Source organism: Solea senegalensis, linkage group LG8 (genome assembly GCF_019176455.1).
Source record: "Solea senegalensis isolate Sse05_10M linkage group LG8, IFAPA_SoseM_1, whole genome shotgun sequence".
Taxonomy (NCBI): domain Eukaryota; kingdom Metazoa; phylum Chordata; class Actinopteri; order Pleuronectiformes; family Soleidae; genus Solea; species Solea senegalensis.
Genome location: NC_058028.1, coordinates 2,047,234 through 2,303,933, shown reverse-complemented (window position 1 = coordinate 2,303,933; position 256,700 = coordinate 2,047,234). Strand labels below are relative to the sequence as shown.

Here is a 256,700-nt window from a genome sequence, read left to right as displayed (position 1 = left end):
ATACTTTATGGGGCGTCCTGAAAGGAATTTATAAATTCATTTAATTTAATTCATTTAATTATTATTACAATTATCATCATTATTATTATTACAACAACAACAACAACTCAGGCAGCTGAAGTGGTACTCTAATATATTACCGGACTCCATTTAAAAAGATATTCATTAACAAAGCACAAATGCAATAAAGTTAAAATGAAATAAGTCTGAAGCAGCTTTATTTGTTTATTTATTTATCCGATACAACAACAACAACACACTCTAATAAACGACCCATCAAGTATTTTGACATTGATTCGATCAGTGTTTGTTTTTCATGATTTTTCAGCTTCATAAATGTTGAATACTGGTTCCTTTCCTCTACATAAACAAAGAAATCACTAAAACTGAATCATTTTTGCTTTGTGGACAAAAACAAGACACTTGAGAACATCATTTCCAGGTTTGATCAACAATTACTGGATCAAAACAAGTTAAAAAGTCTGATTCATAGTCATTTTGAAGATCAAAGGACAACATAAAAGGACAAGCATCGACAACCTATTGAGCTGCAGTTCTCCTTTTAACCACCAGGTGTCCCCGGAGTCATGTTTCCATAGCAACTCACAACATTGACACAGTGGTGCTCTCTTACACACACACTGCTCCACATTCATCCAGAATTCCTCTGCTTGTTTTCTTTCAGTTTAAAGTCAAAACTTAAGTGTTTATTTTGGGACTTTTACCTTTTTTAAAAATGACGTCGTCCTCTAGTGGCAGAGACGGAGTCCTGCAGCAAGTTGACCGTTTCTGGTCCATGTTGGACGACCTGTGTGAAAACGACCCTGCAGCTTACAGCGAGTTCATCCACAGGAACATGGAGGAAGCAGCAGGAGGCAAAGCCCCAGAGCTCGTCTGCTGTCTGAGCACACGCATACTGGTAAGTTAACTACTGTTGACTAGCAGCAGGTTAATGAGACACTGCAGGTCTCTGTGAAGTTAAAGCTGACCAGCACAGTTGTGTCTTGTTATGAGGAAGTGTCAGTGTTTCACAGGTGTTGCATCAAAAGTGGGACTCAGCAGGATGTTTGACGTCAAACCTGAAAACAGAAAGAAATAAAACTAGATTTTAGAAAAGAAATAACTATATGACTTAAATCCAGAGTGTAACAGAATTTTTTACCAAAAATATTAAAATAAAAATACATGTACACATGCAACATCTCAATGTGATAACTTGTATAATTAAAAGGTTATACTTGTATAATTAAAAGGTTAAATAATATATATATAATATAATATATATATAAAAAAAATCAATTACTGAATTAAACTAACTGTTTATTATCAATTCATCATTTTTGGTGCTTTTTTAATAATTAAAACAAATTTGCTGATTTTTCAGCTTCTTAAATGTGAATATTAAGCATTGTCTTTGCTCCACATAAAGAAATCATTACATCCTCATAACTTTTAGGTTTTGGAAACTCTGATCAACATTTTCTGGACCAGATAGATAGAAAGTAAGCAGTATGACCGTAAAGCGTTTCATTCAGTATATTCAAACTTTAACCCCATGTATGTATATACATATATATATATATACACATATACATATATATATATATATATATATATATATATATATATATATATATATATATATATATATATATATATATACACACACACACACACATATATACACATATATATATACACACACAGGGTTAAAGTTTGAATATACTGAATTAAACGCTTCACGGTCATACTGCTTACTTTTACTGTCCGACTGTGTTTAGAAGGGAAACCTAGCATATATGCATAACAATGAATGGAATGTTAAAAACATTTATTCAGACATATTAAAGGTAAAACATTAACACTAAGAGTTTCACTAAAAAGACAGGAAATATCAATAACACAATAAAGAAATAGCGTCACAACAAAAAACACATCTGAATTCAAACAACATGAATTAAGTGATTATTCAATTAAAAAAAAAACGAAAAGAAATCCCAAAATATTAACTGTGACTTAATGAAAATACAAACCACACTTTTAACGAAGCGTCACAAATCTGTGTCAGAGTGAACCATCTCACCAAACAAAAACGCACTATTCACGATCTCCGTTTATGCGTTTCCCTTCGTTTGTGTAAAAGTAGAACAATAAAAACAACATAAAATTAAAATAATCAAAGTTTCCTAGTAAAGGATCGCTAGTAATATTGTACGTTAGTGAGTGAACCGATCTGATCAAATTGCAAATACGATCTCCGGTAAGGAGAAAGCCTTGTCAAAATGGCGTCTGCTGCGTCACGTTCACCTGAAGACTCGGATTGTTGACAGATGTGGAGTTAAAACACTCACGTGAGCTGCAGCGGACTCACCTGTTACTATAGTGATGGTGGTCGTGGTGACGATGATGATATTATGGGGTGTTTGGGGATCCCCGCCGCCGTAGTATAAGTAAAAGCTCCGGTGTCTCTGTCATCAGGTTTAATTGATGACACCTGTTTAAACTTCAAAATGGCGGGTTTCCGGAATGCTAGAATTTCATTGGCTGAATAAAGTACATGTGACTGTGGGGGCGGGACTCTGGGTGTGACCTTGACGTCCAGTTGTTTGTAAAACTGCTAGCTTGGTAGTTAGCTAGCAACATACATAGATTTTTATCAAACTTTATTTATACAACACTTTTCATCCACAAAGTGTACTATTTAAAAACATAGACAACAAAACGCAGGCAGAACTATATATAATATATAAATTTTTCCTATTTATAATATAATTTTCTGTGTTTTTACCTTGATTTTGGCGTGTTTCTTGTTGTTCTGGCTAATGTACTTTCATAGGGCTAGATAGAAATCATCATTTAAAAACAAAGGCAGAATTATATGAAAAATATCTAATTAAACACAAAAATAGATCAATGTTAACATTTAATACTCATAAACAGCAGTAATAACTAATAAATACTTTAGCTAATAATATACTTAAGTCATTTTTACTATTTATGTCACCATGTTTGTCTTTTACCTCATTGTTTGTGTTTCTTTCTGTTTTAAAACAATTCATTTATTGGGGGGACAATTTAAGCTAATTAATCTTTAAATACACTTGACTAAGAACAGTAAACGAAATTAAAATAACAGCAAATAATAAATATATTACATAAAAGTAAATAAAAATTATTTAAAGCAGTTAACATAATATACATATTAAAAACTGATTGATGGAAACAGAATAAACATTTTTTAAGTTAATAAAGGGACAAGTTGAGGCTCCAAAGCCCACAGCCACATTTTTAAATGTAGTATATACGCAAAGAATCTGAATATATTCACATATCATTACATGAGGAAATGATAATTAAATGTTTTTTTTACAGTTTTTACAGACAGTAAATATATGTGTGTCTTCAACAGGAACCAAACAGAGGATTGTTGTACATCAACATCTGCAACTGGAAACGTGTTCCTGCCCCTCAGGATCACAGTCAGCCTTTACCTTTGTACGCCGGGAAACTAGAAACTCACACAAACCACAGTCAAGGTAAGGAAAAGCAAAGAAACTGAGTAATTTTATTAGGCTTTTTATTAAATATCTATAAAATCATGTCGTGGTTAATTTATTAAACACATTTCTCTGTACAAAAAAAATAGTACACAAGTTAAAATTTAAAAAATAAATTAATTAAAAGAATTAAGATTAAAATTTAATAAAAAAAAATAGCACAAAGCCCTTTGCCTTTGTCATTGTTCAGATTGAGAAATCGGTCGCAATAGTTTTTCAATGAATTTAGGTCATTTATTTATGTGTTATTTGGAAGGAAAATAAAGCTAATGTTCACGGACTAAAGTCTCTGGACTGAGTTAGTTTACATATACACGTGAAAATAGTTGTAGACGATATTAGACATTTTATCAATATCTATATGCTGATATATCGGAGGAGTTTGGGCCAATAACAGATACTGATACAGATATATGTTAATAAATCAGGTCATTTAGTCTCTTCTAAAGTGAAATAAACCTTTAGCGTCTGCTAAATGACATGTCATGTAATAATACATTTTAAAGCCAAATATCGGCCGATAATCTCATAAAAGCCTCTTGTAATCTTGTGGGTGTTGTTCCCTCCACAGGCTCGTACGCCATCTTGGACGTAGCCTTCAACCCTGCAGTGTTAGAGGAAAACAAGGAAGACAGAACAGGATTATACACACTGGCTGTGAAGTTTGTCCAGCAGCAGCAGCAGGACCAGGAAGACGGGCTGAGATTATCTGACCACTTCACTGTCGTCAGCTCTAGTCCCAACGGCAGCCGAGACGATTTACAGCGACGCCTTCTCAGCGGGTTTCAGCAGAGGTCGAACACCTCCAAACAACTCAACACAGGTAGAGAAATAAGACTAATCACAGACGCTGCTATGAGTCATGAAATACAGTGAACTTTAGCATTTAAAACAGTAATAAGCTTTGGTTACCATAGTTACTGAAACATGGAAGCTACACTTTCATTAAGCACATAAGGGCTTTTGTGTATGTTTCAAAGTTAAGGGCATTAAGTGAAAAACATTGACGTAAAGGAAAAACATGGATGTTAAGGGAAACAAAGTGAAGGGAAAAACAAGGTTAAGGGGAAAACATGGAAAGAAAAACATCTCCTGAGTCCAGAGAAACAACCTGTGTGCAGCTTTATATCAGAAATAAAATATCACAATATACTTGATGTTGATATCAAATGGTGAAGAGCAGATTTTCTCTCTGTTCGTCCAAATAAACAAAATAATAACGTGATGTTGATGTGGACACACACGTGTTCTCACAGACAGTGAAAGCCCGGCTGACCTCCTGCGGCAGATCTCCTCTCTGCGCTCAGAGAAACAGGGAAACGAGGAGGAGCTGGCAGCGCAAATGATCAGCAAACCCGCCGAGCAGCAGAAGAAGGATTTCATCCAGGTCATCTCCAGCACGTTCGTGCCGCCTCAGAAGCCGCAGCACCAGCTCCAGCTGAACACCGACACAGCGGGCGCTCCGCACAGCGTGGAGCTGACGGTGGAGCTGCCAAAGGTTTGCTCCATGTCAGAGTGCCAGCTGAGAATCTCCAAGGTCAGCACTTACACACACACACACACACACACAGTCCAACAAAGTTATAATGAACCACTTTAGGAAGCAGTGTGTGAGTCAACGCGGTGTTGGATGTCATAAAAAATACATGAGTGGCCAAAAGTCCTGCTGTTGTGAAGTGCTGAAGTGGATTTTTTCTTCTTCCGCAGGACGACGTCGTGCTGGAAGTGGAGGACGTTTACTATTTGCTTCTGGAGTTTCCGAAAACTGTGAACGAGGACACGGCCTCGGCCGTCTTCAACAAGAGGAAGCGACGGCTCGTACTGAAAGTGGACGTGTTGTGACCCGGCTGATCCCGAAGGAGCTGAGAAAACTGGGAAGTTCGGTGTAACACTTTCTTTAAAACGTTTTATGTTCAAACAGACGGATGAAAAAGAAAAATGCCACAGTTACATATTTAAATCTCTACTATGTAATTAAATAATAAAAGAAATGCTTGCTACATTCAAACCAAATTACTTCATATATCAAAATTATGACAATGAAAATGTGACCATGTGGTTTGTTTAAATCCGTAGAACGTAACGTTTAAACATGAAGAACGCGCTCTACGCTCTTGGTTATGTATTTGATACCGTAGTACGTACCTTTTAAATCTAAAAAAACAGGAAGATTTACGTACAGTAAAGGCCGACGGAGGCAAATCTGAGAAAACTGAAGTTTGGTGGAAATTCAGTCAACGAAAATATCTCGGTTACGTATTTAAAAACATAGTACGTAACTTTGAAATATGAAAAACACCCTGTGCATTCAAACCAAATGAGTTTGAACAACACTGATTAAATCTAGCAGCTTCGGTTTCTCAGTTTCGTGTCGCCCGGTGACACAGGAAGTGACTTGCTTTCCATTAAAACAGACGAAGGCAAAACTGTAAAAAAAATTATGTAAACAAAAATAAACCCTAGATTCATTTTGACAAAAGTTACACACGTCTAAAACCGTAGTACGAAAACGTCGCAGCAAACAATAATGTTCCGGATCATTCCGGATAACGAAAAATCAAGCAGTCGACAGTTTCTGCAAGTTTAATTTCTTTTTCTACAAACTGAAAACAAATCATCAGAAACACATTAAGTGGAAAAAAAGTGAAGCTAACAAACTAAATAAACAAAATAAAGTGGGTTTTTTTCACCGCGTGGGCTGACAAGCAGCAGGATAATGGAATTCTTTTACGGAGAGCGCGTTAATTAACGACGTGTGTGTGGGTGTGTGAGTGATGGTCAGGGAATAAATAATTAACAACAGAATGATCTGTGCTGTGATTCATGTTTATTAAAACACCAGAATGGACGCGGAACAACAACAACAACAACATCATCGTCATCATTGTCGTTGTCGCTATTTGGCAATCTGGAACGTGTGAAAAAAATGTCAGCCGACGCTTTCATTAAAAGGTTTGAATACTCTGCATTACAGCTTCTTATTTCTTTTAAGTTTATTACATATTATTATTTATTGTAAATCACATTTCAAGTAACATTCCTGGCCATGAACTGGTCGTCCTCCATATATTAATTAATTAATTAATGTCTGTTATGTGAATAAAAGAGATCTTCATATGAAACCTTCACGTTTAAAACATGGTTTTTAACCTTAAACTGCATCAAATACTCGGGCTGCAACGATGAATCCGCTAATAATGGATTACTCATCTACTAATTTGTCAGTTTGAGTGTTATTTTTTAGTGCTTTTTGAATTTTGAATCATTACGAGGTTTGGGAAACACAAATAAAGATTTTTGTGACATTTTCTGGACCAAACAGAAAAGAAAAAGAATCGATTATGAGAAGAATCATGAGTTGTAGCCCGCTCAGATACATTGGTCCCAGTTAATATTTATCAGTTTGGCATCGTTGGTGTTTCTGTGAAACTGTGGTCCAGTGAAGAACGACTGAGGTTTGTCGTGGTGATCTTTTGTTTTGTTATTTTTCTGGGCGTGGCTCTACCTCCTTTCTCCGTGGTCTTCCTCCACCCACGCCACGATCTTCCCCTCCCAGCCGGGCACGACGGCGCCGTCATGGAACACCTGATTAACCAACGTTTACATTACAACTTCATCTGTGAAGCTTCTTTCACCACTACAGTCAGCACCAAAACACTGGTTTTTATTTTAAAATCCTGGGTATAATCGCTTAAAAAAGGAGATTTTAGTCTTTGATCAACAAATAGAAAACAACAAAAACAGAATATCGATTGCTGTCCCAAGATGTTAAAAACGTAGGGTTTACGACAAATATTCATGGCTACGTTAACGGCCATGAGACGAAAGAGCAGCCTCAAAAATCTAAATAATAGAAATATTAGGTGACAAATAAGCAACATGTATGTGATTAAATCACTAAAATGTAAAACTACGACTCAGCAGTCCGTTTTTATCTGCTCGGTACGCATTAATAGAAACACACAAACAGGCGATTAAAGCATTTTAAATCAGTTGATGTTGATAATTACGACAATAAAGTATCAGAAAGTTAAAGATTAAGCTGAAAATCCAACAGAAACATTTGAAAAAGGGTTATTAGGTTAAAAGGTTGTAGTGCAGGTAAAATATAAGCAAAGATCTTCACGATTAAAGTGCTAAAATGTAGAAAATTTAACATCATGTCGAATCCTTCCTCTTCCTGTTTGGAGTTGGTACACAGAGGACTCGCTTTTTACACAAAGATCCTCCATGTAACATAAAAACCTGTATTTTATTTTATATATTTGATAAGAAAAACGACTTTAAGCTACTTTTTTTTTTGTTGCTGAGCTTTGTTCCAAAAGGTTTACAATCGCTGGCTCTTGTTTTGAAAGCCATGTTGGAAGGAAGTGGTCCCATGTGAAGAAAATAAAACTCTGGTCGGACGAGGATCCTCCGCATAACATAAAAAACACGTATTTTATTTTTTAAGATTAACTACACAAATAAAAGAACATGAAAACGTGTGTTTATTTCTTAAGAATAAATATTAAAAACTTAATATAGCATTATTTTTATTTAAAATCCCTGAACCTGCCACAAATTCAGTAAACTTCACAAAATTCTCCAGGTCTTTGCGTGGCGGCGTTACAGCACCACCTACAGGCCTGGCATATGTACAACAGCGTTTTGGAGGGAGGTGATTTGTGTGAATGGAGACATTTTTTGACGTTTAAGAGCGAAAAAGACAAAGATGGCTGTGTTTTCCGTGTGTATGAGGTCTTAATGTAAAAAGAGTGTGTTAGTGTGAAGTGCAGCGTAGGCGCGGCTTGTCGTCAGCATTTCCTCCTCTGACCTCAGCGGAGTCAAGTGTCCTCACACCTACCTCCTCTTTCACGGTGCCAAACTCCGGGTCGAGCGCCTTGAAGTGGTACCTGAAGCTGCCCTGTCTGTCTACTGCTGCCTTGAAGTCTCGCAGCGTCACTTCACCCAGCCTGTGAACACACACACTGTCACTCATGATCTGCAGCTCAGTTTGTTTGTTTTTCTGTCTGAAGTGTGGCTTTGACGAGGCGCTGACACAAAAATTCAACACAAGCTTCAGCGGTCTTGTTCCCGGTGAGTTGCCGTCACCGGGAACAAGCATCCGTGTCCCAGGCATCACGAAAAAAACGTGGCTGTCTAAGTCTACGATATCTAAGGAGTACGTTAACTGCTGTTTTTCAGTGTCTGACAGCCTTATCTGACTGGAAATGCAAGGTTTTTAAACCTCTCACTCTCCCACACCAAAGTCCATAGAGAAAATCATTGATTTTAACATCAAAGCGCACAGGAGTTGTTGATCCACTGCTGCCTCTGTTAATAAGTTCAAATGTGTTATTTTGTGACTTCTGTGTTTGAAAATCTTTGTTCAGATTAACCTCATTGACACAAAGTGACCACACGAGGCAGCAGTAGACCAGAAGCTCCTCTGTTGACGTGAACTAAAATCACTGATTTTCTCTATGGGGTTTGGTGTGGGAGAGTAAGCGGTTTATAAACTTCAGTTTCCTGTTGGAAAAGTCTGTAAAAAGCAGTGAACATGTTCTTTTGACATAAAAAAATTGACAAAACCTATATTCAACAGCTAAAATCTGCCACAGCGCTGCATTGAGAGACATTTCAATAAGAATAAAACACGTTATTTGCACCTTTTTGGGATGTTAATGAGGAACGGCGTGAGCGAGCGGTCCGTGAAGTAGAGCACTTTGGTGGACACGGTACTGTCCAGCCCCGGCGTGCTGTGTGAATGTGCCATTTCTGGAAATAATCACAAACATTTAGTTATTCACAGAGAATAATGCCCCGCTCTGTCCACGGCTCTGGAAAGCAGCACAGGACAGCCGGGGCTGAGATGTCGCAGAGGAACAACGACAAATCCCAAACACAACAGGGATTTTGTTTGTCTCACTTGAGCTCGGCGGCCACGAGTCCCGGTCTGTCGAGTTGGCTCGGCGTCCTGGCGATTTGAATTCCTCCTGGAACGAGGGACAGATAATCACGTTAACGTGTCACACGTCCATGTTGTCAGGAGACGTGTGTGTGTGTGTGTGTGTGTGTCTTTACCCCTCTGTCCTGTCTGCGCTGCGTGTCCAGAGAGTGTAATCTGTCCACCAGGCTGGACACTCCCTGCTCCAGAGTGTCCAGAGTGTGATGCTGGGGGTCGTGGCCTGAAAAACTGTCCCTCAGACTGCGCAGGGCCTCGCGCACCAACTGCAGCTCTTCACCCTGACACAAAATCCATCCCATCATCACTAACAGTTTGCTATACAGGATTTAAATTGACTGTTTTTCCAATATCATTTCATATAAACTGTCAACACTCACTGTTGCTCTTTGATAAAACGTGGAATACAAACACAGTGAGATCAGCTTTAAGGCTTTTTTTTAAAACATTTGTTTTTAATATCATTTCATACAAACTGCTTCTTCCTGGACGTATATAATCAGATTTTTACCATTTTATTATTTGACTATTTTTACAGTTTTAATTAAATTCTGTGATTTTGTTTTTTATGTGTTGAACCTTTAACTTTGTAACTCAGTGCCGCAGGTGCACCCTTGGTAAATGACCGTAGGAATAATACACGACTCCTTATATGGACATCCTGGGTGTGAGTGTGTTTATAGGTCACATCTTCATGTGTTTTGCGATTTAAAAATGCGATAAAACAGTTTTTCTTTTATTTTTGTTCATAAAAACTACGTATTTTGCAAAATATCATCCGATTTTAAATATTTCGATTACTTTTTTTGCTCAGGTGTGTTTATTTAGTTTATTTAAATGAAAAAGAAAAAAGCTTGCCTTAAAAAAAAGGATATAAGACACCTATACACTCTGTATATAGGTTTTAACATAGTGTTAAAAAACCTGACTTTGACTTTTCACTTTGTAGCATAGGGATAAAGAGCAGCTCGTACCGGTGCACTGTGTTTGAACGACGTCGAGTTATGAGTGTATCCACCACTTTCACTCCTGAAGGACTGAGGAAAAAAGACAATAGTACATGTGAACATGTAAAACCTAAGTCCAGTTTTAGTCAAACTAAGTCCCGTATTTTGTTACTTCAGAAAATCAGGGAAGATAAAGTTTTCCATGAAAAAATTGGTTATTAATCCAGTGAAACAGCATTTCTTTTTTTTTCTTTAACGAAAATGTATCTTGTTTATTCAGAAAAACAGAGCAGATGTTTATGTTTTTGGAAAATCTATCTCATAAATTAATTTGGGGGAAAAGTTATCTTGTTATTCAGAAAAAAAGGAGCAAAAATAAATACATAAATAAAAATGTTAGGGCAGAATATTTTGTTATTTCAGAAAAAAAGGCGATTTTGAAAGAAAATGTATCTCATAAATTGGGAAAAACAGAGCAGAAAGAAGAAGTTTGTTTTAAAAAAACAAACATGAACTGTGAACATGAAACACGCTTCGTACCCGTGTGAGACTGAGCTCGTGTGCTTTGTGCTGAGCCTCCTCGTGTTTGTGCTGCTGCTGCTGCAGAATCCGCTCCTTCCTCTCGAGCTGCTGCTGAGACACAGACGGACGGCGTGAGTCTGTCTCACGGAAACGCACCGGAGTGTGAAAATCACAAAAGACCATACCTCGTATTCACTGAGTAATTTGTTCTGTTCACTCAGCTTGTGCTTGAGTTCGGCCTGCGGACAAAAAGAAAAAAAAAATCACATGAACACAGGTTCTCACGTACGACGGCGGGTCAAACACAAATCATCGCCTGTCTCACATTTTCTCCCTCCAGCTGATCTTTGGCCATGTTAGATCTGAGCAGCTCCTGCTTCAGCTGCAGCACAGCGTCCTCCTGCACCGACAGACGCTGCTGCAGAGCGTCCTGATGATGAGAGGGAGACAGACGCACATCAAAGAGACGTCCACACAAACAAGACCTGAATACAGATCATTGAGGAGTGGTTTTGTTGCTGCAGACGGAACAGTGAAGAGGGAGCTGCAGTCAGTGATCAGTTCAGTTTAAAAACACACAGAGGCAACATCATGGACAAGCATGGACGATCAAGTCCTCATATGTGAGGACACGTGTCTTCAAGACGACACATAAGCTGTGTTTCCATCATGGTGCAGGTCCGTTTGGTACAGTTTGGATCCTGGATCAGGCTTGTGTTTCGACTGAGAACAGTAGCTTTACTTGATAGGCTGGGTGTCTAAAAAGTCCAGTTTTAATTTAAACTAAGCCCAGTTTTAGTCAAACTAAGTCTAGTTTCAGTCAAACTAAGTCTAGTTTTAGTTTAATAAGTCCAGTTTCAGTCAAACTAATCCAGTTTTAGTCGAACTAGAATAGAGCAGTCAAACTAGTCTAGAATTAGTTGAACTAGACTAGTCCAGTTTTAGTCGAACTGAGCCTAGTTTTAGTTGAACTAAGTCCAGTTTTAGTCAAACTAAGTACAGTTTTAGTCAAACTAAGTCTAGTTGTAGTCAAACTAAGTCTAGTTGTAGTCAAACTAAGTCTAGTTTTAGTCAAACTAGACTAGTGCAGTTAAACTAGTCCAGGTTTATTCAAACTAATTCCCGTTTTAGTCAAACTAACATGTTAACATGTGTTTGTAAAGTCCAGTTTTAGTCAAACTAAGTTTGGTGACTTTGCCTGGCCTAAAACACTGCACACACCGTCTCTAAACTTTATCATCTCTTGTGAGGAAATGAAAAATGGATTCTGCTGCGTGTGTTAAAACAAAAAAAACTGCAGGATCATCGCATTTGTTAGAGCATATGAGCAGAAAAGACAGAATTGCATCCTTTTAATCTATTTTTAAAGCCTCACACTGAGGATAAAAGGGAGAGTAACAGCTTCACCTTGATGGCCTGGATGTGACGAGCCTCCTGTTTGTGTCTCAGGAGCTCCCTCTGAAAGACGCAACAAATGAACAGAGACATGAGACAGGGACTATTTGCACCTCCGCCGTAATAAACCTAATTATGGTTGCTCACTGTACCTTGAGATCAAGGGCCTCCTCTGTGCTTTGGTCCAGTCGACTGCGGATTAGAACCTTTGGAGGAAGAGAGAGAGGCTTTTAGCGTGAGCTGCGTAAATAAAGAAAGGAAAACTGTCAGAGGTGGAGGGTCTCATGCTGGTGTGTTAGTCGATTAAAGAGATTCATCTTTGCTCTGCAGTTCAGAGAAGCGACGCCTGTGAACGTCATGACAACAGAAGGAACTGACATTTGTTTACACGCACAGTTAGCTTGTTAAACCGTTGCTTTGTGGACAAAACCAGACATTTGACATATTAGCACGTTTTAAAAGTCTAGTTTTAGTCCAACTAAGTCCAGTTTTAGTCGATCTTACAAGTTACCAAATGTTTTAAAAGTCCAGTTTCAGTTATACGAACACAGTAATGTGATTTTTTTGGTGTTCTGGTGACACTGACATGTCACACAGTGGTTAGCGAGCACAGAGAAGCAGAGAAGGAGGACACCGTACCAGCTGTTGTTCTGTGTTAGCTCGAGTATCTCCAAAGCTCACAGATCCATCCTGGTCTTCCTCAGGCAGAGAACCATGAAGCAGCAGCGTCTGAGGAGAAACACACACAAATACAGTTTATGTTGTGCATAAAAACAGAGTACAGGCTTATTAACAGTCATGTAAACAACACAGAAGCCTGAAAAATTGCTCTATTTGTACATTTGCATGTTCATACAGTTTTTTTTCCATCAGAATAATAATCTGTAGTCTGAAAATCCAGGTTTATCAAAGCGATCTCTCTAAGTCTGTTAATTAACAGTGGTCATTTGTCTGTTTATTTGCCCGGTTATCTGTCAGCATTATCTGATCACAAGATTATTTTCTGTGACCAGGGTTTAATTCACCAGATAACAAGCTTCACTGTGTGTTAATACGTCCTGCTGCTCCTTTTTTATCTACTAATTTAATAACTGAAATCATATTAGCAAGTTTTTCCCCTACAAAAATTGTTATACTAACAAAAACACTGAGGCAAAAAAAGTTAGAACTTCATGATCCCATGTATATCTCTCAGATAAGATTTAATATACAACATTTATGTATTAAAAATAGCTAGAAATTACAACATTAATGCAATAATAACGATAGAATAATAACTTAAATGTGAGCGGGTTTCCTCCCAAAGTCCAAAAACATGCAGATTTGTGGATTAAACAAACTAAACAAGGCATGTCCAAATATACAGCTCCAGTTTTATAATATATTAAAACGCATTCACCTCCGATTATTTCATTACGTTATCTGACTCCAGATGTGAAAGAAAGGCGGATTCATTTTAATTGGTTCAATCCTGCGTGCCTTAGATTTGGTTACAAAATCACAATGATCAAAAAATAAAGTTATTATAAAACAGTGCATTTTTATGACACTTTCACTATTAAATAAAGGTCTGAGGGGAACATTGTGTCTCTGTGATGTGTTCTCCGCCTTTCACACTGTGTCAGCTGCTCCTCATGTGGAGGATAAAGCAGTAGAGGATGAGTGAGTGAGTGAGTGAATTTTAAGCTCATATCGACCACCCCCTACTGAGCAATTGCTTTATTGCCCCCCAAAAAATTGACTCTAGTTCAATTGCCTGGCCCCCTCCTGACCAGACGAGTTGCTCAGTGGCCCCCAGTTTATTAGTTTATTTAGGTTTGAGACCCCTGGGTTAGACTCTGCACATGATCACAAGTTGGGAAACACTGCAGGCTGCAGATTGAGTGTTTGCTGCTGCCTCTGAAGTCTCTGTGTGTCGTGTTCTCTGTGGTGGTGTGTACCTGTAGGCGGAACACCATCTTCCTGGCCTCCTGCATCTCTTTCTCCAGCTGCTCCTGGTGGGCGTCCAGCTGCTCCTCCCAGGACTTCTCCTCCTCCTCCTGCCCACCAAGCCCCAGGGAGGGACACAAACCACAGAGAGGCATCTCATCTGAGAGGAAGATGGAAAAAAGAAGAAGAGAAGTTGTTTGTTGTTTGTTTGGATTCACCGCGTCTCACTGATGTGCAGTCAACCGACCGACCTGCAACAGATTTTTTTTCCGTCAGCTCCGATTTGTCATCTCGAGATTCCCCGCGGGTCTCGGCCTGATCGCGGAGCGTTTGCGTCTCCTCTTCAGGGGCGTCGGTGGACTGGGTGATGACATACTCGTCTTTGGGGGAGTGAGCGGGGCTGGCCGAGCTGAGACTGAAACAGATGGCGGGCACAGGCACGAGTGAGAGCGTTTGCCAAAACCCGTCGACAATAAATAAGACACGGCGCCACAAATGGAGAGACACACACACACACACAGTTTTAACAAAGTCCCTAAAGAGCACAGGGAATGTGAGTGAATCATCTGTGTTAAATATGTTTTTAAACCAAATCTGGAAGGTTTTGAAACACATCATTCCCAGAGGAATACAACACATCACAGACTAATTAACAGAAAAAAAATTACTTTCATCATCAGAGTGGCTTCAGTTACTGTCAGAATATTCTTCAGCACAAAAACAGCAGACTATTGACCATTTCCTGTCAGCTTTACGATGAAATATTGTCTTTTTTGCTTTAGGTCGCGTTGAATCGCTCGGGATTAACATACTAAAACAGCTACAATGTCAACATTTTCGGGAGCTTCAATCGTGGTCAAAGTTCACAGCTGTGTTTCATTTATGTCTGTGTGTGACATCGATAACAGCGCTTGACATTTTACGCAAATATCAGCTTGGTCATACATCGTCGCCCCTCCTCACACAATACGATTATCGATACACTACGGCAAATATCCATTATTTTATTTATTTTATTATTTTACTTCATTGCCTTTATTTGCAAAACATCAGGCAATTAAACCTTGTATAACAAAAGAAAACAGTCTTAAGATGGGGCTACAGTGGCCTGATCCTTAAAAAAAAACAGAGAGAGCGCACATACAACTACCAAAAGAAGAAAATTAATTAAATAAATAAATACATAAATAAATAAATAAGAAGCAAGGTGTATAAAAAGAATAAACAACATCATGATTCATACAATTCGTAGATGGATAAGGTGCAAGAATCTTGGCCAAGATATTGAATTACTGGAGACCATCAGGATGTCAGGATTGGGTTTCATCCAATTAATAGTAGTGCTGTCAAACGATTAAAATATTTAAAGTGGACATATTATACCCTATTTCCCCCATTAAAATAGTTCCCTGGTGTCCTAATGAACATGTCAGTGACATGCTTTGGTCAAAATACCATAAGGATGAAGAATCATAGTAGTTCAATAACCCTGCTAAACCCGCCCCTTTCAAAACGCTCGGTTTTCGTGCATGGTCCCTTTATATGCAAATGAGACACAGGCAAACACACACCCACTTCTTCCAGGGGGTTTCTGATTTGTCCTCTTTACAGCGCTTTACAGCTCTATTCGTCTCCCCCTCCCTCCACTAGCTCTCTGACAATATCAACATGTCAGCGAGAGTGCCGTCACAGGAAGAGACGTCCTACATAAGGATCGAGCCGAACACTGTCCAACTGTAAATCAGTTAAAAACACTTAGGAACAGAAGATCAGCGGTGACACAGAGAGTGCAGCACCGCTGATCGCCAGCGCTAATCGCCAGCGGCGCGCTGAATAAAATGTATGTTGCTGTATCAGACCGGAGACTGTGCTCCGGAGACCTCACCACCGCTGACCAGCTCCGGTGCTCCGAGAGTGTAGCACCGCTGCACAGAGAGTCAGCGGCGAGCTGCATAAAAAGGTGCTTTATGTGATTGTATCAGACTGAGTCTGTGCTCCGGTCATGGAGGACGTACTGAACAAATATGTTTAATTAGGACGTGTCAGAATGGTCAGTTATGAGCTCTATGTGATCTTTTCTTAACAATTTGTGTGTTTGTACGTCGGTGAAATATGTCCCCTGACTAAATACAGCGACCGCTGGCCGCAGTCTGATGTGAAGTGGTGCGAACACACGATCTGATACAGCAACATACAGTTTATTCCGCTTACACGGTGATCGCCACCGCTGATCGCCAGCTCGCCGGAGCACCGGAGCTGGTCAGCGGTGGTGAGGTCTCCGGAGCACAGTCTCCGGTCTGATACAGCAACATACATTTTATTCAGCGCGCCGCTGGCGATCAGCTGATCGCCAGCGGCAGTTTAGGCTATCGGTGACACAGAGAGTCTGGCACCGCTGCACAGAGAGTCAGCGGCGAGCTGCATAAACAGCTGCTTTATGTGATTGTATCAGACTGAGTCTGTGCTCCGGTCATGGAGGACGTACTGAACAAATATGTTTAATTAGGACGTGTCAGAATGGTCAGTTATGAGCTCTATGTGATCTTTTCTTAACAATTTGTGTGTTTGTACGTCGGTGAAATACGTCCCCTGACTAAATACGGCGACCGCTGGTCGCAGTCTGATGTGAAGTGGTGCGAACACACGAACACACGATTGCTGACTTTATCCGGCACATTAGCTTCATATATAAAATCCTCTGTAAAACACTGTGCTCCACTGTGCAGCCACCACAGCACACTTGTCCCGCCGCGTTGACATAATACCGCTCTTTCTCCCTCGCCTGCACTCTCGCAGGGACAAGGTGGAGCTAAGGTGGAGCTTGCGAAGTAAACGTACTGGTGGGGCGGTAACATTCGCGGTGAAATGCGCATGCTGACGTCATAAGCGCAGGGAATTCAACATCGAGCGTTTTATCGCCTATACTTACACTAAGCGGAACCACGAAAACATGACTGAGTATTGTTTTTCTTTTCCCTTTTTCCCTGAGAGAAAAGTGAATATATACGTATTTGTAATATGTAATTATTTTTGAGGATTTTTTTCCGCTTTTGTTTTGTTTTCTTCTCCTTGACAGACGTTCATGCATAAACCCATTCAAAAAAAATTCTATTTTGTGTTTTTGTAATACTGATTTTGGCCTTTAGGGGGTGCCATGCTAACAGTATACCCAGTGTTTTTAAAAGCAGTTGGGTTTATAAAAATGACGTCTGGGAGCCGATCTTTTTCAACATATTTTGTGAAACAGGAAAATCATTCTTAATTTGTTGCATTTGCCTTTCAGGGCTTTGGCACGTTTCGTTTTTTTTTCTATAGACATCTGATTTTGCTTTATTTATCCTTTTCTTTGCTACGTCACATAAACATTAAACTGGTGAATAAAACCATCATCATCAACATATATTACGTGGTCATAAACATGTTCAGAAAACACACAGCGAGAGCAGGAATCCATGCTGTCTGTCATTTTTCCAACAGGAAATTCTTCACATAGTTCCCTCGAGCCTTCAGCTATAATTTCAGAACACGGTTTCCTCTGAGCGGCTGCTTCTCCTCTTAGTTTTAAAAAACATATTTAGTGTTTCTGAGAGAGCGTCAGGAGTAGCTCTGAGGTTCAGTTCGGGCCGACTGTCGTCTTCACTCGGCTCTGTTTGTGGAAATTTCATAGCACAGCTACTGTGACCTATGACCTGCGGCTCACTGTGAGCTCCTTTAACAGAGGATTCTGTCTCCTTTTCTGTGTGTGTGTGTGTGTGTGTGTGTGTGTGTGCGTGGGAAAAAGAATTCTGTGGAAACTGATCTAAACTCATGATGCTCAAGAAAAGCACAGGATTTATCAAGATCATCTGCCTCCTGAGGCTCAAACATGAAATGAAAAAAAAGAAGATTTGAAACGATATAATAAATACAATTTCTGCGTTAAAACGTGTTAAAACAACGAGCGTAATGTTGTATAATGAACTGAATCGTGAACTTACAGGAGCCAAAATGTTCCTAGCACTATTTAAATCCATAGAAATTTATATTTTTTAAGTGACACGTCGTCACAAATTTGTGTTCTGCCAACAAAGTTCTCCCCAGGAGGAGAAAAAACAAGACAACAACAACTTTAGATCCCATGCTGTTTCCTTAAGTCATCAAAGTAGATCTAAAAATGTAATTAGCTGTCCAACAGTTTGCTTGATAGGCTTCAAACTTGGCAGATAATTTAATGAGGCATCCAACGTGTGATGTGCAGAGTTTGACGTTGTAAGGATCAGGAACGCAAGAGATGTCGGTAGAACTGTCACAGATATATATCAATAAACAAGGCACTGGTTGATTTCAATCTGTCATTATTTGCCATTGTAATTTTTATTTTTATTATTATGTAATTATTTAACAATCTATTTACGTTAGATGTGCAATATTGACCATTAAAAACACATGACCCAGTCTTACTCTCAGAAATACTGATTTGATTTACATCCTGACATATCGATATCAAATGACGTAAAAAAATAAAGGATTTTACAGCAGCACGTGGCTTCGTTTGACACAGATATTTTATTTGATTCAATATTAGTTTTGTGCAAATAACATTTGTTACAAACATGTAGAGTGTTTGTGTTTTTGGTCACATTATTATTCCACTTGTTTTCTACTCCCTGGATGATTCTTTTAGTTCTAGTGACTTGTGTATTGTGTATTATTAGTGTTCAAGGATGGCCTTGAATAAAAGATGATGCAGTTTTTTTTTAGTAGTACAAGTACAGCTGATACAGATGGGAATGTTTTGCCAGTCACTAAAACAAACCACAGCCACAGGAGAAATTACATATTTGACATAAAGGGGCCTCAGTGTACGTGGTACATGTATTGTTGTACGGAACTTTTATGAAAATCTGTCCAAAAGTTGCAGATAAATTACTACTTAAGTAATGAGGATGGATTTTCTGGGCCTCCTTGAACAAAATCACCAAAGGTTATAAAAGATATTTTAGTCTGGACCCAAGAAATGAAGTGTTACGCAGCTTCTAAAAGAGAGTACATGTATATAATTTAGAAGTCTATAATTTAAACTGTTTAAAGGAGGGTTTTAAATCACATGACTGTGAGACAAACTTCTTGTGGTTTAGTGCAGGAGGTCACATAAAAAAAGTGTCTAATGAGTGTTTTTCACGAGCAGATCAAAGACGAGGCCTCAGATTAATCTAATCTGATTACAGATGCTGACACTGAAACGCCCGCTGTGTGAAGGTTTAATGCAGTTTAATAGAAATTTAACACTATTTATATTTGATGCTCACATTCATACACGTGGATTTAGAACATGTGGGACTCAACCAAGGATTAAGCGCCGGGATTAACGAGAGATGAGCTTCAGTGCAACAGATTAACATCATTTGATCAGCTGTGATGGAAAGTTACTAAATTCATTTATCAGTACTGTGTGAAAATGTATGCAGTATATATTGTACTTTTTTCATTTGTTTTGGCAGATTTCACATAAATATTATACAGTATGATAACCTTATAAAATACGAGTTAAATCAGTGTTTGACAACCTTTTTTTAGCTTGTGGCTTCTTATAAAACACAGTCTAGTTCACTTGTGACCTTTCAGATATCTGGGAGCTGTTTTTAAGAAGTTGTCTTGAATACTTTCGTTGAAGAAACTGCAGTGACCCAAAGAGGTAAAATGACCAATATTTCATTTTTTAAACGGATCCATTTAGGTCAAATTTGACTTTTTTCTTTTTTTTTTCCACTTCATTAATCATCTCTTGACCTTTCAGGTTTATGTTAGCATGGATTTTTAAAGGGAACCTGCCAGACTCCTTGTTAGAGAAGCAGTGCAAATAAAGACTTAAATGTATACTGATGTTATTCGCCTGTCTGTACTGTGTGTACCTGAAGTCAATATTTGGTTAAGTTCAGTTAGTTAGTTAATGTTAGTTAATTAGTACTTGACAGCAGCTATTCTTTCTGGTGTGCTCGTATTACACGATGATTTAAAGCTAACCTAAACTATGGAGTTTTGAATGGGATCAAATCTAATTAGTTATTTAGTTAGTTAGTTAGTTAGTTAGGTGGTATCCATCATTAGCTACTGCATTAGAGCAGCTACTTTTCCTGGGCTCCACAAGAAAAACAACCAATGTCCTTGTATTACAGCTAAAATTAAATGGATAAAATGGGGCCAAATCGAGCTAGTTAGTTAGCTGGTACGCATCATTAGCTACTGAATTACACCAGCTATTCTTCATAGTGACCTGAAGATCTAAACAACTAAGCTAAGCTCAACTGTGGAGAATTAATTCAAATGAAATGGATAAAGTAGAGTGAAATCTAGTTAGTTAGTTAGTCAGTTTGTGGTCCTCAGGGAGATACTCCCCCTGAGGACCACAAAAAAAACTAATAACCTGGTAAGAAGTTATAATAATATAAGCTAAGCTAAGACAAATTTAACTAATCTATGGAGACTTGCCTTAAATGGAGTTAAATCCAGTTTCACATGAACCATCTAAAATTGTAAACTTTCACTTCTACGTCGAGCTGTTGGTAATAAACTAATCGAGCATTAATGTACTAGGGTTAGGCTAACCGTACAGTGAGCTAAAGTGCTTAAAATTGTAATTGTTTATGTACATTTTTAATAATTGTGTACTTTAACTTCAGTGGGGGGTTCTTTTTGTAGGTTTTTTTTGCAGTCATTAGCATGAAAATGTACAACATTAGCATACATTAGCATGAAGCCCTTCAGTGTTTTTGAAGTTGCATTGTGCAATAACACAGAATACTTTCAAAAGCCTAAACCTCAACCTCATATAACACCTTGTGTGTGCGTGTTCTTTTTCAAATATAATTTAAAATGTATAATAATCTGGAGTCAGCAGACGGTGGTTGCTAGGCGATGGCTGCTCAGCTCTCACACAGAGGGACACACCCACACCTACCGCCGCACTGTAAACACACTCAACAATGACCGGACACACAGACTGTGCATCAGCACCTGCTGTTGCATTTATAACACTTCATCAGAGATAATGATGATGATAATGATGTTAAATGTTTTGTATTTTAGGCCTCGTGTCTCCTCCACTGATGTATCCAAGCATCACAGACAAAAACAACAGCCAGTCTGAACATACAGCACTGTAAAAATAATAATAATAATAATGATGAAAATAAAATCTGCTCTTACCATTTCATCTGTTTGGCTCCCATGCTGCTGTTTACAGCCTCTTAACCTGCAAAGAGCCGGAGCGCAGCATCTGGGTGATGCCCTGCTTCTCTATTAGGACCATAACCAAACACAGAGGAGCAGGAGGGAGGGAGGGAGGGAGGGAGAGGAGACGAGAGAAGGAGGGGAGGGGGGAGAGCGGCAGCCGGAGGAGTCTCCACGTCGCACACTGTGTTCAATCAGAAATAACAGCACAGTCAAATCCTCTCCGGCAGCATATTCTTATAACATCAGCGAGCTCCAAATCCCGATCATAAGCCCTGAAGCCTACACGTGGATCTCACCAGAGACAGAGTGAGACACAGAGAGACACAGAGAGAGAGAGAGGGGGAGGACTGAGGCTCACCAGCTCTGAGTCACCAACACAATGTGTTTTGTTCCTTGTGTGTGTGAGAGCTGATGCAGCTCTTGTGCATCACTTCTTGTTCGCCGGCTCTTTCACAGCCTCCGCTGTCCTCCCTCCATCCCTCTGTCGTATCACTCCTTCTTTCTGTAAGAGAGGATGTCAGACATGGTTCTGTCTGAGTGTATATGTCTGTGTGTGAGTGTGTTTTCTTCTTCCCTCCCCCCTCCTCTCTTCTTCATTCCTCCTCCTTCCTTGTCCCCCCTTCTGCTCTCTCCTTTCACAAAGAGGAGGAGGGTCTGTTTTTTCCTCCCCTTCCCTACCTTCTCCTTCTTCTCTTCTGTTCCTCACTGCGGCTAAAATGAGAACAAGCACAACCTTCTATATATAGAATGTATACATTAACTGTGCACTGTTATTTATCATAGCACACTGTGTTTTTACTGGCTTTAACCAGTTCAGTGTAATCTGACCCATTTTACAACTTTACAATCAATTCACTTCAGTTCAGTTAAATTCAATTTAGTGGCTGCAACTATTTAAGATTATTTTCGTTATCGATTAATCTGTTGATTGCTTTTTTTGATTAATAAATAATAATTTGTTGTTTGGTTCAGAAAATGATGAAAAATGCTGATCAGTGTTTCCCCAAACCTGGAAATGATGAAATTATTCAATATTCACATTTAAGTATCTGAAAAAATCTGAGACACACTCAAACTGAATAATCGATTATCAAAATAGAGCAGATGAAATAATTGTTTCAGCCCAAGTTCAATTCAATTCAGTTAAATTCAATTCATCCATCCATCTTGTACCACTTTACCCTTCACATGAATTCAGTTCAATTCAATTTAGTTCAGTTCAGTTTCCTCATTAATGGTAGTGATCGGAAATGGAATCATTTTTTTAAGTTTTTCATTATAATCTCTGAGATTTTTACATTCATCACATTTTTGACACCTCTGATAATAACAACGGCATAATATCGAAACAAACAATCATGACTCTGCTAAAATTCTGTTGCTGATTTTATTTACATATTTACAGTCTGTCCACAGTGGTTTGTGACATGTGTGACATTTGGATTGTATCTGATTTTTGTTTGTTAGCCATAAATCTGATGCTGCCAATAAGATTTCACAGCTCTGTATTAAAATTCTCTTACACTAGAATGTAAGACGCCGTCTCTCAGTTCTGGGCCAGGACTACATGCAGAGACCTATTTCACATTCTTGCTGATTCCACCAGCAGCCACATTTCAACACGGCTTCATGACAGCGTGTTCAGACACACATCATAGAAAACCTGCTGATCTAAACTATTATTTGTTTAATTATTTGTGTTTAATCTGGCTCTGATTCTACATTTTGTTAAAAGCTAATGTCTTTAACCTTCCTTATTTCAGTGCTCGTGGTCTAATGTGAATGTTTTTTTGTTTTTTTTCTGCTATTATATTAAAGAATTTATACTATTTTTAATCAAACCTGGAAATTATGGAATTTTCAAATTTGTCAGTTTTGATGATTTCTTTGTGATACGGAGAAAAATATTCACATTTCAGAAGTTGAAAAATCTTGACGAAAAAAAACTCATCAATTATCAAAATAGTTGGCAATTATTTTAGTAATAACATGTTGATTTTCTTCAATAAAGCTGACACTGAAGTTTCAAAATATAGTTCTATTTTAAATAGTACAAGACAACTTTATTTTGCAACTAAAGACTCATCGTTTCTTTATTGAAATTAATCAATGAGTTGTTTGGTCCATAAATGTCAACATATTGAGAAATATTGGTCAGTGTTTGTCAAACATCCAAAACGATTGAGTTTTAATGATTTCTTTGTTTTACGGAGCAAAGAAACCAGAAAACATTCACATTTAAGAAGCTCAAAAATCAGAAAAGATTCATTCTGATACATCGACCAACACTAGTTGCAGCGCTCGCTGTTTGTGATGGATATTTTGGGTCATGGATATTAAAGGAGCTGCTGGTGGAGTACTGACATCTTTTTTTTTTCTCTCAAAGTCAGCAACTTCTTGGGAAAAAAAACTTTTTGCGTAGAAACTTAAAGTTTTAACTTCACATACTGCAGTTTCTTTTACTTTGAACGTCTTCACTTCCCAAAGACAAGAAGGAACTCTTCAAAGACGAGCAGACGACGACGACGACATTCTCGCAGACCGACATGTGACCGAGGGGAATTGAGGGGAGAAACAAGATGTTTCTTTTTCCGAAACTGTGAATATTTTAATTCCTGTACGGATTATACTGTATATTCACTCGCAGTGACTTTGCTGTTCAAAGAGTTGCCGGGGAAAGTCGATTCCACCGCTGGGGAACGTGGAGAAGAAAAGCCAGTGTTTGCCACAGGGACAGAAAGCTGTCGGCCAATTTGTGAATCAAATGAGCTGCGGAAATAGGACAGATTGTTTGCACGGTCACCACGGACTCCACTTGTAAAAAGTATTATAGTTCCTGCTGTGAAACAAGAAAAAGCTACCTATTGTTTTTATTGTTTTTATTTTTCCCCTGACCTTCAAACAGACATGAATATAAAGCTCGGCAGACTTTGTCCTGGGAATTCCGCGACATTGTTGTTGTCAGAAGCAACTTGTTTTACATTTATTTCTAAATGAAATTTACATTTATTTCTAAATGATAACAGTAGAGAATGAAGGATAATATAGCACAGTGAGGATTCATCAATTTAAACATTCATATTCTAACTACATAAAATGTACTTTTTGATTGAGTTTTTAATCATTATAATTAGGGATGTACAGCAGAATTGTCAGCTCAAAACAATGTACTGCTTTTTTTTCCAGAATAAAGACGTTCATTTCAAAATGGCAGTTATTTGCTGATCAAAAGATCCACAATGCTTCAGTTTTAGTGATTTCTTTGGCATAAGGTTCAAAGAAAACATTACATTTTCACATTTAAGAAGCTGAAAACACAGAGAACTTGATTTAATTATACATGTATATATATATATATATATATATACATACACGCATATAGATACACATACATACATATATATAAACACTTAAACAGATCTCAAATCAAACAGATATATGATTAAAAATAGTTTATTCGAATAATCCATTAATAATGCAATTGTTGCAACCCTAATTAAAACAAGTTTCTGGGATTTTTCATGTGAGAAAGAAATCATCAAAACTGAATCATTTTTGGTTTGTTTTGAAGTTTGGGAAAGGCAGATCAACGTTTTTCAACGTTTTTCAACATTTTATGTAGCAAACATTATTCAATTAATTGAGAAAATAGTCGAGAGATTGATTATCGATTATGAAAATAACCGTTCGCCCTAAAATAATGTTAACATTAGTTTGAACGCTGTTATTTTTTTATATTTCTGTGTTATATCATAAGTTTGCAGCCAAAATAATGGAGCAATTTATTTTCTTATAAAACAATTCAACCGCAAAAATATGAAAGCATTTATTTATTTTCGTACCTGCCAAACGTTTTTCTTCACCAGTATCTCCTATGGCAGGGGTAGGGAACCTATGGCTCGCGAGCCAGGTGTGGCTCTTTTGATGATTGCATCTGGCTCGCAGATTTCGGCTTTTCAGATAAAACATAAAATATTATCACTTGTTTTAATCCATCCATCGATTTTGGAAGTGGAGGAAACGCAAGTGAATGACATAAATGCAGCACCGTTCTATTCCCTGGCTTTGGATGAGTCAACAGACGTAAGTCATTTGTGGCAGTTCAGTGTGATTGCAAGATATGCTGCTGGTGACACACTGCGCGAAGAAAGTCTTGCTGTTCTGCCAATAAAAGAGTCCACAAGAACCAGAAGTCGCATTAATGGTGAATATTATAACAACATTATTTAAAAGAATAAATTCAGAGGCTTATTATACTCACATTTAGTTAAATTCAGTCTTAAAATATATTATATGGCTCTCACTGAAATAAATTTGCAAATATTTTGCTTTCATGGCTCTCTGAGTCAAAAAGGTTCCCGACCCCTGTCCTATGGTTTGCTGCACCCACGTTAAAGCAGGATATTTCGCTGCTAATGTGAAACAAAGTCTATTTTTGCTGTATTAAAAGTTCATTTAACAAACACCGATAACTTTAATGATTATTATCACTCAAAAAAACGTGTACATGTAGCTTATGTTAATTTTTTTTCTCCGAAAAACCAAGCTAAAACTGTACACGTTCCATCTAGCATGATAGACGCAACGAGGAGCCAATCAGAATGAGCCAACCTTCACGTAATGTCCGTCTTGACGTCACCGTTACGTATCCGACAAAACAGGAAGTAGCACCGGTAATAATAGTTTAACGCTGGCTATATACCCTTTGCTGCTCAAAGCTATTCTTTGTCGACATTGTAACGGTTGCGCACATTTACGGCAAAAGTTGCGCTTCTCTGTTGTATGTACGCTGCAGAATGAGATATTAACAGGCTAATTCTTGGACGCTATTCCTGCATCCGTATAGCTATCAGTGCTAACTAGCAGGCTAGGCTAACAGGTGAGTGTTCATTCAACAGCTATAATCGTGTATTTACAATATGAGCTCGCTTTTCTGTCAATTTTTCTATTTATTCAAATTTGATTTATTTAGTATTTCTGCCATTGACTTACCCGAGTCTCTGTCCAGTTTTCGCCATGTCTAAGCAGACGCTGGGGAAGGTGCTGTTGAAGAATGTAATCCGCCACACAGACGCTCACAACAAGGTGAGTTTGTGTTCACCATGTGTTCATAACAACAGTAACACGAGGTAATAATAAGTGAGTGAGCCTTTCTACTCAGCAGGCATGGGATGATATACAACCACGTTTCTCTGGTGGTATGTGTACCACCAGTGTTGTAATTAGAAAATAATCGACAGATTAATCGATTATAAAAATTAGATTATTTTCTTAATCGATTATTTTCATAATTCTTGATTACTCGCTTGGTCCATAAAATGTCAAAAAACCTTAAAGAATGTTTGTCAAACCTGGAAATTATTTAATTAATTATAAGCTTAAACAATCGGAAATCTTGTTTCAATCATGAAAAAAAGCTTCAAACCAATAAATCGATTATCAAAGTAGCTGTCGATTAATTTAGTAATCGATTAATTGTTTCAGCTCTAGTTGTTATGTAACTATAAAAGTGTGTGCAGTATATGTGAGGAAGAGGATGATGATGAGAGAATAAATCTGCCTCCTGAGACTCGGCTGCTCGGTCTATTTACACCACTGTATTTTAACGTTGGTGATAATCGTGTCACTGAGAGAAAGATCAATGTTTTCGACAGAGTAATCAATTGGGCTAACTGATAAATGATAAACTTGATAAATGTTTTGTTGTCACAACAACCTAAACTTTCATCCAAACGCCATTTTATTTAAATTATATCAGAGCACTGCAGTACAGACACAAGGTGTAGATTGGTGAGACTGAAGTGTGGATCAATAAATGTTAAGTTTTATTATTAAACTGTTATATTATATCAGATGACCTTCACTGAATTCTAAAGATGGGCATCAGCCTTGGAACAAGTCATATCTGTCCGCTGCTAGTAAATGATTACACTTCTAACCGAGAGAATCTAGGTATAAAAAGTTTGAGAACTACTGACATACGGCATTTTAATTATTTAATAATAACTATGATTCATGATATAATTGAGAGAATTGTTTAACAAAAGAAAAGCATGCATGGTGCATGAATGGTGGGGTGTCAAATTCATTCTAACAAATTAAGGTTCATTATAAATTTGTTCCAATTCGGGTGACAGCCCTTGTTTGTCTTTTGAGGTGATTGTTACACGGGAGTCAAAACAAATCTCATTTAATCATGAATGCAAGCAAATTAACTAGCAGCTGAGTTCAGAAGTCAACACTGTCAAGTTTTCATGCCACAAAACTCACTCTCTCCTGTGGAGTTTTGTCTTCAGATTGACAATACTTTAAGAAGGTAAAGCTGAGGTTTGACAACCTTGAAAACAAACTGATTCAAAGCACTTTCTGTCTTCATCTGGCTGCAGATTCAGGAGGAGATGGAGATGTGGAAAATGCGAGGCTGGGAGACACGACATGTATCAGACACGGGGGGTGTGAGGTAAGAACATCGGCGTGTCCCACTTTAATTTGAGCCACAGGACACGAGTGACACCAAAGCTCATTTAGAAGTGTCCTTCGTATTATAGTTCTTTCTTTGGGGGGCCATTACAGTATGTTGGGGCTTGCAGATTTATAAATAGTGGTTATATTCCAGGGGGCATATGCACTGTGATCGGATCCCAGATCAAACTAGTCGAAGCAGGGGGCGAGTGTCGGAGCACGACGACAGAGAGGCCAGAATCTGGACTCGCAAGCTCTACGAATTTGAGGCCAACGATCCCGACAGGTACAGCACACGGCTTAATCGTCTTCTGTGACCTGAAAGTGAAAGTAGATCATGGAAACGAGGAGATTTACATTTTCTTTTTTGTGATGACAACACAGATGGGGACACAGTGGCTTCAAGGAGCTTTATCCTGATGAGTTTGAAAGTGACGGGTAAGCAAAAACAAAATCCACCACTGCACCAATGAAACGAGACATTCTGACTGAGCTAACTGTATGCTTTCATAAAACACGAGGATTATTAAAAATAAAAAATCATGAAAACTGCAACCACAGTGGATGGAAATGTTTGAATTTAACCAGTGCATCAATATGAAGTTATGAATCAATACAATATTAGAACATAATTGCACAAACCAATCAACATGTGTACAGTTTGTGCAAAGTACTTCAGGTGCACAGGTGCAGATTGGGATTTGAATTAGTTACATAACAGAAAGTCCGGGGTTTTCTCTGTCTGACAGAGTAGATGCATTGGACAGTTTTATTGCCTGTGGTAGGAAGGATTTAGAATGTTGGACCTGTACAACAGAAATGACTGTAAGCCCTTTTTTTATTATTCCATTTTTGTTTTTCAGTGAAAAACAAGGTGCTACAAAGAATCTCGGCCACCACAAAAGGAAAAAGTCCAAGTCTGACACAAAAGCAAGCATATCAAAACACTCCAAGAAATCCTCGCGGAAGAAGAAGAAGAAAAAGAAGAAAAAAGATGAAGGAGTGAAGCACAAGAAAGCAAAGTGTTTGAGCAGCGATGACAGCAGCGAAGACAGCAGTGATGACAGCAGCGAAGACGGAGGCGCCGCCAAAGACAAGCACGGAAGGAAAAGGACTAAAAGTCAACATAGAGACAAGAAAAGTGCAAAAACCAGAGGGAGAGACCGTGACAGCAGCTCGGGGGACAGCGATGGTGGAGACAGGAAGAGACGAGCGCGCAAGAAGCAGAAACGGGAGTCCCTCAACAAAGACTCAGAGTCTGGGCGTAACTTAAAAAAGAAGAGGAGGAAAAACTGGAGAGCAGCAGGCGAGGAGAGCTCAGATGATAGTTGTGCAGAGTGAAACGCTCACACTTGGACTGAGCTCAGGTAATGAGCAAGAAAACTACTGCCGCTTCCTTAGTTCTCCTTAACTGCACAGTGGGTTTTCCGCTGCAGGGCTCGTCTGTATTCTACTTTGTTCGACATAAACAAACTTGAACTGTCAGCTCTCTCCGCGTGTGTTCGCTGTAGCGATATCTCATCACCTCTGCAGCTGCTCCGAGCGCATTACAGCCGCACAGGCAACATGAAGAGAGATGGTGGGGTATCCGGCACCTGCTTCGTGAAAGAATTCTGTTAGCTGCAGGCTCATTGATCGAGCATTGAGTCTCGTGCTTCAGACTGTCGGTCTCACACAGAGACCGCGTGTCCTGAAATGACCACCATTTTTATTCTATTAAAAAGAAAAGGGAAAAACTTTCCTCAACCGTTTGTAATAGAATGTTTATATCTTTTTAGTTTTGTAAATTTTAATATTTGTATGTGATAATGGGTTATAAATAAAACTGTTATTACCAAGTATTTTTTTTACTATTAAAACAATGTCTGAATATTTTCTGGTTTCTTTGCTCCTTATAACAAAGAAATCCTCAAAACTGATGCATTGTGGTTTGTGGACAAAATATGACATTTGAAAACATTGTTTGGAGGGTTGGGAAACACCACATCAATATTTTCAGCATTTTCTGACATTTTGTGGATGAAACAACTACTCGATTAATGGAGAAAATAAATAACGGGGGAATCGATTATGAAAATAATTATTACTTGCCTACAGCATTAATGGACTTGCTGGTATTTGAGCATAGATAGATGGGTAGTTAGCTAGCAAAGACAGGTGTGGAATAAGAAAGAGAAAGTGGGCCAACTACATATGTTATTCCGATTAGATATATTGTCAGCTAGCATATATGCTAAGTTGAGTATTAAAACTCTTATCCTTAATCTAAATATATTCTAGTTAGCTAGCAAAGATAGCTAGTTATCGCACACAAATAGATAGATGCTATTTAGTTAGCAAAGATGGATGGATGAGAATGGGCTAGTTCGATAGACAGATTATTTAATATCATTATTTCCTCCTGTATCAGTACTGTTTGCTAAATCATAAAGAAAAATACAGTGGAATTAAAGAAGCTAATGTTTAAAAACAAATATGTCCGTATTGTACTGAACTTGCTTCTCTGACACTGTAAAACTACCTTATTAATTCACATTCACACTGTAGTTTGTAAAGCAATGAAACAGGTTGCTGTTGTTGTTTTCCTCTTCATTAAGTGGTCGCTGTAGTCCTATCAACATACATTACAGACTATACATAGACAGCACTTTTAATAACAAGCTGCTACATCTGCACCAAAGGGAGCAAACATAGAAAACTGCTAAACTGGTCAAAGGGGACTGGGATGTTCAGTTGTATACAACCGTTGCTGCTTTAGTGCTTTGATTATTTACACCCCATACTTTTCCTACTGCGACCTACCATTAAAAAGGTCTATAAATTCACCCAAATTAATGATGGCCGACTTCCATTAAACTGCCTCAGTTCCAGGAGTGCACGCTTGCTTTTCCTGCTAAAACATGACCAAATGTCAGCCGAGTAAAATAGCTCAGAATTCGTATTTGTAAGAGAAGTCACCGCCGCGGTAACGTATCACGAGCTTCCCATTGTTTGCGATACCAGTTGAACAATGTTCGACATGATATTTTGGTCAGTTTCTTGCAATCGCAAGAGTCTTCGGATTACACCAGACAAACCTGGTAATGGTGTGTGCACTGCTATTCTTTACTGGAGGAGAATGAGGCACTCTTTGCACTCTCTGCACAGCTTGGGTCAATACACATCAATGTGAGCAGCAGAGAATGAACTGTGTTGAACTTTAAAGAAACTTTAGAAGTGAAAATAAGGACAAATGTCTGCTGGTCAAATCAGGGCCAAATGTTGTTGGTTTTTTAAAAGAACTGTCAAGACCAATACGCTTTTCGCAAAAGACAAAATACACAATTTAAAGTTTTATAGAACTTCTTCATAAAATAATTATTTCGGGGGAAGAAAATCAATAAATTGCATTTTTGGCTGTGGGGATGACAAAGTTGGTTTGTCCAGCACTGTGTTACTTACAGACTGAAATATCTTCTGTACAAACATACAGTAAAAAAGTAAAAATGTGTGTTTGTGTCACTAAGTTTCAAACAATAACATATCCCCACGAGGCTGGCAAACTTAATAAATATATTTAAATTATAAATAATGCATAAATAGCCATAAAACACTCCGGTGCTCCTGGAATTGTAATAAATCTAGTCCTCTAACTTGGTGTTTAATGCTAGTTAGCAAATGTTAACAAGCATTAAACACAAACACATGCTAACAAGCTAAACATTTACTAAATATTATCAGGTAAATGTTAGCATGGTCAACGTACTATAATGATGGCTGGCTTTAGCTACCATTAGCATTTAGTTCACATACAATGAGGTTGTTTAACGCTAATTAGCAAATGTTAACTGCCATTAAACATAAAGCCATGGTAAGCTAAAACCTAGTAAACATTACATGGAAAATGTTAACCTGGTCAAGATAGCATTCTGAACATGTTAGGAGGCTGGTTTTAGCATGATACTATTAGCATTTAGCTCAAACTAAATAGCCCAACAAATAAATCCATATGAAATATTCTAATAACACTAACTGACTTGTGTTTAATGCTAATGAGCATATGAAAATAAGTGGAAATATAAAAGGATTTGTACTTTGCTGCAATGAAGTTAAAATCCAAACTTGAGTTTCTGATAATGCTGCTAATTTTCTTCATTTATACACAGACTTCCTGGAAAGGAAAATTATAATACAACATATGTTAAAACCGGTGTAGCTAAAATGTCATGTTTTATTTGTTAAATTTTGATAAAATCAACAATATTATCATAGGAAAAAATACTACAATATCAGAGTTTAAGTTTCTGCACAGCTAAAATATAGTTTGGTGCGCTAACTAGTGATAGCAAACAGCCTTATATTGCTGCATGCATTGAATGCTGGGATCCTCAGTGGACAAAACAAGTCAAGACAAATTTTGTTTGCAGTCACTAAGAATTGCTGATTGGACACAACACACTTTGCTCTATCCTCAGTCGGCGTTCACTAGTTTGGCTGTCTGGGCCAATTTTGTAGCTGGGGTGACGCCTCAGCCTCGTCCTACCTAAGCAGATTTTCTGTTGAATAATGGTTAGAGAGCGGAGCGGGCAGAAATACTTCTCCTGCTGCGGGGAAATGGTCAGCAGCACATTTACAGACTAGAAAGCATCAGCATTTAATGAAGATACAGATGAAGTACAGCTGAACATTTGCACCCCGAGGTTTCGCCGAAAAACAATATTTCAGCTAAGAGCGAGGTGTACATAAAATGAGAATAGATTTGTTTTGTTTTTTATTACTGGAAAGTGTGATGAACCAAACAGGGGAATGGGATGACCCACTTCTGCGCCTCAATCCTCTCTGTGATTGAGGCTGAGGCGAAAACCTGCAGTGTGACTGATCTCCGTGCACCGTGTTTTATCTCTGCAGCTCTGTTTGATGTCAGTCTGTGGCTGTGATCAGGAGAGAGAGGGCGATTTCTGCAGCAGCAGCACAACAAAAACACCTCACATGTCTGTTTCTCACCAGCACGTTAGACAAGTCCATGAAACCCACTGAAAACACACCATCAAATCCATCAAAGTTCTGAATAAATGCCTGCCTACTTTTATTAAACATCTTTTAAGTTAAAGGAATGAAAGTGTGCTTTAACTCTGGTTCCCAAAGACTGGGTTGAGGCCCAAAGGTGGGTTGCAGGATATTTTTTGGGGTCCCCAAACAAATTTTCTGGGGATGCCCCGATACCAATACGGATAATATTCCAATACAGTCATTTTAGACCATTTATGAACGTTGAAGCTGTTAACACATTTGTGTCGAGTCATTTTAAAGATATAACTCTCCAACGGTGTAACAAATATTGTTCTTCCCCAAAGAAGAAAATAAACAGCCCAAACATGACTCAGCTAAAACGCTTTTGCTGATATTTACATTTCCACAGTCTGTGCATAGTGAAGCATGTGTAATAAAGTATTTTTGGACGGTATCGGATTCTACATTTTTATCTGTCTGATATCCAATCCAGTGATTTTGACCAGTATCGGACCGATGCCGATTTCCGTCCCTAAGATTTTAAAAAACCTTTTAGTTAAAATTTATGTGTTACGTACAGTGCTTATAACATAAGTATTTTATAAATCTTTCAAAAACATGTTTAAAATTAAAGATGTTATTTGGCAAATAAACTGAATTCACTTTTTTGTACCTAAATGTTAATCAGAAATGACATAACATTCAACCACTAAAACTAATTTTGGAATGAAAGTTAATGACATCTTAATCAAGAAATATTTAATAATAAATAACTAATGTGCTCTGTGTTTTTGGTCTGGTAAAATATTGAATTTGAAAATTCATGGATCACAATAATAATAATATTTAAGCAATAAAAAAAATAAAATCATTTTGGTTAAAGAGCTTGTAAATACTGGTGTGTTAACCATTATAGAAACATAATCTTGGTCTAATAAATCTGTTCAGCACTGTATTTATGTTTTAAATAACATTCATAAAATGAAGTTTTAATTCATTTACAAACATCTCCATGTCTTTCTTCTTCAACATCTTTTGGTGCCAAAATCTGTGCTGCTCTAACAACAATGTCCCAGTTCCAATCTATTTATTGGAAATACTTAATTTTCCATTTCAAAAATGACTTTAGATTTACTATATGGCTGTAAATGAGTCGCTGCATGATGCACAAATGTGTTCATGTCATGATTTAAATTGTGATTTGGGTCACGATGGTTCGCCATACTTAAAAAGTACATATGTGTATATATATGTATATATATATATATATAGTTTGTGAAACACTGCCAGTACGTGATTTCCTGTTTTTCTTTGTCTGTCGCAGCACTTTTTTAATTTAAACGTGTTACATTAAATTAGTATTATTATTGTTATTATCATTATGATATAGAACAGTAATTCACAAAGTGGAGGTACAACAGGAGGGCCGTTAGAATAAACAGAATAGTTTTTAATGTTCAGCCACTGAGCTTCAAATAGCTGTAGAAATGAATGATGAGATTTGAATGATGTATTATTTTTCGTCCATGTGACCTGTTACAGTCCAAGGACCTGGAATTACAGGTAACATTGGATTTGTTGTCCTTTTTACTCTCGTGCACTGATGAAGGTGACGGTGAGGACTGGGCTGCGATAAAGATCTTGAAACTGTGATGTTTGGACAAGAAGAATAATTATTTCAGGATTTAAATTAGGCCACAGTGTTCCTACTTTTGGGATTAGCTGATATAGATCATTTCAGTGTTTGGCAGTCAAACTATAAAGTGGAATAACTGATGATTTCACGTGGAAATGAATCAATAAAACGAGGTCAAGTGCAACTTTCTCTTTGGTGTGACTGTGATTGGAGTGATTAATGGTATTCATGTCTTTGTTGCTTTGCATGTGAGGACGTTTGTCTTAACAATAAAAACATTTCTTATGTCATCCAAAATCAAAGAATCAAAGATTTAACAGGAATAAAGTTCTCCATCTACCGCTCAATCTTGGTGGTCATGACCGAAAGAACGAGATCACAGGAACAAGTAACTCTAATGGGTTTTCTACGGATAGAAGCGAAGTCATCTGGGAGAGACTCGGAGTAGAGCTGCTGTTCTTTTGCGTGAAAAGGAACCAGTTGAGGTCGTTCACCTGGTCAGGATGCCACTGGAGCGCCTCCCTGAGGAGGTGTTCCTGGCACGTCCAATTATGAGGACGAACTGGAGAGGATATAAATTCTCACTGACCTGGGAGAACCTGGGAATCCCCCAGTTAGAGCTGGACGATGTGGCCAAGGAGAGGGAAGTTTGGACCCCCGAATGGAGCCGCCCCTGCAACCTGATCTCGGAAAGGCGGTTGACAATGGGTGGATGGATTTGTCTGTTTTGTTTTTGCTCAATCTTTCATATTTTATTCTGGGATATGACATAAAACACATCAATCAATTCACCATATTCCTTTTTTTGGGGGGGCTTAGTGATTGTTGTAATATATTGTGTAAAATGTGTTTGTATCTAAGCCAAGGTTATTATAGTAAACGAAAACTAACGCAATAACCAAAACTAACATTTTCTTTAACTGAAATAAAAATAAAAAACCTGATAACTAGCTGAAAGTGAATTGTGTGCTTTTAACATTAAAACTAACAATTAGTTGAAAATGTGCTTAGTTTTCATCTTTTAAATGTATTTCATCCATAAATAAACCTTTTGGGTTCATATGAAGTTGTGCAATTTTGAAAAATTCAAATTTGAGACAAAATACTTATGATCACCTTTTTTGCATCTTGCGCCTGGCAAATACTCCATTATACCAAAACAACTAACTCTGAAACTAATAAAAATTCATCTAAAACTAAGCATTTCCAAAAAAAAGTAATAAAAACTAGCTAACCCACTCTTAAAAACTATAGCAACTATTATAGCCCTGGTGTGAACATGAATGACAGTTGTTTAAAACCCTTTAACCAAACAATATAAATTCATATAATATTATACACAGAAAACAGGATATTGTAACCATCATCCAGTGCCAGCCCAAGCCTTTAAGGGGCCCTAAACTGAATTTGACCTCAGAGTAGCCGGTGCTGAACTATGCTCAATCTTTTGACACTGATTTGCACTTTCGTATTCAAAGTGGATAACCAATTTCCACTTTTCTGGCAAAATTTGAAGTATCGCCATGGTAACACCGTTACGCAAAAAGTCACGATATTTACAACTTTGAATCAATATAATGTTTTAAATACTTTGCCGAAATTTGAGGTGTACACGATAATCCCTGTGGCAACAGCACATGAAAATGTTAAATATTTACAATATTACAATATACAATACAATATTTATTACAATAATATACAACTGGCCATTCTATCTGGATAAAAAGATGATACGACACAATAGTGTGGTTTTACTGAACTTGAATTAAACCACTTTAATGTTTTTAAAACGTCTAAAATAAAACCAAATAACTCAAGCTTTACTTAGATATCTAAATATATATATATATATATAACTTTTTCATCCATATTGGGGGGGCCCCCCTGGTGATCTGTTCATGCCGTGGGCCGGCTCTGCTGTCATCACTGTAATCCCTCCTCACTGCAGTCTGCATGTCATTAGGCTCTGTGTCCCCCTAGTGGTCGGAGACCAGCGTTACACCCCTGTGGAAAAACATCTGGCTGCATTTGAATGCAGAGACACGTCCTGGCGTCGCTCTCGTGCCCCTGGTGCAGCCGTTTCCACAGAAGCTTTTCAAAATAGTACTCACCCAATCAAATATTTATCATCTCCACTCAGGCAGGTGTCCTTCCCTGACCTGTCCTGTCCTGACCTGCTGGACATTTAGACTCCTGCTGCTGCTGCTGCTGCTGCTGCTGAAGGCACAAGAAGAGGAACACCAGCACATCCACAGTTCTCACACACACACACACAGAAACTAGTGTTGACAGACTGACGTAGGTGCGATGACACAGGTTTTTAATGTAAAAACTCGCAGCCGACACCCGAATGCTTTGTAAAAAGTCATGTGACGTATGACTTGCTTACTTTACATAGTTAGTACACATACACCAATGTTTTAATATACTTATATATGTCTCTTTTTTTGTTTTCGTTCGTTCGTTTGTTTGTTTGTCGTCTTTGTTTTTTGTTTTTTTTTATCTAGACCAGCCAGATACAGAACTGAATAATAATATACAGTCACATCTGGAACAATATCTATTTAACATGGTAAAAGTCCGACTGTTGGAGAGGAATCTGCGTCTCTGGTCCGTCCTCTCTGTGTCCGTCCGTCCCTCTCTACTCTATCATTACAAACTGGCATGTGTAAAACTTTTTTTTAATTATTATTTTACTCATTATTATTGTATAGACTGGTGGTGATACTTGTCCTTGTATCTCGTGTCTTCTGTGCAAAAGTTTTTTTTTGAATTCATTTACTCTTTTTGAAAGAAAAACAAAACATGATCGACATAACAGGATACCTACAGTTTTTTTTCTTTCATTTATCTTCTTCTTCTTTTTTTTTCTTTTTTTTTAGAAAATAACAGTTACGTACATCCACAGGCCACGCCTCCCTTGGCATGTCACGGGGCGGGACAAAAAAAAAAGAAGGAAAAAGTTAAAAATCAATCCAAAAGTGACGCTTCCCCCGTTTTTTTTTAGCGTGGGATTCAATGAGAGAGAGAAAAAGAAAAGTTTTGTGACGACAGTGAGCAGCGTCCTCCATTCGTACGTGTGTTTTTCAGAATAAGGCACTGCTGCGTAAAGACAGGACATGGCCGGCGAAGCCTCTCTGGGATTATGACGAGGAGGCAGGAGAATGGCAGGAAAGTTTGCCCCGTGTACGTGAATGTGCTTGTGTTTATTGGACAAATGTGCGTCATATGGCATGTAGACATGTTTGTTTTTGTTTTTACACGTTCATCCCCGCCCCCCGCCCTCAGACCGTGCTCTCCAGCATCCACTCGGTGCTGCTGAACGTGACTCTCCGGTTGGCGAGTGGCGACGACTCCACGTCGAGCTGGTTGGTGGACTTGTGCCACCTCGTCCTCGCTCTGCGCGGGTAACTGTGACTCTGAAATATGGAGTAATCCCCGCCGTCAAAGGAGAATCTGTGCCTAGTTCGTGCCAGCTCGTTCGGGAGCAGGCCCATGTTAGCGAGAGCGCTTTTCTTGTCCTTCAGCCTTGGAGCCTCCTTGGTGCCGGCGCTGGAGCCGATGAGACACAGCGACATGGTGGAGCCCGTCAGGCTACTGTCCGTCTGCGTGTCCTCAGACGGCGGACCGGAGCAATGAGCGTCCAGGCTGGTTCTTCTCTTCATCCTGTCCGCCATCAGCGGGGGCAGCTCCACCTCCAGGATGGCGGTGGTCGCGGTTGGGTCCTCCCGCTTCTCGTCGTCCACGCGCAGCACCATCGCCATGCACTCTTTGGGCGCCTGGGCCTCGTTCTGGCCCTCGTCTGAGGGCTGCTTGGAGGCGGAGCGCTGCAGCCGCTGCTGGCTGCCGTTGGTCTGGGAGTGCGTGCTGGAGCTGACCTTGGTCTTGGCGTCCTCTGGGCCACTGTAGGCCTTGTAACGGATCATCAAAATGATGATGAACACCAGCACTGAAGCGACAATTATACCCCCGATAATGATGATCATGGTGCCTCCCAGGAACTGGCTGTGCGGGAAGCGACACTGGCTGACCTCGCTGGCCGTGTGGAACTGCACGCAGCCGACCACACGTGTGGCCGTTAACGATGTGATGCCGTCGTCGTAAACTGCCAGCACACAAAGGTCATACTCGCGGCCAGCGGCCAGATCGTTGATTAAGAAGTTCTTGCTGGTGGACGGTATCATTCTGCAGAGAGAGAGAGAAATAGAAGATAGACAGGATTAATATCTGGAAAAGCACGTATACTGGTGTGAATAAAGTGTTTTAAATCACAATGGAAATGTCAGGAGAACACAAAAACATCAAAATAACAGGATTATTGTAGTGCTGGGATAAAGGTCTTATCCACATGGAAACAGAACCTTCCAACACAAGCTGTTTTCTGTTTTTCATTCTTAAAACCGTAACCATCCCCCAAAACAACTCTAAATGCTGTAGTACACAGGAATATACACCAAACATGGAATATACGCTAATATATTACATAGAATATACATTACAATGCTAACAATCACAGAAACATAGTTAGAGAATGAACCGAGTCAGGGCGACTAAGGAAAGAAATTAAAAGTTAACGTAACGAGAAAAGACCAAAAAAAAATCTCCAAAAACAAGACAACAAGAAAAATAGTAAGAGAAAGGCGGGGCTATGTTATCATCATTTTCTCAAAGTAGCATTTTTTAGTATGTACAAAAACACAAGGGTTGCATTTTGAGATTTTTCCACACTGGGACCCTTTTTCCAAAAATAGTGTTTTAGCTACTTTACAAAGTGCTCATATAAGAATTTTTTTAGTAGCTCATCCTGATAGACGTGTGCCACATTTCAGCGGCGTGGGCTGTTGATTTTACATTTTCTAGGGGGCGCTGTGATGCTATTTTGCCATGAACAATCCTGCGACCCACATCAGACTTAAAGTTGTTGTGCTGTTGACGCGTGTGTCAAGTTTTATGAGTATCTGTCCATCCATTGGCCGTCATGACCAATTTTCCTATTAAAATTTGCAGTGTCGCCACGGTAACACCGCTACACAAAAACTCACAATATTTATAACTCTGAATCAACATTACTTTCTAAATGTTTTGCCAAAATTTGAGGTGGATACAATAATCCCTGTGGTAACAGCGCATGAAAACGTAAAATATTTTCAATATTTCTACTGCCATTTCATATGGATAACCAATTTCCTCTTTTCTGGCAAAATTTGCAGCATCGCCATGGTAACACCGTATCACAGAATGTCACAATATTTATAACTCTGAATCAACATTACGTTCTAAATGTTTTGCCAAAATTTGAGGTGGATATAATAATCCCTGTGGGAATAGCGCATGAAAACATAAAATATTTTCAATATTTCTACTGCCATTTCATGTGGATAGCCAATTTCCTCTTTTCTGGCAAAATTTGCAGCATCGCCATGGTAACATCGTAACGCAGAATGTCACAATATTTACAACTCTGAATCAACATTGCGTTTTAAATATTTTGCCAAAATTTGAGCTGGATAAAATAATCCCTGTGGGAACAGCGCATGAAAATGTAAAATATTTTCAATATTTTCCACTGTGGATAAAAAGATGACACGACAAAACTCTTTCCCGTGTGTGTGGGCCCTGAAATATAAACTCCCACTCTGGCAGAGAATCATAAAAAAAGCACCACACTCCATTAAAGCCGACTCATGAGAGAATCTGTCACATTATAAAACAGCAATAAGAACGCACTCTGTTGGGATTGTGCATGAAATGACAGAGAAAGGTGACTGACTGTGAGAGACGACGCCACAACAGCTGCCGGCTCAACAAAACATGGCGCGTGAAGCGGCGGCAGTTATGATGCGCGATGCACCCGAGGTCGCGTTTTTGGCGGCGGCCGCATGATTGCACGGCGCCAAACATGAAGGAGGGGAGACACTGTCTTCAGGTCAACACTGGCGTTAATATAATTACAAGCTTGTTCCGTTTTCTTCCCTGCGGGGAGAATGTGATCATTTGTAGGTAATAATGTAACCACCTAAAGACAAAACAACACTCACGCTCAAACCAAATGAGAAAATTATACGCGAGAGCGACTCATTATATCTGACAAAAGCCCACAAAAGTCCAGGTTTTAATCCTTTAACACGGCTCAGTCTGTAAACTGGATTCAGATTTAATGTGCATCATTTACTGCAGAACACATCAAACATTATCATCGTACTTAAAGGTACAGTGTGTAAAATTTAGCGACATTCATAGGTGAAGTTTCATGTTGCAGCTCTTACAAGACTGTTGTTGAAACTTTGTAGCCGAGAGTTAGCATCAAACATCAAAAGATTATCCATTAGTTGAAAACATGGTGGCTCAAAATGGCCACCGAAGTGTGACTACTTCCTGTACTCCGACAGTTGTGGAATGACTACTACTTAAAAATAACAACACAATAAGCTATTTTTTTTTTTATTACCAAGCTTTATAACATACAGTTTTATATAGGAAGTAGTAAAAAGCCAAAGTCAGTGGCTCTTATTTTGAAAGCCATGTTGAAAGGAAGTGGTGCCTGATAAAATAAAGTCCAAAAATAAAGCTTGTTTTCACTCATGACTCAGCATTTTGGTGATTAATTTAGATACTTACATATGTTCATTAAGTGTTTTAATGATCAAATTTGGACTATAAGTAGATTTTGAAAATGTGAGTAGAATTTGGATTTAAAAGTAGATTTTGGAACTATATTAACAACTGTTTTCAGGATTTTTAAGTTTTTTAACTGATCTACATTTGGACATTTTTACTTCATCCATGAAGTAACATCAGCCACTATTCTACTTCTGTAAATAATATAATTCCTGGAGGTTTCACATCACAATGAGATTTTTAAACAGTTTTTCTTACATTCACACATTATTATCATAGAACTTAAAAGGTCATTTATCTCTTAGTAAGCACATATTTATTGTCATGTTTACATCTCATGTTAAGTCTAAATGTGTTTCCCTTTTCTCCTCCTCCTCAGTGTTGTTGTTATTTGAAAGTATTCTCATTCTGATTCTGGCAACTTTGTATTGAACTGTGTGAATTCTTGTCTTAATTAAATCTGTCACACTTCACACAACATTAAAAACGCGTGTCATGTGACAGTGACAGCTTATTGTTTGTTCTAAGTGAAACTTGTGTTTAAATGAGGAAACTAAATTGTGCGAAGGATGAAATAAAGAGCAGGAAATGATTTGATTAGGTTCTGCTTCACGCCGGGGGGTCGACGTGCGGCAGGACTCAATTTAACAGGATGTAACGTGAAATCACTGTGTCGCCGTGATCTAATTTATAGTTTCTTGGTACAAAGTGATATTATTGTATGTTCTATTGTGAAAAACAACCTTGTGTGATTCTGTACGAAAAGTTAAAAAAAATAAAATAAATAATGCCACCTTGACCTTTCCCCCCCACATTAAAATGTCACTGGTGAAGTGTTAAAATCTAATTCTGTCACTATTAGCCATCCTTTTTTGAACAATGAGTGCTTATACTGTTTTATAATTTAAAAGTCTGGATGTATAGTGTGCTGCCGCTGCCGTTTCCTCGCTCTCGTTGTAAATAATTGATCTGAAACTCCTTCCACCGCCGTGGACGAGCCGATCATTAGGTGACCACATCTAATCACACTCCTGTCTTGTAACCAATTAACGCAGACACTCGCTAATGATACAAAATAAAGCTACGTGCGGTGGAAGAGTCGCCCTTGTGTTGTTGTTTGTTGTCATATAATGTTTTTAATGACGGCGGAAAAGGTTCCTCAGTCCTTTAAAAAGCTGGACGCTAATGATTTACTCAGCTAATGGCTACAAATAACAGCCAGCACTGTTGTCGTCGTAGCCTGTTTGCAAAAATCTGCTTTGGAAAGTGAAGCCCAGGAAGTGGAATGGAGCCACCAGGGGGCGACCTCAGTAGAGTCAACGGTCTGGATCACTACCACTATTACGACTACTCAAAAACCAACGCCACGTACAGTCAAATCATGAATCTCGCAGCTAATTTGGCATTTTTATATACAGAACAATCTTCTACGGTTGTAACTTAATACAATATTTAGGCTACGTACACACATAGCCAAGTATCTGAAAAGAAAAGGCGTTCTCTCCTTTCATCCACGCGAAAAAACGTAGTTTTATGTCACAGAAAACAAATATTTAAAACTAAAGTGGAAATTTGAGGAAAAATCCAAACTTCCCTGTTTGTGAGTTCATAGGAACATTTCTATCATTTGTTTTTCTTTTTTAGGATTCTGATTAGCTATGCTTCCAGTTACACTGCCACCTACAGGCTTGGCATGGTCATGACAGTGCTCGACAGAATATTTATGTCTCTAAAGACAATCCTGGTGGGATGGAGCCACCAGGGGGCGACCTCAGTCGAGTTAATGGTCTGAAACACTCTGGTTTCAGCTCTTTTTTAACACAGCATGATGTCAATTTTGCAAATTATGTTCACGTAGACGATAAAGTACGACACATTTCAAAAACACGACGTGGCTACAGTCAAATCATGAATCTCGGAGATAATTTTGCGTCTTTGGTTCTAGCTCGAATACGACATTTAGGCCACGTACACGCGTCGCCATGTATCTGAAAAGAAAATGCTTTCTTTCCTTTCATCTACACGACAATGTTTTTTTGGGCTTTATACACTGCCACCTACTGGTTTGGCATGGTCATGACATCGTTCAATGGCGTATTCATGCAGGTTTTTGAAGATGAAAACGTCTCTAAAGACAATCTCGTGTGTATGACATTACTATTTGAAAGAGAGGGGGGAGAAAATCTACTGTCTTTGTCCCAGTACACAAACACTAGCACAGAATCTAAAGTGTGTCCTCCTCCACTACACTAGGAGGCGATATAGACTTCAGCTGTACCAGTACATTTTAAACGGTACTGGTTCAAAACATTAAATTATTTAAGATGACAGATTAAATTCAGTCTCCTCCAGTCTAGATTTATCCATGTTTTTCTTTCTGTTGTTGTCTAAACGAGGTTATCATGGCAGACTAACATGTTTACATTTACTTTTGCATCAACACTTAAAAGATGTGAAGTTTGTCCAGTGTGGGCTACTGTAAACACATGGTGGTCCAAAATGGTCGCCTCTGTAGACCTGACCTGAATATAAGAAGGGTACAAATAAAATTCACACCATCCATCAGTGGATTGTACACGTATTCAAAATTTAGTATAATTATTTTATCTTCATTTTCTACACTGGAGTGTTTAAACATCTCGGTCAAACTAACACAATAATCTGATTTATTTTCCTCCTGTCCAGTAAACATACTGATTGTTTACCATATCTGTGAATACATTAATTATTCATTGTACATTCAGAGCACATTACAGTGCCTTCTAATGTTAATGATATTTTAATTTATGGAAAAGAATTCTTCCTCCGTGTGTCACCCACACTTCCACCACGGGAGCTCTGCAGCTTATTTTTGGACACGCTTCATCATTTTTTTTTTTGCATCTTCGGTATCTGTCAATCTGCCGTAATAGACCGTTGTGTCATTCAGCAGATGGTCACTGCAGATGTCTCACCTTCCCTCCCCCCGTCCCCACATTTATCCACCTGCTCCCGCCGTGGCTCACCTGTACACCAGCGTATCATCCGCCGAGCTGTTGTACTGAATCTGGTACATCCTGATGCCCGGGATGTGGCGCTCGGAGGGCCAGCGGATCACGGCGGATGAGGAGGTCATCTCGCTGACCATCACCCTCCTGTCCTGCTTGTCGTAGCCCTTGGTGTCGTTGCCAGATTTGGAGGAGGTGGTGATGTCGGAGAGGCCGGGGTCCTCGCGCATGTGGCCCGTGTTGTTCACAAACAAGGGCAGAGGGATCATGTTGATCTCCACGGCGGCCGTGGCAATGCCCGCCGCGTTGGACGCCACGCAGTTAAACGCGCCGCTGTCCTTCAGCGTGGTGATGAGGATGTCGAGGGTGCCGTTCTCATACAGGACGGTACGGGAGCTGTTGTGCACCAGTTTGCCGTCTGGGGACCGCCAGTGGATTTCTGGGTCCGGATCGCCCACGGCTTTGCATTTGAGGGTCACGCCCTGTCCCTCCATCACGTAGGGCTTCGTGGCGAGGTGTTTGGTGATGAGCGGCGGCTCGCAGATGAACTCCTCCTCTTGTATGGACCAGAAGTACTTGTCCATGAGGAGCTCCGGCGAGGCGCAGGTCTCCAGGTCGTCCTCTCGCGTGAGCCGGCGCAGCCACAGCAGCTCACAGTTGCAGTGGAGAGGGTTTCCACCGAAGCTCACGACCAGTGTGGACGAGCTGGAGCCTTTGGCGTCGGACAGGACCTGCGCGTGCTGGAACAGGCTGTCCGGCGGCAGCTTCTGCAGCCGGTTGGATGTCATGTCCAAGCGCACCAGCTTGGTGAGCAGTGTGAACGTCCCCGCCTCGATATGGTCAATCAGGTTGTGGTCCAGCGTGAGCGTGTTGATGTTGGCCATTCTGGCGATGGCCTCCCACGGAAGGCTGCGCAGGTTGTTGTTGGAGAGATCCAAGTCTTCGATGGTGGCGACAAACTCGTCGAAGGAGGTGGTGGCAACCTGGTGGATCTGGTTGTTGCCCAGGATGAGGTGCCTCAGGTTGATGAGGCCTTTAAAGTGGTCGCTCTTTATCACGCTAAGGCGGTTCCCGTCCATGTGGAGCGCCCGCAGCGAGCGCAGGCCCACGAAGGCGTGCGGCGTGATCTGGCTGATGGTGTTGCGGGACAGGGTGAGGTGGACCAGGCTGGTCATGTTCAAAAAGTCCTTCTTGCGGATGATGGTGATGAAGTTGTCGGTGAGCCGCAGCTCCACCGTCTTGCGGTCGATGGTCGGAGGCACGAACAGCAGACCCGTCTTGGCGCAGAGCAGCGTCAGGGTCGGCGAGAGGTGCTGGCAGATGCAGCGGCCGGGGCAGCTGTAACCGTCCACCAGAGCTGCACACAGCAGAACACACAGAACCAGCCGCTCCATTCTTGATCCGATTCCAGGTTCCTGCGTGAGAGGGAGACAGGGGAGACCGTCATGAGGGTGAACGAGTAAAAAACAGAGAGAAAAGCTCATCTTTGCGCACACACCAATTAGTGGGTTAACCTCAGCATTTAACCCATGATTACAGTGAACTCACACACAGACCACGTGCCGGAGCATCGAGCAGCACTTTTCTACTCCCGGAGAACAATGAATTGCCCTCCACTTGACCACGGGCTGCACAAAACCATTTCCTCCCAGTTATGACCCCTGGACCTTTTCACGATAATCAACAATAACAAAACTGACAAACAAAGAAAAACGTTGATACATTAATTCATGAAAAAAAAAATTTAAACCCCCCCCTCCCAGAGATATTTGTTCACTCATTCATTAATTAATTAATTCACCGGAGAAAACACACTAACAAACACAAGTAGGAATATGCCAACTCAAAATGCAGAAAGGCCCTCGGTCTTCTTGCTGCAAGGCAACAGTACAAGCCACTATACCGCCGTGTGGGCCACCAGAGATATTTAAAACTTAAAAATATATAAAAACATACAGTCGCAACATTGAAAACAGAAACTGAGCAGATTAATATCTATCTAATATATATTTCTACTGAGTCCAAAGAGAAGAGGCGATCTTAGTTTGTGTCGCATTTTCAGTGCTAAAGATGTCTGAAGTTCCATCAGGTCACAAGGAGCATAAATGTTAATAATGCTTAATTAATGCTTAATTATAGTTAAGTTATGCTTAATTTGGTTACATCCTCAAACGGTTAATGTTAATGGAGTTATAATGGAGTTAACGGTTATTTCTGTGTGAACAGATGTAGCTTTACTTTGAATTAGGTATAAATTATTACCTTAATTTACCTTATTAATTTTTAGTTATGGTTTTTACTAATGTTAAATAATATAAACTTACTATAAAGAGGGAAACCTGTTCCACAAAAGAGTTTAGTAAATGTGTGGTTGTTTAAGGCTAAAAAACCAAACATTAATAAAGGTTAATAATGGTTAATCCACTCAGTTAGTAGCTTTACCTGGAATAAAGTATAAAAAAATTACCTTAATTATTATTATTATTGTTATTATTAATAACAATAATAACAATGATAACAATGATAATAATAATAATAATAATAATAATAATAATAATAACATGAAAAATATTTTCTATAATAATATTTTATTATAAACATTTACTAATATTAATTAAAATTTTAGTATCTACTTAAGGGTCATATGGAGCATTACTAAGGGTTAATTAATACTTAATTATAGTTAAGTTTGTTAGCTGACGTTACCAGTAGCTTCACCTTGATTAAAGTCTAAATTATTAACATAATTAACCAGAATAACATGATTAAATATTTATTTGTAATATGTGTTAGCAGTTAGTACAGCTTTAATTCACGTAACCTTATTGTAAAGTTGGTTTTTGAATGTTTCCTTCTTGGGTCACGTAAACACACTTTGAACAAATAAATCATAGCGTTTATTTCAACCTTTATTGTGCGAAAAACCCAGAGTCAGACTAAGATTGTTTCTGCTGCTGCTGCTGCTCCTGCCAGCGAGGCATCAATCACAAAATGAAATGAAGCTTTTCTGAAATAATGGTACCTGGAGATGATGAAAGGCGGCAACAGCAGCAGCAGCAGCAACAGCAGCAGCAGCAGCACACGTTCGTGTCTCTCGACCCTTTTAATGGAAATAACTGCGTCTTTTTCCACGGCTGCATCGCCGTATAATTCCACGATCACAGGACCGTTTCCCACATCAGGTGCCGCGTGTACATTTCCATCACACAAGGGTTTTTTTTTGTTTTTTTTTGCATTTCTTCCCTGACTTTAATATCGAGGTGGAGATTTAATGGTAGGAAAGGTTCACTTGTCTGCAGCGCTCTGGGATTTTTATGACCTTTTCATGCTCTCTGCTCCCCCCAGTGCTTCTGCGGAAGCAGACAGAAACCTGTCATGTAAATCACAGGAACAGAAAAACCTAAAAAGGTGAAAACAGCAGCAGAGATGCAGCTGGCTTGGTTTTTTTCTCTCCCTCTCTGTCACTGCATCCACTCCGGGGATCGTCGGATGATTCTGGGTAGTTTTTCCTGAGGATGTAGCGGTGATTCTGATTTGCCTTTAGATGTATTGATTTCACTCTTGAAGGGAACACGCCTGTGGTGACAGGTGTAAAAAGTCATCCTTCAATAATAACCATAATAGAGCCCAGTGGAGCAGCAGCAGCGGCGGCGGCAGCAGCAGCGATATGCTGATGTCCTCTCCTTTTCTTGGCATCCGTCTTCATCGCTAACGGCGTGAGCTTCACCGATGATAAGAATTCCTGTTAACTGAGATAAATTAAAGTGACACCTCTGACTTTTGTGGCTTTGGGAGAAAATGGCAGCGACGGAACGCTCACCTCGTGCGACCTCTGACTCAGGAGCCAATCAGCAGGCAGCCTCCTAACGCTGATTTGTCGCACGACGAGTTGACATAAAAAGTCAACGCACAGACGGGACTTCCGTGTCGGCTGGGCCAAGTAGCGCAGTAGAAACGTGACAAAATTGTGTCTGACGTTGAGATTCTCCAAATGATGTCACGTACTTGCTAGCGTCCAGACTCCACTGTACGACACTTGTTTTTAACACTAGTTTTACCGTGAAATGAGCTCCCGAGGTTAACTGTGAAACTCACCAACGTCTGTATGGTTGTTCTTCTCTCAACAATGCTTTAGTTAATGTAAAATTAAATACGGCGACTTGCAGCTAGCGCTCCCATCGCGCCACAAAGTCCTGCGGCGCATTAGACGCGACAAATCGCGCTCTCTGTGGTGAGATCTTCAGAATCGCGGACAAAACCCAACAAGTTTGGAGCAAAAGAGCCAGAGAAATTCCGATCATTGCAAACAAAAAGTTTACTTTCGAACAATTAAAATACAATAGTCGTGGAGGGAATCGGCCTTCGCAACGAGGTCCAGACCTTCTGCCAGCTCCTCCAGGGGATGATCCCAAAGGCCAGCAAGAGACACATGTATACTCCAGTGTGTCCTGGGTCGGCCCCGAGGTCTCGTCCCAGAAGGACATGGCTGAAACGTCCAGGAAACGTCTCATTCCATACGGTGAAGGGTTTCAATTCACGACAACGCTTTTTCTAACATTAAAATAAATCAATAAATAAAACTCCCAGTTTCCAGAAAAGTTGTGCTGCTTTCCTGCCATTAAAAACTAAAATCTTTGACTTGTTGAATCACTTAAATATTTATTTACCAGATAAACGTATAGAGAAAGAGAAGGATGTGTGGAGTTGGCCCTGCTATTACTATGTTATTACTATTATATTATATTATGACAATATTAGCTGGAAATGACAGTAGAAATAAGATGTTACTACTATTATACAAACACCATAATAAAACGTTTGTGTTTTAATTTTCATTATTGTTCTCATGACCAAGGACGGACACCAGCTTCTCTGCTACTACCCCGATTTTTACGCGACTACGTAATCTTCCCAAAATTTTAATAACACAGTTATGTGAATATGTGGACTAGGGCCCCTCACTAACAGTATATCATGTTTAACTGTATCTAGAAATGAACAGAAGTGGACACAAAATCGTGTTTACAATAAATATACTGTAAGAAAAACTGAATAATATACACATTTCTCTGTTTCCAGCTCCTTCTGTGGCTAATTTGAGTCTTTACATCTACAGTTTTCTTCCTCCTCACTGAGCTGGTGTTCACAGGGTTTTTTTTATTTCATTTTATTATTATTTTTTTCCTCTTTCCTCCACATTGTGCCCACAGCAAAAACATCTAATACAAAAACAGCATGAATATATATCCCTGAACTCGACTTGTTTTGAAGGAGCCTGCGGCGAAATTGATGGAATATTTTAAATACCACATGTCAAATTTATAAAAGAAAAAGTAAAGTGGAAGTCTGTCTCTCGTCTTATCTCTCTGTGAACGAGCGAGAGCGCACAAACACGCTCACACACAAGACGACTTAGCTAGATTACGCTAACAGGAGTTAGCTAGTCAGCGAAGAGATTAAGTTAACTGTTCATGATTTCTGTCACAAATTCAAACTGTGACTCAGAAAAAGAATAAATATGTGATTAATTCATGTATTCATTGAGTTTAACACTTAATGTTTGCTAGGAGAAAAAAATGATGCTAGTTATTTGATTAGCCTCATTAGCCTTGAAATCTTTTATGTGATAAACATAAAAAAACAACATATTTTTAATGAATAAACACTTTCAACCTGTCCTTAAAACTTATACAAGCTGGCTGCTTTTAGATTAAACTAAAAACTTGGGGTATATTTTATTTGGTGAATGTGTGTCGAAAATTGGATGTGGGAGGGGCAAATAACTGGATAGAAAATTCACTTTTGGCGATTTTGAGTTGTATACGTTTTATGTTGCTGTGCCTTTAAATCTCTAAAGCAAACCTTGATTGTTTTTAATTGTGCTCTATAAATAAAGTTGACTTGACTTGTTTGAGAATTGATGTTTAAAATATATATAAAAAACATTTAAATCAAGCTTTCCATTCAGTTTTTCTTTATGTGCAGATGTAAAATTTACATAAATCACGCTGCTATAAAGTTAGCACTCATCAAATTCTCATATGGTTTATTTGCACTCTTCATTTCCAGTGATAACAGAACATTTAAAGCAGCGGGAGATTCTGTCGAGATCAAATTTAATCAGCACTGACAGAACAACACTGAGTTTCACTGGACTGTGTTTGTAAAACAAAACAAAACAAAAAAGCCCAGAGAAAAACAAACCCTGAGCGTTTTATTCAGCAAAACAACATTAAAGCGAGATGAAGATACGACACGAACACAGTTGTTGTCTGTGTTTTAGTCATTTACCGCGGCTGAAGCTCTTCCTCTTACAAAGACACGCGCCGGGTGGTTTCACTGTGTGAGAGAATTCACACACAAACCCCCAGAGAGAATTTATTTATTTAACAACACTCCTTCCTTTATTGTTGGCAGCGCAGCACGTCTGCCTCGTCCAAACAAAAAAAAACAAACCTCCAAAAATATTTCTTTTACTAAAGAATGTGAGGGAGTGAAGACTGTAACAGGGTTTCACTCACAAGCTTTTTTAACGACTCAATACGTGACAGCCTACGTGGATTTACACCATAAAATACTGTGATTTCAGACGCAGAGATTAAGTAAATAATCTGTTAAAAGTAGGAGGTTAAAAGAGCTGAGAAAAATTTAGCTAGAGCTGCACAATTAATCACAACATTAGTACAATATTCAAGCAAATACCTGATAAAAAATGAAATTTGGAACAAAAACAGCTTTATGATGAAATTCTACAGGAATTTAACTAGAAAAATTGTGTCTTTCATTGTTGACAGACTCACAAAAATTAATTTTTGCCCCTAAAGACGGCAGTAAACACATACAATTGATTAATTTTGATTGTTGTTTTCAGTTTTTCAACCCAAAATATATCCATTATGTACTTAATATCTGCTGGTTTAATCGGAATGTGAATATATACATGAGAAAATGTGTTTTTTATTGTTTTTTTTTTCCATTATAAAATGAACAATTTTGAATGTTGTTCAACCCAAAAAAATCAGTTTTAGCCAAAAGTTCAGAATTAATCACAAAATTATCAAAATTCGAATACGACCAAGTGCAATATTCAAGCAATTCTGCAAGAATTGAATGAGAAAGTACATTATATATATTTGGATTATTAAACTAAATATGATAAAATATCTTTACGTCAGGGACTTACTCATGAAGAAAACATGAAGATTAATGTGACAGAAATAAAGGAGTCCTTGTTATCATAAGGTTATTTTTTTGGAGTAAAGTCAAGTTTTTCCGTAAAGATTTGCAGACGTTGGCTTTAGTTTTGGCTTAAACGTCAGGATTATGAGAAGATTTCAGATTAGATTGAACGTTTCTGAACATGAGTGACCTCACATGTTTACTCTGACGGAAACTGGGTCACAAAGCTGCAAAGAGTTTCTCAGAGGAGCTTCTGTACCAAAGCCTCGTCCTTCTGCCGCACCATCAAGGAGACGCTATTGATCTCAGGGAGCGGGGGGAACTTTGTTGCCACGGCAACTCTGGCGTAAAAAAAACTCTGGTGGCATCGCATTAAGACGAGGTTGAGCTGAGCCGCCTCGTCAAACCCTGATGGTGGACGAGAGGGGACGAGGGGGGACGTGAACACATGACGCGTCTCTGAATGAGCGAGTGAGTGAGTTAAAAACATCAGCTCCGCCTCACTTCTCCATTTCTGTTTCACTGCGTCACAAATCGTTACGTAGACAACAGGAGAGAGAGCGCGAGGCGAAAGCGGATTTAAGGCTAATGTTTGTGTGTCCAGTCTGTTTATGGATTATTGACACGCTATAATAATAATAACAACAATATTATTATTAGTATTAATATTAATATTAATATTAGTATTAATATTATTAATAATAATAATATACATTTATATATTCAGTAGATATATTAAAAAAAAATCAAAAAAACAAAATAGTCCATGTTGCACAGAAGTCACATGACACACAGTGAAGATGAGTCAAGTGATTTATAGATGATAACATGAATTGTGACAAAAATGAAGCGACAATTCAACTTATTTTAGAGATTAAGTTAGATATGAATTAACTGTTCATGAATTCTGTCTAAAAATGCTTCAATCATTCAAACAGTGACTCAGAAAATAGATAAATATGTGATGAATTCATGTATTCATTGAGTTTAATACTTCCTTAATGTTTGCTGTGAGAAAAATGATGCCAGTTATTTATTTTTTCAACCTGAACCTCGTTAGCCTTGGATTATTTTATGTGAACAACATAAAAGAACAACATATTTTTAATGAGCAAACTTCACTTCAAGGGTAAAAAATAAAAATGTGTGAGAATTGTAGGGGCTGTTTACCTTCAACCTGTACTTAAAACTTATATGAGCACAAATAATCTTTATGTTTATCATAAATGTAAATATTATAATGTAATGTAATATTTTTAAAAGCACAATAACGCAGTGCGTCCAACAGAGTCCAGAGACACGTGGACTAAAGAGACACAAGGATGTGAAGACGAGACCATTTTATTCTTGTGTTCATCAACACAGAGTTCATATTTACACGCAGTATAAGAGTATATTTATGCATAAAGTACTTGTATATTTACCAAATATTAACACACACTCGCCCACACACACACACAGACACACACCTGTTATCCATACAAACAAACACACACAGAACAAAAGACGAGAAAACAGTGTTGCACCAAAAGAGGAGAAATGTGTTAAGAGCTTCTTATACGAACACTGACAGAGAAGAAGATAAAAAATATAAATATAAAATATAAAATATAAAAAATAACTAATATTTGTATAAAGAAAGAAACAAAGTCAACGTGTTTTACTTCTTCCTGGTAAAAAATTCACATTATATTAGGTTTCGTTCACAGAGACACGAGAGTCAGCGTCGACGCACAGCTGAAAACTGACAGATGCTCGTCTTTGTTTGTGCCTCTGCTCCTGTTTTACATTTTAAAGACGAACAGAGACGAGCAGCTGCTACGTCGATAACGCGGCGCAGGAAGTCAATTTGTACTAAAAAACAAACAAACAAACAAACAAACAAACAGTTTGCTTTTTCAGTTTGAGCTCAGATACCTAACAAAAAAATAAAAGATGTCTCCGGCAGATTAACAAACTCAGATTCTCCTCATAAATAAAGTCATAATAAATCCCAGAAAGTAGTGGAGCTCAGATAATCTCAGGTTGATTTATTTCATCTGAAGATTTTATCTAATCTAACAGTTTTCCTTGATTTTGCCCAAGTTTTACAAACACGAGTTTTTGTTGCCGGAATATTCATTTTTGGGAATATTGGGGATAAGGAAGTGAGGACATTTTGTCAAAGTGAAGACATTTTAGCTAAGTTAAGACAAAATCAGGACAATTTTTTAAGTGTGGATATTTAATCTAAACAAGGACATTTGGTCAAAGTGAGGACATTTAGTCACCCTGACCTGAGAATGTAACTGTTGGCGCTGGTTATTTTGGTTTTTTTTCTTAATGGAAACACAAAAACATACGTTTGAACCAAAGCAAACAGTTCCAGTGTAAACTCCAGTGGATAAAATAAATCCTGTTTCCACTCAGTTTACTTCACTGTTATTATTGTGAATGTGACATTGAAACTAAATCAACAAACAAAGTCACAGAGTTTGTCTATTTCTTTCTCCAGGAGAAACATCTGCCCAGAGCAGGTGCTCTCTCACCACATCTCCTCGACATGACAACGTCAGCTCAAGCTGTAAAAAGCCAATTAAACCATGCAGGCGAGGAACTGTGGAGCTGCCCTCGTGTGACTCTGTCAGGAAACTGGAATAATTATTGACAGGCCGAGTTCAGCGGAGTCAATGTCGTCTCCTGCAGTGGACGACCAAACCAACGCTCACCGGCCCCCGGGGGGGTTTCTGTGTGTGTGTGTGTGTGTGTGTGTGTGGGTGGGTGGGGGGTCCAGTCGTAAACAGCCGGATCATTTGCATACTATAATTATGTCTGCACGCAAAGATGCTCTTCTCAATTACATCCCATTTAAAACTTTCAACGAAGAAGAAATGAGAAGCGCCAACTATTGCAGCTCCATAAACTTTAATTGTACGAGATTTTTCTCTCAACAAGATTACATTATAATACACACACACACACACGTCACCGTGGTGATTGTTTACCTGATCGCCTTTGTAAATGAACACTCCACACAATAGCTGCTGTGATATTTACAAGAAAATCAGTTCATTATGAAAAGATTGGTAAAGTTTATGTTTACTGTCAAATATGAATGCATTAAATCTAAATTTGTACTACTGTTTAAGTGAAAAATGACTTTTATTCTGACAATGATTGACTCTTGTTCCTCGTTTAAGGCACATTATAGTCTGAAAGTGACCAGATTCAAACAAGCTCAGTGAGAAACTTTTGACTTGTCTAGCAAACATGTAAATCTAGAGCCACTTTCAATCTATAATGTTCCTTAAAATCAGGTAAAAACAGACCAAAAACTTGGTTAAAAAATGGTTAAAATTATAAAAAAGTTGTACTTATCACAAGCGAAGAGAGTACACCATGCAAGAATTTTTTACATAAAATTTAAAATCAATTTTTTTTTCAGCAATCTAGTTTTAAAAGTTCAATTAAGCCAGGTTAAAGTTGTTAATCCTATTTACAGATTTTTTTCTTAAAACAAGAACATTTCAAAATAAGAACATTGGTTAATCCATTCAAACTGTGTTTTACAGTGTAAGAAAAAAAATCTGGAAGTTGGGTGAGTAAATTTTGCGTAGCTAGAATATTTAAAACTAGCTTGTGTACTTTCAGATGATAAGTGCCTTAAAACGAAGAAAAACAGACCAAAAACTGGCCAAAATTTAACAAAGTTGTACTTATTTTCTTGATTGAGCTGTTTAAGAATTCAAACTTTTGAATTTCTTTTATTTGTACACAAATCCTAAGTATACACTGTAAAAACAGAATGATTATATAAGCAAATATTCTTAAATTGACATACATTTTCTTTTTTTAAGTCCAGCAAATTTTAAGTAAAATAAGCTTTGTTTTTTGTAAATTGTTCCTTTTTTTGCCTTGAAATCATCAAAGTAATCTTACTTATTAAACTAAGGTTTGCATGAACTTCTGCTCCTGAGTTGTGTGAATTAAATGCGTCAAATACAGAAGAAACATGAACAATCACAGATTGATGTGTGTGCAAATATAAGAAATTCTAAGTTATAAATACTTAAATACCTACATGGCATTCTTTCTTTACTTGTGATAAGTACAACCTTTTATCATTTTCACCATTTCTGTCCAGATATTGGTCAGTTTTCCTCGTTATAAGGCTCATTACAGTCTGAAAGTGGCTCTAGATTTACAGTTTAGCTTCAAGATTCTAGACAAGTAAAAGTTGCTTACCTTAATGGCATATTATTTTAGTTAAAACAAGAACATTTAACTCAATGTAAGAATATTTGGCTTCAATCTGGTGGGGCTGTTTTTGCAGTGTAAATCAAATCACTATGAGACTGAAATGTGTCTTAAAACGATGAAAAACTGGTCAAAAACTGGTCAAATATACAGAAAAGTTGTTCTTTCCACACAAACTTACATCTGCACTGCAAAAACTGGTCATTAGAATTAAGCCACATTTTCATATATTGACATTCATTTCTCGTTTTAAGAAAAACAATCTGCCAACGGGTTCATCAAGTTTAGAATAGTTTGAGTAGAATATTTACTGGAAAGACTGTAAAGTTCCTTAAAAAGAGGAAAAGAGAAGAATTTACACCTCAGAATTTCACACACTAATTTGTGATTTTGCTTCTGCAGTTAACACATAATTGATCCACACCAGGTGTGAAAACACAAACCAGGAGCAGCGGGGATTTGTTACTGGTAATTAAAGCTTCAAGTAAGCTGTAATATCTTAATAAGACACATTGAGAGATTTGTGGTTTTTCTATGTTTTTCTACAGTGAAGACTTTGCTTGCCATCATTATTTTTATTTTAAGATCAATTTTCCAGAAATGAGGCTTGTTTTACTTTCTTGAAAATCAATTTTTACCGGGTACAACACACCTATTATATGTATATTATATATTATGTGCTTTAGTCACTATAGGAAACAGTTAAAGCAAGGCTCATTTTTATAGATTTCTTCATTTTTGGAGCCATTTCAGGAGCAAACATGAACAAATCCTTTAGCACAGACACACACACTTCTCCTGGTAGCAGTTCCTTCGCTGTCACATTCCAACACGTTTCCTGAAGTTCAGTCAACGTGTTTTTGTCAGAAAAGCAGCAAAAACAAATAAACAAACAAACACACAGAGCTGCGAGCAAACACCAGCAGGTCCAGGACAGTGATTCTGAACGACAACACACTCCTTTTCGGCGGATTTTTCTATTTCTGGTTTAAATCACGTGAGAGTCGCTGACAAGAATTGTTCATTACAAACTGTAGCAGCACCATTGTCTCCGTCTCTGTGCGTGGATTCTCACACAGGTGCTGACAGTTCTGCTGTGGCCTGACACTGGTGCACGCTCATTTGTCCTCTATCGCTTTACCCGTGGTTTCATGTTATTCTCGTCTCCTTGTTGCTGAGCATCTGAGCCGAATAGACCCTGTGAAATGGAGCCTCGTGGAGCCACTTTGTGTTACAGTTAAGCGAAGGAATCCTCTCCTGCGTTGATCCTGCTTGTGTGTCAGGTTATTATGTATTCCTGTTCTGTTGCCTGTGCCACTGCAGACTCCAGTGAACGTGGATCAAATGGCTGAATTTAAAACCCTCTGACCAGTTCATTTAAAGGAACCATGTCTACGTTACATTTGGAGGGATGTTCTTGAACCTTGAAGGTACAAAGTGCAAACAATTATCAACATTCATTAGTTTAGTTGCATGTTCCAGAACAGGGGTGTCAAACTCATTTTTGTTCAGGGGCAATTTGATCTCAAGGGGGCCGGACCAGTAAAAATAGTAAAATAATAGCATAATAACCTATGAACAACAAGAACCCTTTTGTTTTTTCTCCTTTGTTTTACATTTACTGAAGGATCATTTTACAAAACATGAAATTTCTTGAGAAATATAAGTGCAATTTCAACAATATCAAGCCTAAATTTACTATTTACACAGCACACTGGATCTATAAAAGGCACAAACATTTAGTCACGGGTATCTGGAGCATTTGACATTACGTTTAGATTAGTGTGAAATTTTAACCATTTCATCCTGTGGGCCGATTGGACCCTCTGGCGGGCCGGTTCTGGCCCCCGGGCCGTATGTTTGACACCCCTGTTCTAGAACCTATGTAGCCTTCAATTAGCATAAAAATCAAAAAACGCTAACTGGGACTAACGCTGTGTTCATGCCGAACGCAATTCGTCGAGTTGCGTCCATTGTGTCTATTGCGCCGTGGGATCAAGGCCTTGGTATACTCGCATGTCAGGGTCCTGAAGTGTCCCACTTCACCATCGGGTGGCGGTACAAGTCTAGACACAGGGAATAGGACACATTCCTATCAAAGAAGAACAGAACGATGCTAGAGCTCCCTCGGACCTGTCTGAAATTTTACGTTACTTCTGTTTAAAGGTGACATTGAATGCTTGTATCACACATATATGTTAGTTATGGAGGTCTACTTACATATATTAACTTGTTTTCATGGTTATTAACCTCCTAATCGCTGCAAACGAGCCGATCAAAATATCTCCTCACTGACGCTCTCATCTGCCGCGCTGTTTCAGACCAAAACCACACCCCCAGAACGTGGACTGTGTTGTAATTGGCCAGCCAACGAGAGCTTTCCCACTGTCCTGTGATTGGCCAGGTACCTGGAAGTGATGTAATAGATAGGCCAGCTCTCAGATACACAGCTCCCCCTCTGGCACGGTGGATGCTCTGCATCTCAGCAGCTACAACGAGAGTAGTTCTTCTTCTTCTTCTGCGGTTGAATGTACGCAACCGGATGTGCCCGGACTAGTGCCCACACCAGGAGGCGCTACGGTGGTGAGAGGAGTGGTGAGGATTTCTGATGACGACATCAAATTAAGGAAGTGCCGATCCGCTTCGCAGAGCCCAGGAAAACAATACAACACTATTTTCTCAGTAGTGGCTGAACTGTTTGTTCTGAAACTTTAGGGTTTCATAAACGAGGTAATGACGCAGATACACACACAAACGCAGCGTTAATTGGAGCTTCCGGTCTATGTGGCCTTTAAGTAAAATACTGCAACTTGCAGCCAGTGCTCCCATCGCATCACAACATGTACAAAATGATCCTGCGGTGCAATAGACTCAATGGGCGCAAAGCGGCAAATAGCGTTCAGTGTGAACACAGCATTATAAATATCTCAGTTTTGAATGGAACGCTTTGAAAGTGTCTACAACAATTCAAGATTTTCCATTTGAATGACTCTATAAAGTCATTCTGTGTCTGTCTTTATGTTTTTTAGTGAATTGTACGTCTATGTTGTTTTACCACGGGATTAACATCCCTAGTGTTTCCCTGCGATTATATCTCGTGCCACCAGCAGGTCACAATTCTCCCTCATCCTCTCACATTATTATGTATCTAGGATGAATTTATTGCCAGTGGCGATGCTGCTGCGCCCATGGGAGTACAATAGCATTTAGCTCAAAGCTACAGTGAGCAGCAGTAATGTCTGCTCCACTGTGCACTCACAATCACAGGTGATGAAATCAAAAGGTGTTTTTCCCTCCTTTTATGAACAGCTACACTTGTGAAGAGGACGTGAATACCCCGCCGGGGAGGCGTGCAGCGTTTTTTAAGACAGTCGCTAATCGAAGACATTCATCATGTTGTACCTGCGTGTTCAACCAGAAAAGTGAAGGCACAGCATGTGCTTAATATGTAGCTGCCTGTACACAGCTGCCTGAGGGACTCAAACTCATTATAATCACACGACAGACGGTGTAAATCGAACTGTATATACTCTGTGTGACTCGGCCTGACTTGTAAAACCAATACTTCTTTGAATCCCGACTGAAACCTGAGAGATTTCTTTCGTTGAACTGATGTCTACAGGATTTAAAGATGATCTTTTGTGACAAAAACCTTGCATCTTTAAACGTAAGGATGTACAACGTACCGGTACTAAATAGGTATCATGGTATGAAAACACGGAGACTGGGAGATGGCGCAGAGACAGAGAGACACTGGAAGCTACAGCGACACCAGAGAAGCCACAACTTCAAAGCAAATTCAAATTCAAAGAGGTGAACCTGAAAAACAGTGGAGCGCCGCTCTGCACGCAGTGCTGCACTGTCAAACTGGGCGAAACATTTCAAGGACAAGCACCTGTTCAAAGAGTTTAAAGAGTTTAAAAACCAACAGGTGATTAAATAAAATAATAAATAACTCTCTTTTCATTATTGGATTCTGAAATAAAACAATATCCCCATATTCCCATTATGCTAAATGTGTGCGTGTTACTAAGTAAAGTTATCTTTAAACGTTAATTTGTTCTATTTTCTATGTTTTTGTGTTAAAATAAAGAACAATATTGACTTTTTTGTGTATCGTCTGTATTTTGAAAAGTGGCAAAATTCATGTTGGTACCAGTATCGAAACAAAAAAGTTGGTATGGGGACAGATGAGGACAGGTGAACAATGAGGACAGGTGAGTGATGATGAGGACAAGTGAGTGATGAGGACAAGTGAGTGGCAGTGAGTGATGAGGACAGGTATGAGGTGAGAGTGAGGTGGTGTGAGTTGGCAGGTGATGTGGTGTGAGGACAGGTGATGAGGATGATGAGACAGGAGTGACAGCAGGTGGTGATGAGGGACAGGTGAGTGATGAGGACAGGTGAGTGACAGGTGAGTGAGGACAGGTGATGATGAGGACAGGTGTGAGTGATGAGGACGGGTGAGGATGATGAGGACAGGTGATGAGACAGGTGAGAGTAATGAGGACAGGTGAGTGATGATGAGGACAGGTGCTGAGTAATGAGGACAGGAGTGAGGAGGTGAGGATGGTGATGATGAGGACAGGTGAGTGATGATGACAGGTGAGTAATGAGGATGAGGTGAGTGATGATGAGGACAGGATGAGTGAATGAGGACAGGTGAGTGATGATGAGGACAGAGTGAGGTGAGTGATGAGAGGACAGGTGAGTGATGATGGGACAGGTGAGTGATGAGGACAGGTGAGTGATGAGGACAGGTGATTGACTGGTTTCTCCTCAGTATTCAAAACCAGAACTCCAGAGATGACGTATGTGCTGTGCTTCATCATCTATTTCCTCAAAATTAAAACATAATTTACAAACTTGAAAGTGTAATGAACTCATTATAAAAGTGATATTAACTATGTTAAGTAAAATGTTATTCTGCAATGCTTTGGCAACAAATAAAGCTACTTTAAATATTTAAATAACTGAAGCCGCTCTGACAGAATTCCTTTAAGTGTCGAGTTTTCCACACAGACCAAACCAAACACAGACGACCCCATTCATCATTTTCCAAGTCAAATACAAACATGCAGTGGATATCGTCTTCTTTGTGATTAAAGTATCGCTTAATTAGGAAAAATCTATTGAGATTTATTACCTACGGGATCCCACGTAAATAAATCTGCTGTTAGAAATAATGAAAACTTCATATAGCTCTAATTGATACAGAGGGCACCGGTCCAAATCCACTCACGGCTGTGACGCTTCCGAGTGTGTGAGGCAACTGCAAATACATGTGATTCATGGGAATAATGGACCAAAAAACTCTAATCTGTCACACTTCACAGGAGGCAGCGCCGAAAAAGAGAGGCAAGTTCAGGCAGAACTTTTGTTTATTCAAAGAAGTATATTAATAAATGCACCACAGTGCATCTGAGACTCACTAATCTGCTCTCCAGGTCAAATAAAGCACCAGGCAGAGGCCATGCAGTCACAGTTCACATGGCAGTGAAGCAGTAAACACACACGGGATGTGGATTTAACAAGAGCGCCATTTGTACCACACCATGTGCCAACGTGTCCTGACGGCTAAGATAAATAATCATGTGCTGCAGCTGCTTTTGTACAACTGCTAAAAGCTTGGCTTTAATTTGCACATGTGCATTTTTTTCCATCTTAACACTTTGTGCCGTTGGAGAATATAAAACACTATGAAGGAGGAAACGTTACATTTAACTATAATTATAGTGGAAATCCAGAATAAAACACTGAAATGACCCAAAGACCCTTTTAGTGTGTTCAAACTCACATATTACATTTATGTGTTGGCTATTTCTCATCAGGAAATCGCCGTAAATGCATTTCCTTGTATTCTTTGAGCCCTGAGTTGTACATGTACAACATGAACAACAACAACAACAAAAAAGGAATTTAGTCTCATTAAATAGCTCGCCATCATCGCCCTTGTACGGCCTGCGTATGCACAAATTAAAGTAGAAATGAAAAAAAGCAATTTACAAGACAATGATAGATAAATAAATATATACAGTAAAGAAAGAAATAATATTCCAAGGAGGTATAGAAAATAAAATAGTCAATCCTAAAAATGGTGATGTCTCAGTTTAACACAGGGATGTCCAAACATCTTTAAACAATTAATAATGCTTAATAATCATTTTTTTAACCAAATCTAAGTCACGCAGGAGTGAAAAAAATTTAAGAATTCTTTCATATTTGGAGTCAGATACATCAGAACATAACAGGAAGTGAACGCCTGAATCTGTCACGGCTCGGTTACAAACCCGAGATTCTGGTTTCAAAGCACAACGTCTTACCAGTTGAGATAACAGAGAGGACACATGACCAGGGACGATTTTCTGTCTCAGTCCCTTCCTGGACATAAATAATGCATTATAAAACCAAGCTGCAGACCCTACAAAATCTGTACAAAACAAGACAACGCCACCTCCTGGATTGAAATTGTTGGTGGTGAAGGGAGCATGTGCAGTGAGTGTCTACGCAGAATCAAACTGGATTCAACCAGATTTGTCTGTGCACTTGGATGAAGACGTCCAATCCAGAATCCAAGTAGTTTAATCCAGTGGTTTGGAGGTCATGCCGACCATCACCAACCAACCAACACCAACTAACCAACCATCAACAACCAACCAACCAACAAAAACTAACCAACCAACTCCAACTAACCAACTAACCAACCAACAACTAACCAACCAACTCCCACAACCATCCCAAAACTCCAACTCCAACCAGCAACAAAAACCAACAAACAACAACTAACCAACCAAACAACTAACCAACCAACACAAACTAACCAACCATCAACAACCAACCAACTCCAACTAACCAACTAACCAACACCAACTAACCAATCAACAACTAACTAACCAACCAACCAGCCACCCACCCAACCTACTAACCATCAACAACTAACCAACCAACCAACACTAACTAACCAATGACCAACCAAAAAACACCAACCAAACAGCTAACCAACACCAAGACACCTACTAACCAACCAACCAGCAAACAAACACCAACCAACACCAATCACTACAAATAACCAACCAACACATCTTTGATCTTTGTACAGCAGGAAGTTGTTCACAGAAAAGAATAAAAACAAAAACTGGGTTGAAGATTAAGAAGAAAACACTGGTAAAAAAAAACACACCAGGGAAACAAAGACAAACTGGCAGGGACTGGTTGACTGGGTGAAAACAACAAGGACAGGAAGTGGGTGTGGTCATATAGATGGCGGGAAAATTAAACAGGAACAGGTATCCGTACAGAGTTCACATGGACAGAACGAAGCTGAAATTGAAGGGTAGTGAAATGTATGTAACAGTTATGACCTGACCTGAACTGATTCATGTTCATGTTCAAAAAAAGACTCATTTGCATAATGTTCTCTATGAATGAGACCCTCATTTTTCCATTTATATCAGCACTTTTGTTATTTGGGGAAATGAGGTCAATGCCTTTACACCATGACACGTCTGTACGGTTAGTAATTACACGAGCGGCTGCAGACGAGCTCAGGTTGCACTTTGTGAGTCTCTAATGACAAACCTGTCAGGCCTGTTATTTGAGACTAAAGGACAGATTAAGCTCTCTCTATCAGTCACATAATTATTCTTATCTATAATTTTCAGAGCTGTGCAAATAACACGGAATTAAGTCGAGTGACTAAAACAGTCAATGCTACTTTACCAAGGAAAATCAGCGCTGTGAAAAAAGCCCCTTTACCTCGAAAACTCTTATTCTTAGATACCTTAGATTCAACTTTAAGTGAGGTAAATGAGACACAAATGCAATATATTAACAAAAAAGATGAAATACTAAAATAAATCTCTGTAAAAAGAGAAGTCACCTGTTTCTAGACACACACAAAACTAATCATGGTGGCGTTTGACAGGCAGAAGTACATGCAGTAATGAGAGGAACTTCATTATCACTGCGCTTGTTTAGTTTCTGCCTCTAGTTAATGACTAAATTTGATAAATTAGCCGCACTGAGCTAAATTGCTGCCTAAAAGCAATCAAGATAGAAAAAGAAAATCAAGCCTGAAGAAATTAAAGACATGGAAGAGGGCTGCGTGTGATTGAGCTCAGAGTGCTTCCTCGTCTGTTTTGCTCCCTTTTAAAAAATGTGAATTTAACTCGAAATCCCACATCAAGCACTTTGTGCAGCGTCTCAGAAAAATTGCTTTATAAATAAAACCGGCGCTGCTTTGGACGTGAACACTTTGTGTAAAGTTTCAGGATCAGTTCCTGGGTTCGCGGTTTGATCTGAAACTCCGAGGGCAGCGAGCTTGTGATTTTGTTTTCCAGTTTCAGCCTCAGCTCTGGACCTTCATCCTGCAAAGACTTTGTTTATTTTCCAAGTGTTTGCGTGCGTGGGTATTCTCCGGGCGAGCAATCTTTCATCTTAATGATTCACAAAGAAATGAATACTTTACTTACTAATTAGTGGAATACATAACAAAGAGCATCATTTACATAAACCCCATTAAAAAATACCTTTAAACAGATGGAATGTGTATTCTATTCTTCCAGCTGGCTCTCTGGGGACAAACTGGAAGTAAGAATATAGTGATTAACCACCAGGGGGCGACTCGGCTGGTTGCAAAATACAATAAAATCAAAGAGAAAATAAAGCTTCTAACTCTCACTTGATTTATAATGTCAGTAAACATTTTTCTGAGGAGTTAATGGTCCCAATCACTAGTTTCAGCTCCTCTATAAAACATATTGTCAGTTTTGTAAATTATGTTCACATTTCGAGGAAAAACTGTGATAAAGTACGGCAAAGCAGGAAAAGGAGCGGTCGACTAAACCAACCCAAAACAATCAATCTTTAATCTCTCTACAGCACTTTTCACACAGTTACAATTGAACACAACGTGTTTTACATCAAACAGACAGGTCTATACAACCTCTGCCTCTCACTTGATTTATAACATCAATAAACATTTTCCTGAGGAGTTAATGGTCTCAATCACTAGTTCCAGCATTTCTCCAACCAAACATGATTCTGTTTTGTCAATTTTGTTCAACTTTAGATGAAATAAAGGATAAAATATAGCTCATAGCAGGTAAATTAGCTTTTACTAGTGTATTAAGCACTAATGAAATGTTGAATTTTACATTTTGTTGTTTTGTTATTTTTCGTTTTCTTAGTGTAATCAAACAGTCATGTGCCAATAAGAGCCAAAGACTCTTGACTTTTAATGACTTCCTGTGTAAAGCTTTACACTTGGCAACAAAATAGCGTATAGTTGTTATTCTTATTAAAAAAAATATGTATTTACAATATCTTTCATTCTATTAGTTAACTCTGTTAAATAAAATACATGTGTTTAATTTTAGTTGAGTGGACACCAGTGTTTAGTTGAGTGTTGCACCTTTAATGGTCTACAAACCAACTAACCAGCCAACCAACACCAACTAACCAGCCAATCAACACTAACTAACTAACCAACCAACACAAACTAACCAAACAATAAACCAGAACCTACCAACAAACAAACATCAACTAACCAACATCAAAAAACCGACCAGCCAACAAACTAACCAACCAACCAAACACTAACCAATGTCAAACAAACTATCCAATACCAAACTCAACCACTAACCCACCAACACATCTTTAATCACTGTTCAGTTAAAATGCAACACCAGGAGCTTTACATAAACATAGACAGTATTTTACAACAAAGGAATGAAGGCTAAAGTCAATCGTACACATGAAATCAAGCTTAAAGGAGCTAATTAAAGACATGAGGGTGATTTTATTGGGTGGTGTTGAAACTGCTTTATAATCATAAAAGCATGTGAGTTTTTTTTCCCCTCAGTCAAAAATGTAACCATCAAAATCCTTGCATCCCTGCGTCTAACAGGTGCAACACTCAACATACTGAATCTCACCAGGAGAACGCTCCATAATTTACTCAGAACATAATCCTGGACAGCTGGAGAACCTGCTCCACGTCATTATTGCACTTTAATGTCGGTCTGTCCGTGCCATTTAAGCCATAACGCATGAGGAAGAAGCTCATCGAGTTGCCAGCTCCACTTACAGCATCGCTGCCTCACACGCGGCGGCTGCGGCGGCAGTGGCGGCTCCTCCCACTCCTCACTCTCTCTCTCTGACGCCGAGCCAGTGCAAATTACAGTAACAGCTTGGACGTGAGTATAATCTCAAGTGGTGCGAGCTGGACGCCGCGGTGAGGCGAGCGGGCAGATGGAAGCGCCGGCTCTGCCAGGCCTCTTTAGTGGCTCCCACTCTTCTCCAGCACGCGAGACAATGGAGGAGTGGTGGCTCATAACCAGCGCCTCGTCTGCCACTATCATGCGGCCTCGCTCCACGGCGCTGTATTTGGTAAATGACACGAAAGACGGAAGGCTGGTGTCACGGCCTCGTTTAGACCACGATATGAAATGAGCCACTTAGAAATCAGATCATAGAGTTGAGGGGAGAACAGTCTATGTGTTGTTTCTCTGCGCGGCTGGTGGTAAAGGCCTTACCCTTGAGCTGCGGTGGAGATTTATAAATAGCACTTTAAATAAACCCCCTTTATTTGCATAAATAAATCATAATAATCACACGGCGATGGGAGTTACTCTCACCACATTGGGAGAAAAGCTTTGATTCCCGTTGAAAAAGCACCATATATTATTCATTAATGTGACTCCAGTGAGTACGACGTGACTTTCACTACGGCACTCGTGTGTCTGAGCATATGACAGCCATACAATATTCATACAATATACACAACAGAGCATAATTTACTGGAAACTAGTCAGTGGGTTTTGTTTGCCTCGGGGGGAAAACTATGTAATCATAGTTATAATTTAGTTTATTTTTGCCTGAATGAGTCTAAAGCTGAGTCCACTCAATGAAACATTATTTGTTTGCTGTGTCATTCATCTGAAAACAGTCTCTAAACCAGGGCTCTGAAACGCAAATAACCCACTGAGCATCTAGTCTGGCCAGTCGGGGGCCAGTCGAGCAAACTTGTGGGGGAAAAAACAACTGTTAAAAGCTTAGAATTATATCATATTCCATCATGATATCGGAATAAACATGCTGGTGATGATAGATAGTTCACAGAACTTCAAAATAAAAGCGTCTGCATTGATATGGAACCACATAGAGTTCACAATAAATATGTTTGTTTGTATGATATAACTTATGACTTGAGCTAACTACAGAGCTAGACCTATCTATCTATCTATCTATCCATCCGAGCTTGTTGCTGCTGCCAGTCTCAACAACAAACAACTCACTTCCTGTGTGCAATGCGGGAATGTCACACAATTTTGTTTTTTATATGTGTTTTTATATGAATTTTTGCCCATTTTCCCCGAGCTGTGCAACAAAAACAACCATTACATCGTCTGTCTATTAAATATGTCACAAACATAACACATCCTGTCCCTATTTCAAAGTAAAAGCCTTCTCGCATTTCATTTTTCTGACTCCATCCATTTTTTCTCCCCAACAAATCCAATACACTGAAGAGTCCTTGTATTTAGACAAGTAAAGAGGAGTGTTTAAAATATTTAAAAGTATATTTTAAAATAACTTTCAAGGTAAAAGCCTGTGTTGAATAACACAGCAGAGAAACCAGCCAACGAAACCTAGAGAAATGTAAGCAGAGAAGCTTTTTGGTGGTTATGGATGTTTATTCAGATTAAAAGCTTGACCCTTGAGCTTCGAACACCACAGTAAAAGCTGCATGACTACGTTACAGTAATGGACATTTTTAACAATATTTAAAAAGTTATGTACTATGTTGTTGTTTTTTAGAATAGAATTTGAGATTTCCCCCCCCTCCCAAAATGATCCTTCGCCACCTTTACATTGTCCGTCTGTCAAACATGTCACAAACATAACACTTCCTGTTCCGGTTTCAAAGTAAAAGCACTAAAAGCATTCCCCGAAACAAACCTTTATTGTGAATTATTTGCAGGATTAATGTGGCTCCATACTGAGTCCTTGCATTAAATTAAAGAGGAGTATTTAAATGTATATTTTAAAATAAATGTCAAGGTAAAAAACCTGTGTTAAATATCGCAGCGGAGACAGTGGCCTCCGACTCCGAGAGAAAGTGTTTTTCAGATTAAAATCTCGACCCTTTAGCTTCAAACACTGCGGTAAAACTTGCATTACAGTGTTTCTGTAGCTCTTATTTTGAAAGTTGTAACGTATATTTTCTTTTTTAAATTTAAAAGTTATGCACTATAGTTTGAAGTGATTAAAGCAGCCATATTTATCTATGTCTCTTTTTGGGAGTAGAATATTTGCCTGTGTTAAATACAGCAGCTGGAGAAACCAGGCCTACGAAACCTGAGCAGAAATGTGAGCAGAAATGCATTATGGATGATTTTTTTTAGGTTAAACACTTGTCCCCTTGGCTTCTAATTTGCATTAAAACGTAATTGCACCTCTTATTTTGAATGTTTGACCTGCAGGGCTTTATAACTGCACAACAACACGGATGAGAGCGTTTCCTGATTTGCAAAGAAATACTTTTTTTTTGTTCACAAACACTGACCATGTTATTCTCGGTCATTAGTGTGAACTGAGCCTTAAATTCCTCCCAACTAACGAGGATGTTAATGAAATGAGGTTGCACCTCCACATGACGCTGCACAAACGTGTGTACGTGTGTGTGTGTGCGCCAGAGAAGTTCAGACAAACCTTTCCTTGCTTCCTCTCCTTGCTCCCTAGCGCTCGCATCACAACAACAAACGGCACAAAGGAATCAAGACTCACAGAGGCTCCGCTCTGAGTCAGCTGTGTGTCGAGATGAGCCTGTTGAAGCGAGTCAGTCTTCAACGCCGAGTGCATCTGCACTCACAAAAACACATCTCAGCGTGAGGAAGAAAGAGCCGAGACGCCGCCGCCGCCACGCTCACAAACTCCCCCTGAGCAAAGCAACCGTTGCGTTTGAATCGTCCTCGCACGCAGGCAGGCGCGTTTCATTTTTGCCTGATTGTTGACACTGACAATGTTAGCGGCTGGAGACGTGGATGATCTCGAGTGTGCGAGACTTAATTTCTGGAGCTGCAGTGATGACGATGTTAGCATGGCAACATATGATGTGGAGCCCAGGCTGCCACTCGACACCGCCTGTGCTTGATATTCCAGGAAACGTTGAGTGCAAGACGTGGATTACTTTGACAAGAGGAAGTCGAGCACAGACCACAGGACGAGGGAGGAGAGGGAGAAGATACTCTGCTGGAATTCTGAATGCGTGTGTGTGTGGGGGGGTTATAACCTGACCTCCTCCTCACGCGGAACACATTACACGCCAGTGCTGGTGAATTAATATTCTGGAGAGGAGGAAATTTCCTCAAGCACAGGTCCGGAACATCATAATGTCTAACAAGTCTTACGGTTAAGTGCAGCACACTGTGTATTTTCAATATTTATACCAGTGCCTGTGTGTGTGTGGTCAACAGCTGACCTCCGCGTTACAGAAACAGTAATGAAATATGATATTTATTGCCAATTTTCACACTGAAATGAAGGCAATTAGTCAGAGGGGGGAAATAAAAAGATTAAAAAAAACCCCAATGCAGATGGAAAGTAAAGTGCTTAATCTGTAAATAAACAGGTAATGTATTCAGTGAATTAAACTAATTAAATTAAATTGAATAATCTCTTTGCTTTTTCTCTTCTCAGAGTTTCTTATTTTTCTCTGATTATCAGTTCACTCTCACGGATTGGCTGAGTGGAGTCATGTGATGATTCATGTTCTGCATTTCCTGGTCCTCTGGTGCAGTCAAGGCCAGAAAAACGGAGTAAATTAAAAACAAAACCTGGAAAGAATCTAGTGGAAGAGGGTCCAGGTCCAGATCCGTACCACAGCCCAACAATGAGTACAGCTGGGTAACGAGAACCTATTAAACTCATACTCGCTCGTCACTGGAAAAACAATAAATCTGCGATTTATTTTTTCGTCGATTTGCCACTTTTAATCTCATAAATCGGCAACTTTATTTTTTCTTGTAGATTTGCCACTTTTAATCTCATAAATCTGCGATTTTATTTTTTCTCGTAGATTTGCCACATTTAATCTCATAAATCTGCGACTTTATTTTTTCTCGCAATTGGGTTAATTTTTAATCTCATAAATCTGCCACTTTATTTTTCTCAGAGATTTGCTACTTAATCTCATGCTGCTACTTTATTTTTTCTCAGAGATTTGCTCAGATTGCCACTTTAATCTCATAAATCTGGTATTTATTTTTTCTCAGAGATTTGCCACTTTTAATCATAAATCTAAGTACTTTATTTTTTTCGTGAGATTTGCCAAATTTTTAATTTTACAAATTAATTTTATTTTTTCTCAGAGATTTGCCACTTTTAATCTCATAAATTCAAGTACTTTATTTTTTCTCAATTTGCCACTTTTAATCTTCATAAATTCAAGTAATTTTATTTTTCTCTGTAGATTTGCTACTCTTTAATCTCATAAATTTATTTTTTCTCAGCCACTTTTAATCTCATATGCGACTTTTTATTTTCTCGTCGATTTACCACTTTTAATCTCATAAATCTGCGACTTTATTTTTTCTTGTACATTTGCCACTTTTAATCTCATAAATCTGCGACTTTATTTTCTCGTCGATTTACCACTTTTAATCTCAGAAATCTGCGACTTTTTTCTCGAAATATTACCCCCTCTCACGGATCCGTGTTTTGTTTTGTTTTTTCATACTTAATGATACTAATACACATCGTAAATAAGAGTATTGTGAAGTATTGGTAATATCCATCCTTGCCTATGAGAGACCTGTGGAAGACACTACTTACTGTTTAAGCACCATGTTTTTCTTTTTTTTTACTTGTAGCACCATCGTTTAATGAAATGAAGTGTTTTGTCGCGTCTCTTCTTGTACTTGAACTCCACGACTGAGACTGAACAACACTCCAAACAACAGCTGGGCAAAAAAAAGATGCTGAGAGAGAATTGCACACGGGTCAAAATTGCTGTGCTTTCCCAGCACAAATTGCTTTGTATTTTGATGAGATGAGTGAATTCAAGTCTCTAAGAAAGGATTAGATTTAACTATGGGAATTATTTGTCTTCTTTTTTGGGGAAGGGTAAAAAAAACCCAGTGTGACTCACGGCGTGGAGAAATATGCAAAGTTATGCAGGGTGCACGACTGGAGTCGACGCTGCTTGTTAGGCGCACAATGAGAGGGAGGGGGAAACACTGAGGAGAACAGCAGTTGTGTTGAACGCCGTAGCAGAAGCTGGCTAATTAGCATTGCCCTGCCGTTCCCTTTGAAAACACAGAGGACAAGTGGGAGCCGTCATATTTCTCTGTTCTCAGAAATGTGTGATTCCCCCCGCTGAACGGGGAAACCGCGAGGGCCTGACCACTGAGGGGTCAGAGGTCAGCAAAATAATCCCATCTCCCCACACGGAACTCTTCACTAGAATCACTAAAACTCTCTCTGTACGCTTACAGCGCGGTGGCTCAGATGCAGCACTTAGATGTAGAGTGGTGACATTTTGCGGAAAGCGAACGTACTCCGACTCCACGAGACAGATGTTAAGGGGAAAACAGGTGCCTATTGCACACAATTATTCTCGGCTGACTGCTCTCTGAAGACGAACCACACATCATTAACTCCGTCCTCTCGTGTACCTGCGGTTTTTAATTAATAGTTTTATACTATATAATGTACAAGTGAAACATGAACCCCGTGTTTATGAAGTGCCGTGGTGTTTTGGGGAGAGTTTTACGGCCCCTTCCAGGGTTAGTTGAAGATGCAGTCGGCAACGCAACGACTCCAGGTAGAACGCTTTTGTATCACACGCGGGTCACATCATTCCAAATACTTGGCAAAGTTAGTCAATTGTGTCAAGTGCGAGGGCAATAATTCATGTAGTTATCTCACACATTTAATAGGACAAGCCCAGGCCCAACCTGTGCAACCTCCAGGGGGCGACGTTACACAATCCCATCATGCAACACAACACTACAACACAAGCAAGATGTTTGACAGTTGTTAAGAATATTTTGCTTATTCTACATGTTTTATCTAAGCGTTAGAGTAAGAAGTAAGAAGTTTATCAAAAAGGTGAAGGTCTCGGATAATGTCGGCTGATTCCATACTTGTGTAAAACACCAGGGGCCAGTATAGGGGGTCAGATATATTCACTCTGTTCTGTGACATATTGCTTGATCTGCGACTTTATTTTTTCTCATAGATTTGCCATTTTTAATCTCATAAATCTGCGACTTTATTTTTTCTCGTCGATTTTCCACTTTTAATCTCATAAATCTGCGACTTTATTTTTTCTCGTACATTTTCCACTTTTAATCTCATACATCTGCGACTTTATTTTTTCTCGTACATTTTCCACCTTTAATCTCATAAATCTCGACTTTATTTTTCTAGTACGTTGCCACTTTTAATCTCAGAAATCTCTGCGACTTTATTTTTTTGTTACGTTTTGCCACTTTTAATCTCTCAGAAATCTCACGACTTTATTTTTCTGCATTTTGTTGCCAAAAAATCTCAGAAATCTCGACTTTATTTTTCTATAGTACATTTACTTACTTTTTTAATCTCAGAAATCTCATTTTATTTTTTTTTCTCGTACATTTGCCACTTTTAATCTCAGAAATCTGCGACTTTATTTTTTCTCGTACATTTGCCACTTTTAATCTCAGAAATCTGCGACTTTTTTCTCGAAATATTACCCCCCTCTCACGGATCCGTGTTTTGTTTTGTTTTTTCATACTTGGCCCTAATACACATCGTAAATAAGAGTATTGTGAAGTATTGGTAATATCCATCCTTTCCTATGGGAGACCTGTGAAAGACACTACTTACTGTTTAAGCACTGTAGCCGCTCATTTTCAGAGGTTTTTCTTGCCAACATGGAGTCACGTGACATCTGGAGCTTATAGATTTTGCACATTAAAGGTTGTTTGTGTAAACTAAGTGCAATACAGATCTTTAACTTTTAACTACACAAGATGTTTGACAATTGTTAGGAATATTTTGTTCATTCTAAACGTTTTTGTGGTGTCTAAGCCTTCTCCAGAGTAAGAAGGGAAAGTTTATCAAAAAGGTGAAGGTCTTGGATAATGTTGGCAGTGACGTCTGGAGATTATACATTTCCACATTAAAGGTTATTTATGTGAAATACGTGTGACGGGGGCCTTTCACAATTACTTGATGTAAAAGGTAGTTGCTGCTCAGAATACTCAAATAAGTAATAGTCACAACAAATCTGGATTTCTCTGACTCTTAAGTAGTTCTTTTTTTTTGCAGCATGTATAACTGTGTAATGTTACACCTGCACAGTTGTGATGTAGCCTTGCATGTCTTTCATTCTAACACATTTGTTGCCTGCAAACCAATTTCCTCTTCTCACCCACACTGAATTCCCTCTCTGCCGGCACATAAACCAATGAAGCTAATTATGATTTAACAAACTCCACCCACATGACTGTTTAAACCGTGTAGAACAGCAGCAGCTGGAAAACAAAGGAAAAACAACGGGAAAAAAGGCAGCATTTGTGAATTTGACCCACTTGTGTTCTGCACCTGTAGCTTCTCTGTCTCTGCTCTAATGAATTCCCTCAGGTGAGCTGCACAGTCACTGCCAACGCAACGTTTCTCGTCTTCGAGTACAAAGTACAAACCGACTCACCAGATATCAAGTCCTGGTCGCCATCGCTGGTTTCACATCAGCATTCTGATCTGATCTGGTTCTGAGGAAAAAACGCCACCTACAGGACACAAAGAAGCGTTCATTAGCATGTGGCGCAAACAAGTGCGACACATTTCCTGATTTCAGTATTCCAGCGAAAGGAGGACACATTCCTCAACACACTGGAGAGGCAGTCGCACGCTCGTACGTAATCTCATTTCCACTTGGCAGCTTTTGGGTGAGATATGAACACTGATCTGATTACGAAACAACAGGAAAGAGGCACAGGCAGGAGGAAGCAGCGGCGCCGGAGACGCCAGCGAGTATGAATGTGTGTCCCGACATTAATATTTCACTCCGTCATTGTAGCTAAAGAAGAAGAACAAAGTGTAAAAGGGGAGCGTAATGAAAAATTAATCATGTTTTGACACAGCTTTGGAATTTACCCCTGCCAAAAAACAAAGATTCTTCAGCTCGTGTCCACGTTATCAGCATAAATATGAAACGCAAATGTGGAAAAGACGTTTGATTCTCACTCTGGAGAGAGGTGACGTTCAAGGTCATTCACCTTCAGCTTCTGCCTTGTCCCTAAAATAAAAAAAGAACCAAGCTCATTGACATTGACAGCTGCACGCAATCCAGCAGGGACATTACCATACCACTCACATTTGTCTGCAGAGAGCCTTCATGCGTTAAAAAACAGAATTCCTCACTCAGGTTCTTCCTCTCTGATAAACTGTACGTCCATTTGTATTCAGAGAGGGACTTCAGGCTCGTCACCTTCAGCTTTTCATGCAGCCAATGAAGTATTTATGAGGCCAGCCTTTATTTTTTTATTTTATTTGATACGTCATTTCAGTCATCTCAGGCCTGGAGTCGCAGCCGTCAAGTCAGAGTTTAAGAAATGAAGGAGTGAAACAAAGTGAGAGAGAGTGTAGGTGTCAGAGAATTTCACGCCTGATCATTTCAAGCCTTTTACTTGTGTATATGGTGTCGCCGAAGCCCGGTCTGACAGTCACAGTGACAGCGAGCTGGCGCCACAGCAATGAGCAGACATGACGAGGTACAGAGCAAGTACGTTGGTTTTTCAAACAAAAACATGTTTTACATATCGATAAATATCTATCACGTAGGTGTGAAAGACAGAGAAAACTAAGGTTGGCAAGACACAAACACCTCAATGAATGTTCTGAACAACTGATGTCGGTTTAAACTTCCTCTCACAGTGAGTAACTAGCAGGTAGCTTCTTAGCAACTAGCAGCTAGTTTTTAAGCCACTATATTCTTAGCAACTAGAATCTAGCTTCCTATCAACTAGCAGCTTGTTTCTAAGTAATTTATATCTAGGTTCTTGGCTTCTTATCAATTAGCAGTTTGTTAACAACACTGCTGGAAAAACCAGCATAGAGTAGCATGGAAATGATGACATGTCAGGACTAGCAGCTAGTTTCTTACCAACTAGCATCTAGCTTTGTATCAACTAACAGCTAGTTTCTTACCAAATAGCATCTAGCTTCGTATCAACTAACAGCTAGTTTCTTAACAAGTAACAGCTAGTTTCTTAACAAATAGCATCTAGCTTCGTATCAACTAACAGCTAGTTTCTTAACAAGTAGTGGCTGGTTTCTTATCAACTAGTATCTAGCTTCGTATCAACTAACATTTCTTAGGCATCTAGTCAACTAACAGCTAGTTTCTTAACAAGTAGCGCTTTGTTTCTTATAAAACTAGTGCAAATAGCATCTAGCGTATCAACTAACAGCTAGTTTCTTAACAAGTAACAGCTAGTTTCTTAACAAGTAGCGGCTGGTTTCTTATCAACTAGTATCTAGCTTTGTATCAACTAACAGCTAGTTTCTTAACAAGTAGCGGCTGGTTTCTTATCAACTAGCATCTAGCTTCGCATCAACTAACAGCTAGTTTCTTAACAAGTAGCGGCTGGTTTCTTATCAACTAGCATTTAGCTTCTTATCAACTAGCATCTAGCTTCGTATCAACTAACAGCTAGTTTTATGATGATGCTAGTTTTTCCAGCAAAAGGACTAGCATCTGGTTTCTAAAGAACTAGCATTTCTGTTTTCCATTTGTACCTTTACTCAAATTAACTGTAATATTCTTCAAGCGCTACAAGGCTTTGTAAACTCAATAAATTGCCATATTTCTATTTTTTTATGCACATTCATAGTGAGATGCTTGAATGTGAGTGTGTCATTTTATATTTATAATGTCAAAATGCATGTTTACATAATAGTCCTTGAGGTTTTATGTGTTTACTTGAGCCTGATTAAATGACTAATTTGTCATTAAAAAAAAAACCCAAAACACTCTGGTATTGAATATCGACATTAAACAAAGGATTGTTTCGCATCTAATTGAATAGTAACAAAATGGCATTGTTCCATAATAAACGCACATATCTCAGTCCATGATGCACATGTGCAAACAACTGATCTTTCTTCTGTTCTTATCTTCATCTCCAAGCCTCAAATCATCACCTGCTGGCCCAGTGTGATAACTTGTGTGTCAGACCAGGACAAGCTGCTCTCACTTAATCTTCAACATGGCTCATGTTCACTGTATCAAACATTCTACCTCCCAAACTCAATTTTCCTCCCGCAGCCACAAGACTTTGTCTCTCCATTTCTCTTCCATTTTTCTCCCCCGGTCTAATTTGAAGTGAAACAAAATCGTCAGTGCCAGGCAACCTTGGCCAAAGGACACACTCCGTCAAGTCATTATCCATCACTGTGATTCCTTCCTATCTGAGCAAGACAAAAGACAGTTGTTAGGGAGACAGTCGGCCTTCTGTGCTGCAGCCGGCTTTGTTTTTTTGGAAAGCTCTGGTTTGACAAAGGTGGTGACTGTGACTCCGCTTTCTTTTTTTTTTTCAAACCTCAGCTGGGTTATTTTCTGCCCGTCAATCCACACAGAGACATCTGCAGATACACGTGGCATTGAGGAAAAAAAAAAAAGCACAAGGTCAGGTGGGTCAGGAATAATGAGAAACTCCAGCTCTTTCAATAAGAAAACAACCTTAACCTTGGAATGCAACCTCACAATCAACAACTCAATAGAGAAGCAACACAGCATCAATACATATTTTATAGAGCGGCTAATATGCCGGCACAAGAAAAAAAAATATCTGTCCATGAAGCCGAGGAAGAAACAACACAATTTGAAAAACAACACAGTTAGAAATCAATACAGAGGTAGAAAAACACAGTCAATGTCAACTTGTTAAAGGAAATTAAAAGTTTGGATTGAAAATTGTTAGTGAGTAAAAAGAAGTAAAAAGATTGAACGCAAAAACCGAAATAGAAGTAAATTAATTAGGTTGAATTGAAAAATAGGGTTGGGTTTAATAAAATAGTTGATTAAATAGAGTGTTGTGGTACAATACAGGTAAAATGACGTTAGGAAATGTTCAAATGTTTAGTCTTTAAAAACTGCAATAGAGGAATTGTTTCTAAGAGCAGAAAAAGAACAATAAACCAAACCTGCAGAAAGAATAAATATCATATTTGATCCCAGTGACAGATGAGTACGATCAGACCGAGAGGGTTCCTTGAAAATCTCTCTCTGCGAGTTCTTAGAATAAAGGGCTCAGAGGAATGCTGATTCATTTTGACGATTGTAAGATAACAGTTGTCATTGTGTTTGTGGCGCAGATCGATGTAAAGAGCTCCTGACCGCCATGTTGGCAGGCAAACATTCAACCTGCCAGCGTTCACCGTCACTTTAAATCCACGGTCGCCTAGCGTCTTCATAGCGGCATTGGAGGTGACACGCGTCCACTTTAATCAGTGTGTCCGTGTTCTATTTTTGCTGGATGATGGAAAAAACAACACTTTTAATTCAGCAGAATTCAGCACCAGCGGGGGACATGGAAGTCAAACATGAAGCATCTGTTGACACCATATCGTTTTCACTGAACTACATCAACGACACTCTCGCAAATCCAGTCGGTGAAACATCTGTTTCTTGTGTTTACATATCACATATTCACTTATTCCACGGTTTTGCAGGATCTCCTTCAAACTTCTGCTAATCAGCAAACGTACTACGGTAAGAAAACTGTGTGGCTCGGTCATTTACGGAGCCTCAACTACGCAAGAAACCAACGCACTAGCAAAAGTCATAAGACTAATCAACTGAAAAGCTACTTTTATCTCAACATGAATGAAATGAATAGAACTGACTTTTACACATCTATCATTAACTTATTGTGCAATAAATCGATTATTGTTCAACGTAAACACAACGTTAAACACTTCTCGTCTCTGCCTGCTCTGCTGCTGTATACCCACAAACACTCCCTCAGTTAGGTCCGATAGTGACGAACAGAAAAAGGCAGAGCAATAACGTCAACAACAACAACGTCCACCTACGTGTGTCGTCACCAAAAAGTGAGACGTTTTCCGCGCCGCGTAAACATTTAAAGTATCAAAAAAAAAAAAAGACCTGTCATTTTGTACAATTACAAACCATAAAATGATTAAAACATCAGAGTTATGTCTCTGCAGATGCCACTGAGTGATGGAGGAACGAGTTCAGTCAGAGGCAGTAAAAAAAGAAAAGAAGACCTTCAGGCATCTCATTACACGAGATCCTGCTGACCGTCCACGGAGACAAAAGCAAGCCTTGCAGCTTCAATCAATTATGGATTTGAGGGAACGCCGCATTCATACTGAAGAGAGTCACCTTTTCTCTCTGCTCCGGCCCTGCGATATCGACAGAAGTGACAGGGATTCCTGGGATTACTGTCAGGTGAGGGAGGACCCTGGGCTCACAGCAGCCGCGTGACACATTCATTCTCCCAGAGCCGCATTCTTGTGTTTTCTTTAAATATACACTTTCATTATTTTCAAATTACCTGACTGGATTAATGGTCTGCTCTGGAATCTCTTTTTTTATTTATTTATATAAAAGCCGCAGTGATCACGCCGCCCGAGACGAAGACGAGCAATAAAAAGCCACCGCAGCTGTACCGCGGGCACTTATTAAAGGACGGCGTCGGCGCCATCATGACTCGGCAGCACTGACAGAGCCGTGATCATGTTCAGAAGAGTAAGGAAGCCTGAGAGTGGTCATAACTGTGAGGTTAAGCAGATCCGTGAAACTCGACACCAGGCCAGTTTCCCTTCTCTCTGCCTTTACAGTAATTTACTCCTCACGTCAGCGCTCTGATTAATGACTTTATTTACGCGCAGGATTACGTACGCCGTACAGCAACATATCAATCACAGCACTTTGTGCATTCATCGGTTTTCAGCCACTGTGTTGCCACAGTCGAAGACTAATTACACCTTAACAATGGTCGAGCATGAACAGCAAAGAAAAGACTTGATGTTTACACCAAAGGCCCATTTACGCTCAATTTTCACCTGTTTTTCATCCGTCTGTCTTAAACGCTACCTCCGTCACTACCCTCCACACCTCTGTGTGTCTTTAGTGCTGGTTTTTGTTCTAGTCTTAAGACTAAAATAGTTGCTTTTAGTCTAGTTTAAGTTGTAGGTGTAACATCCCACACCAAAGTCCATAGAGAAAATCAGCGACTTTAGCTTGTGGGGACACAGGAGCTGCTGGTCCTCTGCTGCCTCGTGTGGTCAAGTTTGTGTCACTGAGGTAAATCTGAAGAAAGGATTACAAACATAGAAGTCACAGAATTACACATTCGACGCTTTTCTCTATGGACTTTGGTGCGGGAGAGAAAACAACACAAAACTCAGCGTCCTGTTGGAAAACTGTGTCCAACTGTGCTACAACACTGTGAATATTGTCCTTGGATATGGAATTTGGTATTATGGTCTGTATTTACTGTATATGGACATTTTCTAGTCTTGATGAGCTGCTTTGCACTACAGTTTTCACCCATTCACACCCCACAACGTGGGCTTAAGTGTCTTTGCAAATTAGACAAATTGCCCTACCACTGAGCCACCATGGCTCAATCCTAACCCTAGTCAGTACCTCATACAACAACACTTTAAAAAGCCTGGACTTTAAAGCCCACATAGACCGGAAGCTCCAATTAACGCTGCGTTTGTGTGTGTATCTGCGTCATGACCTCGTTTATGAAACCCTAAAGTTTCAGAACAAACAGTTCAGCCACTGCTGAGAAAATAGTGTCGTATTGTTTTCCTGGGCTCTGCGAAGCGGATCGGCACTTCCTCAATTTGATGTCGTCATCAGAAATCCTCACCACTCCTGTCACCACCGTAGCGCCTCCTGGTGCGGGCTCTAGTCCGGGCACATCCGGTTGCGTACATTCAACCGCAGAAGAAGAAGAAGAAGAGCTGTGTATCTGAGAGCTGGCCTATCTATTATGTCACTTCCAGGTACGTGGCCAATCACAGGACAGTGGGAAAGCTCTCGTTGGCTGGCCAATCACAACACAGTCCACATTCTAGGGGTGTGGTTTTGGTCTGAAACAGCGCGGCTGACGAGAGCGTCAGTGAGGAGATATTTTGATCGGCTCGTTTGCAGCGATTAGGAGGTTTTTAACCATGAAAACAAGTTAATATATGTAAGTAGACCTCCATAACTAACATATATGTGTGATACAAGCATTCTATGTCGCCTTTAAAACCCTCTCAGAGTCAACTGGGGACAAACCTGATTTTTAAGGACAAGCATCTGTTTTCAGTCTGAGCCATTTGTGCTAATCTAAACCACCATCAGACACTAATGAACACCGCCATCCCAGCGGTCCCCGACTCCAACCGAGGCAACAGTTTCAGGGAAAATTGGTTGCAGAAGCAGTTTGATTAAATAATTAGCCTTTTTATTAACTTTTACAAACCTTTGACATGAGGTCAAGAATGAATGAATGGTGTGTGTTTGTGTGTGTGTGTGTCAGCTCAATGCTGAAGAATATGCTGCTGCTCGAGGACAAGGTTACCAAGGTGAGGAACTAAAGGACCGGGTCAGAACGAAAGAAAAACCTGCTCTAAGTGATAATTATAGCTGAATCATGGCTACAACGGAGCAGCGCCGGTTCAAGGTATAAGTGGCTGATCCACAGGGGAAAATCGCAATATATTTAGATATCTAAAGAGTGTGGAGCTTGGGCTGTTTGGTTTTATGTTGGGAGGTGAAGATTGCTCATTTAGAGCACATCTGTCCTGTCGGTGCTAGACAAAATATCACAGATACACAGCATTTAAAACTATTTCATAAACACAGAGCAGAGCATCAAAAAATACAAAAGGAATAAAAAGTGCCACCACACGACTGGGTATTAAAAGCCATTCTGAATAAACAGGTTTGAGTGTAGATTTGAGGAGACCCAGGTCAGTGATAACTCTTATTCTTATTCTTATTCCACAGCAACTGAAAAAGGCTCGGTCACCACAGTGTTTACATCCAGCAGAAGCTGACGGTGGACCGTAACACACAGACTGGAGGTTGGGGCGAGGCCGTTAAAAATCAAACGCACCGGGAGCCGGTGGAGAGAAGAAAGGACCGGAGTGATGAGCTCTCGTCGAGTGTGCGTTTGTTAAAAGAGGAGCAGCCGTGGTCTGCTCTGCATGGAAGGCGCCTCAGAGAAGACTGAGCGACGCCAGCGTAAAGTGCGGTGGAATAGTCGAGGCGCGTGTGGCTACCTCCAGGTTGTACTTACTTCTACCTCCATTGCACTCGTCTCTGGGACCTAATTTCTGTTGACCTCCTCCTGAGGATCTGGCTTCCGACTGGGGTTTGGTCCTGCTCTTTCCAACAGCTCAAAGGTTGCTGATCTTGCCTGACCACTTGATTTGGAAGATTCTTCTCACCCAGGTGTTGATGAAGGTTTGTATCCTGTGCGTTGTTGTGTTGCTTATGTTGTTCTCCGTGCCTCAGATCCGTAGAGCCGGACTGATTTGACGCTAGAGTTGAAGATTCAGAGTTTGGTGGCCGTGCGTGTCATCACACTGGAGGCTCAGACGTTCTTTAGCATGATGAAGGCTCCAGGTTAAGAATGACTTCACTTTGGCCAGCAGATAAACAGATAAAAACCTCATATTCTAATTACTGTCAAAGTAAATGCCGTGGGATGGCACTGGATCAAGACCACATTTAAGGGTTCCTCTGGTAAACATTAGGCCTCCAACGATTATTCAATTAACCAATGACTTAATTCATCGTCAACTAGGATTAGTTTCTGGGTTTTTTCAGCTTCTTAAATCATTCAAACCGAATCGTTTTGGTTTTTGGACAAAAACAAGACATTTGAGAACATCATCATTTCCAAGTTTGATCAACACTGTTCAGCATTTTCTGACAATTTAGGGACCAAACAAGTACTCGATTCATCGAGAAAATAATCATTGTGGCCCCGGTAAACATTATTCCCATGATACTTCAGTGACAACAGCATCGGTTAAAGCTGTAGTACGTGACTTTTAAATGTAAACAAATGCCATATTACATTCAAAGCAACGGGTCAAATGGGTTCACGCAGTGACGATGAAGTCTTTCAGCTCCACACGACTCTCTCTCTGTTTCTCAGAAAAGCAGTGTTTGGATCTCGTGTCGCGCATCGCTGTCCAACGCTTCACCTGACAGGCTTCAAACCTGGCGAGTGACTTCATCAGGGAACCAGTGTTTGCCGCACCAATGTTGACGAAGAAATGCAGGAGCTATCGGTCGAAATGCAACGCCCCACGAGCCTAATTATTGGACATATTTTGTATTTATTTCAACTTCAAACCGTTATCTACTTTATTCTTTTTAATCTCATTTATTTCATCCTTTTGCACAGAAACTCGTGTTATAGATTGTCCTGTTTTTTTTTCTCTGCACAGCAGCTTGAATCAAGTGCTTTGATAAATACAGCAGCGCTGCTTCGCCTCCATCCATCACCTGTTTGGAGAAGCATCCAAACACTTCACGAGCGGTTTATAAAACACAACATCATAATATTGTGACGTACTTTTGTCCATGATGTCCATTAATCCCTTGTCAGCCTTTATAAACGTGCAACAAATTACATTATATAAAAGCTGCAGCAACAGACAACAAATGGCAGATAAAAGAGTAAAACGCGGCCGATGTCGTGATAAATAATTTATGATGACACATAAAAACAAATTCTTTGGATTTCAATGATCTTTGAATGTGTTTTAACTCATAAACAAATGCTGAAGTAGAAAGTTTTTTATTTCTCGACCTTGGGGGAAAAATATGACAAAATTCTTTACTCAAGGTCGTGGATCCAGTTTTTTAGTCACATGGTTTGGCCTTCGCGAGGAAACAGTTTACCCCGTTGTCATGGTGAGTGAAGAAGAGAGAGTTTAGTGTCAATTGTTAGCTGTGGCCTTGCAGCAACAATGTGATAGAATCAAATTTACTATATTACAAGAGCCTTAAAAACAGGAATAATCTTAATTTAAGAAATATGGTTCATGCCATGAACCACACACAGGTTTGTACAGTTTATTTGGACAGACTAAACAAAGCCTTAGCACTAACCATCCATTAAAATAAGCATTATAGTCATGACCTGACAGTCGTCACATGTATCTTAAATCAGTTATATTTATTGGACGTATAAAGCAAAAAAAAAGAGAGGGTGCAAAATACAAATGAGGGGCTGGTTTATTTATTTCCGGGGGGCCGTAATTTGACATTTGTTGTACTAATAAGTGTGTCAATGGAGCAGCAGGAAAGACATATTCACATATCTCACGGGCCAAATACAGTTGTATGATGGGCCAGATGTGGCCCACGGTCCTCGAGTTTGACACACATGAGTTAAAAACGAACTCTAACCTGAACTGAACCACTTTTTAAATCTTAGCCCTGGACGACACCAGTGGTCAGTCCACTAGTGTCCACTCGTATGCGTCATACGCTAAACGTGTTTCATTTAAGCAAATTCTTGAACTAAAATTCAGTCATCTATCGCCCCCTTGTGGTCCTCTGGGGAATTATACTAACTTCTCTGCTGCATCACACTGGAGGATGTTCAAATCTGAGTTGATTTTAAAAACGTGGGAGACCACAGAGACAATGAGCTTCGCAAGTGATTTCCGTTTCCTGGAACGAGACCGTTGTGACGTATGTAGCGAGAGCAAGAACGTCTCCACAGACATGACAACAAAACGAAAACACGCTAGACTATCTATGATACGGAAAAACACTGGAGAAACGCTGTTACGACGTGAAATAGTGCAACTTCACCAGAAACTTCATCGTCCCCATGGTGACTTTATAAATTCAAGCTACGCATATAATGATAGTTAAATAAGTAGAGGTGGGGAAAAAATGAAGAAAAAGAAAGAACATAAACATAAATAGTACAATTAGCCAGCTGCCAGCGTCGAACATCACCATATATTACACTTATCTGGCCATCGTATTGAACTCCAGATGGCACGGCGCGGAAATTAGCAGCATATTGCACAGACGGATCTTTATGTCTATTTAAAGACGGTCATATTTTATATATTAAGAATTGTGTCGTGGTGTTTTGGCATCTTGGAAAAGTGGAAGCTGCATTATAAACTCGTCTTAAAACAAGGTCACGTCGATAAAACTCTGATAAATCAGCATCTCTGTTCTGTTCTACATCAAAAATCTAACTACATTCTCTCCCATATGAAGAAATTACTCATCAGGATTTCAGTTTTCGTTCCCCTAATTCCTCCAGGACTGTTTTGCAATGTGGTTCCACCAATTACACTCATAATCCCCCCACAGACAGTTGTGAACGTCTTAATGCAGCGTGCACAGGTTTCTGGCTCCGTCGCCGCCAGACAACACGATGGGGGTTTAATGGAAATGTTCCAGGTTTAGACTCATATTAACAGGGGGATGAATTACATGAGCTGAGGAGGATGAAGAGCAGAGTTGCAGAGTCTTCGCGAGGCTGCGAGCAGACGCGAGGACATGACATCCATACGAACGACACAAACGATTCCCACTGCTCCACCGGCTCCCATTAAACCCCAAAAAAACCATAAATAATCTCCAAGTTTTCTTTGATTATTTCCACTCGGGGCTGTGTTGTGGACGCGCGCACGAGCGACGATCCAACTTCATTAACTCGGCAAAATGTTGTAAACAAAAATAGAAAACAGCATATGATGACGGATGGAGGTGAAAATTGCATCAGGCCGCGATGGTTTTAAAAACAGTACGAGGCGGCGTCTCGTGCCATTAGCACGCGGCATCCTTTTGCGTCGGGAGTAATGACACTCGGATCATTTTGTGCGACTATAATGAGAGACGACAGGTCTGATAGAGCAAATGAAGGTTTTACAACCGCCTCCCTCTGCGCCATTGAGCTTTAACCTGAGAATGCAAATTGACTTCACGGAGACCAAGTGATTTCACGGTTCAGTGAACGCCACATAAGCTGGCGGACGGAAGTCTCTGTGAAAAACACGTTATTACAGGGAGGTGGGGAGGGGGTTTACATATGTGAGTCAGGTGTTCATCCTTAATAATTCATGTGGTATGTTCACACGGAACAATAATTTGTTTTCAAATTTGGAATTTCAATTTGGAAAAAGAAACACCGCTCTGAACTGTCAATTATCCACTATTTTAATTATGGATTCACCGGATTAAGTGGAATTTTCCCAAAATTAAAATACAGTTTTGTAATTTTCAGCTTTTCTTTGAGGACATTTTCTCAGTTTTTCTTCATGTTACAAAATAACAAATCAATGAATCAGTAAAATAATCAACATATTTATCATGTTATGAGTAGCAGTTCATATTTTTGTGACGTCATGTGGTAATGCTCCATATTCTATTAAATCTATAACAATATATCACCAAACGAAACCACAAATTAGGCATTTCACCCTCTTTGTACGTCTCTTTTGAATCCTAACGAGCTAGGTCTCCACTGAAATGCTAATTTGAACCGAGTTTTAAAAGATTCCTCAGAGAAAAGGCTTATTTTATGGGCAGTCAGTTCACCGAGATGGGCAGCAGGTGGCGCAAACGTCTGCATCACCACAGGGGGATAACAATGGTGTGTTCCAGTTGTAGTCAGAAGTTGGAATTTCCGAGTTGGAAAGACAAAGCAACCTCGCAAACCGTGATATAGGATTCCAAGACGGCTGCCACTCACATCAATCGTAAAAACACTGCTACTTTCACAGTTAATAGCAGGAAATACGTTAGCACTGTTCAATTTTTAATCTGTGAGCAAGTTTCTACGCTGTTTTTGTGCGCAAAAATAAAGTGGAGAGTGTTGTTTTTGACTCGCATAGCTAACAACGGCTAGCCCCAGAAAGGTTTGTGCCCCAATTCTTTCAAATTCAAAGAGAAGAAGAAAGAGAATTACTTCTTGTCAAAAGTATATATGGCAGTTTTGGGTATAAATTAAATCATTTTTAGGGTTAGAGTTGTTGTTTTTGTTTTGTTTTATGGCAGGAGGTAACCAGAACTGTTGTTTTTGTTTCTGTTACGTATTACGTAGTGACTGAGATGATGGAGAGATATTAAAAGGCACAAGCAGAAGAAGAAGCAACATTTCAGCTGTTTATTGTAAAAAAAACCACCTGAAACAAACAATCAGTTCAAATGCAACTGAGAATCGACTGAATTTCCCCAAGAAAAATGGCATTTAAGAACGTTTTTCATTAAAGATTTTCTGTCCTTCACTGCGACAACTTCGAATTAAAGACTTCCGACGTAAACAGATCGCAGTATAAGACTCAACTTGATGATGTTAAATAAAGAACGTCAATAGCTGTTGACATATTGTCACATTTTGCAGCTACTGCACTTCATAATTGTCACAAGTTTTTTTTTTAGCTAAATTCATGGCCATTTCAGTCACGTGACTTCTTACCATCCTCTTTTATTTACTGAATCCATTTCCATTCACCTCCTCCTCATCCACACACCAACTTTTCCACCTCCCTCGAGCATAAAAACTTTAATGGGATATTTTAAGACTTTTTTTTCCCCCCCAAAATGTCAAAACGTTCCATTCATGACATTTTTTTTAATCCGTAAATCAAAAAACGTGAGCGGGAAAAAAAAGAAAAGGCCTAGCAAAGTTTCCTTTGGGATAATTAAAAAAAAAAAAACTACTTTTTTCCGCCAGTACATCATTTTTAACAGCAAGTGGGGAAAAAACACCCCATGGTTTTCTGTTCACAAATTCAAGCATGAAGATTACAACGGCTTAGCACGACAAGTCTTAGCATATCCTGTTACGTCTAAGCCTCTAAAGCAGGATAACGAGAGAAATGCAGCCGCCTTTGAGCTGCTGGAAATTTTTACAGAATTAATTGAATACTAAAAATAGTACGCAATAAAGTATTGGCACCTTGTTTGCCGCATATAATCCCGTCACTTCATAGCGATCAATGATTGTGAGGGAATTCATCAAATGTTATTTTTACAATCTTTCCTCAAGGGCTTAAAAAAAAAAAGGTTCCACAAAGCTCCAAACATGAGCCTAATTTGCTAAATAAATGTGACAACTTGTCCGAAAACAAGAGCCAAGACTAACTATGAATCATTTTTTTGCTACCCAGGTATATTTTATATTACTCCTTATTTACCTTCAGCAAATAATGTCAGTGTTATAATGCCCGGGCGCCGCCAGCGCTGTCACATTGACAGGCTGTGGAGGTGGAGGCGGAGGCGGAGGCGATGCAGCAGTCATCAACAAAACAGGTTAAAAAAAAACAAAACAACCTTTCCTTTCCCCTCACCCGCCATGAAAACATCAGGATTCTCTCCAGGCTGGTAAATACTCAGGCTTTTCTCTAATTTGTGTTTCAATTTCAAATGTGTCTGTCAGTGTGTGTCAGGATGAAGAGAGCGAACAGGAAACCAGAGGCTTCATTATCCGTCTGTTTGCAAAAAGACGTCGTGGGAAGATTACGCGGCGCGTGTCAATTTCTTTGGTTTAAATTTATCCGCTGCCGTTTCACCCAAAAACTTATTATTATTATTATTTTTTTTTTTTACCGTGAATCAAATTCAATTAAGTATGAAAACACAATAGACGTACATACACACACTTAAAGTTAAAGTAAATGTGGAGTTGCTGAGAAATAACACCAGTATCAGCGTTTCAGTCCAGTTCCTTTTGTGCTTCTCTTTTACTACGCAATTCCGCGCCGGTACGAAACCTCATGGGAAATTAAAGGCTCATAGGAAGCTTGTCTGTCACTGTGCAGCAGCTTCTCCTTATAGGTCGGGTTAATGGCGGCTGGTGGAACAAACGCAGTTACAGTGAAAAGAACCGGGTTGTCGGAGGTGAATGGAGAGAAAACCATCATTCAGGTTTGGTTTTTATTTCACCCTCAACTAAAAAAGCAGCAGAACCTACTCCCTCATAGTGAGAGAAGTCTTTGTGGAATTGACATCCGGAGATTGAGTTTCTTTTGTTTTCATATACAGCGAGTTCATGTTTTTTCCGGTTTGTTTGTTTGATTGATTGATTGATTGATTTTCCGTGTCCTGACAAAGGCATTAAAACAGTAGCAGGAGCGAAAGGGAAGCCCTGATTTCTTTTGAAATCATCAAGTCATTGTTAAAAGTCTCATTAGTAAGAGAATAATTCAAACTGTTAAGGTTTGTTTTCCACTACAGAAATAGTACGTACTCAACGTGGGCGGAGTCTTCACTGCACGGCTGCAAGAAACTGCGGTGACTTCGACTTTACGTCACACATGAGCGACTAGTGACTTGCAAAGCAGTTGTTTTCAGTGTAACTGAATCATTAGAATCAGTTCATTAACAATATTTGTTCAATACTTCCTACATGAACCGGAGCACTGAGATTTTAGACATTTCTCTGGTAATTGTTGGAGATTAACCCGCGTGTTTCCAGGCGTGCCAGTGGAAACACGGCGTTAATGTCATGTAAGCACGTTAGTCTGACTAAAATGGAGCTAGTCTTTGTCGGACTTTCTTATCCTCGTACTAAAACTCTGCAAGTTGTCCGATAGCTTGTCGTAGTCCGATTAGCTTAGCTTGATTAAACTGCTCGTGTAAACGTACTGACTTTGAGCATGTTAGCATGACATTAGCCTGTTGCCCAAAATTTGAGAGCTAAGTGATACTTGGTTAAGCTAGGTATGTTTATGTTAGCCCATTTTAATTGAAAAAAAAATAAAAAATAATACAGCACAACAATATACGACACAGCATATACTAACCCAAACCTAACCACAATTCATACTATAATTCACACATACTAGCACAGCTTATCTCAGTGAAATACTTAGCAATATTTGCGTCACAGCAATGGATGGTATCATATTCATCCCGTTTATTCCCTTTAAAATGTTATTTATTTCATGCTAATGTGCAACAAAAGCCTCGTATATGAGGAATTAAGACGTTAAAATGCAGAATGTGGTGAGATTAACGACTTCTCACACCGTACATATGCTAACATCCTGTTGACACATGCAGCGTGTCATGTACATAAATATAAACACACATTTGCAGGTGAAAAAGCGTTAACCCATTGTTATATTTAGGTCATTAATAACTGTGAATATTAATTAGTCTAATTTTCCTCACTTGGGCGTCAGAACATAAGAGGATGTGGATGAGCGTCATGACTTCCGTCCAATCAAATGTGGTAAAAACATTTGACGTCTGTTTGTCTGAAATGCAACAGCACGGATGAAATGAAACTGACCTTAAGATGAAAAATTGAACATTATAAACGTTTTCTACAAAGTCTACACCGAGAGCCTTGGAAGCGGAAAAAGCCTTTAAACAGTTCGTGTGGAAGCCGCAGCCTCCAAACGCAAACCATTAATCCCACATGAAGCTAAAGGCGGTTAAAAGTGGAAAAACTTCACTGACCTGTGCGGTTTAGAAGAACAGAGCTTTTCTGTTTATGGCAGAGGACGAGCTAAAGAGGCAACACACACACACACACGCATGCACACACTCCTAGTGAAGAAGAGAAAAAAGACAAAGAAGAGCCACAGAAAAGAGCGGGAAAAGAAGAAGCATCAGAGATAAGAGGGAAAGAAAAGAGTGGGAAAAGAGAAAGAGGCAAAAAGAAGAAAGAGACTATTTCCTGTCAAAAGAATTTATTGCAGTTTCAGGTATTCTGAATGGAATAATGTTGAATTTAAAGTATTTATTCTTCTAACATAAATACACATCAGGGTTTAAGGTGAGGGTCGTGTTTTTGTTTAGTTTTATGGCAGCGAGAGAACAGAACTGTCGTAAAACTGCAGCCACCACAGGATGAAGCTGCACTTTTGAACGCGTGTCGTAAAAACATTAGGTTTATGTTACGCAGTGACAGAGATGATGGAGAGAAGAAGAAGAAGAAGAAGCAGCAGCAACATTATGGCTGATAAAAGTCATAAAAACACCTGAGATAAACAATTAATTCCAAGGAAACTGAGAATCGACTTTTGCTCTTTACGTTTCGGTCCATATGAAGTTTTTTTTAGGAGTGCAGTTTATGACAGAAATGATCAAACTTTTCCTGATTAAACTAAACAAAAACATTGCTAATCTTCCAAGATCCTGGGTGTGGATCTCCAACTACGTTATCGCCGCGAGAGCAGTGTTTTCCAAAAATGTGTAAATATTGAATTTGCCCTGTGTATAATTTAGTAATAAACCGAAGACGCGTTCATTTCGGCTCCTTTACGGCACCGCGTGACATCCGTGAACGGCTCGATTCCACACTCCTGCGAGCATTCACATGTATTATTGATTCAGCCTTCAGAGGATCTTTGGGATCCATCCACTTCAGATGGATAGATGTTTTTCCAGGATTCAGTGAGTCCTCGCGGTGCATTCAACAGCTGTAAACATATGTACACAGCTGTCCTGGCTGAGCCGCACATCTATTATGGATATGAAGTTGTGCGCGTGTGTGTGTGTGAGATAGTACGACTTCATAAAATGTTAAAACGTTCTCATATACTCTGCATGTCCTTCAGAGGTTTTAGGGTTCATTGAGAAAATGCGAGGCAGATGTTGCCGACGTCGTTGGAGACTCCAAATTAAGTCTTTATTTCAGACCCAATGTCGGGTTTCAACCCTCAAACAGCGTCTCAGAGATTATTTTGATGGAGCTTCAACTTAAACTTATTTTTTGGCGTTTCCATTAGGATTAGTACCAAAATAACCGGCCCCAAACGTTCCTGTTTCGGCAAACCAGAGTAATGATACGGTACAGTATGGGTGGAGCCAGACCCAACTTGTAGTTTTGGGTCAGTGCCACAAAAAGAACTAAAACATTCTACTTTATCTCATACGTCACAGAAAAAAACAAAGAGGGTTAAAGTTTCTTCTACTTGTTGCGCTTAATGACGAGCGGCAACCGCGACTGTCAGGGGTAACAGGAAGTAGCCGCACTTTCACGCATCATGCACATCACAAATCTGGTTTCTGTTACAAATCGGATGGAGAGAAGTGTTTCTAAAAGTAGGAGTAATGCTGTCACGGGCTTGTTTACATTGGAAGTGGTACAGTAACAACACTTGAATTAGAAGTGAGTTTTTAGTTGCTATCTCTTCATTACTAATATTAATCAAAACAAAAAAAATAATGCAGTTAGGGCTGCAAACGTTCATGGCAATTACTAAATTAATTGTCAACTATTTTGGTAACCGTTTAATCAGTTGAGTGTTTTTTCAATAATTGAAACAAGCTTTTTGACTTTTCGGCTCCTTGAATGTGAATAATTTATCTTTTATTTGCTCCATAAAACAAAGAAATCATTAAAAGTGAATCATTTTTGGTTTGTGGGCAAAAACGAGACATCTGAGAACATCATTGTTTCCACATTTTCAACATTTTTCAACATTTTCCGACATTTAATGAAGATAATCGAAAGATTAATTAATTAATTCTTTGTGTCCATAATATCCAATAGTTATTTATCTCATTTTATTTGACAGGAAAAATTCCATTACTTATTTAAAAAGTGGTACAAATAACATAATAATTATGAGTCGCGTAAATGTGTAACTTTAAATAAAACACCTAGGAGTTGTAGAGTAGGAAAGTGTAGTATATTGATGTGATTGATATTCTACCTTTGAATCATTGATTTCTTTCTACATGAGATTTCCCAGCATCCTCTGTTTCTTTGTCGAGTTAATGTCCGACATTGATTAGAGACAAAAACTGAACAAAATGCTGTTTTTCCAGAAGAAGTTCAGAGTGTTTTTGTTCCAAGGCCAAACACAGATGTACGACCTCACAGTTCACTCCATTCTGCTTTAAAAGCCTCAGAAAAGGCTCCATGTCATGGTTAGTATGGTCCGAACCGTTTACTCGTCAATAGATAATTTCCTGCGATCGGCGTTTAGTGCGCCGCATCGACTGTGTTCAGGGATGGATTTCAGCTTCGCTCTTGATTAAAACGCTCATTACAAACTCGCTCTTTTCATCAATCGGGCAAAACAGGTCGGCCGTAGCGTTCAATTAGCGTCGTGTAATTCAATTATTCAGAGGGAATCTTCCGTCGATACAAAGAAAACAGATCAAACCATTCCACTGGATTCTCCTTCAGCCCCTCAACATGTCGTCTACTTCTTTGGAGGCCGCGTTAATGTTCATTTCCAGCGTATTAAATTCCCACTCTCAGGTACACTTAACTCTGCATGCGTGACGCATCATTTGCAAAAACAGGTTATCAATTTCCCCGGCGAGAAGCCCAAAGCCGGAGCGTTTAAGACGTGGAGATGAAAATGTTTGGGGAAAAACATCTGCAATTAAAACGCGGTTCATATCGAGTCTGTAATGAAATGATTAGAAGTGAATCCACTGTCAAATTATAGAGAGAGCGAGAGAAAACATCTACTTAATGAGTTGCTTCCAGATACAGAGCGATATCCCCAAACTGCCAGTTACTGATAATGAATCTAGTGTTTCTGCGTTTCACCCACTCACTTCTGTTAATCTGATTACTAATCTGCAGCCTTTGTGCAGATAATCACATCAGAATATGTGGAACACCCACCTGTGTGTTAACAGTGTGTTAACACTGTTCTACACATCCTGATAAGTAGTTTTTCCAAACTATTTTCCAAAGTAAAAGTATATTTACAGTGATAACGTGTACATATACACACACACACACACACACACACGCACACATTTTATATTCTTGTTGTATCCTCTTTTACACATGCTGTAGATTATTATCTTGAGTATGTTTTTCTTATTCTTTTAATACTTTGTACAAAGTCAAAACACCTAATCTAATTCAGTTTAACTAATCATATCTAAATACAATATTATCTAATCTCCGATAATGTGATCTAACCAATTTTACTCCAATCTAATTTAAGACAAACCAATCTAACCAACTCCAGATTTATCTAATCCAATATAATCTAATCTAAACTGAGCAACCCATATCTGATAAATAATCCTGTGTAATTGTATGTAATAAAATATAATATAATAATATATCCAATATAATATATTATTTAAACTAAACCAAGCAATTCTAATCTGATTTCTAATCTTTTTTTTGTTGATGCCATGCTTCTATTTAATCCAATGTTCATCACTATCAGTCAACATAATCCTATTTTTGAAGCAATGTATCTAATCTAATCTACTCCAATATAATATAACCTAACCAAATGTGGTCAAATCAAATCTAACCAGACCTGACCTCACCTAGTCCAACCTAATACAAACTAATCTAATTGAATCTAATCCAAACAACCATAATCTGATTAATAAAATGTTTTTTTTCTGTGCTTTTATTATTATTTATCCAATGGTCATCACTATCATTTAACATAATCAAATTTTAAGGCAGTGTATCTAATCTAATCCAATATAATCCAACTTTACCTAATGTGGTCAAATCAAACCTAACCTATTAACCTAATCTAACCCAATCTAAACTCAGAAGGCAAAAACTGTTGTGTGTTGCTTCCTCCTCCTGAGAAAACTAAAATAATACATGATTTTTTTTCTCTTAAATGTTCTTTTATTTGATGTAATTTTCATCTCTGTGACTCTTGACATCAGATTAGCATCAGATTAATCTGCAGTCTGGCACAGAAAGAGCACATTTGGCTCTAAATGACTGATGTTATACAGTAAATAAACATCAGATCAACATCAGAGATGTTGAGATTATGAAAATTCATAAAACATCACTGGAATAAAAAACTTTAGTTCGGCAGTCGTCCTGTTTGTAATTAGCTTCCACTTCCTCGTGACCTTTTTTGTTAGACATTTTAATTCCTGCCTAATTACTTGTATTGATCGTGTCTGGCTCCTCACTGACCTGCACTCACCGTTTGTTTTGTTTTATCATTCAATTCTTCAGGGAATAAAAACCAAAAAATAAAATACATTTTTTCATAATCAAAATTTGTTCATTACACAAAATGTCAGGCGATAAAATCACTGCAATCACGTCATCACTTTGCTTTGAATCTTAAAATATGTACGTTTCCATCATATAAAAACTAGACAACTATCAAATGTATACATTTTTTAATCTTACTGTAAATCAACACTGACAGGTACTATGTCATGTGAGAAACAAGACAACGTTTTTGTCAATAACAATCATATAAATGCAGATTTCTGCTTCACTCACAGACTATATATACATGATTTTATGTGTTAAGTATGTGTTAAACACAGAATTCACTATTTCCAACATGACATCATTTTATTTACACAACTACAAGTAAAGAAATATAACTTCCTTATTCCATTTTGGACAGTTTTCTGTCCAAAATGTTTAAAGACACGTTACAGCCTGAAAGTGGCTAAAATTATGAGGTAGTTTCAGCTTTTTAGTAGCGGCGGGAGAAATCATCTATTTCCTGATGCTATGTGCTTATGAATCTGTGATGAAAAAAGCCATGCTAAGAAAAATAAATTAAGAAAAACTTTACAAAATGTTTTTTCCGTCTACTTATGTGTCGCTGAGTCAAAGTTATGATTCATTTTGAATCACATATTATTTAATAAGAAGCCATAATTGTGAAGAATTCACAAAATAGACTGTTTTTCTTTTATTTTCGTTCATAAAAACGAACTTTTAACTGTGACGTATTTCCAAATTTCACAAATCCAATCCGGTTGAAACAATTTTGAGTACTTGTTTGCTCAGGTGTGTTTTTATAATTGATGAAAAAGAAATAATCATTTCATTAGCATTCTTCTGGCCTCTGTATGTACGTTTTAACATAGTGACAGCCTTAACGCTCTGTTTTCAAAGGGTTAAAATGCAAAAACGTGCATAAAAAGTGATGTTTGTGAGTGACTGCGAGGCGTCGCCGACACGTGACCCGCTGTAATGACATTCACTTGATTAATTGGAGTTAACATGTCTGCTTCTGCAGGCTTACACATTAAAGTTTGCTGTGCATATCTGATTAAAGGTCAGCTCACTCCAATTTATTCGCCAAAAAGGGAGAGTACACAGGGGAGCGGGCGCCGGCTGCGAGTTTAATCAAGAGTGCCACCCAGATGCTGAGAGCTGGTTCTGCTCTGTAAACATGCTGCTTCACAATGACACGCACGTCCTAAAAACCCGGGGAAACGGTGTGTGACTAACGATCAGTGACTGAGACAAACTCCACTCGTAACACGGTGACAAGTTTGTAGACAAATACCTGAAAGATGAGAGGAGGTGATTTCCTGTTTCCTTTGGCAGTAAAAACCTGTGAATGTCAAACATGTACAACAGCGACCTTTGGCGTTTTTAACTGTTCCTGTACAAGGTGACTGTAAGAGTTTCTGAGGCACTGACACCACAGTGGATCAGTGGTGGACAGAGTCGCCTTTCAAGTGAGAGGTTGAGGGTTCAATACTCTTAACCCCACCTTTAATGACACTTTTCCATTATACAGTTCTACCACAACTCGACTACTGCAGGGTTAGGTTTATCTATTTAATCCCAAAATCTACTTATAGTTCCAAAATCTACTTATAGTTCCAAAATCTACTTATAGTTTCAAAAACTACTTATAGTTCCAAATTCTACTTACAGTTTAAAAATCTACTTATAGTTCCACATACTACTTATAGTTTCAAAAACTACTTATAGTTCCAAATTCTACTTATAGTTTCAAAATCTATAGTTCTTGTTCCTACTTATAGTTTCACTACTTACTACTTATAGTTTCAAAATCTACTTATAGTTCTACTTATAGTTCTACTTATAGTTTCAAAATCTACTTATAGTTTCCTACTATAGTTTACTACTATAGTTTCAAAACTACTTAAAATTCTACTTATAGTTCCACATTCTACTTATATTTTCAAAAACTACTTATAGTTCCAAATTCTACTTATAGTTTCAAAAACTACTTATAGTTCCAAATTCTACATAGTTTCAAAATCTACTTATAGTTTCAAAATCTACTTATAGTTCCAAATTCTACTTACAGTTTAAAAATCTACTTATAGTTCCAAAATCTACTTAATTCCAAATTCTACTTATAATTTCAAAATCTACTTATAGTTCTAAATTCTACTTATAGTTTCAAAATCTACTTATAGTTCCACATTCTACTTATAGTTTCAAAAACTACTTATAGTTCCAAATTCTACTTATAGTTCCATATTCTACTTATAGTTTCAAAAACTACTTATAGTTCCAAATTCTACTTATAGTTCCATATTCTACTTATAGTTTCAAAAACTACTTATAGTTCCAAATTCTACTTATAGTACCACATTCTACTTATAGTTTCAAAATCTACTTATAGTTCCACATTCTACTTATAGTTTCAAAAACTACTTATAGTTCCAAATTCTACTTATAGTTTCAAAATCTACTTATAGTACCAAATTCTACTTATAGTTTCAAAATCTACTTAAAGTTCCACATTCTAGTTCCAAAAGCTACTAATTCCAAAATGTACTAATACTTACTTAATTACAGTAATGTGAGTAAATGTCATTCATTACTTTCCACCTCTGATGGTTTAACAGCAGCTCGACTTGACCTCTGTGTGAGTTCTGACGACACAAACGCTCAGAAAAACAATAAAAAAATCCACATGAATCCACGTTAACAATGTTCCCGTGTGTGTTTGAGTGCCGCACATTATTTAATAGGCTCCTACTTGCGAGCGTAGAAAATATAAATGACTTATATTGTGACATATTACTGTGTGTTCGTAGTCGTGGGCAGTAATTGTTTTCCTGCATCCGTCTCTTATATTGTGTGATATTACAACGCTGATAAAAAACAAAACAAAACAAGGGAATTTAAATGAGGAGAGTTTTTGCATTTAAAAACAGCTCCATCACAGAATCCCCGCCGCAGCTAAATGAGATTTACTGTATTCCATGTATCTCACACTGGGCGGCGTTTTTAAAGTTTGAAGCTTAACCAGAGATGTTTTTAATGAACCGTCTCCGTGAGTTCTTTCTCTGAGATTCTCAGTGAAACAAAGGTGACCATGTAGGAAACACTCAGGCTGTTATCAGTGAAATCAAATGCCGCGCGGCTTTCTTCTCTTCTCTCAGACTCTGCAGTCTGACAAATTAAATGACAAACTCCACGTCATTTGTCAGTGTCCTCGAGAGTCAAAACCCAGAAGTGTTTTCTGATCCGACGTCTCTATCTCGAGGACGCCGGCGATAACGTTTATCTTTTGCCTTTTGAAAAATGGATCAGCTTTAAAACGAGACAACAAGGATTCTGGTTTAGCCTCAGTTTGGCTCAGAATGGGGAGACAAACTGATCTAATTCACGGCGGCGCGACACTCTCCAGGAAAGATCAGACTCGGTGCTTTTGAGCCAAGACAAGGTTATCATTTTCCTCGAGGCCAGTCGAGAATCTGTAGAAGCTGAACTTCCTTCTTTTATATACCTCCCTCTGGAGTTAAACCACTTATATTGGTCCCGTGGTAACCCAACATTCAGAATGGTTTTTGGGTAATCCCAAAAAAGGTGTGCGTGGTCTTCAATCTGTTTTACGATTCCTCCAGTAAACGCGGTACTTTTCGTGGTAATGACCGACCAATATTGAATCAAACGTTGCCAAATCTCACTCACCAAGGTGTCCTCTAAGAGCGTCATTTATTTTTAAAGGGTTAGTTAGCTAACTACGAAACTTCCAGCGCTTCCAGGCTTTATAAAAGGGGGAGGAGTCTGGGTGACACAAGGCCAGTGGCAAAATATGAATTTGTTTGACCAGAAAGAGGCATTAAATACACCGAATATTTATCATGTATAATTTCAATTCTACAATAAACTGTGAAGATTTTGCACCTGAATCAACAAATAACTTCAACTACATATACATATAAACTGGTTTAAAAAACACTTTAAATCCACACAGACCTTAAGGAAAATGTCAAAAGTGGTCACAAATACATTTAACAAAAATATAGACAGAGTTTAATTGTTTTAAATCTGGACAAAGAAACACCTGCAACCACAGGAAACACTCATTTCAACAACAAATATCTGAAGGCTGAAAAATGCTGACTGGTGTGGCTGCAGCTAACGTTAGCAGCTCAGGTGAACGCTCCGTGGACAACGACTCATCATCAACTTCTTACGAATCTTCGGATAATTTAGTCACTGGTAGTAGTAAATAATACAGTATATTGTTCTTCTTGTTTCTTCACAGTCTTTGTTGACTTACGCTAAGAACTGGGCAGCACTAGCAAGCATTTAGCCACCGAAATTAGCATTCTCGGAAATGATATGGTGAATTTTCAGGTTCCTCGTCGAGAAGTTTCAACTGGAACAGCTCAAGTTATTTACATATAAATATAATATAAATAATATTTACAAATGCATATAAATTATGTATACAGTCATTTATATCTTTACAAAAAACTTCATACATACAGCATTCATCAGTGTTGATTAGTTTACCCAGTAATCTCCATACTTGCTCTACATATTCATTGTTGTTGATTTTTGCAATCTAATATCTTATATATCTCTTATTTCTTTCTTCCAACACTGTGGTGTACATCCTTGTATATTAATGTGATATTTTCATAGCCGTTTGTATAACTTCTCTAATATATTATCTTTATTTTAGGAGTTATAAAGTGCCTGAAACTGTGCGGCTGCTGCTGCTGCGACACAAAATCATTTCTCAGCTTTGGGATCAATAAACTAAGTCGACACAACTTTGTAAAGCCAAGTGCAAACTGCTTTTACTCACACTTTCACTGACGGCCCTAAGTGTTCCACTGTCACAGCGACAGCAGCAGCAGCAGAAAAATCTTCATCCTGACACTGAAGACAATCACCACCTCACCAAAGAGTCAACGAGTGTCACAGGGCAGTGACAGCTCGATTATGTACGGGTGATAAAATATGACAGGCTGGATAGAAGCATATTCATATTTTGTGAAGCCTACAGTGTTTTAAAATGTTAAAATTAAGAAGTGTGGAATTAGTTTTCACAACTTCCCAGATATTTGTTTTTACAGAGACAGTAAGTTTGGTACTCGAGGCCCTTAAGGCCCAAACAAACAAGAACAAGTTCATTCCACAAACGTTTTGTGTCTAATCCGTTCTTTTATCCACAAGCCCTGAAACACTGTTTTTGCAAAACTGCTCCCAGAGTGGCAAAAACAAACCAATAGACCTTATTTAAAGCAGAAATACTGTAAGTAAGTAGATGTTCGCTATTGATTTTGTATGAGCATTTGGCATTTTCCTGTCGGCAGCTTGCTTGATTTACGCAGCAGCAGGAGGAGAAGAACTTTAAACGATAATGTGATTTCTAGGGAAAACAGGTATCAGATGTGCAGCCGGGTGTTGATTGATAGCCTTAAATCTGAGGAGGCTACAGCAGATCACCCACTACCACACAAGTGTTAACGCTTTTCCACGACACAGTTCCAGCACGACCCAACTCGTTTATTTGGCTTTTCCATCAGTGATAGAACCTTTAGTTCCCGCTCTGACGAGGTTCCAAGCGAGCTGAGCCGATACTAAAATGTGACGTCAAGAGACTGCCGGCCGCTGATTAGTCACTGAAGAGTCATGAGCGCGACGTCCGACAAAAGAATCGAAGGCAACAAACTGTAGATCAAAGTTAAAAAAACTTAAAAAGACTTAAAAATCCCAAAAAACGTTCGTTAATCTCCAACATTTAGCAAAGCAAATGTGTTGAACAGAGGAGTCTGGTGTATTGAGAGCCACGTTCACTGGTATTTCAGTTCAGTGACTGAAGGACTGAACCGTTCCGTCAAGTCATCTGAACTAATGATTCACTTTCACCCAAAAGAACTGCTTTGCAAGTCACTCGTTTGTGTGTTTGTGTCGCCTAGAAAAACCACGTCACGACAGTTTCACGCAGCTGTTGCTGTGATGACTCCGCCCACATGGGGGAGGAGCTATGAAGTCATGGAAAACAAACCAAACTGAGTAGAGCCGAGTCGTGCTGGTACTGCATAGTGGAAAAGCGCCAGCAAAACTTTGACGGTGACGTCAGCAGCCGCAGGTAAAAGTGCTTGTATCGCAGTTGGTGTCAGATCGTAACAGATACAGTCAAACCGGGTTATATTGTCGACTTTTAGTAATAAATGATCTATATAATAAGTTATATTATCTTTCAACTGTCCACACTGAGCGACAAAAATATCACTTTTCCATTTGTTATTGATGGTTTTGAGTGATCGGACGACATTGTTAGTAAGAAAACAAACTTGGGAAACCACAAGTATAGTAGTAACAATTCATTATTTTAATATAATATATAATTCATTTGTATTAGTAAGTATAAGTATAGCAGTTTACAATAGTTATGTTAACAAAAAAGTCGGAGCCTCAATTTTTCTGTATTTGAAAATGGAAATGTCTACACTCAACTTTGGGAAAACGATGATTTCATCACCCTGCCTTTTCCTTTAAACAAGAATAAGTAAGAATATTTAGCTTATTTCTAATATCAGCCGACAGTAATGGTATGGCTGATATTTTTTCATGTAAAGAAAAGGTGCATGTTCTGTCGCTTAGCTTGGTTTGTCCCGGAGTTAATCGCGTCTTGTTTCTCTTTCGTTGGCCAACCAGTGACTCCAGGAGCAGCTTGCTTTAAGATAACATTAGATACATTTATTGCAAATCAACATTTTCATCCGTTTTTCTTCTCTCAAAAACATCCCACTTATATTGAGATTGTTACCCCCCCCTCATCATCTGATGTAACGGGAACATAAACAGAGCTGAAGATGCTTTTTCGACACAAACTCTGTAAGACTGTGGTGTTTCGTGACAGAAAAGAAGCCGCTTTAGCCGTCCACAGAAATAGCCGGGTTTTTTTTTTGGGGAGAAAGGCCCTTTGTAATAAATGCTGACAGCAGACAGTTTGTCTTTAACTTCTGCTTGAACAGCAAATGTGTGGAGCTCTTGCTTTCAGGGGGATTTTTTAATTTGATGTAGGACCCAAACTCCTTTCAAACGCCTCTGGTGACACGAAACATACATTGGCAACAACTTTTTGCTGGAGTGCACGGATGTGGAGACGAGAGTCAACGCTTCAGGGACGCCACATCAGCGCGAATGAAGACGACTGACGTGTGGACACACAGAGGGAGACGGTTTTATTTACCTGTCTTTCCTTGTTGTCCGTATTTCACCCCCCGTTATTTACATACATCAGGAATAATCCTGCCCGTTTCCTCCCCACGTCACATTTAGTTTGATATTCTCCAGTATTTACGACTTGAGTCGCAGCCCCAATAAGGCAGAGAGCGGGATAATGAATAAATTAGGCAGTGGAAGTGGAAGGCAGAGTCCCACTCAGAGGTCACACGCATTAAGCTGCCATTTTAAAAGCGGGGGCAGATCGCGGAGGAGCAGCGGCAGAAGAACGCGTCCAGTCGGAGAGCCGGTGCAGCCGTCAGGGAGCGGCTGAATTATTTATGACTCCTCTTGTTGTTGCTGCACAATCAGGGGAGATTTATTTTGAACAAAGGGAACATGATGTCTGATATGATTTTCTCTTGTGCTCGCCGTGCTCCTCATTTTCATCCGTTTTAGATTCGGCTGCGTCTGAAACACCGATGCCGTTTGTTACACAGAAGACACAAACGTCTGGAGCCACCACTGCTGCTGCTGCTGTTTAACAAAGATTTCACACGGTTCCTACACATTTCATTTTACTTAAAATTTAAGAGCAATTCCACAAAAAAAAAGTCAATACACGTGAGTTTTTGTTTTATCTATAAGTTCGTCCTTCTGTTAGCACGTCTGTTAGTAACGTCACAAAAAATAATCACATTTTCGAGAAATGACTCTCTTTTATAATCTAAAATGTAGATTACGGATTAGGTGTCAATTTAAATGCAACATATCTCAGCGACATGTTCACAGAGCAGCATTAATTCTGTCATGTTTATGTAACATGGTCATAGCTATCAGCAGGTAAAGTTCTATACAGATCCAGAAAGTTCTTCTGGATCTTGTGGATCAGAATGTAAAAATGACAGGTGCTGGTTTTGTCTTTAAGAAGTCTTTAAGTCTTGTTGGAGGTCTGATCTCAATATGAGAATGTATTATTCCCTGGAGGGAAAATAGGAAAGGAAAGGATCTTCATTGTCGTTATTCAACTGGAATTGATCAACAAAATCTTGAGGTCAGATGGAGGATTGATCGGAGCCGACCTGACTGAATGTGTCTATAACATTCATACATGTTTCGATGCTGTGTCTTGCATGAATCTTAGTCTGTTGCTGGAGTTTATGATCCTGCAAACACACCAAAGTCTGTTCAAATGTGATTTATTTTGACAAGGATAGGATTTGTTTTTTTTGGAACAATTACTCGATGAAACGATTACTAAATTAATCGCCGGTTTGAAGCTTTTTTCAGATTTCTGATTGTTTCCGCTTCTAAAATGTGAATATTTTCTTCATTTCTTTGCTCCGTAAAACAAAGAAACCATGTTTGTGGACAAACATCATCATTTCCAGGTTTGACAAACACTGATCAACATTTTCTGACATCTTATGGACCTAACGATTACTCGATTCGTCGTGAAAATAATCGACAGATTAATCGATTGCAGCTCTACTTGGGGTGATCACCTACCCGTGGCAAAAAATTCTGATTGATCTGGGAAAACCTGTAGACAGAAAGTTGCTTACTTTAGATCAGATAATTCCACCACTCCATGGTTGAGGTAATAACAGCATTTCTAAAAACCCCAGCGCTGTAGACGCTTGAATCAGAAAGCAGCGTGCATGCGAGCATGACGTTGATCCGTTACCTCGTGTTCCTGCAGACCAGGACGTCCCACTGCTTCTGTCTCCAGAGATGCCAGGTCTCACTGAGGCAACTCTCCAGAGAAGCTCACAGCGTGAGCCGTTCAACGTGGCACTCTCCAACGACTTCACACTGAGAGAGGCTTTTTACCAAACATCCACCAGCACGGCTGAATATGTTCATTATCACGGCTGCGGCCACTTCAACGCACAAGTCGATGAAAGGAGAGTAGAAGATAGAAACATGTGACCAGGTCTGCGGCTGATTACTGACCTGATTACTGCGGCGTCACACAAACGACACCTGACCGTTTCACCAACAGGGACTAATAACGTATTCAAGTACTTTCCTCGTGATATTTGAAGCGTTTCTGTGGTAAATTTAAAGTCCATTCATTGTGAGGACAGACACTGATGTTGGACGAGAAGGTTCTGGCTCACAATCTCTGTTCCAGTTCATCCCAAAAGTGTTTGATCATGGGGTTGAGGTCAGGTCAGGTCAGTCAAGTTCTCAAGGTCAAACCATGTCTTTACAGTCTTTGTCCACTGGGACACAGTCGTGTTGGAATAGAAAACAAAACTGTTGGAAACATAGCATTGATACATCGTGGCATTCCCCTTACGTTCATGTTTCTGTCATATTTCCTGTTTTATTGTGAAACTCTCCTCGTTTCAGATCACTTCACTTCCTGCCCCCAGTCTTGATTGTCTGCCCCGCCCTCATTAGATTCACCCGTGTTTCGTTGTCTTAGCTGTGTTTCCTTGAAACACCTGAATTTAATACTGATATTCAATTCGAGTTCCTAATGAACTGATTAGATAAGATAATCCTTTATTCATCCCACATGGGGACATTTGCAGCGTTACAGCGGCCAAACAGGTACTAAGTAGGAATAAGGAAAAGAAATAAAGACAATTTAATATTCTTATATATGTGCAAGAAACAAAAACTATATGAAAACGACGATATCTTTGCTAAGTGAACAGTGCATTAAGGAGAGACAGTGTTATAATTTGAGAAGAGTTGGTGCAGGTGTGGTCTACAGTGTGACCGCAGCAGGGATTAAAGACCTGCGATACGTGTCCTGATGACGTGATTCCATCAAAGAACGAGAAACATCTTCATGGTGTTTCACGCAATCATGCAAAGAATTTCAAACAACTTCCTCTCTTGCCTCGTCATTAGGGACGAGAACCAAAACCCGGTACTAAACGAGGCCCTGGAGCTACATTTTTAAATAGTGTAGTATCATTAAGCGCTGATGGCGCTGGTAACTGGTACGGAAAAACTTTCTGGACGTTTTAAAGGTAAACTCTCACTCTTTTTTAAAAACTTTTATCATTAGAACGAGAAAACTCTCTTTCCCTCCCCTGTGGCAGTTCTACACGTCCGTACTCAAGATACTTTTACTCAATTTTCTTGTTATTTTTTCTGCGTTAAAAAGAAAAAGAAGAAAAAATGGCTGCGTGTTTGGACGCAGCGGCGCAAACAGATGCTCTTTCTACTGTTTGTACATTTACTGCATCTAGACGTTGGTGCCTCAGCTGCACGGCAGCCACGACAGGAAGGAAGGAAAAGAACTCCAGCGCACAAAGTATCGCTGGGACTCATCTCCCAGTTCTGGAGGAAATCTATGCCTCAGGAGACGTCACAGGCCCCGTGTTCCTGCACTACAAGACTGAGAAACAGCATCTTCCCCAGAGCTGTGGCAGCTCTAAACCTGACCAGAAAACATCCAGCTTAATGCTCACAACAACCACTGACTCTGGACATATCAATATATACATAATGCCACTGCCACAGGCTGCTGGGTAAGTAGCATTTATTTATTCTAAGGACATTTTACCACAAAACACTGCACTCAGAAACACTGCACAGGCAGTCATGCCCCATTTTGCACAACTATGCAAATGATTGGACAGTATTTGCACAGAATATGCAACAAGGATGCCACTGCGCATTTGTAATTTATGATTTCTTTCTCTGTTTTTGAGTGGGTGGAGACGAGTGCCGTGGGTGATGCGAGACAGAAGGAGAGCAGCAAAAGGGAAAGGGAAGGAAGATTTTGGCTGGGAGTGACCAGGATGGACAGGATTAGGAATGAGCATATTCCAGGGACAGCTTAGGCTGAACAGTTTGGAGATGAAGTAAGAGAGTGAAGGTACAGAAGGTTTGGTCATGTGCAGTGAGAGGGAGAGTGATTATACTGGACAAAGTATGTTGAAGATGGAGCTGCCAGGAAGGCGGAAAAGAGGAAGACCACAGAGACGGCTCCTGAGGTCAATCGATTTAACAGAAGAGGACACAAGGGGGAGGACAAGATGGAGGCAAATGACCTGCAATGGGGAACCCTAAATGAAATGGTATGCCAAATAATGAGCAATTCTAGACATCCACCACAAGACTGGCTGCAACATAATGAGCTGTTCCAAACATAACCATACAGACTGACAGTGATCAGGTCTATAGATCTACCAAGAAACTGTCTGCAAAATAATGAGCTTTTATCTATATCCACCAACAGACTGACTGTGAAATAATGAGCTATTCTAAATTTCATTCAACAGAGTGGCTGCCAAATAGTGAGCAGTTCTATAGATCCACCAACAGACTGCCTGCCAAATAGTTAACTACTATATACATCCACCATTAAAACTGGCTGCAACATAATGAGCTGTTCCAAACATAACCAAACAGACTGGCTGTCAAATAGTGATCAGCTCTATAGATCTACCAAGAAACTGTCTGCAAAATAATGAGCCTTTACCTATAACCACCAACAGACTAGATATTAACCAACAGTGGCTACCAAAAAATGAGCTATTCGCTACATCCACCAACAGATTGAGCTGAGAAGAAGAATTTTCTATTTTATCCTTTTTTTTTATTTGAATCAATTAATGTATGATTAATTGTTGCAAGAGCATCTTAACAGAGCTGCAAATCGTGTTGTAGGAAAATATTCACTATCTCTAAAGAAAACACTTTCTTCCTAAAACTCTCTGTACATTCAGGCCAGGCTGATCACACTGTCCTGGTCCAGTTCCAGGACATTTCCTGCTCCAGCTGAGTGGATTTTACTCGTACATGTATGTGACAAATGTACCAGCACTGAGTGAAAAAGGGAAATGGGAAAGCAGGAAATAATGAAGCCTCTGATAAGCGATAATGCTCATTAGTTGCGTCGATGTGACCACATTCATCGTCGCGTACGAACACGCGACTGAAGCACAATCAGGATTTCCCGTCGTCTGGAGAACGTTAGTCAGAGAAACTGAGAGATTTAAGCGGCCGTGATGATGGAACTGTCCAACTATGGTTTTCAGTATTAGTGTGACGTCGTTTGAGGCTGAAAGAATTAGGAAAATCATTGATATGGATGTAAGTATAATCTGATTGAGGACAAATTACTGTCCATTCAGGACATACAGTATATAACTCTCTACATTCAATCAAACACCTCAAGTGATTCCCGTCAGTACATCAGCTGTGTTTTTTGGGTTTGGTGAAGTTCAGTTGACTCATTATTATCGTAGGAACATCACAGCAACAGTAAACTCATATGATTTAAATAGCAGAGGATAATTAAGCTTCTGATGAAGGTCTGGCCCACTTACATATAGATTGAGAAGAATGCACATATATTTGTATAATAAACAGATACAGACAGGCTTTTATGTAAGGCCTGAAGTTGGTGGTGGAAGTAACTCCAGGTTTTAACCATTTGTTATCATTTAAAAGAAAATGTTGTCAGATGGAGGGGAAAAAAATTCAATATATAGGCCTAAAATCAGCAACTATCTGCTGCCCCGATTTCTAAAAACTGGCATAGGCCGTGGAGAAACAGAAGTTACACTGCATCTTCCAATGGTAGAACTGCAACTAAGACTTATTCTGAGTATCCACCACCATCTGAAAGTTTCTTTTAAAAAAATGCCAGGAAAGATTGAAAACAAAAATAAGCTTGAAAATGACTCCGACAATTGTTTATCGTCTGCTGTAAACACTGGAGACAAAAGTGGACGTAGTCTTCTTCTAATAATCATAACAATGTTTTTTTTCAGCAGGCTGTACACAGAGCGGTGTAACGCTGCCCGAAGTTGTCTGGTTGAAAAACAAACTCCTGATACGAATCCTCCAGATTTGCAGTTTTTAACTACACCACGTCAGTTTGGACAATCCCACTGTCCATACACATGCAGATAGGGTGACTGGACACTCGAAATTGACCATAGGTGAGAGTGTAATTGGTTGTGTTGTCTCTGTGTGCTTGTCCTGTGATAGATTGTCTTTCACCCTGTGTCAGCTGGGATTGGCTCCAGCTCCCAACACGACCCTCATGTGGAGGACAAAATGGTAAAAATGGATGGACATACAACATCATGTTCTATTGAAATAGTGCTGACACTTTTTGGCTGATATTGGACCGATATCTGATATCAATATCAGGACATCCCTAAAGAAAAGTTAAAACTAGTGATTGAGACCATTAGCTGCCCTAAAAAAATGTTAATTGTTGCTGTAAATCAAGTTGCCCCCTGGTAACCTCACTACTACTTCCATATCCACTGCCAAATAATGAACTATTCTATATTATTATTATTACATCCCCCAACAAACAAACTGCCAAATAATGAGCTATTCTATACATCCCCCAACAAACAAACTGCCAAATAATGAGTTATTCCATATATCCCAACAAACAAACTGCCAAATAATGAGCTATTCCATACATCCCCCAACAAACAAACTGCCAAATAATGAGCTATTCCATACATCCCCCAACAAACAAACTGCCAAATAATGAGCTATTCTATACATCCCCCAACAAACAAACTGCCAAATAATGAGCTATTCCATACATCCCCCAACAATACCAAATAATGAGCTGTTCTATAGATCCACCAACAGATTTAATGAAACTTTATTTAACGTCTGAGGCCTCAGAGGTTAACTACCTATTTTTTTTCGCCAGATACTCAGAACTGAAGCAGGTCCAGTCGCCTAAAGCCAACTAGTAAAGAAAAGCTGAAACTAGTGATTGAGACCATTAACTGCCCAAGAACAATGTTAATTGATGCTGTAAACCAAGTTGCCCCCTGGTGGCTCACGACTACTGCTTCCATCCTACTTCCACTCTTCTGTGTGAATAGTAAATGGTCTGTATTTACAGAGCAGTGCTTCTTGTCTTGATGACCTCTCCAAGCTGCTTCACACCACACTAAAGTTTTCATCCATTCACGTCAGGACCAAGTTGGGGTTAAGTGTTGTACCCAGGGACACGTTGGCATGTATGCTCGACTGGAGGAACTGGGAATTGAACCCCTTAACCTCCCGGTTGAAAGATGACGCACTGTACCACTGAGCCGCCATTTATTTGTGCTCCATTTTTTATGTACAGTCTGTGCTTTGGAGACCGGGGAGACTCAGGTAATGCCACGGAAAACACCGAGCGGAGCTGAAGCAAACCCATCCGGGGTTAAGCTCTTAAGTCGGAGATCGCAGTGGAAATTTTTATGTCCGAGTTTTTCACGTGTCCCATAACTGCAATAGCAGTCGAGCTGAGAGAGGCTGCAGAGGCTGTGAGACACACACACACGACTGTGGGAGAAAACCTTTCTCTGGAACATCAATGCACGTGGAGAAGCCCATGCAGCACCATAAATAACACATTTTATATAAATTAACGACATGCTAATTCATTCACTTTCATTATATGAATTGAATGATTTCTGGACTTTATATTAATGCACTGTTGTTTCTGTTTAAACAAAGATCTAAGAGGATTATGTCACACTTGCAGCTCGTCTTTGATTTCAGGCAGTAATTTGCCGCCGGGTGAGGCGGCGGAGTCTCGCTGCACTGCACACGCGCGAGTGGAGAATGACGAGTGTGTTTGCTCGCCTCTCCATCATAATCTCTGGTTCATCAAAGAGATCTATTCTCTGCCCTCTTTGTACCTTTTTCACTGGACTGCAAACTCTGTCAAAGTGCCCGAGTCTGTAATGATGATACATGAGAGTAATCCTGGGGATGTTGTCAGATTAGAGAAGCTGCTGCTGCGGGTGTAAACCTGGGCAGAGTGTAAATAAAAAAATAATTGATTTTTTATTTTCACCTTAATTTAAAATCCTATGATGGAGTGTGTTCCTAATATGTCAGGAAACGATACAAACAAGGTCAAAGTCATTTAGTCCTGTTGAATTTATCAGAACATCCAGACGCTGATAAATACACAGACTCATTCTCAACTTTTGGACGGAATCGTACATCACAAGAACATGAAGTCAACAGCACGTGAAAACACAAGCTTGGTGTACCACAAGGTTCCGTTTTGGGACCACTGTCATTTAGTCTTTACGTAAACAATCTATCATGTTGCTGCTGTCCACCAAACGTATTCTCTCTGAAGACACTGGTCCAGAATAGGACACACTAAGCATCAGTTGCATTTGGGAGATTCAGACACTCTTACAGAACCACACCCACACAAAAAAATGAATCATGGGTAACCTACTTCCACATATGCTGCCTCCAGCGCATCCTGAGGATCACTTGGCATAATCGTGTGCCCCCACATGGAGATACTCAGGAAACCACACATCACCTACTACGATGGCTGGGACATCAGCTGCCTCGCAGAGTGCTAGTGTGGCCAGCTACGCCACGGTAAACGCTCTGCTGGAGGGCAGAAGAAGTGCTATAAAGACGGGATAAAAACTGTGCTAAAGAGATGTCATTTCATGCCTGAGGTCCTTCAGAACACGGCCGCTGACAGGAACTCCTGGCAGCAACAACGTCGAGAGGGCACCTGCACATGTAGAGGAGAGGCAGGAGACCGCAGAGACGGCACAGCAGGATTACCAGTAATTCTGACACACAACACAACTACCACACATACGTACATGTCTAACCTGGAATAGAACCTATGTCCAGGTGGACGTCACCGTCGGACTCGATGGACAACTACAAGCAAGTAAGCAAATTGCCAAATGTACGACGATGATGCAGTTCTGTATAAAACCAAAAGACTGTTTGTCTTTATTTTTCAACCTTCAGGTGCAGGGAAAAAAGTTAGTTCATGAATTTTTCCCTTTTAATACTATTTTTTTTTACAAGACCACCATCAACATCCATCCATCATCTACCAGAGAGGCTCAGTTCCTCCATATCTGCACACTCTTCTTCTTCAAAAGAAGTAAAAGCCACAAATTTCTTTTTTCTTGTGAAGTTCTCCATCTACGTTTCTGTCCCGTGTGTTCGTTCACTGCCTTGTGCATGGAACTCTCTCCAGACTGAACTGAAACAGCGTTTTCGTTCCATCTTATTAGACAGACGACGAGGAACCTGTAAACAGTGTCTGTGTTTTTAATTTATTACTGTGACCTAAACACCTGCACTTTAAATGTCAAGCAAACTTAATACGCACTGTTACATTATGGTTTTTGTCTAAAACTATTCTTGGTAACCTGTCTCCTAAATCTCCAATATTGACTATAACGTGTGCAGAAGAGATTTTGATCTCCGTAAATTCTACGTAATAAAGATTAAATAAAGGTTAAATTAACCAATCTACCCACAACAAGACGTTTAACCCTTCTGTTACCATCCATGTCGCTTCCGACAGGATTTGTCATGCATACTTTTCATTACCGTAACTCCGAGACAGTCTGTGATATCTAGAAAATTCCAAAAACTAAAAACCTAGAAATAACAAAAACTACTAAGTGACTTTCTGTCAAACACAGCGACGGCGACTTCAAAATGTGATTCCCTCAGTTGAGGTGTTGAAGTGAAAAATACTCAAAAAAACAGAACGTGGTGCAGAGCTGTCGAGCAAATTTGCCTCAAACTGATTTTTGGAGCATTTTCAGGCGGCCTAGGCGGCCGCCGTGAACGGGACTTAATTCAAGAGTCCTCCTAAAAATGGGTTTGTGCCGTGTGTGAAATGTAGCTGTTGTTCCACAGAGCTTCTCTGTTCCACAGCTCACACACACACGGCAGCCATTCTTCAAACTGACACCGAATAAAGAAGGGTTGCGGCCTCCTCCTGTTTAATTAGAGCGTCGCGAGCGAAGCAGCAGACGCCGAACAAAAGACACCAAAACAGCCATTTGGTTGAAGTGAGAGTAATTTCATAAATCTGTATTTTGGTGTTGTGGCATTTTGTGAATGCGATGAGTAAAGAGGTCGATCTCGTCTCACTTTCACATGCTTTTTTTTTTACTTTGTGGTATAAACATAATAAATAAAACTTTCAAAGAGATGCAAAGTCAGCAGAAAAAACACTGCAGGACTGAAATCAATTTAGAGTTTAATATAAAGTAATAAATGTTAAAGTGATTTTAACGGTTTACCCCCCACATATAAACACAAACACATCCTCTCCACTGCTGGTTATCATCAATTATTCATAAAATACCTTCCTTTGGGCCTTCTTAATTATTACTAAGCATTATGGTAATGATTTTTTTCTACACACAAAAAAACCCACTTATTTACACCTATTTTCATAACCCGAGGTGATGCTAATGAGGCCTTTGTAAAAACTTAAGGGAAGGAGAACTTTAACTAAGCATTTCAACAGAAAACGTAATTACATATTCATTTATTTACTTTGAACAAACGGTGTGAAGTTTCAGTGGCAGTGGAACAGTCACTATCGTCTCCGAGTCGCATGAAGTTAGTGCCAGAAAAACCTTCAAATCTAATTCCCTGACTTTTTAATTCAATGAATTATTAGCTCACTAAATACTAAATGTTAACTATATCAGATAAACTGTATATCATGGTGCTTGTGTGTGTCATTGGATGCAATCTTAATACACAGTATCGCTAATAAACGCTCAATAAAGCCTGAACAGTAAGTAGGTGGGTAGGTGAGTAGGCAGAGGTGCTGTTTGCCAACAGGCAACGCAGGCAAATGCTTGGGGCCCCAGGCCAAAAGGGGGCCCTTGAGTGCTGACCAACTTTGAACCACTACAGCATTGACAAAGTGGAGAGTTTGCAATGATAGTGGTAGGCCCTAATAATGTCCGGATAAATGAAAGGAGAAAAAAGAGAAAGCAAGACAATTTATGTTTTTATTGCTCTTCAGAATTCTGCAATTTTTAAATTACATCTTGTAAATGTTTATATTCTTATTTTGACAAGATACTTATTTGCACTTTTCAAATCAAAAAAATGTTTACATTACCTTTTTGTGAGTTTCAGATTATTTATCATACAAGGGTGAACACTGGTTGGAGGGGCCCCTGTGATATTTGCCTAGGGCCCCAAGAAACCGCAGAATCGCCTCTGTGAGTAGGTACAGTATGTACACACCATCATGGACGAAGACAAGCTCTTACAAGTCGCCCTCCCAACTTAAGCTGTGTCAGCACATTCATTTCTCGAATTTGAAGGAATTGGTCCAGAATGTTCCTTAAAGTCCTTGAATTTGATGTCAACCAAGGTGTGAGAACCCTATGGGTAGACTGGACGGTGAGTAGGTATGTAGATAGGTCCGCGAGTCACTGGATTTCCTATTCTATCTGTGAGCGGTCTGTTGTTTGTGTTGACCGAACATTAACTGAGTTGGGTACATTTTCAATGTCTCTAGCTCTTTATAAAGCACATTACAGGCTTTTAAACTTTTTTTCAAATCACCCTGAGAGTCTGATCCTGGATTATTTATAGCACAGCATTGTTGTGGTTGGATAAAAACCTTCCTCTTCTTCTTGTTGTTTACTGAGCTCTGAGCAGCATTTGAGACTGTAGTCGACCGGGGTCACGCACAGTTAAACTGGATATGTTTTGACATCTGAATTGACAAGTCTGACATCTCTGATTCTGTAAAAAAAACCCAACAACAATAACCGCATTCATTTCCTGTCACCACATGAAAGTGCATCACAATGTGCAACTCACACTTTATTTTAAAGTTTTTCTCCAACTAAAATCAATTAACGTTCTAAATCCACGGTTCTTACAGCGAAGGGCTCCTTTTGAAACGTTCATAAACAGTATTTAAAGTGCGGTGCATCTTTGTGGTATGTTTTTCCCCATTAAAAACAGCTCCATAGCTCCATTTATATTGAAGACAAGGGTATACAGAACAGAGTAAACAACAAATGCATCCCCGATGATGAATCGCTGCTGCACTCAGTCTCTCTATACAAAGCTGCTTTCAGAGTGCAGACTAATGGATGTATTGTTGAACGTGTAATAAAATGTCAAAGCTGTCAAACTCATTACCTGCACTCAATTCTTCACTGAAAAAGACCAGAATTCCCTCCTCGCAGAACACAGGGACGACGATGATTATTAATCTCATCATCGTGTATTGAATTTAACATCAGAATATTCTTTCAGACAAAGATCTTATCTTAATCATGTGCAACATAAACCTCAGTAATTATGTTCTGGTCGTTTACTGAAACTAAAACTCTTATGTCGGTAGGTATGTACTTACCAAGGTGTGTAGGTGCAGTAGCTACGTATGTAACGACGTATATAGTACTCGTACCTAGTTTTATCTTCACAGTCTAAGTCTTATCTCCCTTTTTTTGGTACCTTATTATAAAGTGTAAAAGATTTATGTACAAAGGTAAGAGAAAAGTTATAAGTACATTCAGAGTTGTTTTTAATGTGTTCAGACTAGAGCTGCAACTAACGATTATTTCCATAATAGATTAATCTGTCCATTATTTTTTCGTTGAATCGTTTTGTCCATAAAATATCAGAAAACCTTAAAAAATGCTGATCGGTGTTCGTCAAACCTGGAAATGTCTTGTCCTCAAATGTCTCGTTTTGTCCTCAAACCAAAATGATTCACTTTTAATAATTTCTTTGCTATCCAGAGAAAAGAAATGAAGAAAATATTCACATTTAAGAAGCTTAAACTATCGGAAATCTTGTTTTAATCATAAAAAAAAGCTTCAAACCGATTATCGATTATCAAAATAGTTGTCGATTAACCACCGCTTTCAATATCTGCAACGTTTAGGTGTCGTTTCTGTGAGTGGTGTCAGTGCAGTGTTTTTCTTTTCTTTCTTTCTACAACTGTTAACACACAGTTTATAATTTACACAAGTCTCTGTGATTTTTCAGCTTCTTAAATGTGAATATTTTCTGGTTTCTCTGCTCCGTATAACAACGAAATCATTAAAACCGAATCATTTTGGTTTGTGGACAAAAACAAGTCCAGGTTTGACAAACACTGATTGACATTTTCTATGTGTAATACTATACATCAGAGACCGTCGACAAACACTTTATTTTCAGTGTTAAAGCTCGTTAGATGTTCACATAAACAAGTGTGGTACATAACTTCTGCATCTCACTGAGCTCTAGATCTCAGTACAATATCTTAACTTTTTGGTCAGCCAAGTGGAAAGGGAACTTGGCTTGTAACCCAAAGGGTTGCCGGTTCAGGTCCCACCAGGTCCAGGGCTTGGGTTCCCCCTGAATCATTGTTAATTAGGCTCTCTAATGGCACTTTTCCACAACACAGTCCTGGCTCGACTCGACTCTACTTGTTTTTTCCTTTGTTTTTCCATCAGTGATAGAACCTGGTGTTTTTTTAAGTTCCTGCTCTGACAATGTTCAGCTGAGCCGATACTAAAATGTGACTTCAACAGACGTCTGACACAAGAATCAAAGGCAACAATGTCCAACTGTAGATCAAAGTTAAAAAGACTTAAAAATTCTAGTTTTAATTCCAAAATCTACTTATTATAATGAGCTTGACGTCCGACACACGAATCAAAGACAACAATGTCCAACTGAAGATCAAAGTTAAAAAGACTTAAAAACTCTACTTATAATTCTAAAATCTGCTTGTTATGAGCACGACGTCCGACACAAAAATCAAAGGCAAATCAAAGTTAAAAAGACTTAAACATTCTACTTATAATTCCAAAATCTACTTATAATGAGCACAACGTCCGACACAAGAATCAAAGGCAACAATGTCCAACTGTGTAGATCAGTTAAAAAGACTTAAAAATCCTACTTATAATTTCAAATTCTACTTATTATAATGAGCTTGACGTCCGACACAAGAATCAAAGGCAAATCAAAGTTAAAAAGACTAAAAAATTCTACTTATAATTCCAAAATCTACTTATGAGCACAACGTCCGACACAAGAACCAAAGGCAACAATGTCCAACTGTGTAGATCAGTTAAAAAGACTTAAAAATCCTACTTATAATTCCAAAATCTGCTTGTTATGAGCACGACGTCCTACACAAAAATCAAAGTTAAAAAGACTTAAAAATTCTACTTATAATTCCAAAATCTACTTATAATGAGCACAACGTCCGACACAAGAATCAAAGGCAACAATGTCCAACTGTGTAGATCAGTTAAAAAGACTTAAAAATCCTACTTATAATTCCAAATTCTACTTATAATTCCAAATTCTACTTATAATGAGCTTGACGTCCGACACAAGAATCAAAGGCAACAATGTCCAACTGTAGATCAGTTAAAAAGACTTAAAAATCCTGAACATATGCGTTCATCTCCAACATTTAGCGTAGCAGATGTGTTGAACAGAGGAGTCTGGTGTATTTAGAGACAGCGCTGCTGAAAGCATGACGCGGAATCACGACCTTTCTGTGATCAAATCTTTTTAATCCACTGATTCTAATGATTCACTTCCACCCAAAACAACTGCGTTTAGCAAATGGAAAGGAATGGAATATCTCAACGTTTTGAAATGATTTGAAATTGCAGTCTTTGTTTTGAATATTCTTTTGATTTTAATAAATTCAGAGATCACTAGCGTCGTCTCAGCAGCTCCCAGGTTCCCAGGTAGTAACGACGTAAGCTCCTCATGTTCTGTGTTTTCTGGATCTTTGTTGTTTTTTGCTTGTTACAAATCTTTTTTTTTTTTATATTTAAAAAACCCCAGCTTCATTACATTTTATAACTGCACTGAGTCTGTGTCCTGCACTTGGGTCAAATGTTGCAACCATGGACTGAATATAAACATGGACGTAGTGTATAGAACATCTAGACCGAGTCTGTACACAATAACTTGTATAAATTCCTTTATTTAGATTTAATTTTTTCACAGTGCAGTATTGGTTTTTGTACCTGTAACATCTTCCTGCACCACTGGTTCAACCATCGTCAAACATTAATGACTGCAATAAATAATTCCCGATGCGTCAGGAGGACCACAGACGTGTGTGTGTGTGTGTGTGTGTGTGTGTGTGAGAGAGAGAACAATGCTAACAGTGAGCACAGGCCGACACGGTGATTACTGTAAAACACAGGGAAACTAATTCAGCCGGGGTTATATCGGGTTACATAACTTCTTTGTGCTCACATAATAACTCTTGTTTTAGGGCCTGGGAAAGCTGACACACAATTACCTCTGTAGTGGCTTTGTGTGACATTGATGAAGCGGCTGGTGAAAGGCTGGAAAAGCCACAACAAGTCAAATCTTTGTGCTCCATTAAGGATCGCGACTTCCAGACAAATGGAGTCGAAAAGAAAATGTTTCTAAAAACAATAAAGAGGAATAAATACCCATGGTAATGTACCAAGTATGTTCTTTTTTTAACACAGTGTGACACACCTTTGTTAACATGAAATTCAAGGACTTTCCAGGACCAGTTCCCTCAAATCCAAGGACTGAATGTGCTGAGACAGCTTAAGATGGGAGGACAACTTGTAAGAGTATCTTCGTCCATGATGGCGTCCATTTTTGTGGACTTGCTCTGCATCTGGACAAGTGTTTATCCTGTTTAGAAAGTCAGTCTTTTGTATTTTTGTCTTTGGTGAGACAGAGATCCTGGGATTTTCATTTCCCAGACATCACGTCGTCATTTTCTCTCTCTCGTCTTAACTTTACTCGCAAACCTTGGAATCTCACGTCACGTGGCGTCAGAGAGTGAAACAGTAGGTGGCGCCGTCAAAACCAAAGGAGACATTTACCTAAATATCAACTGAACTTCTTTCTTGCACAAAATTCAAGGACTTTCAATGACCCATGTCCATTTAGGGTGATTTTCAAACACTTTCAAGGGCCTCAAGCACCTGCGGGAAGCCTCTTACCTAACTAACCTACTTACCTTCCTACCTAAGCACCTACCTATGTGTATTTTCCTACCTTTGTGCCTATGTACCTGCTTACCTACTCCCTAACCCACTTTGAAGGATTTCAAGCACCTGTGGGTGATTTCATTTGTTAGAGGTTTCTGATTTTAGTCCGATCTATTGTCAGTCACAGATGAGGTTTGTAAACATTTAAATTAAATCAAACCTCACAGAGAAATCACAAATATAATCTACGCACTCATGCGTGGAATGATCATATTTTGTTACTTAAGAACCAAGTCAACACAAAAAAATCTTGAATTCAAAAGTAAAAATAATGTACCCAAGCAGCGCAAAACTAATTAAATTCCAAATTTAAATTCTCTCTACACAACTCCAGTCCAACTCAAAATTCCATTTCATGGTTTCAATTTTTTCTTTCAGTTCATAAATATTTGTGGAAAAAAAAAAATTCTCAACTGCTGATTTTACACAAGCCGTGTTTTCTTTCAGGTTGGTTAGTCAGTCCGTTCCAGTCAGTTCTAAATCCAGTCCGGGTTACTGCTAGGCTGTGGAGTGTATTTTGAGATGATTCTGAAAAGACGGGGTTAAACAGAGTTAACGTGGTGGTGGATTGTTGGCGTTTGGAGGGATTATTATGAACTCTGCCGTCAGTGACTGAACGCAGGAAACAGGAAGTTCGTCGAACGTCTCGTTGCCTTTTATTCGTCCACAGAGTGAAACGTGAAGCTAACGGCGGCGGATGATGGCAGATATTGTGTGAAGGTTGGCTAACACGTAAATAACAGTTTAAACAGCGCTCTTTTGTTAAATCAGCGTTTGCAGTAAAAAAAGGCCGTGAATATCTGTGACCAGCCACAGACTCCTGCGATGTTATGAAAAGCACCGCAGTGCTCATTCACATTCATGAGTTTATCAAACACATCTTTTCTGTGTGTGTGCGCGCAAGTTTTTTTCTTTTCCCTGGGTGTTTTCTGCCGTTCATCACTGGGGCTGTTTTCCCTACTGAGATAAGGAATTAAATCTGCGGGAGCAGAGGACGCTGGGTTTGCTGCAGGGCGGCGAAGCAGCAGCTCTGATAATAGAGCCGACTCCCATCGCGCAGGCTATGAGGCAAAGAGCCGTGGCACCAGCCCAGACTCTGCATCTGTGAGACGAGAGCTAAAAGTGTCACTCGCTGTCTCCGTCTCTCTGTCCCTGCACGTGTGTGTGTGTGTGTGTGTGTGGTGATATCTGCATGTGACCCAGAGAGGAAGCAATGAACGAGAACTTTGCTGTGACTTCATGTACATTTTTAGACTCTGACTCATTTAAACTGTCCACATTTAGGCCTTATTGTCAACTTTAAATCATTCATTTCACAACATAAATGTGGCAGTAACCACCTATAAAAGAAGAGAAATCATAGAGAGTCATGTAGGGATCACTAAATCTGACCTCTGACCTCCAGTAACATGATCACACATGGAAGGAAACGGCTTTGTAGTGAGTTGTGACCCGTTTGGCGTTCTGCAGCGTGGTTCCAGTACGTTAATGAAATCCAGGGTTTTTCCACCACTGAATAAGGTCACATGACTGAAGAATAAGGTCACATGACTGATGCTACAAACACAAGTATAGCTGTAGTTGGCGCTTTAGAGACAGTTTAAGCCTTGAGGACGTTTTTTGCTCCAAATGGGGACAGAACAAGTGAGGACATTTTCAGAAAGTGAGCAATCAATATTGGATTTACAATCGAGATCGTGACACCCCCTAATATATACGCATCAAAATAACTGCAGGGTGTCTCAAAGACTGGGGCGAGACCAACCAATGGGTCGTGGGAGATTTTCTTTTGGTCCCAAAAATATTTTTTTTATTTTTTAGGTAAGATTTATGCTTATATGTTTTAAATAACATGTATAAAATGAAGTTTTGATGCATTTACTATATATATCTTTGGATTTGTTGACTTAACTGTCATATACCCCCTCCCCCAAATATACATTATACAAATTCACAATTCCATAAAGATAGTTTTCTATACGCGATACGCTTACTAAACTGCTCTTTGACTCGGTTAATATTCAGAATAAAGGCTCTGAATTCTGTATGACTTTGCTTTTTTGTGACGAAAATCCAACAATTTAAAAAACTGAATATTTCTTTGACAACTAAATAATAAAAAAAATGTAACATCTACCATCTGACCTGGTTGTTGAAATCTTACGTTGCCTGGTTCGGGGTTGAGAAGAAATGGGCTGGAATATAATATTTATGTGGCTCCCTGGACGCTCTGAAGTCGACCGAAATGAAACGCCTGATTAGTTTTTAAGAAGCATCGGGCAGGGAGGTCATAGATCTACAGGTTTGTGTCGGAAAGGTCCACAAAGACTGTGACTGTGGTGAGGCAGCGGGAGATGGAAGAGCCGGGTCAACGTTATCACTTCTGTGAGAAATAAGTGGCTTTCAATCCAAGTTAAACAGAAAGGATGAGGTTGTCCGTCCTCGGCTGAGATTGGGATGTTGTGGATTAGCCGGCGATCTGATCTGAATTATAGGCTACCAGCCAAACGGTCTGTTCCCTATTCCCTGTGTGGACACAGCGAGACAATTAAACACGCTTTATCTTCATGTCGTCAATTCAAAAGAGCACGGAAACATTTGTTTATTGGACTGACTGACCTGAGGCTTTCATGTTTTTCCCCTAAAAATCAATGATTTGAAAACACTCTGTGCCAGTGTGGTCACCCAGGAAACTACACCACAAAACTCGAGTGTTTGCTGTTGTGTTTAGAGGCGAGAAGAAGAGGAAATGTTTTGCCTTCAGCTCAAACGACATGATATCGCCATAAAAAAAACAAGCGATATAGATAAGAGGCATTTGTAAAAGACGTGAAAAAGAGAAGAAAAATAATCATAATTGACACGGAGTAAAATTATGGTCTGTATAACTTGATTATCACTCAACGCTGCTTTAAATCTACAGTCATTCACACATTCACACACAGCTGTCAGGGTCAAGTGTCTTGCCAAGGGACACATCGGCTTGAAGACTCAGGGATTGAACCCACAACCTACTGGGTTGAAAGATGACCCACTCAACAATCCAGTTCTCACTCCTCAAAAAACCCCATTAACCCCTGGGTTTTAACCTTTTTGTTGACCAGTGGGAATGAGTTTAATCCTCAGTCACTCTTCATTCCAATGACTCAGCAATTTTACCAGCTAAGACTTAAATTGGCATTGTAGTCCAGCAGGAGGGAGGGCCCTCAGATTTTAGGTACCCCTACTCGAGTTAGAACAAAACACAACCAAGGTTTTTGGGCTATTCTTAAGACATACCCTAATATCTGAAAAAGGGCCACATTAGGCTGTTCCGTATAGAAGCTGCGGTGCTGTGGTTTGACCGAAGTATTTGTCCAACAATACCAAATAGTTTATGTAATTTTTAAAGTTTTTAAAGTTAAAGTTTATGAAATACTAGAATATAGTCCTGCAAACATGACTTTAGTGCAGAAATTGTTAGTCTAGTAGGGGCCCTCAGATTTTGAGGTACTGTACCACTACACAAGTTAAAACAAAACACAACAATGTTCTTCAGGGTCTCCCATTCAAGAAATGCATTGTTGTGGCACTTCAACTGAAGAAGTGATGCACCCCATTCTTGGCAGCGATGGAAATTCCTTTTAACTTTTAAACATCAACAAAAACTGTCGGTTTCACTCAAATCAAATGATTTCACAGAAAGTAACTATTTTTACATATAGAGGTGAAGGTAAAGTAATGATCACAAGAGCTTCTCAGTAATTTCAGTCCATGTTCCACGTCAGGAATCATTGACGAACAACGTCGGTAAAGATTACGGCAGCTTTTATCTGGGCGAGAAAGGTCAGAATAAAATCACCCCAGTTAATTATAATCCAGTGCAAATAGACCAGCAGTAAATATGTGTGTAAATACTCCATCATCTCATGTTTACAAGTAGTTTTACGCGGATCTTCAAGCATGAACATAGCTCTTGAAGAAGCAGTTGGTTTTGGTCGGACACGTCTGTAAGAAACCTTGGGTTGTTTACGGCATAAGACGAACACCTTTTGAAAGCACAATATTTATGGAAGCACCTGATTATGTAGTCGGCCGAGTCTATGTTGCTAATAAAATGCCAATAAAATCAACCCGTAAGCTCGTCCCTGGTCCAGTTTAGCATTTTAGCTTTTGCCGTCAGCAAAAACAGAGACACAATAACAACTACCTTCCTGTTTCTATCATTCAGATCAGTTCAAAAATTGATTGAAAGTGGGATCAAAATAAATTATATTAAAAAGGTAACCATTACTGTGCCTGAACTCCATGGTGTTATTGTGGTTTTCTTCTTCTTCTTCCTCTGACTCATTTTGTTTTGTCACCGACGTCAGGACGTGACAAAAACACCACAGGAACAACCAACTGCTAACAATCACAATGTTGTTTCTCACTTTTATTTCAGGGTTCTCCTAGATTGGCAAATCCAACGTGCACCCGTTACTTTTAGTGTGAAAGACACTTCATTGACCTTGTGAAGTAAATTTCCGGATGATCAGTCACGTCAAAGGAGGAAATCATCACTCTCTTCCCTCCAGCATTGTTGTTACTAACACCTTTTTTCCCTTCTATCCTCGTCTCGCTCGTCTGTATGAGAACTGCGTGGCTGCATATAATGAAAATATGAAGGAGTTTAATTTCAGCTTTGGGAACTCACCAGAATCCCGCGTTGTTTTGGATGCTCCCCACAAGGTTCACTTCAAAGGAGTCTGCGGAGAGAAACAAACGATCGCACCTTAATACAGCGGCACAAATAACATCGGGGGCCGCGCGGCAACAGCTCTAATACTGTCAGATTCATAAAAAGGTTCAATTTATAGATCAATCTTTGAATCCATCACAGACTCAATACAAATGATTTGATATTTCTGCGGCGGTGGAAATATCACTGTGTGCACTGAGCCTCTCTGACAAGGGGAATTAAAAAAAAGAAAAGCAAAAGTATTTTTCCTCCTGCCTCGTCTTTCAAAACTTATTCACTTTATGCATGTATGAAATACAAATATGTTTAATATACCAATGAATATGATGCAATACAAGTAAAATTTGACATTCCAATCAAATACAAATGTAGATATGGTGGTAGGAAGAAATGTAGGTAAGGAAGTAGGCAGGTGGAAAGGCGGGTAAAGAGGTAAGTAAAGATATACTGTAGGTAGGACCAAGTAGGTGGGTCAGTATGTAGGTAGATGTGGAAGTAGGTAGGTAGGAAGCTCAGGAAGTAGTAATGTAGGTAGGTAGCGAGGCAGGAAAAGAAGGAGGTAGATTAATAGGAAGGTAAGTAGGTAGGTAAGAAAGTATGAATGTAGGTAGGTGGGTAAAGAAGTATGTAAGGCATGTGGGTAGGTAGGTAGGTAGGTAAGCAGGAATGTAGGTAGGTAAGGTAGTAGCAAGTTACGTAGGCACTGTAGGAAGTTAGGTAAACAAGTAGGGAAGGAAGTAAGGAGGTAGGTAAGAAAGAAGGTAGGCTGGCAAGTAAGTAAAGAGCTAGGAAGGTAGGTAGAAATATGGATAAAGGAGTAGACAGGTATGTCGGTAGGTTGGTAAAGAGGGAAGTAAGGAAGTAGGTAAGGAAGTAGCTTGAAGAAGGTGGGTCAGTAGGTAGGTAGCTGTGGAAGTAGGTCATAGGAAGCTCAGGAAGTAGTAATGTAGGTGATAAAGAGGTAGGAAGGAAGGTTTTTCAGGAGGTAGAATAATAGGATAAACTAATCGGTGGGTAAAAAAGGAAGTAAAGAGGTCGGAAGGTGGGCAGGTAAATAAGGAGGTAGGATGTTTGGTAAAGTAGGTTAGGAAGTAACAAGGTAGGTAGGTACATAAAGAGAAGGTAGGTAGGTGGGTACTGTTGGTAAGTAAGGAGGTATAAAGGTAGCTAAAGTAAAAAAGCAGGTAGGTTAGGTAAGCAGGTTAGAAAGGAGGAATGTAGGTCATAGGTAGATATATAAAGAGGTAGGTAAGGAAGTAGTAAGTTCAGCAGGTATGTAGAAAGATGGTAGGCAGGTGTGTAGGTAGGTAGAGAGGTTAGGTAAAGAAGATTAGGAAGTAACAAGGTAGTTAGGTAGGTACTGTACTTAAGTAAGGAGGTAGGAAGGTAGGTAAGAAAGTAAAAAAGCAGGTAGATAAGCAGGTTAGTAAGGAGGAATGTAAGTAGGTGGATATATAAAGAGGTAGGTAGGTAGATAGATATGTAAGGAGCTAGGAAAGAAGGTAGAGGTAGGAAAGTAGGTACGGCAGAGACAGAGCAGTTAAAACAGAAACGTCGATTTTGGCCAGAAACACAAACTTGTGATAATAAATTTATAAGCAGCTTGTTGTTAGTGTTGACCCAACATTAGCAAATGTGTTTTCCTGCTGAGAACAAATCTACCACAGGACACACACAGAAACAAGGTCACCAGCCTATCACAAAGCCAACATTCGCTCAGATTCACACCTACAGAACCAAACACAATCCATTAATTAACCTAAACTCTAATCTGCATGTTAGAGCTGCAGGAAACTGCCTGTGTATGCCTGTGTGTGTGTGTGTGTGTCCAGGGCCGGCTCTTGGCATAGGCGATATAGGCGGTCGCCTAGAGCGCCATCTGCTGGAGGGGCGCCGCGAGGCGACTAGTGACTAGTATACAGTCACTTTTGAGCGCGACACACACGCTCGTGGACACACACACACACAATCTCGCCTAGGGCACAAAATTAGGTAGAGCCGGCCTTGTGTGTGTCAATTTGAAAATAACCAGAAAACCATTTCCACAAGAGTGTTTTGAAACCCTAACACTATTCGGTGTAACGTGTGTCTCATCCCGCAGAGAAAAAAGCAACTGCAAACTTCTTCAAATCTAATACAGCGCACGACTGAGCTGCTAAAGTTCTAATAAAAATCATAAAATGTGCAGGTCCAGCGTCTGTGTGCTTTCCGGTGAGTTTTTATTGATGTTGTCAGGGCGGGGAGACAAACTGCTTCCTCTAGAGCTCAGTCCAATTTCACCAGTCGCTCCAAAAAAAAAACCTATCCCTGCCCGTCCATTTAGTGAATTCATAGAAAGCCACGTAGAATGACCCTTGTTGAGGTATAGAGGTAGGGTCAAGGGTCAGAGTTAACCTCGAATGGAGATTTTCCACAAGGATGTGAAGGATTTTTGTGAAGAACAGTCCTGCAGTTTATATGTCGTCTCCTTCTACTTCAGGGTCAAAGACCGTGGAGGACATTTCAGTCCGACTAAGTGTAAACATGCAGGTGTAATCGGACTATGATCCAGGTATGTTAGTCTGACTAAAACTAGCTCCATTTTAGTCAGACTAACTTGTTTAAATGACATTAAGAAAATCAAATTATTGTCTTAAACTGTGTCCACATCGGATGGTGGCGCGGTGGAAGGAAGTCGGCATATTTTGGCGTAGAGACAGAAGTAACGGACATTTCTTTTCACCATCAACCAGCATTAGTCAGATTAATAATTGGACTTTTGATATACATGCAAACGCACAGAATGACTCATGGGTAACACACCATTTTCACTGGTAAATACATGTTAAATCCCAGATTTAAACCATTATTTGTTGTTGTTTTTAAGCAGTGGGAATGTGTCATCATTTACTCCCAAATGACTCAGCAGTTTTTACCAACTAAGGCTTGGATCGGCATTGGAAGTATTGAGACACCAAATGGAGAACCCCCAGAAAAAGAAACGTATTATTTTACCGTCATAAAACTAACACTGGTTAGCATGTTGTGTTGCTATGCTAACCCAAACAAAACCTGTTTACAGTCTATTGTAGTCCAGTATTAAGACTAAAAAACATTCAGATTTAAATGTGTGGAGGATTTAAAAAACACAAAAACAGTTAAACGAGTCTGTCGCACACAGAACATCCGTCTCCTGAAGGCGCAAACAACTCTCCCGATGGTTTAATGTTTAAATCTGTTCGTCGAGGGTATTTAACGTTTTTAGCCGTCATCACTGCAGCGAAGTGCATGAAATCTCACAGTAAACGTGTTCAGTGATCGATCACAATAATCATTTGTCATTAAGTCACACACCAGTGTGTGAGAAGAAGCTGTGAATCAGTGGAGACGCTCGATATGAGTTCCAGCTGTAAGAGAAATTAATCTGACGAATCGAGCAGAGACAAGTCCCTGTTGTTGTGGTTTTCTTTATATTATTATATTAAATATGTCTCTATTTCTTCCCTAGTTTGCTTTTTGTATTTGTTGCGTCGGTGCAGCACTTTGGATAAGAGAACATGAAACTTCACACTTCTAAGTATAAATCTATAATGTACAAACACTACACAGCCGCAGCTACAGCTTCTGTGCTTCCTTGTCCTGGTGGTTGATGAAGGTATGACGGTCAATTACAGGCTACATGAGTGCACTTCAAACGCACATGGAGATAATCCATATTTTCCAGTATTAACCCGGTCCTTCAACTCAAGAGTCAAACCCGGGTCGATCACACTAAAATAAAATGCTTTTATCTCTAAGAGAACCGTTGGTGAAAACCTCTTCATGACGATACACCCAAGGTACCAGATGGCTTTTCTTTACACGAACACTCGGTGGCACCTATTTTACAAACGTGCCAATAGGTCGTTAATCCTGCATACAACCCATAGTTACGTTTTGTTGGACAGTCTCTCCAGTACACATTATATGTAAATATATAAAGGCCACGCAGCCTGTCGCCAAGTGGAAAGGGAACTTGGTACCCAACATGGTACCCGAGCACCCACTGCTTCTAATTCTAGGAAGGTTTCTAGTAGAGAAGGAGTTTGCCCTGCGGGATTGATAAAGGACCAATTTATTTATATATAAAAGGAACAACCCACATCAAAGATCGTACATTGATGTGACTGTAATCACTTCCTGAGGTGATTTTACTCTTTGGTTGTCTTTGGTTCTGTGAAGGCATGAAAAGTGCAAAACTCTTGTTTTGACCTTTTTTTTTTTAAAAACTTTCCCGACTTTATCTTCAAAAGAGACCGACTTCAGAGGATGATTTAGTTCCAGAACTTTTCTTTCTCTTCCCCGCGGTGAGTTCACCTGCTGAGACCATGTACTGGACAATATGAGCATTAGTGCAAGTGTAATAAAAACACTAAATACTGAACTCAGCCGGTGTTGTGGAGACGTGAAACAAAGTGGGAGTAAAATATCTTTCACAGGAGCAAACTTCCTGGAAATAAACCTACGCTGTCGTGGGTTCCTGTCTGCATTTAATTTTGGTGCCATCTTCTTCTACCAGGGGTCACCACAGCAGATATTTTGCTTCCATCTTGTCCTCTTCTGTTGTCCTCATGTCCTCCTTCACAACATCCATGAATCTTCACCGTTGACCCGAGCCTCGACCAATCCAGTACGACAGTATTGTTTTCAGTGATCCGCGTATTTGATTTTCACGCCGATTGTTCTTCCTGACGCAACCCAATTTATCCGAGCTTGCGATCAGGACTAGGACTACACCCTGGATGTGGCCCCCTAGTGGCCACATCCAACCCTCTCCAACGGCACAGCGAATTAAAACTCATCGTCAGAAGACACGAAATTGGACTGTTTTCAGGAAAACTGTCAAGACGAAGAGTGTCCACATGAAGACTAGTCCACTAAATCCGCTAAAGGTTTTTATCATATCCACACAAAACTGGCGTTTGTTTTGAAAACTGGCCCCAGAGCGGGAAGATTTTAAAACACCAAACACATGTTTGTGTGGACAATCAAGACACTACATGAAGGTCATAATCCCACCTCTCTTCTCTTCTATCTTCTGGTCTTTTTCTCTTAGGAATATCTTACTTTCTTTCCTGTAGTAGTGCTACGGCGCCACGTTCAGGCCTGGCATATGTACTACAGTGTTTAGTGTTGTTTCAAGTAGATGACGTTTCCTGGAAACTGTTAGCGTAAAAACATTTTTACGTTTTATTCCGTTTAGATTGTAAATCCGATACCTTTAACCCTTAGTGCTCACGCAGCACAGCACCCTTGGTAAATTACCATGGGAATAATACACAACTCCTTATATGGACATCCTTATCCTGGGGTGAGTGTTTAGGTTTTTTTTTTTAGTCTACTTATGATTCACTTTATTTAAAAGCAACCAAACAGGAGAATTTTTCAAATTCTTCAATTTCTGTTCATGAAAATGAACAAAGCCAATTTTAAACTGATGCATCTCACAAATTCAATCCGATTTTAATTTTTTTTTAGTACTTTTTGCGTTTATATAGTTGGTGAAAATGAAAAAAACCCTCTTTTTGGCGATAGGTTGTGCTGTTTTAACATAGTAATGGATAAAAAAAAAGCATAAATGCTCTGTGTTCTAAGGGTTAAATACTAAACTGTAATCTTGATTAGAATCCAAACAGCCTGAGCCACAAGAACACAAGGATGTTTACGAAGCAAGAAATATTTACCCAACCTAACCTTTGAACCCAACACTCAAGCTACAATAATGGATTCTTTAGCTTCTTAAATGTGAACATTTTCTGGTTTCTTTGGTGCATATAATAAAGAAATCATTAAAACTGAATAATTTCCAGGTTTGATCGACTTTTTCTGACATTTTATCGCGCTTGATTGATCGATTAAATTAATCGATTATGAGTATAATCGTTAGCTGCAGCTCTACTAAACACGGCTGACGTCCACAAAAACGCCCTGACATTTACAGAGCAACCTTCAGTGGTTGCCTGAGCCGCTGTCCTTTACGTCCTCCTCTTCAGTGTCATCCCTGCAGGTCATAAACGCGTGGGTGATATTGCAAACATTTATCTAGCGTCTTGCAGGCGCTACTTATCAGTGACATATCATCCTGAGCGAGCGTTTGGGCTCCTTTTTGTTTAGTGTTCAATAAATTATTGTCAGAGCCAGTGACTTTCTGACCGACCTCAGAGAGTGATGTGAGAAGAGCAATTTCACGCGTGCTTCACTCCACTGACGCGTCCGTGCAGTGTCCACGCTCCCCGAGGGATCACAGTACTGAGAAACTGATTAATGCGCACACACACGCGCTCAGCCATGTTTTTCACGCCACTTTAGCGCGGGTCGTACATGTTGGTGTGAGTGCACGCTGACGCTGACCCTCCATTTACTCTTCAAACTCCCACACACACACACTCACGCACTAAATGTACGGCCTGTTCGGCTGTGAGTGACAGCGCAGTGAAGGAGAGGCTTCTCTGCTCCACACGGCTGCTACTTACTGCACGGTTGTTATTGTTGTTGTTTTTTGTTGAGTTTAAAAAGCACACTGGTGCATTGTGGGACGTGCAGAGCAGAAGGTGAAGACGCTGAAGACGCTGAACACTCGACGACAGAAGCTTCAAAACTGAAACTCCTAAAATGAAGATATTCCTGCATGCAACCAAAATATTCACTCAGTGTGGTAAACACGACTAAAATCGAGTTAGTCTTAGTCAGACTAACATACCTGGATAATGTGATTCATAGTCCGATTAGTCCTGCATGTATACACCTCTGTGCACGTACCAAAATGTTATATCTTGAAACCATATTTTTTTTTTTTCAGAATAAAAGCCCCTGACTCGAGTGACTACAGCAACACAATGTTGATGAGATGAGGAAACTCCCTTGTTATAGCAGAAGAAGGGGTCAAAGGTCAACAAGCATTAAATAACAAAAGTACTAGAAAAAGACTAAAATAAGACGAATATAAGGTAAGCACAAAAGCAATTATAGAAATTTAAAATAAATTAGTATTAAAAAATAGAGCATGAATATAAAAGTATGATGTGTGTGTATGTATATTTATACACAGGGTTTTTGTGAACGTCAGAGGCCAACATCCACAAAATCTGAATGTTTTTTTTTATTCTGCAGCTGAAACCAAACAAATGTCTCATCCTTCATTCACCTCTACAACCTCACTGAAATGTTCAACACGAGTGCATATAATGAATTTTTAACATTAAAATCTACCAGAAATTACTTATTTTTTACTTTTACATACATGAAACATGACAGGAGTTAAACACTACAATTTGTGAAGCAGAACAAACATCAGTGACATAAATATAATAACTACTGTTTGGGATTAATGTGTGAAAATGAGTAACAGTGAATTTTACAGCAACTGGACGATTACTATGAGTTCAGTGCGAGACGCCCGCACAGATCAAACCTGATCATCATCATAATTATACATAATTAAGTAAATAATGTTGTGTATTAATGATGTTACTGTGTGAGTTATAGGGGCTTTTATTTGTCTGTGTGTGGTCTTTATTCTGTGGGAATTTTATTTTTTATTTTAAGATAATTTTATATTTAAATTTTTTTTTACCTATTTTTTACAATGACAGTTTCTTACTTTTTAAATTATTCCTTCATTTTTTTCTATATTTCTATATTTTTCTGTCTAATTTATTCTCTGTCATTTTATTTATTTTAATTTGTTTTTGTTTGTTTTTTTAATTTTTACGTTTTTTTAATATTATTGCATATATTGTAATTTTCCATGGTTAGATGAATTTTAGCCAATTTAATTTTAATGTAAATATTTAGTTTTGTATGTATTGGAAAAAAATATATTATGGTGAGTTTGAACAGTATTGGATTAATACTGATCAGATATTAGTCATATTAGTTTCTCCCTGCTTTGTGCATCTATGTTATGACTCTTCAGGAAATCACTGACTCAAATGGAGCCCAAATATATATAATATATATTATATATATATATTATATATATATAATCATACATAATATTTTGTAATAACTTATTAATATAATAACTTAACCTTCATATACAAACATTATATTGTGTAAATATAGATGCAGTTTCAGAAAAAAGATCAAAATGATTAATATAAACTGTCATTATAATTAATTGATAAATCGATTCACAAACAATTTCATAAAATATGTACAAGTCTGGTGATTTGAAGATGATTGATGATCCAGTCGTGTGTAAAACTGCAGCTTTTTTCCCTGCTCTTCTAAACATTTGTGGCCTTCGTCCTTGGTCCTCGTCAAGGACAAACAGCGATTTGTTGAGTCTCAGAGCTTCTGTACACACGCGGGCGTTTGCTAAGGTGTAAACGCGGATCAAACCAAACATGCGGAGACAAAATGGAGGCTTTTCAACAGCTGTATTTTCTCTCTCTGTTTTTTCAGGAGCTGCTGTCTCTCACTGGAGGCCACAGAAACATTATCGCCTCTCAGTCCAAACACCCTCCAGAATTCTTAATGAAGAGTGAAAAGGCTCTCTCTTATAGCTGCGTCTGAACCATGTGTGAAAATGCAGTATGGTCAACACACAAATCCACTCCTCCATTACACTGACAGATTTAGATCCCCCTCCCCCCCCACCCACACACACACTAAACCTACCCAATAAAAAATTCAAATCGGATTGACTGAAAGAGGAACCATTCACCACAAATGGCTGGACGATGAATGCGTGTCATAGCGTTGCACCGAAAACGAGGCGAGAATTTGCATTTTCTGCCAAACGATAAGCACAAAAAGAATGGATTTTGAAAATATTGAGAATATTCTATTCCATTTGCCATTTTGTAATACTTGGCATCAGTAATTATAACTTATGTAAGATTAACCAATGTTTTTCCTCAAAAACAGGATGTATATGCTGATGATACAATTCTGTATATAAAAGGACCCAGAAGATTCTGTAAAACACTGCAATTGATCCATGGTAAAAAAAAACAAAACAGTTTAAGTCTGGGTATGAATGTTTCTTTGAGTGATCCCGGGATATTTGTTTCCACTGAACCTCGTCAAAAAACAAAGACAAGACGTGCGTAAGGCAAAAGGACGTAAACGGTGAGGATTTTACTGTGATTTCCATCAGAGACCAAACAGCCACGTTACTCCGCTGCCTCCGCCGAGCGCGATTTAACAGACGACATACGGTTGTGTTAGCGCGCCCACGCTGCTGACACACTGTCCATTACGAGAGGCTGCGGGGCGAGCGGTGTGACCTCCAGAGAAGAGAGCGCTCCAGACAAAGGCAACAACCTGAGGCTGCAGCACACATGAGCACACAGATAACAACCACGGAGGTGTAAATGATGATGGGGGACGGACACAGTGTTGATATTTTACTGATATTCACTGTTGTGACTCATTTGTACGGAGGAAAATCTCGCCCGGCTGCAGTGACACGGAGCAAAAAACCACAAGTTGCCTCGGAGACTAACATCAAATAATGTACGCTCCAGTAAGCAGCCTGGGTATGAAGCTATTTTTAATAACACACACACAAAAAAAAGGGGTTTCTGTTGCATATATTTGCTTTCCTGAAAAACACATAAATCAGTGCACCACTAAAGTAATAAAACAATAGTCTTGTCATCTCATGTGAATAATAATACAGTAAGTGCAGCAGAGAGCAGCGGAGCAGCGGCCACAGAGGTCAGCGAGGTGCTCGGCATGTCAACACTCAGTTTGGCTCAGGTTATTTTTATTTATTTTGATGAGTCAGTGAAGCTCGTCTCTGCTGCTGCTGCTGGTGATCTGATGCTCTGGTTGTAAAACTCTTTCCCCTCCACTGTCCCCTGTGTGAGCCGGAGCCTCTGATGAGGTCCTCGCTGCTATTTATACTCTAATCCTCGCTCAGCACATTTACCAGAGCCACATAAATAATCAGTAGGTGTAAGAAGAGGAAGGAGGAAAGAGTTGGTTTTAACGCAGTACTTTAATGTAGTGTTCTATATTTGCTTTAAATTATTAATCATGTGACTTTTTTTTCTCAGAAGCTTGATAAAAATGCTGGTGATATAATATTTTAATAATTAGTATCAGTAATTAATACTTATGTAACTTTAACCCATGTTTTTCCACTGAAACTTTATATATATGCTGATGATATAATTATGTATGTTATAGACCCCCAAAAATTCAGTAATACAACTATATATAACACAATTGAGCAATTTGGAAACTATTCAGGATATAATTTTAATAAATACAATGCTCGTCTCTTGCATTTGATGCCAACAGAAAAACAGTCAAGGTTTTAAATATCTGGGCACAAATATTACTCCTCAAACGGATGATTTGTACAAAGAAAATTACACTTCACTCACAGAAAAATATTAAAATAGAACTCTACTCGAAGAATGAATGCGATACATAATTCTTCTCCCAAGGTTTAATTTTCCTTTTCAAATGTTACCTTGTTATTTATCTGCATATTTTTACATTTTTTTTTTTTAAATCTCTGAACAAAACGACTTCAACATTTATCTGGTGCAATAACAAAAAAAACATTTAACAACATCTAACATTATTACCCGTTGGTTCAATTTCAAAATGTTGTGTCCTGGTCTTTTGGGGAAACAGGAATCACGATGGATACAAATGGAAACTAGAATCTTTTATTCTTCACATCTTAGATTCTTTGTATTTGTAAGACAATTAAATGTTTTACTTAGTTTGATGGTACAAGAAACTCAGACTATCTCATCTATCAAAATCCAGATATTGATAAACATTTAAATTAACAATCCAATTAATATGAATAATTAGGCTACTCTTGGTGTAAAACAAACAAGAGAAGTTTTATTTACTACCGACAAACAATTAAATTAACCTTAGAATAGAATATAAACTTCCCAACAATGATTTTTTTCTTAATTACAAGTCTGTAGTGTTGTCCCCTCACTTATAAGAGAAGACACTCTGGTTACTAGTATTCTTAGACTCAATTAGGGAGAAATAAGTGAGTTTTAAATCAAATATTACGTCTAAAGGTGATTATTCATCTTTAGCAACTTTAATACAAATCTGGGAAAAGGATTTAGAGTTGGAATTGGACACAAACTGCTGTTCAACTTTGTTTTTAATCCGTATTTCAAATTTAACATTTTGGCTCAGCACACTAGAACAAACACTTGTGTGATTGTACTAGAATGTGAAAGTGGGTTTGATTTTTCTGTGTGTGGAAAAAAAAACACCTAAAAACATCTGCGTCAATTTGGCCTCCCAATTAAAATTTCAAATTCTTCTGAACAATCTGTTTTCCCCCGTGGATCTCGTTCAGCATCTGGTTGCCAAAAGTGCATAATCCCTCTGTTGGTTTCGCATTCATTCACTTGTGTGGAGTCAGTTTTTGAAAAAAAAGAAAGAAAAATGCCAGGAGAAATAAAGCGATAATTAGCTGGCTGGGTCGGGGAAAAGCTTCTCAGATAATGTCAGATTGTTCCCTGAAGGACTGAAGGAAATTTTGTTTGTATAAACGGAGCTGGAGGAGCCAAAGCTCAGAGCACGAAATACACAGCTCATCGCAAACGTGTTAATAACGCAGAGAGAGAATTATCTGTCAAGGCCACAACATCATCTCCGTTTAAATTAAACTCCTGTTCCATATGTATTATTAGAGTTAGTGTTACTTTATAGGTTTGTTTATGTGCGACGTTTAAAACCACACGTAAACCTGGAGTCTGTTTGACATCCACTGATTTTAATAACTGTGTCATTTCAGAAAACTTTTAAATTAACAATTAACAACAGCGAGACACGCGTCGTCCCCACTGCTACACGTTTCTAATCAGCTGAAAAAACGTCCTGTTGTGTGTCTGACATTAAAGCAGCAGCCATAATCAAAACAATAATTTTAATTACCCATAATAACAATTTTTAGGTGTTTTTTGTGTCTGAAGAAATGTCAAACACAATATTTATAACATTAAAAGTGATTTTTTTTTAACAATAATGCTGAAAAATAATAGCAAAATGATTGAATTGTGATTTGATTTGTGTGATTATTTGTGAAAAGTTAAGTTTGAGTGAAATACTGTGTTATAGATGTAAAATGAGTCATATCACAGGAGACAACATGGAAATATGAACCATTTCACGCTCAGATCTGCACGTTTGTGTCTGAGTTTAGTCACAGACTCACAGTTCTCTCGTACGTACGATAGAATCTCAGCGTGGATAAAGATCCGGCGCCGAAACACGGCGAATAAATCTGTCAGTGTACGTTAGTTTGTGTGTTTGAATCTAATTGTTGTTGATCACCTGAAACACAGGAGATGTTTGTTTGTGAAAGGAGAAATGAAATGAGAGAAATTAGATCAGAGGAGATGTGACTAAGGTAGAAGGAAATGAGGCAAAGGTAAGATTAGGAAAAGAGGAGACGAGATGAGATGCGAAAGAAGAGGAGACGAGGTGAGATTAGTCGACGTAAGATTAGGTAAGAGGAGATGATGTAAATTAAGAGGTGGTGAGGTGAGATTACTAGGGAAGAGGAGTTGTGAGGAGATAAGTGATAAGGAGATGAGGTAATGCGAGATAAGAGGACATTAGTTGAGGTAAACATGAGGTAGGACAGGATGAAGAAACAAGGCGAGTTGAGACAAAATGAGCAGAGATGAGGTAAGGGAAAATTAGTTGATTTAAGAAGAGGTAAGGGAAAATACAATTAGATAAGATAAGAGGTAAGATCAGGTAAAAGGAGGTGAGATAAAAGTTGAGAAGATGAGATGAAGAGAGATATGAGGAAATGAGGTGAGATGTAAGGAAATCAGTTGATGTTGGAGGAGATAAGACAAAGAATCAGAGATGGGGAGATGTGGTTTAAAAGTGAAGTGAGAACATGAGGTGAGATGAGACAAGATGAGAACATGAGGTGAGATAATAGACAAATAGATGAGGTGAGATGAGATGTGAGGAAATGAGTTGACGTAAGAGAAGATGAGGAATGACTGTTGGGAAGATGAGATAAGGAGAGATGATGTGAAGATATGAGGAAATGAGATGATGCAGGAGTCATCTCCTGCATCATCTCATTTCCTCATATCAAAGAGAAAGCAAAGAAAAAGAAATGCAGGTTAAAATTGAGGGCAAATTAGTTGAGGTGAGGAACTAAGTCAAGGAGACATAACAGGAGACAAGGACAGATGAGTTAAGAGGAAATGAGATGAGGTAAGAGATGAGGAAACTACTATTGCAGCAGCAGCAGCAGCAGCAAACATTTCTATCCCATGATAAAAACAGAGTGAAATCTGTGGAACAACAGCCGACAGTCAGTTCCAATATGTCAACTGTAGGATTTTAAACGTTTGGCAGTGAAACAGAGCAGCAGACAAAATGTTATTTTCACCATTTAGCAAAACATCTGAGCGTGTAAAAAAAAAAAAAGCCATTGTTTTCCCGGCCGCCTCCGTCAGTCACGGTTAGCTCGGCTTGGACAGCCTCGCTCATTCACGCTGACAGAGCAGAAGAAAACGGCTCCACAGCCACACTTTGATTTGAACTCCGGCACAGAGAGCGCCATTGTGCGCCGCCGCCGCCACCTCCCCCGAGACGAGCCTCAGTTATTCACGTCAGTATCTGCCGGCTCCATAAATGCCACCGTGTTGGGGCGCGGAGAATAAAAAAAACGCAACCCTGCGAAGCTCCGGATGACATTTTATGAGACAGACGGCTTTTTAAAAACACTTTTTGTGTGTGTCATCACAGCATCAGCAAATCTCACTGCAGTGGCTAATAATAGCAACCTGCCAGCAGCTACCAATAATAAAAAAAAACCCTCTGCTGTATCCTCTCCATTCATGTCAGTATTGACGCCCGCGCTGATATTGAAAGGGATTATGTGACTTAAGTCTGCATGTTCAGCACGCCTGGAGAAGTGTTCTACTTGGACAGGGGCTGATCTCGCTGTGCCAGTCGGCTCCGTCTGAATACCGACTTCCTCCTTCGCAGATAATCCAGAGAAAAAGACAAATCTTTAATGCCTAACATCCTTAACGCGGCTCGCTCTCTATTCCCTGAATCAGAATTAACCGGCGTAGACGCCAAAGAATCCAAGAATCGCTGTTTATGTTCCTCCCCCCGCACCGAGACTTTTTCCCACATGTCAGAAGAGACGTGTCAAAGAGAGTGAATCAGATTGAGAGTGACAGGAATAGAAAAGGCGTCGCTGATGTGATCTGTGATTGAAAGTGATGAGCGCAGCGCCGCGTTCACGTCGTCAGGCTGAAGTGACTCATATCTGCTTTGATGTGACTCTAATTTTAGTTCCTCCAGAGCTGGTGTGGACACAAAAATACAATATGTTAACTCAGATTTACAGACTCAGACTCAGACTGGTGTCGCCAGCTCAAAAGTCCAGTTTATCCATTGTGTGAGGAAGGTCACGTCGGAATTAACGTGGGTTTTTGTCAATTTGTCCCAAATAAAAATCAAGTTCTAGTCAATGATTCTTACACCAATAACCAAGTAAACTTCAAGTTCTGTTGTCTGGTATAAATTACCTTAAAGGGAAAGTATATGACCAGAAAATTTAGTCACTTTTTTTATATTGAGGGTTCAATTCCTGCTCCGCTTGCCTATATGTGTTCTTGACCAAAGACACTTAAGCCCAGTGTGATGCTAACAGCTAAGCTAAGCTAGGTGGGTCAGCAGATTTGAAAAAACAGACGGTCTGTTGTGCTAATTGTCAGGAACACAATTTTGCTACGACATAATATCACCGTCTAAGCACCTAGCGCCCCCCTGCTGGACCCAGCTATGAGGACTTCAGATGGTCTTGTGCACTTCTAGGATGTATATTTTGGACTCCGAGTGATTTTTAAGATTAAAATTCAAGTGTATATCCAAATTTTGTATTTTTGGGGCAGAGAATAGCATGAAATTCCATAAAAATCTAAATTTGAAGTAACATTGATGACAATATTTCCACAAAAGTGTTTCTTATTTATGGATTAATACACAGTTCACAAAAACACTACATCTAAAATGCTAAATAAATCTAAAAATACAACTAAAATAGACAAAATAGAGTAAAAATTTAAACAATACTTAACATGTGTGGACAACATCATTAAAATATGAACCAAATAAGTTGCAGTTTAACGTAACACATCTAATAATGTAATAAATAAGGTCTTTTTATACTAAAATTATTGATCAAACATACAATGTATCTAAAAACAATGTTCATTTTCTTTCTATACACATTTGAGACCATCCAATACTACAAATTTGAGCATCTACTGACGACAAAATCAAACGAGTCTGTATTTCAAAGATTTTTACTTATTTTAATCTCCTAATTTGTGCTCATGTATTTATTTATTTAGCACCAGGACATAACTGTATAAATATTATTCTCCTCCAATTAAGAAAATTCGCTTTTTTATTATATTTACATACTGTGCTTTACAAAGTACGGTACATTGAAGATTTCATGTAAAATGTGCGATACAGTGATTTTGACCAGAATTGGCTCCTCCCTCAGTATTGGCTCCTCCCACAGTATTGGCCAGTGCACATGTGTTGTTCTTTAAGCTCATATAAAAGTCAGAAGAGTAAGGAATCGCTGTTATGACTGAACTGTCAAGTCTAATCTGTGCTGAATTGAACGCGGCCCGTAAAGTGAACGCAGCCACGTCGGCTTTTTTTCTTGCTGCCTTCGGTCTTTTCTCTCTCGCTGAATGAATGCGTGACATAATCTCATTTATTTGCTGCTGATGTGGTGCTGGTTCCAATAAAACCTCTGTCGGTCTTCAGCGCAAAAAAACAAAATAAAACCATATAGATGAAAAGTGTTTGTACAAAAAACTGCAGGGTTTTTACCCTGCAACATTTTTATGTTGATTTTTCTTTGTGAAGATTTTGGAGCGGTCGATGCTGAAACCTATCAAGTTATTCTCTGTTGCACTGTGATGTTGTCCTCCATAAAATGTGAAGCTGCATCCAATTCGGGGACATCTGCGCATGATAAAGATGAAAGACGGCCGATGAAGAAAAACACAGGCATGTGTCCGTATGAGTAAATTATATTTAGGGGTCCAAAATCTCTCAGAATAAATCCTCCTGCAGAGACACAGACAAACTGACTGTTAGCTGAGGAAAAAACTACCAAATGTGTCCAGAATATTCTGCCTTCAGGTCTGATTCACCTGACAGCTGGGATTAAAACAAACACTGTTTCTTGTGTATAAAATCATAATCTCATTTAAATAAAATTGTAATCTTGTGAGAAATAAGTCGTAATCTCATGAAAATAAAATCCTAATCTTTCAAGGATACAGTTATAATCTCAAGAGAATAAAGTCGTAACCTCATGGAGAATGAAGTCACAATATGAGAATAAAGTCAAAATCTTGTGAGAATAAAGTCGTAATCTTTCAAGAAGAAAGTCATTATTTTATGTGAATAAAGTCATAATCTCATTTGAATAAAATCGTTATCTTTCGAGAATAAAATTTTAATATTATGAGAATAAAGTTGTCATATTATGAGAATAAAGTTGTAATCTTTCAAAGTTAAAGTTGTAATCTCAAGAGAATAAAGTCGTAATCTCATGGAGAATGAAGTCGTAATCTCATGAGAATAAAATCGTAATCTTGCGAGGATAAAGTCGTAATATTATGAGAACAAAGTTGTAATCTTTCAAAGGTAAAGTTGTAATCTCAAGAGAATAATGTCATAATATCATGAGAATAAAGTCGTAATTTGAGAATAAAATCTAATCTTTCTTTCTTTGTGCAGCTTCAGTTCTCTTACACCTTGTTCATCTTAATGCAGCTCTCAGTAACTCATGTGAATGATATTATTTGACTAAATTTAACACATATTGATGGTTTTATCTGATACTTCTGTATTGACCAGTAAGGGGCCGTCATTAAATAAACACATCGTGAGAGACTACTGTGGTTATCAATCCTTTTTCTTTTTGTTGATGTTTTATAGATCAGTTATGAGCCAAGTTATTGTTTATGTGCAAATAAAAGTCAATAAATAAGTGAAAATGAGTGCACAGAGACACACTTGGTTTTTACTTGTCATTTAACGGTCGATATGTACCGTGTGTATTTTTTTTTTACAGAACATTAACAGTCAGTCTCTTGTGCTCAGTTGGGGCCCGCGGAGAGCGAGCGATCGCTCAGCGCCGACAACGCTGCGAGCGCTGCAGAGCTTTGACTCGAGCTAACTTGTGTTCACTTTGTTACCGACAACTTTTGTGTTTTGGTCTCAGTTCTCATTAGCCCGACGGAGCGTTTCCACACACACACACACACACACACACAGAAACTGTTCTAACAACCCTGTGTTCAAACACCTGCATGGCATCACACACACACACACACTAAAGACAGCCATTTCCTTTGAACACAGATCTGCAGTCGACGACTTAATGGCTTCATTAATAAAAGCAGCTGGATGAGTAAATATGTAAATATTTACAAACAAATTTGCTGCATTAACTTTAATGGAAATGTGAGTCTGATATTTACTGCGTGGAGTTCTCTGCCTGCAAGTGTTTTCAATATATTTTTATTTAACCTTTATTTAACCAGGGTGTTCCGGGCCGAGACAGTTACGTCTCTTTTCCACGACTCTGAGTGATCGAACTTGCTGTTTTTTTAGTTCCTGCTCTGACGAGATTCAGCTGAGCGGATACTGAAATGTGACGTCAACAGACTGAAGGTCACTGATTGGTCAGAGAGTGTCGTCACTGAAGAAACATGAGCGCGACGTCCAACACAAGAATCAAAGCCAACAATGTCCAACGGTAGATCAAAGTTAAAAAGACATAGTTTAAAAATCTACTTATAGTTCCAAATTCTACCTATAGTCCCAAATTCTACTTTAAATTGAAATTGAATTTTGATTAAAATTAAAAAATTGACACAAGAATCAAAGGCAACAATGTCCAACTGTAGATCAAAGTTAAAAAGACTAAAAATCCTCAAAACAAGAGGAGTCTGGTGTATTTAGAGACAGCAGTGCTGAAAGGCGGCCATCTTGACCACGTTCACTGGTATTTCAGTTCAGTGACTGAAGGACTGAACCATTCTGTCCACAAATCTGAACTAACGATTCACTTTCACCCAAAACAACTGCTTTACAAGTCACTAGTTTGTGTGTTTGTGTCGTGTAGAAAAACCATCACTTCACTGCCGTTTATGTGATGACTCCGCCCATATTGAGGAGGAGCTATGAAGTCATGGAAAACCAAACCGAGTAGAGCCGAGTCATGCTGGAACTGTATCGTGGAAAAAGCTCCATTACAAGCAGACAAAGAACAACAAGGTTCCAGACAAACAGCAGTCTCATGTTGCTAAAAATAAAAATCAGGTCTGTAGGAATAAAAAGGACGGAAAATTCAGTTCAATCATTTTAAATGTCAACGCAGGACTTCAAAAAGACGAAAGTGCGTCCATACGTTCAAACAAGAGACGCTTTTCTATTAATAATCAGTCAGAAGTAAATGTTCGTCTATAAAAAGCTCAAACTGGAAACTCTTACTACTCACTTTGTAAAGATTTGATCCAATTCCCTTCATTTTCTTTCGCCTCTACAGAATAAGATAAAGACTGATGTAACCTTGCAATGAATTGCTTCAGTTTAGCTGCAACGCCAACATAAACACAAGCACCTGGAACTCTGGACTTAAGTACAGTAACAAAGTATTTGTACTTCCTTACATCACAACACTGGTTACAAACTACTTAAACAACAATGAAAGATCTCTTTAAAACCTTCAGGGATGTTCACATAAACGAGGTCAAACGTGTTTCTGTCAGCAACTCTGTGATTGTTCCGTCTTATTTCAGTCGCTTTAATCCAAACTGCACGGACGCCCTTGTGTTTACTGCGCTGCCTTCAACCGCAGATGAGAAACTAAAGTGTTGATTGTTAGTGGCTGCAGCGAAAGACAAAGAAGAAATGAAATGGTTTTCTAATGTTTTCTTCTTACAGCAGGAGAACAAGGCAAACGGGAGCGAAAGGTTTTTTTTTTTCCCCCTCTCTGTTCCGCCAAGGTCAATTGTTCCACAATGATTTTATTATGAAGTGGGAAAGAGGAGGATAATACGCTCTCTTAATAGCTGTGTTTCAAAAAGTTATCACCGGGTAAAAAACATTACCGCCGAGTGAAGCCGTTCTGCTTTTATTGCCAAAATAATGTAGCGGGCGAAAGCATTGTTTGCATCCAGCGAGAAGCAAAGTCGTCGAGGTAATTTGAGCTGCACTTGACGCCATCTATTATTCATAACAGCGCCCTCTATGACATTAATTACCATGTTGTGTGAGTTATGTGCCGTGTTACAGGAGGCGTCGTGGCCGGCGGGGGTCTGCGGGAAACAAAGACGCACGCACGCTCGCGCACGCTCGCTCCCGGCGACTTATCGCTAATTTGTCAGCGTTCACACCGAGGCAGCCAATCTGATTATGTAACCCAAAACATGGTTAATCCCTCCTGGGAATATGCAGTGAAAGAAGAGTCACCCCCGCAGGGTTGCAGAGAGCCAGATTTCAGATTTTCAGATTTTGGTGTCTCTGCAGTTAATCCCATTACAGGGTCAAATAGTAAAAGAATGAAAACGTGCGCGGGGGAAAATGGGATCAGCGCTGACCGCAGTGGCGTCGCGGTGATATCACGCTTTAATGGATTAAAGGCAGTCAAGCTGTGGTGATTAACCCCCCCACCACCACCACTACATTTATAACAGCCTGAGAAATATGTGTCTGTCCTCTGTCCCAAAAACAACGGGAGGTTGGACTCGACGTTGTCCTGCGACCACGGCAACCAGGCGAGTTGGGCGGCATGGGAACACACACACACACACACACACACACACAACACTGTGACTCACAGATGGATGGGGTTTTGTCACCATAATGGGAACAGAGTGTGTGTGTGTGTGTGTGTGTGTGTGCGGGCTGGTAGAAGAAGTGTGGTGAGACCGTGGTGTTGACTTTCAGCGGGGATGCGGGTGTGGGTGGAGGAAAAGTGTGTGATACATGATTCTGTGACGCCAGCAGCCGTCACTGAGCGCTGAGCTGTCGCTGACTGAGGCTGCGTCCACAACATACAACATATACACATTTGTATCTAGCTCCATTTTGTTTGAAAACATGCAAGATCCGATGTTTCCAAAAGCTGATTCAGAGGTGGTTTCACATCAGATTTTTACAGATCTTGTTTCAATCCGATAGGGTTTCAAAGTGTTCTCCCGGGGATTCCACTGAATGTGTATCCATCACGGCATCAGAAGTAAAACGCATCCACTTCATCAATACTTGTAATACTGTGCACAGGGGCGGGCGTCTCCGATCGATGGCAAAGCGACCCTCAGACAGGCGTAGCCCCGCAAGGTGTGCGATCCGCCGCTAAGAGTTGTACAAGTTTTCTGTTTCACTTGCTGTGAAGGTGCCAACCAGCCAACATGTTTGGGGTTAGGGTTGTACAGACAACTGTGGACCGGCCGGGTGGAGAGTTGGGTACCCGGTCGGTGAGTGGAGGGTGGCCAGTGCCACGGTCAACACAGCACACTGGGGTAGAGGTTCCGAGTGTGGCAGCGAGCGAGTCCGCACTGGTCAGTGCTACCCCGACCCCTTTCTTTCTCCACCCTCGCACTGTGCCCCACTGCCGAGTCCGTCAGCCCTGTGAGCGGGTACTACATTTATTCGTTCTGATTTGGAATCCATAATCCCATCGTTGACATGGACACAGAACGAAATGATCGGATTGTGGCGTGAGGGCCACGCGATTGGTGCAGTGGTCAGCACCCGGGTTCACGACCCGGTCAGAACAAGGGTCTTTCTGCATGGGTCTACCCCATGTGTGCGTGGGCTTTCTCCGGGTTCTCCGGTACTCCCGCAGTCCAAAAACAGATTTGGGGGATTAGGTAAATCGGACACTCCAGGGTGCGACCCAGCCTATCGCTCTGTCAGCTGAGATTGGCACCAGCCCCTCCATTTTGATAAAATATGCAGTAGAATCTTGGGGTTCTGTAGTCTAAACAAGACCCAAATTTGCTCTGGACAAACCTGCCCCCACACTAACCGGCATTTTCCAGGTATGAAGACGTAGATATTCGGTAACACATGGTGCTTCAGTGGCTGGCATTGTCGCCTCACAGCAGAAGGTTCACCTAAACGTAGGCCTTCCAGTGTGGAGTTTTTTCAGTGTGCATGGACGGGTTCTACAGTTCCCGTGGTAACGACCACAGTCACAGTTTTCTCACAAACGTGTGCAGAGGTGAACGCCAGACAGTCCAGTCCGTTTCCACAGTTTACATCACTCTTCTCCACCTGAGCGACTCTTCCATATTTAAAGGGCCAGTATGAAGAATTTAAGCGAGGTTATCATCGTTTGGCAGAAATTGACGATAAAATACTGAAACCGGCGCGGGGGTCAGCTCTGTGGAGGCGGCCATTTTGGCCCACCGTGTTTTTACAGTAGCCCACATTGGACAAACTCAACATGTTTTTTTTAGAGTTCTGATGCTAAATGACGGCTTCATGGCTTCAATAACACACTTAGAAGAGAAGAGAGAGGTGAGTGTTCAGCTGCAACTTCACCAATAACTGTTGCACACTCTACCTCTGAAGGAGAACCAGTTGCCATGGCGATCTAGCAAGGTTGAGAGCCCTGCACTGATATCCTGAAATCACTATATTTTATTATTATTGTTCAAAAACCATGAGGAAGAAATACAAATGTTACTCCATGTGATATAATCTGCAAACTCAGGTTCTGATGTCCCTCGAATATGCTAATCCTGTCCATCCTGGTCCCTCCGAACCAAAGTCTCAGCATCTTCTGCTCTTAATAACTATTTTTACAATTCTCTACAGGTCAGTCTTCATCCTCCATGAAGAAGAAAGAGCAACAAGATGATTTTTTGACTTGATTCTGCAGAGACACAAAGAAAATAACGCTTCAACACTCTTTTAGTCGACTCAGAGAGCGCCTGGTCTGCTCACAGCTTGCTGAAACTCTGTCAGATTACATTTATTCTTCTCTCCGGGCAATCTCCCAGACTGGGGAGGGCGGGGGGTCGAGATTTTAACGGCCAACCCTGATGCTCTACCTGACGCAACCTTTACCGGGCTCTTCCGGGGCCGGCACCGGGAGTTCACAGTGAATAGAACATGACCAGATCAGTGACTTCTACAAAGAAGAAGGTGGAAGGCTGGACGGGTGGACATCGCACTCTGTAAACAAACCTCTGCTGCACAGACACAGAGGAAATCTCAACTTCCTGGTGCTAAACAGTTGAGTCAGCGTTTGTTTGTTTGTTAAAGAGAAATCTAAGAAGATTTTGGAATTATAAGTGCATTTTGTACACAATGTTTTACAGCTGTGCTTAGCCATTTGAGGCTAATTTAAGAAACTGAGATGGCAGTTCTAAAGTTTACCAAAAATTTATTTTAGCTATATTCATTCAACCCACCCAAAATGGCTTAACAATCAAAAAAGGAATGGCAGGAAATGGTCCCAGGAACTCCTAAGGGTTAAATGAATGAAAATATTCACATTTAAGAAAAATCACAGAAACTTAAACACAGACTGTATGAATGATATAAAGTGACAAAAAATACCAGAATTTAGAGAAACAGGTTCACTGTGACGTTCAAGTTCTGATGAAATGGTGAAGAAAAACCAGAATATGCGAGTGATGCAAAACCCTGAAAGTACACTGCTGTTATTGCTGCTGAAGCTGCTGTTACTGCTGCTGTTTCCGCTACTGCTGCTGCTGCTGCTGTTACTGTTGCCACTGCCGTTTCTGCTGCTGCTCTTTCCACGTCTGATGACCATGAAGTTTTCATAGACTCTAAAACTTTATAAATCTTTCACCATTTCCCTGAAATCTGAACACTTTCATTCACTGTTCACACGACCACGTCTGAGTGTGTGTGTGTGTTTTAATGCCCCGAGCACACACGCGCGCGCAGCTCATTCTTCATGTCCACATGTGTATGTGTGTGAAATGTAGCAGCAAACGTTAGAAATCCATATCCTCAGTGAAGTCAATTAGAAAAACAACCTCGGACATATTTTTCCCTCCAACTTTTAAGAGAAGCCTCATTAACTTTTAAAAGCTCCAACATTTCACACTTTGATTTGAAGTTTTTAACATCTTTTTTATGTATGTAGAGATTCAACTTTGTTTTAAAAAATTATTATAAAATAAAGTGCAAAACTTACAATATTTATAGTAAGTATTGGACAATTTTATTCTATCTTTTATGATGTTTTATCCTTATTTTATTGTTATTTTTATTGTAAAATGTACACAGATTTTACCTGAGCGTCCATGTTTTGACTTTTACTTTATTGTCATTATTGTATTTGGACAATTCAAATCAGTTTGACTATTATTTTAAACATTTTATCGTCGATGATTGCACATTATTTTGTGTGATTATCCACTGACGATGTTTGTCCTCATTTTCATTGTCCTTCATTTTCTACATTTTAGTTCGTCCTTCCGGGGAAAATCAATACAAAAGCTTGTCTTTTTTGGTTATTTAGTATTTTGTGCTCTCTTTAACCAAGAAAACACTTTGAGATGGACGGTGAGATGGACGGTGAGATGGACAGTGTCAGTCCGTCATGATGCTGCCTCTGGTTCTCTATGACCAAGTTTATTCTATTCTCTGTTCTACAAAACCTTCTCATCCACAAACGAGACCATCTGCAGTATCTTCATGTGGAGTCGGTGACCAGCCTGCTTCACCCTGACTCTCTGACCAGCTCGGTGCCAGCGAGCGTTACTTGGCATCTGAAGGGGGTGGGGCATGTGTGGATTTACATATTTGAGGATGTGGGGAATGATGGGACAGCTGGGATGAAGGGGGAGGAAAAAAAAAAAGAAAAAACAGAGAATATGGTGAGAGGATTCCCAGGAGCGAACATTCCGTCTGTGCCAGACTGAGCCGAGGGTTTTTTTAGTTTTTGGATGAAATCTTCTGGGAGCACAGATGAGAGGCTGAGGTCAGTCTGAGAATGATGAGGAATTAGAGTTTGTTTTTACCACAACAAGATTATTATAACTCCAGGATTTCACTCAATCTGCTCATAAATCCAATGTTTCAATAGATCCAATAATCTAATTTCGATCGTCACCTCCTTCATAATAATAATAATAATAATAATATTCCATTTATAAAGCATTTTATATTTGGAAACAAGTCTCAAAGTCATGCACTTCTTTGCACAGGTACTACAGCATTCACCATTTTCATGAAATGATGCCATTTGAAGAACAAAAAAGAAAAACATCGTACAGTGGAAGGTCAGTTTCACAGTAGCCACATAACCACATATCTCAAAAGGGTTTTTAAAAAACAAAACAAAAAAAACCACTTAATTTTACGCAAAACATCTCTGGTGCGAAATTTTAACCCAATTATCAAAGTTTCAGGAAGCGTAAATGTGCATTTGTGCTGCTAGTAAAGGTCCAGTGTGTAAGAAACAGTGACACCTAATGGCAAGACTTATTCTAAGTAAAGTTTAAGTAAATTTAATCTTAATAAATAAAGACAAATAACACCAATAAATATCTTCGTGTGCAGTTGGGGGCGAGGAAAGAGACGCACAGCCGAGGCGTTTCTGCATTTCCTCTATTTATAGACCTGACTTCCAGACAAAACAACAGATATTCCTGGAGATAATGTCTCCTGTATGATTTACAATGAGTGAATTTGCAGAGGACTAATCCACTTTTGAGCAGCTCGGGGGCTGAGTGGAGAGCCGCGTGACCACGGAATAAAAACCACCTCCAGACCCCAGAGCCGTCATTAATCAGAGCCTTGGCCCGACAATCCAATACCTGCCGCTGCTCCCGTCTCTCCAGAGCCTGTTGTGGGATATTTATGCTGATTGTCTGTCTCACCTCCTCCTCCCTTCCTCCCCCTCCTTCCTGATCCACTTCCTGTCATTAATTAAAAAGCATGCACTGAATTCACTGCTCGGTTTCATACGAGCAGGATCTTTTTTTTCCTGTGGGGGTTTGTTTTGGGTTGTGTCTCAGAAAGTGTCCGTCTCCATCAGGGACGAGGGCCAACATGCCTCAATCGCCTGTCTTCACAGTTTGACGCTGGACAGCATGACGACTCCTTCTGGGTAAAAATAACAACCTATTTAGTGATGGTTAGCGGGCTAATTATGGGCTGTTCTTTATGTGAGCAGCATTCAGCACACATCGCCATCACCGCTCTGCTTCAGGCTCAGAGTGACTGCTTCTCCTGGGACGACGAGCATCTCACTGTCAAGTCGTTCTCCATCAAGATTTAAAAAGGAAAAGATTAAAGAAACGCTCAATCGTTTAAAGAGCTTTTGCAAGGAATGTAAAAATCCATGACGACGACACAAATATAGTCTTCTTATTGTTTCTGCTTCTCCCTTTAGGGGCCACCACAGTGGTTCACCTGCCTCCGCCTTGTCCTCTTCTGTTACATCAATGTCCTCATGACATGAATGTGGTCTTCCTCTTTTCCTCCTGCCCGGCAGCTCCATCTTCAACATCCTTTATCAAATATAATCACTGTCTCACATCTGCACGAGACCAAACCATCCCAACCTCCACTGTCTTACTTAATGTTTAGAACAGCTCATTATTTGGCAGTCAGTACATTGGTGGATATATAGAATAGCTCATTATTTGGCAGTCAGTCCATTGGTGGATATATAGAATAGCTCATTATTTGGCAGCCAGTTTCTTCTTTCTTTCTCCGTTTAGGGGTTGTTACAGCAGATCTGCCTCCATCTCGTCACTAAAGCTGCTGAAGTTTTTTCATTGAAGAGTTAACGCGCAAGTGAACCAAACAAGATAACAAGTCCCATGATGCCACGCTGCTTCCTGACGTAAGCTAACTAGAGCCTTATCCACATGGACAAATACAGTTTTCAGATTTTTGATAATCATATTTCAGAGCTCCCAAAACAATGTTTCTATGTGGATACAATGTGATAAAAAAACCCCATTGTGGATTCACCTAGACTAGAGCAGAAATTACATACTGTGACTTTAACTGTTTTGACAATGTTGGCATCACAAATATGATTCTCCAAAAACTATATTTACAAAACATTAAAAAAGGCATAAACATTAAACCAAGGCCAAAAAAAGGACAAGTCAGAGATTCACAGTGATGGAGTAAAAACGATGAAGAAGAAAAATGGCCTCACAGAAACTATGTAGAATGTAGAGAAGTGAATAAATAAATATTCATCAATCACTTAAAACATAAAAGGTAAAGAATGAGAAGGCGTCGTCTGTCAAACGTGTCTCCAAAACAACAGATTGTCTCCGCTGCCGAGACAGAATCTTGGACAGTAGGACTTTTTTTTTTTTAAATCCTGGAACAGAATATTAATCTGAAATGACGTCTGAAACTGTTTAAAAGAACGCGCTCTGCAGTTTGACACGGATCTCACAGTCATTTGTTTGTGATGTGAAAGCAGCGTTGACACTCAAAGAAAAGAGAAAACGCATTAAGTTTTAATAAACGTGTTTCGCTTCACTTGATTTTTTAAAAAACGTATTTATTTGTTGCCCCTCCTCAACATTCGTCATCACTTTTTCATCAAATCTGTGGACTGAATAATCTGTCCTTATTCTCAAAATACGATGTGGTTCACTCACACTATGAGTTTTTTGTGCCAATATTTTAAAACCAGTGCAGTAAAGCAATAAAATATGACACAGTTCTTGTGTGATATTTTTTATGGTTTTCTGATCAAATGAAGCAGTTTTATATTAACAAATGATAGGAAAAACGATTATTGTAAACATTTTAACTTTATCAAATGTTTGGATGAAAACTTTTCCACTTTTAGTGGATTTAACGGCATTTATCACGTTTCAGAAAAGAAACTATCATAAATAATGAATTACAATTCAATCAAAAATGGCAACTGGAGGTAGAAGAAGTAGAGAAACTACAAACAAATTGATGAAACACTTACGTGAAGCCAATGCGACAAAAGTCTTCCTCATGTGTGTCTCTCATTAATCCTGTATTTCAGTTTCCAGAGTCATTTGTGAACAAACTTTTTCAGTTCCTTAAAATTCCAGTTCACTGTAAACTTCCTTTTTTTTACGACAGCTAAAAAAAGCATATTCCACAGTTTCCAGTTCAGTAAAAACTGTCACAGTCGGATGTTTCCTGAGGGAAGTGAGACGCAGCTGAACACTGAGCCGAATCACAGGTGAAACTAATCAGGGAGGAGCCAGTGATCTCAAAGGCGGGAAAACACAGGAAGTGTGTGAGTCACCAAAATAAAACAGGAAGTGAGGAAAAATGGGGGTTTTGTCCTCCAAAAAAAAATTTTATTGTATTTGCATGTTAATAATATATATGTATTTTAACCTAGTCTTTTTTATATGGTCATATCACTATAAAGTATCTGTGATGACTTGTCCTGCTGCATTAATAATCATATATTAAATATTATATATAGTGATTAGAAAAATACATGGAATCCATGATATTATATTTGAAAAAATCTCTTAATAACAAAGTCTTTAATTATTTGTGTTATAGCAGAATTTTAACATATTTATAGTTAATGTAATTGTTTGTAACACACGTGTAAATATCCTTCATTTAAAGAAATAAAGCAGGTTTTATCTGAAATTAAAGGGTAATAAGTGTATATTTTAAGATGATGTAATACAGATGGATATTAGGAGATTAGATTTTATTTTAGAGTGTATTTACAGTGAATTGTCCAGAGAAACAACCTGTGTGCAGCTTTATATCCACATACAATTTGTATTGTGATATATATCAATAACAAATGATGTAAAAAAGTATATTGTGATAAAAGATTTTTCCCATAAGGCCCAGCCCTACAGGCAATGAGGTTTTTTGTTCCAAATAACAAATAAATCATCATCAGCCATTTGAGAACATCATCATTTCCACGTTTGACAAACACTGATCAACATTTTCTGACATTTTATGGACCAAATATTCAGAAGCTACATCTCTAACCTTCATAAATCTACTCCTCTAGTCTTGATGACCACTCAAATCTGCTTTAGCCCACAGTTCACCCATTCATTCATTCATTTATGCATTCACACAGCACATGCATACGCTGCACTATCTCTGTCACACATCTATCACACCCATTCACACGCTGCTGGCACAGCCGCCAGGAGCAATTACGGGTTAAATGTCTCGTCCAAGGACACATCAGCTCGTTGACTAATGAACCTCATCCTTACGGCTGGAAGACGACCTGCTGCACCGCTGAACCACAGCCAGAGAAAGCAGAAATTATCCATTTATTTCCATTTAACCCAAATATTAGCAGTGTTTTCTCAGATTTCACACGTTTTCCCAGGTTTTTGCTGCTTCCACTAAACTGGGAGCAGATCTGAAGCGGAGCTTGTGTTTGTTTGCAGCTCTGCACTTCTCACCTCCCTGCCTGTGCTTCTAACACCAGCCACGGCACCCACTGTCTTCTAACACATTTACTCATGAGAGAAGTCACATGTAGAGGAAGTGTAGCTGCTCTCAGCGGCAGCTTCATCTCACTGCAGCAAATGAAGAAAAAAAAAACAGGAAACGACGTGAGTGAAAAATGGCACTTGTGTGACAGAGTGACCTCCCGCAGAAGAATAATGACTGCAGTCACATTTACACGCAGATGAATGAGTGAAAGTTCAGGTGTGGTGCTTTGATGTGAGTCCATGAATGAAGCAGTGAAACGACACCAGCAGCTTTTTCATCACCATATAATCATGGTGTGATGAGGTTTCCTGACAAAAACATTGGTCACGACTGAAGGAACAAAAAGAGCCAACGTTTTCTTGTGCAGTTGAAGCCTGAGTCAAACCAGACTGCATCTCAATCTCAAACAGAGTTCTTTTCCTCGGATAGTCCGCTTCGTTTGGGCAGGTGTGAAAGACCCATTCAACGTGGGACTGCAAATGGAACTACCCAGCAAACCAAAGAGGTGGTTTGGTCCGCTTACAAAAGTAAACCAGACTACACTTTGAGGCATTCTCTGCCCAGTTGAACCTTGTCCCCCGGACTATCTTGGTGTGAATGCGCCCTAAGTACGAGTCTGGAAAGAGTAAAGTCACAAAACACAACTCAGAGCAAGTAGGAGATGCATTCAGGGAATCTTGTAACTCTGATCACTAGATCATATACAGAAATGGACGTAATCTTCCAGTTGCAATACAAATGCTCATTTTGAAGTCTTGACATTTGCATTATCACCACGTTGTTGTTGTTTTTAAAACCACATGTTGTCATCATCTGCAACCAGGCTCCTATTGGACGATACCGGCTGTCGATCACAAAGGTGTCCACGCATTTGTGTTGTGCTTTGTTGTCTATAGGGATGAGACAATGTTTACTAATGTCAAGGAAGTAGAGATTTTTCAAAAGACTTCCTTTTAAACTAAATTCTTCTTGCAGTGGAGTTGCAAGAACTGCTAATTCCATCCTACTTTCTGTAGACTTCACTTTTCTACTTACTACCTTTATATTAAGTCTATGTCATCACAGACTCACATCTATGGGGGTTTGATCCGTGATAACACATGCAAATACATTTGTCATGTTCTGCTGAGCAGAAGCACCTGAAGACCCCGCAGACTGTTTGATGGCAGGAAGTGAATATTCGTGCGCGATTGTCAAAGCTTCAGTCTCGTCTGTGTTTAACTGGAGGCAGTTGTCAATCATTCATATTTTAAAGACATCTAAGCATTCATGTAAGACAGCGATAGCTTATGTTAGAATATTTGAAACACAACATTGTAACGGCTAATGATCTGCGTGAGAGGCAGAATGACATGGGACCCAGAGCAGATCCCTGAGGGACACCACATGGAAACCAGAGTGAAAACCAATCCAGAGTCGGGAAGGAGGTTGTTCTTTGTTCCACTTGAAAACATTTAAACAAACCAAAAGCCTACTAGTCGTACTGCTGCTGCCACCTTGTGGTGATCAATGCACAAGTATGGAAATACACTGAATTGTTTTTTTGCACTAATACATGTTCCTACCTGGAATCTTAATGCAAGATTTTTCAGTTTTTACTTGTAATCATTCACATGTATCATCAATATCCTTATTCAAGTTTTTCTGGAATAGTTCCTGGAATATCATTATTGATATTGGATATCATACTATAATATTGTTACCCCTGATTACCCTCTGAAGTTACCATCATTGGCTGAAGACAATTCCCTCTTAACCTTCATTAGCACACACTGCATGTACATACAGAGTTGGTTTTTTTCGCTCATTCCCCTCATCATTTAACCATTTTGCATTATTCATACATCATTTCACATTTTGTTATCACGTTTGTTTTTTACACTCATGGAACACAAGCCTTAATTAATACACGTAATTTGCTCGCAGTGCAAATTATGGGCAGCATCAGTGCCGGCGTGAGAGCTGCAGTGCTTTGCTGCTGCTGCTGTCATTTGTAATAAAATGATAAGAATATGTGAAGGAAATTGGTAAATAATTCAAACAAAAGGTTGGGAGGTGTGTTCAGGGATACTGGCATGTGACAAATTCAACTCCCTGACTTCACCATGCGTGTGTGGAGCTAGAGAGAAAGGCAACCATTTCCTGTCGGTCAGAGTATAGCAAAATGACACCACACCAAAGCTTCATGTGAAGACAATGTTTGTTACTGAAGGGCGTACTTCCTGTTGCCAAAAGGTGGCACAGTGACTGATAGATTATCATTATGGACCAACTGGCCCCTATGAAAACATATTTTTGGCTAATACCATGGTTGCCGTGGTAACCCACGTACATATCAAAGGAAGGTGATGGTGGCCTGCTACGTGGCTAATGGGAACACAAATGTGTGTCATTTTTTAACTCTAATTCCAGCAAAATTTATCGGATCGGCTTCAAACTTGGTCAGATTGCAATTTTCCCATGTTCTGATGTGGTCACCAAGTTTAGTCAGTTTTAGTCAATGGCAAGGCCCTCAAAACTGTGGTCACTGTGAAGTGTGATTAAGATTGAACTGTGGAGGGAAGCACAAGTTCAAGAAAGGTGACAATAGTGTGAGTTTGGACGGAGATTAGGAGCAGCAGGAACAGTATTGCATTCACTTTACCACAACGTTGACGTGGCGAAAAGTTAGCTGAGCCAAAAGACAAAGCTCTCAATTGACAGGTCGATATTCGCTCCTACCCTCACCAATGGTCATGATTGAAAGACCAAGATCGTGGGTACAAAGATTTTGTATCTCAGTGGCTGGGAAAACTGAGTAATCCGGGGGGAACTCGGGAGTAGAGAGATGCTGCTCTTTTGTGTCTATAGGAGGCAGTTGAGGTGGTTCAGGCACCTGGTCAAGATGCCACCAGGGAGTGCCTCCCTAGCAAGATGTTCCTGACACGTCCAACTGGGAGAAAACCTAGGGGCAGAGAACCAAGGACTAGGTGGAGAGATTAAATCCCCTCACTGACCTGGAAGTACCTGGGGATCCCCAATAAGAGTTGGACGATGTGGCCAGGGAAAGGGAAGTCTGGGGCTCCCGCAAGAGATGCTACCCCAATGATCCGATCTTGAATAAACAGTTGATGAAAGATGAATGGATGGACAGTTTGCCGGAGATTATTAGAAGAAGAGTAAGTGAAAGGCTCTAAATATTGTGACTGATGTCAAAAATGTGTGAAAACCCTGATGTGTAATTGTTACGTGTTGAAACAGTTACAGCCGTGTGTTTGTGCGAGTGTCAGGCCTGCAGTGACGCTCCTGAACCTGAAATGAGTCGCTCGAAGCAAAGTGTAGGCAGTGACATGCCGTCAAACTTCAAACAGCTGAAGACAATCCCTCGTCGGAGCTTCACTCCAGCCTCATTTGAATACTACACCCGGGATTGCTCCCACTTTGAACTTCTCCTGCGCGTTTTTCTCATATCTCGCCGTCGCCGGGCAGAGAAAATGCGCCTCTTGTTGTTTTCACACAAATGAATTTTGTTTCAAGTCTGTGTTTTCTCCCCGCACTCCACGAGCACCAGGTGTATACAATCATAAATGTAACATATGTTTGCCAGTGTGAAAACACACGAGATCCTCTGTCCAGATGTTCCTTACATCATTCATTCATTCATTCATGTAGCACCGGGTTCATTTAGAGAAGAAACAACGTGACTGCTTGAATACATTAGTTTGGATTTCTGTGAGGAAAAATACACGATAATCGCACACACAGGTCTTAAAGGTACGGTATGATAAAATAAAAATAATTAAACTCAACTAAACGCAGTCCGTTTCTCCAGCTTACATCATTCTTCTCTGAGGCAACGCTCGTACAAATGGAGAGGTTTTCCATATTTAAAGGTTTAGTGTGGAAAATTGGAGGAAATTATTTTCATTTGAATTGAAAAAAAAACCCATAATCATACTTCAAATTCTTCATGTGCTCAATCACCGACTGTATGATTGTATGATGAGTGTAACGCAGACGACACATTTGCGTTACGCGACAGTTTGTGCAATCAGAAAAATTCCGACAGTTTCTGAAAGCTGAGAAGTTGCCCGTCAGAGCCTACGTGTGGTTGTCATGATAATTTCACTTGCGATGTTGCAGGAAGCCAGAGAATCTGCATCTTTGCGACCTTTGGCCTGTTTTTGACCATTGAGAGACAAAGACTCAAAAAATATGTTGTTTTATTCTGCTCAAATTTCAATTTTTTTATTTTAACATGCAGTAAATTGTAAATTACTGCCGGATAATGAAAGTTATTCTGGAAAAATGGGCAAAAGCACTTGGTTACAGGAAATGTTCTGGTCCTTTCGGATAAGATAACGGACATTTTGAGGCTAATGTTTTAAAAGGTTAACTCAGAATTAACCTTTTTTTATGATTATTATTATAATTTTTTTAAATCAGGAACAGGGTCAGCTCTAAAATGGCAGCCGTTTTTTTGGATTACCCTGTTTGTACGGTAGTCCACAACGGACAAATTTAACATTGTGACTTTTCGGCCAATGTTTATGTTCATGCTAACGTGCCCAAAATCACTGTTTTATACTTACGATTCGAAATTGCATATGTTAATCCCTCACACTACAGGATAATTTGGAACAGATTATCTGTTAAAATCAGATTCAAATCTGAAGACACAGGAACAGATCGGGAACGTAATCTGTCCAATTACCCTTGAGTGTGGGCGGAGTTTAAGAAAGACAGAGACTTGTGGAGCCGATTGACTTAATCACCGCTGTGTGAACTCATTTTACAATGTTTGAATGTGACGGACTTTTGTTTATATATGTTTAAGATTTATATTACAGGATAACAATTATGTATTTATTTATTTATTTATTTATAGTCTAATCAATGCCATTTAAATTAGATTTAATTGAAACATACAAACTCAGGAGTCAACAACTCGGGAACAAGTTGGGGGTAAAAAAAATAAAACAACAACAACATAAATGTCATTATGTAGCAGAACCTCAGAAAAACAACGGTAACATTTTGTTCTTTCACGGTCATTAACTCTGGTTTTACAAACAAAAATAGCTCCGACCACGGTAATTATTTCTCTGTTTCTGTGGAACATTTGCAGATCACATGAACATCATGATCGTTTCTCTACCTCAGACCTTCAGTCAGTTTATTTCTGAATTACTGATCAGACAAATGGTATTAAATCATTCATGACACGACAAAAACAGCTCATGATGAAATTTAGAAAAAAGTTAGACGATCAAACACATTTGTGTATTTGATGAAACGATGAGTCGTGGTAATAATCCAGCAACAGCACACGACTGTGGATTATTCAAACGCTCATTAATAAACCGCTCTTGATTTACTGTGTTCAGACTCCAGACAACAAACTTGTCTGTTTTATGATGTTTTATTGTGAAAGTATTTAACTTTGATTTAATGTTTGATTGAACTACAGCAGCTGCAGTTTAGATATCAATGACTAATGGGTTAGTAAATTAACCATTTTTGGAATATGTTGTGTTTTTTTTGCTCCACTGTGAAAGTAAACTGAATTTATATTTGGTTTGTGAACAAAACTTAGGGACATTTTTCACAATTTTCTTTGGACTAAGCGACTAATCAACCAACAGAGAAGCGAGAAATTTGACAAATGAATCAATTATTTTAAATAATTACTTTCTCTGCAGCCATAGATGTACAACTGGGTGACAAATATGATAAAACAAACTTGATTAAATATAACCAAAGATACACTGGAGTTGCTTCACATTATTATTAAAATGGATTTATGGCGTGAACACGTCACCCATGTTTTATATGAACTCTATTGGCCGTTGGTTCATTTTAGAAAGTTTATTTAATTCAAGATTTTATTGCCTTTTAAGCCATTAATGGCCGTTCTTTACCTCATTTAGTGGTGATATTAGCGTAGCATGAAAACATCGGTCACTGGACGTACTCAGGTCAAGATGCAAACACTGGGGGTGACCATTTCTTTGCAGGTTTCCCCCCACAATCCGTTTTCAAGTAAACATAAAACATATTTATCCAGAAATATTTAATTATAATACGCAGTAGCACAGTGACACTTTCTGTCTGTTCTTAATTGTACATTTTCTAGTTTTACTGATTCTTATGTTATTGTTTTATTGTATTTTTTTAAATATATATATATTTTTTTTAATTCCCATTATTTTATTGTGTACTTTTTATTTTTTATTTTATTTTACGTGAAGCACTTTGAAGACCTTACAGTTATTTCTAAAGTGCTATATAAATAAACTATATAAATTGATTGATTAAAAATGGTTGTGAATTGCAAAAATAATAGGATTGATTAATCACAAATTAAATGTTGCACTTGTTTTTTTATTTGTTTGACAGCTGTGATTATATCGCAGGACGGCACGATACCACTTATATGTGTCCGATACACACACGGATATCATCTGATACTGATACTGATATCAGTCTGTGAACAACACATTTGTGCTGAGTCATTTCAAGCTATTTCAGAGACGTAATTCTCCACCTGTGTCAAAAGTAATCTTCTAAATAAACAGTACACAACATGATTCAGCTAAAATGTACATACATTTTGCGATATATCATTTCCTATAACTTTGAGCAGTACTGGCCCGATACCATACTGAGTATCATCGATGTCGCTCATCCATAATTATCTCATGATACAGTAGATTTTCATTTACAGCTCTTCATTCACAGTCACTGAGCAGGCAGAGCGACTGTGAACTCGACTGATCAGACGTGCACGTCAACAGGAGAGTGATGACTCTCACAGCTGAGACTGAGTGCAGCGTCGTCTCCGTGCATCGCAGCGTCTCTCTGAAACAAAGCAGGGAATTCATGACAGGAGCCGTTCTCCAGCGGAGAGATTTTGTTTGACGGTGATTGGAGACGGTGCCCCACTTTCTGCGCTTCGCCCTCATGGGAAACGCTCCTCACTCTTCCCACCTCCTCCTCCTCCTCCTCCTCGCCTGCTTGAAAACAGAGAGCCAGTGAAACAACTGCACTAAATACAGACCTGCAGTTACCATAGGAACCAGCACTGGTGCATCCCTGACTAGTCCTACTGTATTCTCATTTTGCACTTGACCCAGAAAAAAAACCCCCAGAAGTGTCGTCCCACCCGTCAAAAAATGTCCAGGTGATATAACAATGAACGACGCGATGACCGAGCGAGAAAAACCAGTGCGACAAAAAGGAGGAGGAAGATTCAGGAGTGTGAGAAGGATGGAGAGGTGGAAGTGATGATGACGATGATGCTGCCGAAGGCTCTTCAGGGAGACTGGATTTACAGTGACACCGAACATAAAGCAGAGCTGCGAGGCTGGCCATAGTTAAAGTGGACGGGACAGCACGCGGATCGCGTTCCACATACATCAGGTTCTACCGCTGCTGACAACAGTCCTGAAATAAAGGACGATGTGACAGCTCTTCTTTTTTTAGGGACAGTGTGGCAGGGCGGTTATTAAAGTTATATAATGCCAGGTGCTGCACTGCATCACACTGCTGTGCTTCTAAAATGACACCGGCAATATTCTCACTCCCAAAAACATTAGAACTTTACACTGAATTCTCTTCTGTTCAAACACATTTGCGACTGTGAGTCATGAGGAAGCCTGGTTCTTAATATAACGATAGATAAATAGATAGAGTAATTTAATAGAGTAAATCGTTAGTTAGCTAGCATAGCATAGCAGCAGAGTAAATAGTAGCTTCCTAGCATAGATGGATAGAGTAAATAGTTAGCTAACTAGCAAACATAGAAAGAGTCTAAAATAGTTATCTAGCTAGCATAGATAGAGAGGTAGAGTAAATAATAGCGAGCTAGCATAGATATATACTGTAAAGTAGTAGTAGTAAATAGCTAGTTAGTTAGTAATAGCTCGATTCCACTCGTTTCGGGATAAGTCACGTCAATTTCTTCATCACTTCACTTGCTTTGACAGGTTTGATTCTTGTGATCGGACGTCGCGCTCATGACTCTTACAGTGACGACACTCTCTGACCAATCAGTGGCCGGCAGTGTGTTGACGTCATGTTTTAGTATCGGCTCAGCTGAACCTCATCAGAGCAGGAACTAAAAAAGACCACCAGGTTCTATCACTGATGGAAAAGCAAAAAAAAGAGCAGAGTCGAGTCGTGCGACAACTGTATAATGGAAAAAATGTCGTTACACTAATTCCAGATCAATCATGAGGCTCTGGATAAGATGAAAAGATACTGGCTCCCCCTTGTGGTACATCAAATTAAATCTCTAGGCCTGTAGAGTAAGTCAGATTTATCCGGATAAATGGATACTGTGAATACTTTTTTAAAGAATCCTATTGTGCAGCCAGCTAGAGCACAGCACATTATTGTGTAGACATTTCACCGGGTTAAATCATTTCATACTGAGCCTTCAGTTCCACCGGGGCATCATTACAGCGTCCAAACAAGAGCACACGATGATTCCACTGCCAGACTTTAGTCTCATGGACATGACAGAGCATCTGCATTCTCACCAGTCCTCGTAACAACTCTCACATGTTTCCCCAAAGAGAAGTTATCATGAAAAAAACATACATCATTTCACACTTATCTGCAGTGAGTAACATTATAATGACACCGAGCGCTTAATGTGGTGAAGATTAGATGCTACGCGAGACACAGTGCATACGAAACAATTCGCATATATATGATAAAAGTCCTGTATATCACACAGCATGAGGCCTGCGAGCGCCGCAAACATGTTCCAGGCTCCGACATCCATCAAACCAACGAGTCACAACTGATCTCTAAAGTCCTCGCGCTTCAAAGGAATTACAGCCGCTGCAAATCCAATTTCGTGGCTCGTGGCTGGACTTTGTGCGGAGCGCGCAGAGAAAAGTGATGTCAAGTAAGTGCAGAAAAGAACTTTTGCAGTCAGCACAAACAATAAAAACAAAGATTTCAATAAAGGCAGTAAGGAGACAAATGGGTGACGCCGAATACATTTTTCATGGCAAATCTTCGGAAGTGGGGGGAAAAAAAGCGTTGGGCGTTTCTGAGAAATAATGGCTGCACTTTGTATTTTACAGAGCGTTAGGAAGGTCTCGGATTTATACACAGACTGCAGAGACTGTGTGCTAATGTAGAGAATGTAATATCTGCACAGCACGATGGTAAACACACGCACAACTAATATGCAAATGTTCTGCTCAAACAGGGAAATAAAGGTGCTTTTTCTAAACAACACGACTGATACGACAAGCAGGACAATTTACAGCAACACGGAAAATATCTATAATATCTATAATAACTGCAATTTCAGCCTGTGATTCACTTATCCATTCTGTTATAGATTTAAAAAGTGATGAATCTACGGAAGCTGGTTTCTGCCACATGGAAAAAATAATGTATATCAAAGTCATAACAATTACATACTAAGTGATAATTATGAAATGTTAAGTCATAATTATGAAATGTTAAATCATAATTATCAGATGATAGGTCACAATTATGAGATAATATCCCTTAATTATGAGATGATAAGTTATAAATATGAGATTCTCAAGTCATAATTACAAGATACTATGTCATAATTATGAGACACTAAGTCATAATAATGAGATAAGTCATCATTTTGAGATATTAAGTCATAATAATGAGATACTAAGTCATAATAATGAGATACTAAGTCACAATTATGAGATATTAAGTCATAATAATGAGATACTAAGTCATAATAATGAGATACTAAGTCACAGTTATGAGATATTAAGTCATAATAATGAGATACTAAGTCATAATTATGAGATGCTAAGGCATCATTTTGAGATACTAAGTCATAATAATGAGATACAAAGTCATAATTATGTGAAGCTAAGTCATACTTTTGAGATACTAAGTCAATAATTAGATGCTATGTCATAATTATGATATGCTAAGTCATACCTATGAGATGCTAAGACATAATTTTGAGAAACTAAGTCATAATAAGGAGATACTAAGTGATAATTATGAGATGCTAAGTCAAAATTATAAGATGCTAAGACATAATTATGAGATACTAAGTCCTAATAATGAGATGCTAAGTCATAATTATGAGATGCCAAGTCATCATTTTGAGATACTAAGTCATCATAATGAGATACTAAGTCATAATTATGAGCTACTAAGTCCTAATAATGAGATGCTAAGTCATAATTATGAGATATTAAGTCATAATAATGAGATACTAAGTCATCATTTTGAAATACTAAGTCATAATTATGAGATATTAAGTCATAATTATGAGATGCTAAGTCCTAGTTCTGAGAATTGCAAGATGCAATATTTTTCAATTATATTAAATTTTCACAGTAGCCCACAGCTGACAAAAATAAACATCTTTTGAATTTTGATGCAAACTGAGGAGGCGACGTCAGTTCAACCACACTTGGAAGAGAAGAGTGAAGTTATTCATATTCAGCCAGATCATGCAGGTTCACCATGTTGTAGTGTTTTCGCACGCTGTACCTTCAAAGTATTTAATTCTCCTCTCTGTTTGCAGGAGAGCAGACTAAAGGGCAGCGACACAAAAGCCTCCTTACAGTATATGTGATACACATTGTGAGTCAGTGGTCTTTTTGCGCTTTTACCCTCCTGCTGTTTCTCTCCTTCACTGTGACCTTTAGTGGCTGGAAAAAAAGAAAAAGAACTTGCATTCACACAGTTCTGGGGAATTTGAACTATTTTTCCACCATCTTCTCAACCCTAAGGCAAAAAAGGGGGAGGAGAAAATGGCTCTTCTTCTTCTATACAGTATATACAGAGCAGGATTGTTCATAGGCCATTTCAGTTTCACTTGTCAAGCCTTTTAAATGGTTGACTCCTATATTATTACAGTACAATCAGGCATTCAGCTCGATTCCACTCAGTTCGGTCTCGTCACGTCAATTTCTTCATCACTTCACTTGCTTTTACAGGTTTGATTCATGTGTCGGAATTCTTGTACAATCAGGCATTCAGCACCATATACGCTAATGATTGGACACATGTAGACATTTATGAGACACCAAGTCATAATAATGACATAGTCATATTCATGAGATACTAAGTCCTAATAATGAGATACTAAGTCATAATAATGACATAGTCATATTCATGAGATACTAAGTCGTAATAATGAGATACTAAGTCATAATAATGACATAGTCATATTCATGAGATACTAAGTCCTAATAATGAGATACTAAATCACAATTATGAGATAGTCATATTCATGAGATACTAAGTCGTAATAATGAAATACTAAGTCATAATAATGACATAGTCATATTCATGAGATACTAAGTCGTAATAATGATACTAAGTCATAATGAGATACTCATAATAATGAGATACTAAGTCACAATAATGAGATACTAAGACATAATAATGAGATAAACTAATGAGATACATAATAATGACATACATAGTCATATTTATGAGCTACTAAGTCATAATAATGAGATACTAAGTCACAATGAGTTACATAATAATGACATACTTAGTCATATTCATTAGATACCAAGTCATAATAATGACATAGTCATATTCATGAGCTACCAAGTCATACTAATGAGATACTAAGTCATAATTATGACAGTCATATTCATGACATACTAAGTCATAATAATGAGATACTACGTCCTAATTATGAGATACTACATCATAATTATGAGATACTAAGTCATAATAATGAGCTACCAAGTGATAATAATGAGATACTAAGTAATAATAATTAGATACTAAGTAATAATAATGAGATACCAAGTCATAATAATGACATACTAAGTCATAATAATGAAATATTAAGTCATAATAATGAGATACTAAGTCATAATTATGAGACACTAAGTCATAAGTCATAATAATGAGATACCAAGTCATACTTAGTCATAATAATGACATACTTGGTCATATTCATGATATACTAAGTCATAATAATGAAATACTATGTCATAATAATGAGATACTAAGTCAAAATAATGAAATACTAAGTCATAATAATGAGATACTAAGTCATAATTATGAGACACTAAGTCATAAGTCATAATTATGAGATACCAAGTCATACTAAGTCATAATAATGACATACTTGGTCATATTCATGATATACTAAGTCATAATAATGAGATACCAAGTCATAATAATGAGATACTAAGTCATAATAATGAGATACTTAGTCATAATAATGAGATACTCATAATAATGAGATACTAAGTCATAATAATGAGATATTTAGTCATTATTATGAGACACTAAGTCATAATTATGAGATACTAAGTCCTAATTAGTCATAATAATGAGATACCAAGTCATAATAATGAGACACTAATTCATAAGTCATAATTATGAGATACTAAGTCATAATAATGACATAGTCATATTCATGAGATACTAAGTCGTAATAATGAGATACTAAGTCATAATAATGACATAGTCACATTCATATATACCGGGTTTAATGAGGATACCAAGTCGACACAAGTCATATTTAGGATACTCATAATAATGAGATACTAAGTCATAATGAGATACTAAGTCACAATAATGAGATACTTAGTCACAATAATGAGATACTAAGTCATAATAATGAAAAACTAAGACATAATAATGACATACATAGTCATATTTATGAGCTACTAAGTCATAATAATGAGATACTAAGTCACAATGAGTTACTCATAATAATGACATACTTAGTCATATTCATTAGATACCAAGTCATAATAATGACATAGTCATATTCATGAGCTACCAAGTCATACTAATGAGATACTAAGTCTTAATTATGACAGTCATATTCATGAGATACTAAGTCATAATAATGAGATACTACGTCCTAATTATGAGATACTAAGTAATAATAATGAGATACCAAGTCATGTATTGTTCACTATTCTGTAGCTCTATATCTGCTATAAGCCTGGGTAAATATGATAACAAGTCATAATTATGAGAATACTAAGCTCATAAGTCAAGTAATAATGAGATGCTCGTCATCATACTTAGTCAATAATGAAATACTGTCAGAGATACTGTCAAGAAATACTAAGTCATAATAGAGATACTAAGTCATAATATGACACTAAGTCATAGAGATACTAAGTCATAGTCATAATAATGACATACTTGGTCATATTCATGATATACTAAGTCATACAATGAGATACCAAGTCATAATAATGAAATACTAAGTCATAATAATGAGACACTAAGTCATAATTATGAGACACTAAGTCATAATTATGAGATACCAAGTCATACTAAGTCATAATAATGACATACTTGGTCATATTCATGATATACTAAGTCATAATAATGAGATACCAAGTCATAATAATGAAATACTAAGTCATAATAATGAGATACCAAGTCATAATAATGAGACACTAAGTCATACTGACATAATGACACACAGTTTTAGGGGAAATGTAAGTATTTTTTTCTTCTCAGCTAAAAAAAGGGGGAGGAGAAACTGGCTCTTCTTTTTCTACATATACAGAGCAGGATTGCTCATAGGCCGTTTCACTAATAGTCAATTTCACTTGTGAGGCCTTTTAAATGGCCACCTCCTCTTTTATTGCAGTACAGCCAATCAGGCATTCAGCACCAAACAAGCTAATGATTGAACAAATGTAGTGGCAAATTGGACAGATTTTCTGGCTGTATTTTTTTAATTTTTTTTCCGAGCAGCAGTATTCCATAATGACATTGTTTAAGCACACAACTGTTTTTGTCTTTAATGGTGATTTGAATGGCAGCGGCGTACGATGCCGCTCTGCTGCGCCGCGCTGACACAGTCGTCTGCAGTTAAGGCCCCGGCAGCATCATATTACAGAGTTAGAAATGTGCTGCGGTCGGTCTAAGTGGTCTGTGAGAGCTCTGCTGAAAGGAAACACACTCCACTTATAGAGACGTTAAGGCTAAAAGGCACACGGAATGGAAGGAGGGGGGCGGTGTAAAACCATATGTGACAACGAATGAAACGCGGTGGGCGATATGTCACCGACCATTGTGGCTCTGTTCAGAAAATAAAATGTGATTATCTACATTTTACATTTCAGAAAACTCGGCACAGCAAAAAATAATCCAAACCACATTTAAAAATCGCCTGAAGCCTCAGGATCGACTGGTGCCGTGAAACAGGAATTTAAATGTCACCTACACATAATATGCCGCTTTTCCAATATACAGTTCTAGCTCTACTTGGTTGAGTCTAATCTAATCTAATCTGACCAATATTCACATTTTAACTAAAGCAGTATTTTACAAGAGCATTTTTTTTTTAAACACCCAAAAAAATGACCCATATTTTGGACCAAACCCAGTGTTTGGGAACCATTGATAAAACTTTAAAACTAAATATCTTTATATATAGTATATTATTTTACAGTTTCAAAGGGTACCAGCAAATCAAAGTGATTGTTTTTTGTGTGTTAATAAAGTTTTTTTTTAAAAAAATTCACAAGATAAGTGATGGACTAAGGAAACACTTAAGGGAAAGATTAAACAATACTTGAGTAATATAATTTGCATTATCCACATCCATAAACCCCAGTATAGAAAATATAAATGAGAAACAATTAAAACAAATGTTGCAAAAATACATTCATAGGCACATTATAAACAATTTAATCCTAATTTTGTATCTTATGTTTCCTTTCTAAGTTTCTATTCAAACTCTCCCTGGGACTGAGAGAGCAGAGAAACAGAGGATTCAATTAGGTTTAATAACCACTGGTAATGAAACAGGTATTTTTTCTATAATTCTGGGTAATTTTATACACGGCAAACAACGTGGATTCGACACTTTATTGCCGAACATCATGAAATGACTTTGCAGAGAAGTTAGAACGAAGGAAAATGTTCATTATTTGGAAATCAATAACAATCTGTAACACTTTTTCTGTTTCAAGTTATCTATGTAAAAAAAAGTTGAAGAAAGTTTGGACTAAACTAATGTAACATCTTATCTTTTAATTAAGAAAAATAATAATAATATATACACGGCGATGGTTATTGTTCACCTGATGTGATTTAAACGGACACTTTTAATATTAAAAAATGAGCTGAGCGAAATCTCCTGAGCGATCTCTTCTCCGCGCTGACGACACTTTTTTAATCTTTTACGATGTCGGTAGACGGCAAAGGATTTTAATCATCACGTTTAATGGCTTTCATGAGGGGAAGCGTTTCCATCTTTGACCTCTAACAGCGCCTGCATTGCCAGGTTTTGACATTTTAGGTCCCGCAATTTTGTTTTTGTTTTTGCAACACACCAATATCTCACCAATTCTCATATTTTGGGTCATAAAATGGCAGAAAATGGTGTAAAAAAGTCAGTTATTTTCTAGTCCACGAATGCCTACCAATGATACTTAGTTTCTCACAATAAACTGTACTTACAGCAGACCCCTGCATGTGTGAGAGCTGCTGCTCCCTGGCCTGTGATTCTGCAGCATATGGACTCACAGCGGTCGTCGTTAACACAGTTCAGGTTAAACGTCCTGCACTTTAAAAAAGCCTTAATGACTCAAACGGCCTCCGGGGATCAAGTTTCCTCAACGACCAAAACACTGTTGTCCACAAATCAGTTCGATAACAGGGTGAAGGGACACGTCAGACTTAATGGTCTGGTCAGGAGTTCACTCTTCATTCAAATACAAAGTGATGTAACAAGACTGTTGAGGACGATTGTTTTGGAATTTGTCATTTATTGTCTTGTTAGTCATCATTTAGGAACAAATGTACTCTTGTGGATGATAAAATGACCTAATATAATTCAGACAGAGGTTCTCAACCTTAACTACCAGACATTAGATTAAGATGGCGTGAGAGACAACGTGGCTAATTCCTATTTTTCCAATTATTTTCATTATTTTTTGTTATTTGCTTCATTTTCTACACAATATACAGTAGAAACAGTATTTCTGATTTTACTCCAAGTACCACCAGAGGAAGCTCGCGTACCACTGTTGGTACACATACCACAGTTTGGGAACCATGGACTTTACAACATTACTGTCTAAAAGTGGCCAATTTTACAAGCTAGTTTGAAGTATTCTAGCCAAGCATAAATGGACCATTGATGGTTTATTTTTCTTAACACAAGAACATTTTAAACCCTTTTAACACAAATTATTTGGCTTATTTTCCTTGGGAACTTTATCTACCTCATAATTTCATGAAAACTTACTTGACTTTATTTTGTCTTTGGGCTCAGAAGTGTGGATTTCAGTAGTTCAGGCTTGTAGAAATCACCTGTGATGTCATGTGGGGGGGGTGGTCTCAATAGCCCTGCAGTAAGTAACATGTACAATGTGTCTATATTTGAGGAATAACATTGATATTTAACTGTATTTGCATCACATTTGATTTCAGTTTAGTTTAATTTCCATTAATTGTTTTTGTTGAAAATACTGTACATAAGACATGTCTTTATCTCACTGTTAGACAGACTTTTCCAACAGGAAACTGAAGTTTGTAAACCACTCACTCTCCCACACCAAACCTCATAGAGAAAATCAGTCATTTTAACATCACACACACAAAGGAATTGTTGATCCACTGTTGATTCCATCAGTAAATTCAAATGACTTATTTTAGTGAATTCGGCATTTGACATCCTTCAAGATTCAGATTTACTTCAGTGACACAAAGTGACCACACAAGGCAGCAGTAGACCAGCAGCTACTGTGTCCACACGAGGTAAAAACACTGATTTTCTCTAAGGGGTTTGGTGTGGGAGAGTGAGTGGTTTACAAACAGTAGAGCTCTAGAAATTCAACTGTATTTGCATTAAAATGCCAAAGTGTATGATAAAATGCATCATTTACGGACTATATTTAAGATCGCAATCTTCATTGTTGAATATTTCCAGTTTATTCCCATTAATTGCAGTTCAAAAGTCCTGAAATTGTGTTTCTTGTGTTCCACAACTGACCGTGAGAGGCAGCATCACACACACAGAGATTAAGATGGAGGTGAGGTGTGTCACAACAGCTGTGGTAATCCCTCCTGGATTGAAACATGCCCTGCCCTTCCCTCCCTCTCTCTCTCTCTCACTCTCTCTCACACATTTAGATTTAATGAGCTCATGCTGGGGTAAAAAGTCTAGAGTATTTGAGGTGGTGGTTTTACGGTGGCAGCTTCCACCCATTACAGCGACTTAAAAAAGAAGAAGAATCAATTGTGAAGGTGGTGTTCAAAGAAGGCTCAGTCAGTGGTTTGACAGCGAGCCCGAACGAGCTGACACCAGGGATTTCTCCGTCTCTGCGTCGCATATTTCTTCTTTATGAGAATCTGAGACACATTACACACACCCCAGGAAGTTTCCTGTCGCTACCATGCAGCGTTTTTAGATTCTCTTCAGACTAATGTGCTCAGCTATGATTTCCTTTTCTCTGTAAGCAGCATGGATGTGTCAGAGCACACACACACAAAAAAGGGAATGTGCACCGCGAGATACTAAATACTGAAGAGCGCTGGACTCAGCAGAGTACGCCGCATTAACAGGTGAGAGGTCAAAGTGCCTCCAGAGTGTCCTCTCGTTCTCTGAACGCACAGTGAAGGCTTGAAGGCAGAGAAAATGGATGCTTTCGCTGTGAGACGCTCGCTCCTGTGCTTGTGTGCAATTCCTTCAGGATCCTTCGCTGCCTTGAAGTGTCACAGCAGGTTTTCAGGAAGGTGAAGAAAGAAGGAAGGAGAAGATTTAAGCGTGAGATCCACCGATTCATCAGCTCAGACGGGACATTTTGTAACCTTTGTTCTCGCTCCACTCAGTTTGGTATCAGTCACGCCGTTTTCCATGACTTCATAGCTCCTCCTCAACGTGGGCGGAGTCGACAAAGAAACTGACACGACACAAACACACAAGCCAGTGACTTGCAAAGCAGTTGTTTTGGGTGAAAGTGAATCATCAGTTCAGATTTGTTGACAGAATGGTTCAGTCCTTCAGTCACTGAACTGAAATACCAGTGAACGTGGTCATGATGGCAGTGCTGTCTCTAAATATTATCTAAAATTTGCTTTGCTAAATGTTGGAGATGAATGCATGTTTTCAGGATTTTTAAGTCTTTTTTAACTTTGACTTGCAATTATAAGTAGAATTTGAAACTTTAAGTAGATTTCAGAACTATAAGTAGATTTCAGAAATATAAGTAGATTTTGGAATTATAAGTAGATTTCAGAAATATAAGTAGATTTTGCAATTATGAGTAGAATTTGAAACCATAAGTAGATTTCAGAACTATAAGTAGATTTTGGAATTATAAGTAGAATTTGAAACTATAAGTAGATTTCAGAACTATAAGTAGATTTTGGAATTATAAGTAGATTTCAGAACTATAAGTAGATTTTGGAATTATAAGTAGAATTTGAAACTATAAGTAGATTTCAGAACTATAAGTAGATTTTGGAACTATAAGTATATTTTGAAATTATAAGTATATTTTGGAACTATAAGTAGATGTTGGAACTATAAGTAGATGTTGGAATTATAAGTAGATTTCAGAACTATAAGTATATTTTGGAATTATAAGTAGATTTCAGAAATATAAGTATATTTTGGAATTATAAGTAGATTTCGCAATTATAAGTAGATTTCAGAAATATAAGTAGATTTTGGAACTATAAGTATTTTTTGAAATTATAAGTAGATTTCAGAACTATGAGTATATTTTGGAAGTATAAGTAGAATTCTATCTAAGTCTTTTTAACTTTGATCTACAGCTGGACATTGATGATCGTGTCGGACGTCCCGCTCATGACTCTTCAGTGACGACACACTCCGACCAATCAGTGGCCTTCAGTCTGTTGATGTCACATGACACACAGTTGTGTGTAACCTCGTCAGAGCAGGAACTAAAAAAACACCAAGTTCTATCACTGATGGAAAAACAAGTAGAGTCGAGTTGGATCGGGGTTGAACTCTAAAATAGGAGAAGCTCCATAATAAGCAGCAGCAGTGGACTCTGGCTCTGGTGGTGCCTGATGTCTCCACCTGTCCTGTGGAGACACAGATCACCACTCAGCAGGGAGGATCCACAGTCTTGGCTTCTGTGAGCTAGAAGCACAAATTGGGGAACAATGGCTACATTTCCTTCTTCAAAGGCTGCTTTTGTTTGAAACAGTGTGTGTTTTTGAAGTGATTTTCTCCTGATGATTAAGAATAACAGAAACTCAAAATCACATAACTGTAATGGTAGCTCTCAGATTCTTCAAACTAACTTCCCCACAGTCTTCAAATTAAGTTCTATACTTTTCAATATCATTTTGTCAGAAAAGAATTCTATACTCTAAGAAAACAAACAAAAAAACAACTCACTGTTGAACATGAGAGTAAGAGTGAGAAGAGTATACAGTGTGTTGAGCGTTGATGAGCACATACAAGATGCATTCAAGGAACCTTGTGAATGTAAAACACACACTGCAAACACACAGGCAGTCCACAAACTCATATCCCTGCTGCTGATGCATTCAAGGACCCTCAGACATTTTAATACCACTGCACACATATGCAGTCCAATTTACCAACCCACCAGTGCTGATTCAAGGACCCTCAAATATGTCAATACTTCTGTGATATACACATACAAGTCTCGTAAACAAACATATGCTGTCGATGCATTCAGGGACCCTGAGAAATTGTAATATATTTGCAAACACACAGGCAGTCCATGAATAATATCCCTGCTGCGGATGCATTCAAGAAGCCTCAGAAAGTTTAATACCACTGCAAACACACATGCAATTCAATAAATTAACATCTGCTGCTGATGCGTTCAGGGACCCTGAACAATTCTCTAATACTGCTGCAAACACACATGGAGTCCACTTAAAAAAACACTCACTGCTGATGCCTTCAAAGACCCTCAGACATTTCACAACTTCTGCAAACACACATACCGTTTATGAATACTATCCCTGCTGCTGATGCGTTCAAGGACCCTGATAAATTTTAATACCTCTGCAAACACACATGGGAGTCCACTGAACAAATGTCTGTCTATGATGCATTAAAGGTACCTTGTAAATGTCTTGACTCACTTCATACTCTGCCACCTTGTGGTAATAAATGCATTGCTAATTAGGAAGTCAGTCGGTCATTGGAATACACTAGTTGTTTTTAAACACTTTGTCTTTTTAATAACTGGTCACCTGACTCCTGGTTGTCAGACAGAGGCGTGGTCATGTCACGCTGCTGTTGTCAGAGAAGCTGCAGAGTTCTGGGCTTGGTGTGGAGGCTCTCACAGTGAAGTGGCTCAGGAGCAAAGACATGAATCCCTCGGTGTCCTCCAAATCCAGCCTGTGCTGAGGAACAGCCAGGGGGGGGCGAATATATTACAGCGGCACGATTCATTAGCTGAATGTCAGGCACTAAGTGTGCGCTGACAGGGCTTTGTCTTTCAACCACAATTCCCGACATGAAAGAAGACCTTTAGTAAGACTTGAGTCAGCCACATGTTAATTTAATAACCAACCGTAATGGCTTTCTGTATTTTCATGGGGGATTGTCGCTGAAATTTCATCCGCAAACCTTTGCTCTCCATAAAACCCTATCTTCTTTTCCATCATCTTAGAGAAGTCGGAGCTCTTTTCTTTCTCGGGTGAATGACTGAAACTTAATGAACAATAAATGTCTGCGTGAGGGGGAATTTATAATCCATGGTTAGTCTTTGGTATTATTCATATTATGACTCAGTTTTGGTTTGCACCAGACTCTGCAAGAAAGCACACAATAGCTGTTTATAATAACCTTTATAACGTTTATAATAACCGTTTAGGAATTACAGTTCAGAGAAGCTGACATCAGCTTTTGATGCGTTCAAGGACACGCTCTGGACACAAGTCCAGAGCATCGCAACAAATGTCCTGAGTGTTGCAACAGACGCCCAGAGCGTCGCAAAAAGGCCCAGAACGTCACAACAAACTTCTAGAGTGTAGCAACAAATGTCCAGAGCGTCACGGCAAACGTCCAGAGCGTAGCATAAAAGGTCCAGAACGTCACGAAAACTAGAGTGTAGCAACAAACGCCCAAACGCCACAACAACGCCCAAGCGCCACGACAAAGCGCCCAGAGCGTCACAAAAAAGGTCCAGAATGTCGGCACAAACTTCTAGTGTGTAGCAACAAACGTTCAGAACGTCACAACAAACATACGTCCGCCACAAGCGTCCAGCGTCACAACAAACCAAGCAACAAACAGACGACAAACGCCCAGAAGCGTCACAAAGGTCCAGAACGCACAAAAGTAGCAACAAGCGCAACAAACACCGTCGAGTCTGCCATCGCGTCGACAAAAGGAAGGTCCAGCAACAAACTTCGGCGTAGCAACAAAAAGCGTAGCATGTCTCGACAAACTTCGGAGTGTAGCAACAAACGTCCAGAGCATCACAAAAAAGGTCCAGAATGTTGGCACAAACTTCTAGTATGTAGCAACAAACGTTCCAAACGTCTACAACAAATGTCCAGGCGCCACGACAAACGCCCAGAGCGCACAAAAGTCCAGAACGCACAACAAACTTTTAGAGTGTAGCAACAAACGCCCAGAGCATCACAACAAATGTCCAGAGCCGCCAAACGCGCCCAGAGCGGCAACAAACGCCCAGAGCGTGCAACACACGTCAAACGCCACGACAAACTTCTAGAGTGTAGCAACAACAAACGCCACAACAAAGCGTCCACAGCGCGCGACAAACGTCCAGAGCATCACAAAAAAGGTCCAGAATGTCGGCACAAACTTCTAGTGTGTAGCAACAAACGTCCAGAACATCACAACAAACGCCCAGAGCATCGCAACAAATGTCCAGACCGTCACGACAAATGTCCAGAGCATCGCAACAAACGCCCAGAGCATCGCAACAAATGTCCAGACCGTCACGACAAATGTCCAGAGCGTCACAAAAAAGGTCCAAAACGTCACGACAAACGTCACAGACGCGATACTACTTTGATCAACTGTGTTGTTTTTAAATGTGCTCTGTCAATAAAGTGGATCGGATACATCCTTTCACGTCCCTCACTCGCTCTGTGTACGGCACAGGAATGTCTCCACAGACACAAAAACCAAACTGCTAAACACAGAGAGACTTAAGTGAAGTCATAACAGTTTGAGTTTAACAGACACTTGTTTGTACATTAAATCATTCTGTCTAAATGTGGGTGATTTTATTTGAGATTTTTTAATGTAATGAAATGTAATTAAAAACTGCTCCTTATTAAATTAAACGGCCCCTTTTTTCAGTCGGACGAAAACCTCTTGAAAATGACTTAACGAGCGTGTAAATGTGTTTTGTCAGTCGGGCAGCAGTTAGTGCTGCTTCACATCCATATTAATTAAGTGCTGCATAAAAACTCCACTTAGCAAACACCTGCTTAAAAAAAGAGAAAACACAAACAAGTTTACAAATAACAATAACTGATCCAAGCTCAGCAGCAGATGGAGATTTTTGTGACGTTAAAACAGTGACTTGTGCAGCGTCACTATTGATTTTCCTTTTCCCTGTGAATGGGAACTGAAACGAAGACCCAGTCAGGAAGACTCTGACTCTGTCTCACGCTTCACTGAACTCCGGTCCAGTCTCTGTCGTCCGTCCTCTCGAACATGTCCGTCTCCGCCCGTCGTTTCCCGGCTGTGTTAACGCGACACAACATCGCTGCGTCACGTCTGCCAATCGTCTCGTTCCCGTCTCTCTCTCTCTCTTTGCTCGTGAAGCTTCGCCGTCGCTCGTCAGTGAAGGACAGAAATAGAAAAAGAGTCTCTCGACAGTTTCCTTAACGTCTCGCGTCAGAATGCTCCTCGTGTCGCGGACGAAGTCCTGTTCTGTCAAGTACTGTGATTGTGAATGGTGGTCACTGTCTCCCACTTTTAACACGTGTGTCAAAATCATGGCTCGGGGGCCACAGCCAGTCCCCCATACAACTGTATTCGGCCCTGGAGATAAGACACTATATGGACAAAATAAACTGATTTATATAAGGTTTAAAACCCAACAAATACTCAGTGGAAGATAAACCTCTCTTATTTCCCTCCCATTCAAACACTAAATATCCAAAAATCACAGTAGATCATCACAAGCAAGATTAACTCACCAAACAAGCAAAATATTCCCCCAAAATCAACATTAACAAACAACAGATCATTAAACAGAAACGCCAGAATCAGTGACACATTGACGTCATATTTAAGTGTAAACTATGTTTATTAAGATTATGGGAACAGGATGTTCATGTAGGAGGAGCGACAATGATGATGAAACTGGCGAGTGACAAAACGGGGAAACAGTGAAAGCAGGTGTGAGCGATGAGTCGCTCTGTTACTGTAGAGCGTCGATGAGGTCAGACACTGATGCTGGACGAGAACGGACACACACACACACACACCAATCAATGACAGTAAAACTGTCCACTGCATTTAACCCAATGCATTGAACCAACAACCTTCAGGTTATGGGGTTGAAGTCAAACCATGTCTTTATAGTCCTTACTTTGTCCACTGGGACACAGTCCTTCCTTAAAAACTGTTGACACAAAGTTGTCCTTCACTGAAACACCTGAATTCATCTCTGTGTGACCGAAACTTCGAGGTCAGGTGGACGGTGGACCAGAGTCGCTGATCAACGCCGCCACATGGGACCAACCGTCTAACTTCTAACGTTTGGTGGTGGGAGGAAACCGGAGAGCCTGAGGAGAACATCAGGAATCTAACCGGGCACCTTCTTGCCGTGAGGCAACGGTGCTAACCACTCCATACTAAATATTATGTCTTAATTTCATGCTCTTCTGATTGAGTTTGACGCTCCTGTCTCCGAGGGAACCACCCCGTGGACAGGCCGCTGTACCTTCAAGGTAAAAAATACTGTAAATATTTTCTCAGAGTGCAGGAAAAAGGCCCAGAGTTTGGTTTTTAAAAAACATAAATTTAAAGTCTGTGGCGCTGACTGAAGCTCTCTGCATAATAAAAGAGCCGTCGCGATTAAAAATGGATGCCGCTGTGTGACTTTGTGCCGAGAGCAGAGAGACTGTGAGCTGTGGAGCGGTGAACTGCAACACTGCCTCTGAAAATGTGCCAGCGTCCATCTCCATATCTACAGAAAGTGCTGCACGGTTTATTTAAATGAACTCAGACAAGTACGAGTTAAATTCTGCTCCCTCTCTCTGTCTCTGGTGCTTCTGCAGCAGCTGGAGACAGGAAGTCAGTGAAATATGATCGTGCAGCAGCAGCAGCAGCAGCCGCTCTGCAAACACAACAAGAATCTGCTCATGCAAAGAGATTTTCTTTAAAGATGGAACATTCTGACTATTCTAATAAAACAGAGGGAATAAAATGTCTGAACTGACGAGTCTGCACATCACAAACCTGACTCCGCTCCACATTCAGGTCCACGTGGACGTAGACGGCGTGCCGAAGACACGACTGTGATCTGAGAGTCGAGTCCAGTCTCCGCAGATCAATCTTAGTTAATATGTATCGTATATTTTATACGGCGCAGTTTGACCGAGCGCACATTTCGCTCGGGGCCATTTCGACGTCTCTGAACTAAAAATATGAGCAAAAGACTCAGAAATCCATAACTCGAGGTGAAGCGTGTGAGAAAGTTGTATTAAATTAAAGTAGCGCAATGCTCTCGGGGTCACGTAGCGATGCTAAGCTGTATTGTTTGTTACAGCTGTTGTTGAATATATGTTACTGCATGCGGGCAAAAGTTGATGCTTTGTTTTCCAGGAGACAATCGTGTAGCGATATCTGTTTAACTGAGGAAAACAAAAAGTGTGAAAAGTGCAGGATTTCAGACTTTTAGAGTTTACTTTTAGATAATTTGGTAATTAAAATGAGTTAGTTTGTCACCCCCCACACACACACACGTGAACTGTACCACGTGTGAGACAGTGAGAGGCAGGTTGAGGTCGACCCTCTCTGTCACTAACCGTGCGAGCGGCGGCGGCGCTGTCAGCGGGATAAGGAATGTATAATGGCCTTGTAGTCCCTGTTGCCTTTTAAAGACGCCCAGATTTTCCGAGCCATTACCTTTGAGAGATGAGCCTCGGTAAGGAGTGAAATATTCTGTTTGAGCAGTGTTTCACTCCGGCGTTGACTTACACTCAGGAGGACCTTGTTTTTGTCAGTAAATCAGCGCGGCCTGTGTGTGTGTTTTTGTGTGCAATCAGTGTCACGTCCCATCCTTCAGGTTTTGCCTTTTGTCCTCTGTGCCGGAGACAAAAGCAGACATCTGCCGTCATGACACGGAACTTTTAGTGTGATTGCGACATTAATTTGACAACAGCTACTAACTCACTAAACAGGATGGGAATAGTAGAAAAAAAAAAAAATCTATTTCCAGGACGGGAGAGAATTAAGACTTTGCTGTCATTAGAGCAAATGGCGCGTGTCACTGCAGTGTACGACATACAGGAAGCGGCTAAGTGCCAATAAATGTATCCTTCCATCCACCGTTTCCCCTGGAGATCTGTTTTTAGAGTTAAAATAAAGATCCATCTGTTCACTTTCTACTAAATGTCGAAGACACAAACCAAACACTGATGTCATTGACAATCCTGGTCCTGAAGAAACCACAGTTTCTCTGCTACAACACACCGGATTTAAAGAAGTTGTTTTTCAGGCTTTTGCAGAACTTGACGATGAGCTGAAACATTTGATTCAGGGAAACATCGCAAACTTAAGCCCCGCCCCACACTGAAGGAAAACTGGCCCGATCTGGTTCTTCTGACAATCGTGGCTGTCTTCAGATTTGAATGAGGGATGTGACGATACCACTTTTTGGTGTCCGATACCGATGTCACAAACTCGTTAGCGATATTATTCCGATATCACTCATGTTATACTATTTGTATTTGTGAACGTATGAAGCTGGTAACACCACATTTCAAAGACATAATTCTCCAACTGTGTCACAAATATTGTTCTCCCCAAAAAGAAGAAAATAAACCGCCCAAACATGACTCAGCTAAAAGGCCTTTTTGATAGAAATTGCACATCATGAAACATGCGATATGGAGGATACATTTTTATCTGTCCGATATCCGATCCAGTGATTTTGACCAGATACCGATACTGATTCCCAATCCCTAATTTGAACAGAATAGGCCAAATTATCCTGCAGTGTGAGGGATTAACAGACGTGTCATCAGAGTTCTTCCTGATTTCAAATCATAAACATTAAACATGATTTTTACAACTGAACAGTGATTGTGGGCGTGACCAGTACCCAGAAATAACCAATGAGAGCGAGTCGACCGGGAAACAGATGTTTACGTACTTTTGTTTAAAAGCGTAATTCACGTACGGGACAAAGTTGATTCTCAGTCGTGACTTCATCAAATATCAGCACAAAACAACAGCTATAAGTCACGTTAAATCACGCTGTGAGTTTCTGTGAGATCACAAATCCCTGAACTGGTAAAAATGTGTGGTCCTGGACTGGACTGGACCGGACTGGATCATCCAGCCGAGCAAACTTTGGTATTAAAAGAGCCATTTTTGTTCCTTTTTACACCCGCAACAAACCTATTTGATCCATGAAGACGACATCATGTATAAAGTTTTATATGTAGATAAACTAAGTTTGTTGTAGAAAAAAAACCTTTTCAGATTTCATTACTGTTTTTACCTCTTTGAAATAAATATTGAAAAATGATGCTTGAGAAAACCTGCTGACATAATTATGTAGATGACTCTTACTGTGTCTTAGTCTTCATTACAAACACAAGTTTGTCAATTTCTGGGACGTTTTCAACGTCACATTTGGCGTAGACATAAAGCATGTGACACATGACGAAATAAATAAATAAAACAAAGATAAACAAAGCTACAGGGAGCCACTGCAGAGGCATAGAAGAGCCACATGTGGCTCTAGAGCCACAGGTTGCAAACCCCTGGTCTCATCTGTGCTTTCTCAGGTTAAAACATTGAAAATCGGGTGACAAATTTTGTTGTCTCTATGGTCTCCCCACAAAATCAAGTCATATTTTAAAATCCTCTAGTGTGGAGCAAACTTCAGGCAGGCTGATTCAGAAAAACTTTGACGAGGAAATAATAAAGGGCGACGCCGGTAAACAGAGGACGAAGACAACAGAGAGACAGATGGTAGAAAGATATGAGACGGAGGACGGGAGATAAGAAAAAGGACCGGAGATGAGAGAGAAGAAAGAAGATGATGGATTCATGAAGCTGTTGTTAAAAATGACACAGGAGAATTTTAATAATACATCAATTCCCCACCAGCAAAGTCACAAAAGGTTTATTAATGATCACTATGATGTTCAGGCCTTGCATAAACACATTTAAAGGTGTAACACGTGTAATCATTTTTATTGTTTTTTTGTTTGTTTCATTTCTCATCCAAACAGCTGCCGGAAGTGGCTCGTTTAGTGATATATCTGTTTCATTTTATATATTTCTACTATATACTGTTATTATTCTGATGATTCTGTGCGGCTGTGGACTAACTTGACGTCTTCATGATTCCAGGTTCAGATTAAAGAAACCCGCGCGCTGTAATCCGATCAGGTGATGGAGCTCCGGCTGAGTATAAATCCGTGCAGCACACGAACACGCGGTCAATAGTCGGTGTAGGAGACTCATCCCGCTAAGCCGGCTTATGCTTCAGCTCATAGCACTTCTAAGCTTCTTAACGAGTAAGCTCCAAACGAGCTAATTATTCATGGACAACCTCTCAGGGAAGAACGACCTGGAATTACCGTCAATGCTGCACTGGAACGTCTGGAAAAATGCTTAATTGACTGTTTCAAAAAACATGCGACAGCCATTTATTCCTTAATACATTATTTTGGAATTGGATCAATAATATTTCACTTTACTCCCCCTCCTCCTCCTCCTCCTCCTCCTCCTCTCCTGACTCTGAAAAACCACAAACTGCATGTGTGGATAAATTTTGTGTATTTGTGTTTTTAAAAAAAGGCAAAAAAAATTGTGGCAAAATTACATTTTATGTATGTGTATGTAGGACGGTACACTCTACCATCAGACTAATTTTCATCTGGATCAGATCCAGATTATGGATTTGGCAGGACTTTAAATGTAACATGGTTCAGTCCCATTGAACAAGTTCAAATGGCTCGGTGGTGATCAAGTACCAAAGAATGTTCCTATTCAATTTTGGTAAGAATTTATAGACTGATGACGACACAAAACATGATCAAACGTTCAAGAAATCCTGAAATCTTGTATGTTTATGTAGCCACATTTGTGTGTTTTCATAAAAGCCTTATTTGTATGCACTTTTGTCCAAATGTTATGTTTTTTACATTTTAATCAAACCTTTAAATGAACAACTGAACACAGAGGCTGCACCAAATCTAACCAACCAACCAACCAACTCCAACCAACCAACCAACAACAACCAACCAACCAACAAACCCAACCAACAAACCAACTTAACTAACAACCAACTAGCCAACCAACCAACCAACCAACCAACAAACCAACCAATGAACAACCAACCGACCAACCTAACCCTGCACTGAGATTTACAGTCTTAATGATATTGGAGACTACAATATCTAGTCTGCCCCCCGTCCTTCATTACATTATGGTATGATCCTCGTCTGTCCTTGCATGTCATTGGCCGCAGACAGATCACATGTGTCTAAACCTTGGTGAAGGCGTGTTCTCTCTGAGTGACGTTGTTAATACTGCGATTATTTTGGTCAAAATTTGGTTAAAAGCACTTTTTTTTTCTGCAGATTAACAGAATTTTAAGTTTTCTTTTCCCACGTCAGGCGTTCATGAGTCCACAGCAGGAAACATAATAACTGTGGCTCTGGCATTCAGAGTTTTATGGTTCCCTGACATTAAATCCTAACAACTTTGACCTCTTTGACTTACAATGACATTAATGTAGACACTGACTGAGATTTTTTTTTTAAATGTTTCACGTACATGAACAAAAGTTGGTATACGTGTTAATCAAGTCAGGATGGTCCAAAAAGTCAATGAGGACTTTTCTGCAGGTCCTACCGGAATGCCGCCATTTTGGGTTGAACAGCCATTTTTTGGCGATTTTGCACCAATTTGTACAAACTCGATTTTCGTCCCTATAATGAAGACTCGTCCCCATAATGTGACCGTGCAAAGAGAATTAGGTCCCCACAACGTATGGCATACCAGGTACACACACAGGCACCAGATTTTTAACTTTTAAAGCAACTGAGAGAAGAAAAGACAAAAAGTCATCATATATAGGTGTTCCATTTACCTCAGACGACACATTCTGCTAAACACAACAGTTATTCATTTTTTTTTTTACCCCCTTTCACTTAAAACTCCAGACGTTAGCTTTAAATGTCACATTACAAGGTTGAAACAACCTTTTAACTTGCATTAAATATTAAATTGCCCCATCTAAATGTTAATTTCTCCTGGAACAGAACGGTAATTACACTTTTTTTTCTTCTTCAATATGAAGGCAATAAAAAGAAAGAAAGAAAGAAAGAATGGATACGATGTACTGAGAAGTGGCGCCGAACAAATACTTGTTTCAAAACAAAATGTACAAATCAATTTTATTTCTACAGATTCAAACTCATACTTTTCCCTCGGAGGGTTTTTAGAATCTGTTATTTAAACACATGGTTCCCAAATGGAGAAAATTAACTTCAAACTCAAGAGGAATTCTTGTGCCAGGACAAACAGATGTGCAGCAGATGTGATGTGAACAAAGCAGTTTAACAAAAAACAGCCCACCTTATTTTTACTACAATATGAAAATAATAATGATATTTATGATGTATTCATGTAAACACAGAGTTATAGTAAGATTACGGTTGTAGTAACTTAACTTCTGCTTAGTTTTCATTAAGGGGAAACTTATCCTGGTATCTGGGATTTAGCATGGCCTGAAAATGAAATGAAAATTCTATATTCTGTAATTCGTTGGTAAACGCTGACTGTAGAACATCTCTGTTCATCATCATCATCATTAGCTTAAAGGAAATATCTGAACTGGGTTATTGAAAATGTCCTTTACATTCAAAAAGAGGTGTCGCGATCTTGATTGTAAATTGACTATCGATCCAATTGACGCTGCCGTCTCGAACTTTGAAAGCAAAGGTCCAATTCCGGATTTAACCACACCCCCCAGTGTGATGTCCTGCAGACGTGCCAGAGGAGAATTCTTTTTTTTGTCCTCACTTTCTAAAAAAAGTCCTAACTTTTTGAAAATGTCCTCACTTTCTAAAAAAAGTCCTCGCTTTGTTAAAATGTGCTCTCTTTTAAAAAATGTCCTCCTTTAGAGCAAAACTTCCTCCATTTCATTAACGTACTGGTACCACGTACGGAACGCCAAAACAGGTCACAACTCACTACAAAGTTGATTCCTTCCATGTGTGCTCATGTTATTGGAGGTCAGAGGTCAGATTTAGTGATTGCTACATGACCTCTCTTCTCTTTACACTTTAGTGTGGTTCATTAAATGAGTCATCACGACATAAAAACAATGATCCTGGATTAAAGTCTCAAAATGGCTCATCTGTGATAAAAGAGAGGAAAAAAGAGTGTGAATCGAATGGATTTGTAAGCTTTAAATTGAAAATTGGACCGTGACACCACTATTGATGATGTCGACTCATCATAGCAGTCAGTCAGGTTCACACCTTGTCTTCCACACACTGACCCACACAGTCACACACAGTTGCCCCCAGCTACACTCAGGGTTAAGTGTGTTACACCGAGGCTAGAAGAGTTTAAACCCGTTTTACCACTCATCCACAGCCGCCTCGTGACAGTGACTGCACTATTTATGTTTGTATGAGGTGAACTTTATTGTCGCGCGCACACACACACACACACACACACACACAGTTTACATCACCTGGAGCCGAATTATTTTGGAGTCTATTAAATGTGCTTGGACCGGAGTGACGGAGCTGCAGGCTCATCAGCCATATGTTACACCACCGATTAGACGGCAGCCATGCTGAGAAAAGCACCAGCCCCTCAGGTCAAACACGGAGGTGCATCTGTTTCAGACGAAGCTCGTTTTACACCATTCGCTCTCTTTATTGCATCCGTATGAAGAAAAAGGACAGTTGATTTAAAGTTACCCCGCTTTTTAAAAGAGACGACCCGTTGACTCTTTAACCTTCGTTCAATGTGTTTTTAACAACTTCCCTAAAGAATAAAGATTGTGTTTTTCACGTTATTTTGGCCTGAAAACACCTGGAATCACACAATAAGCGTCTGATCGAGTTAAGTTGCTGATCACCACTTTAATCTGAGTTTTGAAGATTATTCAAAGCCCAAATTTAACATTTGTAAACAAATCCGAAATCTGATCTTCCTGAAACAACTGTACACATTAGCACATGTGATCAGATCCGATCTCTGTGAGTCCCTATTGACATTGTCTAGTCTCATTTTACACATGGACTTCTATAGTTACAGGCCACGCCCCCAGACAAACAATTGACAACAGAAATCTGTCCCAAATGATCATATGGAGATTCTTTTGATGAATTTGTAGAATATTACACTAATCTAGATTTAATCCAGCCAAGCACTAGGCTCACAATAATAATTTAACCAAATCATCTACAAACTCTTCCACCGTGCCGATCGTTAACGCGCTTTTATTCTGAAAAAACCCGGAAGCTTAATTGCGTATTGATGTTTAACATCCTGTCCCTGCTCGTGCTGAATGCTGTTGGACTAAAGCGTTGTGTTCCGTCATCTGGCAAAAATAGAACACTCGGGGACAGAGTCGGTGGAAACTGAGACAAAAGTGGACTAAAGTGGACATGTATCAGTTCCACTGCTGTTACAGAGACACAATTCAGTGGAATTCCTGGACGAAGATATTTTGAAATCCTATCTGAGATGTTCAGATTGAACTGGATCTGTAAAGATCAGATCAGAATCACACTCCAAACCACCTCCGTATGTGGGTTGAATCAGGTTTGGAAAAATCCGATCTCTGGATCAACAAAGCCTCAGTAGACAGACGGTTTCTTTTGTTTATTTTTTTTGCAGACGATGGCCGATAATGGATGTTTTGGCCCATATATTCGACCGATTTACTTAACGATAACATCAGCCTTGTGTTCCACACATGAATTCTCTATCTCAGTGATTTCCCACCAGGAGTTTGCCCTTATTTTGCAGGTACCTACAGCAAGTTTCCGTGGTTACCGAAGGTCATGATCCTCTTGCTTATTTCATATTTTCTCACTCACTCACTCATTCATTCATTCATTCATTCATCCATACATGGATTCAAATGCGTATATATCACAGTTACACGGCGCACGCACTTCATCCAGCTGAGCCTCCAGGACACCTCACACAGCTCTGAGGGGTGTTTGCTGCCATGGCAACACCTCAAATAACACTGATGTGTCTGTCTTATCTACCGGCTGGAAGAGAAAAGACAACAACAACAGCAGCTCACGACACAATAGCACACGAGAGAAAAGACACCAATGTCTTTGTCGACAGACTGACAGAGGACGGGAAAGGACGGGAGACACTGTGGACGACACGGCTTTTCAATTACAACCCAGGACATCAGCAGCTGACGACACCTTTTGAATCAGCATTCATGTGCGTAATGAAAAAGAATGAATATTTTAACAATTTTCTCCTTCAAATTTAAAATAACTGGAGTTTTAAAACCTGGTTCTTAATGAAATCCTTTGGGAATCATATTACAATGTTTGTTTTAATGTGTTTAAGTGATTATTTGTATTCATATTCTGTCATTTTTAGAGCCTGAGCGCTCACACCTGTTGTTTTAGGAATTCTTTGTTTTTCTCCATTTTCAAGCTCAAATTTGAATCTGAAAAGTGTAAAAATGGACGAAAATTGGCATGGAAATCAGAACTGGTGAAATATTTGGTAAAATAAAAGAAATGCGAAAAAACAATGCAAAATGGCTCAGTAGCGCCCCCTCAGGTCAAGCCCCTATAGAGAATGACAAAACTTAGTTGCGGCAAATTTCACAAAATTTGGTGTGATTGTGGTTTGGCCCAAGGCGGATAAAATATTTAATTGGGACCATCACCTCAACTCAACAGAATGTCTGCCACTTAGAATTTGGCGTCTATCTTGGCTTTTTGTACGTTTCGTAAAAGAACAAACTCGTCTGAGGACATTAATCGTACCATACCAACATAAAAAAGTGTCAATTTGTACTGGACTCATCAAAGATCAAAATGTATTGAAATGTTTGGTAAATTCTAAAAGGCGTGGCCACGGCAGCCATTGGAAGTTTGCCGAATTTTGAACATTTGCCACAAAACAGAAATCATAACCACATGACCTAATGTGTTATTACTGAGTGAAAAAGGCTTTCTTTTTTTCCTCTTCTTCCCTCTTAAGTAAGTTCAGCTCACATACTGTAACGGGTGAATTTGTTCTCACAAAGCTTCAGCAGACACATGTTTAACTTTAATCCCCCATAATTCCATTCAAATGTACGATCTGAAATGACCATGGATCGGTAAAGACGCCATAAATGCACAGCGTACTTCACCGTCTGATGCAATGAAAGGCTGCAGTAGCCTAAAGCGACTGAAGTGACAGGCAGCTGCCGAGCGTCGCTCTCTCTCTCCCTCTCTCCCTCTCTCCCTCGCTGCCGTCTCATCTGAAAATTACCCTTGTGTCAAAATTTCCCTTTCACATGTGAAACGACATCCGCGAGGATTCCTTTAATTCCATGGCTGACGTTGACACGTTAAGTTCCTCCAGCACAGGATTCAATCTTCAAAGCCCTTTCTTCTTCTTCTTTTTTTGTTACCCCATCATTTATTTCTCAAACCTTGCAGATGAAAACCCACGACTAAGAGATAGAAAACAATTGTCACCTAAATCACAAAAAAAGAGCGAATTTGTGCTGATTTCATATCATTCTGCAACTTAATTTAAGACATATACTCATAGTTCTTAAGAATGTTTCTTAATTCTTAAGAAATATGTTCAGCAAATTTGTCTCCTGTGGCCCATATGTGGGTCCCGACCCAGTCTTTGGGAACCACTGACGTGGAACAATTAAAATTGAGCAGCCTTTGCCAGTTTAAAATAAAAAGAAATCTCATTCCCCCTGTGAATAATGGTGTCGTGAAGATGTCCCGCAGTCAAGTGAAGACACTAAACTCCTGAGCGTCTTATCAAAGCCACTCCATCGACTTGTCCTCGTCCCCAGCCGCGGATCAAAGATGGATCCGTGTGCCATTACTGAGCGAGTGACACTCACTCGCTCTTAGAGGATTTCTCCCATGTCATCTCCTTTTTTTTATCCCGAGCCAGAGCTTTTATTCCCTCTGAGACGCTCGCTCGCACACAATCATCGGGCAAGACAAGAGACGACGAGGGGACGGGCGCAGGAGGGCGGGGAGTTTTAACCTTCACTTCATTCCACACTTTGACCACTCAGGAAAGTTCGGTCTAATCCGACTTAACTGAACGTTTGTCACTTTGTCCTAAACTCAGGTTTGAGTGAATGGTTACGCGCCGCGTAACATTCGGATATTTCCCTCGCCCACACACAGATGTACGACTTGTCACATGAAGTTGGACGTTCATTTGTCTTTGAGGTCTTCTCCACTTTGCCGTCTACAGTTAGGGAAGCTGATGTTCTTCCACATGCAGAGCCGTAGCTAATGGAGGGAGGCAAACAGGCGCGGGCCCCCAATGGAGGGCGCGGGCCCCCTTTTTCTGAGTACTCGTTAACACTCACAGTTTAATCAAGCTAAGGTCATAGTCTGACTAAGACAGGCTAATAGGACGACTTGCAGAGTCCGAGTTTACATGCGGAGGAGAAAGTAGATTTATTGGTGTTTACATGCTGGACATAATGAGTCACATTATCCAGGTATGTTAGTCTGACTAAGACTACTTCCATTTTAGTTGGACTAATGTGTTTACATGACATTAAGAAAACAGAATTATTACCTTAGTACTGAGTGTCCTCTTTTTTTCTGATGAGCAAAGACGACACTGAAAGGCCAGGCTGTGCTCACAGCGCCCTCTGCTGCACTATGTGGTAATTACTCCAGATGTTCTGATGCACTTCTAGGCTGTATATATGAGTTTGAGCTTTTCTCCCCCAGGATCGCACAGATATCCCAGTTTCACACTACTTTTATAATGTGTACACAGTACTAGAGCTGCAACTAAGAATTACTTTCATTATCCATTAATCTGTGGATTGTTTTCTTGATTAATCGAGTGCTCGTTTGCTCCACAAAATGTAAAAAAAGAAATGTGGAAAAATGTGGATCTATGTTTCCCGAACCTCTAAAGTGACAACATTTTCAAATGTCTGACGTTCAATCAATCAATAAATGTTGATTTTGCAATTCCGATGTTTCCCTCTGTGCTGAACTTGAGCGTGGGAATCCTGACAAATTTGAATTGGCTTTGGTTCGAGGGCACAAATTAATAATACTGAATACAAAATTAAAGTCACATCATCTCTGCAGCAAGTGTCTTGTTTCAGTAACTTTGAGAAATATAACAGAATATGAAAATAGCACAAACACTTGTGACTGTGATTTTTCCAGAGAGCGAGAGCCAACACAACAGCTGCTGCTGAGAGATTAGTTGACCAACATGAAATAAACTCCTCTGATCACTGATTAATCCTGCAGGTCTTTTTCTTTCTGTCCAAAAACCCTCTTTTGTTGCAGCTCCTCGTTTTGGGAGGACTTGCTGTTTTCTGTCCTCGTGTGACGCTAAAGTGAAGTACATCAGCGGCGGCGGCAACGGTTACTTGATTAATCTCTAAATTGATTAAAAGGAAAACAAGCTGCAACTAATGTGACGAGCAATTAATCACTTTTCAGTCGCCTTTTCAGGCAGAAATAATGAAAAAATAAAACGGCGACGGGAAGTATTCTCTGGATCCGTCTTTCATGTTTTCATGCATCGCTGTAAAGAGGATGATTAATGGTCACTTCTTTTTTTTTTTGTTTGCATGATTTTATTCTGCTGCAAATGTAACCGTTGTTACATTGTTGATATCACACAGCATTTTTAGTCAGGAATCCAGTTTCCTCTCGATCAATGTTTCTCAAATTCGTTGTGTTTGTTGTACAATTGTGATCCAAAAATCACGATAGAATAGGTTTTTACAGTTTGAAGTAAATAAACCGGTCATTTCAAGTGATGAGAGGGAATGAATCACAATTTCATTGTGTGCAAGTGTGTAATATAATATATTTCGTAAAATTCTAAACATTTATTTTGGGCCCCCCCCCAAAAAATCTCCCATAATCTCTGGGATTAACTGCTCTAGATTTACTGTCAAGGTCACGGAGTAAATATTCTAGATAAGTCAGAGTTTTTGGAATAATGAGCTTTTTAACACAATGTTTTTAAACAAACTACTGGGAGAAAACGTAAATTTTTTGAAAGCTAAACAACTTCCCAACTTCTAGGCGTATTTTTTAAAAGGTAGAGACACTAAAATTAAATGAATCCCAGAGTTAAGATTATGAAAATGTGCAAAAAAATGTCTTAATCACAGTAAACCACAGTAGTTCAGTTTAAATGTTTAAAACTTGGCTTTTACGTCTATTCTTTCTCCCACAGTCTAAAAGCACATGCAGAGGTTTAGGGGTCGGAATCACACGGTCCCTTGCGATACAATACGAAATGAAACGATGTGGTACGATACGATACGATACGGAACAATACAAAATGAAACGGAGCGAGGCGGTGCGATACGATACGATACGATACGATACGATACAATACAATACAATGCGGTACGATACGATACGAAAGGAAACGAAGCGAGGCGATACGATACCAATAATATCACGATACAACGATTCTCTGATAATCAATATATAGCAGGATAATCATACTGAAATACATCGCGATATCTGTCTAACTGAAGAAAACAAAAATGTTACCGTGAAAAGTTTACACTGTTTATTCACAACACAGAGAACAAAGGTCAAAGGTCATGAACGTGGAGCATCTGGTGTATCGATTATCGTATTGACGCGAGGAAGGACAACGATACATATCGATATTTGGACCAACCCCTGGTGTGAAACAAAAGTTTGTTTTTGTAGGTCAGTAGATCAATATTTAATCTAAAATGCTACGTTGACACATATTTTGGCTTACTATTACTTTCAAATATTAAAAAAATTGATTATATTATATTATATATAACTATATTTAACGATGCTGAGGTGCAGTCCTGAGTGGCCTACGTTTGTCACCCCTCCTCCTCCTTTAGCCGTCTTTTTTGTCACACACGGGGTAGAGAAAGTTGTCTGTCGACCGGAGGGTTGTGTGTTCGAGTCCTGGCTCCGCTTGTCTACATGCCGTTGTGTCCTTGAGCAAAATAACCCTAACCCTAAGGGAAAGTGTCGGGGTCTTTAAACTTTAGAGCGGCTTCATTTATAAAATTAAAATATCCATATTTTCCCTGGTGCATCGATTATCATGTTGTACGAGAAAGGACGACAACATGTCACCAAATCCATATTTGGAGGTTAATTGGACTCAGTAAACTCCTGGCCACGGTTTGACCCCGCAAAAATGAATGAGTGAATGAATGTGAACGTAGAGAGAACACGCGAAACAAAGCGGTGAAAGTGCACCGCCGCTTATTAGATTGTCCCGTTTTGGCGGCGGTTGCCGACAGTAATGAGACGAATGTGTTTGCGGGGAAAAGGTCCGATATTTCCTGAGGGAGCGTAACGAGGTCCGCGCTGATGCAGGATGCTAAATCTGAGGTTAAGTGCCAATTTCTCCACAGAGCAGGTAATCTTTAAATGTGTTTTATTTTACCTCTGCGCTGGGTTTGCTCATGCGTGTGTTCATCCATCCGTCCAAGGCTCCAGGAGGAGGAGGAGGAGGACGACGACGAATGTCCCCACATCACAAATCCTGGCCACCGCAAGTCGGGAGTCGATAGACGCGCAGCCCACAACGACTGCACCCAGTCATCATCTATCAAGCCTCTCGATAGAGAAACTCTTCTGTCAGGCTGATGTACATAATGAACTGAAGCCGTGTCATCAATAACCCGGAGCACGGACGCTTCCCAAAAAACCCTGAAGAGCGCGGCGCACGGAGCCCGTCGCCTCAACGATAATCACTCTTGGAGGGGATTATTACCGTACACGGCCGGGGCTTGGTTTGTTTGCTTGTTTGCCACGGAGAATATTGATGATGATATGAAGTCATAAAGCTTTCATTTTGTTTCACATCTCCGCTCCGCGGCCTGCGAGCGTGATATACAGCTGACCTTCTACCCGGGCAGCGCTTTCTCAGGCACGTCTCAATGCATCGAGACAGACAGGTACACTGAGCCGAGCCGAGCTGAGATACTGAGGCTGCTGCTGCTGCTGCTTCTGCTGCTGCTTCCCCGACAGTCGTGGAAGTTTGAGTTTCTTTTGTTTTGCCAGTTCTCGTCTCATGAGAGTCGATGTCAGGCACCAGCGCTTCACAGAGGAACTTCCACACGATTCTCCCCACGTCACAACACATTTGACGGAGAACAGGGCTTTTTTTTTTCTTTTTTTTTTATTCTTTAAAAACAGCCTGTGGACAAGGGGAAGGGAACTGGGCTTTTAATGAGAGGGTTGCTGGATCAATCCTGGGTAAAGGTACCCAAACACCCAGGCTGCCCACTCATCCTGCATCTGGTTCATCTGCTCCCTACTGCTGTGTAAAAAGGACGGGTCAGATTCACTAATTGGTACTTTTTGATCTTTTCGTCAGTTATGAAACACAGACCTTATACAAACGTTGCTGTTTCCATGACACAGTTCTAGCTCTCCTCTGTTTTCCATGACTTCATAGCTCCTCCTCCTCAACATGGGCGGAGTCATCATAACGACAGCTGCGTGAAACTGCCGTGATGTGTCGTGGTTTTTCTCCACGACACAAACACAAACGCAAAGCAATTTTTAAGTCTTTTTAACTTTTTAACTACAGTTGGACTTTGTTGCCTTTGATGCTTGTGTCGGACGTCACGCTCATGACTCTTCAGTGACAAAACTCTCTAACCAATCAGTGGGATTTGGGATTATAAGTAGATTTGCGAATTATAAGTAGATTTGGGGATTTTAAGTAGATTTTGGAATTATAAATAGATTTGGGAATTATAAGTAGATTTGGGGATTTTAAGTAGACTTTGGGATTATAAATAGATTTGGGAATTATAAATAGATAAGTAGATTTGGGGATTTTAAGTAGATTTTGGAATTAAAATCTAAATCTTATACTTTATTAATCCCCTTAGAGAAATTATTTCTCTGCATTTGACCCTTATAGAATTAGGAGCAGTGGGCTGCCACACTGAGTAGCACCCAGGGAGCAATGGGGGTTGGGTACCTTGCTCAGGTGTACCCCAGCCCTTTTGACTTAAACTGGCAACCCTCCAGTTGCAAGCCAAGTTCCCTTTCCACTTGTCCACGGGCTGCCCAAATACCATTATCAGTAGATTTTGGAACTATAAGTAGGATTTTTTTTAATCTTAATCTAAAACTGATCTACTTCAGTAACAGGTTAGGATTAGGATTAAGCACCAACACCACCTCTGGCTAGTCCATGAAAATAATATCCTACATGAAACTGAAGTAAAGGTTGGAGACTGCTGCTCTAAACGGGATCATAATTCTTTAAAGACATAAATCACCTGATGTCTTTTGTCGTCTCACATTCAGACGTCACTAACTCTGACAGACTGGACTCTTTTATAAATCTGCAGCCCTCATTTACATCAGACAGGCTTGTTATACACGGGCGAGTATTTATAATTAACAACAGCGCGGCGTCAGCTGAAGACAGAGACCCAAGTGTCCCAGCTGACCAGACGCGTCCAACAGAGAGCGTCCTCGTGTGCTTCAGCCTTTATTCCCTTGAGCGAATAGCCATTTATGTGGGACACAGAACGCAGTCATACTCCACTTAACTGCCGTATGAAATAGTGTCTTCACTGCGAAGACGCGCTGGTGGAAAGTGCTCACAATGTCAGCAGAGCCATTTCCCGGCACTGACGGCGAAAATAGCACGTTTTTCCGTTTGCATTTATCCACATAATACATTCAGAAGGAATTCCGTGAGCTTTGAGCACAGCAAAGGTACAGAGAGAGGACAATTACAGTCATTTTTATAGGTTATATTTGGCTGAAGCTGCATTGTGACTTGGCAGCGCAGACGCACAAAAGCAGAGTGGGCACTTGATCCACTTCACATCAGGCTCGCTTCCAGAGGAAATAAAGATTTTTTTCTTTTTCTACATATATATCATCAGATTCAGCTTCAGTGCTGAACGACAGAGGGAAAAGAGTCTGATCAATTTCCTCTTTGGGACATTGTTTTGTGTTCTTTCTGCCGCCGTTCGCCGTATGGAAAATAAAGTAACAACTGGGTTTTAATTGCGACGACACACTGTGACGATGAACTCCATCACACACAAACTGCACTGCCAATGCAATCAGGGATTTTATGTCCACTTTCTCCTTGGCTCGTCCCGTTGTCGTAAAGCAGCTTCCCTTAATATGTTTATATCTGACAAATAAGCTGGAGCTGCTGTAAGAGGTGGGGACACCAAGGACAGGAGGACGGACAGGAGGACGGACAGCTGGCTGGACAAACGGATCGGGGACGTTGATGAATAAAGCTGCAGTGCGTGACCTTTTTGTTGCCGTTATTATTCTGCATCCGTTTGTTCTTCATGAGCGGAAACGGAATCCACTGCGTCCTTCATCCGAGAACACGTCACAGCCGACTGAGGGAGCGTTTGTGTGTATACAGCAGCAGTAGAGCGGGGGCGGGCGGGGCCAAGAAGCGTTTTATTGTTTTTTTTCAAGCAGTAGAATTCACTTCCGTAGACGTCGTGTCTCTTTACTCCCTCAGTGTTTCAATTCACTTCCTGTGTGCAGATCAATTCACTTCCTGTGTTTTAGATCTTGTGTCACCTGTGAACTCATGTGACAATGGTTTGAATGTAAGCACGTCAGTACCAGATTTTTAGACTTGTGTAGTTCAGTCCAGGATCATTGGTTTTATGTCATGATAACTCGCGATTTAATGTCCATCATCTGTTTACAATGTACCACACTAAAGCCTTATTGCCACATTTAAATCATTTACTAACAATGTGAATGTAACAATAACCTGTAAATGTTTAAATCCAGGCTTTCCCAGGTCACGTCTGATGCTACAAACACATCTATAACTCTCGTTATCGCTTTAGAGACGGTTGAATTTCGAGAACTTTTTTTTGCTCCAAAATGAGGACAGCAGAGTTAACAGAGTTGTTTCCATAGTTACGACGTCCTTGTGATGCATGTGGAGACGTCCTGTGCTTAGAACAGAGTATACACACCGTGGATTTCTTGTCGACAGCGTTCGCGCGAGGGAACGCAAAATCTTTCCACAGGAATGTAAGGCAGTCCGAGTTCGGTCGACGCGTCGCCCAAAATCAGCAGTTGCCGTGGTTACTATTAGTCGGCAGTAGCTTCGGGTTAGATGCTACAGTGGCTACAAACAGAACGCTGTGTTTTTTTCTCCTCTGGCAGGCAGGTGAATGTGCTCACAGAGGACGGAGGGTGTGAGCTGACTAACCCTGAAATGGAGGCTACAGCTATAATCATGTAAATTATGCTAATCTATGCTGCACTCAGCATGGTCAAGCGCCAAGCGCCTGCTGCACATGAGAATTTCACGATGTTCAGATGAGTCGACGAGGCAGCGGCTGAGGAGCAGATCCTGAGAAATCTCTGAGGGATTAAAGCACCAATACACAAACTGAATCAAGGTGTTTTTGTCTCTGTGTAGCTGACACCAGGGGGCGACACATCAGCATCTGCATGTTTGATTATAACACTGACGGCGCAGCTGGGGATCAAACCCCCGACCTGCTGCTCGTACACCTGATCCACATCCCAACCTTACACCAGAATTAAATTCATTTACTGTAACTCTGAAATCAGATCATTATTAACAGGAATTACAGTCCCTGTAAAGTAGAGGTTAAAAATCCATGCAGTAAAATATTGCAATATTTCAAGTGCTGATATTATATCGCTATTGAGAAACAAGTACTGATTTTTTTCTAGCATGTCACAAATAAACGTTAAACCTTTTCTGGATTGGCATTAAAAAAAAAATCACTCGATGTTTCAGTCCACTAGGTGGTGCCAAGTGCTCACTCTCACTGGAGCTGTGTGAGTATGTCAAAATATTGCGACAATATTGTATCGTGACCAAAATATCGCGATAATATCGTATTGTGACGTAAATATTCTGACTTAAATATTGTGGTAATATCGTAACATGACTTCGATATTGTGTTAATATTGTATCATGACTTAAATATATTGTGACTTAAATATCGCAATATTATAGTATCGTGATAATAACGTAACGTGACTTGAATATATTGGGATTTGAATATCGCAATATTGTAGTGTCATGATAATATCATAACATGACTTCAATATTGTGTTAATAAGTATCGTGACAATATCGTAACGTGACTTAAATATATTGTGATTTGAACATCGCAATATTATAGTATCTTGATAATATCCTAATGTGACTTAAATATATTGTGATTTGAATATCGCAATATTATAGTATCGTGATAATATCGTAACGTGACTTAAATATATTGTGATTTAAATATCGCAATATTATAGTATCAATATAATATCGTAATGTGACTTCATTACCGTATTATTATCGTAACGTGACTTAAATATATTGTGATTTAAATATTGCAATATTGTATCGTGACTTAAATGTTGAATATCAAACTTTTGTTTCATAAATGACACTGATCGCACCTAAAGCGTGTGTCTGTGTTTGCTCAACGACTTCTTACCAAAGTCTGCGGACTTCACAGTGTTTGTACAGAATATTAACGTAAACTCTCTGCTCACTGCTCTCTGTCTCCCTCTGTCTTCTATCAGTGGTACTCCAGCCTCACCGCAGTTGGGACTGATTATGGCAGATGATTTAGTGGACGTTGACTATTATGGACTGCCCTCTAGTGGCATGTATGTCTCGATTGTAATATAATACTGCATGTGACAAGAGGAAATAAAGAAGTTTACACAGAAAAGAGCTTTGTTGCTGTGTGTTTTCACATTTTCTGGACAAAGACGTCGCCGTTATCTCGTCAGCTAACGGCACAGTGCTGATAAAGCTCGCGGGAGGTTTTCATATCATTACAGTGTCATCCAGAACACAAGAGAAGCCACTATATTCTAACGTATATAATACGTGAAGAGGAGAAACTCTGCATCTATATGATCGTTTTTAGAAGAAGAAGAAAGAAAAAAAGAGAAAAGAAGAAGGATAGAGTTATCCAGCAGATGTTGATCTCCATCTGAGGTATAGATTTTTTCGGACCCCTCTGTGTCAGCATGAAATCCACCCAGCTTAAGTGACCTTCTGCTCATGTATGTGCAGCGATGTGCTGATCACTGACTTATACTTAATGCTTACTTAAAGAAAGTGAAGCCAAGCAAACACACACACACACCGTGCACAAACGATGTCAAACAACAACCCACAATTCTTTCTTCTGCTCCCGCCATAAAAGTCACGTTTAGAAAAGCACAAATTTGATCTGCAATGACCATAAATGTTATGTCATTACTGCACAGAAAAAGTTTAAAGACATTTAAACGACGACAATCATCGGTAGCTTTACACAAACAGTTCACCTGCTGCTGCAGAGAAAACCTGATATCAGCAGATGAAAAAAAAAAACAACCTACACAAAGACCAGAGGCAGGAAATGATCAGTTTGTGACTCGTGTGTGCAAATTCAATATATATCAAATATCGTATCCGGCAAGGAAATCATCCTTTTCCTCTATTATTATTACAACATATATTACTATTTATTTTTACTGCAGCTTCAATACAATTCTATATTTCACTCTAACGTCACAATTATTCCATATTTTATTGTAGTTTAAAGACTTTATTTCATTGCATTTTCAACATTACTCTACACACACAGTGTAAATACTATATTTCACAAAAACTTCACAATTAATCTATATATTACTGTGAATTAGTCGTACTTGAATATTACGCACAACTGTGAAAATACTATATTTCAATAAAATGTCACAATTTAGCTATTTTCTGCAACCTTACATTTATTCAACTGTGAAAATACTGTATTTTGCTGTATTTACTTGAGCAGTATTTCAGTACTGTATTTTACTCCACTATTATTCCACGTACTACTGTAAATTCTCTGAGGTATAAAATGTATATGTAATATTCCGTGAAGCTGTACTTTTGTGTCTCTGTGACTTTCTCCTCACAGACTTCGATCAAGAACTGAAAAGAGATTTAATCAAGTCTAAAGAGGACGTTTTCTTTTACTGCAGCTCGTACAAGGCCAGACAGACGAGTCTCACAATTCAACACACACTTTGATTAAGTATTAAGATATTAAACGGATCAGTGGAAGGAAGAAAGGACAGAGGGGGAGAAAAATGTGATAGAAGTCTGTGATTTATCTTCTTTTATGTGAAAAAAAACACAACAACAACAACAGCAAACAGCCTGAAACAGAAAAATACACAAAAACTACAACATGGACATTTACCCAGGAAACACAGGTGGGAACGAGAAGCTCCTCCTACTGTGACGATGTAATAATAACAATAATAATGCTGACTCATCATTCCCAATTAATAATACAGGAAAGGGGATGTACAGCTTAAAAAGCTGACACGGCACTCCCACGTAAGGCTAAAGAAAACATGAAAACAACAGTTGGAAACAGTGACAGCATTCCCAACTAATAGTATGGACACTGGGACACACAGTTGGAAAAGCTGACTCATCATTCCCAACTAATAACAAAGAATAAGGGACATATAACTTAAAATGTTGACTCATCATTCCCAACTAATAATACAGAAAAGGGGATGAACAGCTTAAAAGATGACTCGGCAATCCCACATAAGGATAAAGAAAACATGAAAACGACAGTTGGAAACAGTGACTCAGCATTCCCAACTATTAATAAAGAAAAAAATGGACATATAGATTGAAAGGCTGACTCATGAAAACATGAAAACACCCCCTTATCTGGGAAATTCCAACTTACGACTATGACTGGAACGCACTAATTGCTTGAAAATACCGACTCAGCGATCCCAAAACAGGAAAAGAATAGTTTAACATACTGACTCAGTATGCAGCATTCCCAACTAATAATAAAGAAATAAAAGCTGACTCATAACTAAGGCTAATCTACATAATCTAGTAGTCCGATACAGTTATTTTAGACCTTTAGAAGCTGATAACAATACATTTTTAGCCGAGTCATTTCAAGCGAATTCAAAGACATAATTCTCCTCCTATAAATCCTTTTTATTTATAGTTTTGCACAGTGAGTATCAGAGAGTATCGTATCGGCTCGCGCCTACATTCAAGGTCCAAAAAATGCCATATTAGCAGAGACAAACAAAACTTTCTGTGTCTAATACCAACATCACCAACATTTGTGCTGAGTCATTTTAAGCTACTGTATTTCAAATACACACTCTGTCACAAATATTCTCGCCCCATAGAGAGGAAACAAACATGACTCAGCGAAAACTCCATGGAACGTATCAGACTTTACGTTTTCATCCGTCCGATATCCGATCAGGTGATTCTGACCACTGTCAGACCGATACTGAGGAGTTAAAACATCTATATATCTATATATATATACATATATACATTTATATGTATATTTGTATATCTGACCCTGACAAACAATCAATATATGTGAAGAGAGAGTGATTTGTCTTCACAGTGGCATGTTCTCCCGTGTAATTCATGGAAGACATTATCTGCCTCTAATGACACAGTGGAGAACAAACAGTGCATTAAAGGCTCCAGCGTTTCCAGAGTTCACAGAGTGAAGTGTGGTAATAAGCGCTGCACAATAATATATTGTTCTTATGCATTATTTAAAGCGTAGAGGAAGACGGTGTCTGTGTGCGCTGTATGAGAGCGTGTTCTGTACAGCAGCAGCTGCCGCTTTAATTGGCTTTCTCCAAAGAGAGAGAGCGAGAGAGAGAGAGAGAGAGAGAGAGAGAGAGAGAAAACGCTGCTCTGGTGGAAGATATCGATCAATACGACCAGATGCAGCATCTGAAAGCCTGATCTGGATCAATGTCACCTTCAGGTACACGCTGGGGGAAGACGAGGAGAAGCTGCAGCAGCAGCAGCAGTGAGACGACGTCAGGCGCACAAAGCTGCTCTTTACTACACTGTAAAAATATCACAGTAAAAATAGTGACTGTACAGTAATCTATACTGTGTGTTTGTGTGTGTATATTTACAGTAAATCTCTATGTCTACATACTCTACTGTCACTGTTAAGTTCATCATTATCAAGAAAATGACTGAAAATCTACACAATTCGTACAATATGTACTATTTTACTGAAACTTCACAATTATTCCACATATTTGTGTAATGTAGCAGTATTTGACTACAATGTTTTATTGTAAATTCACAATTATTCCATACATTACTATAATGTATGGAATAAGTATTTGAACGCTGTATTTTATGCTACTGTATTTTCCTCATGTTAAAAACAGTATTATTTTACTGAACCATCTCAAATGTGCCTCATTACTGTGATTCAGCTGCATTTTCACCGCTCAATCACAGATGTCACCACTGCCACACGTATTGTAATTAAACAATAAATCAGTGAAATGAGACATTACATTGTGCATTGTCACAGTTAAAGGCCGGGGGAGTGGAATTTTACAGTTAAAGGCTGTGGAAATGATGACATCTGGGACATCCGTTCTTCCTGGTTTCTAATTATCATCATCATGATGATATCGTCTAAATGACCGCTTTAAAGACTGTGACACAAAGCGCCAGTCATGACGCCACAGTGGCTGCGTGACTGTGGACACATGCCGCCAATGATTTTCTTATCAGAGCGGAGGGAAAGACAGAGACACAGACAGACAGACAGCTGCTGCTGCTGCTGTTACTGAGCACTGCTGCAAGTCTCATGGGTATAAAATATGATGCTCCTCTGCAGTTTAAACGCCATATGCCGTTACAGTGGGTGACATTTTTCTCAGCTGAATAACCAGCATCAGCGTCAGCGTCTGATCTGAAGTGTTTGGATTGCTGTGAGCTGCTGCTGCTGCTGAGCACCGGCCTCAGCTGGATCTTCACTATCATAACATGTGTTCCTGGAAGAATTAGCTCTCTGACCGCTGCATATAGATGTTTACTGTGAGACAGCTGGAAAGCGCTCTCCACTGCCCCCTACACCGGCTCCCTCTCTACGATCCGGTCACACCCTACTGCTCCATCTTTAAAACCAAACCCTCGCGCAGCGTGGAGAAGGTCAGCGTTAAAGCATCATCAGCAGTAACAAACACGGAGAACAGTGAACAGTGAACAGTGAACGTTCACGTAGCTCTGAGCATGTAACTGACAGGTTTTTATGCCCTTATTCAAATCGACTGCTTCGATGTGAGAAGCAAAAAGCCTCCTGAGATAAAAGGAGTCGTGCAGTCATGCAGCAGCAGCAGCAGCAATCATTATTTCTAAAACATAACAAGTCAGAATATAAAGACGTACAGTACAAGCAGTAAAAAAACATGACCGAGTGCAAAAAAGGTCCATGTACATGTTGTTTCATCACTGAACTTTGACTGAGTATTTTCACCAAACAATACATTTAATTTGACTAGTTCCACTAGCAGGAGTAACAGAGGTAGTAATAGTAAAAAGTACTAACAATAATAGCAGTAGTACTGGTAGTATTAGTAGTAGTGTCAGTCGTAGCAGTAATAGCAGTAGTAAAAGTAGCAGTGGTAGTAGATGTAGTACCTGTATTAGTAGACTAGCAGTGGCAGCAGTATTAGTATGAGCAGTAGTAATTGTTGTAGTAATTGTAGTAATAGTAGCAGTACAAGTAGAGTATCAGTATCAGTAGTACTAATAGTAGTAGTCGTAGTAGCAGTGGTAGCAGTTTTAATAGTTGTAGTAGCAGTAGCACTAGCATGAGTAGCAGAGGTACTAACAAAAGTACTAATAATAGCAGTAGCAGTGGCAGTGTAGTAGTAGTATCAGTAGTGAAGGTAGTAGTGGTAGTAGATGTAGTACCTGATATAGTATCAGTAGCAGTAGCAGTAGTACTAATAGTAGTAGTAGTGGCAGCAGCAGTAGTAGCAGTAGCCCTAGCAGTATTAGAAGTAGTGGTAGTACATCTACACTGAAGAGTAGCAGTAGTAGTAGTAGTAGTAATAGTAGGATCAAAAGCATCAGTGGTAGTTGTAGTAGCAATGGCAGTAGTACTAATAGCAGTAGTAGTAGTAGTAGTGGTGGTGATAGGGGTAGTAGTATCAGTCATAGCAATAGCAGCAGAAGCAGTGGTAGTATTGTTAGCAGTACTAATAGCTGTAGTAACAATAGCACTAGCAGAAGTAGAATTAGCAGAGATGGTACTAGTAGTAGTAGCAGTAGTACTAATAATAGCAGTAGCACGAGCAGTAGAAGGAGCAGTGGCACATCTACTACACTGAAGAGTAGCAGTACAAGCAGTAGTAGTAAATGTAGTAGTAGTAGTACTAGTACTACAAATAAATCTAACCTTCCATGTATAAATATAAACCAAACTTACACTTGCACATACACATACACAACATCTTTAGCTGTAAACAGAATCCAGTCAACCTGGTGGTAGCGCTACAACAACAACCATCAAATAATTAACATGTGCATCTTTGTAACTGGAAGCCAAATGTAGAACGTGAGGAAACTTTTGTCCATTATTATATAAAGTCCATCACGCTGTTGTTATCAAACGCCAACTAGTGGTCGGAGGCTTAACTACAACACAACAATATTAGTAATATATCAATACAACATCACGCCTTTCATTAAATACTACAATATTTTCGTGTATTCTGAATAGCTGATATTCTGCCCCCTGGTGGTTGACTCAGACACTGTGTGATGTCACCTGTAGTCTCTGAAGCTCACTGGGTTAAAGGCTCGTCCTTTGTGATTGAGTTTGTGAGATCAAAACCCCAGATATTACAAAATGCACTTTTTCTTTTTTTTTAGCCTGCTTTTCCTCTTCCTGTTCGCATGAAATGGCAGCTTCTCCCAGCATGCATTGAGGAGGACACTAGGTACAAGTCTAGACAGGTCGCAGAGACACCGCAGGGCTGATATTAAAGTCACATTCACCTTCAAACCTGGAAGTTTTTGAGTCATCACCATCATCATCACACTGTAAAATATCGCTGCAGTTACATTTAAGAGTAATATTTTACTGCCAATTACTACATTATTAATATTATTAGTGTTAGAAGTAGTAATATTAGTAACAGAGTAGCAATAGTAGTAGTAGTCATCACTGCAGTAATAGCAGGAGCAGTGACAAAAGCAGTAATGGAAGTAGCGGGAGAAGCAGCAGTAGTAGTAGTAAAAGTAGTCATAATAGTAGTATAATTTGTGGTGGCAATAGCAGTAGTATTAGTAGCCATAGTAGAAACAGTTCTAGTAGAGTAGCAGTTCTAATAGTAATAGAGGTAGCAGGACTAGTAGAGCAGCAGCAGTAGTAGTAGTAGAAGTGGTAGAATTAGTGGCAGCAGTAGTAGACAGAGAAGTGTTAGTAGTAGTATTAGTAGCCATAGTTGTAGTAGAGTAGCAGAAGGATTAGTAGTAATAGTAGCTGTGGCAATAGCAGAAGTAGTAGTAGTAGCAGTAGTAGCAGTACAAGTGGAGCAGTAGCAGCAATAGTTGCAGTAGCAGTAGTGGCAATAGCAGAAGTAGTAGTAGAAGTACTAGTGGAGCAGTAGCAATAGTAGCATTAGTAGTAGCAATAGTAGTAGGAGTAGTAGTACTAGTAGAAGCAGTAGTGGAGTAGTACTAGTGGTCATAGTTTGCAATAGTAGTAATGAGTGGTAGTAGATGTAGCAGTGTTAGTATTAGTAGAGTAGCAAAAGGATCAGTAGTAATAGCAACAGTGGCAATAGCAGCAGAAGCTATAGCAGCTAATAGCAGTAGCAGTACAAGTAGAGTAGTAGTATCAATAGCAGTAGCAGAACTAGAGTAGTAGTAGAATTAGGACAAAATCTTCTCCTTAATAAATGAAACAGACCAGTCGTCCTGATGGTGGCGCTCTACATTATTATTACTATAAGTTTAAAAATAACAGACTTGCTGCTGTCGTTTTTTTTGGAAGTTGATTGAAGTCAGAAGTGAAAATCCTCTGAAAACAGTCTCATCCACACAGACGTGTCAAACAGCTTACGCTGTGTTTACGACGTGTAAAATATCACTGCAGTAACCTTTCACGAGAATATTTTAGTGCTTGTACATTTTCAAATTCATGATGCAGCACAGTTGAAAAGTGGGGAGTGTTTTATGCCTCTGGAGGCCTGAGTGTTATTTAAGCGTGGTAACTGTGCTGCTGCTATTGCTGCTGCTTCCTGACTCTCTGTTTCCCACAAACCTCTCAATACAAATAAAGAAATTCAAAGTGCAGCTTTATTTTAATGCCCTTGCTGCTTTCTGTGGCTACTCCCTTTGATCTATTGGGCTACTTTGTAATTACGCCGCTTCTTTCATGCACCTGGAGCTCGGGACAACTTGACTTTCCTTCTGAGACAACGCACCCATGTCATTCTGTCAACAACTTAATTGGGCAGTGACTTATTTTCTCCGCTCTTCACTGGATTTAATTATTTATTTATTTGATATTTTTTGCACGCACAGTCAAACATTCATAACTTAACAAGAGCGTTGAGGTTTGTTTGTTTTTATTTACTGACATTGTTTCATGTCAGTAAATACTGACACTTTTTTTGTTTTGTTTATTTCCAGATAACATATGAATGCAAAAGGGACTTAAAACCACTACTGCAATTAACAATTATTTTTGGAACCACTTAATTTAGACCTGGAGCCTGAAACTCAAAAAGACCTGGGGGAGAGTGAACTTCTAGTCTGGTCTAATTATTGAAATTATATCTTCATAATCCATCACGATATTGCAAAATTTTATTTATACATTTAGGATGTTATTGCACACCATTTCAAAATAAAATGGGTTTTTTTCACATAAAACTTTTTTGTTTAAGGACCTAAAAAAATCTCCTGTGACCCCAATGTGGGTCCCGACCCAGTGTTGGGGAAACACTGGATTGGTTGTTTGGTCCATAAAGTGTCAAAAAAATGTTGATCAGTGTTAAGAATGATTTTCATAACCAGTGAATCTGTCAGTTATATAATTCTATAAACTCTATATAATCAGTTACTTCAGTTTTTAAAGATGGAAAACTCTCATGACCCAAATCACAAGATTAAAAGAGCAACAATTTGTGCATCATCATGTAACGACTAATTTAAAGTCTCAACTGTAAATCTAAACATCATTTTTAATTGTAAACAAATCACATCCAGTTTTACAACAGTTTTTTATATAAGGTGTTGCTAGTTTTTGGTTGGAAAAATTCCACACATTTCTTTAGGGACCCAAAAATAAATCACTCACGACCCATGTGCGGGCCCTGACCCAGTTTTTGGGAACCACTGGATTTGTTGTTTAGTTCTTAAAATGTTTCGTTTGTGTTTGTCAATCCAGAATGATTCAGTTTTGATGATTTCTTTGTAAAAAAAAACAAAAACTAAATTAATCACAAACTGTTTTTTTTTTTATATAATAGATGAATCTGTTTGTGTTTTTTTTTTTAATAATTAAAACAAGTTTCTGTGATTTCAAGAATCATTAAAACTTAATCATTTGTGGACAAAACATCATTATTTAGAGATTTGTGAAACACTGATTGACATTTTCTGAACCAAACAAGTAACCAATTAAGCCAGAAAATAATCCACTGATGAATTGGTGATGGGAATAATCGTTATTTGCAGCCCAATGCCGAGTTTATAGATCGTATTGTCCTTTTTCCAATATCCGGTCCAGTGATTTTGATCAATACTGATTAGATTAGATTAGATTAGATTCAACTTTATTGTCATGACACAAGGTAACAACATACAGACGGCATCTAACCAGAGGTATAGAAACAGATATGTCCATATGGTTATGATGAAAAGTACATATACACACACATATATATATATATATATATATATATATACATACATATATATGGCCGTATAGACGTATAGATGGGTGAAAAACAGGTTACGATGATATGACTATAAATATGCAGTATATACACATGATTGAACAACTCAGTACTTTTATTTTGAAATTGGCCTCTGAAATGCTGAAAACGCGATGATTTCATCAAACCTTTGACAGATTTCACACAAAACTCCAGGAGCAGGAGTGAAATGTTTTGACTGAGATTGAGGAGAGGACGTGGAGACACAGAGACAGACAGACAGACAGACAGTGGAGGACATGTTTGCTGAGGTCAGAGTCTGTTTCAGAGACAGGTCAGGGTTTTAAATGAGCAAACATAGTCAGTTTTTTCTAACCTTTTTGTCAAAAAAAGGTTAGAAACCTGCATTGTCAAAAACAACATGTGCAGGAAATGTGCTATTTTTCTTTTTTAAATCTCAAAACATGACTCACGGTACACGATGGCGACACCGTCCACAGTCTCTCAGTCTTTTTATTCTCTGAACTGCAGATCGATACCCTGTGCTCGCTGCTTTCCCCTCTCATTCCTGCAGCGGCTGATAACCTTTCTGCTGGTCCACGATTTCATAATGCCTCACAAACACAGACAGCGGCCTTACGCGCAGCTGCTGTAATGCAACGCAACAGAGTGGCAGGACTGAGAGACCCCATTCATCTCACACCACAGCCCAAATATAGCGACACAACATCTGCACGCGTCGTCACCTTCTTACATCTCTCTTTTCGCCACGCGTTACCTGCTGAAACGGGGGATCTGTTGTTCTTCCCCGTCTGTGCTAAACATGGACGTGTTGGCAATAACGCCGCGATAATGACGCCGCCGCCTGATTTCATTAGGGAAACACATGACAGTAAATGCGCTGAGCTTCTGCTGTCAGATCCTGCGACACTCGGTGACAGGCCTAAAGACGAGAACATCACCACTCACACACACACACAGAGAGAGGGAGACATCTAAATACGTGACAGACCTGCTGCATGCACGGCTAATTCAAATTGCAAATCCAATACAGCTCAAGGGTCTCAAACCTCCACAGAGGAACCTCATTAACCTCTGTTTTCTCTTCTTCTTTTTTTTTAGCAGTCATTTCAAGTCTCCTACATTAAATCCTGTGTGATGCACAGGTAAACTGACACTAAAAGAACCAGCGTGCAGCGTTGCATTAGTGTAAAATCGCATGAAAATAAACATTTCACGGTTTTTGCCGAGCCTTAAAGGAAGCGATTTATTGTTGTTTTAGTTCCAAGGGCTGTGATTTATGAACATAGAACAGCCAGAACATGGGTTTCACAGTCTGAAGCAGAACTTCACCACAGAAATGACTCTGAAAGACGTGTTTTCCGGCCTATCAAGGCCACCGTAGTTCCCTGACACGCTTAGGAAAAAGTAAGGGAGTAAACAAAGGTGTCCTGCATTTGTTGTAATCTCCAGTCTCACCACTTAATCTTACACACTGCACCTTTAACGCCTGCTCCCACAATCCCAACAGAGAAGTTAATATTTAAATTTAAATTCCATTCACTTAGTAGAGTAGAGTCGTTGTTGGCGTTGCTGCTTTAAAGGGGCGTCACCAAAAAATATAGAGTTTTTTTTAACTCATTGACAGACATAATTGTGTCATGTGACCATCAAAGGGCCGCTCTGAGACACCTCCCCAATCCCAAAACAAGGAAGCTGGGATAGAAGAAAAAAATAAATGAATAAAAAAAGCTCCAGTAAGAAAGTAAACTCGACAATTCTGTGGTGAAATTTAGATCGTGCCTGCTTCTTGCTGCTGATTTGGGTGGATTTAACCTTTAAAACTTGACACAAGCCCCTTCCCCTTCCAAACACCTGTTTCTAACTGACCAAAACTGGTGAAAAACAGAGAAAGCAACATGTTTTAAAGTTGTCGTATTTCAAGAAGGGTTGATGACAGAAATAAAATGTTTGGTTTGTGAGCGTCAAAAGGCTTTCAGCAGCCCCCACATTTAAATTTGTGAAAAACGGGTGTGAATTGACAGAGAAATTACAGTGTTAAAATCACCCTCATCTTCATTTAAAAAAATAAAATAAAAAATCCTCCAGAGCTGAGTTTTAACATGGGAGTGAATGGGAGGTTTGAGCAGAACTCCCTGTGCTTTTAGGTGATTTTAAGAAAAACTGCAAGTCATATGAAAATGAAAACAACACACAGGGCTAGACAACAACCATAGCAACGTATTTATGTAGAAATTGGCCTGTGTATGTTGGAAATTGTGGACAGGAGGAGAGTTACACACTCATTGTAAAATCTGTAAGTACACAATTTAAACTGCGATTGTGTAAAAACTGTAAAAGGTGACAAAAATTTGATTTAGGCGAGAAAAGTCTCAAGTCTTGTGACCCGTTTAAAGTTCCAACCACATCTCTACGTTAAAGTATGACGACACTCTGAGGCTCCAAATTGGGCTGGGTTGAAATAGTTTTTCCATTCATGTGTATGTGGAAATTCTTTGCAGATTTTTGCAATTTTTGTCGCAGTAAACACAGATTTATCTTCAGTTTATTCTTCACTTGACCAAGTAGAAAAACAGTAGAACAGTATTTCTGAGTTTCCTCCACTATCACCAGAGGAAGCTTGCGTACCACTGGTGGTACAAGTACCACAGTTTAAGAACCGCAGCTTCCTATGATGCGTACAGTAAGTTTTATTGCGCTCAGACATTCAAAGTACATATGGAACAATGTTGACTAGACCTTGTGACAACCTTGGTGTTTTATCTGGGATGTCAGTCGACAGCTTTACAGAGGCGGTGCTGTTGAAGGAACATTAAGTCCCAAGGCTCTGTGTGAGTAAATGAGGATGCACATGAAATCGCTGCATCTGGTTTAACCACTGTTTGGCAGCGTAAACTGCAGTGACAGTCACTGCACCGCCACAGCTGGCCGCTGCCTCCATCGTCCTCCTGAAGATGACTCAGGGGAGTTTAGTGCAGATAAAGCAGAGCCGCTGTATATGAAAGATGCTCACTTGACTTTATGGTCTGCGTTTATTGACGTCTGGACGCACCTCCATCTAATCTATTGACAACACAGCACAGGCAACCTGGACACTCACTTCTGCCAATGATCTGTGAGATGATGAGCACACATAGACCATAATAAAACTATTTACTGTGCATTTTTGAGTCTTTTTTCAATAATTAAAACCAGTTTCAGTGATTTTTCAGCTTCTTAAATGTAAATATTTACTGATTTCTTAGCTCCATATAATAAATAAGTCATTAAATCTGATTAAATTTGGTTAATTTCCAGGTTTGAGCAACATTTTTCAACATTTCCTGACATTTCATGAACCAAATGATTACTAGATGAATCGATTATGAAAATAATTGTTAGTTTTTGTTCTCAGAAACCTGATAAATGTTGCTAAGCCACTTTGTTTCATGTATTTAATATTTAGATCATACATTATTACTGTGACATGTCTGATACCAGACCGAGCCAAGTCGAGATGGAACTGTATAGTGGAAAGCACCATTAGTGAATGTTCCCTCACTAGTTCAATGTTTCTAGCTTAGATAGATGGCAAGTTAGCTGGCTAGCTTATAGATGCGAGTTAGCTGGTTAGCTTAGATAGATGGCAATTTATCTGGATACCTTAGATCGATGGCAAGTTAGCTGGCTAGCTTGGATAGATATAGATAAATAGATGTGAGTTAGCTGGCTAGCTTAAATAGAAAAATAGATGTGGCTAGCTCAGATAGATGGATGTCTGGCTAGATAGTTAACTAGCTTTGTAATGTATTTGCTGATGAACCACTATTTTCTGGTATTAAGAAGACCAGTGAAGGGTCCCATGTATATATATATATATAAATATATGCATAAACTTTATTGGGCTAAATTCTTTGGAAAAAATACATTTCAAAGGAATGGTAACCTGCATTGTCAAATGATCAAATAAAAAATATAAATAAAATAAAATGTTGCTTACTCGAGTCAAATCCAATAAAAACCCCCTTGTTCTGCAGAATCGTTTGACCCAGAAATAAATGCTGATTAAACACATTCACACTAAGCGTTCAAACCTGATTTTTAAACCCAGGTTATTTTGAACACAGTAGAACAAACTTCCTGCTAATGCTGACCTGTATCTACAGACGCATGAGCTTATTGAGTAACTGGAAAATGATATGAGGGGCTGAAAGATTCCAGCTCGGAATGCACTCACTCACTCACTCACTCCCAGCGCCCATGAGATCATTCATTATCCTGCTGCATCAGTGCATCCGTGTCTCTCTATCATCTCCAAACATGCTCAGCTGATTGTCATAAACAAAGGTGTGTGTGTGTAGTGAAAGCTCCTGACACACACTCTCTCTCTGCCGAGGCCTCCTCTCACTACAAAGCAAAAACAGTAAACACCTGCTGTGGATGTTTTCCTCTTAAACTATAGTCACACAGAACATTAGCAGGTTAATAATCCAGAGGTAATAACTCTCTTTGCCATCAGTGCACGCTGTAAAACATTTATTTTAAAGGAAGTTAAATTCATTTATGAGAAATTGAAAAATCTAGTTTTAAGAAATAATTACTATTTGTGTCTTAATAAGACATTACGGCTTAGTTTAAGATTTGATTCACAGTAATAATCTGAAAATAGGGGTTTACATAAAATCCCAAATATTCCTGTGTTTGTGTTTATTATAAATCACATATTGATGTGTGTACAAATATAAGAAAGTAAAGATATTAATTATCAAAGTCACCTTAATTAAGTAAAGCAGAACTCATTTTAAGTAAACATTTATCAAACGACAGAATTGATTTGCTTGTGAAAAGTGCAACTTTAATGTTTGGCCTGTTTTTCCTCATTTTAAGATACATTACAGTCGGAAAGTGGCAAAATTTACAAGCACATAGTGAAATGCACTTAAACTCCATTGGCAGAATATGCTTCTTAAAACAATGTATTTCTACTGGGGCTGTTTTTACAGTGTAATCTGTCCCTGATGGGTGAGTTTATGGGAAGCATTGTGGTCTGGTCTGAACACAGTGGTCGTTGCATTACAGCTTCACAACAGGTGTGTAAAAATACACAGTCATGGTGCAAATATAAGGAATTCTAAGGTATAAATTGTTATAGTCAAATTAATCAACACAAAAGACTAATTTTAGTCAACCTTTCTTACAGTCTTAATGTGGCTGAAATTACAAGATAATTTGAGGTATTTTTAGCTTTAATTCACAGTAACAATGTGAAAACAATCTAAAACGGTGGTTTACATAAAACCCCAAATGCTCCTCATTTGTGTGTTCATGGCTATTGTGTAAAAGTACATAATCACAGATTGGCGAGTACAGGAGGACTAATTTTAGTTAAAACATTTTTAAAAACAACCTGAATTTTATTTTTCCACACACATTACAGTGTGAAATTAAAGTCAAATTTGCTTCCAGCATTGTCAGATTCTTTTTCCTTAAAACAAGAACATTTAAATAGATTTTAGAAGATTTTACTTATTTCTACTGTGTTTGATTTTACAGTGTAACCTGTCCCTGAGGGGAGAGTTTTATGGAAAAGTCCTGGTCTGGTTTTAATGCAGAGCTTGTGCTGATGCAGACACACCCGGGCCACTTTCATACATACACAGTGCAGGTGTCACAGTTTTAACCAGCTTCACTGCACGTGCAGTTACAGGAGCCACTGTGCAGCACAGATACTGGAGAACGGGGCTATTTCTGGAGGTTTGGGATCATTGGACTCTGCCTGTAAAAGACTGGAGCTAAATTTGGCTCAGTATCATTTTTTTTTTCAGAGTCTGAAACTGACACAGATATCACAATCTTGACTATCAACCAATACAAATATCAGTCTGTCATAAACAACTGAGCTGTTCACAAGACTTTTGTGTTGGTGCATTTACTCTGTAGACCAGGGGCCTCAAACGCAAACCACCTGGGGGCCACTGAGCATCTATAAATTTGGCCAGTGTCGCACTGATACCAGTACTGAGTATCAACTCACGTTTGGCTGTAACACACCGACAGTTGTGTATCACCACAACCACAACATGAGGAATAAATTATCTCTGCTTTAGATGCACATGACCTTATCAAGGAGACAACAATATCATTTGAAGTACAGAGATTAGATACTGTGGATAGATAGCCAACTAAGCTAGATGGCTAATTAGCCAACTTAGATGAAGAGATGCTACTTAGCCAAATTAGATAGACAGAGGCTAGTTAGCCAACTTAGCTGGACAGAGGCTAGTTAGCCAACTTAGATAGACAGAGGCTAGTAAGCCAACTTTGACAGATGTTAGTTAGCCAAATTAGATAGACTGATGCTAGTTAGCCAACTTAGACAGACACAAGATAGCCAACTTAACTAGACAAATGCTAGATAGCCAACTTAGACAGATGCAAGTTAGCCAACTTAGAAGATGCTAGTTAGCAACTTAGATAGGTAGACACAAGTAAGCCAACTTAGATAGACAGATGCTAGTTAGCAAATTATCTAAATAGGTAGTTAGCGATCACAGATAGAGATAGATAGATAGATAGATAGATAGATAGATAGATAGATAGATAGATAGATAGGCAGATAGGCAGATAGATAGATATTAGTTAGCCAACTCAGTAGCTAGTTGGCTAGTTAGCCAACTTAGATAGAAAGATTCTAGTTAACCAAATTAGCTAGATAACTAGTTGGCCAACTTAACAGCACATAACGTAAAATATAGAAAAGTATAAAAGATTTAACACTAAATATATAAAATATCAGACTAAAACATATCCCTAAACAGTTTGGAAGACATTTCCTGCCCACGCTCACGTCCTGATCACATGACACTGATGGTGAGTGACCACCTCTCTTTATAACATTTATATCATATGTAGTGCTTTTTATTGCATTTCTGTGGTTGTTTTTTTCCCCCAATATCTGATGCAGAACATGTGGCGAGTATCATCACATTTGATAAGTGACAGTGAATATTAATATCTGTAACACACTGACAAATGTGTGTCTCACTGTCTCACCACAACCACCATCACCACGTGAGGGACGTGAATGTGTGAACATCTGTGTGCTTTAAACACACATGACATTATCAAGGAGACAACAGCTGCCTTTAAAGTCGATAGATAGATAGATAGATAGATAGATAGACAGATAGAGGCCTTTAATCCTTGGCGACAGAGGGACAGACAGGTGCCAAAGTCCATTGCGCATTTCTCACCAATTAAGTGTCTCTTTCAGAGTGACTTACCAAAAGTGGCACTAATGAAGCTGATGCCGGAGCCTTCATCCTATTTCCGCTGTCCGCCCGCCGCTCGTCTCACGCTGGATAAACTCAGAGGGTGACGGCGGTGAGTTCGTGTATTCCAAATGAACGCATTAAATAAAACACAAACACACACCTTCCGATGAGTCTGTGCTGGAGGAGAAAAAAAAGATCCAAATGGGACGTGATGGTGATGATGAGCGACAGAATCTGCTGCTCAAGAGTCCTCAGCATCAGCAGCAGCAGCAGGAGGTGGTGGTGGTGGTGGTGGTTTATCTTCCAGTTACCTGCGGAGCAAACCCCACCTTAAATCCCGCTTCCATCCGAACTGACGCTGCTTTTTTATTTTCTTTCTCTTTAAATCCCCAAAAAAATCGGAGTCTGGCGCGCGCGTCCGAGGAGGCGAAAAAAAGCGTCAGTGCGCGGTCGCATCAAGTCCCCGCGGGGACACAATAAACGGTGGACGGATTATAATCCGTGGAAATGTCAGGTTTGTGTGTATGTGTGTGTGTGTTTGTGCGAATTGCGATGGTAGAAGGAGAGGCTGCGCGTGGAAGGAAAAAAAAAAAACAGAAAAAGCGCAAACACGGACTGTGGCGGTGAAATTCCGGGCGAGAACTGTGCGCTCTTCTCTCCAGTCCACAGTGCAGCTGTCACGCGTGTTTCTGTGGCTGCAGAATAACTTCCCCTGTTATTTTGAAGCGCAGTGAAGGAGGAGGTGGAGGAGGAGGAGGAAGAATCCCACCCAGGCGCCGCGCACACGCGTGTCTCCTCCTCTAATTCTGTCTCCTCTGACACTGTGCGCACAAAATGACACCAACACTCACTTCTCATCCATGACCCGCTTCTCTGTCCACGGCTGCTCCAACAAAAGCCACTGCGGTGCTCTGTGGATGTGTGTGTGTGTGTGTGTGTGTGTCCGGGGCGGGGATGTGGAAAAGCTCAGTGTGTCCCAGAGAAGGAGAAGAAGAAGAGGAGGAGGAGGAGGAGGAGGATGAGGAGGAGGAGGCAGCGCCTGCAACTGCGTCTCATCTGCTCCAAACACCTGCGCAGTGAGACGCGCAGGACTGAGGACACGTTTGTCACACACGCTGCGAAACAGAGCCGAGCCGTGCTGAATTAAAGCAAGTGACCACGGTGTGGACACAGGACAGCACTGACACGGTCACAGCGCTGACTAACACGTCAAACACGGGGCTTTTCTCCTCTCTTCTTCTTCTTCTTCTTCTTCTGTGTTAAAGGAGAAGAAGAAACAAAACAAACAGATGTTTAAAACATGATGGTGATGATTGAGGGGACAGGAGAAGATTGTGAGGCTGCGGATTGGCTGCTGCTTCTGTCCTGCATAACAAGACACTGCACCGGTGAAAGGGAGGGAGAGAGGAGGGGGAGAGGAGGGAGGGAGGGATGAAGGTGGATGAGTGTTGGGTCATAATCATATTCAACCCCGTGTGAGCATGAGACATGTTTGCTGCTGCTTTGTCCTCTGGAGAATATTTATATTTCCCTCTGATGCCGAACCTACATGTCCATCACTAGATATAGACAGATTAGATTACTAGTTAACTAAGTAGTTAACTAAGATAGTTTGGTAGCTAGATAGTTATCAACATACATTAGATAGGCTAGCTTAGATGATAATGTGGATAGTTGGCTAGTTAGCTAGCTTAGATGGCTAGTTAGCAGTAGTAGTGGTAATTAGCCAAGACAGATAGATGGCCAATCTAGTTAGCCAACTTATCTGGATGCTAGATAACTTAGTTTGTTAGTTAGCCATCTAAGATATATTGGTAGATAGTAATCAACATTAGATAGATGGCAAGTCTGCTAACTTCCTGTAGATAGATAAGATTAGATAGCTAGTTAGCTAACTTTGCTAGATAGCCAACGTAGATAGATGGCTAGTTAGCCAACTGAGCTAGTGAGTGATAGATAGATAGATAGATAGATAGATAGATCCAAAATATGAATAAAATATCAAATATATAAAAATAAGAATACACTTTTCAGTTAAAGGGCTGACTTTCATTATTTATTTTAAATAATCTGCTTCAGAAAATTACTGTTTTATCATCCGTATATTTTCTGTTTACACATTTTTTTATGCAGTAACATAAAAAATGCTGCCAAGTAACTTAATTTAAATTTAAAACATGTAAGTGCACTGCAGTGCAGACCCAAACTGCAGATGAGAGAGACAGACCATAAGGGTTATTAATGGTTAGCAATAAATGTTTAAGATAAAGAATTGTGTGTATCATTTATTTTAGGTAAACGATAATATTTTATCAGATCGAGTAATAGAAAAACTAAAGGGGGACAAAGTGGTAACATGATATATCAGCCACTAGCTGCAGTCATTTCTAAAGATTGTCAGCTTTAATACTTCACAGCGAACAGGATGAGAACATTTTTAAAACCAACCCATTTAAAAACAATGAATATGTATAGTGTGCAGTTTCTGTGGGAAGAAATGTGGAAACACAGATAATCTGACCACCCACATGTCTGTGACAGCACCTCCTGCTTTTCCCTTGCTTTGGGACGAACGTTCATCTTGGACCAAATCAATGGAAATGAATATCCACCCACCAGAGGAAGAAAACACAACAATAAACAATGTTTAATCCTCTCATAGTTTGTGAAGGAAAGCTACAGACGGCCTGTTTCCTTCATAATCGTGTACACATCAGCACTTTACCTCCAACAAGAACATCACATGTTTTCAATAACTGGGCTATTTTTGTATGCGTATTCATCCTCGACTGTATTGTCTGCCCAGCATGTGGTGAGAGGGAAAAACAGGACTTCTGGTGAACAAGACAAATCCAATTGATTTACCAGCAGCAGCAGAAGCACAAGCACACACACACACACACGCACACACACACTCACACACTTTGTTTGCATGTGAAGCAGTGATGAGCGACCTGAGAGGTGAAGAGGAGTCAGGAAAGTTCAAATTCACATTTAAATCACTATTGATCCAAACAGAATGTATCTGCTGTCAGCTGAATTTATCTACTAAGTGCATATATTATTTTATTTTTTAAAGGATGGTACTGTATATTCGGGCTGGGCAATAGGATACCCATATACATTGAAATCCTTGAAGGTTTTTTAATTTGATTTTGAAAATCACCCTAAATAGACATGGGTCATTGAAAGTGCTTGAATTTTGTGAAAGAAAGAAGTTGATATTTTAATAAATGTTTCCCATGTTTGTTACAACGCCCCCTACTGTTTTATGCTCTGCATCGCTTGATGGAAATTATCTTTATTGTCATTATAAAGCCGAAATTGCAAAAAGAAACTATGAGGTCACATGGACGAGGGTTGACCAGAGCCACTGAGACTAAGCACGCCGCAACAATAGACCAACCTGACTGAATGTGTCGAACATTCATACATCTGATTATTATGCTAATGACAGCCAAGCAATTAGAAACCTCGGAACTCCCAAACCAAAACCAGAACTGAGGAAGCCTTTTGTCTTCAAGAACCCAACTGAAGTCCAGTTATCTTCGTTTTTAGTCCTTAAAAGATGATAATGACCAGAGAGGCTGGAAGAAACTCTCCACACAGATAGGTCCTGGACTGTGATTCAAACCCAGCACCTTCTTGCTGTGAGGCAACAGTACTAATCACTAATCCCCAATGCCTTACGTAGACTAGGCCTACACAGAACAAACATGAAGTCATAATTTCTAGCAGTGTTCCACCGTTGACGTGAACTTCCAAGATCCCTGTCTCACCAAAAAAAGCGACACAGACTGACTTTGTACCAAGATCCCAAGGACAATCACTTGTCCAGATGCAGATCGTGCTGCAAATCACTAATCACTACTGTGTAAGCACAATTAGTCCTTGAAATTGAGGGAATTGGTTCTGGAAAGTCCTTGAACTTGATGTCAAGCAAGGTGTGGGAACCCTGGATGGTCTTAGATTTTGGATATTGTTATATCATGATTATATACATATATGTACACACATATATATATATATATATATATACATGTATATTGACTAAACAAAATAAAATTTAAAAAAGTCACAAAATACATTCGTTTAATAAAGCAGGTATTATCTGAAATGAAAGGTAATAATAAGTGTATTTCAACAGTGGGTAATATAGTGTATACAGTCTGTCTGTCTGTCTAGCTAGCTAGTTAAATTAGCAGATTAGCCAAGTATCTAATGTAGACAGCTATCTATCTACCAGTCAATCTTAGTTAGCTAACTAGCAAACTGAGATATTGCTTAATATATCTTAAATCAATCTAACTAGGTGGCCAGCTAACCAATTTAGATGTATCTAAGTTAGTGGAGTAGCCAGGGAAAATCTCAAAAGAAAACTGCCTGTGTGCACCTTTATGTCCATATATGTCTAAAAATATGTATAAAAATATACACAATTTTTATAAGACATATCACCCAGGCTTACAGAAATATTGATTTAAATTATATTGATATCAAATTATGTAAACAAGTATATAGTAGTAAAAAAATTCCCATATCACCCAGCACTAACTAACATATATATGATAATATACCATAAAAATATCACACACAACAGGTCCTGAGTGTAAGACTGTAATAATGTGGCTGTAATAAGAAATAAAGGAGCTATAAATAACCAGGTTACTGCTCATTATGAACACTTCATGTCCGCAAAGGCAGATTATAGAAAGAGTAAATCTTTATAGGAGTGTTTATTCTTCTCAGGCATTGTTTGGGGATACCTAACTACTGTAGCTGTAAGGTTACACATCTTTTTTCCTTTCCTTTTCTTTTTTTTGGGGGCTTTCCATCTGCAACATGACAGGTGGCACAATTATCTGATGTTCAACTCTTTGTATAAGAGCGTCGGCAGGTTGTAATTAAAGGGCACTTTGTGACGGGCAGGGCTCCTCCAGGGCATTTTGAATGAATCACTGAGACGAGACACAAAGTCATTTCATGAGGCCCCCGTGCAGGCGTCGTGTCTCCAAGGGCAACGCTGAAAAACCACGGAAAATTAGCTGTACCTCAGCAAACGCTCAAATTATATTTAAAATAAAGTCACTTAAGAACACTTCTTCAATGAATTTGACCATATATCATCAATGTCATTGTTTCTAACACGTAAAAATTATCTTTCATTTAAAGAAATAAAGCAGCTATTATCTGAAATGAAAGGTAATAATATATGTATTTTAAGATCAGATCATGGATTGCCGATTATAAACTGTGGATATATTATTTTAGAGTGTATTTACTGTCTATCTAGCTGCCATCGATGTTGTCTAACTTGCCATCGAAGTCAGCTAACTAGCCATTGAAGTTGTCTAACTAGCCATCAAAGTTAGCTAACTAGCCTATCAATCCACTCACACACAGGTAATAATAAATGTATTTTTAGGATCAGATCATGTAATACAGATAAACTATGGACATATTATTTTAGAATGTATTTACAGTCCATAGAAGTTGACTAACTAGCAATTGAAGTTGGCTAACTAGCCATCAAAGTTAGCTATCTAGCCATCAAAGTTGTCTAACTAGTCATTGAAGTTAGCTATCTAGCCATCGAAGTTAGCTATCTAGCCATTGAAGTTGGCTAACTAGCCATCAAAGTTAGCTATCTAACCATCGACGTTAGCTAACTAGCCTATCTATCCACTCTCACACACACTGTAGGTGTCTAAAAGCTGGGTTTAGATTCATATGGGTTAAAACTACACTGATAAAAGACACTGATAAGTTTGACAAACTTTTAAAAATAATTAGGTCAGTAAAACTTTAATGAAGAAAGTCTTTTAAAATATTGTTTTTATTGAGTTTAGCACAATATAAAGTGGGTTCAGGGGACAATTATACTGCATGTTTATTTTTTAATACCTTCATTGTCTTTGCTGTGACACACTAAATGTGCCCATTGTGGGACCATTAAAGGATTATCTTATCTTAATTAAAAACAGAACAACACTAATACTTGCCTCTGCTCTGCTGCTGTATACACACAAACGCTCTCTCAGTCAGGTCTGATAGTTCTGCCTGACATTGTCTCTTCTCTGTTCATGAAGAACAAACAGAGACGGAGTAAAAACACCAGCGACGACACACAAATCAAGCAAAAGTTACGCACTGCAGCTTTAAGTTTCGTTAGGCGGCCGCTCTGGGCCTGAACTGAATGAGTATGTGTGTTCACGGGAAGGGTGAGCGCATTGGGATGCATGAGGCGAATACTGATGGAAATTGAAAAAGAGCCATGAAGGAAGGCAATCTGCTATTTATATCGTCCTGCACTCCACGGGGCAAAGCTCCCTCTCATCGTAATGCGCTGTAAAAGTGATTGATTAGTGCGATACTGAGAGATTGTCCATCTTGACTGTCTTCACTCGCTAAAGTGATGAAATTACTGCGCACTAGTCTTTGAAAGCATAATAGCATATTAGGTCAGTCTGAACCAGACACTCTCATGCTCTTTCCTCAGGTCCACTGCAAAATGTTAAGAAAAGGAAGCTGCACTTGGATCCTCCGATGCCCTGAGAGTTTAAAGCTTAATGACCTGGAACATGTGTCACAGTGAGGCTGATCAGCTCTAGCTCTGGCTCAGGTGTGTGTGTGTGTGTGTTTGTACAGTCTCTGTGCGGGTCCATCTGCAGAAATGATGCCTGTGACACAGCACGAGTCCTCGTCAATAACAAATTGCTCGGATCAATTTCCATTAAGGACAGTGACTCAGTGACTGAGGCCCAAGGGCAAAAGTGGCTCAGTGCGATAAAGGAAGAAGTAAATAGGAGAGGGTGGAGAAAAGAGACGACTGTAGGTTTGACTCAACGAAATGCACTCTAGTAAATGCACTGCTGAAAAAACACACAGGACTGAAACATGGCACTATATCAATAGCAATAGAACGTTAATGAACTCCTTTATCTGCCATTTTACCTCAGTGTTCCACCATTTTATCTCCAACTTAGCCTTTATAATGATATTGTAAATACACTACACTGGACAAAAGTATTGGGACACCTGACCATTATACCAACAAAGACTTTAAAAAATACATACAGTACTAGGAAAGTCTTGAGGAACCGAGTGTTATGTGAGGAGAGAACAAGCCTTTTTTTTACTTTTGTTACATTTTTCATACTTTAGGTAACATATATGGTTCCTTGCCCTGTAAAAAAAAGAGTTATATAAAGAGTATATACAGTATAACCATATATAAAAGAAAAACACAAATAAAGTGAAAGGAACATTATTTTAGAACTTTATATAATATTTTAAACCACCCAGTTACAAATATAGTTCTTTGCCTGGTAAAGGTCAGTCCATGGCTAAGAGGAAAGGAATCGTGCTCGTAACCAGAAGGTCAAATATTCACTGATTGGTGAATGTGCAAAAATGACTCATCCTAAAGGTTTAAAAGCACCCAATAATCGCCCCCCACGGAAACAAATTGCCTACTTTGATGACGTCAGGAAGCAGCGTGGGACCATGGGAGTTGTTGTCTCGTTTGGTTCTCTGTGCGTTTGAGCTTCAGCTGTAGAAAACACAACAAGTGGAAATAAGTCACAAAAACACACATTTGCTAACTCTAACTGAATATGTCCCTCCTGACCTTGAAGTTAGAGTTGTAAAGGTTCGAAAAAATTTTTTTTTAATTTAATTTAATGCAGAAATGTTGCATATTATGTTATAACTTAAATTAATTTAAAAAAGAAGCAAACACTGTGGTGAAAAAATACTCCCGAGTTGCTGCATGGGCACTCCAGCACAGGAATGATAAATCCTGCCAGCAGTGAAAGATGCAGTCGCTTGTGAATTACTGATTACCACAGACATAGATTTGACAGCGAGTGACGGCGTCGGCAACATAAACAGTCAACACTCAACTTATTTCTCTTGCATAACATGTGTTTGTACGCTGCAACGTCGACACAAGTCGTATGGAGTTGGCTGCAGATGTCGTTCTGAGTCTGTTATTATTTATTAAATTCACGTCCGTCTTTGCACGAGGGCCAGTTGAAATACAGGCACAGTGACAACAGTGGGCGTCAATGAAAGAGTCATAAATACAAACGGCCAATAAAAAAATAAAATAAATATATGTTAAGTGGCATTTTAACAACTTTTTTCTCTTCGGGTGAAATGCTAGAGGCAGAGGCCGCAGGTCGAGCAGCATACTTCGGGATATATCAGGATAAATCAGGATAAATCAGGCCTGGACCTGATTGTAAAGACAGTGATCGATAAGAAGGATTTATTACAGGTGAGGGAGATGTTCCACGACTGTTAGCATCAGATAAGACGAAAGAACACCAAGTGTCAAGTAAAAGAAAACAAATAAAGCTCCGACAATGTTTACTGGACAGAGGAAACGTTATCTTCTGTGACATCAGTGTTTCCAAATGTTACACTGTTTCATTGTGTTTCGTCTTCACTTTGAAACAAAAACGAGCATCACTTTCTCTTCGTGGCAGTATCCTGTTTTCAAAGAGTATATACAGTGTATACATCATTTACAGGTCACTTTGTGTAAGATGTAGTGACATCTAGTGGTGAGACTGTAGTTTGAAAAAGAAAAGACTGAATGTAAATACTGTTTTAAATCTCTCTTCTCAGGCCATTTTATCTTCTTTTTCATTAGTTTATGCCTAATTTTTGCTATATGTGCGTGATAAGCTTCAGTTTTGAAACTCAAAAACCCAAACTCTGACTAGTTTGTCCATATGAGCTGCTGTAGAAACCTGGGGGCAAAAGATGGCCGCCTCTGTAAAGCAAGGCCCTAAAGTTTGTTCTAATGTAGTTTGCACACCAGACATTGTTTCTTATTATTCTAAGCATGAGTTTTAGAAAAAGTAACAGTGCTAATCACTTTTACAGTTTCTTCCCATGATTATTATGTATTTGCTTCACTGTAACCTCTTTCTATATATATATATATATATATATATATATATATATATATATATATATATATATATATATATATATACATATATATATACATAGTAAAGATTATTTTGTTAGGTTGTAAAGTGCCTTGAGATAATGCATGTTATGATTTGGCACTAAACAAATAAACATTGATTGGCTGTGTGTAACTGTGTATCTGTACTGCATGTCTTTTAGAAGCAGCTGCTGTATTATATTATATTATATTATATTATATTACATAAATGAGTTTTGTAATTGTGTTAATGGAACCTCCTTTAAAACATCACTATTATGCTGTTGTATAAAAAAAATCCAAAAGTCTTTTTCTTTTAAAGCAAATAAACACTCAAACAAACACACTTTCACAGGTTTCCTGCTCATAAATTCCTTCCTAAATTTCACACACCGGACTTTTAATGATTGACCGTCAATCATTAAAAGTCCAGTGTGTGAAATGGGGGGGGGGACCCTTTAGTGGGCAGGGCCTGTTTTAATTGAAGCCAGTGAGACACACAGCTGCAGGCCCGCGGGTCTATAATGTGCTCCTCCATCAGTTCAGCGTGTCAGTAAGTGGTCATGTATACAGTCCTCTGCAGTGGATTAGAGCAGAGCTCTGTTTGTACTGTGCTGAATCACAGTGCCATTAGCACACACACACACACACACGGCACAGAACGTTCCTTTTAATGTGCTTTAAAGGCTCTATCTTTCCATCAGCGTCTCTCATTGGTCTCTTTTTGTTTTTTCATTATTAATCGGAGCACAGAGAGAAGTGAGCTGCAGCCTGTAATGGCAACGGCGTTTACCGCGTGTATATGTGAGCTCTTAGTGCTTCTTTTGTTTTTTCTTTAACTCCACTGAAGGCTCGCCCTCCTCTGATCTCAGTGGGATCAAAAGAAAAACTGCCTCCAATGTAGGTTACGCTTCAACAACGCGTGCCGTATAGAGTGTATGAGGAGTAGGGGGGGTGAGTAAACCTCAGCAAGAGTGTCGGGTCGCTCTTACGCTACACTATTCCAGTCCTAACACAGCGGGTGCAATCGCTCTTTAATCATATGCCACGTATAGTGTGTGTCAGCAGCCTTGGCGTCGTCTACTCTAAATAAAATACCTGCTGCATGGCAGCGTTAACGGCTCTTCACCGCGTCCTTGTGTGGGAAATTCAAAGAGACACAGGGCATCAGGGGGAAAGAGAGCTTTACATATACTTATGACTACGATAGCAGTATATAAAACTATTTAAAACCATAAATCAGAGTGTAATTAAAGTGTCTGACGTTGGAACAGCCGCAGGACATGTTTAAAAAATCTGGTCCCACATTTATAGTCGGGGATAAGATCCAAAAGGTCTCCGCGTCTCCTTCCTAATGAAATTTTAAATCAAACTCACCCTGAACCGAGAGACACATTTTCAATGGCAGTAAAAAAAAACAAAAAAAAAACGTCTGGACTCTTTAAACGCGGCGGCTCCGTTTGCGAGACTTTTGACAACTTACCTCTTAATGGAGGCTCTGAGTATCTCGGCGCTCAATTATACCTTACGCCGCGGCGTGGAATCATCCATCACATCTGTTGTTTTACAGCTAATGAAGGAGTGTGCGCCTGCAGTGTCACCGGCAACTCCTGCGCCACTTTTACGTCCTCAATTAAATCTGGAGGCGGCTTGGAGAGTATTGATTGTTTTGTGTTTTTTTGTTTTTTTAAATAGGAACGAAGTCATTTTATCCCAATTTTGAACTGTTTTTTGATCAATGGGGATGTTTTTAAATGACATTCACTGGTGGTGGGTTGGTGGGGAGAAAAGAGAAAGGAGAACAGGCTTATCTCTTCTTCGTTTGCTTGATTTTTGGCAGTGATTCAAACTTCTGCACCATTTCTGTCGTAATGCTAACGCAGCGCAAATTTTACATACGTCAATGTACAGACACGCTAAGCGTCAAATCGCGATCAGGGTGTCTGTCGCTCGAGTTTACACTGTTTTTCAACTTAAGATTCTCTGGACGACATCACGTACTTGCCAGCGTCCAGACGCCACTCGGGGAAACGTATTATTTTCGTGTGTGGACAGTCGGAGCTGTACGACACTTTATCTCTTTACGTCTGCAGAGGAGAATCCGTCGTCTTGCGCGATGTCACGACAACCACCAATCAAAGAGTCTTTTGAGACACAAATGTGCTTGAAACGGGGAGCGACGGACGCTCATGCTTTTATTTTTGGAAGGACTTTTATTTTGAAACATGATTAGCATGAGAGCTTAGGAAGTTACAGGTCCGCAGTTCACTTCCTGTTCGTTAGAGGGAGTTTTCTCCTGAGTTCATCCGTTGTAATCCACACAGAGAGAATGTCGTGAGTGCATGATTTCATAAGTTATTGTTTGAAAACGTGATGTTCTATCTTTATTTTTCAAACCAAACATTTGTCAGTTAACTGTCAATTTTAGCAACTTAATCTCTTTGAATCACTTCCTATTTTTTCAGAGTAAAAGCTCTGAATTCTGTACGTGACAATAAAATTTGATTTTTGAATTTATCTATTGGGCCCAGATTCTGATGCTGGTGGACCAGTGTTAGCCCACAGACCACCAGTTGCTGACAACTGTTGTAGTGGAATATTTAACTTAAAAAAAAAAAAAAAAGTTAGAGTTAGTTAATTAGAGTAAAACAGTGAGAATAATGAATAATATATTAAACACCTGTGGGCAGAATCATCGATAGACGCGAAGAGATGCGACAAATCGTGTTCGGTGTGAACGCAGCATCACATATCTGAGGTGAAGGCGTCACCCGATACCCTTCACTGCAGTGCCATGCATTACCAAACTGCATTGTGGGTCTGTTGCTTGGCTTTGCCTGCGTTGCGTGCGGCAGAAGTTGAGAAATGTTCGTCTCGAAATTCTCACCGCGAGCGCTAGCCATTAAAATGATGTTACGCAGACATTCTAACACGAGTGTTAGCCAATCAGATCACGTTTATGCCTTTAAGTTAACTCACTGTACGACGCCCAACAATGGCAGACGAGGCAAACATAACACGTTTTTATATCTTTTATTTCATTTATTTGAGTCGTTTTAGATTTAGATTTGTTTCATCCGATCGCCTCCTGTGAGCGTCCATGTCTTTTATTTATTATTCTGAACAGCACTGTGGTCCACTGTGGTTGTTTTAAAGTGCTTTATTAATAAAGTTGGATTGGATTGGACTGGATATTACTTTTAGCAACTCTCGCTACATGATTAGCCATGACAGATGCTGCTTCCATTAATCTCTAATAACGTCAAGTTTTAGACCTGCTCACAGGGAACCTCACAATTTTTTTTACAATTATACAGATATCTAATACTGAAGATATGTATTATTTTCTTCGCTATTTATTTGTTTTTAATTTATTTTAGTGCTTATTTTCTGTGACCTCGGTTCAGACTTGAGTGGGTATGTTTAGCTTAAAACTTTGTGCTTTGTCTCAGTTTCACGTTGCCACTTTTTATGAGTGCCACGGTCTCTGAGCATATGAGACAGACTGGTTTTGTGCTTCCAGAGGGAAGAATGAACCTGAATGAGTATGTCCATTCAGAGTTGAAAGTGTTCGCTGTCCACTTTTCTCTTCTTATAGAGTAGCCGTGTTTTATTATTTATTCTACGCTTCTCACCTCCTTCATCTGTCCGTATTCAGGGTCGCAATGTTAACGGATTGTAGATATTTGATTGGCCTTAAAGGCCACATAGACCGGAAGCTCCAATTAACGCTGCGTTTGTGTGTGTATCTGCGTCATTACCTCGTTTATGAAACCCTAAAGTTTCAGAACAAACAGTTCAGCCACTGCTGAGAAAATAGTGTTGTATTGTTTTCCTGGGCTCTGCGAAGCGGATCGGCACTTCCTTAATTTGATGTCGTCATCAGAAATCCTCACCACTCCTCTCACCACCGTAGCGCCTCCCGGTGCGGGCACTAGTCTGGGCACATCCGGTTGCGTACATTCAACCGCAGAAGAAGAAGAACTACTCTCGTTGTGGCTGCTGAGATGCAGAGCATCCACCGTGCCAGAGGGGGAGCTGTGTATCTGAGAGCTGGCCTATCTATTACGTCACTTCCAGGTACCTGGCCAATCACAGGACTGTGGGAAAGCTCTCGTTGGCTGGCCAATCACAACACAGTCCACGTTCTGGGGGTGTGGTTTTGGTCTGAAACAGCACGGCTGACGAGATATTTTGATCGGCTCGTTTGCAGCGATTAGGAGGTTTTTAACCATGAAAACAAGTTAATATATGTAAGTAGACCTCCATAACTAACATATATGTGTGATACAAGCATTCAATGTCACCTTTAATGGCATCACGTGGGATGATTTGAGTCACTAAACCAGTCTAGAGAAGCTGCGCCGGTCAAAATAGAAGCGCCCCGCTAATCATTTATTGACTGTAGGTCCAGGTCCATATAGGACCGCAGTCCGCCTGTTAGTGACCACTGCAATACACGATACCAATAATATCACGATACAGCAATTCTGTCATAATCAATATATTGCGAGACAATTATATTATAGAAAAACTATAGAAAACTAACGTTAATGTTAACGTAAAAAGCTCTATTTATTTATTTATTGAGCAGCGCCACTGTGAGGACACATGAAGTAGTGATTTATTAAATTATCAATATTTGCCATTATCGAATATTGTATTGCATGAGGAAGGAAGACGATATATCACCAAATCAATGTTTACCCTTAGTGAATCCAGCATCAGATTTGCTATAGCGTAGCTGTTAGCCATGAATATTTTTTCTTAACCTTCACTGATGTGAAGAAGTGAAGAAAATAAATAAGTCTACATTTCCCTCTGCTCCACATGCAGCATCTGAAAACTTTTATTTTCTTGCATTATTGATACATTTTGGCCACTTTCCAGACGGCAGCACAAGCACTGACATTATCAACATCGCCGATGTTCCTCTAGTTACTTATTTACATGTCCAGCTGACACATTCACATTGATTATTGGTTCCTCTCCTGCTCTCGGGCTCCGCGGACCTCTGAGCGGTAAACATCTGCGTTGGGCGTCGGCGCTGCTGCTGCTCGCTGCATCTAACGGCGAACGAGGTTCGAGTGAGATTTAAGGAGTGAAAACAAAACGTGAATCGCGGCTGTGAAACTGCAGCCCCATGGAGACAAGAGGATGAGCTGAAAGAGGCTAAAACGCTCCAACGAACTGAAACGAACATTGCAGAGGTCTTTAGTTATTGTTTTCTTGAGAGCCGTCACTGGATTTAAGAATAAACTGAAGACCGACCGTTTGTCCCAGGTCTTTCCAGTGCTGTGAGGTTTAAACCCGTCATTTGCTGCAGGTTCTCACGACTTTAACGCTGCATTAGTTTTCATTCTCAGATGAGAAGTCTGTACGTTTACATGCACAGTTTATTCGAGATCATAGTCTGACTAAGAGTCCGAGTTTACATGCGGAGGAGGACATGGATTTATTGTCCGTGTACGTTTGACCCCGCCTCCGTAGGTGGCGCTGTATCCCTCTCTAAGCTAGTGTGTACTAAATCAGTTTACATGAGAGAAAATCAATGAGTTGGAGTGGGGGGAGGACATTTTGGACAAGTCTGACTCCAGTCTGACTAAGCATTTGCATGCAGGAGTAATCGGACTATGAGTCACATGATCCAGATATGTTAGTCCGACTAAGACTAGCTCGATTTTAGTCGGACTGAACGCAGACGGACGACAGCTACACAGCACTAGTAAAGTGAGACTCTGGCCGAAAAACACCAAGAAGTGGATTTCCCTTCTACAAATAAACCCTGATGTTCAGCAGGACTTCAGTCATACTTTGTTTTTTATCAAGAACACATTTTATGCTTCTCAGAAAACGTGATCGTCTGATATCGGAAAAAATATGTGCTCCGCCAACAAAGAGCTTCAGCAGCACCTCACGTTTCGTGTTCTTACATCATCGCGTCGTTTCAAAGAAAACATTTTACAGTATTTAAAAAAAAATACACCACGTTGAAGTATTTTGATCCCAAATATGACGGCATTTTCATCATCTCAATAAAACACAAATTACAAAATTTTGTAAATGTATGAATCAGAAATACTGCCAATCCCTGTAACTGATAAACACAGAGTCGTGTGGAGCTTAATCTGGATTGTGTTCTCACACTGGTTTAAATGTTGTTTACATTTAAAGGTCATGCCCTGACTTTATCCTTAGATTTAAGTAAATCAGGCTCAAATTCTTTTCTATTGATTCACTGAATTGGTGATGAATGAAGAAGATTTAACTACACTTGGATTCCAAATTCTGTAGGGACACAACGCTGTGGTTTCAACCACTGTCGAGAATGATCAGTTTCTGAGAATGAATTCAACAAACGCTGAGCAGGAAGGTCGACAGCAAACCGAAAAACAGGACTTCTTATTCTTATTCTTATCGTTAATCTTATTCCTGTCTGTTTTACATTACCATTTCTTTTTCTCAAAACCGATTTAAGTGTTTTCATCTGTGAGGTAAGCGGAGGGAAAAAAAATGAGAGGTGCTATCTGAGGAAAACAAAAAAAAATTATATATTTATCAGCAACCGATTTTTCAAGGTGCCATGGCAACAGAGGATTCAAAAGAATTTTGATGAGAACAGCAGGCAAAAGAGAGGCTGATTACAAGGTTGACAGTTTCTTACAAGGCAACAGTGTCTGATTGCACACACACACACACACAGTGTCTTTATCCACACCAGTATGTCTCTCCGTCTCCTCCGTCCTCTCTCGTCTCTGACGAGTGAGCGGCTGCAGCGACGGAGGGATCACATTCAGGGTTTTCTTTCGGCGTGTCGAAGCGTTGGCATAGTGATATGAGGTGGACACGGCTTTGATTGGCAGAGCAGCAGGACGAGCACCAGACACGCAGTGGGCGGCGACAATCACCCTCCTCCCCCCCCTCCACACACACACACACACACATCCCTCCTTCCTCCTTCCTCCTCACTAACCTGACTGAGTCAATTTCAAATTATTAACAAGAGGAAGTGGCAATCAACAGACAGCTGCAGCTGTCTCCCACAGGAGCATCTGTCAGCGGTGAAGAAACTCTGCACACGTACACACACACTCGGTTTTATCCACGTGGAAACAGTGTTTTGGGAGCTCGGGAATCTTTTTTGAAAACGGGAAAAATCGCAAAAACGCCACAGTTTACGATATTATATGAACTTCACACACTGGTGTAGTGACATTAGATTAGGTCCCTCCTGTCCCGCCAAACTTACAGTGGTTTATAAGTTAAATCAATAAATATTATCAGGTTCTCAAAAGTATTTCAATTCGGGGGGGGAGCGTGAAAAAAATTCTGTCCTCTGGGGGGGGCATGACAGAATATTTAATAATAATTGAGAACCACTGCATTAGATTAACCCTTTAACACCGAGCAAATCGAAGACGACACTTTGCAGGACCGTAATTACGCGAAAGTTTGTCCAACTGTTCTGAAACGCTGTGAAGTTGCACGTCAAAGCCAACATGTGTGCGTATGTATTACGGTCATGTCACTCGCACTGTTACAAGGAAGTCTGTAGTTTCCATTTTTTGTTTTTGGACTCTCTAATAACACCAGAAAAAGCTGCAAAATGTGTTCCACCAATCAGTGTTCTTCAGCACACAGCCCCTCCTGGTATTTGGGGGTTCGGGTGGAGTGGCTCAGTGGTTAAGACCGGTACCCTGTGTGCGAAAAACATCATGGTCGCAAGTTTGATTCCACCCCTCGCTGACTGTATTCAATTCCATTGTAAGTCGCTTTGGATAAAAGTGTTTGCTAAATGACATGTAATGTAATGTAATGTAATGTAATGTATTCGGAAAGGAGGTACTTCTTTCAGGGGAAAGTTTGGGGTCAAGGGAAAGTTTTCCCCTGGTTAATTTTCCACCATGGTTTCTCAAAATCCCAGGTAAATGAAAAAAGCTCCTGCGGTGAAAAGGAGCTAAAAGTCCATGTCTCCGTGTGGATAAGACTTGTTCATTTCTGCTTTACAGAAGTAAACTTGGAGCTGCGTGGTGAAGGAACAGCTGTGACTGAACATTGCGGTCGTTTTGTTTGGCGTTAAATTGGTGGATTTTCACTGCAGGACGTTTCAACCACTTCCTGGATTCGGTTTCTGAGAATGAATTCATACAGCTGCAAATTGTGTTCCACCAATCAGCTTTCTTCAACACAAAGCCCCGCCCCTGTAGAGTTTCTGGTAATCTGAAAAGTCCATCGTCGCAAGGAGGTTTTTCTTTTGGGGGAAAGTTTGGGGTCGAGGGAAAGTTTCTCCCCGGGTAATTTTAGTGGAAACACTCAACTCAAGGTTTTTCAAAAAAAATTTAAAAAATTCCTGCGGAAAAATGGCTAATGGCGAAAGTTGTAATTCCTGTCTCCGTGTGGACAAGACCTCAGTCAAACACTTGAATTTTGTCTCTCATGGTGCATCACAGTACGTTAGTAAAATTGGAGCTGCATGGTATAGGAACAGCAGGAGCTGTGGTCGTTTTGTTTGGAGTTAAATTGGTGCATATATCAGATTTTTCCCTCCCATCCTAACCTGAGTAACTCGAGCCAATAGAGAAGCAGGATGAGCAGCAGACCTTTTTTTCCCCGCCTTCCTAATCTGAGAGACTCCATTACAAATTACAACACAAGAGGAAGTGGTTAGCACTGCATCTGTCTATCCCAGGCTTCCCCTCTCACTTCCCCAGTCGCTCTCTCTGCAGCGCTCAGCAAACACCGTCCTCTCAAACATAATCACTGGCAGAGCAGATTCACAGAAGCATCTGTCAGCGGGGAGGAACTTTGAAAAGAAGGAAAGAAAGAAAATCTGCATACACACACACACACACACACACTGAGTGAGACACTGCGCTGCACACACACGCCGCACATTATTAGGTGATGATTGTTCTGTAAAAACAGTCCCATGTCTGCAGGAACACGAGCGCAGAGAACTCTGGCAGACTTCACAGATACTGTATGTGACGATGCTCTTCATCTGTGAGGGGAACTCAAAGAGAATCAGCGATGCCATACGGACTGAATGAATATTTATATTTTCTTCCTCTTCTTTTGCATAAAGAGGACGTAGGCGGATAAAGACCGGTGTCAAACAAGTTTAGACTTTTAAATTGAAAGAATCCTCCAATGCTCATTTTCTTATTTCAGCCCAGAAATATACAGATCGTCATCAGCAAAAACATCAATAATCTGTGACACTTAAATGAGGTTATGTGAGGACTTAATCACAAAACAGCACCGAGCGCTTCATTATTTCCAAATCTGAATCAAGATTTGAGGACAATGCGGGTCGCTAAATCGCAAGGCAACACTTTTTAATTGTGCTCATATCTTTAAGTTCTCGTTCTCATGTCTGTAAACGTTTTTTCCCGGGTCGTGACAAACTATGACGACTCATTTACGACTGCATGAATCATAACAGGAGCCAGTCTGCTGCTCATTGTCTGTGCACTTTCTCTTTCTCTCTGTAATATTCTACTTTACTAAGTAAATATCATGTATTTTGTAAAGTGGCCTTGTGCAATCTAACATTATTTTAAAAGGATAAAACAGACATTTTTTAGGAGGTCGATGTTAAAAGAACATCATACATTCATCAAAACAAACTTTTTAAGTGATTTTTCTTATTCAGAAAACTTAAATAAATCCCTTAAGTGGCTCCAGATCCAGACTCTGCAGCAGAGTTTTGTCGTCGACTTCACCTGAAGGTTATGTCTTCACCGATGTTTGTCCGTCTGTCTGTGTCCGTGTGACGTGCAACTCTAAAAGTTAAGGACAGATTTTGATTAAATCTTCTTGGGGATTATGGTTCGGGTTATGGGGCCAAGGAAGAAAAGATTTGATTTTGCACTTTTGAGTGTTTTGACACTGTGAGGGGAAGTTTTACGCAGCCTTGGCGGAGGTTTGACGCTCCCTGAGTGCTTTCTCTACTTAGAAGTTGCAGTAAAATGAGATTAAATTAGATTAAAGAGTACTTTATTAATCCCTTAGGAGGTTCCCTTTGGGGAAATTAAGGCTTTAGCAGCAAAATAGCACCAAAGAAATTTCTACAAGGCCACATTAGAAAAAAATACATGATATTTAGTTAGTAAAGTAGAAAATTACAGAGAGGAAGAGAAAGTGCACGGATAATGAGCAGCAGATATGGTCCTGTAATGATTCATGCAGTCATAAATGAGTTTGTCACAGTTTGCCACGACCTGAATAAAAACTTTTGGAGACAATTTTCTTCACTGAAAAGAATTAAAATGCATATTTTCTTCAAATCTCGATTCAATAACGTTACGTTATCATGGTAGAGAAATGTACCAAGTGAAAGAGAATAACTTTGTCTTTTTAATGAACACAATAGTGACAATTTTGAGCAATTACATGCAGGAATAAAAAGTTATTTCATGTAGTAAAATTACAATAATACACATAAAATGTGCAGTGGTGATGTTTTACCTTTGATTTAATTCACTTTGTACAGTTTCTGATAATCACAAGGTTCATTTCTGTTATTTCCAACAAATATTGTACTATAGTGAGGGGGAATTTGTCCAAATGTGTTCATACAGGCACAGAAATGTGTGTATCGTCAATTATTCCATAAAATAAAAATCTGATGAGTCAAAATTTACAGAACGTCTTTGAATCGACTGTCAAATCTTTAAAAAAAACAATTAATGTTTAATGCACTTGTTTTGTGGATTCATTTTTATATTTCTAACTGTATGATGTGATTAACTGCATTTCTGTTCCAGTCCTTTGTGTGACACTGTAAACGGAGCTGATTTGGCACAAAAAAATGCAAGAAAATAATGTTTTTTTTGCCCGACAGTGAAAGTATTTATCTCTCTTTTCTTTCAAAAAGCCGTGAAAGTCAGACGCCAAACTGTGGAATTCCTCTCTTTCTCTCCATAACATGTTCAGGTCTTGTCCTTGCTCTGTGAAAAGTGCTTAACGAGTGCTGTGATTTATAAAATAATAAAAGGTAAATACATATTTAAAATGCCTCATTGTGTAATGTAGAATAAAGTGGAAAAGGATCAGCTTCAAATGTTCTTCCTCAGACAGTTACGTGACAGACAGACAGACAGACAGACAGTGGCTGAAGACATAATCTCTTGTGCGGCGATAACAAAAGCACAATAATTGCTGATGACACACTGCGTCCATCAGCGTTCTCTCAGAACATCAAGGTCTGTGAAATCAAACGCTGGCTGCAGACAGAAATTAGTCACGCAGCTTTATCACACCGCCGCCATTGTTGTCAACGCGGAGTCAAGTGTATGATGTCTGAAGTAGAAAAGAGTCTGGAGAAGGAACAACAGCGTTCTGACGCGATGGAGTCGCACTTATCTGCTGCAGGCGTCGCCGAAAAACTCTGTGAGTCACCAAATTTACATTTACTGAAGATTTACTTTATCATTTACATTCTTTTATCAAACAAATCTCTTAAAAATGTCTAAATTGCAGTGACAGTATTTCATCAGAATGGGTATTTATTACCAAGTACATTCACACATACAAGAAAATTTGACTTGGAGCTGCATGGTATAGGAACAGCAGCAGCTGTGGTCGTTTTGTTTGGGATCAAATTGGTGCATATATCAGATTTTTCCCTCCCATCCAAACCTGAGTAATTTGAGCCAACTTAACTTGAGTGTTTCATTTAAATAAAACACAGTGACCCAAAGATGCATTAGGTTTGTTTATTTATAAGTTTATTTATTTCTAATATGGTTTGTGTAATGGATAAATCCACATTTGTTAACAATGTCATGACTTTTTTTTACTGGGTTGGATAGTTTGTCACTTTTGTTGTTACCGCCACCAAAGAGGTTCTGTTATCATCTGCGTAAGTTTGACCGTCTGTCAGCAACTTCCTGTCTGCAGTTTTTGACGAAGCAATGTGATTTTTTCTGTGATGGTAGGTGATCACAAGAATATGCTCCCATCACAATTTGGTAATATTCTACTCACTGATGACTCCATCATTTATTTAAAACATTTTAATAATAATAATTAATAATAATATAATTTGATTTAATCTTATACAAAAATGGCAAATTGAAGAGATAATATATTATATTATATTAGCTCAAAAAAGAAAATTTTGCATATTGTCATAGAGCTTGGACCCGTGCGTTGCACCAGGGCTCTACAACGTAGATATGGGAGCCAGAACTGAGTTGCACCAAATTTCATGAAACTTGGTGGGAACTTGTCACAGTCCAAGACGATCAAAAAACTAAATCGGAACCATGGCCTTAACGCAACAGGAAGTCAGCCATTTTGAATTTGGTGGCCATTTGCACGCTTTGTAGATGAACACATTGATCGTAGCAACATAAAAAAAATGCGACAATTTGTCCTAATTTAAATTGGAATTTAAAAATCAGATTTTTTTAATTCATCTAGCGGGCCAGATATTAATGCCAGTGGGCCAGTTTTGGCCCAAGGGCCACCAGTTGCTGAACACTGATGTAGTAACATTTGTGTTTTCTACTTTTCGACTGGAACGTGGTAAACTCGGAGGTCCACTTCCACTGGACCTCAGTTAAAGGGTTAAAGGTTAAAATTAGACCTTAAAGGGCAGTTTCACCCATTTTGTTTCCACTTGGTTACATGAAGAATAAACTTAAAAATCATTATGATGCTGCTGTGTTTGATTCATTTGACCAATTATTTTATTTTTTTACTAATAAAACTTGACAGAAACACTGTAAAGATCAGTGTAGGACGTCGATGTCGACTGTTTGTCAACGGAAAAACACATTTATCTCAGAAATTAGTAAAGGTGTGTGGCCCATTGATTCGTACTGTAGCTTTAAGAGTAAGTGAAAAGTTGCGCGACGACAGGCCGCTGCCGAGTCCATGTCGCTGATTTCCAGGCTCCGTGCTCGAGGTTTTGTGAGCGTTCAGGTTCAGTGGATGTGAGGAATAGAAGTGAAGCCAGGCTCAGATGAAAGGAGGATGTCAGCGAGCGCGCGGAGGACATGTGGCTTCGACTAAAGGCCCGAGCGCAGCACGACAGACCCTCGTCACCTCCGTGCAGGCCCGACTCTGATAGAGTGTGTTATCAGCGCAGACAGGCGGGCTAAATCACCGGCAGAGTAAAGGTTAGAGCTATTGGTCTGTTGCTTCACCCGTGAGGGCGGGCAGGTGAATGTCAAAGCAGCTTCAATCACATGGGAACACACCGGGGTGGAGGGTGAGTCAACCCCTGGGGCAGGTGATGATTTATGCATTACTTGTGTTCACCGGAGTGAAACCATGTTAAAAACAGAGCTGTCTCACTCCATGAGGAAAAGATGGAACAATGGTGCCCAAAAATTCATGATTCACTTCACAAATCACACACGTTTACTGATGTTTTTAGAGATTCAGTGAAAGGAAATATGCATTTATGTTTGTTTCCATGGGTCACACGGTGGAGAAGTGGCTAATACTGTTACCTCAGAGCAAGACGACGTACATTTTTATGTACAGTCTTTTAGTGATTAGAGCCCGAGCAGGAATTTGTAGGAAGAACCTATTGTTTTCCTTCATATTGTTATTATTCCGTGGCTAAACGAGCATAAAAACTCTGGAAACTTGGCACAGACGTGATGTTGTGATAGTGGTCGGACCAGTGCGTTGCACCAGGGCTCTAAAGTGCCCCCCTAAGGTGAAATGTAGATGGAGCGAGCCAAAACTAACTTGCACCAAATTTAAACTAAAGAAAAATCCAAAAGCTATTATTATAACCTTGGTCCGTTTGTATAAAGTACCTTAACGTGATACTTGATAACTATGTGAGCAGACAATGACTGTGGTCGAAGTTGAAGTCGCTTTTTTATAATATTACTTCAGTAAATATTATACATTATATCAGTAAGTCATTATACATTATATATATATATATATATATATATATATATATATATATATATATATATATACATACATACACACATATATACATATATAATATAAATAACAAAGTAAAGTACAGATACGTGAATTCAGTACTTAAGTATTTGTACTTTGTTACATTACACCACAGGCCACGCCTCTTAGAATTAGGAGGTGACTTCACCTTTTCCGGATGTCCACATAAACTGACACTTTTGTGGACGTGGAAGCTTCGTATATAAAAACCGTCTGTGCCGTTTTCTGTCAGGGGCAGATTTTTACAGCCTTGTCCTTTTTGATTGATCGATGGCAGCGAGGTAATTTGCTGATCACTCAGAGCGCCGCGCTCAGGGGTGGGGATCAAACGATTAGCCATGTGATTAGTGCAGGACCCGCTCGGCCGCCTGAGCCACAGCCTGCCACTCTTTCAATCACGTCTTTAATTGTGCCAGACAGTCGTGTGTTCCTGTTTGCATGTTTAATCGAGGAGACGAACACACACACACACACACGTTCATCCTCACCACGTAAACACAGAACGTCCTCACACAAAATCACATATATGTCTACATATACACATCCACACACACATATATATACACATGTATATAGAGACACATATATGTATAAATACATACATATATGTATATGTACATACATATACATATATATATATATACACATACACGTATATATGTATATATATACATATGTATATACATATATATACATATATACATATACATATATATATACATATATACACATATATATACATATATACATATGTATATATACATATATACACATATATACATACATATATATATATATATACACATATATATACATATATACATACATATATACATATATACATACATATATATATACATATATATATACATATATATATATATACACACACATACACTGTAAACTGCCTCATTGTATCTTTGGAACGGTCCATCTGAATCATTATCATTCAAGAACAATTTGAGGACGTCTCTGATCAACAAGTCCAAAAGTCGTTAGACGCCAGGACATTATCGCTACAACCCGTTTCTCCGTCTCTCTGCATACGTCGTCCCGATCTTTGACTGACGTCTGATCAACAAGTACGCCAGAGACATCTTGTTTGTCTTTTGTGTCCCGGCACTCATTTCTCCCGCAGCAGTGTGCGTTCTTGTTTTCTTGTTAAGCCACAGACAAGAGAGAAATAAATGTGTGAATACGCAGTGTCTCGTTTCCACCTGGCACTCGGAGCAGATCTGGGACTTGGCTAATTGAGACAATGCATGATTCCATTAGTGCAGATGTCCAACAGGGAAGCAGCCTGTTCACGCTTCTCTGTAAACTAGATTTCCAATCAAATAAAAAATCAAACAAACAACTGTTTTTCCTATCATTTTTCTTTTCTTAGTTTGCAAGCAGCTGTTCAGACTCCATTCTCCAGTCATGAAGGAGCACCAATGGTGCAGAGGCCATCTTGGGTTTTTATTATTATTATTGTAAGGAAACCACTGGGGGCATCATCCTCGTTCGAGTCCCGGACGCTCGACCCGAAAATGTTCTACTTTGCCAAAGAATTTGCATAAATGCTCCGGACGATGTCACGTACTGCCACACTCGGCTGAACATGGAGGAGAAAATGATCATTTCTGTGTGTGGACACCTGGAGCTGTTATGGCCAGGGCTGTGTTTGATTTATTTTGTGGTTGTGTTTTGGTTGTGCACTTGTTTTCTCTCGTCCTGCCTCCCCTGTTCCAGGCACACCTGGCTTCCATCTCCTCCTAATCAACCTCTCCATAAACACCGGCTCTGACTCAACTCCTGTGCCAGGATAATTCCGTCTCATTGGTAGAGCTGGTCACGCGTATCCCTTCAGAGTATTTTCCTGTTTTAGTGTACGCTGCCATCCCTAATGCACCCTCTTGTGTTTCTTTCACCAGCTCGGTGCCACGCTGCTCTCTGTTCCCCGTGAACCTGCCTCCTGCCACCGGCCGCCTGCAGCAGCACTGACTTTACGTTGAATTCAAAAACATGGTGTTAAAAAAATAAACTTTTTTAACACCTCTGTTCACCAGGCCACAACAGATGCTCTATGACGCCAGTCGCTATTTGAACCAGGACAAAACCAAAAATGAGATTTGAAATTTGCATTTGGTGTGAACGCAGCTTTACAGTTCAACATGTTTGGTCATCTTTCATCTGAGACAGCCCAAAATCACACAGTGTGAAGTCGGCTTAAGACGAAAATTATAATAATTATAATAGTAGTGAGGCTTTTTAGGTTTAGTGACAAAACACTTTTACCTAAACATCGATTTTAACCTAAACATCCAACCTAAAAATGCACCTGCATACTCCCAATGACCACACAGTCTTCAATCTTATTTTATTCTATTTTTAACATGTGTGATGGTGGGCGGGGCAACAGAAGCAAACATGAAACCAAAACATAAACAGTGTTTACAGCCCGCAAAATGTCAAAACGGTCAAATGTCAGCTACTGAACACCAACAGCTACTGGACGTCAACGGCTACTGGAACGGCGCTACAGCTACTGGACGCCAACGCTACTGGCAAGCGGAACGCCAACAGCTACTGGAGGTCAAAGGCTACTGGACGTCAACGGCTACTGGTCATCAACGGCTACTGCACGCCAACAGGGCGCCAACGGCTACTTCACGCCGACGCGTACTGGACGCCAAAGGCTACTGGAAGTCACTTCACGCTAACGGCTACTGGACGCCAAAGGCTACTGGACGCCAAAGGCTAAGCCAACGGCTACAAACGCCAACGGCAAACGCTAACGGTTACTGGGCGCTAACGGCCTAACGGCTACTGGGCGCCAACGTTGACATCACAGAACGCCAACGCTACTGGACGCCAACGGCTACTGACGCCAACGGCTACTGACGCCAACGGCTACTGACGTCAACGGCTACTGACGGGCTACCAAAGGCTACTGGACGTCAAAGGCTACTGGACGTCAAAGGCTACTGGCTACCAACAGCTTCATGGATGTCAACGGCTACAGGACACAAACGGCTACTGTGGATGTCCCACAGTTGGCCAGTCCATCACAGGGACACATACAGAGACAAACAACCACTCACTGTCACACCAATTTACCTTGTCTTCATATTGCATGTTTTTGGACTGTACAATACAGTGCATTTCTCAGATAATGTAAATCCCATAATTTCTCACTTTAATGCTGGAAAAAATGGAACATGGTGAACTGACAGTGTGACTCGCTCTCTGCTCTACAGCGACAATTCTTTATCCATAAACCCCACAGTTGGACAAAAGTGCTCGAGGTGAAACAGCTGTTGTTGCTCTTTACACACAGAAGAAACGTGTGTACACAGGATGAGAGAGAGAGAGAGAGAGAGAGAGAGAGGGAGAGAGAGAGAGAGAGAGAGAGAGATGTAGTTGAGCCTCGGGCGCCCGCAGCTCTGCACCTTTCAATAGATAACAACACAAAGTGAGCTCACACTCTCTCCTGCCGCTGTCATTTTAAGCAGACTTGTGATGGAGCCTGTTTGCTGTGATACCCCATTAATTTCCCCGGGGGCTGTTCATTCAATATTCAATATTCAATGGCCACTGTGATGATGCAGCAGCAGCATCAGCAGCAGCAGCATCAGCAGCAACAGCGGATGGATGGAGCTACTAAAGCTCTCCATGTTCTCCCTCACATCTGCGACACCAGAGCACAAACAAGATCAAACTGAGACATGAAAAATACGCTTCTCCCGCTCTCTCTCTTCTCAGTATGTGTTTGTTCTGCTTTAATATATGTGGAACAAAAAAGAAAAATGTAAATATGACTGCATTACTGAAGTGACTTTACATGTGGTGATGGAAATACTGACCATGTAAACATTATATATGTACATTATATGTAGAGTAAAGAGAGGCTGTGGCACATACTTCCATTTAAGTGGTCTGATCTTTCTCTGGGTGTATTAAATGTATTAAAAAATACCCCAATGCAGGCATTTATAAAGTAAAGTCTTCATATAGAGTATTTGCTTTGCTTCCACAGAGAAAATGCTGAGGTTAACGGTCATTATCGTTGGTATTCTTCTTCTTTTCAAGCTTAAGCATTAACAGCTTTCCAGATGAAATAAATAATTAAATAAATATCACTGAATAAAATATCAAGGAGGAAAACTAGCTTTTGCTCAAAGCAGAGAACAAGTGTTTTGTTTTTATCCGTTATCAGCAGACGTGACAGTGTTTAAACCTCCTGTGTTTGCTTTAATATGAGCCATTTTACAACTTTCATAAAGCATAAATATTTTTGTTTTTCCTCCTGATAATCACTTTATCATCTCATCTATAGCAAAGTGTGTGAAGAAATAAACTTGCTGAACTGAGCTTTCATTCATTTTTGAGTGGTTTATTTAACTATGTCACACTTTGGGTGTTCGTGGACAAAAATGACGATAAAAACAAAGTTAAAAAAACATTTATAATGTATACAATTTATACAATTATTACATATATATTATACAATTTATGTATAATGTTCATGGAACAGGTGGAAAACATTCCATCACATGTACTTAAAACTAAAATACTTAAAATAAATGTGCTTTTGTATTTAATAAAAGTAAATGGTACCAAAATAAGTGCAATAGCTATAAAACTGGAATAATATACTGTTCAAAAGTCAAATGAATACGATTTTCAACATGAAAAACTTAATTAAATGTTATAGTGACACGGAAAATAGGATTAAATGACTGTAACTCATCTAATAAAACGGCTCAGACTGCATTCTGGGGGGAAAAATACTCTCCAAATTGTGCCGCTCTTTAAAAAAAAGATAAAGTATGAACAACAGGAAGCGGCGATGCTTGTTAGAGCCTTGCCTGTGTTCGCAGGTAAATATCGGTTTCGAGTGGATGACGGAAGCTCCGTCTGTGTTTAATCCTGTTTTGGTTGAGCTGCATAAAAACTGCGGCTCCTTTGAGAAATTAACCGCGGCAGCATTCAAGCCTCCACTGCGTAAAATCTCTTTATCTGTGGTATATGTTCATATGAAAACATGGGAGCGAGTGTACAGCGCTGAACATTAAAAAACTCATTTCTAAAGTAACCTCGTCTCCCAGATGTCGTTTCATGGACTCTGAATGCCTCTGCTGAATGTGTTTGGGGATGAAATGGGATTACTGCGCCACACATTTCTCATGAGCAAAGGAAGATGTACTTTAATGTTTCCATACAGAGTGGCTACAATCGGTTTAGTTTCCATGAGCGGAGATTGTATAGAAGACAAATATGTGACATTAAAAGCCTCAATGAGACAAGAAAGACAAAAACAACAAGTGTATTTAAGATGTAATCATTAATTGATGAATTAATAGGTTCAGATTTGAGCAAACACAAATACGCAGTTTTAATAATGATGTATTGTCTCTGTCTTTTTATCTTTATCGTTTATCTCTGCAATTTAGAAGCAACCGGATTTGTATTTTGTGTAAATTTGTTTACAGACAGTAGAATAGAGCATCCAGTGAGGAGGTTTTCATTGTGTGAGCCTTGATTGTGATAATTATGTTGTGTAGAATTGTGTGGTTTGTTCTCTGTTAAAAGAAATAATAAAACAACATTAATTTTAATTAATAATTTTCAAACCCGTCCATTACTGTTGTTGTGTTCATGAATAAAAACTGACCTTAAAGTAAAAAATATAGCAAAAATAATAAGAAAGGGTCACATCTATATCACAATAACCCACAAACTAAACACCTTTTGAGTTTTGATGCTAATTTAAGGCAACAACACATCACACTTTCAAGAGAAGAGAGAAAGAGAACGTCGTTCAGCTGCTGCAACATGAAAACTTCACTGTACTTTACACACTGGACCTTCTCACAGGCCACAACGTGCGTTAAACGATGATGGACTGTGTTTACGACAATAGTTTCAAAATCAGAAGAAGGCTTGCGCCACGGCTCCTCAGAAACATTTGGGACAGATGCCCATTTTGTTTAGACTACTTGTTTTTCATTATGTATACTATATAATGTGACCAGTTGGTTCAGGAAAAAGGAAAAAGTCCAAACAACAGGCCTAACATGCTAACATGCTAACAAACAGAAGGTTAAGCAGCTAACAGGGAATGCAAGCAGATCAAAACAAACACTCACCGTTGGCCGTGGGAATTCTGTTAGGATTCCTGGATTATTATCAGGTGTAGTTTGTTCATTTATCTTCAGAAAACTAGCTTCAGGTGAGTTGTGTGTCCGTGTCTCTGGTGTAAAAAGGTGAAGTGACATTTTTGACCTGGATATGTCAATTGAGACAGGAAGTGACCTCACTTGACCTGGAAGTACCTCTTGTTATTTCGTCCATGTATATTTGTAAACATATGGTATATATATGTGTGTGTATATATATATTTATATATATATATATATATACATATATATATATATATATATAAATATATATATATATATATATATATATATATATATATATATAAATATATATATATATATATATATATATATATATATATATATATATATATATATGTAAAATCACAGGCTGAAGGCTCACGCGCTACAAACTTCAATGACATGTCTTTATTTTGAAGAACCAAAGAGATTTCTGTGTGGAATCTCATCGAGGGCTGGATTATCTCTGTGTGTACTTTAGTAACAAAGAGACAGAGACATAGCGAGCGAGTGGGTTGGAAAGGACAAAGTCTTAAGTCTGCTCCACACTCGAGGATAATTGTCCAGATTTCAGTCCCAATCTGGTTCCGTTTTGGTTGTCGCTCTGTCCTGTTTCTCAATTACCTGGTTCAATAACAATCAAATAAAAAATATCCTCTCGTGTGGGACAGGATTAAGGAAAGGAAACAGGAAATAAAACTGTTGTGTGGGAAACTGTTCTTCACTGTTTCACTGATTAACAAAACCTCAATGCACATGACTCATGTGACCACACTGCTTACAGCAAAACTTGTCATTCAAAACAATTACGACAGAAAATGGACCGACTGAGTTTGTCCGTCCCTTGTTCAGCTGAAGGATTTTCAGCAGGTTAGGAGTCATGAAAACTTTTTCTTGTTGGATTCAGCGGTAATCGCTCACTCCTCCCATTTTAAGTCAATTTGTTCGTAAACACCGCGGTGAGAGCACAGGCGCTTTCAAGAGTTCCGCACTTAGTGAGTGATTAGGAGCCGTCGCTGAGAAGTGGATTCAGCGGAAGGACGGAGAAGAGTGTAAATAACCTTTGTCCAAGTGGATTAGTGAGACATCACTCCCTGAACACCTCAGCCAGAGTGGAATGGACAGTTATTTCACAACAGGGGGAAAAAAACACACATTCAAATCAAAATGTGTCCTGGACGAGTCCGAGAGAGGAAAAACAGGACCGGATTTAAGAAAGTTCAACTTTTTACAAGCAAAGAAATGTTTACCTAAAATTAGCCTTAATTTACTTGAATAAGCTGAATAATTCATAACTTAGAGTTTCTTATATTTTAACTCACAAATCTGTGATGTGAGTTAATTTCACATAAATTACATAATATAACGTAATATACATAATATATGTATATTACGTTATACATAATATATGTATATTACGTTATACATAATATACATTTAAAATGTGATTATTTTTCTGAAGCCAAGATTTTTTTGTTTTCTTTTAGGCAAAACAACACTTTTAAAAACTAAGAGCTGATATTACAGTTAAGTTAGGAGTTACTATGAACCTTAAAATATTTAAAATATAGAACTGTTTAATTGCTATATTCCCTTTTTAGACATTGCGTTTGTTTTAGTCTTTTTTAATATTTGTGTTATTAAAGTAGAAAAACCTCTGCATGAATTCAAATCAAAACCTGTCCTGGATGAGTTTGAGAGGAAAAACAGGAATGGATTTATGAAAGTTTTACTTTTCACAAGCAAAGAAATGAAGCCATGTAGGAAAACTAAAACAAATTGCATTAATTTACTTGATTAAGTTGAATTTAAGACAGTTTCTTTTATTTAAACATACAAATCTGTGAGTGTTTTACATTTATTACGTAATACGGAACCAGGAGCAACAGGGATTACATGCAAACCATTGATTTAGTTTATTACTGTTGATCAAAGCTTAAAATAAAGTGAAATATTTCTACTTAAAATTTGATTATTTTTCCTTTTTTGGCTAAAAATTAGAACAAATTCTCCAAAAGCAATTCTTATTTTACTGTTTTTGCAGTTTACACACAACAGCTGATATTACAGAGATTTCATATGTTGTTGTGGTTTACTGAGATTTACTGAGTTATTTATGAACCTGCTTAATTAGTTTGCTGAAGCGAGATCAACTAAGAAGCTAAATGTCAGAAATATTCTCTTTTTTAGAAACTGGCACAAATATTAGTTTGAGTCTTTTTTAATATGTGTGTTGTTATTGAAGAAGAAAAACCTGTGTATGAATTGTGATTTAGTTCAGTTCATTAACTTTGTGGATTCTTGCTCACATTATTAGCTCCATGGTTCAAATACAATTCAAATCTGGTTCATTTCAGATCAGATTTAATGAGCCACAATCTTACAATCTGCACCTTTATTGAGTAAATTCAGCAACTAAAACTACTGCAGACACTAGAGGGCGACACTCTCTTTGATTTTTGCTGCAGCTGCAGATTGAAGATGTCAGTAGTTGACCAGCCTGGTAATCTGAGCATAGTCTTAATCCTGCCCCACACGGGAGGATTTTCAAATCTGACTTGATTTTAAAAACGTGGGAGACGGACACCCACGATTGTCGGAAAGAACCGAACTTTTTGAATGACGTATTCCCCTCCTCGCCTGCGGTGGCGCTGCATCAACAATTACTGAAGAAGAAGACACTTCTCCCAGCTCTCTTTCTACACATGTGCATTTGTTTACCCACAATGCCCTGTGTTGTAGTCCAATTCCCACATTTGACCTACGTCTTTAGATGGACCGAGCCAACGAACTAGGATTCAATTAAGAAGGAGCTGCTGTGAACGCATAGCTAAGCTTCCATGTTTTCTAATTTCAGAATAAAAGCCCCCGTCTTGACACCATATCGTATTTCACTGAACTACATCAACGTAACTCTTCCCGTTCTGCCGTTGCTCGGTGAAACACCAGGTTTTTGTGTTTCCAGTTCATAATTAAAGCAGTTGATTTTTTATCATACCAACACACTGAAGAGCGCCCGTCCCGCCTTCTTTCCATCATCGGCGTAAACACTCGCGTCTCGCAGAACGTTCACCGCACAGAACGAGGTTTGTCTTAATTATAGACACAAACGTGGGAATGAAATGTTCTGCCTTCAAAATGTTATTCAAAGCTTTTATCTCGTAAGAGTCTTCAACGAGATGATTCTGTGCCAAATGAATCATAATTACCTCCAATTTACTTCCTCTTTTTCTGATTTTCCTGATTCAGACGAGCTCACAGTGAGCTCCTCTCTCTGCTTTACAGTTAAAGTAATGTAATGTTGTTAAATCCAGTTTGTCCATAACCGTGGAAGAAGAAGAAGAAGAAGAAGAAGAAAGAATGCACCATTACCTGAGCGTCGACGCCATTTCTTGTCTTTATTGTGTGGTCATTGATTGACGTGAACGTCTGCACTCGTTCATTTTTCATCAGAGCTGATGATTAAAATTCAAAGTTTTACAGGAAAAAGATTCCGGATGAAACTTTTATGAAAATCCTGCAGAGGAGGAGAAGCAGAAGCAGAGGAGAATCATTTTAATGAAACATGAAACATTTTCACTCGATTTTGAATAAGAGATTACTCAGTGGCTTCCTGGATTATTCTAATCTAGTCCTATAAATACAGCATTAATGCATTCATCGCACCTGAAATCGTGGCAACATCCATTGTGAAAGTGTGAAACACACGCAGCACAATAACCTTTTATTCATATTGATGTTTCTGCAGCAAAGTAACGTGACATTTTACCAGCTGTGCTCCACAGCGACCAAACACAATTTACTGTCATATTCTTATTTCAGGCGACTTCGTACCTGCGTCACACTCCAGGACGGAGAGGACATTTAGATTTTACACGTTTGATTAAAACACGTCACATAGTAAATGTTGAAATGAGCCAATACTTTGCTGAAAAATACGGCCAATTTATTAGGTACACCTGTTTAACTGCTTCTTAATGCAAATATCAAAAATCAACATGGAAAAATTAAATTGAGTCCGGCTCTTGCGTCGTTGTCGTGTATTTATTTTACGTGAATACAAACAGTCTGATGGAAACACTTTGTGTGAGTTCACGTTTACAGTGACAGTGAATTTAAACAAGACAGTGAAGGCTGTTGATTATATTTTAGTTTAGTTTGGTTTTTAATATATGATGTAATATATGTATATAACTTTCCTGCTGTGGCTATAAAATAAAGATTTATGCTATTCTATGTCACAATAGGACAATTACAATAATCATGTGATGATACTTTCGTAAAAGAGTAAGTGATATCATCTTGTTTCTAACGCAGTGTTTCCCAAACACTGGGTTGGGACCCACAGATGGGTCGCAGGAGTAATAACTTGAAAATCATAATAAAAGAAAAGGATGAATTTCCTCTTTAAAATATGATTATTATTAGTTTTAATTGATGAGCTTTTATCTTTCATATCTCTGTGTAAATTACATGCTGTTACTGTCATATTATCATTTTCTTCTATTCTAATATTCTAAAAGCTTAACCCTCTCTTTGCAGCAGCTGATGTCATCGTGTATGATCTAATCTAAATAAAGTGAGTGATGAAACGGTGAGAAAACACACACACACACACACACACACACAGACTCTCCTGAACTTTCAAGGTTTGATTCTTTGTCAGCGGGGATGTTGCCAAGGGAACAGAATTACTTGACTGTTGATAAAGAATGTCAGGCAATCAAGAGGAAGCTGGAGGTGCTGAAGCACACTCGACGTGGAGGACGACACCTCCACGCCGTCGCCTTCTCCTCCTCAACAGACAAAAAAAACAAAAAACACACAATCCCTTCAGCGGTCACATTTCGCCAGGTCGTCGTTGTCATCGTTGCACGCGCTGTTGTGTCTCTGTCACAGCTCGACATCTGCTGCTGCTGCAGAAGAAGGAGAAGGAGAAGCAAACACCTTCATGATGACAGTCATTACCAGACAGAAATAGACCTCAGAAGGTCGTCTGTGAACTGGAGACAGGTTTACACACACACACACACACAGAGTGGAGCTGTCAAAGCGCTTGTCTTTATGTAACATGACTAATTTAAAGCTACTCGTACAAAGTGGCTTCTTCTCGTGTTCATGAAGCGTAAACCAGCACAGAAGTGTGTTGTTACGGGCTTTTAACGTCAAAACTGACAAAAATGATCAGCTTAGTAAATTAGCGGCTGCTAATCGTAGACATCAGCAATATTTGTGTTTTATTTTAATCATCGCTGATACTGTAAAGTGATAGTACAGTATATACTGTTTATATACATGGACTAGATCAGTGGTTGTTAAACTCTTTATACCAAGTACCAGCTGAGAAAGTAACACCATTATCAGTCTTCACAGGAAGCAGATTTATTCTCCCATCATCCTCCTCTTCCTCACTTGTACTTCACACACTGGTGTAGTGACATTAGATTAAGATGCAGCGAGAGAGAAAAGGTTACTCCGTTGTTATTTGTTTCATTTTCTACGCACTTTGATCACGTACCCTGGTAAATGCAGTAGAACCACAGTTTGAGAACCATGATTCACACAGTGAAGATGCCAAAAACAGTGAGAAAAACAGGCCTTTTCTTAATCCCCAGAACCAGAGAGACGGTGGAGGTGAATCACTGCGATATATAAAGAAAACGTGAAACTCACAGCGAGCAGAAGAAGACGGAGACATGGGAGCAAACACAAGCGACGGATTTAAATCACGGACTCAGACTAGATTTAACAAGAGCTTGTCTTGTCACACCACTCGTCGTCTGTCACCACTCGATCACCGTAGATTTAAAGTGACAGTGAACTCACACAGTATCCAGGAATATGTGTGCGTGACGTAATCCTGCCGGGAGGGTCACACCACCGTCCTCCATCTCGTTCTTGCAACCTTGTTGCTCGAACCCTAATGAGAAAAAGTCATCTTTAAATTACAGTCACAGTGTGATGTTAGACATTATAGAGTTATAATGTTACACTAGATATTTAATCTGAGGAAAGAACAAGAAAAATTAAGACCTTGGTCAATGGGATTTAATCTCTTTTCACAAAAATGAAAATATTATATTTAATACTTAAATAAAAAGTACCTGTAAGACCCTTAATGTGGGATGTGGTTGAATCCTCGACTCCATCTTTGCTTTCGAGGGTTCGAGATTGTGACGTCGTTTTGATTGATATTCGATTTAGAATTGAGATTCTGACACTAATAATAATAACAATACTTATACTAATAAATTGTGGATGTGACTGTTTATGGTGCGGAGGCTGTTTTCTCTTTCCATCATGTACTTTATGAGCTCCAGTGAATTTCTCTGCTGTGTGGGAGGAGGGAAGCACCCGGTGTCTGCTGTTACTGCTGCTGCTGCTGCTGCTGCTGCTGCTGCTCACCAAACATCCAATAAAGAGTCAAGAAATCGACTTCTTAAATAAAAAAGTTCAAATAAAAGTGTGTTTTTTATTATTATTACTAAATATATCCTCTGCTCTTTTGAGAAACTTCCATCAGAAATAGCTATACAGTGAACATTTCTCTATAAAATAATAAATAAAATAAAAAAGACGTGTGATTGGTTTCCTGGCTCCCACTCATTCTCCACAAACTACAAAATCCACCACAGAGTTTTCTGACTTTTCTGCTTTGGGGAAATAAAATACTCTGAGCAGGTCGTTGAACTGAAGCTTCAGTCTTTTTATTCTGTTTTTTTCATCGTAAAGTTCTAGCACTAAATCATTTATATACTGTACATATGTATACACTGGTTTATTAAGATAGAATTTTATTGGATTGAAGAATTTTTCCATACACTGTAAAATATTTCCATGATTTCACAGGTTTAACTGTGATTGTTTGCTAAATAATACCATATTTTTGTGTTTTACTGTGAAATGTATTTAGGTGCAGTTGTTTTTTTTAAAGTGCGATTTATAAAATTAAAAACTACTGCTAATCATAATGATAATAATGATTAACAAGTTTGAAGATGGTCGCTCGAAAACTCTAAGACAAGTTTGGTCAAATTGATGCGAAATTGTTGCAAAATCATCAAAAAGTGAACATTGAATCCAAAATGGTGGCCTTCCTGTTGGGTTTGGATCATGGTCATAATGTCATTTTTTCTTCATACCGACCTTCTTCACATGTGCACCGATTTTCGTGCATGTACGATAAACTTGCTGCTCAGAAGAATTTGAACAGGGGGAGGCGCACTTATTAGCCCCTCCCACGTTCAATTTCTGGGTTTTGAGACATGGGCAGAGCGTCAGAAAGACCAATGTTTTCCTTGTGATAGAAGAATAACAACATTTAAAAATCTGAACAAATAAAATCAAACTTTAGATAAAATCCAGAACAGTGGAACGACAGAAGTACGAGATTAAGATTTGATTTAAAAGAAACAAAGTGAAGTTACTGTGAAGTTGTGGGGATTAAAAATATATATCATATATATATATATATACTATAATGTATATACTGTATTTAACATTTTTGATTTATGTAAATAATGTCAAGTCCAACAATATTCAATAATAATAATAATAATAATAATTCGGTCCATAACCTAAAGATCTCTTTCAACATTTGTTTCACCTTGGACGCATTTCAGAGATCTGGGATTAAATCTTTAACCTAAAATTAAGGATTTGTCTTTTTTTTTTTATCTTTTAAGCGCTCGTGTTCCCTCCATCAACTAAAGTTCAAATTCAACATTTGTTCAATTCACTCATGTTTCTTAGAACCAGGGTGAATTCCTTAACCTAAAATTAAGTTTTTTTGTCTGTTTCACTTTTGTCTTACCGCCATCTGCCACTGTGTGTCTCCACAGACACGAGATCTAAACACAGACACAGACAGAGTTGTTGTGTGGAGTTGTTTTAAAAACCGAGGAGAAAAACCTCAGTTTTTTAAAAAAGTATTCACATACGCGTTTGGAATAATCTGCTGTTGACTGTTGAGTGTGAACTTGAGTGTCTCTGCCGCTGCTGCTGCTGCTGCTGCTGCTGCTGCTAAGCTCCTTTAGAAAGCACTTGAAAAGTGTGAGAGCAGAGATTTTAGTTTGGCCTCCTCACCTGAGGAGCAGCTTTCATTCACTCTTTCATCTGGTGTCCGACTTGTTCTCGTGTCAAGGGTCGGCAGCGATTCAAACGCGAGCGTGAGAGGAGAAAAAAAGACTCAAACTCACAAAACTCACCAGCAACATTTGAAGATGTGAAGACGAGAACCTGCTCACAGTGTGTGGATGCTGCGGGTCAAAGGTCGTCAAGCGTTCACTTCAGCTTCAGAGGAACCGCCGATAAAATGTGAGGAGACAGAGCTTTATCAGTGTTTTTTATCCAGTGATATTACAAATAAACATCATTTTGTCCTCATTAAAAAAAACCTCAGATGAAGTGATGGCTCATGTTTGCGGATTTCATTATTTTCACATATATAAGATACATTCTCTGTTAGAATATGAAGGAGAATAAGGATCATTTTTACTCTTTTTTGTAAGATAAAAGCAGGAGTTTTTTCCTTTTCATATTTCCAGGCAGTAGGTGATGTAATAAAGAATCTATAATGCATGTTTCTTTCTTTAACAGCTCGTCAGTCTGCTATAGTTTTGTAATTGAGTTTGATTTTTTCTGTTTTTGTCCATTTTTACTACATTGAAGCTCCATCACAGCAGATTTGTGTCAATATTTTGTCTTATTTCAATGACTATCACAACAATTATTGTTCCCCTTTTATTTTTAGGACTTTTATATTATTTTATTGTGTTATTTTATTGCTTCCTTTAATCCTGAGAACAAAGAATATTTAGGCTGCTTTTTTTCCATATCTATATTAAGACAGCCATATAAGGAGTTTACCAAGAGTGCAGCACTAAGGGTTAAATGTGTGAGCACTAAGGGTTAACATGTGACCACTAGGGGTTAACATGTGAGCACTAAGGGTTAAACGTGTGAAGCACTATGGGTAAACGCAGAGCACTAAGGGTTATGTGACCACTAAGGGTTAACATGTGAGCACTAAGGATTAAACGGTGACTAAGGGTTAACATGTTAGCACCTATGGGTTAAACATGTGAGCACTATGGGTTAAATGTGTGAGCACAAGGATTAACATGTGAGCACTAAGGATTAAACGGAGCACTAAGGGTTAAACATGTGGGCACGGCGGTTAAACGGGTGAGCCTATGGGTTAAACATGTGAAGCACTAAGGCTTAAAGTGTGAGCACTAAGTAAACGCTTGAAGCACTAAGGGTTACATGTGTTAAGGTTTAAACATAGCACCTGTGAGTCATTAATATGTGAGCACTAAGGATAAACATGTGAGCACTAAGGGTTAAAGTGTGAGCACTAAGGGTCAAATGTGTGAGCACTAAGGATTAACATGTGAGCACTAAGGGTTAAACATGTGAGCACTAAGGGTTAAATGTGAGCACAAAGGGTTAAACATGTGAGCACTATGGATTAACATGAGCACTAAGGGTTAAACGGTGAAGCCCTAAGGTTTAAACATGAGATATACTAAGAATATAGCACAAGCAAACATAATGGTTAAATGGAGCACCAAGTTAAACATGAGCAGCACTAAGGGTTAAACATGTGAGCACTAAGGATTAACATGTGAGCACTAAGGGGTACTCATGTGAGCACAAAGGGTTAAACGTGTGAGCACTAAGGCTAAAACGTGTGAGCACTCAAAGTTTGATTTATATATACAGTATATATACTGTATATATATATATAATCGTATATATATAGTTTGTTTTTAAAGTATAAATATGACCTCCTCTGTGCCTCAGTGATGCTGCTTCATCTAAAACTGATGTAAAATGATTTGTTTGTGGTATTTTCTCTGTGCTTCAGCAGTGACTGAGGCTATGAAGCGTTCACATTGTTTCCACTAATCACCGCGGCCTCGGCTGCTCACTGATTATATCCACGATAATCAATCTGACGTTCTTAAAAAAAAAAACAAAAGAAGAAGGAAGAAAAACAGGAAATTCTCCAACACCTCTCCACTCACATGTTCACAGAGCAGGTGATTGGATGAGATATTTGATTTGCCAGGACGTATAATTAGATTTTTAAGCGGCACTTCATCACGTGTGTCGCTGCTGTTGCCGATCGGAAAAGGATCAGGGTGAAATATCGCTGCTGCTGCCGCAGGGCTCAGAAGATGCTTGTTTCAGCATGTTGAGCATGTCAGCGCTCTCTCAGCGCACGCACACACAAATCTGCACACGAGTGGGGATCATATTTTACACAGAGTGAGGGGCGTCGACGACTCACATTTATAACCTTTTACACACGCACACACACACACAAACAGAAAAAGTGCAAGAGTTGTTGTTTTTTAAACTTAATTAATCAGAATTGTCTGAATGAACCACTTTTCCATGACCTAGTGGGAAAATGTAGAATTTGACCACATCTACACCAGACTACATCATGAATTGACATCAAAGGTCAAAGGTCAAGGTCAAATTTATTTATACAGCACATTTAAGAACAACCGCTGTTGCCCCAAAGTGCTTCATATGTTTAACCCTAATGCTGTGTTCACACCGGACACAACGCAAATTTATCGCGGACATCTCGCGTCTGTCACTCCAGTTGATATAACTCCAAAAGCTACTTATAATTCCAAATTCTACTAATAATTCCAAAATCTACTTATAATTCTAAAATCTACTTATAATTCCAAAATCTACTTATAATTCCAAAATCTACTTATAATTACAAAATCTACTTAAAATCTACTTATAATTCTAAAATAATACTTATAATTCCAAATCAACTTATAATTCCAAAATCAACTTATAATTCCTAATCCAAAAAGCTACTTATAATTCCAAAAGCTACTTAGAATTCCAACTTCTACTTAGAATTCCAAAAGCTACTTATAATTCCAAATTCAATTTATAATTCCAAAATCGACTTAGAATTCCAAAAGCTACTTAGAATTCCAAAAGCTACTTAGAATTCCAAAAACTACTTAGAATTCTAAAAATCGATTTATAATTTCAAAATCGACTTATAATTCCAAAAAGCTACTTATAAATCCAAAAATGTACTTATAATTTCAAAATCTCAGAGTCTCAGAAGAACTTTTATTTTTGTTCATAAAAACCAGTCAAACAAACTTTGACCGATTTTTAAAAAATTTGGATTTTTTTGCTCATCGTTTGTGAAAATGAAAAAAAAATCTTTTACATCAGATTGTCTATAGGTTGTGCTGAAAAAAAGATATACGACTGTATTTTATCACCTCTGTATCTACATTTTAACATCATAAGGTAAAAAAAGCAGTTTCTCTGTGTTCTAAAGGTTCATAAAAAAGACATAGTTTACATTTGAAAGTTACACACCACTGCTTTAAAGCCTGTGTTTTTATGATAAAAATGTTCCAGCAGAATTATATAGTAATGCATGAATACATGTGTTTTTATTTGTAACAGTGCTGTAGAAATATAACCACTGTGCAGTATCTGTATAAGAAAAAACAAAATGATTTCCATTAACGACAAACTATGGCCCTTTCAGCAACAAATAAGAGACATGATCACAAGAGAGTTAGTTCTAAAGAGGAGGAGGAGTCGTTAAGTGAAAGAAGTCACTGCGAGGAAAAAACGTGTCACTGCATGGATTCATCTCTGATATTCATTTCAATTCATCTTCAAAGATCCTTTCACACTGAGGGATTCCTGCATGAAAGAGACGTCGTTGGACCCAGAGACTGAAGATAAAGATGGACAAAGTCTTTCAGAGGAAAAACAAAGTCTTGTTTTGAAGTTTTCACATTTGGGATTTGACCGCGTCTCCATGTCAGTTCCTCACAGTTTCCCACAGTGGAAACTACTGATGCACCATCATTCCAGCTGTTAAATACACAACACGTGTACTTTATCGACTATTTTTCCTCTAAATGTGAACGTGAATGTGTGAGTTTTACAAAATTGACGTCATTTTCTACCGAAGAAGAGCTGGAACTAGTGATCGAGACCATGAACTTCTCAAGTAATGGTTAGCTGACATTAGAAATCTTTAAAAGTCTTTAATACTTAGAATTAATAATAAATAAATAATCCCAAAATTGTACTTATAATTCCCAAAATCCACTTATAATTCCAAAATCAATGTATAATTCCAAATTCTACTTGTAATTCTCATGATTTAAGAAAATAATATCAGGACAGAATTTCTACGCTGATGATAAACACGTCTTTATTAAAGCTTGGCTATTTTATTCTAATTTTAAAGCATTTTTCAAAGTGGGTAAATTCACAAACTACTTTTCAGAATTATATCCAGGCAGAATTTGCTTCCCCCATTGGCAGATTAATTTCCTCTTAAAACAAGAACATTTTAATGAATTTAAGAATATTTGTCTTATTTCTATAGTAGGACTGTTTTTGCAGAGTAAATAAGACAGTTTCTTTTTTAAATGACTGGGCTTTTTCACACTGGAAAACAAACCAGAAACAAGGACAAATAATAAAGGGGAGTTAAGTATTTTCTGAGGTATAAGAAGCATATTTTGCCAGTGTGGAGAAATTGAACGATGACTAAATTCTTGCCTGCAGAAGGAGAATATTTCTGTCCATAAAAAATGCAGCAATGCCTGCAGGAGCATATTAAAGTACTGAATGTATTTGACCATAACCTTCCACGCTTTGGCTCCTTTGTGGCCGAGAGTCGGAGTGAATTTTCTTTTCTATACAAGCAGCGGGGAATTCTCCGCATAGGTTAATGACGCAGACATGTTTTTTGGGGGTTAATATTTTAATTATGGAAATAATCGTAATGTCACCGCCATCATTTATGTAGCGCTGACGTGACATTCACAGTTTGTAAATAAATTCCTCTCCTCGGAGCCGGGGGAATGATGCACGAGCAGGGGACAATTAAATAGGAATGTGTGGACAATTAAATTAAATGGCACTAATTGACTCAATCACCAGTTCACCATTCATTTTCACATGGCATCACAGCCATGGATTTATTGCTCTCCTGTTAAAGGTCCAATGGCAGCATAAAATTTCCATTAGCGGCGTCTCTGAGCCACAAAATCTGTGTTTTTAATGATGTGTCTCTTTCTCTGCAGCACTTTATCTCGCCTGCCAAACATGAAATTCACATTCACACCAAGAGACCTCAAAATCCAGATGATAATAATAATAGTAACAACAACAATAATAATAATACTTCTCCCTCTTTAGGGGTCGTCACACTGGATGATCTGCATGTTTGATTTGGCAGAGATTTTGTGCCAAATGCTTCCTAATGGAATTAATGTCTAATTAACAATGAAGAATGGGGACTTGGGTAACTTTGCTCAGAGGAACCTCAGCCCTTGCACTGGCAGGGATTTCAACTGGCAATCGTCCGGTTAGAGTCTTACTGTATTTTGGGACACACTCTGTGTGTTTACATTCATGTTAAATGTCTGATTTTAGTCAATAATTCAGTTTTCTTAATGTCATGTAAACACGTTAGTCTGACTAACATCGAGCTAGTCTTAGTCAGACTAAGACACCTGGATAATGTGATTCATAGTCCAATTACTCCTGCACGTATACGCTTAGTCCGACTGGAGGCAGACTTGTCATTCTGCACACACACTAATGTCGTATAACGTTTAAACTGCGGGACTGTTGGTGGACATCATACGGCGGCGGTGGCGTCTTTCTTCAGACGACACGACAACCACAAGAGACATGTCCTTCTAATTTGTCTCACCATTAACATGCACAGCAGGTACGAGACATGAAGCACCACAGCACCGTCCGATTTTCTGTATATTTCATATTATCATATCTTTTTGTTTGTTGTTGTCGTTTGCCAAAATTTAAGGTTGGGAACTTAAATATAGTTGGTAAATAATAAACTGTGTCTTCGGCTAAAATGATCAGATTTCATGCAAATACAGATGAATATCGATGCTATTCCTCCATCACAGGTGATTTCTATGAGGTAGATATTTAAACTACGCTTTTAAAAGTTTAACTAGTTTAACTCTTCATTCAAATGTATCTGGTAAAACAGATTTGCTAGCTAGCACATACCATTTCCTTCAAGAGGCTAGTTTACCGTGGTGCTAGCTAACGTGGAATATGATGCTGTTTCTTCTGCCCCCTGCTGGTCGCTTTTCTGTCCAAACATTTACGCAACCATTTCATTTGTTCAGCTAACTGTCTTCACCCAACCAGCTCCTTTTGGTTCCACTCTGTATTGTGTTTTATTTACAATTTTAGTTTATTTCAAAATGAAAACAGGACTTTAGCCTTTTCCTATTTTATTCCGCCCATGTCGTATTTTTTTGTTTTATTTGCAGCCAACGAGCGATAAATCTTTTTTTTAATCTTGTTTAACAACAAAAAGAAAACCATCTGACCATCTGTGAGGATGGTTATGAGTAAATATTCTAGAAAGTGAAGAATGATATTGCAAAGTGACAAAAATGACTGCTTATGACAAAACAAACATGTTTACATTTTTCTATAAACGATCGAACATTTCCTCTCTTTTAGTCTCATTAATTCCCATGGAAACTTTGTGACCTTGAATAAAAATGTTGATCATGTTGCATGAACTCCACTGTACACACAGCAGAACTGACAATAAAGACTCTCTTTAATGTTGTATGCAGATTTATATTTGGGTTTAATTTAATGAATCATCAGTGTGCCGGATTTCACACTGTGAAGGAAATCTGACTGCAGCCGAGGATGACTTAATAACTCTAACCTGCTGCTGCTGCTGATGAGGATGATGATGAAGGTTAGAGCAGCAGCCTCAGCCACTCTTTGATGAATCAAGTGCCTCAGCTCTCGAGTATAAGGTTAATATTCCCTGCACCTCCTCTCCTCATCTTTTTCTACTTTAACGACACGCTCTGCATTTTAAAATCACTCTGAATGTTCCTCTCTTTTCCTTTTTTTTTTTTTTAAAGAAATCTGTGTCGTTTCCTATTTATCAATCATTTGATTTGGTTATTTCTTCTTATTTCATCCCTAAAATATAAATGAAACACTTTGCGAGGGCGTCACGGTTCAGCGGCGCCGCAGATTGGAGGCCAAACGGCACATCCTGTCACTTTTCACAGCAGACATTAATCCCCGAGGCTGCCGGGGTCTCGGACCTCGCCTTGGACAAATGGAAGAATGGATGATAAGGAAGTCCTGCGAGGAACGCAGCGCGCTCGCCGCAGCTCAGTCCCCGTCCTGCGACACCCGCTGCCGGCTTTAACGTCACTAAATCAAATGTTGACTCAAAGTGACTGAGAGAAAGTGGTTGCCATGGTTTTTTCTTCCCCTGTCTGGGCTGAAACTGAAATTCTGTCAGTGAACTGTAGTCACTATTGTTTAACACAACGTTTCTTCACACACAAATTTATAAAAATGAAATGACTGCTCGCACTGAAACACTATATGTCATGATTCCTAAGCCAGACCTTTGATTTCCAATGTTTCATATATGTGTATATATATATATATATATATATATATATATATACATATACTAGTCACATGGCAGTACGTGAACAGCATGATAATTATGATAGCAATTTTGTAATAAGGATATAATAATATGGTAATACCTTGTTTTTTAATGTACAGTAATGTGGTAATAAGAAGATATAATGTAACAGTAATGCTATGTTGTTTCCACAGTAATATCGAGTTAATGATATTATGATTATTATGGGCTACATTTACTGTAGCCTTCAACTAGCTCCTTTTTATTCCACCCTGTGTTGTGTTTTATTTGCAATTTTAGCTCATTTCAAAGTTCAAACTGGGTTTTTTGGCTTTTGACTTTTCCTTTTCATTCCATCCGATGTTGTGTTTTATTGTTGTATTTGCTTTTTAAATTTTATTTTCCTTTTATTGTGAAGGACTTTGAGCTGCAATCCTTGTATGAAAGGTGCTATACAAATAAATGCATACATTTACAATTGTTAGATGGTATTATATGTTAATATTTCTGCCTTGTTGTAAATAATTTCAAATTATAATCAAATAGTTTTATTTATTTATTTATTTATTTTATTTATTTTTACAGTACAGTTGTAATAAAAAAAGTGTTACCAGATTATTTTTGAATTCCGTTATGACCTTTGTTTGTTAAATAAAAAGGTCCCTCTATATTGCACCATACATTCATATCAACTCGGTCAAAAATGTCTCATATTATAAAACTGACTGCTTTATCTTTATTAGATAGATAGATAGATAGACAGACAGACAGACAGACAGACAGACAGACAGACAGACAGACAGACAGATAGATAGATAGATAGATTTGGGGAGAACACTTTTGGGGATTTTATGGTTTTATTGTAAATTACATGGAAGAAAATGACTGCAGTAAAAAACAGTCATGACACAGTCAGAGATGATCGACTCATCTCCTCCTTCTATACTTCATCATTTTATTATTTTCTCTGCCTGTTTTACTGTTTCTTTTTATATTTATGTGCTTTATAACATTACCCCATTTGCCTGTTTTAGATTATACAAAAAAACACAACGTTAGTAATGGATAAAAACTATAAAATGGAGCAAAAAGAAAACAAAAATATGAGAAGAAATGTGTACATCATAAGAAATATGATACTTTGAATTCTATTACAAGAAGAATATATAGATGAATGAAAGCAGAGAGGAAGATTATTAATTAAATTATTGCTAACGCCATTTCTTCTTCTTCTTCGAGGTGTAGTGCTGCCCTCTGTGGTTCAAAGTTCTCAATCACTTTTTGAAGTCAGTAATCACAGTTTGAAGTCTTTAAAACAAAATTTCCTTAAATGCAGTCCAAAGTTCCTTCAAAAGAGTTCAAATTTCCTCAACAGAGTCCAAAGTTCCTTCAATGGAGCTCAATTTACTCAATTTGTTCAAAGTTTCTTCAACTCAAAATCAAAATTCCTTTAATCCGGTCCTGAATTAACTTTCTTATTTTGCTACTTGTCACTGACCGAGGAACATGACGTTTCTAAACCAGTGACATGTTCAGTAAAGATCTTTTAGGGTTTGTTTTTTTTTCATCGTCTTCGCACATAAACACAGCGACTGCTTTTAGATGAAATGATTGCCACAGCTTGCTTTAATGAAGGCTCGTTTGCAGCATGAAGCACCTGAATCTCCTCATCTGCGGGGAGAAATATCCAAAATGGGAGGTAAAATGAGGTGACGGCTTAGCTGGTTTGTTTACCAGACAGATGGAAATGCTGTTTTCTATTTATGCTGGGCAATGACACACACTGAACAAACGCCCGAGGCGACGCAGAGACACACAGAGAGGTGGAGAGAGATGGAGGAGGCAGAGGAAACACACTGGTTTGATAGTGATTATTCTGTCTTAAGTAGAGGGAGCGTTAGCATTAGAGCAGTTTCACTGCAGCTGTTTATGGCTCAATGTCTCACAACCACACCGGCCTCAAACCCACACACACACGCACACACTCGTAGACATCATGTATTCCCTAGCCTTTTATCCTAACCTTAATCTAACACAAGCGCATCAAAATTCTACAAAAACAATAAGGATCATCACTAAATCACATGATAGAGAATCACCCTATTACAGACACTGATATTTAATTATGTCATTTATTTAACTAATTTACTTAACAAACAAACGTTTGAGATAACAGACGTTCTGTTATCATCAGCATAAGTTTGACCTTCCTTTAGCAACTTCTTGTCTACAGTTTTTAACGTATCAGTCTGAATTTTCCCTCATGGGTCGGTGATCACCTGAGTATGTTCCCATCCAATTTTGGTAAGAATCGACCCACTGATGACGTCACAAACAATAGAGAATGCCTGATTCAGGATCAGGCTTTCGGTCATCAGGAAATTTAAATGCAACATGGTTCAGATGTGTGTATCTCAGCGACATCTGAACGGATCAGGATGAATTTTGTCATGTAAATGTCCAATGGTAACAGCTATAAGCAGGTCAAGTTCTATACAGATACAGAACATTATGATTAAGTATTTAAGTCTTGTTTCGTGGTAAAATACAAAAATGTGGTATTATTTTGGGAATTATCACACTGTAAAATCAGGGAAATAATATACAGTGTATGACGTGCTGCAGTGAGCCGAGTGACTGGACTCTTAAGTCCATTCTGGAATTTATTCACTCCTCCTCCTCGTCCTCCTCCTCCCTCTTCATCATCGCCGCCCTGCTTCCCTTCAGGTCCGAGATGAGGATTCTTGTGAGACCAGCAGGGGCTTTTTTTTTTTCCATATTTAAGTCGACATCATGAAGGTTGTCAGGGAACTTTTTTAACGGATACACGACGGCGTGATAATCAGTGGTGGCAGTTCATTGTGACTCGGAGGGAAATTGCATTTGAAATCGTGCTCATGTTCTGTGAGTACAGTGTGTGACACATGTGCCTCATGGGCAGCGGCGTCATATCGTTACAAGCCGCTCCTTCAGTTTTACAAAATTGTTTTCGACTCTGGTGGAGACGGAAATGTGT

At 39.2% G+C, this 256,700-nt stretch overlaps 4 protein-coding genes across 5 annotated transcripts; 2 read left to right on the top strand and 2 right to left on the bottom strand.

The window, feature by feature from the left end:
- Positions 1–696: 696 nt before the first annotated feature.
- pih1d2 (PIH1 domain containing 2) lies at positions 697–5,565 on the top strand. Its single transcript, XM_044032543.1, has 5 exons — positions 697–919; positions 3,410–3,536; positions 4,129–4,380; positions 4,814–5,094; positions 5,265–5,565. The coding sequence occupies exons 1-5, from the start codon at positions 737–739 to the stop codon at positions 5,397–5,399; spliced, it is 978 nt and encodes a 325-aa protein (XP_043888478.1). The 5' UTR covers positions 697–736; the 3' UTR covers positions 5,400–5,565.
- A 904-nt stretch (positions 5,566–6,469) lies between these two features.
- Positions 6,470–22,083, bottom strand: dixdc1a (DIX domain containing 1a). The gene is made up of 16 exons (XM_044032542.1): positions 21,868–22,083; positions 21,483–21,690; positions 14,549–14,712; positions 14,309–14,457; positions 13,008–13,097; positions 12,521–12,574; positions 12,381–12,431; positions 11,299–11,403; positions 11,159–11,212; positions 10,992–11,081; positions 10,479–10,541; positions 9,624–9,785; positions 9,469–9,535; positions 9,209–9,317; positions 8,404–8,512; positions 6,470–7,142 (listed from the first exon to the last, which is right to left on the bottom strand). Exons 2-16 carry the CDS (start codon positions 21,503–21,505, stop codon positions 7,059–7,061), a joined length of 1,374 nt encoding a protein of 457 aa, XP_043888477.1. The 5' UTR covers positions 21,506–21,690; positions 21,868–22,083; the 3' UTR covers positions 6,470–7,058.
- Positions 22,084–26,164: 4,081 nt separating this feature from the next.
- Positions 26,165–29,780, top strand: nkapd1 (NKAP domain containing 1). Its single transcript, XM_044031465.1, has 6 exons — positions 26,165–26,388; positions 26,518–26,594; positions 27,896–27,969; positions 28,126–28,257; positions 28,356–28,409; positions 28,835–29,780. The coding sequence occupies exons 2-6, from the start codon at positions 26,526–26,528 to the stop codon at positions 29,310–29,312; spliced, it is 807 nt and encodes a 268-aa protein (XP_043887400.1). The 5' UTR covers positions 26,165–26,388; positions 26,518–26,525; the 3' UTR covers positions 29,313–29,780.
- A 7,115-nt stretch (positions 29,781–36,895) lies between these two features.
- Positions 36,896–210,074, bottom strand: lrfn1 (leucine rich repeat and fibronectin type III domain containing 1). 2 transcript variants are annotated; one of them, XM_044031258.1, is made up of 5 exons: positions 209,137–210,074; positions 121,214–121,265; positions 73,315–73,393; positions 44,220–45,616; positions 36,896–38,781 (listed from the first exon to the last, which is right to left on the bottom strand). In XM_044031258.1, exons 4-5 carry the CDS (start codon positions 45,593–45,595, stop codon positions 37,881–37,883), a joined length of 2,277 nt encoding a protein of 758 aa, XP_043887193.1. In that variant the 5' UTR covers positions 45,596–45,616; positions 73,315–73,393; positions 121,214–121,265; positions 209,137–210,074; the 3' UTR covers positions 36,896–37,880. The 2 variants fall into 2 exon arrangements, with proteins under 2 accessions (XP_043887193.1, XP_043887194.1); XM_044031259.1 differs by lacking the exon at positions 209,137–210,074 and adding an exon at positions 148,248–148,420.
- Positions 210,075–256,700: the final 46,626 nt, after the last annotated feature.

What these genes read in the sequence shown, in the direction of transcription:
- pih1d2 (XM_044032543.1), top strand. Translation starts at nt 737, where the DNA reads ATGACGTCGTCCTCTAGTGGCAGAGACGGAGTCCTGCAGCAAGTTGAC. An exon ending in GTCTGAGCACACGCATACTG is followed by an intron (nt 920 to 3,409) that starts GTAAGTTAACTA and finishes TGTCTTCAACAG; the next exon opens with GAACCAAACAGAGGATTGTT. An exon ending in TCACACAAACCACAGTCAAG is followed by an intron (nt 3,537 to 4,128) that starts GTAAGGAAAAGC and finishes TTCCCTCCACAG; the next exon opens with GCTCGTACGCCATCTTGGAC.
- dixdc1a (XM_044032542.1), bottom strand. Translation starts at nt 21,505, where the DNA reads ATGGGAGCCAAACAGATGAAATG. An exon ending in AATTACTCAGTGAATACGAG is followed by an intron (nt 11,082 to 11,158) that starts GTATGGTCTTTT and finishes GTGTCTCAGCAG; the next exon opens with CAGCTCGAGAGGAAGGAGCG. An exon ending in CTCATTAACATCCCAAAAAG is followed by an intron (nt 8,513 to 9,208) that starts GTGCAAATAACG and finishes GTGTGTTCACAG; the next exon opens with GCTGGGTGAAGTGACGCTGC.
- nkapd1 (XM_044031465.1), top strand. Translation starts at nt 26,526, where the DNA reads ATGTCTAAGCAGACGCTGGGGAAGGTGCTGTTGAAGAATGTAATCCGC. An exon ending in ACACAGACGCTCACAACAAG is followed by an intron (nt 26,595 to 27,895) that starts GTGAGTTTGTGT and finishes ATCTGGCTGCAG; the next exon opens with ATTCAGGAGGAGATGGAGAT. An exon ending in GAGGCCAACGATCCCGACAG is followed by an intron (nt 28,258 to 28,355) that starts GTACAGCACACG and finishes ATGACAACACAG; the next exon opens with ATGGGGACACAGTGGCTTCA.
- lrfn1 (XM_044031258.1), bottom strand. Translation starts at nt 45,595, where the DNA reads ATGGAGCGGCTGGTTCTGTGTGTTCTGCTGTGTGCAGCTCTGGTGGAC. An exon ending in GATGATACGCTGGTGTACAG is followed by an intron (nt 38,782 to 44,219) that starts GTGAGCCACGGC and finishes CTCTCTCTGCAG; the next exon opens with AATGATACCGTCCACCAGCA.